The sequence below is a fragment of the Gopherus evgoodei genome, chromosome 14 (assembly GCF_007399415.2).
Source record: "Gopherus evgoodei ecotype Sinaloan lineage chromosome 14, rGopEvg1_v1.p, whole genome shotgun sequence".
In the NCBI taxonomy this organism is placed as follows: domain Eukaryota; kingdom Metazoa; phylum Chordata; order Testudines; family Testudinidae; genus Gopherus; species Gopherus evgoodei.
Genome location: NC_044335.1, coordinates 19,054,404 through 19,342,761, shown reverse-complemented (window position 1 = coordinate 19,342,761; position 288,358 = coordinate 19,054,404). Strand labels below are relative to the sequence as shown.

General features: G+C 42.2%; 3 protein-coding genes across 18 annotated transcripts in view; 2 read left to right on the top strand and 1 right to left on the bottom strand.

Annotated features, from left to right (window-relative positions):
- Positions 1-89,368, top strand: part of EYA2 (EYA transcriptional coactivator and phosphatase 2) — a 151,327-nt gene extending 61,959 nt beyond the window's left edge. For 5 of the 8 annotated variants that reach the window (XM_030533618.1, XM_030533620.1, XM_030533622.1 and 2 more), the window contains 14 exons: positions 355-403; positions 1,357-1,499; positions 5,174-5,290; positions 28,761-28,828; positions 31,937-32,114; positions 33,883-34,010; positions 34,522-34,605; positions 59,042-59,131; positions 70,833-70,891; positions 75,002-75,162; positions 77,330-77,444; positions 78,078-78,199; positions 80,336-80,436; positions 87,774-89,367. In XM_030533618.1, the coding sequence (XP_030389478.1) occupies positions 355-403; positions 1,357-1,499; positions 5,174-5,290; positions 28,761-28,828; positions 31,937-32,114; positions 33,883-34,010; positions 34,522-34,605; positions 59,042-59,131; positions 70,833-70,891; positions 75,002-75,162; positions 77,330-77,444; positions 78,078-78,199; positions 80,336-80,436; positions 87,774-87,854 (1,496 nt within the window). In that variant the 3' untranslated portion in view covers positions 87,855-89,367. Of the gene's footprint in view, positions 1-354; positions 404-1,356; positions 1,500-5,173; positions 5,291-28,760; positions 28,829-31,936; positions 32,115-33,882; positions 34,011-34,521; positions 34,606-59,041; positions 59,132-70,832; positions 70,892-75,001; positions 75,163-77,329; positions 77,445-78,077; positions 78,200-80,335; positions 80,437-87,773 lie in introns of all 8 variants that reach the window. The other 3 variants (XM_030533626.1, XM_030533623.1, XM_030533625.1) reach the window with 3 other exon arrangements.
- A 10,101-nt stretch (positions 89,369-99,469) lies between these two features.
- ZMYND8 (zinc finger MYND-type containing 8) lies at positions 99,470-232,432 on the bottom strand. Of its 7 annotated transcripts, none has more exons than XM_030532849.1 (23): positions 232,256-232,431; positions 228,547-228,638; positions 187,345-187,415; positions 168,864-169,012; positions 163,884-164,102; positions 162,915-163,028; positions 159,557-159,649; positions 158,383-158,470; positions 157,643-157,698; positions 156,532-156,609; positions 155,775-155,890; positions 148,076-148,554; positions 134,916-135,056; positions 127,840-127,992; positions 126,382-126,888; positions 125,403-125,774; positions 123,781-123,971; positions 121,703-121,783; positions 120,003-120,081; positions 112,357-112,596; positions 112,023-112,180; positions 110,604-110,693; positions 99,470-100,943 (listed from the first exon to the last, which is right to left on the bottom strand). In XM_030532849.1, the coding sequence occupies exons 1-23, from the start codon at positions 232,262-232,264 to the stop codon at positions 100,842-100,844; spliced, it is 3,678 nt and encodes a 1,225-aa protein (XP_030388709.1). In that variant the 5' UTR covers positions 232,265-232,431; the 3' UTR covers positions 99,470-100,841. The 7 variants fall into 7 exon arrangements, with proteins under 7 accessions (XP_030388709.1, XP_030388711.1, XP_030388715.1 ...); XM_030532851.1 differs by having other exon boundaries at positions 163,884-164,027; positions 232,256-232,430; XM_030532855.1 differs by lacking the exons at positions 228,547-228,638; positions 232,256-232,431 and adding exons at positions 198,585-198,807; positions 198,989-199,104.
- A 319-nt stretch (positions 232,433-232,751) lies between these two features.
- LOC115634924 (translocating chain-associated membrane protein 1-like 1) lies at positions 232,752-283,220 on the top strand. Of its 3 annotated transcripts, none has more exons than XM_030532962.1 (11): positions 232,752-232,999; positions 253,508-253,568; positions 262,210-262,328; positions 263,457-263,573; positions 263,665-263,723; positions 264,341-264,425; positions 264,663-264,733; positions 268,490-268,594; positions 272,515-272,658; positions 277,651-277,811; positions 279,739-283,220. In XM_030532962.1, the coding sequence occupies exons 1-11, from the start codon at positions 232,880-232,882 to the stop codon at positions 279,810-279,812; spliced, it is 1,116 nt and encodes a 371-aa protein (XP_030388822.1). In that variant the 5' UTR covers positions 232,752-232,879; the 3' UTR covers positions 279,813-283,220. The 3 variants fall into 3 exon arrangements, with proteins under 3 accessions (XP_030388822.1, XP_030388824.1, XP_030388823.1); XM_030532963.1 differs by lacking the exon at positions 232,752-232,999 and adding an exon at positions 236,387-236,420; XM_030532964.1 differs by lacking the exon at positions 253,508-253,568 and having other exon boundaries at positions 232,936-232,999.
- The last annotated feature ends 5,138 nt before the right edge of the window (positions 283,221-288,358 follow it).

The following is a 288,358-nucleotide window of genomic DNA, read 5'->3' as shown; positions in this document are numbered from 1 at the left end:
AAAAAGTTCCTAACTGTCAGGGTAGTTAAACACTGGAATAGATTGCCTAGGGAAGTTGTGGAATCTCCATCTCTGGAGATATTTAAGAGTAGGTTAGATAAATGTCTATCAGGGATGGTCTAGACAGTATTTGGTCCTGCCATGAGGGCAGGGGACTGGACTCAATGACCTCTCGAGGTCCCTTCCAGTCCTAGAGTCTATGAGTCTATAATTGTCTTTCAGGATTTCAATACAAGTATTGTTCTAGTTATTATATAAATTTCTGTGTCTAGCAATGATCAGAACAGTGTCATCAATTTAGCCATATAACAGAATGTTACTGAAAACCAGAGACGCTTTAATTTTGTTTTTTAGGTAACAGCAAAGCTGCATCACAGTGTCCTCTCCATCTCTGCTCCACAGAGTGAGTGTTTCTGACAGCGTTCAGGAGAGCTCAAGTACTGTAGATTATAAACCTTGTTTTGCTGATTAACCATTTTGCGGGGGCCCCTGCAACCTTGAAAAGCCTGAAGAACATGATCCTTCAGCCTTTGCACCTGTTCTGCTGCAAGTCGCAGGCCAGATCTGCCCTAGGAGCCCCTTGCTGGTATAGCTATATTGGTATCCTATCCAAGCAAAATCACTCCTAGTCTAGATGCTGTTATACCAGTGAAGCTTCTCATGCTTTTGCCAGTATAGCTTATTTCACCTCCTCCCCCTCCCGAGCCAAATAAATTATACCAACAAAAGGACCGTTTTAGCAATATGTTATATTAGGGCCTTTTGCCAGCACAGCTATGTCAGTCAGAGAACTCCTCATCACACTTCTGACCATTACAGCTGTGCCTCCAAACGTTTGTAGGGTAGACCTGGCCTTAGCCCCTGAAAACCTTTTCTTAATCAGGTTGGGCAGGGAGTCAAAGAAACTTGGAGGTCTCCATACAACTCATTTCTACCCCGGGAATGCAGATCTTATCATTTTGAACATAGGATCATTTATAACTGACTATAGTGGAAAATGTTACATTTCAAAGGTGTTCCATGAAACCTGAAAATCACAGATTGTCACTTTTTAAAATTGTTGTAAATATTTTGTGCAGCCCGAGGTTATAGCACTGATGAAAGATTAGGATAGCATTGTGCCCTCTCACATAGTGATATATCTGTAGGCCATTGCCAGAAGCGGGGTACTAGAGCAAATGGTTTGACCCAGTGTGGCATATCTTATATGCCTGTAATATACAGCATAACACCACGTGTAGCCATTCTAGTCAAATATGTCTCTGGAAGTTTTTGCAGCTAGATTAGCGAGATTACTCTAGAAAACCATATACATTTAGTATTGCCACAGACCATCTGTTTTCTTGTTCTGAACAGACATCATCCCCATATAGTGACAGTCCCATCTTTTCCAACAATGGCAACCTATGGACAGACCCAGTACAGTGCAGGAATCCAGCAAGCCGCTACTTATGCTGCGTACCCTCCACCAGGACAACCTTATGGAATACCCTCCTACAGTGAGTAATCTTACTTTGTTAGGATATCTCGAAGAGCTTCTGCTTTCACTAGAGAATGTCTCATCCTTCTGACCCAAAAAGAACATACTTAATGATTAAACTTTCCAGACAAAAGCTCTTTAATTCTGTCGTGGATGGGGTTTCTTCCTTTTCTCTTTTGGCTTAGAGAAAAATTCAGATTTGTCAAAAGTTTTAGTAAGACTTTCCTCTGTACTCTCTGGATATTCAGCTCAAGTGGAATGGCACATATTAGCCTGACTTACAATCCTATCAACTAAGTAGGGTTGGATCTGGTCAGTAGCAGAATAGGAGATTTCCTGGAAATATCCAGGTGCTGCAAAGAGTGACAGTAGGGAGTCAGTAGCTGGTGAAGTTTCCTGTCACCCAGTACTGAGCCCAGCCCCCTAGAAAGTGCTTTTCTCTTGGAGATACCATCTTTGAAATGAGTCTCTGACCACTTGTGACCATTGGAGACCTTGGGGTAAATCCTCAGCTGGCACAAACTGGCATAGCCTCACTGGACTGCAGTTGGAGCTGTGCTGCTTTACATCAGCAGAGGATCTAGACCTGTATGTCCAGTCTTGCAAGATTGCAGAGAAAGGTAGTAAAAAAAATCTACATTTGTAAACTATGCTTGACCTCTCTACGTTCCCTCTGCAGTTTCAGTTACATGAGCCAGTCTTCATTTCCTTCATAAAAACTGTTGTGTATCATTGATGATACAGAACCGTTGTTTACTCATCTGTGCTGCAGATGAGTAAATTTAACAAGTGGTGCGTGAAATGATCTCTGTACTGCACAATGCTTTGTGATGAGAGAGACTAATACATTTGCAAGATATTATTATTAAATATTGCATATATAGTCTAAATGTATATACAATAAATGTTTTCAGACATACAGTATAGTAAAGATAATGGAAAGCAGATTTTTTTCTTGAGGCTGTCTTACCATTTTCAACATCTAAGAATCTGTTCCACCTCCTCTGTGTGTGCAAATTGTAGGGGAGCCAGTCTCCGTTCAGTGTAAATTGATGTCATGTGAGATATATTGGGTGGGTATGATTATTTTCAGTCACACTGTAAAGCCTCAGTAGATCTACTTGCTACTGAAATTGTGCTATTCACATGCTTATAGCATATTAAGAGTTGACTGTAAATAAGGCAAAATGATAGAGGGGCCTAAACAACCAAAGTTTGAGTTAGTAATTCAGGTTGGATAAAATTGAACCATCACCCAAACATTAACCAAACGTTTTTGAGGTTCAAATATATTTTTCACAAAACTGGTTTTCATAGCCCCATATGGAAATCCCTAAAATCCTACAGGGAAAGACTCTTCCTAGGAAATGTCTTACCCAGTTTTGTAGACCAAAGAGGTTCACGTTGTTTAGCTATGGCTTGGAAACGGTGGACAGCCAGACTTGTGGGTGCTTATCCCCAGCTGAAACCGTGAGCCCCCTTTCAGTTGTTCAGTACTACCCAAAACTGCTGTGTGGTTTTGTTTCCAATCCTACAGTCAGTTTTGACAGTCTTTGAGCTCCCATGCCCTTGTTTATTTGGTAAATACAGTGTTGCTTCCCAACATACAGCCGTAAAAACACAAACCGGTTACACAGCTATTAACAATGTTTTTAGTTAAGGAAAACTCAACCTAACAATCTGTGAAAGGCCTAGGTAACAGGCTTGGGAAAGTAAAATCTATCATGACAATTAGAGGAATGTTTTGAGTTGATTTTCTGGAATTACAAACACAAATGTGTCAGCTGGATGGGTTCCAAGGCAAACGCTGAACAGTTGTCCCTGTTAGAGCAGGTGAAAATATGGCCATTTGCTACTGGCTAGCGTCTTAAGGCACACACATGTCAGGCCTACATACTGTTTATAAATCCTGTAGATTACCTATTACCATCCTTGAACAGTGGTTTCCCTCTCTTGCCCCCACCCTCAATAATATATATGATACTGTATATGAGAAATCCCACCTGGCTGATGACCAAGAACAATGAACCAGTATTGTTTTTAGACACAAATATAAAACTAGGCCAGTTTCTAGACAAAACAGAGCATTGTGTGGAAATTAATTTGGTGCTAAGTTATTTCACTGTCTGACAACAATTTTTAGACTTCCAGAAAGGCCCAGTCACTGAAGATTAATTGTGGTCGGGGCTCTAATAGGCTGAGTGTTCACATGCATGGTGCTGATGTAATTGAAAAACAAATGTGATGTTATGAAAAACAGCTTCTCTTTGCAATCACCCACAAACCCCCTAGCAGACAGCCTCTACCAGCAATAATGGAGCCTGACACTTACCACAGCCTGTGCTCGCTCATTGTCCAAACAAATTTCCTGGGTTTCAGTATGGAATGTTGTTATCCCGTTGGTAATCTGCATTTAAATTGCATGGATTTCATCTAACATTGATTATTTCTCCTTAGAAATATGTGACTTCGTCTCAGGAGAAGCTATTCAGTAAAATTTACTCCCATCCTCAGCAAGTGCAGACTCACTGTACTTTCTCAGGTTGAAGGGATTGGCCAAGATAGAGAGCATCAACTTGGTTGGCTGAAGCCATATGGATTTGATGTCCCTTTGGAAGGTTTACCCGGAAGTGCACAAAAATGGCAGCAACCTGGGCAGCTCATAAATCCAAGGGCAGACCATCAATAGTCTCTTTGTTTAACCATGGTGCTCAGAGTGTGTTTCGTGACCATATTTTGTTTTGTGCAAATACACATGCAAAGAGGCAGAGGCCAAAAGATTTGTAAAAAAGACACACCTTTCAGCTGTTTATTTTAAAAATACAGCAGCATGATCTCAGCAGGCCCGGGTGATAAAATATCAGACCCTTTCACCACCTGCAAAGGTTCCATCTTGCAATGTTAAATTCAGTTAGTGCCGCTCCTCCTGTGATTTGACATGCGTTTTACTTGCCTGATTTTAGTACCAAGGAGATTTTGACTAGGGATTTGTGCATTGCTCAGCTTTACTATTGTCAACTATATGTGACTATCTAGTGTTCACACCTAACTGATATCCCTCCAATATGACCTGCTGACAAATACTGTGTTATCTCATTTTAAGTGGAGCTGATGAAATAATTTAATTTAAAAAAATCTTTCAATCATGAATGTTTACGTGAATAGAAATAACTGAGTTTAGTTTACTATAATTCATATGATCATGTTGTTAGCAGTTAGCAGCATTCTGAGAACCCCTCAGAATGTTTACAACTGCAAAAGTTTAATGAAGTTTGGCACAAATGTTTAGTTGTCCAAAAAATCTTTCTGGAAAGTGGATTACTTATTATTTTCCTGTCTTTAAGTTAGTCATCCATTCCGAGAGCAGAAACTGTATCATGGCAACCAATCACACAATAATGACTACTTAATATAGTTAACACAAATAGTTTGTGGTGAACATGCAGGCCATACATTATTTCAGAAAAATATTTGGCTAATACTAGGGAATAATGAAAATGTTTTCAAAAATTGGGATTTGTTTGCTAATAAAAAAGGTTAAATCCAAACTGAATATTAAAAGTCAATAGTTTTGATCAGCTCCAACTCTAGCTAAAATGTCATAAGCACTGACATTTTTTGTTATACCTGTATATGATGAGATCAAGCAGAACCCTAACCTTGTGCATTTGGTTCCTTTTATATTCTCCAAAGGCATCAAAACAGAAGATAGTCTGAGCCATTCTCCAGGACAGAGTGGGTTTCTTAGCTATGGATCCACCTATAGTACCCCAACAACAGGACAAGCACCATACACCTACCAGATGCACGGTCAGTATGGCTAGTTTTCTTGCAGTTTATAGTCTACTAAGACCTGCAGCTTCAAGCACTGGGCAGTAAAATCATGTTCCATCTGTTGGAAGTATGAAGAAAAACAGGAGAGTACCAAATCACTGCTGTTTTGATCTGAAATATGCTGAGTGTGGAAGAACCATTTTCAATATTGACAACCCCAGGTGCCCACAGATGAGTCAGGCTCCAAAAATCAAATAATGAGATTGTCTTAAAAAGCTTGAGATTTTTACAGAGCTTTGGGTCACCTTTTCAAGCTTTTCTCAACAATCATGAGGGAAGGGCCAGAAATTTACTCCACTTCCACACACTCTGTAAAACCTGAGTTTCAACCTAATTACTTTGACTCTAGGAACAGGGGCTTTAAGAAAAACACCAGATATCACAAGACTTATAAGATATCATGAGACTCAAAGAGTTGGTAACACTGCTTTTTATTTGTTGATTTTGATTTGGAGTCTTAAGACTCATAAAGTATATTAAAATTTTGGAATTTCATTTGTGATTTTTTTGTTCGGCCATTTTTTTGATGCCATGGAATTTGATTTTTGCCGAACATCTTGGTGCTGTCAGTCAGATACCTGAATTGGGAGTGATGCACTTCCAGTATCTTTCTTAATACTTTATATATCCTGTCTGCTTTATGCTGGGGCAGTTGCGGCCCCTGACCTTAGTGAATAGTGTTCATTTTCTAATACTTGCTTGTGTGATTAACCAAGAGGATGGAGGATGTGTCCTCATTTTCAAAATCCTTACAGGAAGGGGGAAAAAATGGTGTGTGGGGGGGTGGAGGGTTGGAGGGCAATCTGCACTACAGTTTGAGTTCTGCAATAGCTCTAATAATCTGGATCTAAAAGTGCTTGCCCAGAAAACATTGCAGGAAGTGATGATTAGATCTAATGTACTGGCAGCTGGAGAGAGGAAATATGCCACAATAATTTCAGTTTTATGTAGCAGTGTGCTTTTGCTTTTTACAATGAGGGGCATAGTGTGTAGGAACTGATTTTATGTCGCTGATATAAAGTGGTCATGTCATTCCTATACAGGAAGTAATCTAAAATATCCAAGGGGAGAAAAGTTTCATTTTCACTTAGAGTAGTGACACACCACTTTGAGTCCAATATGAAGGTTGCACTGAATTGGACAGGATGAAAAAAATGTATTTTCTCCTCTTTCTCCTCGCCTGCAATTTTGTCCTTCACTAGACTTCAGTGCACCTACATTTTAAAGTGCCAGTGACTTCTCTGTGATGTGAAGAATTGTGACTAAATTAAACTAGGGACTGAGTACTTGAGGACTTGTGATCTATATGCAAAGTATTTCTGCTCATTCTTAGACTGTGCAAGCCTCAAAAAGCCAAGAGTGCAGGCTCTGTGGTTATAGAAGGGAAAGGACAAGCAGTTAGAGAGACAGAACAAACCACTCCAGGATTCAACGGGGAGAGGGAAAGCAAAATACAAATGATGATAATGCTTTGCACTTATCTTGCTTCTTTATCTGAGAGTCTCAACACATTTTTGAAACTTAAACCACAGAAAAGTTAAGTGACTGCCCAAGGTCACATAATCAGTGGTGGAGAGGAAAGAGAACCCATGTCTTCTGTCTTCCTGTCCTTTCTTTTGATCTCTAGACTATGGCTCTGTTGTCACCACAGTGCCCTTTTCTGTTTACATCTAAATGCGGGGTTGGCAACCTTTCAGAATTGGTGTGCCGAGTCTTCATTTATTCACTCTAATTTAATACAGTAATACATTTTCACGTTTTTAGAAGGTCTCTTTCTATAAGTCTATAATATATAACTAAACTATTGTTGTATGTAAAGTAAATAAGATTTTTATAATGTTTAAGAAGCTTCATTTAAAATATAAATTAAAATGCAGAGCCCCCCGGACTGGTGGCCAGGACCCGGGCAGTGTGAGTGCCACTGAAAACCAGCTCGCGTGCCACCTTCGGCACCCGTGCCATAGGTTGCCTACCCCTGATCTAAACTATCCACAGACGCTCTGCAAAGAAGGAGAAAGGGAATTGTTTTCCTGCCCAACCGGGAAGGGATGGACAGACACACTGAGTATAACTTATCCTCTGCTCTGCTTTATTTTGGGTTTTAAAATTTTAAAAAATTTAACCCTAAATAGACACATAACCGTAAACAGAATTTTTTTAAATGTCGATACAGCAATGATCTAGGGAAGTTGGGAAGGGAAAGGTGATCCTCGGCTGAGATGTCATATGCTAAGATTATCAGAGCCAGATTTCATTGTAGGGTACTACTACACGCCTTAGAGTATGTGGGCCAGCAGAAACTGATGAATCCTTAAACATCAGCCTTATCTAGTACTTGACCCAGAGCCCATGAATCAACGGAAAGACTCCCATTGACTTAAGTGAACTCTGGATCAGGTTCATACTGAGGCATTTGGAGGAATCCAGAATGAATTTATCAACTGCTGATCACATCCCTGAAAGCTATATATTTATTCTGTCCTGAAATGTAAAGGATTCTTCCTGACCATCCCAGTCACTGGATTAATGGTTGCTTCCACTTTCTCCTTTCTGCATCTCAATCTTATAATAACTCTGAACAATAAGCATGCTGTTCTGCAGTAAGGACTCTTCTTTCTGTGTATCATTGGAAAAGCATCCATTTGTTCTTACAACCAGGGGCGGCTCTAGACATTTCGCCGCCCCAAGCACGGCGGCATGCTGCGGGGGGCGCTCTACTGGTCGCCAGTCCCGCGGCTCCGGTAGACCTCCCGCAGGCGTGCCTGCAGAGGGTCCGCTGGTCCTGCGGCTCTACTGAAGGCAGCCTGCCTGCTGCCCTCCCGGCGACCGGCGGAGCGCCCCCTCCTCGGCATGCTGCCCCAAGAACGCGCTTGGCGTACTGGGGCCTGGAGTCGCCCCTGCTTACAACCAGCTCTAGATATGGGAATGTCGTGGACTGAGTGCAGCTTCATCTGCGTTAGGAAATGCTGGGCCTGATGTCCCCTTGCAGCAGTAGCAGCTGTACTGTGTCCTAATTAACTTCAGTGAGATTCAGTGCTAATGGCTGTAAAACTGCTATTGACAAAGTACAGGCATTTTCCAATGGTGTCTTGTAAGGCTGGTAATATTCTTGCCCACTTTTTGTTTCCTCAGACCTTTTAGAGGGTCTGCACATGTGCTTTGTATTAGCTGCAAAAATCAGAGTTGTTTTGGAAGGTACTCATTACTCACTTGGGACCAACATTTTCAAAGATGGCCTCTCTTTGTGCAATCTGGAGATTTGTATGAGCAAATCTTGCGCACTATCACTTGTGAATGCAAATACTGTATGCTACTTGTCCAAAACTATTGACGCAGGCAAATAATGTAAATTATACTTAAAATGAGCTGGAAAGAACTTCATTCATGTCTGCACACATAGAAGTCTTTCAAGTGTCCACTGTGTCTATGCTGTATAGTTATATCAGATCATTTCACAATGCTTTATTGCTGTCCCCAGTTGGACAATTTCAGGCAGCCTCTCAAAGCTGGTATTGTAAAAAGAATTTTTATAGTGGCAGGTGCTGGTCCCCAGGAAACTGTCCAGGAATAAATAATCTGTTTCCTGTAGTAAACAAACATTTTCCCCCTGTCCTAGCTGCTCAGGAGCACAAGAGCTTTAACCAACTCCCTGTCTCTAAAGTTTATTTACTCTTCCTGAGTGCTGGTGAAAGGTTTGGCTGGGATGCTCTGAGCCTTCCTGCCCCAATTGCTACTGAGGAATGTACACTCCAAGCTTTCCCACACTAGTGCACCTGGGAGGGAGGGGGCGAGGGCAGATCATTTTCTCTCCCTGACATTAACAAGTGACTTTCCATGCTCACTTCATCTCCAGGACCTTATTGGACCTCTGCCCAGCTCAGATCAGTCCTGCTGGTCACCCTGCTGTTGAGCCCACAAAATGAGTCATGATGATGGGCTAAAACAGCTGAAAGCACAATTTATTTATTTACTTTTTATAAAGCCAAAGCTCAGGAGGGCTTTAAAAGTCAAACTCTTAACTTTGCATCCAGGACAAAGCATTTTACATCATTTTAAAAGAGAAAAGGGCTCTTCAAAGACTGACACATGCACGACCATAATCAGGAAAGTTCTTACAGCAACCCATGTTGGACAATTTTGCATTTTAGTTTGTGAGAAAAATAGTTCTCCTGGGTAAAGATGTAAAATTACTGAAAAATATAATAGTGCAAATTCGTAAATGAATTAGCTTCAACTGTGATTGCCCGCATTTAGTGCTGACGTCCCGTTAATATTTTAGCGAATGAGTTTGAGTGTTTGGTGAAACCATGAATTCTAAACAAATCCTGCAGAATATTCAAATTCACACCATAACCCTGGTTCTAAGAATTACACACATCCAACCAGGGAATAGGAGCATACCATTGATGTATTGTGCCAATCAAGATTGTAAAAAAATGCCATTATGAGCTCCACATGCATTGGCTTACCGTGACTCTAGATCACATTTTCTCAGGTCCCAAGTTAAAATTGGTTTTTTTTTCCCCCAAATGCCAGCACAGCCTTAGCCTGGGATAATGAGAATCAAGCCAGAATCTCTCCTCCTTGTCCATCATTATAAGTAATAAGGTTTCTTGAAGCCAAAATCTGCTCTCCCTTACACCTGTGCAAGGTCATTAGACATTGTTATAGGGTAGAATTTGACTTTTTGTTTGGAACTCCAGATGACAGTTGTGTGCATCATGTGCTAACAGGAGTAAAAAAATAATTTTGGTCTCTAAAGATCTGCATAATAAGAGGGACGCTATTTTGCAGACATAGCGTGGGAAACCCAATGAAATAGAAAAGGTGGGCCTGGCCCCCTGACAGGAAATAACCCTAATGTGGTGCCAGTATCCATATGCTAAATATCTGATACAATATCACACATATATGTAAAACATAGGGGATATGACCAAGCAGTTTCACATCTTGCAACATATGGCATAAAATGAAATATACAACAAAGATATTTTAAACTGAAATCTCTTTTAATGTAATTGCAGTGTAATACAATAGATCTTAGTATGTGATCACTCTTTGAATTATATGGCTACACCCTGAAACCTTATGTTTGTTCTAAAATAGTGTATGTATGTAACTGGCATATAAATTTACATACAGCCAATATCTTTGTGAAAATAAAATGTTTTTCACTATGAAGGAGATTCAGGAATACATAGATAGGAAAATGGGAGAGACCAGGCTAGATATGTGACTTATTTGGGGGTACCAGTCGCTCTCAGAGCAATTTCAAATGAAAAGAGGAGGGAGCACCTTGCTTTAGACCCTTTTACTTTCAAGGTAATGTGCCCTAGTGCTCACTAACTGAAATCCCTAATTAAGGTTTTTGGGTATGAAGACTTGTACCATTCCCTCAGTGGACATGCATCTAGGCACACACCTTCAGTACTGACTCCTAGAAAGATTAGAGAGACAAGGCTGGGTGGGATAATCTCTTTTATTGGAACAGCTTCTGTTGGTGAGGGAGACAAGGTTTCCAGCTTTTCCCAGAAAGATGACATCCTAGACTAGGTAATAGAAGAGAGATATTGTACCCTTTTAACAAACTGCTTCTCGGGCCAAATCTTCAGACCCTTTAGAAGAACAACAATGTACTAATTTGCTTATGAAATTATTGGTTTAGCACAGATAACATGATACAAGAGACACAGATTAAATTCAGTCCATGCCCTAAACAATCTAAAAGGCCAATTACGAAACTGAGTGCAGACATCAGATGAGCAAATCCCTAAATGCATCCCGTTAGCCAGTTACCTGTTTTGCCTGCAACTGTGGTAATTGCACATGCAAATTAGGTGCACAATAGGTGCAGGCATTTAGACTCCTAATATGGCCAGTAAATAAATAAAATTAAAAAATCTGACCCTTAATGTTTCATTAACAAGGAGGGGGAAAAAAGGAATGTGCCACCAATCCTAGCAAAGGGAATTAAAAATAATAATAATAATAATAATAAATAATCCTGGACGTTTCTTTGCCTATCTTGTTTTAGCCATTAGAGCTGATCAAAAAAATAGGAAAAATGTTTGCCATTTTTTTGGCCAAAATTCAAGATTTCAACAAAATTTCCAGCCAGCTGTAATATGGTAGCCGCAGGACCAGCACTAGTGTTTTTAGCGCCCTAGGCGCACGGCCATTTCGCCACCCCGCACACTGGTCCCGCGGCTCCGGTGGACCTGCTACAGTCGTGCCTGCAGGAGGTCCACCGGAGCCACGGGAGCAGCGGACCGTCCGCAGGAGTGCCTGCGGGACCAGGGGACCCTCCGCAGGCACGACTGCGGCAGGTCCACCGGAGCCACCTGCTGCCCCCGCTCCCCCGGCAAAATGCCGCCCCCCAATAATCCTGGCGCCTAAATGGAAGTGCTGGCCCTGGGTAGCCAGTCAGAGTATGGGAGAAATTTTCCATTACTTAATTTTTTTTTTAATTCAACTCCTTTGTTAAAATTCAGAATTTTGAGAAAGTGTTTAAAAGATTGAAACTTGGAAAATGTTGAACAGATCTTATATTCATTTTGTTACAGGATCCATCCCCACAGCTGACAGCCATTAGGCAACTGGCATCCAATACATGAGGACGGCCTCTTTTAGCAACACTAACACTCCATGCTGTACCCAGCTCTACCACGTGTATTAACAAGTCTTGTGTATCCCTTCTCATTTCCATCCCTCTTGCTATTCTCTTTCTGCTGTTCGGTTGATCTTGTATCTTTTGGTGCCACCTTTCCTTTTCCTGGGGCCAACTACTGCTGGTGCCCCATCATGCACATGTCTGTGTGTGAGAGAGAAAGGAACTCTGTGTCTGCTTTCACCCTCAGTTACTGTGGATTTTGACACTGTGTGTCACTCCATTGACGTCAGTGGAGTTTCCTCTGGATTTTCACTGATGTAACAGAACAAAATCTGGTCCTCTGTAAAAGCAAAATTGTCACTCCTTACTCTTAAAAGACTTCTGCAACAAGACAAGACCGTCATTTGATCAGCTGAATGAAATATTAATTTAAGCAGCCATGCTGGCTAACATACAGTGCATCAGCGGTGTAGAAACAGCAATAAGGACCAGGCTGCAGGGCATTTCCTGTGGATTAGTGAGCGGGTGTGGTCCCTTAATTGCACCTCAGGCCATCTCCTCCCAGCTGGTCCTTAATCCCGAGGAAATGTCCAGCTCTTCAATTATTATTGCTTAAACAGCTGCTGGTTTGAAACTACGTGCTAATGAAATTGCACAACACATAAACTGTAGCCAGAGACCATTCCAAACGCTTTATTTGGGCAGAAAAGTGTTTGCCCATCATTTAAAAACCAAAATAATCCAAATCCCTTTAGCCACAGAATAATTCGTATGTTATAAGAAAAAGTTCAGTTATGTAACTATAATAACTTGTCTTTGGCAAGAGATTGCAGGGCAGTATTGAGTTCTGTGCACATATATTTGGGGCCAAAAACCTATACATGGGAATTCTTCGTTACTGCTGATAATGTAGCTTCCTTGTGCAGATAGCAGATATCATAACAAATTAACAGATAAGTAGATTTCATATCTGCAGCGATGACTTGCATTGGACTTAACTGCATATGTTACCTATATTTGTGATATGAAATATTGCCCTACCTTAAATCCCACCCCCTACTAAACTCAATATATATTTAGTAGGCAGATGTGGGTTTTCTAACAAAGGGAACATTTTTAGCTCATGATTTAGGTACAACATAGGTAATATTTTCTACATTTTAAAATGGATGCCTAAATTGTTAGTAATCTTATGTAATGCTTGCACATGTACAAAATAGGTACTTGTGGACCCATGTAACAAGTGATTAGCGGTATGCATATGTGTGTTTAACAAGGAGAAACTGAGTGCTAATATTTGAAAATCTAGCGTCTTAAATGCTTAGTGATGAAATATACAAGTATATGGTGAGGTAATTTAAGCTCACACTTGAGTAATGTGAGTTACGCTATAGGATATAGACAATAAATCCATCTGAAGTCTCCCAAAATGAAAGAGAAGGAGAGAATGTTCTCAGCAAACTGTCACTGAGATGCTTTAGCTTCATAAAATTAAAACCTCCCTAGAAAATGAGTAGCCCCTTTCAAGTCTTCTGCTCCACCAGCTGGTTCACATTAGTCGCAGTCTAAGACTATGGCGGCAGAGCTGTGCCCTATATCACAGTGAGTTCAGGGGGGGAGAGGCCTCTCGTCAGAAGGGGTCAGACCTCACTTTTTACAGTATAAATACAAGTTCCCATAGAATAGCAGCACAGTCTCCCTTTCAAACGTTTCAAAACACCAAAGGCTGACCATGCTAAATTTACTTTGTTTTCAAAGCAGGGATTTTTGTGGCAGAGGGGGGTCATGGAGGGGGAGAGAAAGGTGTTGACAATGCTGCACTGTGTGTTGCAAGGGAATCTGTGCTACTGCTACCTATGGAGAAAACCCTGCTTTAGATCTGCCGTGGTTTGCTGCCGTAGAGACACTGTTGTTGACACTTGCGTTCAAATTCATGGGTTTGTTTGTTGTTGTTGTTTGTTGTAACTTGGCCATAAAAATGTACTCTTAAACCTTTATTAAATGAGGTCTTCATGAACTTGGGAGGGAGACGTGACTGGATATAGAGGGGAGCGAGAAAGATAGACCTACAGATGGCTGATTGTAATTTAGGGAGTCTTTTTCAATGAGATATTAATTTAAAAAAAATGGTTTGGAACATCCATTCCACCTGGCCCAGCCAGTGGCTGGAAGGATGATCTGTCTTGGGCACCAGAGTCGGTGGCTGGGGTTTCAAGTTTGGGGTTGGATGGGAACAGATTCTCAAGGCTCAATGGAGAACCGGGAAAACCCCACTGCCAAAAACTACGTTAATTTAAAAAAATAGCACTTTTTATTGCATCCTAGAATTTCTACAACCAAAAATAGGCATACATTTTGAAGACGAATATTTCCTGCGGGTGGTAGCTGAGATATCATCTGTTGAAATATTCAAGAGAAGATAAGAGGAAGCCTTCCAGAGACAAGGGTAGAGGAGGATTCTTTAAAGCCCATCTATATGTGAATGGCTGTTGTCACTATATTATCTGTACACTCAGTAAGATGCAATAAAAATGAAAATTCACTTCGCTTGATTCTTAATGCTTTAAAAACATCTACCCTCCTCTCCAAAAAAACTAGAGGCCTTTCTGGAAGATATGCTTTAGTCGAACATCAGTTATTTGCCTCAGTACAGGAGTAGCTGATGAAATTCCATGGCCTGTGTTATACCAGGTCAGTCTAGATCAGGGGTAGGCAACCTATGGCATGGGTGCCGAAGGCGGCACGCGAGCTGATTTTCAGTGGCACTTATGCTGCCTGGGTCTTGGCCACTGGTGGGGAGCTCTGCATTTTAATTTAATTTTAAATGAAGTTTCTTAAACATTTTTAAAACCTTATTTACTTTACATACAACAATAGTTTCTTTCTATATTATAGACTTATAGAAAGAGACCTTCTAAAAATGTTAAAATGTATGGCCGGCACGTGAAGCCTTAAATTAGAGTGGATAAACGAAGACTCAGCACACCACTTCTGAAAGGTTGCCAACCCCTGGTCTAGATGATCTGATGGTTCCTTCTGGCCTTAAAATTCGTGAAATTATGGAAAATCCTTTATTTAGCCTGCCAGCTGAGGAAGACAGTGGTGCGGAATGGGGACACGTTAGTTGAGCCCATATTCACTAGCTGGATTTGCTGAGCACAAGTCCTGCATGTTATCTGTGATGAGATTAATTAGGAACATTGTAGCCTTTGGGCAGCAGCAGTATTGAGAGATAAGAGGAACAAGCTGCTGGCTGAGCAGAAAGACCCATTGAGCTGCTGGCTGAGCAGAAAGACCCATCCAAAACTAATTTCAGCTGGAGGTTGCTGTTTGTGCATCTTAAGATGTAAGGTTCAGATTTTCAAAAGACAGACCTCTGTCTTTTTGCAGGCACAGTTTGGCCTGGAAAAATTGCACCAGCAAACTTAATAAATATGCTATGGAATTGTGTGAAACTTCAATAATTCTTGGAAAATACACAACAAATATTGAACAAATTGTTGGAACAGAATGTGGATTCTTCATGAGAACGTAAGAACATAAGAACGGCCATACTGGGTCAGACCAAAGGTCCATCCAGCCCAGTATCCTGTCTGCCAACAATGGCCAATGCCAGGTGCCCCAGAGGGAGTGAACCTAACAGGTTGTCTGTTAAAGGGTTGTCTGACTTACTTCCCCTCTGATCATCAGGACCCAGACAGCACAGGTCATTTAATTCTTCCCATCACAAAGCAGTTTCTAATACAGAGGAGACTGTTCGGAAGCCCCTACACCTGATTACAAGGAATGTTGACTGTGCCTATGCACCATTACCAATGAGTACTTTAGAAATGCAAATATAGTTAGAATTTCCCAAGATTTGGATTAAAAATGCAGTTAATTCATTGGACCATAGCAATAGAATTCTGTATTGACCATCTATATTTACTCTTTCATATATATGCAGCTTTAAAATTAAAAAGAAATTGGAAGAATTCTAAGGTATATAGCATTTCAAAGATTTGTGCTGAGATTCCTTTCTATGAATCTATACTATTGTTTCTATTGCGATCTGAATTACAAACCAAATGATTTCATACACCCTAAAGGAAACAATACATCTTTGCTTCCAGAAGATCTTGGGTCTCAGTTCCCCATCTCTAGTAAGCAATGGAATGATGTATAACTGATAAAAAGAAGGCCAGGAAAAAGGGCATATTTTTCTGACGGCTAATAGAAATATATTTAATGCTAAGAGGTGAATACATACTTGAATCAGCTCACATCTGAAATTCATATTTCAGCTTGAAAATACACCAAGCTGCAGGATTTTAAGAGGTGTTACTCAATTTCCAAAATTTATTAATTTCTGGTAGCAGAATTAAATTACATGGATTATCTTGCACCTCTTGGGTCATTTGCCAAAAAAGAAAAAAAATTCAGGATATAGTGTCAATACTTGAATGGGGAATGGGCATCTAGTTTTGAATTTATCAATGATTCTACTTCATGTGCATTTGATATCACAGTAGAAAATAGGGTTTAGTCCACACTTGCATCATTAACCCAGTCTACAAGCATGTGGTACAAAGTGATGCAACAGAAGCAGAAGACGGAGTTGTAAACCATGAAACTCCATAGCTCTGCAATCATTATGCATGAGGACTTTTGATATTCCAAAGATCTTAACTGCAAGTTCATCTGCAATCAGCATTCCTTCACGAAGTGTGCCTGACATTGACTAAGTTTACAGTGAGATTTAAGATGGGGGTGATGGTGTATGCTTTTGGAGGTGGGGGGCATTGTTTTGTTGGGCGGGGGGGTTGCAACAGAGTATGTTGTATACCAAAAATAACTTAGTGGGAGGGAAGAAAGAGGAGAAAGATAAGGAAGCTTTTTTTGGTTACTCAACTTTATTTTAGGCTTGAATAGAATATTCTAAAAGTTACACAAGGTTACTGGGAGGAATTGCAACTGCTTTGGAGGACAGGGTCAAAATTCAAAATGATCTGAACAAATTGGAGAAATGGTCTGAGGTAAACAGGATGAAGTTCAATAAAGATAAATGCAAAGTGCTCCACTTAGGAAGGAACAATCAGTTTCACACATACAGAATGGGAAGAGACTGTCTAGGAAGGAGTATGGCAGAAAGATCTAGGGGTCATAGTGGACCACAAGCTTAATATGAGTCAACAGTGTGATACTGTTGCAAAAAAAGCAAACGTGATTCTGGGATGCATTAACAGGTGTGTTGTAAACAAGACACGAGAAGTCATTCTTCCGCTTTACTCTGCGCTGGCTAGGCCTCAACTGGAGTATTGTGTCCAGTTCTGGGCATCGCATTTCAAGAAAGATGTGGAGAAATTGGAGAGGGTCCAGAGAAGAGCAACAAGAATGATTAAAGGTCTTGAGAACATGACCTATGAAGGAAAGCTGAAGGAATTGGGTTTGTTTAGTTTGGAAAAGAGAAGACTGAGAGGGGACATGATAGCAGTTTTCAGATATCTAAAAGGGTGTCATCAGGAGGAGGGAGAAAACTGATTCACCTTAGCCTCCAATGATAGAACAAGCAGCAATGGGCGAGTTAGGTTGGACATTAGGAAAAAGTTCCTAACTGTCAGGGTAGTTAAACACTGGAATAGATTGCCTAGGGAAGTTGTGGAATCTCCATCTCTGGAGATATTTAAGAGTAGGTTAGATAAATGTCTATTAGGGATGGTCTAGACAGTATTTGGTCCTACCATGAGGGCAGGGGACTGGACTCGATGACCTCTCGAGGTCCCTTCCACTCCTAGAGTCTATGAGTCTATGAGTTAATTGAATACTTGACTTAGAACCCTAACAATGCTTTCATGAAAATATTTATCAAGTAAAGGGAATTTTAATATAGTCTAGATAAAATTATATACAAAAAACTACATTAAGAAACATTAAGGTTGCAAGGTCAAGTACTCAAATTAGAAAATGCCAGATTTACGGTGGTCTGTGTAATCTTAATTCTTCCCTCTTGTGCATTCATCCGTTCTGTGCACTGAATGAAGCAGGGATCCTGTGGGGAAAAATGTGATCAGGTGATTAAAGGTTGTCACAGTGCATCTGGACAAAGGGGTGCAACATGTGTTTGCACAGACAAGTAAATCTGCTGTTTCCTAACTGTAAAATGCTACAACCAAATAATGTTCTTTTAGGTCTTTATTTTAAAAAGATAAAATAATATAATTGTTTGAAGTGTTTTTTAATGGAAAAAGATAAAAACTTAACTACATTATGTACAACTGTAACAAACCTTATTCCAATCCCATGATATATTTATCATCAGTATTTGAACCCTGAACGTCAGCACTGAAGCACAGACTGCTACCACTTGACATATAGGACTAACTACACTAGTTGATAGAGAGAGAGAAGACTGTTATCCCAGAAGGAGTATGGCCCACTGGGTCCAGGTGCTGGGTCCAGGGATGGGAGAGCCAGTGCTCACTTTTTTCTCCTCCTTGCCTCCGCAAATTAGGGGAATTCCTCAAGGGGAAGGGGCTGTTGGGTCCAATCTTGTGTTTGCAGGGCACCTGGCCCGGTTCCAGTCCCATGTGGTGCCCCCACAAAATAGTGGACAACCTAAATATAGGGTGTGCTACCAGCTCCTGTATAACATTCATGTCTGTTGTTCACCACATAAAGTTTAGATTGTGTAACTAGATGTTAGTGCTGGCTGAAGGTGTCTGATAGAGAGCCCTTGAGACTGAGGTCTTCTCACCACAAGACAGGTACAGCACAGTTAGTAGCAATACAAGTTTATTTCATGTTGTCCTACTAATGTGCCACAAACTTGACCATGCAAGGGACCACTGCTAGGATGAAAGGGTTATTTAGTATTTGGTCCCTTTACTGAGATGTCCAACAAGAGGTTTTTGATGATGGAAATTGTGATGTGGAATTGTACTGAATTCAGCTAAGTTTTTGTTGCAGCATTGTCTACTGCTTGCTTAAAAAGTTTCCTTGTGATGTATTTTTAAAGAAAATGTAACTTTGTTTCCCATAGTACCTGTCCCAGCAACCTATAAAGCTTGTTAGAGTGAACATTTTCTCAGAAATAATATAGGGGACACTTTCCCAGCACCAGACTCCAGATAGTGAATGCAGGCAATCTATGAACTTTCAAACTCTTAAAATGAATTGAGTCATGTGGAGCAGTTCACCTATAAAAAGAAAATGGAAGATAAAAGCCAAACCCTTACAGCAGTCTTGTTCATCATGCTTTACAGACATGGGTGAGTAATGAATTATGGGTCACAGACCCAAAGCAGCATAAGGAGGAGACTTTGGTCGAGAAATGTTGTACAATGAAATATGTCCTAAATAGTAACCTAAGTGGCCAGCAAAAATCAGTCAGCCTAATAGAGATGGTTTCTAAACCAAAGGTTGAACAAAATCGTAGTGGAAACCCCATGGGGATATTTTAAGTTGGTGATATAAAACAGGGTATTCTACAGGAGATATTTGTTAATGTGAGATTCATTGTGTTTCTAAAAGAGCAGTATGCTTTAGCAGAAGCTACTGCAGTAAAATGCCACAGTGCTGTTGTGCAGAACCACTCTGTCCACATAGGCTTTTACAATGTGCTCTTCTCAGTAGTATTCAAGTCCTTCCAGATAGAAATACAGAGCAGGCTGTTTGGTGGAAGGGAACATTATGCTTAATGGCAAACAGTTGAGCAGTATGACACAGCGTACATATGGACTGAGTTTATCTTCTCCTTTAGCAGGTCAGATACTCACTTGAAATAACTTCACAGCTGACAGCAGTGTAACATTTTATTGAGATTCCTTGCCCAATAAATGCAGGCAGATGTCGTAGGATTTAGACTCTTACAAGGCACTGGAGTATTGTTGGTGGGAGGTAATTCTGACGGGTGCTTAACCTCTATCTAAAAAAGTATCAGCCTGGAGAAGGCAGTATTTACTGCAGGAAACATTAGCTTGTCAGAGAGGTAAAATGCTGCAAAGAACCTTCTGAATGACCACCGAAGTCACCAGCCAGATGTTGGCCATAGAGTGAAGTAATGCAAACACTGCTGGGAGTTATACTGGTACTTTTCCTTGCATCACTGACTGCCAGCACTGTTCCCTATAGGAGCATTAGCTTTTTAATGTAAGTCTGAACAACATGTTGTGTATAAAACAGGACATGCCATGTTGTACAGGATTATAAAACCCAGTGTATCACTATTGCATGGGACGTTCAATTTATTAGTATTAGGAGATTATAAAAAAAATCCTTTCAGAGATCTTTCATTGGAACTGATCATCTGTGAACTGAAAGAATCAGTGGATCATCATTTTGTTGTATCTTTTCAACCGCTTCTGCAAGTTGTCCCTACCATAACATCAGCCACCACGCAAGGTGGCCACAGGTAGTCTAGATACTGTGCACCCTTTGTGTGTTCCTAGACTCCTCACTGCTACTGTATACCAAAAGAGTTAAGTCTGTGAAAAATGCCCTGTTCCACACTTACATCTCTTCAGACTTGGCCATCTACATTTTTGTGACACTTGATTGTTTCAGTGCATTCAGTTCTGGAATGAAAACATGACCTAGAAAAAAGCTCCTGTTAGTTCCGAGTGTAGCAGCTCACGTACTCACCAACAGAGCCCACTGGGAGAATATCTCCGTGGTGCTCTCCTCTCTACACTGGTCCCCACAGACTGTCAAGTTCAAGGTATAGCCCTAATCTTCAGAACCTTCTGTGGGACTGCTCCACATTACCAAACAGGTCACCTCATTCGCCACTACTGTAGCATCCCAAGACAGCTACATTGCTCTGAAACAATGGAACTCTCAGCAGCATGAGTGAACCTAGTAAGTGCAGAGACAGAGTTTTCCTGATAGTGCCTGGGTGGAACTTACTCCTGAAAACACTGAGAACAGCCATCAATCTGATTGCCAAACTTGCTTCATCATCCTTACTTTCCTGAGTGGAAAAGGGATGGAAAAAAACTACCATTAAGGAGATGGGATGGGGAAAGAAACTGAGAACTTTGTAACATCTAACACCTAGAATTTCTTATGCATTCCAACACTACCGTGAGTGCAGTATAGAGAGATTGTGTAAAAGATTGGGCAGTTTACTGTGGTCTTTGGATTTCGAGAAGCTATTGGAGGTAAGGAAGCGAGGAGTTAGGTACAGGAGAGAAGAATGGAGACATTTTATAAGTGGAGAAATCATAGAAAAATGAACAGTATTGCTGGAGGTTTTACTGAAATAGAAATTAGAGTAATGCAGTGGTAAATCAGGTCCAAGGACTGCATTTCTCTCCACAGGGATGCAGTGCAGGGCAGCTGGTTACCTGCAGACTTTCCAAAGAGGACCAAAGCAGCAGAAGAGGTGTATAGGCAGGGCCCACTAACAACCTGTCTGAAACCTTGTTGGGGCTCTCTTGAGGGGCAAAGGCCACAATTAAGTTCTCAAAGCCTGTGGCTGAATCCATTAATGGCTGAAAGGGAGAGCTAAAGGACTACTACTGGAGGGCCTTACTTTTTTTTTAATTATTATTATTAGTTTTTTTGCAAATTCACGGCTGCCAAGTTTGGTGCAGATTTATATAGGACATTTTGTGCCTATTTATTTGCAAGCATGCAAATTACTCATTAAAATGTACATGTTTGTAAATGACTATAAACTTCAGCTTGTGGTCATTGTGCCGTGCCCCAGATGATGGTGGGGGGAAGGACAAAACCTGGCAGCTGTGGCAAGTGCTGAAGGATATCTGAGCATTGGTGAGAGCTTTCAGAGGACAGGGGAGTACCAGAGTGGCTGGGCTTATGGTAATGTCCATGAGGGCTGGGGGATAGCTCTAGGGTAGTTAGGTTTGCGGGGCTAACTGGAGGGGGAAACTGGATTTGTGAGAGTCGGTAGGGCAGAGGGAGAATAGACAAGCTCAGTGGCTGGGAGCAGAGATTGTGGGAGGGAGAAGCAGTGTATAGTTAACTTTGGGGGGTTGTTCAGGGTGTCAGGGGAAGTTGGGAAGAGATAGGTGGGGTTTGTGGGGATGTCTAGGGAGGCAGCTGGATGGCTGGGTGAGAATCTGGGGACTGCTGGGTTTGTGGGAGAGCCTGGGAAGATGGGGATAGCTGGGTTGAGTGGCTGGGGACTGGGTGGAATCTGGAACCTGCTGAAGGGGTCAAATTGGTGGCTGTGGGAGGGAGCCTGGGGCCAATACTGGGTCCCCTTCACCACCTGTCCCTGCCTCCACTTGCTGTTGCTGCCACTTGGCTTCCCTCCCAGCTGCTTTTTCCCCACTTATTTCTTATAAGGGGCGCAGCAAGACAGAAGCCACTTGTGTGCCTGCTCAGCAGGTGCCACAGTAGCCCCAACTGTAGACCATTTCTGCAATCCAGCTGCGCGCGAGACATTCAGTCTGTGGGAATGTGTGGGGAGTGCTGCATGCATGAGTGCCACAGGAGGTACAGGACACCTGGCAGGCCTGCAAGTTGCCCTGTCAGCTTGGGGCTTGAATGCTCAGCATGACAGTGTTTCCCCAGCAGTTACTTGCAGCTCTGATCTGGCTCAGGCACAAATGAAATTGTACCTGAACATGGCACACATTTAAAAAATCTATTTTAATTTAAAAAAAAAAAGCATGAAGAAATAGCAAAGGGAATCCATTTACCCTGAGGGACAGGCTATAACATTAATAAACTCACTAAACTTTCACTTTGAGTGTTGCCCTTGTGCACTCCAGTGTATCTCTCTTCTCCCCATCACAGGAAAGTCTATGGCACTGGATCTACGGAGAGGGTTTTTTTACAGAGCATGCACAGCTGTTGTATGGTGTCTGCATTTGTGTTTGCTTGTGGTAGATGTACTCTGTGGGAACATTTACTGTACAGTATGTCTGAAGAACTGTTCTTTTCTAGAATCCAGATTGTTTTATTACCAGCTAAATGTTCTTTAAGCAACCTGTGAATGAGGGCATTGTGACATTTAGCAACTGATTTGATTGAACACAGATGTGAACTACACTCCATATGGAGAAGATGCCAAGGGAGAGATCCTGGTCTGTGTTTCTGATTTAAAAGTGGGGAGTTTCAATGCACGCTGGGTGACACAGACCCAGCAAGGTAGATAAATGTTGCTCACTCACGTATCCATGGTACAGTAAATGTATCCATTAGGCGAGAGAGGATCTCTGAAAGGGAGAAGTACTGAATAAATGTGTACTTAATTATTTGTGTTTCAGTGTTATAGAATGGTAGTATTATTATTAGGAATGGCTGAGGATCTCAGTATACAACATGATTTGCTGTATTACTCCCTTCCTCCACCATATAGCAATCCTAGACCTTAGTAAATCACATTCTGGAGAACTAAGGAGTCATAGGAAAACTTTGATGTTTTACTTCAACTTCTGGAAGTGCCACCTCTTGGTATTTCCTATAGATGGGCTGGAGCTGTAGAGTTTGGCTTAAGTTTCACAGTGTCACAATTTGGGGGAGTTTGGCTCCAGATTTTTGATTTGGGCCCATCTTGGTTACTTTCAAGTACACTATTAAAGATCAGCCAATTGCCGTTAGCTTAAGGTTGGACTATCGTGCCATTCATTAGGAGCATCTGAAAGCAATAGCCCTACACAACAGGGCAGCATCAGTTCAGAAATGAGAGAGCCCAGGCATTTTAAACATGGGACACATCCCAAGGACTTCAGGGACCTCCCCTTTCTCCGTCCCCACCCCCCAAACTTTTCAGAAGCTGCTCAAGCCCATCGCTGGTTATTGAAGCACATCCTACCATCTGGGAAAGAGTTTGACATGAATGGATAGGTGGCAGAGAACAACAGGAAGGGAAGGGAGGTGCTTGATAATGGCTTAGTGAAGGAGTGTCATTTGACAGTGTCTCTATTGGAACTTGTTGAAAATTCCCCCTCCCCTTTTTTCTTTGTGGAAATGAAGTTTCCACAAAATCAAAACTGTCTGTGGCAAACTTTTTTGATTTTATTGAACTTTTTCAGTTTTCAGTCAGGAAAAACTGAAACAAAATATTTGGGGTTGGGTCACCATTAGTTGTGTTCTTCTGAACTGCTGCAGTGCCTCGTGCCCACTGCCCTTGGTCTCCTCGATGGGCTGGGCTCTCTGGCCAGACTACATCTTCCATGATGCAGCACAACAGTTTAACCAGAAAGAAAACTATCAAAAAAAATTATGGGACATGTAGTCTGGCCAGGGAGCCCGCCCACAGAGGAGAATGGGAGCAGGAGCCACTTGAACTACAGCTCCCATGAGACACCATGGCAGCTCAGAAGAACACAGAGTAATCTTGAACCAAGCTGAAATGCAATGTGTCTACCTGTTTTTATCCAAATCTTTGAGAACTTTCTATTCCATAAACATTTTTGATATTTCAAGTCTTTATTGTGAATCAGCGGAATGGAAATTTTGATTATTATTTTTTTGTTAGCACCAGCTCTTTCTGCAGCCATAGTTGCAGGGTGTCAGGAGAAGGACCTGCTCAGTGGGCATTTGCAGAGCACCCATTGGGTGCTTTACCCATACAGTGTGATACATATGATAGGAGAGGGAGCAGGATGGTTAACTTTGGTCTAATTAAGACAATGATGCTCAAGAGTGTAGGAATGGAATATCGAGCTAATTCACTGGTTCATATCCAGCCCACTGAGTGAAAGACATCACCCAGGGAAAATCTGTTAGCTGGCATAAGTGCAATGAGATGTGTCTTGGTCCAGTTCCCAGTAGACAGGTGTCAGTTCTGCCTCTCTCACAATTGGCAGTAACTGCCCTTTTTGGCAGTCTCAGCAAAGAGGCTGAGTATTTAATGGTCAATGGAGACTGAACGCCTTTCTCCAAAAGGTGGATGCTTCTAGTCACTGTGGGGACACACTGATGGAAGACAGTGTCTGTATGTGGGAAGCATCCATTGCCTCTACCCTGCATTCATTTCTCCAGGTTTGTCAATCTAGCAACTTTCTGCCTTCCCTAAATTCACTGAAGGATAACATTACAGCATTAGAAAGTATTTTTTTTCTTTCAAGTTTTGCCTTTTAAAATCCCATGGGAGAAGGAGCAGCATTGTACACATCTGGGAGAGAGGTTGTTACGTTACTTTTGTGTGCAGAATATATTTTTGGTTTTGAGCATAGATTTCCTCAAAGAGACATTAATGCTCCAACAGTTTTCTTTTTGCACTATGCTGTTTTTGCAGTAGTTTAATCCATAGTTTAGAATCTGGTCTTGAATTTGATAGGAGGCTATGAAGCTCAACCCTCCCACACACTACTCCTGCAATCCCCCTCCACATACACACACAAACACACACTTTGGTTACACAGCAGGTGCAAAGTTCAATGCAAGTTCATTCCCATATTACAATTTGACTTATATATAATTACCTCTAATCGTTTGGAAAACAGGAAGTACAGTATCATCTGCAAGTAGCACAGCAATAAACAAGTAGCACAGCAATAAACAATTTACATATAGAGTATAAGTCCCTCGAGCTAACTCATCCCCCTCCTGACAGCTTTAATAAAGGATGATGGATTGTTTTAAACTGACAGTTGAGGAAAATAAAAAATTCCCTCTTGTATTGTTTTGAGCTCTGTTTTGTGTTCTGTGAAAGTTGTATTTGCCTGTAAGCATTGGGGCTCTATTACTCTCCTTCATACTCTGTTCAGAGATGCTTAGTTACTCCGGGAATCTATTCATCCTGTTTTTAATATTAAGACACTTTTTAAAAAATGTGCAAAGAAGCAATGACAAAACTGAGTGTGGGATGAATGTTTAGCTGAGGGCGCTGTAGTATAGAAATGCTCTTCCAGGCTGCTACAGAAGGGCTGGCTTGACCATTTTGGGAGGGTGGGATTGGGCAGTGAGTTGCCATGTCCTCGAGAACCACTAGTAGCAGGTGAAATCTGCTCATGTGACACTTCCTCTTCTAATGCCACCAGGGCATGACTCTCTGCTTCAGATCCTCAGCAGTGGACTTCAGTGAATATTGAAGCATTTACACAAACTGAGGATCAGGACCACTGAGTGTATCCAGGGACCCATGAAATTACTGGCACTGCTTGTTTGAAAACCAGGCCTGGCCTATTTATGTCTTAGATTTTGATTTACCCACTGACATTCTTTCTGTGTAGGGGTAGACATGTTTCACCAGAAAACAAAAAAAACTGTTAATATCTGCAGGTTCTTTTTGATGTGTTTCTCTGGCATCCAAATCCTCTGTTGTGTGTGTAATAATGTGGGATGGTCCCCAGATGAAGAAATGGCAGAGTTTGGCATTCTACAGTGGGCTGCACTGGAAGAAAACTTTAGCTCTTGATCAGCTCATCCTCCCTCCCCTCTCCTCCCACTTTTTTTTTAAGGCTTTTAAAGGCTACATGTGGCGACAAATTAGTTCTGGATGCAGATCCTCCTCTTTGTTTCTTTTTGGCATGAGATTTATTTCTCACTGCATGTGCTTTTGTGACTGCACTTGGCGGGCTGCAGTTTGTTCAGCTGTCCATTCCTCAGCTAATCTAGGGTCTTAAAATAAAAACAAACAAGCCAATCTTTGGAGAAGGAACACCACGTGAAGACATTGAGAGGCATTTGTTTACAACTTCTGGTTAGGGCAGCACTGGGCAGAAAGATCCTAACAGTTTGAGAGTGAGAGAGAGAGCAATTCACATGGCACTAGCCAGAGTAAGAGGCTCTTATGTGTATCTGCAATTAGGGTCCTCCGGTTCTAGCCTAATAAAACAAAAGAGTGATTAAATGATGTCCAGCCAAGGACCAGTGACAAGCTGCCAGGAGCAAAATAACATCTAGCTTGCAGATCACAGCTGCCCTCATCACTAATATGAAGTTGAGGTTGCCACAAAGATAATGAGTCACAAAAGGTAATGCTTTCTGGAGGTTTCTATCAAGATGGAGCACTATATGTTCTTTAGATTGTCCCTCTGTGTTAGATAGGAGGGTAACTTACAAGCAGAATTGGGACCAGCTCTGGGAGCCAGCACTGCTTCACAAATTAGGGGACAAACCACATGGTTCTGAGCTATTGTTGTACCACACAAACTGAAGGAAGAAGAGCTTTCAGGATGTAGTTCTCCAATCATTTGAAGAGGGAGCTCCTGAAGCTGAAACTTTGTAGACTGCAATTAAAATAACAGTCTAGACATTTCCAGGAGGGCAGAATCTAGGGGATGGGAAGCTTCAGGATATTCTGTTTCTGCACCACGCCCAATTTCCCCCTCCTGTCTTCGTGCTGAATTCTCAGTCCTCCCCTTCTCCTTCCCCCCCTTCCATTGCCACACAGAGATGCAGTAGTTCTTTCCCCCCGCCCCCAGCAGCAGATGCAAATATCAACCAGAGGAAACTGCAAGAGTGATACATAGGCGGCGAGTTATATGGGCTCGAGGTGCCGGGCTCCAGGAATATTCAGGGCCGAGTGCCCTGCTCCAGCAACATTTGGAGCTGGGTCTCTCCCCCAGCCCTGCCTGGATTGGGCCCCAGCCCCGGTCCGCGCGGGTCTCCCCCCACTGCCCCGCCCCGCCGCGTCCCTGCCTGCTCACAGATCAGCTCCTGGCAGAACTGCTGTCTGCTGCCCCAGGATCCTAGCACCTGCCATCCGCTAATGGCAAGGCAGGCTGCCCTTATCCTGCTCTTCTGCCCTAGCCCTGAGCCTCTCCAATGCCCCAAACCCTCATCCTCAGCCCCAACCCTCATCCCCCTGCACCCTAATCCTCATTCCCAGACAGAGCCCTTATCCCCCTGCATCCTAATCCTCATCCCCAGCCAGGGCCTCATCTCCTGCACCCTGAGCCTCTGCCCCAGCTCTGAGCCCCCCCTGCATCATAATCCCCTCATCCTCAGCCCCAACCCTCGTTCCCCTGCAGCCTGATCCTCTGCCCCAGAGTGCACCACCTCCCCCTTCCTACACGCCCCCCAGCCGAGCCTGCACCCAAACTCTGTCCCAAAGCCTGCACCCCTCACCCCTTCCTGCACACCCACCCCCTGCCCTAGCCCAGAGCCTGCACCCAGCACCCAAACTCCTTCCCAAAGCCTGCACCCCTCCTGCACCCTAATCCCCAGCCCAGGACCTGCACCCCAGACCTCCCCCCTGAAACTCCACCCAGAGCCTTAGGGAGGTGGAGGCGGAGTTTGAGGGGGTGGAGCTGGGGGGGGGGGTAGGTTCTGGGCACCACCAAAATTTCTACAAACGCCCATGGAGTGATATGAGGTATCCATCCCTCTTCTTAATAACACCAGGACTAAGCAGGGCCAATGCTTCCAGTCACTGCTTGCCCAGGAACCTTGACTATGAAATTCTAACCCTGAAAAGAGGCATATAAGTCCAAATTTTCAAACTTCATGTGTACTTGGTTTACCAAGACATATATTTGTGGGGCATATGGCTTGCACATGAAGTCTTTGTTTGCACAAACAACTGATGTGATGTACAATTGCATGTATTTATGTGGATGAAAAGGTGTAAACTCTAGAGGCACAGTTTAGGGAGTCGTTTGGAAAGTTCTGTGCTGATGTATCTTGAAAAGTACAAATCATGTTACACAAGGACCCATGTCACAAGCCTGTTTTCAACCAAGTTTTCCAGCTTCAGTGTGCGGCTACTTACTGGCTCCATTACATATTTTTTAAATGGATTTTGCAGTTACTTTTGAATTCAGCAGTGGCCCAGACCTTGGCATTAGAAGCAATTCCCTAGCTTTCTTGACTTGCCACCTACTGTTTTGTAGGATAAATGCATTATTCCTACCATTGTGTGACTGTTGATGTAAGCATATTCTGTTACATTTATTTTAGGAAATCTGTTATATGTAAATATATTATTTTTCACAGGCACATCAGGGATTTACCAAGGAGCCAACGGCCTGACCAATTCTGCAGGATTCAGCACTGTGCATCAGGTACAGTCTCAGTAGTTATTTACAATGTCTCTTATTTTAAAGAATTAGAGATCTTCCAGGTCAGAGAGACTGCCACCATTTTCACATGTATTTAAGGAGGCTAATAGTCTATGTAGTCACAGACACCATCTATATCCATGGATACCTGACCTGGTGATTGACCTAACATCTGGCCTTTTTTGTTTTAAATAAATGGATACATATATGCACAGCAATGGCTCAGCAGGGATCTTTGCAACAGAGCCCTGCCAAAACTGTATCTCTCACCACTGGCGTTTTCTGACCTGGGCAGTAATTGGGTTGCAATGTTGAAAGCATTTCAGAATTCTTATGGGGAGCCCATGATATCATATGATAGGTTTCTTAAAAGCAGTGTCTTTCCATCATCTATAGAGAGCTCCCCCTTTGCACCCTTTCCTCTGGTCTCGTGGCTTTAGGTAATAAATATGAATAAACAATCTGAAAGTGTCATACACAGACCCTGGTGAATAGTGAGCTATCTGAGCCATCTGAACTCCTCCTTATTTGAGTGTCCACCTGTCTGTGAGCTTCACACTTTGCATTAATATTCAGGCTGGTTAATAGCCAGTTGCTCAGTTTGGCTGGACCAGACATGAAGACTTTGTCCTTAGCAAGTCACCCTGCAGATCAAAGAACAGTAAATTCCAATTTCCTACCTGCAAAGAGTTGATTGTGGCTCTTGTATTTCTGAAAACAATAGTGGGTTGTTTCTTTGTTTCATATTCTGCTGAAAGACAGTATGGTCGGTAAAGGCCCATAGACATGCACCTGATTGATGTTTGAAGGTGACCTGCAAAAGGGAAAAATAATTGGGCTTGTGCCTTTTTTTTTTAAATAATGGGATAAAAAGACCTTAAGAAAAAAACAAAAAAAGCCTTAGTTTTCTTTTCAGCTTTATTTTGTATTGGAAACTCAGGTCTGTTTGCCCTTGAGGACTCTCTGGTGACTGAGAACTAGTGGAATTATCACATCAGCCTAAAACACAATTAGTTGAGGGAGGGAGGGATTTTTAGTTAACACCTATTTAAAATCAATGTTGCATGAACATTTCTGAGAAAGCCTCTTTGTTAATAATTCAGTATTCCAGCCCTTAAGTTAAAGAGTGAAAGCTCACAAGATACATCTGAGACCCTTACACTGTCCTGCACAACTGCCAGAGAACATCAGGTTAGACATTCTTGCTATTTCTGAATTAAAAAAAAATTTTTTTTTGACAAATCTTTAAAACAAAAAAATTCCACCTTTCAGTCTTTCATTGTATGTATGAAGAAGCAAAAATGGGCAAAGTTTAAAAAAAACAACAACAACAAACCTTTGGTAGGCCACCTTCAACCTGTGACTTGTTTTTTTCAGGGTTGAAATACCCTAAGCAGAACTATTGTTTAATTTAAAAATAAAAGTATGGTGTTTTTAAACTGCTTTTCCTGATTATGGCTCCCTCATCAGCTCTCCCAACATGAGGGCTACAGCAGTGATAAATAGTCAAACACTCTACCAGCAACCACCCCAGTGGTCAGTATGTTAGAGGTCACTGGTACCTTCATCTCCGTACCATAAGTGCATGCAGACTACTTTGTCTCTCCATTCAGATCAATTGATGTGAATATGCTAGGGTCTGAAATTTACAACAGCAACAAAAAAAAAATCATGTTTTGAAGTGCCCAGAGAGGAATAATCTTGTGTATTTCAATATCCCACCTCCTCACAGGGAACGAGCAGTTAGGCAGAATGGAGGGAAACTATGAAGGGCATGTGTGCTCCTGAAAAGCAAAACACAGCTGGAAGGTATTATTTTAGACCTCCTGGCCTTGATGCTGTCCATTTAATTAATTTATATGTCTTATTAAATCCTAGAGTGTGGTAAGTAGTATTCAGTACACTCATCCCTCACGGAGAAGCCCTGCAACTTTAGTTGAGAGCCTAGAAATGCACTGTATGCTGAACCCAGCAAAGGGACTTATTATTGTGATACTTTTGTCATAGGTCTGATCCAGCTCCTACTGAATCAGTAAATGGACACTTCCCATTAACTTCAGGCCTAAGATTGCTTAAAATATTTCTCGCCCAGGAATTGAGTTCCAGTGGGGTGTATTGGGATTAATCCCCCACCCCGAACCCACCCCCGAATCTGCACCTCTTATGTAGTTAACTTATCTTTGGGAAGGGGAGATTGTTTAGGGATTCATTCACTATCAGGGGTAGCTGTGTTAGTCTGTATCCACAGGAAGAACAAGGAGTCCAGTGGCACCTTAAAGACACCTAAAGTCCGGTGGCACATCTGTTAGTCTTTAAGGTGCCACTGGACTCCTTGTTATTCACTAACTAAATGGTTTGGAAAACACTTTAAAATATTTTCTAGAAATTTCTGTGTGACTTAGTGGATAGAACACTAGACTGGGACTCAGGAGCCCTGGGCTCTATTCCTGGCTCTGTGCCTGGCCTGTTTGGTAAACTTGGGCAAATCATGTCAGCTCTGTGCTTCAGTTTCCCCATCTGTAAAATGGGGATAATAATGGTACCCTCCTTTGTAAAGTGCTTAGAGATTTACTGATGAAAAGCGCTCTATAAGAGCCGGGTATTATTTTTTTTCATTTTGTAACCTGTTCTACAGCTGATCAAAAACTTTGATAACAGGTAGAGGAAAATTGCAAATATTTTTGTGATTTTTCCCCCCTCTGCATTTTTCACCTGTTCTTTTAATTACTCTTGTGCTTAGAACTGCTTACAGTGGCCACCTGTCTCATCTCAGTCCCTTTTGAAACAGTAGTTCACATCACTCCCCTGCATAAAATTGCTGCACCCTGTGCTCAGAAAGGGCCAGCCATGGTCAACGAATCCCACAGAAAAAGGCAGGGCGTGTTATGACTCCTGTCTCCTTGTAAATTCTGCTGATGCCAATGAAGCAGAAATAGACATGGACGAGGCAGAAATACCTATCAAAGTGACTTGAACAAGATTCTTTGGAAAAAGTGTGCTCAGATCCCATGACTCTTGAAAGTGTCTGCCACGTGCATTACCTTACCCACTTGTCTGTGTAGTAAAAGCCTGTGATGCAGAAGGATTACTTATGTCTCTTTTCCCCTAAAGGAATACTCGTCCTATCCAAGCTTTCCTCAAAGCCAGTACTCTCAGTATTACACCTCTTCCTACAACTCTCCTTATGTATCAGCGAATAGCATCAGTCCATCAGCCATCCCAACATCCACATACTCTCTCCAAGAGTCTTCACACAACATCACTAGTCAAAGCACAGAATCACTGTCTGGTAAGTGGATACATTATATTATTTAAAACCAATTCACTGTTTTACAGGCTCAGTCATCTGTGGGCACAAATAATACAAATTAAAGTTCATGGCAAAGTTCTGTTACTTACACCTGCAATTTTGCACATCTTCTTTGTGGGGGCAAAGGACGATGACTTTACAACTGCAGGCACAAATTTAGAGAACAAGTTAGAAAATGTAATCTCTAGGAGAATAAGCCATGTTCTTTTCATGAGTATTTCTTAATTGCTTCCTATAGCTCAAGTGTGTTCCTGGTGTGAGTGGTCTCACACCTTCAAATAAAAAATGGTATAGAAAGGGAAAATGTTATTAATCATGACTTTTAAACAACAGGCTAGTGTGTTAACAGATAGTTTTTATTAGTGATGAGTCCAACCCAAAATCCTATATCCAAACACACCCAAAATCTAAAAAGTTCCTAACTTTGCAGCCTCCTAGTTTTTAGCTAATTTCTAACCACTCAGTGTTAATATCCGACTTCGTAAGTATGTTAAAAGGAATTCAACTGATTCTCTCTTTAAAAAAAATCAAGAGAAAACAGGTTGAGTTAAATGTCAATTATGAATTCCACATATGGCATCAATACCTTTGAAATTATCTCGGCTCTCCTGGAGTGCTTACTTTTCAGACTCCAAGGGCTCAGGCGGTCTATGGAATTACTGACAGATCATTATCCTTCTATGTACTGTCTGAATACAGCTTTCAGATGTCACTTTTCCACTAAAGTTTTCATTGGCATGCAATAACATTTATATAAAATACCACGTAATTTGTGGATGATCACAATATACGCCCATTGTATGGTCTGCTGACTTATGGAACACATCCGAACATCTGTGGTTGTTCAAAAAGTAAAATAAACTAATATTGCTTTTAAAAAGTGATCGCAGATTGCTCTAAAAGCAGTTGGAGGATTTTCTATTCCTTAGATCTTATCTCAGCCTACTTGAGAAACGGTGATTTCAAAGAGGCTTGTTAGGAACAACCCAAACTCTCCTTAAGAAGAGTGCATCTGTACCAGGAGGGTTGAGAGGCCACAAGTTAGCAAGGTGAAAAGAAAAATGTTTGAAAAGGATTTGTAATTTAACGTAAGTGATATCTAGAGAGTTTTATGAAAGTGAATCCTATCAATTGATACTTTACACAGTGACCTTCACCTCTTGTTTATTCTTCTCAAGTGTTTCTAAACTGCTGTACCTTCTGTCCTCTGATAAACAGCTAAACTGGATTAAACCACACATGTTTTTGGGAATATTCTAGAGCTGGGTTTTATAAACTATTTTTTGTTGTTGAAAAATGGCCCTTTTTAATCATGAAAATTCACTGGAAAAAAATCGTGTTTTGAAATTTTGCTTTTTTTACTTCTCCATTTCCAATAGAAAAGAGAAAAAGGGAGAAAGGAAACCCCAGAATACCAAAAAAAAACCCCACCTGATTTTAAAAAGTATGAAAATTTTCCCACACAAAAATGAAATCTGATGTTTTGGGATTTTTTAACTTGAAAATATATTTTCTTAAATGTTTGTGAAATGTTTCTATTGTTTGACCCACCCAAACACAAATCTTTGGAACAAAATTTTTTTCTAAATGACTTGTGCAATAACTAAGTACCAAATACCAAAGTAGTTGTCACGCCTTTGCTAAAAGATACTTCTTGGATAACATAAAAGTATTGCAAGAACCACATGTGAAAAGAAATACACTGCAAAATTTAGGCTTTCAGTGGGATCCCTTTTTCTCTCAATAGGGGAATATGCAACCACACCAGTAAAAGATACAGAAACAGACAGGCAACACCGAGGGTCTGATGGAAAGTTACGAGGCCGATCAAAAAGAAGCAACGATCCTTCCCCTACAGTTGACAATGAGATTGAGGTAATATTAATTCCTTTTGATAGTAAATCCAGCCAAGAGAGATTGTTACGTTGACTTCCAAATAATCCATTGTTAGACTAGAGAATGGTATGCGCCAAAACGTAGGCAAGATGTTTGAGACCTATAGCCACCACAGCTGATGTAGTTTTAAAAGAAAAATGATTATTGTCTCAGTGTAATCGTCATAGGCAAAATTCTGCACTCTGGCTTTTAAGGCAGCTTTGGATTTTGTTATTTTGCTCTCCTGACATAATATCCTACTGGGATTTCTATGCGTATTGGGATAGCAGATTGTCAGAGCAGATACAGAATCGGAGAGCAGAGTTTGGGGTTTTTTTGTTTGTTTTTTTACCAACCTTAAAAAGGCATCTATGATCAATGCTTAAAGTGGTTTTGTTACCTTAAAGAAGTTGTAGCCAGGTAATATTTTTTCCTAATTAAATGCACTCATGAACATGCTTAACGTGTGACTGTATTTGTCTCTTTCCCTCTCCCTTGTCTTTCATCACAGCGGGTGTTTGTGTGGGATTTGGATGAGACGATAATTATTTTTCACTCCTTACTCACGGGAACCTTTGCATCCAGATATGGGAAGGTAACATTTTATTCATATTTTTTTAACATTATTGTTTGTCAAGCAAAATTGCATTGGGAATTGTGGGGGCAGTTAATAAGGCAGCTTTTCTAACAGATGCTGCCCGTTTTGTTCAGACAGATTTTGTTATAAATAAGTCCAGTGGTATTTCCCTCAAACATGTGAAAATTTAATTTAGTTTCCCTTTATATTGTATGTAGCCCCTCTTCTTCAAAAGCTTGCATTGTTCAGTTGCTGCTAGATAGGACACTGAGCTGTTGTTCTTTCAAGGCCTTTCTCCTAGGAGAAATAACTTATCCAGCAGCCAGAAAATAGTAACTCTAGCCTGCACACAGTAATATTTTCTGCTGGTCTATTGTTTTCATAAGAATCTCAGACAAATGATTTCTTTTTTTTAAGAGACTTTTTATATTGATTAACTCAAGTTCATTCCAAGTGTAGCATTGCGTCTTCCCACTAACTATCTCAGATGGCCATTTAAGGCTAGATTTTTAAAGGTATTTAGGCACATAATAGGATTCTTAAATGTGCCTAGGGCCTACTAGCCCCAGTTGGCATCTTTAGGGTACATAAATACCTTTGAAAATCTGGCATTTAAGCTGATGATGGCATTTATTTAGCAAACCCGATTTTAATTAATAGAGGAAGCTTTGAAATACACCTACCTTGGCTGCTAAGGAATTCTGAAATAGCAGGTACTTAATAATAATAGTGCCTATACCTCATTTATTTGTATGGCAGATTTCCTATTATAAACTCTTGTTCAAATGACTGAGTTACATAATGTCAAGCATTTTTAAATGAGGAGAGAGAAAAAGACAATATCATTACCTAATTAAAGGTGGGTAACCTATTTGACAACTGTTTCTGCATATGACTTTTAACATTGCAGCTTCTTTGAGAGACTGGCAAATAATCCTATTTCTTTTTAGAAACTAGAAATATGATTTGACATCATTTTATGGCTTTACCAGCTGTATTTGATTTATGATGGTTATAACAACCTGGATGTGTAATTAGTGAGATAGATTTATTGTCCGCTGTTAGATGTGCACACTTGTAAAGGATATAAAATGGTGTTTGTGGTGCAGAAATCCACTGCAGCATTTGGAATGCCACTAACACTTCTAGCAGCACCTTCTGAAAATCAAGCACACATTTCCGAACGGGGATTTATTCAGGCCTATGTTGTACAGGGCAATTGGAATAGTTTCTTTTCCCACTGAATGTAATGAATGAGACAATTTGCAGCAGACATTGTGTAAGTTCTCACTTGGCTGCATGCAAAAAATAGAAAAGGAACAGGCAAGATAGAGAAAAATAAACTTGTGCAATCATACCGAGGATTGAGTTTTGGTGGTAGATGGCTGATGGAGAATTTCCCTAATGGAGGGCAACTCCATGCTGGTGCAAAGTCAGCTCCTGTGCTAGCCGTCCTGGGCACAGGAGGTATGTCGGGGCAAGGTAATTCAATGGTAGTGATTGAGCTCAGTTACATTGTACAGATCCTCTACTAAGATGAGATCATCTGGAACATACCACACTGGGGCCAACATAAGACTGGTCTCTGGATCAGGGAGCTGTAATTGAGGCTATGTGAACAGAGGCTGCATATTCTGAAAGAGCATATGCGAAGGTTAGGGAGAACCAAGAAAGTGAACTTTAGGTTAGGATTTTCAAAAGCACTTACCATGGATATAACTATTTCCATTGACTTCAGTGGTAAAACTCATGTTGATTTCAGTGGGAGTCTTACCCTTTACTTCAATGGAAGCGGAGTTAGGGTAATCCTGAGCACTTTTGAAAACCTGCCTGCATAAGGGATTGAGGAGAGAAAATAGGAAAATGAAAACACACAAGGCTGTCCAGTATGAAAAAGCTCTATGGAAAATAAAGTGAGAACCTTTCCATAGGATAGTTCTTAAGCATTCTGTAGAATAGAGAATTGCAAAATTTGAAGGGATGATTAAAAATATTATTAGAAAGGCTCTCCTTTGTTATTAAGTTCTAAAAGATTTTTTGAATAACTTTTATAGAACCCCCTTGAATTTCTACAGATCCTACTGGTGTCATCTCTTTTGAATTCCATAGAACTTTTCTATAAGGAAAATGGCTCCAAACTAAAACAATGATTAACCAAGGTTTTGATCTAAAAACCTACATTGAAATAAATTGATTTTGGATCAGGATCTAAGTCAAAAGGGAAATGGAACACACACCAAACTTCTGTCATGGGAACCATTAAATAATAAACCCAATCCAGAAGTGTTTAAACAAGTTGAATTCACAAATATGAGAGAAGCAGCCAAGTTAGAGTTGAATAGAGCTCCAAAATTTCATATCTGAATAGTACAGAAAGTATTAATCTCCGATATCCATTTATTCGTTTTATCCATAAGCATTATTAAAGATACACATGCCTCTAATTAGACAGCCACATTCATGATTAAATCTCCCTCTTCTACTGGGGCAGCTGGGATTAGAAACCTGGGTCTCTCACCTCCAAAAGCACACACTTCTACCAGCAGTACCTCATTGACCATACTAGTAGGGTAGAGCTGACCGAAACCTATTTTGCAGAGGGAAAAAAAAAAAAAGTTCACAGTATTTTCCAGGTTTCATCAAAACTTTGTTTTGGTTGAAATTTTCTGACCACATCTAGTGCTGGAGCTCTGAGTTATTCTCTCCAAGTCACAACTATAAGGCGGGAACATCTCACTCAAAGCCAGGCCATTCCTTAGACAATGAGCTCCTTGGAGCAGAGACAGTCCTCTGGAAGTGTTTGGAAAGCACTGAGCACGTAGCAGCAATAAATAACAACAATTGCAGCACAAGGTGGACTGATCACTTGCCCATGGTCAAACAGCATATTAATGGCTGAGCCTGGACTTCTGCTTATCTCCCAGCCTCAGTCCTCTGCTCTGGCCAGCAGACTATACAGCCTCCTTATGTTTAATCTTAATGGGTTTCCCATGCAGTCCCTGCAACATATCCCCTCTGTTGGAAACCAAAAGTGGCTTGTGAGCTCCAGGTCTCCCTTTACTTTCTTTCCAGGTATTTCGTTCACAAATAAATGTCAACAGGTGGGATAAAGATTTTTTAAAAAGTGTTTCCTAGGCCTTAGAGAGGGGGTTGGGGAGGAGCAGCTGTAGGAAAGGTGAAACTTGCAGTACAGAGGAAGCTTCTGTGCACCTATGAGTTGTGACTGTATTGTGAGAGGTCACCATGTCATCCTGGAAGTCAAAAGATAGCCTTATATGCTGAGGGTACAATTCCCAGCTGAGCCTGTCAGGACAGAGGCTGATCCTCAGTTGCTATGCTTGTGATTAAGGGGATGTGCCATTTCTATTCCCACTGTGAAGTGGAATAGCTATCAAAATAACAAAATGTCTTCCATGTGCAGGTAAAGTGAGTTTTTGATCTAGCTGAATGTGGTAAAGAAGCTGGCAAGCAGGAGAAAATTTCTTCACCCCTTTGCCTCTCAGCAGGAGGTTCCACTGCTATATCCAATTAACCCTGTGTATTGTATTCAGTAGAGTTTAGAAACCTGTTCCACAGGCTTCTGCTTACAGTATGGGTGTAGAGTATTTGCTGTGAGACTAGAATGCTCAATAGACATAGCAGTTCATTTTTATGGCTTTATATACACCCCACCCAGCCTTTCTAATCCCTTCAGGCACCTATTAAAGAGAGCTTCCATGCAGTAGAAAGGATGATTGCACTCTTTACTAGGTCTGTAAAGAACTGAACACCGAAGTACAGGCCTCTTAGGAAAACACAAGGGGAAATAAGTGAGTTAAAACCAATTGCAATGTTACTAGCACTTTAGCTGAATTCAGTGCAGAGGTCTCAGACAGGAGGATGGTACGTTACCAGGTTTGGCCTCTCGTTCCAAGTTTTGGTTTGAAATAATCAGACACAGGGCAGAAAAGTGTCTCTTTAGGTGTTGTTAATTTAATACTTGATGACAGTATTTGCTACTTCCTTTACCAAGAGAATTCATCGACCTATTCTCCTCTCCCTATGCCCAAATTTTGGGAAATTTCTAAACCCGGTCCTCATAGCTTCTATAATCTTAATTGTCAACAGATTTTTTAATTTGCACATCCCAGTTGTTATGGGTCTTTTCTGCATTCCTTCCCAGTAGCAGTGAAACACAATTATTTCATAGTTCACTCTAATACTTCTTTAATGAATGGTAAAGAGAAAAAGAGGGACCACTAAATATATTTTTTTACCCAGTTGCTGGCATGTTAAGTAGGAGATAATAATACTTCCTTACTCCCACACTTTTTCTGTTTTGTATATTTAGACTAAGTTCTTCAAGGCAGGTAATGTCTCTTACTCTGTTAATATAGTGCCTAGCACAATGGTGCCCTAATCTTAGGTGGGGTCTCTGAGTGCTACTGTAATATTTTTAAAAAGTGACTAATGAACTGAATCTAATATAATAATTATATTATATCATAATCCTTCCATATAACAAGCCTTGGGGACAAATGGAATGGATTTCATTTTAGCACTGAATTAAAAAACTGAAAATTTCAGAAAACAGCTGATGTTGCTATCAGAACATGGAATTTTGTTGGATTTTCATCAACCCTTTAATATTGTCTAAAAGTCAACAAGGGGTTTTGATCTGTAAATTTGAACGTAAGATGCACATCACCTTCTGGAATTAGTCAGCATCTCAGATTGACTTGATTTTAACAGACTCCACTGCAAATGTATAACAGAGCACACTGTGTCTAATTTTTAAACAAAAACCTTGGAAACAGTTATGCTCTGACACTCATTTTCTGGATGTTAGTTTCTTTAGAATGGGAGAATTTAAAATTAGCTATCTTTCTTATACTATACCTTTTCAGGTCTTATCTGCCTGGGGGATTTATCTCAGTTCCAGCCATCAGTGGCTAGCAACTGCCGGTGCAAAGCATATGGTAGGCAAGGAAGGCACAGTGGAATTTACCCCAATTTCAGACAGGTGTAATCTGTACCACTGCAAATACTAAAGCTGGTTGGAAATGTTCTAATTGAATGTTTTTCCATTGGAAAATGTCAATCTGTTAAAAGCTTGTGTTTTGTGGAAATGAATCAATTTCAACTAATCTTATGAGATAACACAGGCAAGGTTGGCTGTCTTGCTCTGTGTTTTGGGTTCAAACAATGATCCCTGGATTACAAAGTAAAATTCATCTAGAATCATCAGGTTCACGTTGAAGTGAGGTTAAACCTACTGAGTTTTATACAGCTTCCACCCAAAACTATACATTGGCTCAGGTTTGCCCAAAACTGAGCATAGATTCACTGCACTTTCACAAACATGGCCAGATTTCCAGTTTTAAAATAAAACCCTGAAACTAAGTGGTTTGCAGTTTAACTATGCATGTTTGGTCCAGCTTTACTTAGGAACTCTGAGGAAACTTTAGGGAACAAATGGAGAATTCCAATAAGCTGAAAGGAAAAGTGTCTTCCTGGTGAGCATTATTCGACTGTGGAATAACCTTTCCGAGAAAAGTGGTGAGAGTTCCATCATTGGGACACTTTAAAACCAGCCTGGGAAAGGCACTAGGAAATATACCATAGGGAATAATCCTCTGTATCCACAGCATCTCTGCTCTGTGTAACCTCATTAGTGACAGGTTCAAGTCTGAGGGAGAGCCTGAACCAGTTTCACCACCCCTTACAGTATATTTCTGGGTTTTCCTAGGCTCTTGTGTGCTTGATTGACTTTTGAGATTTCTACTTCAACAGCAGCTTTAAGTCATTTTCAATGGGACCATGGCGAATTAGGTGCCTAATTCCATTGCCTTTCCATGGGTATTAGATGCCTAACTCTCTCATGACTAAGTCTGGCCAGAAAACAAGAATTCTGTTTCACAAAGAATTTCCAGGTTTCAGTATTTGGTTTCGTATTGGGACAAACCTGAGATCTTTTTAATTTTTTCATGGAAAAACAAAGGAGAGACACCTCCCCCAGAGTAGCCAGTCATCCATTCATCTGGGATGTGGGAAACCCACATTTAAATTCCTGCTCTGCCTGATTTGGAGCAGGCGTTTAACGTGGGTGTCCTCCCACATCCCATGTGAATACCCTAACCACTGGGCTACTGGCTATCCTAGGGTGGGTGGGTGGGTGTCTCTTGTTTTGTCCAGAAACTCCATCCTGGACCTAAGAAACCTTCCTGACAAAAGGGAATTGGCATTTTCAGACAAAAAATGTAACATCAAAGAACTTCCGATCGGTTGTACACAAGGCCCTTTCAAAATCCCAGCCCTGATTTTCTTTCTGTCTTCACTTTTATGCCTAAAACAGCTTGTGCTGTGCATTGCTGTGTGCTCATATAGGCCCCCAAAGCTACTATCCAATTGAAACACCATAGGGATTTAATCAAATCTGATGGTGATTCATGGTTCTAATGGCTGGATCTGTCCTTTACTACTTTACAAACTGAGAAGGAATAAAAAGCCATTTTATTACTTGGCAGTTAAAAACTATTTGTAGAAGTTGCTAAGGTTCAAATCAAAAGCGCTCTCCCTTGAGGACTATTAGTTAATTCAAAGTGCCCAGGGATTTCCCTCCCACCCCCCATTCTTCTTCTTTTGCTTGAGATGTGGCCCTATATCACTGCTGCTGTTCAAACATCTAAGAGTTTTCCATTCCTTTGACAAACATGAGCCAAAGTGCTTAAGGACATCTGTTTATTTTATTTCTTTAATGAGAAAACCTTCCAATTTCTCTCTGGCTCAGCTGTGTTTATTTACATTTTGTTAGTCATATGTGCTGGGTACCTCACGACGTTAACAACCTGCAGAGACCTAGGCTGAAGCTTGCTAGCAGGCATCCTGGTCAAAAAGGCAGAATAAGCCCTTCCTAAGGAAAACAGAGTCCCTGGAACTCTATAAAATAGATTTTCAAAACAAATACAGCCTAATTCACTCAGTAGATCCTGGATTAAGTCAAGATGACTACAATTTGGGAAGGATTTTCTGAGGAAGTTGGAGATTTTTTACCCACTGGAGGCTAAACTTTGTATTTAATGCCTTTTTAAGTTAAATAAGAAAAGCATTCAGTCACTGCAGGTAATAAAGAGTCTGTTATTTTAGACATGTCATTGTATCAATTATTAGTTCATTATTGAGGGGAGGGCAGACTATATAAGGACAAATAATTGCAGTGATTCAATTATTTTCTAATGTGTATTTCGGGAGCAAACTTCTATATTACTTTCTGCTGTCAAGAAGCAGGAATGCAAAATGGGAAAGACAGACCCATGACAGTTTGAAAGATGGGCACAGGAGACAGTCTGAAGAACTGTTATAGATTTAATCTCTTGTAGAAGAGTTTATGTAAACAGGGATTTTCCAAGCAGAGTGCACGTGTGGCATCCAGGACTATTAAAGGATTATTTCTATCATAAAATACATTTCAGAAATGGTGTTAGATTGCTAGCTAAGAAGACCTGCTCCTGAGCATCTCTATAGCATGACATTTTTTCTTCTACTATTTAGGGGCAGGTATTAAAAACCTTAACTTCCTCATGTAAAATGCAGGCACAGACAGGTAATTCTATATGTGATACACCTGTCGTAAATGTTTGGTGTCCGTTATTACCTGTCTCCACCCAGGTGCACAGTGTTTTGAGTGTGGCCTTCAGGGGCTTGTTTGAGAAAATGTGGCCCTTTTCTTTGTGTGGGGATTTGGATGAGAATTTCTGCATTCCTGATGAGGGAGAAGGGAGGGTGATGAGAAATAAATTGTAGACTGACAAAACCTTTGAGCTTAAACCCTTGTATATGCCTTAATAACAGGAATTATTTCCCATCGCACTTAAGAATCATATGCCTCTGCAGTTTTGAGGATAGATTTTTTTCTGATCAATAGATTGCTGGGGTTTTGCTCAGCGATCCTTTGAATTGCCATGAAATTCTTGTCGCTGTGTCATAAGCTGCACATTTAAAGCAGGAACATATTTGGGGCTATTGTTGACAGACACAGTAGTCCATCCGCTTTAGCCCTATCTGCTCAATGAATGAACTTTATCCATCTTCTGATAAAAACTAGAACAGCTTCAAGGCATTGTCTCCAACTATATCTGGATAGGTACATGCATATGAAGGCAGGAGTCTCTTATGTAAGACTCCAGCCAGTGGGACTAGAAGCAGTCAAAACAGGACTGCTGCATGGGAGCAGGGAGAATAATGGAGTCCAGCTGGGGCCAACCCTCCCCCAAGCATGTTCTGGATCCAGATCTGGATTGGAGAGATCCTTCCAATCTGTGGGTCCAAGGACGCAGAGAGTGTCTTCCCAGGCCACCCCCACAATGTGGCCTGTGGGGAAAACTGCAGGAGAGGAGCCAGACAGAAGGACCAGACGCAGCACAAGCAGGGACCTCTGGACATTCAGAGAACTTTCTGTCATTTCGGCTGGAGTTTTTCTGCCCTGTGCTGAATGGCTGTTTGCTCCCATCTTCGCCCTCCCCCTCCTCCACTGTCTCTTTGCCTCATCTTCACTCCACATCTGCCCGTGTGTTCTATTCCTTTCCCTACCCCGTGTCTGTCTTGTCTATTCATATTGAAAGTTCTATGGGACAGGGACCATCTACTGCTCAGTGTCTGTACAGCACCTAGCACAATGGGACCCTATTCTGAGTTGGCCTTCAGGCACTACTGTAGTAAGTGTGATTAATAACTAACATATGGTGCTGCACTGGACTTCAACATGCTGCTGCTGTGTGAAAAGTGACACAGGATGGATAGCACAATACTGCCGTTTTCAATCTGACCTCCATGTGTCCGAGTTAAATCTGCTGCTTGGATAATGAAAGAGCAAAAAAGAGTTTTTCATCTAAAGAAACTGCCTTTTGGTTTCATCACATCTATAATTGCCACTTTAGCTGTCTTACGCTGGCAGCAAAATATAACTGCACAGTGCATTTTCTTGTTTTATTGCCAACGGGAAATATTTATCAAACACAACTCAAGGAGCATCAATAATTTGGAGTCTTTTCAGAATTTGCTTTTGAACAATGTGAAAATATCCGTATTACCACCTTTGAGGTATACTGAGGATAGCACAGAAGACTGAGGAGGCTGCTAGCCAAGGAAGAGACATCAGGATTCCAGCAGGTTTTCCCTCCACTGGCCAGAGCCTAGAAGCAGGATTCCACATTACTGCTGACCAATACTGAATATTCTCCTTTAGGTCAAAAAGGTATCGCAGGCCTTTTTTTAATCTGAGGGTCCAGTTTTTAAGCCCTACAAGGAATGGACCCTTCACAATATTTGTTGTCAAGATCACAGTGAAAACAAATAATGCAACATGAGAGAATTGGAGCAGCAATGTGTATAACCAAAACAGAATTGGGGCCAGGTGCAAGTCTGAAGGAAGCACCAGCTTTATTTACATTCTGACGAGAAGTCACCAGCCAGCAAAACTCCATATGAAATGAACACAGCAGTATTGTGCCAGACAAGCTGATCAGGTCCTCTGAAGGCGAACGTAAATTGCATCATATGCTGAATAAGCTGTGAATGAGGGATCCAACAGCAAGAGACCTGTAAATGGACTGCAGTCAGAAATTAATGGTTTGCTAATGTTCAATAGGACATTTTCTGTATTATTGTTAGTGATGACAGACTAAAGAGTACACCTTCAGGAGAGGCAGCATGGTCTAGTGCAGGGATTGGCAACCTTTGGCACACGGCTCTCCAGGGTAAGCCAATGGGGGCAGCGGGAAGTGGCAGCCAGCAAATCCCTCGTCCTGAGCTGCTTCCTGCCTGGAGTGACGAACCACGGCCAGTGGGAGCTGCAATCGGTTGAACCTGTGGACGTGGCAGGTAAACAAACTGGCTGGCCTGCCAGGGTGCTTACTCTCATGAGCCGCATGCCAAAGGTTGCCGATCCCTGGTCTAGTGGATAAGTCACTGAACTGAGAGGCAAGAGATCTGAATTCAGTTCCTTGATCTGCCATAGATGTCCTATGTGATCTTGGGCAAGTCACTAAGTCTCTCTGTGCCTTAGTTCTCCATCAGTAAAATGAGGATGATAATGCTACTTTTTCCTCCTTCCCTTAAAGTCTTGTCTATTTAGACTGCAAGCTCTTTGAGGTAGTTAATGACTTTCACTGTGGCCTTGTCTACACTAAGATTTAAAGGTGTGATGTTACAATACGTTAGCTAACGTATTTGAGAAATAGCAGTGTGGACAAGGCAGTGCATACTGTAATGTATGCTAAGATGGTCAAGTTAAAGTCTAAGCTGCCGTATTCCCAGCTAACTCCATCAGCTTAACACATGTTAAAGGCAGCTTGCCTTGTCTACCCAAGACTTTGCAATTATGTTAGTTAGAAAGTATTAGTCTAGTAAAGGCCTGTGTGTGTACACTGCCTAGCAGTGGAGCCCTGAATTTGGTCAGGGCCGCTAGCTATTACTGTAATACAAATAATCAATTGATCTTTAGAACATTGCCTCTTTGGACAAAGTCACCATATCACCATGTTGTGTTCTGGTGTTGTGATATCTTGGCATTTGTACCATACTGCAACTTGGTGTCAAGACATCACAATGTCAGGTCAGCCCCAAAGATGTTTCAAGATGTTTATTTTATACCTTGCAAGCCAAACTTGCAGGATGTGGAACGTTCATGGGGGGATCAGGCAGTCTTCTAAGAAAGGCATGTTTAAAATTAAGCCAATTGCTACCAGAAATTGTTCTTTGCTCTTCCTACTCAGAGTTCCGTGAAGAAAAACAATAGAGGCTGGACTGGAATAAACTCGCACAAGAAGCACTTCAGCAGATCTTAAAGATACAGACATAAAGATTGGCTTGTACTATGAGCAACTATGTTAAAATGGATTTGAAAAAATCTTACTATTTTTAGTACTGTAGTAACTTGCCATTAGACATTCACTGTAGAAAAAGATTTTAGGAGCCAAGTCAGTTGTATGAAACAGATCAAAAAGAACATCTCATCTGATTTAATTCAGTGCTAGCTTTGGGATTTACTGCTGGTATTTAGGTACCTGTCAGGTGCCCTGGATGATGGGCAGCAGGGTTTGTTTTGTTACTGCAGAAATCACATTAGCTGGATATACAAAAAGGCAGCTATGAATAAAAGAAATCAGGGAAGGTTGTTTTTCTGTCTGGCATTTACTTTTGTCTGGCAAAGTTTACAGTGGTAGTGGTTATTAGGGCTGTTCACTCAGGTTCCACAGGATGGCTAATAAACCTGAATTTTTTCAGAGTTCAGGTAAAGCAAATTCATGTGTATGTGTTTCATGGGCACTTTTAGCATATGGGAAATGGTCATGGGATTGGCATAATGAAATCATAAAAACGGTAATACTGGGTCAGACCAAAAGTCCATCTAGCCCAGTATCCTGTCTTCCTGCAGTGGCCAATGCCAGGTGTCCCAGAGGGAATGAACAGAACAGGTAATCATCAAGTGATCCATCCCCTGTTGCCCATTCCCAGCTTCTGGCAAACAGAGGCTAGGGACACTATCCTCGCTAATAGCCACTGATGGACCGCCATGAACTTTAGTTCTTTTTTCAACCTGTTATAGTCTTGGCCTTCACAACATCCTCTAGCAAGGAGTTCCACATATTGTGCATTGTGTGAAAAAATACTCCCTTTTGTTTGTTTAAATCTGTTGCCTATTAATTTCATTTGGTGACCCCTACTTCTTGTGTTATAAGAAGGAGTAAATAACACTTCCTTATTTACTTTCTCCATACCAGTCATGATTTTGTAGACCTCTATCACATCGCCCCTTAGTCATCTCTTTTCCAGGCTGAAAAGTTCCAGTCTTATTAATCTCTCCTCATATGGCAGTCATTCCATACCCTAATAATTTTTTTTGCCCTTTTCTGAACCTTTTCCAATTCCAATATATCTTTTTTGAGATGGGGCGACCACATCTGCACCCAGTATTCAAGATATGGGTGTACCATGGATTTATTTAGAGGCAATATGATATTTTCTGTTTTATTATCTATACCTTGCTTAATGATTCCCAACATTCTGTTAGGTTTTTTTGACTGCTGCTGCATATTGAGTGGATGTTTTCAGAGCACTATCCAGAATGACTTAGGGATCTCTTTCCTGAGTGATAACAGCTAATTTAGACCCCATCGTTTTATATGTATAGTTGGAATTATGTTTTCCAATGTGCATTACTTTGCATTTATCAACATTGAATTTCATCTGCCATTTTGTTGCCCAGACACCCAGTTTTGTGAGATCTTTTGGTGGCTCTTTGCAGTCTGCTTGGGACTTAACTATCTTGAGTTTTGTATCATCTGCAAATTTTGCTACCTCAGAGTTTACCCCTTTTTCCAGATCATTTATGAATATGTTGAATAGGACTGGTCACAGTATAGACCCCTGGGGGACACCACTATTCATCTCTCTCCATTCTAAAAACTGACTCTCTATTCCTACTCTTTGTTTCCAATCTTTTAACCAGTTGTCAGTCCATGAGAGGGCCTTCCCTCTTATCCCATGACAGCTCACTATGCTTAAGAGCTTTTGGTGAGGGATCTTGTCAAAGGCTTTCTGAAAATCTCTGTAAACTGTACCCACTGGATCCCCCTTGTCCACATGTTTGTTGACTCCCTCAAAGAATTAGTGAGGCATGATTTCCCTTTACAAAAACCATGTTGACTCTTCACCAACAAATTATGTTTCTCTTTTATTCTTTACTATTATTTCAACCAATTTGCCCAATACTGAAGTCAGGTTTACTGGCCTGTAAGTACCAGGATCACCTCTGGAGTCCTTTTTAAAACTTGGTGTCATGTTAGCTATCCCCTAGTCATTTGGTACAGAAGCTGATTTAAATGATAGGTTACAAACTACAGTTAGTAGTTCTGCAGTTTCACATTTGAGTTCTTTCAGAACTCTTGGGTGAGTACCATCTGGTCCTTGTGACTTATTACTGTATATCTGGAGTGAAATTTTTAAGTGACTAAGTCCCATTTTCAAAAAGTCCCTTTGACTTTCAATAAGAGTTAGGCTCCTAAATCACTTGGGAATGGGACTTGACTCCTAAGTCACTTAAGCACTTTTGAAAATTTTACCTCCATCTTATCATAGCTCTACCATCTAGGAACCAAAATGCTTGGAGAAGATTACATCTAGCATTAGTCTAGCTCTATAAATGCCCCCCCCCGGACTTTTGAAGGATCCCCCTCCTCACAAAACCCAATATAAAGAAACACACCTACTTGCACTAGAAATAACAGAATCCATGCACATCCCTGCTGGTTATGTGTGGATGAGAATGCCACATCCATCTCTCATATTCTGATCAGGGCATGCAACTCAACAGCCAAAGAATAAATGATTCTTACAACTAGTCTTTGTTCAAACATGTGGCCCAGCCCTCTCTTTCTCTCGCTCTTTACAACCTTTACTTTTTTATATATTTCAGCCAAACAAACTGGTCCATTTTCCAGGAGTTTCCAAGTAATTAAACCCAATTAAAACCATTAAATTCTTTCACTTAGTGACAACTTCATTATTAACAGCTAACCACAAAGAGCAGATTTAGCTTGGAAAGTCCTTGATTGTGTACTAATCCATCTCTCACCTCTGGCTGACACCTCCATCAGATAAACCCCACAGAATAGGAGTCTGATGACTACTCTTAATTAATACTTTCTTCCTTGTAGAAAAGTAATTATTTGTTCACGGCATAAACAGGTATTTGGCAGAAGCTTAAAAGTCTGATTGGTTTTAAATACTAGGGTTTGTTTTTTTTATTTAAGGAAAAAAATCTGAATTCAAGATGTGGGCTCAGAATTAGGTTGTCCTAACATCCAGAATGTCAGGTTAATTGGCACATATCTAAACAGAGACAAACTCAGACAACAAGCTGCCTCAATGTGTTATCCTGCATATGTTATCAAAGCAGCCAGCTCTGCCCCTTTACTAATGGCACGCAAGTCTGAACAATTTACCTGCAAGACAGAAGCTTGGAACTAGTGTGTTTTGGAAGCAGAAACCGAGGAGAGAATGACTTACACTTGAGAGATTGCCAGAGATTAATCTGCCTACTCACTTCCTTTTACAATATCACCAAGAGCTATAAAGTAGGAGGTAACTGGCTCTGATGGGCCAGCCAACTGGAGGGATAGTAGCTGCAGGTGGTAACAAATACATGTGTTTTTAATGCATACTTTAGAGCAAGGTGGGTGAGATAATAACTTTTATTGGACCAACTTCCATTGGTGAGAGAGGCAAGCTTTTGAGCTTCCGCAGAGCTCTTCTTTAGGCCTGGGAAAGATATTCAAGTGTCACAGATAAATACCAGGTGGAACAGATTGTTTAGCATAAGTAGTTAACACATATTTCAAGGGAATATTCAAGGTGAAATGGCCCATTAACACCTCTCCAGGCATAGGAGGGAAAGGCAAAAAAAAAAAACAACCCTCAAAACTGGGGAGGTAGTTTAAATAGGTTACAGATTATAATAAACCATAAATCCAGTGTGTCTATTCATTCTAGGATTTTTAGTATCTTGCAAAATTATAGGAATTTAACACCCCTTGGCCCCCCCCCAGCTCATCTTTTGAAGGTGTTGTGCAGTTTTCAGAGGTGAAGGTAAGCTGGTTCGGAGGACCGGTAAGAAAAGGAGACTGGCTGAGGGACGGAGAAGCCTGCCCTCTGCATAAGAATAGTTTAAACTCAGCTGTTCCCTGAGTGGTTCAGCCCTGGGGGTTAGGAGTGGTTTCTGGCATCCTTGTTAATTTCACTCACAGTAGCTGGAGGGAGTGGAGTGGGGAGGGTGTGTTTGACCATGGCAGGGCCAGTCCTTGTCTGCCCTCGGGATGAGGGGATCTTGTCTCCAATACTAATATACACAACAAATACAAGCATTTGGCTGCACAGCTTAAATCCAGAGCTAATAAAAGCAGGTGGAAGGGGAAAAAGCTCACTGTCACATTGGTTTCTTGTCTCCTCCCTCCCCTTCCTTCAGCCAGGCTGCAGACAAGGCTCTGCATTCCTTTCCTCCCACCCACCCCCCCGAGGTTCTCCTCTAGGCTCTAGCTTGCAGTAGGGACACTGGCTGAGATGCCTGCTGCTGCTACCTGCTTAAGAACAGTTTAAACCCAGCTGTTCCCTTTGCAGTTCAGCCCCCAAGGTTAGAAGCCGTTTCTAGCATCCTTGTTAATTTCACTCCCAGTTGTTGTTGGCGAGGGAGAGTGTGTGTGATCATGGCAGGGGCAGTTCTTTTCTGCCCCCGAGATGAGGGGATCTCCTATACACAAAAAACACAATCAAAATCAGGAACCATTTCCAAGTTCAAATCTATCCCATTCCCTCCCCAGAAGAGGATCCTGGTTGTGATGTCCAAAGTGCTTGCAGATCCTCTTTGAAATGTTACTAAACCGTGCAGGGAACAGCTGAGTTTAAATTGTTCTTATGCAGGAGGCAGGCTTCTCCCTCTCTCAGCCAGTCTCCCTGCTCCCTGGTGCAAGCTAGAGGGAAGCCCCTGCAGTTGCTGCTCAGTGCCAGGCAGGGAGAAAGCATGGATCCCAGTATTGGCAGCGTGGCTGGAGAAGGAGGGAAGACATGTAGAAAAATGTGACAGTGAGTTTTCACTTTTTCAGACTTATTCCAATAGTAAAGTTTTATTACAGACAATACTGGTAGTAGTAATAGTAGCTTTATTTTCCTCTATCTATGTCATGCAATGGGAGGGATCCATGAAGTACGTAGGAGAGGTGGGTTGCTTGCAATTGGACCACATGGGTAAGAAATGTAAATTACTTTCACCCCTGCCCAGACTCCAGGGCTCCCAGCTGCCTCTGCAGCTGGTAGCTCTGGGAGTGATTTAAAGGGCCCAGCTCCTAGGTTCAGCTGAATCCCCAAGCCCTTTAAATACTGATTTAAAAGCCCCGGGATTTAAAGGCCCCACCTCTTCTGATAGAGGCCACACCTCTTCTGGTTGAGGCCCCTCCCCCTCTGCAGGACTCTGGAGTACCGGCAAGTCCTTTAAGTTACTTTCACCCCTGGCAGTTTTCCTTTGAGGATGAGGACTGAGAGGTCATATATAGAGTGATCGCTTTGTGAAAACCGTTCACCCATAGGTGATATGGTGTTTTTTGTCTTTTATTATTTTCCTGTGTAAGTTCATTGAAGAACGTAATGATTGTCCAGTTTCAGCCACATAGTTGCTATTGGGGCATTCAGTGCACTGGATGAGGTACATCGCATGTTGTGATAGAGCATGTGTGGTCCCATGGGTCTTGAAAGGTGAGTTGTGGTGGGGTGTGTTGATCATTGTAGCTGTGGAGCTATATCTACAGGTTTTGCATCTGTTGTTCTGGCAGGGTCTGATGCTGCTATGAGGTGGTTTGTCCTGGTCTGCGGGTAGCTTCAAACAACCCCCCAACCTCTGTAGTTACCTGCATTAGCTGACCAGTGTTGTTTTATATTCGAATAATCCACTAGTCTTAATAATAAGTCATTGTTAGTAACTTAACTGTATATCTAATAAAGTCTATTGTTAACATATATACAGAACATATATACAGGTCAATCTATCAGTCTAACCTAAAACCAACTGCCTCCTTGGATTATCGGCTTCCACACCCTGAAGAGTCTGTTCATTCTCTTAAAGTCATAATAACACCACAGTCACTAAGTAGGATCAAGAAACTTCACCATGATGGACTGAGCATTTTTTGCCTTCCTCTGAAGCTGTGCTAGCCCTGAAACTGGATAGATCATTGGTCTTCTCCAGTATGGCTGCTCTTATAGCAAGAGAACAAAACATAATTCCCCCAGAGCAATGGAGCCAGATCCTAGGAGGTTCTGGATGCCTTTAGTCCAATAGGAATAATGGTGCAAGGCATCTCACAGCATCAGGCACCTCACTTGAACTGTGCAGTAGCATGTATTCCTGAAGCCCTCTTTGGCTAGAAGTGACAGCGATGCCTGAGCACATCACAAGCAGACAGTTGTAATGTCACTCACCAGTTCAAATATTATCAGTCCAAATCGTTGTAGAAAAAGTTATGTCTTTCCATTTTTGGCAGCCCACCTTGCTCATGGAGAAGGAGTTGGAGACTTTCCTGCCCATGAAGAAATATACTGAAGCAGAGTGTTTGACAGCAGGAGTGTGTAATTAACCTCCCTATTCTTTACAAGCTAAGTGCTCAGGTGTGCCCAGCCCAGGCAGGAGAGCAAGGTGAGGTAAGGGTGCAAGGATCTTCCCTCCTGCATTAGATGGGCACAGCTTCAGCTCTTGTATTGTACTTCCCAGTGCACAAGGAACTGTTCCAAACTGATGCTGCTTTATGCGTTATGCTAGCCTCTCCAGTCCCATGGGAAGGAGCAGGTGTTACATCCAATGGTGGCACAGCAGCTGACGTCCCTAGGGGTTCCTGGATCATCTCTTAGTGCCACAAGCGAACCTCACAGGTAATTGAGTGAGGCTGTTTAATTTTACCACATTAGGAAGTGCCAAGCCAATAGCTGTGTATGGCTGAGGTGAGGTGACACATTCAGGGATGGATTGTGATAGCCTAGCATTTATGTATAAGGGGTTTATTTCTTGTTTTCTATCCCACCTTTTTATTGTTCTTCTTTGCTGAAGCATAACTAGAGATTAGTAAAAAGGTAGGACTTGGCCCTTCTAATGTTACTAAGCAAACGCTCAGGGCTTGTATTTCCCATTTAATTCGTTTTCAGTGTGAGGACTGGTTGATGGGAGGAGATTCATTTTCTAGGAGTCCGAGGGTCCAGTCTCCCCAGTGGGTTCCTGTGCAAAGTGAAAGTATCACTTCGAACTGAGCAATTTGGGTTAATTGTTCTCAGTGCACACGAGCATAACACACTGGGGAAGTAACAGATCCCTGAGAGTTATAGGGCTCAGCATTCCAGAGTACTAGGGCAACTTTGCACTCCTCTGTTGATACAAAGCTACCCAAAAGCCAGCTACTAGAGCAGAGGTCCCCAACACGGTGCCCGCGGGCGCCATGGCATCTTAATGCGCCCGCGTCCTGGCCCCTGGGAAAGCACCTGCTGAAATGCCGCAGCGGCATTTTGGTGGGGATGCCTCTCGATGACGACGCATGTCGCCAACAAATGATGTCATCGAGAGGCGTTGCCCCCAAATGTCAGCGGGGATGCCTCTCGCTGACGCCGTTTGCCTTCGACAAGTGACGTCATCGAGAGGCGTCGCTCCCGAATTTCGGCGGGTGCTCCACCGCTGCGGTGGTCCTTCAGCTGGCGCCCACCAGCCAAAAAGGTTGGGGACCACTGTACTAGAGCATCTCCCTACAGCCTAAGGGGATCCTCAGAAAACGCAGAGCCACTGTAGCAGCTTTTATGATACCGGCTCTCCCAAAACCAGCGCTTCCTTCTGCCTGGCCAATTACTGGCTGTTGGAACAGCTCTTTAGGCTTGGTAACAGTCGACATTAAAAAAGGAGAGCAGGAGTGAGTCCAGTACTCGGCCTGTCCTGGCAGGAAGGAAGTGCAAAGAGAAAGCTGGCTGTGGAGCAAAGTCTCCATATGACAAATTACTGTGGGCCTTAAGTCTGTCTTTGTGTGCTGATACCTGTATTGACATCAGCTTCAAACTATTTACATAGGCTTACACGGCTCTCAAACATTTGTATCTGGACACCGATTTTGTGTCCTACCCTAGACATATCTGCTTGATACTGAGCTGACAGTGCTTCCAACTTGTTCAAACTGATCTTCCAGAAAGTCAAGTCCTCCCAGAGAGTAGGACAGAGTCTGTCCTGCCTTCAGATATTGAACGGTCTTATTTCTGGATGAATTCAAGTCCATGCATCTACATGTAAAAACAGTATCTAGTATAATAATACCTCAGCCTTGGCTGGTGCTTCTGGGCACAAACACATATAATAAATAGTACTGGAAGTGCTGATTTTCCTGTTTAACTTTGTCAGGCTGTTTAAGACTTGGAAAAGAAACCCATTGTGGAGGAAGTGTCCATACAGAGCTATGCATTAGTGCTAAATTATTTCCCCAAATGACTTCCCCTTTTTTCTGATTTTATTTTCATTCCATCACACTCTCTATCTCAAGGGGAAGATTTTTTCTCCTCTGCAATTTAATCTACGTATTGTTTTGGTTTAAGAGAAAGTGAACTTCATACACTGCTCTGCACAAACATTCCCCATTCCACTTTGGCCATCGATACCAGTAAAGCTGCAAACAGACCCAAAGAAAAGAACCAAATGAAAGATATCGAACAATGAGATATGCTAAAAAAAGGTTTAAAAGGCAACGACCCTTGGTATACAGAAGAAATAAATTGCTTCATTAAAACAAAAAATTGATTCCTTCCTAGCAACTTCTTTCTTCAAAAACAAGTCCCTTGATGTAACTTTGAGGGATTGTGTGTCTTGAACCCAGGCCTTTTGAAAATGGGAGGGCCTGGTCTGTCCACTTTTCAGGACAGGCCCTGACCCCCTACCCCTCCTCTTCCACCTGAGGCCCCGCCCCACGATCAGGCTGGAAGCTGGAGCCAGGCCGAGGTAAGAACTGGCTGGGGGGTCCGGACAGCTGTGGGGAGCCATGGACCCTCCACCTGACCTAGGTGGGGGTCCCAAGAGCAGCCCCGGCCCATGTCCCCACCCCTCCAGGGCAGGTGGATGGTCCAGGGTTCCCCACAGCGGCCCAGGCCCACTGGGTTGCTCTTACCTGGGCCCAACTGCTGCTCTTTAGACCCCGAGGCTCTGCCCCTATCCAGGCTGGAAGATGGAGTTGGGCCAAGGTAAGAACCATCCAGAGAACCCAGGCAGTTGTGGGGAGCCCTGAACTCTCCATCTACCCTGGGTGGCGGAACATGGAAGATGGGGACCTGGGCTGGGGGCGGCTCTTGGGCCTCCCACTCAGGGCAAGTGGAGGGTCTGGGGCTCCCCACAGCTGCCTGGGCAGCTGTTACCCTGGCCAGGCTCCAGCTTCTGGGCTGGGGGCAGGGCCTAAGAGGGAAGAGGAAGGGCAGAGCCATGGAGGGGGCAGGGCCTCATGGCCCCCCACTTTTACGAAGGATCCAGCACCGCCGCCCCAGATGCAGCCATCACCTAGCAGCTTGTACCAGCAGGGAGTGTGGGCTGATAGATCCTAGTTCAAAATGGAGGCACTGCCCATAAAGCTCCTGATTGGAGGAGACATCCAGCCTCTCCAATTGGCTCAGAGTCACTGTTTAAGCCAGAAGGAGGCAAAGAAGTTGTCTGAGGACCTAGATGAATTTCTGCCTAGCTGCTACATTGGACCTTGTCTAACTCCTGGTTCCTGGCCTACTTCTGGTTCTTGCCTTGTACCAGATCCCTGGTTCTGCACCCCCACCCCTGGCTGCTGACTCTGGATCTGGCCCTTGGCTTGACTCCTGACTCTGTCTCCAACCCCTGCCTCTGGATCCAGGTGCCTGTCTCCTGCTCTGACCAGTAGACCTGACCACCAGATCAGACTGCCTATGTGCTAGTCCATGATAATAAAATTCAGTTCAGTGTTATTCACATAGAGTTTTTATGATAGGCAAAACACATGCACAAAATATTAAGTAAAGCCTCCCAAGCACCAGTATGCTTAAGAGAATTAACGTGCTCTAACTTGTGTCACTATGTGATGGCGCCATGTACGCTGATGATTTGCTCTGATTCCAACCATTGGTGGTACCAACCTAGGTACATGCATTGATGTGAACTCAGAGTAGGCAGGCAATGCCCTTTTTAAGGCACAATTTGCAACAGTGCGTCTTACCCCAGTTTCAAGCAGAGGTAAAGTTGCATTGGGGCAGATTGCAGCTTATAGCAGGTGTGATGTCCCAGTCCTCAAACCCAGGCCTACGAGTTCCCAGACAGCCACCGCATCCTGGCCACCACCTGCTGTCAGCTGAAACCTGGTGGGCCAAGGAGATAGCAGAACTATAGCCTCAGCCAAGGCACTACCCACAGGAGTCCTGACTGGCGGATCGCCTAGCTTCACCAATTGGTCCATCCATGCTATTAAAGACAGAGGGAGGCACAGGAAATTGTCTGAGCAACTTGGTGATTGCCTGTTGCTGCTGTGTTGGACCCTACTGGTGCCTGCATTCAATCCTGTTCCTGATTCCTACTCTGCTCCTTATCCCTGCCCTTGCTCCATTCCTGATGCTTTCTTCTTTTCCAGTTCCTGCCTTTATGCCTCACTTCTGACAATCATTTACCAGTCCTAGCTCTGACTTGTGACTCTGGCTTGACGCTTGGTATCTGATCCCATTCCTGACCCTCAGCTTTGATTCCTGGTTCTGACTCTGGCTTTGGTAGTCAGCAGTTGACTCTGGTGTTAATCCTCAACTCTTGCCTGCTGCATCCATGAGACGTATATCCTGGTCACTAACAGCAGGTTTGCTAGTCTATGTTAGGATTTCACATGGAGGTGGCTACTCCAGTAGCCGAAATCAACAGCATAGACATGGCTCTTACTCTGATCCTTGATCCCCATACATAAATATTCTCAGAGAGAAATTGTTGCACTGACATGAAATAAACAAATAATTAAATGTAAGACGTTACAGGTGAGTGACTTTAGATTTTTGATGACAACGTTGTGGATCGGAAGTGTTCAGGGAGAAGCTTTTGATTTTTACTTTCCACCCAATAGGAGAAAGTGCCGTTCTCTCCAGGGCAGTGGTAAGCATGTTCAAGCATGAGTGATGGAGCTTTTCTTTAGTTTAGTGCAGTCCCTATGAGTCATCCATAAAGCTGAAACCACAGCCATTGTCCTCTAATTAAAGAGCTACACCAAGAATGCGTAATAATTAGGTTACTGTGTGATACACTATCCGTGTCAACAGCATCTGCCACAAAGGTTGATTGAAACATACTCAGCCTCCAAACATTGTGTTCCCTGGTAGACCTCCCAAACTAATTCATTACTGACCTCACCATGCAATAACATGACTCCACAGAAATCTGCAGAAAATTAGGGCAAAGTCCACATATAAATCTCTACTGTCTTAGCAGGACTTGTAACTTCAGTGGGAGAAAACCGCACATGTACACTCAAGGCACACAAAGATGAGAGATCCCTGACCTAATAAAGATGAAGTACAAATGAAAGCCTGTTGTGGAAACTCTCCTTTTTCCAAGCTCTCTGTTGCTGTTTAACTTGATCAGGCAAAATCGGTTTGAGCTAGGAGGGTGTTTACCAAATTAACAACAAAGTATTTTTGTTTGTGTCATAGAAATATTTATTTAGTGATTAAGAAAATAATTTTCACATGAATAGCACTTAAGACTCTTCTATGTCATGTTTGTTCCTATTATTTCACACTGGGCTTGGAGCAGCAAGTTAATTATTTGGGGCTGAAGGTCTGTGTGTGGGAAGTTGTGACATGGAAAATGACAGAATTGTATTTAATATTGTGGAGAGCTAGGCTGAGGTCACAGCAGATTCCTAAGGAGCAATGTGGAGCAACAAATCACAGAAGAAGTTGTGTCAGTTGCTCGTTTGTCAGTTTTGAACTAATAAACTAAGGAGTTATCAGGAGTTATACATTCCCAACAAGTGGAGAGCAGGTCCCATACAGTGGGACTGCTTATCTGATGAGAAGAGCTTCCTTCCAAGGCTGCTTTAAATTAATGATATGAAAAATAAGGGATTATTCTTCTTTCATTGAATTTTGTTTTGGTAACATTTACTGTTTTCCAAGTGGTAGAATGGTGTGATCAGGAGGAATTCTACTCTTATGTATATAGTGCTCTGATTGTACAAAGCACTGCATAGAAATAAAATAGACATGGTCCCGGCCCCTAGGAGTTTACAATCTAAGGGTTGATATGATGCGATGAATGAAAGCAACAAACAAAGTTGGGGAACTAGGAGGATGAAGGTTATAACAATGCCACAGGAGACACAGTTCTGCTGTAGTTGAACTCAGTGGAGGTTTTGCCACTGGTTTCATTGGTGGCAGGATCAGGGCATGGGATATGTACGTTTATGTGGACTTCTTGATAACTCTCTCTGTGTAATTTTCACTGATATAAATTTGTTTTGTAAAAGCTGGAGGTATTGTGACCTGTGGCTAGGGAAACTTTTCCTCTGTAAAGCACTTTGAAATCTGCAGATGGAAGTGCTGTACAAGAGCTTAGCATTACTGTTAGTGGTACTACTGATATTTGAAGTGATCAGAAACAAAAAAACATCTAACGGCTGGTCAAACTGGAGTATGAAGTGTCTGAGGCATATTGCTATTTCTAACACACAGCTTAACAAGTCTGGTTTACACATGTGTTTTTATAGTTAGACCAGTACAGACTGTAGTGTGGATGCAATTATACCAGTAGAAAGATGCTTCCTGTATGGGAATAACTGTTCCCGGAAGCACACTTACACTGATATAACTGTGTCTTCACTAGGGGGGTTAACTGTACTGGGATAGTTAAAGTAGTACAGCTGTTGTGTGTAGATGAGGCCTAAAAGAAACACTTAGTCTGTTCACCCCACTACAGTTGGTGGGCATTTCAAGAATAGAACTGAGGATATAAGAGTTAACCTTGGCTTTTACCATGTTTTAGCCTTCCCCCCCCTTCCCTTCTTTTTCCCCGTTCACACACATACAAACCTTTTACTCAGGTTTGGCAGTGCCTTGACCTGGCCGGAGGTGTGAGTTAAAACCCAGGCTACACTTTAACACTTTAACTGAGGCTAGAACCCACCCACTTTGTAGTGAGGATGCAGGCTAAATCACTCAAGTGCAGAAAGTCCTCGTGTCCTTCCTACAATCCCCGCAAAGTACAAACAAGTTCTCCCACACAATTGAGGTGGAAAAGAATCTTAGAGCATCTCAGCAAAGAACCATGGGATATACCCCCAGACACACATGGGTAAACGTAGAAACAATGAGGACGTAGTGATGCAAGTATGGCTTTGCTGTGGGGATGCTCACATCCAGGCTAGCCTAACTGAGGTGCCAATCACCCAGGTTAACTGTGCAGTGAAGACGTTTTGTTGATTGAATGATGTGAATATGCCCTGCAGAGAAAGGAGTCTGACTTTATGGTTAGAGCAGGGGAGCTGGAAGTCAGAACTCCTGGGTTCTGTTCACTGACTTATTTGACCTTAGATAAGTCACATTTACAAGTAAAATGAGAAGCAATACTGACCTCCCATGTGAGCCTGGAAGCTTTAAGTTTTTAAAGCTTCCTGTTGTCCTCATCTGAAATGTGCTAAGTATGGGGTGCTAATGTTCAAAGGGAGCTGCAAGCATCACTAAAGGACAGAGTTCAACCATATACCAGAGTAAAATTCGAGGGTAGAAACCTATGATAAATATATTTGAGAAGTAAATGACATTATTGGCTGCACGAGTAGGGCAGGTCCCAGATTCACTCCCAATAGCCAGAAATCAGGAAGAGGATGATTAAAATGACTAAAAACCACACACATTTTTTTCTTTCGAACAGGACACCACCACGTCTGTGCGGATAGGTCTTATGATGGAAGAAATGATCTTCAACCTTGCAGATACACATCTGTTCTTTAACGACCTGGAGGTATGTAACTGCATATTTTATTTAACATCTTCCTATTTAATCATCTGCATCTGGTTTAGAAACCCTTGGTTTTCTGGTCCTGAAACTTTCATTACTGACCCAAAGAAGTGGGCCTAAGATGGCTCATTGGAAGCATACCTTGGCACATCTCTCTGACAACTTTGCTTTGCTAAAGCTTTAAAAAAACAACAACAGAGTAACAGTGATGTCTATTGGCAGTTTTACTAAATGTAATAATGAGGACAATGTTGTTTGTCCTTCTGAAATTTGCTGTTTAATAATTTCATTAACTGAATTAGCACAGATCTTATGGGGGCAGGTTTACAGTTAGTTCTGAGCCAGTACAGAAGCTGTTGAAATGGTCTCTGTTCCTCTACAAGCTCTATTCTGCACACACACACAAGGTAAAATGAAGAGCTCCTGACTGTCAAACTCATAGCACAAATGAGAGCATGTGTGCCTCTTTGCACTAAAGCCAGAAAGTTTTCCCCAACTGAGGAAATGCCAGCTCTGATGATGAAGCATTAGGTAAAAACATACCATCACTGATGTAAAACACACCAAAGGCTATTTAGAACATGTGCTGAAGCTCAAGGAAAGATAGCATATGTACAGCCGAGCAACTAGCTATGGAGTGTTGATTAAAAGCTTTTTGAGCTTGTAACCATCCCATCATAAGGAATGGGTCTAAATTAGTTTCATAATAATTTTGTCCAGGGTTTTCTAAGGCCGGACAACATTTCTTTGAAAGGAATGAGTTAGAATTCTCTTCAGGTGCTTTGGGCACAATACACTCAGGAAATTATTTGGAATGGTGTAGGGGAAAAGACATCAGTTCTGTGCCTGCATCCCATAGGCAGAGATCCCTCCTCAGTCTGTGTATTCATTTGGAAAAGTAAGAATTTAACTGTTCCAGAGCCTGCCTGAAATGGGCCCCATGAGGGCTTCTAATTCCTTTGTCCTTCACTTCTTAGCTATATTGAATTGCTATGTGGGTTACAAGGAGTTAAAACTTTTCTAGTACTGCTCTCTATAGAAATTGGGACTTCACTTGCAAAGAATTTTCATTTTCCTTTTAAGACTAATGGTCTGTAGCACCTGAACTGACATTTCCTTCCTCTCCCAGCTTTCCAAAGAAGTGTTTAGTGATGGGGATACATAAAGTGTGAAGTGAAAATCTTTCGTGGAGAAAAGAGGAAGAAACTATTTAAGGCACTAAATTAAAAGTGATAATATTTAGCACATAGCCAACACTCTTCATCTGAGGTGGGTAGATGGTGTTAACTCCATTTCACATGTGTGGAAACTGAGGCAGGGGGAAGTGATTTGTCCAAGCTTACACTGCAGCAGCACCATGCTCATTCCACTAGACCTGTACCACAGCTGTGTAAGATTAAAACTTGCACATCATTACATTTGAGAACATTTTCCCCCTTTGTTTACTTATCTTTCAAGACCTGAATTCAGTTGATGGTTTACCAAGCACCTCAGAGCAGGGTGAGGAGTGTCACTGCCTCCACAGTTACAAATGTCAGTTAGTCTATAGGTGCCACAGGATTCTTTGCTGCTTTTACAGATCCAGACTAACACGGCTACCCCTCTGATAAATGTCAGTTGAGGATTTCAGCTGCTGCGAGCAGAACAGAATCCTTAGCTCAGGTCTTAGCAGGTGAAAAATTCTTAAATTCACCTATAACTACTGGAAGAAGGTTTATTTAAAGTGACCCAGGATTTGAGATTTTCAGTCTTAGCTTCTGGTGCCTTAATGAAGAATTAGTCTGTAGTCCTTGCAAGACCTGACGCACTGTGTGACCTAGTGGATAAGTCTCTGCCTCTCTCTGCCTCAGTTTTCCCATATATAAATGGAGATGATGATGATGACAGCACCCTTCTACCTCAGATAGGTACTGTGAGTAATTAATTAATATCTCCATAGCCCCTGTGAAGGTGGAGAGGACTATGTAAGTGTTAAGATTACGTCTACACTATGGAGAGGATACCACCATAGCTATGCTAGCATAGCCCTGTAATGTAGAGGCAGCCTACACCAACAGAAGGATGTAGGAACACCACCTCCCTGAAAGAAGTAAATTGTGTTGACAGAACTCCACTCCCATCAACATAGTTGTGTCTACACGGGGGCTTATAGTGGCATAGCTACCGTGGTCAGGAGTGTGTGTTTTTTCACGCCCCTGATTGATATAGCTATGTCAATATAACTTTTCCGTGTAGACCAGGCCTAAGTAAAACCATTCCCTGGAGTACTGTTCTGTCACCGTTAAGTTTGTCCACATTAGTCACAACCTGCTGGTTCCAGGTTAAATTCACAAAGAGGGAAGGATTCTGTGGTTCTTTTTGTCACTATACATGCTGATGCATAAACCTCAAAAAGGTCCGATTTGGTATGAAGAAATTCACAAAGACTCCAGCTGCTTCCCTCTCCAAACAGTCCAAGCCCACTGGAGCAGCAAACCTGTGCTGTTAAAAACCTTCAGCTTGATTCTTGAGTTTGTGGGGTAATTTTATGTTATCTGAGCCAGTTTGGCACATCCATAGCAAAGTTGTGTGAGTATGGGATATAGGTGTACTGGTGAAAAAAAAATGATTTTACTGATTTCTATAGCACTTGTCAGTCTGACTGCTTTATTTCAGAAATGTAACACACAAGAACAACAAAATAAAAAACTGAATAAATGGGTCCTGTATCATGGCTTTGATGGACCTGTCAGTGGGAGTGAATAGCAGTACAAGAGCCTTCAGCAGAGAAGGTCTGACTGCAGGACATGAATTGTTCAGAACCCAGTTCTGAGAACAGTTACCCCCAGCTAACCTTAATTACCCAAAGAAGATTTGAGGTGAGAGGCAGGCTTATCAGACAACTTTGAAGATTGTTGTCAACAAATATCTGTAGTACAGCTGGTTGGAAAGCAGTAGATGTTTTCCATGAAATTTTATTTTCTTCCCATAACTTTTTTGAAGAATTTTTCCAGTTGTCTAAATGAAAACATCCTCAGTTTTGGGGGGGAAAGAGGGAGCATTAGACTTTTCACTGAAAAACAAATGTTCAGAAGAAATTAAAACTTTCCACAAAAACGTTTGCCTTGCCCTACTCCCATCCCCCCTCAAGAAAGCAACACACAAATTTCAGCTATCTTTATTCACTAGCCATGCTGCTTCTGCATCTTAGATGATAAATTAATGACTTTCAGGCCAGAGTATTCGCAGAGTGATAGCTGAGAATTGTATGGGCACCAACTGTTGGGCTTGAAAGAGATACAATGAACAATATTCTATTTAAAAAAAAGAGACAAGCAGAAAAACAAGCATAGAGACTTACTCAGTTTTAGATCTACTGAGATTACAGTATACAGCAGCACCATCAAGTGGCATAATGGTGACCTGAGCAGGGCTCAGTAAGCTAAATCCAGACTGTGGTACAACGCTGAAACTGCCTGTGGAGCTGCCCTGCTTTCAAGCATATGCAGAAGAGAAGCTTGTATTAGGAACAAGAAAACTGCAGGGAGGTGAATGTGATGTCTGATACTGTTAAACCCCAGAGCAAGAGAACTTGTGTTCAGGCCAGTCATTTTAAGCACAGCTGCCTTCATTTCTGCACAGCTGAAAAAGGCCAGAGGAACTGAAAGTAACCATTTATTTGAGCCAGGCCTAAGGCAAATGAAGAAACTGAGGGAGTTTAAAACATTAGTGGTAGTACAATGTCCACAAAGAGCATCTATTTATTTCCAGGAAGGCAGTGGCACAGCAAAGCTTCTGACTGCCCTATTTTCAGTCAGCTGCAGGACTTGCATACGGATGTTGTACTGGAACCACAGATATTATCAGATCACAGAGAGAGAATTCAGACTAGTGTGCTGTATACACTCACCCCATCCTCTTTCCTGGCAAGGTGAGTTTGTTAGAACAGTGGTTCCCAGCTATTGGTGAATATACCTGTAATAGCTGCTCCAGGCTTTTTTGATGCTGGATACATTCCTTGTCTCCCATTATCCCCTTGCACGAAGGTCCCCTCCATCTACAACCTTCCTGCCTAGCATTATATTGAACTAGCAGTTCAGGCTGAGTGCTGAGCCTCCAAATGCTGCTGCTGTGCTCACCTTCCAAACAATTGCACACATTATATGCTGCTATAGCAGTTGAGTCTATTCTCACACATTCAGACGTGGAGGCTGGAGTGCTCCAAGCTCTGAAGGTTCTATCATCTGCAGCTGAACAGGAGATCAGCAGTAGCAGCAAACCAGGCCTCTGCCCAGTGGGTGGATGCCAGTTTGTCATTAGAGTTACTCCATGTGACTTCAAGAGGTTTCTGATTGATCTATACAAGGCCTTTTTACTAGTTTACTAGTGGTTTCCTAGGAGCAGGGCTGGATTAACTCTCCTGTGGGCCCAGGGCTATTAGATTTTGTGGGGCCCCTGGGGGTTTGGAGTGGTTTCAGGGCTGTGGCAGGGGGTTGGAGTGCGGGGTCTGGGAGGGAGTTTGGGTGCAGCAGGGGGATTTGGGCTGGGGTAGGGGGTTGGGATGCAGGAGGGTGTGCGGGGCGTAGGCTCCAGCCAGGAGGCACTTACCTCGCATGGCTCCTGGTCAGGATCCCTGCCTACCTTGGCTCCGCACTGCTCTGCTCCCTGAAGTGGCCGGCATGTCTGGCCCCAACGCAGAGGGGCCAGGCTGATCTGCAAGCTGCCTGTGCCCACAGGCGCCGCTTGCACAGCTCCCATTGGCCACAGTACCTGGCCAATAGGAGCTGCAGAGCCGGCACTGGGGGCGGGGGCAGCACGCAGGGATTCCCTGAATGCCCCTTGCCATGGGGCTGCAGGAGCACATCGGTGAGCCAGTGCTTGTGGCTCCAGCCCCAGGGCGGGGGCACCGAGGCTTGGGGACTGGTGTCCGGCCTGGGGCATGGAGACATGCCACAAGCCAGATGAAAATACTGACTCATCGGCCTGTGGGGCCCCCCTTAGCCTGAGGCCCTGGGCTGCAGCCCCTAAAGCCCCTGCATTAATCCAGCCTGCCAGGAGGAATAGGAGCTAGTGAGTTAGATGCTGGTAACATCCATTTTATGAGCTTCCCTCAGATGAAGGTCTTTTTTTGCATGTTTTTGTTTTATTCAGTTACAGCTCAGTACCCGTACACTGTGTATGGAATGCTTGTCTCTAACCCAAGGCATTAGAAAGGATATTTTGCCCCAAGATATAATTTTGCATTTCAATTATGGCATTCTTCCAGGATGGTGATCATTTTAAAAGAAATGCCCAAAGACCAAGCTTAGATTGTTTGAATTAGACTGCGAAATCCTGTGATTCCAAGGGCTGTCTAAAGCAGCATGCTGTATAACAGGGGCAGGCAACCTATGGCACGGGTGCTGAAGGTGGCACGCGAGCTGATTTTTAGTGGCACTCACACTGCCTAGGTCCTGGTCACCGGTCCGGGGGCTCTGCATTTTAATTTAATTTTAAATGAAGTTTCTTAAACATTTTAAATACCTTATTTACTTTACATACAACAATAGTTTAGTTATATATTATTGACTTATAGAAAGAGATCTTCTAAAAACATTAAAATGTATGACTGGGACACTAAACCTTAAATTAGAGTGAATAAATGAAGACTCGGCACACCACTTCTGAAAGGTTGCCAACTCCTGCTGTATAAGTAACCACTTTATAATTCACACATGGCACTCCTGGAACTAGAATTGGGTGTGTCCGTCATTTGCATACTTATTTCCATTATCAGCAGGTTTTCACTGATGTCGATGCACTAACAACCATTAACAAGGCACAATAGAAGATTAATTTAAATTTTATTAGAACACTGGCTCTTTGTGGCAACTAATATCTGTGACAGCATAAAATGACTCTTTTAAATGGCAGGCAGCTGATATATTTGTGTCCATGCTTGATAAGGTCCCAATTCATTGGTTACCTTACCAAGAAAAGACTGTGAAGTGAGGTTTATTTAAAAGTAAATAAAACGACAGCAAAGACAAGCTGGCAATTTGAGGGTTAAAGCAGCAGGAAGAGGATAAGATACCCCCTGCTATTTATTGTGTATTTTGTGTTACAGTAGCGCCCAGCGGCTCCAAGTGAGATCAAAACCTGTTTGTGTTAGACACTGTACAAACACTTCCCTGCCCTGAAGAGTTTATAATCTAAGTAGACATGGCACTCACAGGAAGAGCTTTCTCCCCATTTAATAGATGGGAACTGTTTATGCTATAAGCTGTAGTTTTCAGGACTGCAGTGGAAGCTGAGGGTGCTGGCTGTAGGTGATAATTAAAGCACTCCCAGAGGATGCATGATGAGAGAAAAACATTTGTGAAGCATTGCAGTGAGGCTGAAAACTTTCCACAGCCCAATTAGCACTTGTGTAGATCATCTGCAACCAGATTAGGATGCGACGTCCTAAACCCTTAATTCATAGTTTGAATCAGATGTCTTGGGGAGGATGCCTTCTGCTCACACCAAAGCTAGCCTGCTCATAGACGAGAATAACTGCTTGGCTGATACGCAATTGTGTGACATTCTAAGTTAAACATTTTGACAAAGCTGGAGGGAACGGCAGTGTTGTCCTCTTAGGGGATGTGCTGCCAACTTGTCTAAGGAAATACTAAGCAGTCTTTTTTTTTTTTTTAATGCTTTCACATGAAAAATGAACAAAGCCAAGAGGGCCTTTGAGGGAGATTTTAGGGAGATATTACTGCAAAAATAATTCATCCATTTTTTTTATTAGCTGCAAACAGCTCAAGAGTTTGTGGTCTGGAGCCACCGAACTTCCACTGTTTTACTGTGGAGGAGCTGAATTCTTAGCATTTTGCCTGTGGAACTTGGACTTTGCTGGCTGAGCTGAGTATGTGACAGTGGCAGTGGATCAAAAGCATTGACCCATCAAGAGGATCGCAAAGACAAAAATCCCAGAACTCCATCCCCTTGGAGAGAGAAGTTACTCAAAGGCTCTGCCAATAGCTGTTTCTAGAGCCTGATTTAATAGCTGCACCAACTGGATACAGTATGCAGCTCTTTACAGCAGTGTTCTCAAGCTGGGATTGCCGCTTCTGTAGGGAAAGCCCCTGATGGGCCGGGCTGGTTTGTTTACCTGCCCCATCCGCAGGTCTGGCCAATTGTGGCTCCCACTGGTCACGGTTAGCCGCTGCAGGCAATGGGAGCTGCTGGAAGTGGCAGCCAGTATGTCCCTCGGTCTGTGCCGCTTCCAGCAGCCCCCATTGGCCCAGAGCAGTGAACCACGGCCAGTGGGAGCCGCAGTTGGCCGGACCTGTGAACAAGGCAGGTAAACAAACCGTCCCGTCCCGTCAGGGGCTTTCCGTACACAAGTGGCGACCCCAGTTTGAGAAACACTGTCATATAGCATTTTACCTCTTCAGAACACTGCAAACACATGAACTAATTCTCACACCCCCACTGAGAGGCAAGTATTATCAATTCTCCATTTTATTAGATGGAAGAGCAGAGAAGATAAATAACTTGTTCAAGGCAATATAACACGACGGGGCAGAATTAGAACTCGAGTGTCTTCGGCTTCAAGTTCCATGCTTATTTCACTAGACCCTGCTGGCTCCCTATGCATCTCTAGAAAGATTTGCATCTCTCTCTTACACATGTGTTTGGTGGGCAGTCTAGACAAGCAAAACAGAAAAACATGCAAGTGTCAGAGAGATTAGTACAGTGTTTATAAACCTACTGTCATCAGATGCTACCGATGTGATGCTCTGCTCTGTTCAATGTTGATATTACTCGGCTGCGTGCATGTGTTCTCTCTGTGTGCTGTCCAGCTCTTCGAAGATAGCTGACACAGCAGACCCGAAGAGAACCCCCAATGACCACAGAGTCTAGTAAGGTATGAAGGCACGTTGGCCAGGTTTATTGTCGAAGAGAAACACAGTCTCCAGCTCCCCGGCAAACGTAGTCCAAGGTGCTGCTAAGGTGCAGCTAGCCAGTACATATGTGCTCCCTGACAATGGACTCAGCTCAGTCAGTGGCGGGACTTTCCACTGCCTCCTCGGCTGGACAAAGACACCGCCCCAGGGCGGCATTCTTATACACAGATACAAACAAGTTACACATCACTTCTGACATATTAAGGTGCAACCCCTCCACATAGCAAGGTACAACCCCTCTACGCAGTAAAGTGACGCCTCTCACCTTGTACATGTTGGTTAGAACAAAACAACTCTATCCATCATATTACCCTTTTGGCCCTATCATTGGGATGGGTCAGCCTGTTCCTTTTTATCTGTGTGGAACGTGCAAGTATGTGAATGTTCTGATATCTGGTGTCCAGTACCTGTTAGGTACGTATCTTCTTGCAGCATCAGCCCTTTCCTTGCCAGCTTCTTTGAGCAGGGCCTGCCTCTGGCTCACAGCTTAACTTTGCTTTATGTTAGCAAAGTCTTGACCATTACTTTAGTTCAGGTCTTAGGCCTCATACCAGGCCTCTGATACCAAGGTTTATATCTTAGGGCCTCCTCTTACTACACCTACCTTTTGGAGCAATCCCTGGGGGCTAAGCATTCTGAGTGTTGTTCAGTGGCCCTGTTGCTACAGTGAAGGATAGCTGTTTGTTTAACCAAAGATATCCTAAATATCACCTGTTGTAGTCTACACCAGTGTTTCTCAAACTGGGGTTGTCGCTTGTGTAGGGAAAGCTGCTGGCGGGCCGGGCCGGTTTGTTTACCTACCCCATCTGCAGGTCTGGCCGATCGCGGCTCCCACTGGCCGTGGTTCACCACTGCCAGCTAATGGGAGCTGCTGGAAGCAACGGCCAGTATGTCCCTTGGCCTGCGCTGCTTCCAGCAGCCCCCATTGGCCTGGAGCAGCAAATGGTGGCCAGTGCGAGCTGTGATCGGCTGGACCAGTGGACAGGGCAGGTAAACAAACTGGCCCAGCCTGCCAGGGGCTTTCCCTGCACAAGCGGCAACCCCAGTTTGAGAAACACTGGTCTACACATACATGAGAGGTCACTGGCTGTTTTACCTGAGAGAACAGCATATTTATAGTACTTACTGAGAAAACACTAAGGGGCACATTATGATGTCAATTGTAAGGGCATGTGCACCCTCAAGATGCTCAGAGTTCTGGTTTACTTTGGTTAAGAAAATAAGTCTGGATCCTCCTCCAAACCTCTTGAGCCTTTTATAAAATTTGGATGTATCATGAGCACAGGCTGTTTCCTGTTATTTTAGCTTGTCTGCATCAGGCCCCACCTGGATGCAGAAGTAAATAAAAGAATGGTCCAAACATTTCAGAACTTTAGAAAATTTTGAGTCTCAGGGGCTCAGTATGGTAGTTGAGGCCTTATATTTCCTGATCAGGTATAGCCTGTATGCACCACACTAATCATGTAGCTCTATGAGATCCCAGAGTATCATTTTATAAAAGCCAACAGATGTGAAAACTAAGGTTTGGAAATGTCCTCATTGCTGACTTTCATTCAAACAATCTGGATCTTCTGTTCAGCTGCCCAGATATTCTTGTCCTACTTTCCCTCTCACTAAGGTCTCAAGTAAATTCTGTGAGAATGAAAAATTAGTCTGGTAACCAAGTAGTAAAACACAGTCTACATTCTTGCCTTGTTCAGCTTCTCAGTGTTTTACCCAGTAACATGATCGGGTCGGCTGATGGACTATGAGGTAGCGTCTCACCAAGTGTCATGGTATTTTATTAAGTCAGAAATGTGATAGCTACTGTTGTCACACTTCAGTGTACAGAACAATTCATTCGTAAATGAGAAAAGCAGATCCCCCACAAATACCTTTCCCCTTACATAATGCACAGCACAATGCAACTGAAGCTGAGTGGGCTGTGACAATATTATTCCAGCATGGCTTTCACAGCTCACAACCACTGTTGGGAATGTTTTTTTAATTTTAGAAGGGGGGCGTGTGCCAGCAGAGATCTGTTATTAATTTATTTTCTCAGCTCTCATTTGTAGAGTCGGCACTCACTTAAAATACTGCCCTCAATTATAAAGCAAGGAACGGAGGAGATGGGAACTGATTGTATTAGATACTTTAGAAACCCCTACTCAGCAAAAGTCAGGAATTGTATAATAAGGGATCCAGCATTATACGATAAGGGAAGCACCATTAATACATCTCTGACATGATGGTTCTTGAAATTTTAGGGCTACATTTTCAAAGGAAAGTGTGTGCACAAAATTATATGTACTTCCATCGCATTACAACCCTCAAGTACATTTGCAGCTCAGGAAACTCTGCCCTCCTAGATAGGGATGATGGGTAGAATTTTCAAAAGCACCTGAGCGATGTAATCACTTTTGAAAATGGGACTTAGGAGCCTAAATTCTACTTTCAAAATAGCCTCAGTCACTTAAGTGATTTTGAAATTTTTACCCAATCTGCAGAAATGTAGGATTTGTGAACAGAACTGTCTCACATGCATTTCTGAGGGAACGTCTGTGATGTCCTCCCTTTGGAAATCTAGCCACAAGATTTTTTGTTTGTTGGTGGAAGGGGTGGATTTACATAGAAAATCCTTGGCTGTGTAAAGCTTCACAGTGTAGATAACAAAGAATGACTAGTGAAGCAGATAAACCCACATTAAGTGTCATGGGTTTTGCTTAGAGTCCCCGTCCACTTCTGTAATTCATTTAAAGATCAGCTAAAAATAAAGAACAAATATCTGCTGACTTCCAAGGGCCTTTGCAACATACATTGTCCCCTCCCTGCAAGAGTCAAAGAAGAGAGAGAGAAAAAGGCTTCCTGACTTTCTTCCCATCCCCCTTTTAATCACAATGTCAAGTCAGAGAAAGAAACCGTAGAAATAACATTTCTTGAGATTTTGAGGTAAAGCCTTCACCACTCAAACAATGAAGAATTTACATGATACGATCTAGAGTACATATTTCATGCTCCAAGTGCATAATCTGTTCAGTTTAAATTTGCTGTGTGTTGATTTCCTTATTACTTATGTGCATTATTTCTTAACTCTGTCCGTGGAATGGGGGTATGACAGGGTCCCTTCTCCTGCTGAATGAGCAGGAGAGGGTAAAGCCCCAGCAAGCACTGGGGAAACACTATAGGAGCAAGACACATCTCAGACAGGAAATTTATATGGAAAGACCTAGAAAAAGGGGTTTTCTTCTTTCCATTAAATTAAGGCTGAATGTTTGTATTGGTACAGTAATGCTCTTTAATGGGGAAGGCTGCTGATTCTGATACCACACAATGCATGTAAACTACTACTGTTTCTGTGTTTTACTGGTTAAGAGAAACAAGTTCCTTTGCATGGGCTTTACACATTTCTGTATGAAGAGGAAGCACTTTCACCTTAATGTGCAATTCAAGAACTATTGTGATCTCAGACAATTCTTGCTTATGCACAGTAATTTTATTCATGTTTTGATCAAGCAGCATCTGAAATTGGCTTGTAATCTAATTAATTGACTGGAATTTGTTGGGAGGATTAACAATACATGGGGGACCTGATTTTACCTTAATATCTGTCCTTAATGTGTTTTTCATTTCATGATACTTAGTCCTGCCATGAGTGCAGGAACTGGACTAGATGACCTCTTGAGGTCCCTTCCAGTCCTATGATTCTATGATTCTTCTATGATAAAATTCTTCCTTCAGATTTGTTATTCCAAGACAACATCATTTCCTGATTCATTTGGGTTTAGTTGTGTATGTTTGTTTATGCTTTGCAGGATTGTGACCAAATACACATAGATGACGTATCATCAGATGACAATGGACAAGATCTAAGGTAGGTAATCTCTAGACTGGAACTTCCAGCTCAAACAGTCCACATTTCCTTGGAAATGGCTTGAGGATGAGCAATGGTATAATATAAATAACATTCTTGATCTTGCTGTTTTCCCCTTCCATACTCCTTGCATTCATCAATGCATGGGAGCACAAAACTCCTCTTTCTCACACTAATATGCCCAGGCCTTACTCTCACGCCCTGTCCATACTAAACTTTAAACCATATTGGAAAACAAATTTGAAAATGGGTTCAACTCAACTCAGCTACATCAGTTTCAAATACAGTTTGACCAGCCAACATAGATTGGACCAAATCATTTGAAAACTATACTTGAGCCTTAGACTTGTGCAGTGCTGTGTCTGGACTGTATGAAACTCAGGCCCAGAATTCCCAGGAGCTTTGCCCAAACTAATGGGAGAGTTCCCACTTTTGCAGCTGAAGGTCCTATATATATCCTCATATTCTGTGGTATTACAAGGAAATCTTATGATTATTAGTTACAATGTAATTATCATATTTTCCACTGGAATTGACTCCTAGTTACAGGATTGTTATTTATTGTAAGATCTCAAGGTTACTGTGGCAACTGTACTATTAACACATCACCCTACTCTGCTTTCTGTATAATTTGAGAATTAATTGCCTCAATGCTACACATCCCAGGCCACTTATTTTCCATGTGACATTTCTTTATGTGAGATATGTTGACAACTCCGTGGTCATAGCATTGATTACGCCTGGCATGAGCTTCATGGCTAAGAACCGTGCAGTACTTTGAAAATGTAGTCCTGCATTTTGGACTCTTTCATGCTGCACTGAATATTATTCCCAAAAAAGTGGTACCTTTGATCACTGCTACCAAAAACTCATGAAGATGTTAGACATATTCCGCAGTGAAACAATCCTGCAATTTAGGCTTATCTGTCACCTATCATAAAGCACAGAATGGTACAGCTGGAACTCAGTGTCACAATAAAATGTCCTCTTTGATTTAAAGGAGTGATTTTTAGTGTCCAGCAATCTTACATTGTGAATGGCAGGTAGACCAGTAAAAATTGGCTTTGTCGTGAAAATATTACTCCAAATTTGCATACACCAATACTTTGTGTATGTAAATCAGGTAATCATGCACACAATACATTTGCATGTGCATTTCCAAAGTGTTTGCATATGCATTTGCCAAGTGTGCATGTACATTCACAGTAATTCTGTGTACAAATTGGATTTGCAGTTGTTCACCTACATTGTATGGCAACCAGCAGGGCTGCCCAGAGGATTCAGGGGGCCTGGGGCAAAGCGGGGGAGCTGCGGCGCTTGTACTCACATGGCAGCGATCGAGGTCTTCGGTGGCATTTCAGCAGCGGGGGGCCCTTCAGTCGCTCCCTGTCTTCAGCAGCACTGAAGGGCCCCCCGCCGCCGAAATGCCACTGAAGACCTGGACCGCCGCTGGGCCAGGGCTCGTGGGACATTTTGGCGGCAGGGGGCCCTTCAGTAGCTCCGCGTCTTCGGCAGCACTGAAGGGCCCCCTGCCGCTGAAATGGCAGCTGAAGACCTGGACAGCTGCTGGGCCAGGGCATGCGGGGGCCCCTGTGGGGCCCGGGACAAATTGCCCCACTTGCCCCCCCCCCCCCCCGTCCCCAGGCAGCCCTGGCAACCAGGACCTATGCTTACACTAAGCTGTTTTCCAATGGGTTGTTTATATGATGAATGGATATAGCTACACAGTACAGAGTACTATGGAAGCCTCATAGGGAAAGCAGTTCTTCCCACACAGAAAAGCTTCACTTAGAGGAGCAGGGCTGGATTAACTCTCCTGTGGGCCCGGGGCTATTAGATTTTGTGGGACCCCTGGGGGTTTGGAGTGGGGGAGTGGGTTCAGGGCTGTAACAGGGGATTGGGATGTGGGAGGGGATGCAGCTCCAACTGGGGGGGATGGGCTCTGGTATGAGGCCAGGGATGGGATACGCAGCTGGGGTGCAGCAGGAGGTTTGGGGTGCGGGCTCTGGGCAGGAGTTTGGGTACAGGAGGGGGCTCAGGGATGAGACAGGAGGTTGGGGTGCAGGAGGGGGTGTGGGGTGCAGGCTTCAGCCGGGAGGCGCTTACCTGGTTGGCAGTGCAGCAGGGCTAAGGCAGGATCCCTGCCTGCCCTGACTCCACACTGCTCTGCTCCCCAAAGTGGTCAACATGTCCGGCCCCTAGGCAGCGGGACCAGGCAGCTCTGTGCGGTGCATGCTGCCCATGCCCACAGGCACTGCCCTGCAGCTCCCATTGGCCGCGGTACCTGGCCAATGGGAGCTGTGGTAGTGGGGGCGGGGGCAGAGATTCCCTGAATGCCCTTGCCTAGGGGTCGCAGGGGCACTTGGGCGAGCTGGCACTTGCGGTGCCAGCCCTGGGGGGGCGTCGAGGCTCAGGGACCGATGTCCGGCCCACGGCATAGAGACTTGCTGTGGGCTGGATGAAAAGAAGCAGCAGGCCGCATCTGGCCTGCAGGACCACACCTTAGCCTAGAGCCCTGGGCTGCAGCTCCTAAAGCCTGAATTAATCTGGCCCTGGAGAGGAGGTCTCGTCATTTGGGAGCATAGTTTATGCTTTGCAAAGCATTGAAAGAATGGGACACTTTCAGGCTGTTTTATTAGCCTATAAGCAGGCTCTACTGCATAGCAAATCCAAGTATGAGTGCAGACATATACAAATGATAAACTAGATTTTACCTTAAGTAAATTAGTGCAAATAATCCTGCCTGTTATGAGAGTTTATGGGAAAGCAATCTGCTAACAGCATCTCTTTTCATCCTGCAACAAGCCCCAGCCCAAAAGGTCTCTGCTGCTTTTCACATACTTCTCATATGCTTAGGGAAATTAAACCAAAATAATGTTGGGAAGTGAATTAAGCTAAATTAAAATAAAATGTCACTTTACTTCTGTATGAGAGCATCCACACAGGAGTTTAATGTGCTTTAAATTCTCACCTTTAGTTGATTTGACTTAACTTCCTGCATAGACAAGCCCTTTCTCGTCTTTCCTGTATGCCATACCCATTTTATTCTCTTCTTCTGGGCTCTGCTTGGGCAGCGTTAAAGAGATTTTGGTGGAGAATGTTTAGGACCATGTGTTGTAAGCAGCCACTGCCCTTTCATTCCACTGTTAATTATTTTCTTGTTCTAAAACAGGTTCAAAGCCCGGCATTAACATATAATGCCAAACAATCATAAAGGTCTACATCAGAGTATTTCTGCAGACAGATAGCTGCATTAGCAGCTATGTTTCAGTAAGCCAGGCATGCATAGTGATTCGGTGCCCAGTTGTGATTTTCATGTAGAGGAGAGTCCTGTTTTTCTCTGTGTTCAAGGTAGTTCTAAGACTCTCACAATGAATGGTGGTAGTAACCAACATGTACGATGTCTTCATCAGAAGGCATTTTCACTGTTTGTGTGCCATAAATTCCTCATTGTTTTCAGAGATGTGTAGAAACTAGACACATGAAGATATGGGAGCAGTGCTGGGCTCCAAACCTTTGGCAATTGTTAGTTCTTCATGCCTGAAAATAGGTTTTCACCCCATTAATTTCCATACAGGGTCAGTAGTTGTATCCAGTTGCACAAGAAAACCATACCTTTTATTGTACAGATCTGGCATTATCATGCCAGATATTTAAAACCGTCAGATGTACAATTGCAAAATGCGCATGCAAGTACATACCCTGCATTTGATTAAAAAAATACCCCTCTGTGTCAGTCTGCCTAATTTGCTTGTATAAGTATGTGTTGAAGGGCTGGGGGAGAGTTGTGCAGGCAAATAGGTGTACCCACAAATTCAGCGGGAGTGGTAATGGGAGTTGACGGAAGATTTAGTTCAACAAATAAATTAGCACACCACAAATTGATAGGTATTACCAGAAACACCGGTAGGGCAAGAAGAGATTTATCCCTCCTCCTCCTATGCTTAACCAGCTGCCTCCATTACTCTCCAGCAACATCTGGTGTCCCTCTTCCCCCACCCCCTTCACTTGTTTCTACACCCTGTTGGAAAGAACCTTGTATTACGTAATTGCACTAACACTCTTTCCCGTTTCTTCCTCCTCCTCTTTCCCCTGCTTCCCCACCATCAGCACATATAACTTCTCAGCAGATGGCTTTCACAGTTCAACTGCTGGTGCAAATCTGTGTCTGGGCTCTGGAGTTCATGGGGGAGTTGACTGGATGAGGAAATTAGCATTCCGCTACCGTCGGGTGAAAGAGATGTACAATACCTACAAAAACAATGTAGGAGGTGAGTGTCTCCAGCCAGGGAATGGCCCCTTTCATCTTTCAAAAAAACTCTCTCTGTTTAGCAGGATAAACACTACAAGGCAGGTGTGTAGCGAGCAGCATACTTAGGGCACCTTGATCTTTGGGGAACCGAACTGCTAGGCAAGTGTTTCAGCAGAATTCAGCAGTGTTGTCCTTAAATAACAGTGGGCATGACAGAATAGGCTAGGTACTCCAAAATCAAGGAGCAAACTCATTCGTTATAGAGGGAAGTACAGTCTAATGCTTAGAGCAGGGGACTGGGAATCAAGACTGCTCCTTACCCTATTCCCGTTTCTGACACATTGTGAAAGGGTGGGTAAGTTGCAGCCTGTCTACACTAGAGTTTTCCCATGTGCAGACTGGGACTGATACCTAGCTCACATGGGTGTGTTGTGAGGCTTGGTTAGCTTTTGCCAAGTGCTCTGAGTTCCCATGAAAGGCATTAGAGATAGTGGACCAAGCTACAAAATCTGGATCTAGATTTCACACACCCTTCCCAAGGTCAGGAGTTGATCAGACAAGAGGAGGTTGTTCAGGCCTATCTTTAATTAGCAGGAAATGAACTATTGCTGCTCCTAAGACGGCTCTGTAAAGTTCTGGGTTCCCCATGCCTGTTCCCCTGTACATGAGAGGAGAAACCAAGCCCTGCTTCAAGAGCCTTACACAGCGTGCTGTGTCTGCTCTAAATGAAATTATTGTAAGGTCTTTCAGGAGGGGCCAATTTCTGTTCTCTGTTGTACAGGGCCTAGCACATTCAGCACTCCAATAATAATGGCCTAGGCACTAATTCCCTATCCATGCGATGAACCTGGCAGTAGATTAATAATTTTTTTTTCAATGTACATTTCATTCACGCTGATATTTATGCACCTAATTAAAGGGTACCCCATCTCTAAAGTCCTTGGGATCCCTAACAAATACAATTAAAACCACATATCTTTGCCAAAAGAAAGCTATGTGACCCAATAAATTAACACGAGAGCTGGTGCAGAAAACATAATGTTCATCACCTCTCCAAACATACAATAAATAAAAATACACACACACCCTTCAAACAACCTAAAACCAATATTTTGAGTATCACACAAAGGGATGCATAGATGAGCTTTGGTGTGTATGGTAGGAAGGAGTATTCCAGAGTCACAGTTCCCTATCCCACATCCCATCAAAATGATATCACAAGACAATGGGATGGTCTAGCCTCCTTGATCTCACAGCATCTGATTTAGGTAACCTAGTTTCTCTCTTAGGCTGGGCTGGGATTTTTTCTGCACAAGTGTCCCAGAGCTAGAACCAGAACAACATATAACCAAAAATAATAATATTCCTAAAGGTATTTTAAATATTTGCCTTTTACATATTTAGAGGGAATAATGACCTTCCCATATATACTGGGAATAATGACCTTGTGAACAGATTTTCAGGGGGATTAATGACCAGCAGGACCCAACAGTCATCTGCTTCTGCTCAGACCTCTATCCCCTCCGCACTGGTCGTTAATTCTCAGGAAATGCCCGTAGCCTCAATCGTTATTGCTTAGTTCTATGGGAAATTTCAGAGAAGTATTCTAACTGAGCCATGCAAATTGCTAACTACAGAGACAGAGTGGAGCAAAATACTGGCTAAACGTGCCAGTGCTAAATACCACATCAATTAATGTAGTTCAGAGAAGGTTTCTCCATACAACAGGCCCTTCGTCGTGAAACACTTTGCACAGCAGCCATCTAGAGGTTCAGTGGATTGAAGAAGAGGAGACCAGTAACAGATTAAAGCCCCTCAACTGTGACTTGTGCAGAAGAGACGGGGTCATGATGGGAGGGGGACTGAGGGAAGTGGATGAAAAGGAGTGAGAAACATTGGGGGCATTCAGGGCATCATCTACTTGGAAGTGATGTCCAAAAAGAAGGCTATCAGCAGGTTCAAGAGGGAGAAGGGAAGGGGACTCAGGGCAGAGCCTTGAAACACTCCCTAGCAGCAAGATTAGAAGGAGTCTCCACCAGGAATGAAAGAGGAGCAGCTTGAGAGGTAGGATTCAAACATGGCCAGGAGAGAGCAGGAGGCCCTTTGGTAAACTGTGTACTAAGCTGTGCAAAACATTCCCTTTCCGTGCAGCTACAAATAATGTTGCTTAATTTCCCTGCTTGCAGGTTTAATAGGAGCTCCTAAGAGGGAAACCTGGCTGCAGTTAAGAGCAGAACTGGAAGCTCTGACTGATCTCTGGCTCACTCATGCTCTCAAGGCTCTGAATTTGATACATTCCCGGTAAGAACAGCTTAAGGAATCACCTCCATATGAGATCCAAGAGTTCTTTTGCTTCCCTTCTTTTCCTCCAAACAAACCAGGGCACGTTTATAGGATTTTGCTGGCCAAATCTGTGGGAGGCCCATCTGCACATGTTTTCCAGATTTGTATTATCTGGGGTAGGGGTGAGCTCAATCTGATACAAAGGACTAAACAAAAGAAAATCAGCTGGTTTTTCTGCCTTGCTGCTGGACACCCCATTTGTAGCATTCCCAGGAAGGTACTAAACAGATTTGCAGAAGACCAGTAAGAGGAAATCGAAGCACTATGAGCCCTGACTTAGTTCACCCAAGGGACCCAGTATAAATGACATTGGAGATTTACCACCATTTAAAGCACCTCAGTGGTTGGTTGCGATATGCACTGTAAGTCTCCGTCTTTGTCACTGGTTTGTTTTAAATTATTTCATTTCTAATGAATTAATAAAGAGATGGTACAAAAAATGTCAGTCATCTTCTATCACATAATCACCAACTTCTCCGGAGCTTTCTTCAGTTGCACCCTGCCCTGGGCTCCCACCACAGAGGCGAACAGAAGAAAAGGACACAGATTGCCTCACTCACTGCAATTCCAACTATCCACTTTGTTTTCTAGGCCTAACTGTGTAAACGTGTTGGTCACCACAACTCAGCTCATACCAGCCCTTGCTAAAGTGCTGCTATATGGACTGGGCACAGTCTTCCCCATTGAAAACATCTACAGTGCAACAAAGACAGGTAAGAGCAATGCAGCTAAGGCCTCATCTAAAGTGCAATTGGCTGTTTGTAACCAGGTTGTGGCCCTCGAATCTGCTCCACTTACAGCGAGCACAGTTGAATTGTGTTCTTGCAGCTTATTCACAACACAATCACATGATCCTCCTGTTGGTGCCTCCACATCTAACAGACTAACTGCCCATGTTTGTATCAGTGCACCATGAGACAAATCAAGGTAGCTCTAGCCTGTCCCATAGTGTCTCAGTGGGCAATATAGTGCCTAGGAGACATGTGCACCCAGCAGCATTAGCAGCCTGTGGGCCCTATGTTCTGGGACACCCTATCTCACACATCTGAGAGGAAGGAATTCTAATCAAACCTGTTACCTAAACATGGCTAAAGGTCCTTCTTACACTGGGAGGGCTGGGCTGGACAGTGAACTGGACCAGTTATAGAAAAGCAACCATGGATCAAGATAGAAAAGCCGTGGTTATGTGCTGTGATTGCTAGCAGATATTAATGATCTTGTTTGCTAACACAGACCATGTTTACAGCTATATCTGGTTACAATCTTTGAATGTAGACAGGGCCTAAGGAAGGAAGACTGAGAAACAAAAGATGCATTGGACTGAGAAACAAAAGATGCAGGCTTAATTTCTGACTCTACCACAGAATTTCTGTATGATCTAGAGGAAGTCACTTAGGCTCTCTGTGGTTCAGCTTCCCATCATTAAATTAGGGCTAGTAATACTCACCTACCTCACAGCAGTGTTGGGCAGATAAGCTCATTGTTTGCAAGGCTGAAACACTTGGTGAGCACCAAAAGAAATGCCTTTTATAATAATGTTGTGTGACAGCTGACTGAGAGCTCCTTTAAATCAAAAGCATATGGACAGCGCTGAGATACATAACTATGAATTTCATGGATCACATTTGCACCACACGAGTATATACATGCTCTACCCACTAAACTCCTCCCTTGCATGCACCAGACTCAATATAAAACCTGTGATGGATTTTCTGGGGGAAGACTTCTTCGATTGTTCCAAAGTCTTGGTCAGGAGTCTGGTGAGTTCATTTTTATAGTGACCAGAAGTAAAGATGCAGAGATTATAGAGAAAGCAGGATGGTCTAGTGCAGGGGTCGGCAACCTTTCAGAAGTGGTGTGCCGAGTGTTCATTTATTCACTCTAATTTAAGGTTTCCCGTGCCAGTAATACATTTTAATGTTTTTAGAAGGTCTCTTTCTATAAGTCTATAATATATAACTAATTTATTGTTGTATGTAAAGTAAATAAGGTTTTTAAAATGTTTAAGAAGCTTAATTTAAAAATAAATTAAAATGCAGAGCCCCCCAGCCCAGTGGCCAGGATCCAGGCAGTGTGAGTGGCACTGAAAATCAGCTCACGTGCCGCCTTCGGCACACATGCCATAGGTTGGCTACCCCTGGTCTAGTGTTCTGAGTATGTGACTAAGACCCAGGAACTCCCAAGATCTTATCCTCTCTCTGCCATTGTGACTCACTGTGTGACCGTGGTCAGATCAATTAAATTAAAACTTTTAAAATTCAAAAAAGTTTGACAATGTTGGCCTTAATCTCTGGGGGTCCCTGTTTCCCTGTATGTAAAGAGGTGATGATCATTCTTTACTTCCCATGGTGCAGTGAAGATTAATGTTTCTAATATGTTTTGTAAATGTGTGTTAAGCAGCACTTTAACATAGTACTGATATATTAATGTGCACTAGGGAACCTTTAGTGCACACCAGCACGGTCTGTACAGACCAATTATTGCACAACCTGTTAGTGCACTTTAGAAATTATAACCCCTGTAGTGCACATTACCCCACTGTATAGACACACCCTGAGATTCCCAGAGAATTGCATGTGTCCAGCAGCAGGGGCTTTCAGAAATACACCAAAAATCACAAGACTTATGGTAAACACAAGGGAGTTGGCAACACTAGGTAGGTAAAGAAGATGCTGCTAGTTTGTGTGATGGCATCTCAGAGAATGTTGCCTAAGTCTTAATTTGAGAACCAAATTACAAATGCAAAGAAACAAATGAAATCAGGCCCTGCCCCAGCCCTCACAGCTGAATTCCAGCCCGGCTGCCCAGTTCTCTTAGATAACAAACACTTCTTCTCTTTGGTTGCTCAGGGAAAGAGAGCTGTTTTGAACGGATAATGCAGAGGTTTGGGAGGAAAGCCGTGTATGTTGTAATAGGAGATGGTGTTGAAGAGGAACAGGGAGCAAAAAAGGTACAGTTGTATGTACAATTCCGGGTTCTTAGAGTTTTCAGTTCAATGGCTCTTTCTTTAACTAAGCTTTAAATGAAACTTCTTCCCCTCCATGTTGTTTATAGTTAGGCTCTTTCCCCCGTTTGCAAATCCTCACATCACCCTGAGCAATTTCCTATTGCAAATCCCACTTCCATAGCCCTGGCAACTATTGCAAGCTTTCAGGTGGTCTCAAGCACTGCTAGTTGCTATTACATGTTCCAGGAACTGTTCCTGATTAATAAAGATGGCATTAGACACATGAAACAAACCCTGCTTGTGTGATGTCAGCTGAAGCAACCATGGTGAATTCTGGAGTTTCTGATCTATATGCCACATTCTTATAATTTCCAAACTCCAGCAGAATTTCTCAGGATATTAATACTCAGTGCTGTCATGGAGGCTAATGTTGTTACAGTAAATAATGCCAAGGAGACTAATAGTGAGTGGCTGCTTTTCTTTTATTAATGATTTTATGGAGCTATTTGATTAATTTTAACAAACAAAAAAACCCAACAAACGAAAAACTGGAGAGGCACATCAAATGCATATAAAACAAAAATGGAAGGATCTGAACGTGACATAATCAGGGATAACGAACCTAGAATCCTGAGAGTATTACATACTCATTGGACAGACACAGCCCTTTGTCACTGGCATTCTAAAGAGACACTGGGAGCAAGTATTCTTTGCATCACATGCCAGCTGACTGGGCAAGTCCAAGTATAGCCACAACCTGATTTTAGGTACCAGATGAGACTTCCATTTAGGGATTAGCAGAACATTTCAGATACAGTAAGATGTGACCTAGACTTTTGCCCAGATTTCTAACTGAATCCAAAACTGATGTGTTTTTTAATTGAAGAATCAAAATATTTTGAACTTCATTTTTTAAATATTTCTATGTCTCCTTTTCCTGCTTTCCACTGGCACCAGATGCCAAACTGCCGAAATATGGCATTCAACTTGGGCTCTCGTGGGTTTTCCAGCCTATTAGGAAATGTCTTTCTCATCATGGCAGTGAAGACAGTCACTAATGGTGGTGCTACTGCTTCTGCTGGGGTGGTGCAGTGGCTCTGAGCCCTGGCTGTGGGTACAGTATGTCTTTGGGGATGGAGCATGCCCTTAAAGAGACATCTTCCCCTTCTGAAAAGCTGTGGTGGAGGAGAGGCAGTTGAATTGGAGCTGTGCTTGTACCGCAGCTCTCATGTACTACTGATGCAGGGTGGTGAGCACCCATGAAGGGGCTGCAGCCATACTGGTGTCACTCCCAGGCTTTGAGGGTGGGAGGACAGCTGAGCCAGAGGTGCCCTTACATACTCAGTGCCCTGTGTAGCCTGCCTGTATGATCCATGCTTAACTGCTGCTGTGGATATTACCAGAGTAGTGAGAAGGAAAGATCATCCTGGTGACTGCATTTTGTGTGGACTGGAAGAGGGAGAGAGGAGACGTGAGGATGCCAGAGAGAAAAGCTAACAATAGCATAGCATGAGAAGATCCAGGGCTGGGCCTGGTTTATGGTGATGAGGAAAGATAGATTTGGAGGTGAGGTTGGGGGTACTACAGTGATTTTCATGGTAGAAAAAAAGATAAATAAGAGAACATGGCAGAGCACAGTCAGAGACTTTGGGCGCAGGGAGGAAGAGTCAAGAGTGCCATTCACTAAGGCTGTGCAAGTTTGGGTGAGGATGGTGGAGCTGTTGATTTTCCTTCTCTGTCAAACTGCAAATCCTTGGATTACTGGCTGTGAGGGTTTCTGCCTGTTAGTGTGGGTTGGAGTCCCTGAACAGTTCAGAGAAGAACTCCCGAGTCACAAGGGTTCCTGAATTTTCTGTGGGGTGGAAACCTGATGGGAAATCTGCCATCATTTTGGTTTCAACATGGCCAGAAACACCATTAGATCTAGTCTCTCAGGGTGTCTTCCTGCTTCCCCCTGCAGTCCCATCTAAGACTCTTGTTCTCCAGGCATGACCATCCTGTGTAACCCAACTTCCCCTGGCCGGTTCCTAGGCTGAATGAGGCAGCAGGAAGCAGCAGACAGGAAAGGCTGGTCACATTGAGAGCACGGGCTCAGGGAGGAGGGGATCCCAGCAGGTGCAAGGTGGGTCAGCACTTGCTCTGTCGCCAGGGTCTCACCCCAGTCCTGCCTTGAAGCAGCCAGAAAACCTTTTCCTCCTTGGCACATCAATTCCTGTCACCAACAAAAAAAAAACCTCTGGAAATTAGCCAGATTCCCAGGTGCGTAGCTGGTTCCTTAAGGGTTAAGAATCTCTCCAAGAAGAACCCAAAATGCAGGGACTGAAAGTGAAGTGGTAATAGCCTGCTGCTTTTGACAGCCCTGCACTATACTTCAAAGGTAGTGGGTCAGTGCACATGACTGCATCAAAGGCTGCCAGGCTCCATGGCAGTATGAAGCAGCAGGAAGGTTCAGCAGCCTTCTACAGGCAGGGTTTCAAGAGGCCTCTTGCTAGTGTCTCCTGGTTTAATCAACCCTCCCATTAGGAGAACACATTCTTTGCTGGAGCTGTCACAACCTGTGATTGATGACAATCATTAGTCAGTGCTGCTAGCTACACACCTGACTTTATACAAAAAACTGGGCAGGCAGAGAAGCTTTCACTATTTTGTTGGCAGCACTGGTAATATTTCAGTTTTAGTCGTTTTTCTTTATCTAACCACAAATGATAAATCTGTAAGAGCTGAACAGCAGGCGTGGCTGAGTGTCCAAGCTTTCTTCTCTTTAAAGAAAGGAAGGTAGATAATTTAAGTGGAAGGGATTTTATATCCACCAGGGGTCTGAGGAAATGGGAGAGGAAATAACTTTTCTCCTATAAAGTGAAATTGCAGAGCAATGCACTGTAGTCACTTCAGATGCCCCTGTGTTTGCTTGCTGTGTGTAGTATGAAGTGAACAAAGAAAGTGATAAATAGGTAACTTGATGGGGGAGGGGTACTCAGTGGTTGAACACTGGCCTGTTAAACCCAGAGTTGTGAGTTCAATCCTTGAGGGGGCCATTTAGAGATCTGGGGCCAAAATAAACTGTCAGGGACTTGGTCCTGCTAGTGAAGGCAAGGGACTAGACACAATGACCTTTCAAGGTCCCTTCCAGTTCTGCAAGATAGATATATCTCCATATATTATTTATTATTAGCTTCAAGGGAACTTTTTTTTTACTGATGGGCAACATAGCAGAGAGGAGCTTGAACTGTATTTAAGTAGAGAGGAGTGTAAATAGACATCATGTAAAATGAACATCTGGTGTCACTACAGTGTCCTACGCAGGTAGTAGCCCTGGGAAAGAATCATCTTCCTTCAACTATTTTGTCTGCTTGGGAAATGAGAATGTGTAATGTTAAGAAACCAGATTAAGGCTTTAGCTAGACACACAAGTTGCACCACTTTATCTGTATGGGTGCAGTTAGAGGTACAATCCCCCTAGTGACACAGTTAAACTTATTTGTGTGGGGTAAGGGGAGTAAGCTAAACCAGTTAAGGCAGGCTCATACTTCTATAACGCACGCTGGGGATTGTACCGATATCACTATTTTGGCATTAACTGACATCATTATACCAGTACAAAATGTGCATGTAGACCAGGCCACAGTCTTTGGTACAAACCTAGGACGAGTGAACTGGTTTGGATAAGAAAAGCACCATCTAAAATCTTAGGCCACCCAGAGCAAATCAAAGCAGTTTGGATAAAGATCTGAATGTAACTTCCAAATCTTCTGAGATTCACCCCTTTCAACTGAAGTGACCACAAAAACTACAGAGAGTTCTAAACACGAGTCACAACTGTCAAAACTGTACCTACAGAGTTATCAGAATATTAACCAGACCCACCTGGTGTTTGTACATCACTTATTTACTGACACCCACAAATAGTTGGCATTTTTTTCTTTTGGAAACATAAATCTGGCTTGGAAACTATGCTTATGCTCTTTTCAATTATTATAATAAAATTAAGTGATGGCAAGAAGGTCACCTGAATCCAGTAGAACACCTCGGGAATGGAGGTTAACTGCAAGAAGGTCACCTGAATCCAGTAGAACACCTCGGGAATTGAGGTTGTTCGTAACTCAGAAATGATGTAATTCTGAACAAAATGTTGAGTGTTCTTTCAAAGTTTACAACTGAAGATTGACTTCATACAGCTTTTAAACTTTACTATGCAGAAGAAAAATGCTGCTTTCCCTGTATTTTTTTAGTTGTTTATATTTAACATGGTAGTGTACTGTATTTGCCTTCTTTTAATTTTTTTGTCTCTGCTGCTCCCTGATTGTGTACTTCTGGTTCCAAATGAGATGTATGGTTGACTGGTCAGTTCATAACTCTGAGGTTCTACTGTATTTTTAAATGAATCATAGAATATTAGGATTGGAAGGAACCTCAGGAGGTCATCTAGTCCAACCCCCTGCTCAAAGAGGGACCAATCCCCAGACAGATTTTTGCCCCAGATTCCTTAAGTGTCTCTCTTTAAGGATTGAACTCACAACCCTGGGTTTGGCAGGCCAGTGCTCAAACCACTAAGCTGTCCCTCTCCCCCCAGGACATTTCAAGAGAGAAGGACCTCCAGGACTTAGACAATTATATGGAGAACAAGCGTATTCAGAGTAAAAATAGCAAATACTAAAAAATAAACAAGGGGTTTGGAAAAGGATACAGAGTTTCATGCTTTAAGGCATAAGCCAACCTCTGACAAATAGAAGTCAGGAGGAAGCTTCCTTGGGGATGGGTTATCCTGTACCTATTATGGGTAGTTGGAATGGCCTGCTTAGAACTAAAGGTTGCCCCTTCAACCACTGAACCCAGACCACAAATAAATGAAAAAGCAGGAACGGAGTGAATGTCAAAGGTTAAAAAAGCAGAGCACTACGAACCATACCAAGCTAAGAACCCCCCAACAGCGCCCACTGCTCCTCAAAGGTGTCTAAAGAGTCAGTGGACACCACCCAGAGGACCTCCACTCAGAGGCGTGACATAACAAGGGATCAGAAATAGGCCTCACAGTAGCAGAGCATACCCCTGTCCTGATTCCTCCTCCTGGTGTGATGGGTGGCCATCTTGGCCAGTGCCAGGCGGAGGCGGTCTCATGACTTCGTGGGGCTATGAATGGGGTGTGCATAAATGAGGAGGGGGAGAGGGAAGTGCAGCCAGAACCTCAGAAGGCATGCTACATAGACATGTGCCAGAGTCTCCCTCTCTTCACAGAAAGGGCAAGTGTCGGGAGATTCCATGAAATGCACCAGCTCCACAGCCCTGCTCACAGCTCCATGAAGGAGCCACCAACTAATAACTTTGGCAGGCCGTGGAACAAGAGTGGAACAGGAGGTCCCCACTGGTTGGAGTAGGGGCAGCATGTCAGGGCGAGGAAGTAGATGTGTACAGATGTTTTCTGGGTGCAGTTTGGAGACAGACCCACTGGATATCATTCAGCCAACTCAAGTGGTTTGTGTTGAGGGGGACCAGAGAGGTTCATGAGGCAGAGGCCAATGATGAGCTCCAGAGGGCCAAGGTGAGAAAAGTGAGAGAAGCTGGGGGCAAGGCTGCCTTCTCCTTCTGGAGCACACTAGGGGGGACATGTAGAGTGGGCAACCTCATGCGCTAGCCAAGCACTGCAGTGTCCTCCTAACTGTAGTCCAGGAGGTCTCAGATTCTGGTGGCATCAGCCAGGACCATCCTTTGGTGCACTAAGTGAGACTCCACTGCCTGCACATGAAGGTGCAGGTTGTATAGCAGGGGTCTGTTAGGAAATCTTCCCCCTCAGTGTGTGCTGCAGACCCGGCTGCTGAGATAGCTTCCAGATCCTGAGGAGGACCTGTTAGAAGACTGGCAGCTCGGGGTCAGGAGGGAGACCTCTTAAGTGGAGAGAGAGAATTGCTGCTGGTCATTTCGGCACCCTCAGAAGTGGTGGAGGAAGGCGTATGCGAGCATGCTCCATGACGGACTATGGGTACTGGAGTCTTTTTCAAAGGGCAAGGCATCAGAACAGCGCTGTCCAATTCCACATCTGGTGAGACACCCTGGCCTCCAGATTGATCCAGTTCTCTAGCGTGGAGTGATCAGTGGCAGACAGGCACACATCAAGATAGAACAGTGGACCTGCACTTCCATTGGATGGTCTTGCGCATGAGTGGGAGGAAGCCAGTCTGGCACCTGTCCCCAACCAACCGGCCAGAGCTCTTGACCCAGCTGACTTGGGGTGAAGGAGGCTGCTGAATAGATGGCTTGGCAAGTCTCCACCCATGCCAGTTCTCCTGGGTCCTGGGCCACGAGGAGCACTTCATTGGTATATGCCAAGAGGTTATCCTATAACTGCCTGGTGCAAGGTTTCTTGCATCTTCCTCTGAAACAGCTGGTAGTGGGCTAGATGGACCCCTGGCCTGATCTATTATGGCAATGCCTATGTACTTACGGATTGCTGTGGGGTTTGTCTTTCCTGCAGAGTGAACTCTAATTGTTATAAAACCAACTGCTTATGGTTCATGCTTTGATTATGTAAACAACTTTAATTTATTGCATAACTTCCTAGTCTATGGGGAGGTGGCAACACAAAGGTGTCAAGTATCAGAGGGGTAGCCGTGTTAGTCTGGATCTGTAAAAGCAGCAAAGAATCCTGTGGCACCTTATAGGCTAACAGATGTTTTGGAGCATGAGCTTTCGTGGGTGAATGCATGCATCTGACGAAGTGGGTATTCACCTACGAAAGCTCATGCTCCAAAAGATCTGTTAGTCTATAAGGTGCCACAGGATTCTTTGCTGCTAACACAAAGGTGGTTTTCATGGCCTGGAGCATGTGTTATAGGAAAGGATTGCAGAGCTGTGTGGAGGACCTCATAGCACTTGTCTGTCATGTTGCTAAGGCACCTATTGCAATGGATTTTAAGCATCAGGAAGGAGCAGCAAGATTTTGTTTTGAAGAACATTATTATTCTAGAAACATTAACATTAAACCCAGTGGGAAAATGGGAAGTAAAGTTTGTAGCGTATAACAGTACAAAATCTTTGCAGGCATGCAGAAACTTGCCCTGCCCTGCTTGTTTCCTCCGAAGCAGGACAGCATGTGAAAGTGCCTCACAAACTCAGGAAGTTCCTGCAGTTTCCACACTTTGCAATGTTTTTAGTCTCTACAGACACACACACACCTGCAGAGGGGACACCAAACCTTCCTCTTTTAAGTTCTAAGATTATCCTTTATCTCTATAGCAATATTGTGAGTTGATGGCTAAGGGTGTAACATGTCCCATTGTTCAGGATGCAAACTGTGAAAGATCTTTTTGATCCTTGTGTTTAAAAAATATTTTTTGGTTTCATTCCAGCACAACATGCCTTTCTGGAGAATCTCCTGTCACGCTGACCTGGAGGCTCTCAGGCACGCCCTGGAACTTGAGTACTTGTAGCAGACCCCAACGTCTCAGCGCTGGGCAAGCTTCACTCAGAGAGAGACATCAGCTCAACCTAGTCTTTGGTATTTTATATAACTGATCCTACAACAGTTGTAGTCATCTTTCTTCAAAGGGAACCCATGGTATGGAAGCCTTTAAGAATCTGCATCAGGAAAGCAATGTATCAAATCCTTCTTCCATTGGATGGAGGGAAAAACCTTCAAATCACCCAGTGGGGATCCTACAGCTTTTTGGCTAAAATGGATTCTTAGAGCTGATACTGGACTCTTGACTGTTTTATTGCCATGTGAATGACTTTGAAGCACACAAAAGACTAGAAGTCCTGGGTCTACTTGTCAGTTTTCTTGCTTTGAAAGGGGGGAAAAAGGACACAGCATGGAATTCTGGGCATGCTCACTGGACTCTTCATTACATCATGTGGGACTTTCTGAAAATAAGAGTGAAATAGTTGGGATTTTTTGTATTTGTTTAATTTATGAACTAATCTCATTACTCTGGTATTAAGCTCTGTATCTGTGTTTTTATCTTCTTTTGGGGAGGGGGAGGGTCCTACAATTCTAATTTAATAGTTCTTTTCTCCATGATAAACTCTGTGGACAATCATATTGTGTACATTAGTATTGAGGACATTTCGGACTGTTGGTAAGAATTGTAGCTATGTTTTTTAAACCTGATCTAGAGGTATGTGGACTGTGCATGTGTCTAAACGGTGCCTTATGCTGCCATCTTGTTTTTGGTGGATGGGGAGAAGTAGATTGTGATGAATGAAAGGCATTAAATAAAACTACGTTTACATTTTGGGGGAATAGAACACCTGCCTTCTCTTCTCTCAATGCATTGTTGGACCTAGCAGATGTGTAGAATTCTTGCTTTCCCTCTGAGGTAGAGATGGAGTAGGAGAACTTAGATTGGAGATGCAAAGACTACAGTCTGTGGGAACTCCCTGTGATGGCAGGGTGAGGAGCAAAGACAGTCACCTGAATTATGTTAAGTGCCAGAGAACTTGGCCAACAAACAACATCTGTTCATCCATCAAGGGAAGATAAACTGCAAGCAAATATTACAGCTCGGCACATTTATTTTTGACAAAAATATTTATGTAAATAAATGCATATGCAAATTAGATTCAGCCTACAAGCTCCTGCTGAGCTGCCTTGGCAACCCTCAATGTCAAACATTTTGGCTCCCTGGGCTTGGATAAATCTCTAATTCTCCATACATATTTTATTATTATTTATTTCTATTATGGTAGCACCTTGAAACCCCAGTCAAGGAACAGGACTTCATGTAGCCAGGCAGTCTACAGACATGTGACAAGTAAAACAACCCCAGAGAAGCCACAATCTACATGTCACACATGATGCCACTGGTGTACAAAAGAGACAAATTGGGTGGATGTTGGTTGGGAGGAGATAGTAACAATAAAACAAAGTTTAGCAGGTCAGTAGAAGTCAGAGTTTGCCCTTTGCCTACCCAATGCCAGATGGGAGTAACTTGTAGATTTCACAGCAGAGGAAGGTTTAGAGGAAGGACATATGGGAGATGATTAAATGGGCATTTCCCTAAAACAGAAAAAGTGTAACAATGTATTGGCCTCATTACCAATGCAGCATATTTACTGTTTGCACGCAGGTGGGAAGCTAAATAGGTTTTAAAGATACAACAGCTACAGCGGTAAAGCCTTCGATGAGAATCTCAAACCAGCCACTTCAGGAAATAAAAGATCCATTGTCAGCTCTGAGCGAGAGAGTTTCCTGCAGGGTGAGTGTGGAGTACTGATCACAGAATAATTTAATCTCAGCATCTGGCTCAAAAGTATCAGCCACGCAGCATCTGCAAAGTATGTTATCCACACTCGCCTACAGTAGGTAGGAGTGGAAAAAATCTGTTTCGGGTCTGGGCATAGCACAGCACAAAACAAAAACAAAGTGTGGTTCTCCAGCAGAGGAGTCACTAGCTTTATGGCCTGCTGAGAGAGGGAATCTAGGACAAAGCAAAGTCTTTCTGCAATAGGCTTGGCTGGCATAAATAGAGATTAAAGTTGACCACAAAACTAGCACAAGAAACCAGAGAAATTGGGGGAAATCTGACTGACAGGCTCCCATGAGATAAACACAAGTGAGTAAAACCTCCAAAAGGCAGCAGCTCTGGGGAATTGTAGGCCATTGACAGAAAGTGAAGCTGCAGCTTTTAGGAACTTGCCAATCAACTAATTGTTTCTTATGGAATTCGGAGGCACTGGCTGGCTCATTTTACCAATAGCTCATTCTTTCTGAAGCGAGTTAAGAGACTCTGCTTTCTGAACGTGTTCAGACATTTTCAAGCTCGCTGATGTGCTTGTGGTTTTCCTTCCATGCATCCTCCATCGCCCCCAGCCTCCTATCCCAACAGAGTTCTAGGGCTTGGTCGCTCTTATATTTGTACACACACACCCTTGCTCTCCCCTGTGTATTGCTGCATATGCTCTCTCCATATTCATTCATTGCTCTCCTCCTTGGTTGTGTCCATCTCTCCTATGCCTCAGTAACATTGAGTGGCATGTGCCAGCAAGAGCAATGATGTGCCGCAGACCTGGCATGCCACCAGCTTCCAGACACAGAGTAACAGGTGTCCTCCTCTCACTAAAAAGCATGGCCTCAGCCTTCCTTGTCTGAGGGAATCTAGGAACATTTTGTTTGGCAAATAACTGGCTATCTGCACATACATATTAGTCCCAGATTAGCAGCTGGGAATACCCATTCCGCAGGCACAGTCCAGACCGGGGTAGGCAACCTATGGCACGTGTGCCAAAGGTGGCATGCGAACTGATTTTCAGCAGCACTCACACTGTGGGTCCTGGCCACCGGTCCGGGGGGCTCTGCATTCTAATTTAATTTTAAAGGAAGCTTCTTAAACATTTAAAAAAAAACTTATTTTCTTTACATACAACAATAGTTTAGTTATATATTATAGACTTATAGAAAGAGACAGTCTACAAACGTTAAAATGTATCACTGGCACATGAAACCTTAAATCAGAGTGAATAAATGAAGACTCGGCACACCACGGCTGAAAAGTTGCCGACCCCTGGTCCAGACTATTGTTTGTAGCCATGTTTAAAAATATTTTCAAACATTGTTGCAGTCTAAGGCCCTTTATAAACTACACTAGCAACCAGGTGAGGGGCAGCTATGAGGTGATGAAGACCCTTGAGTCAAGTGTAATGTAGGCCACCTCAGCCCTAGGTGAGTAAACTGAGCCTTGCCTAACAGACATACTGATGACATTACTAATATAGGACTGCTAATAATCAGAGCCTCTCCACTTACAGAGGGTCAGCACTCCTCCCTCTGAACCATCTTATGTAAAAACGAGGCACTGAAAGATAGCTATCCTTTTTGGTAGATTATAATCTGGCCTCTTTAAGACTTGAATGGGACTATAAGAGTTGCAGAATGTAGCAAACACTGTCGCCACTGACTGGTCAACACTTCAGGGAGCAAAATACCTTTCCAAACAGAGAGAAAAACTAGCTGCCCTAAGCTGTGTCTTGTTTAGTCACTGGCTTGCATTTCCAGAGAACCCATTTGTTCCATTATTTAGGCACAGGCTGTGTTCCTTTTTCACTGTGTAGCACTTTATTTAGAAGAATTTGTATCTTCCCATCTATTGTTGATTAAATAATCATTTTCCTATTGACCTTCACTTCATAGCACAAGCTTGAAAATTACTTTCTCCTTCTAAGTTTAAAATATCTTTAAGGGAAGTGGAGACCTCTTCTCAAGTGTTAGTCATGAAATGAAGCCTATAGGGCCGACTTGACTGCTGGAGTAAGTAGGCAAACTCCATTAACTTCAGGGTTATACATTTATTTATGCCAGCCACAAACTGGGCCTTAAACCTTAGCTTGGCTAATGGGCTAAGTAATTACAAAACTAACCCCGGCTGCCCCTACCTCAGTTCACTTATGTCATGGGAACGCCCAAATAAGTTTAATCATTCCTACTAGGTTGAGGGACCCACTCCCAGAAGTCCAGAAATGAGATAGATAAGATATATAAAATTCAAAGAGGCCACAGGCATTTAAACCGCCTATCAGGGTTATTGTAGTGGAGTGATAGCACCATTTATAGTTGAGATTTAGATAATGTGCTATTAAACACAAAGCTGTTATATAATAAGCAGGAATAGTTAGCTGTATCAGCTGTCAATTTGCTCCATTCAAATAAGCATACATGCACTAAGGGCCTGATCCAAAGCTTGTGGAAAGCCATGGAGAGATTCCCATTGACTTCAGTGGGTTATGATTCATGCCTCAAAAAAGTCACTTTCTCCATAGAATCAGGAGCCCAGGTATTTGCATAAGTACCAAAATACATTTTGAACCATGAAAAAAGTTCTTGCTAAATACTTTTTTAATCCATAAATTGAGGTTATGTCTGATCATTACTGTCGGCTTTATTTTAAACTGGACACAGGCTTTATAAGAATATACTACAGTGTTCTAGAGGTATTGACCAATATGCTATAGCCTCACAAAACCACTACTGTTGGGCTTGGGGTTCATTGCTGTAAGCATTTTTAACACAGAAATAAGTGTTTGTAAACAAATGATGACTGTGGGTGATGCAAGGCAGCAGGTCCCTTACTTCAAGCCTCATTAAGTTTCTCAGAGTTCTTGGGAAGAAAACTCTGTGATCCAGTTCAAACTTGTATTATGATGCTACTGCAATTAAGGGCAATCATTCATCTGTTACATAGTTTGGGTGGGATGTAGGTTGTAAATGCTGATTTATTGTAGGTGTTTTGCTGAACCTGTTGCCTACCAGAGCAGCACAGGTGCTGCAGGGCTGTAACAGACTTGGGAAACGCTATAATTGAAATAAATTACTTTTGACAGATATGTTACAGCTTGTCATCCTAAATGGCAGATTGCTAGGGCTGGATTAATTCTTCCTGCTGCTCTATATGAGTGCTAAAGTATTATTTTATTAGTGTTTTCCTTCCTTTCTGGCTGATAATTTATGCCTCACTCACCCCCATCTCCTTTCTGTCTGCTGGGACTTTCTTTACTTAATTGTTCTTATGTCCACATTCTACAGACTTCAGAGGAACGAGGATTTCACCCTTGAAGTCAGTGGCAAAACTTCCACTAAATTCAATAGGGCGCAGGTCTTCACCTCAGGTATTCAGTAGACACATGGGACATCATGCAAAAGATTCACTACAATAATTGTGCACAGGCTTTCACTATAGTAATGAATGACATAGGAAATCTCTTCTCTACCATTGCTTACTCTGGTGTTTACCTGCATGCCATGACTCTAAACATGAGGAGTTAAAAACAAAGATGCTAAGTTATAAAGCAAGCATATTGTCTATGTTAACCTAGGGCATTTTGTGTAAATGAATGTAAAAAAAATCAAGCCTGGTCAATTTTCACCTTTTCCCACTGTTTATTAATATTTTCTTCAGAAAAATGAGTAAGAGCAGCAGGTGCACTTGTGAGCACATCTGTTACCCCCAACAATGGAACGCATGCCAGTTGGACTCATTAGAAGGAAACAGTTGGGGGACACATGAATAAATGGCCAAACTATCACCAATGTAAAGTGACATCTTGTCTTCAGAATTATGGATGATAAAAGTGCAGTTAAAGTGCCAGAGCTGAAGGGGGGATTCTCAGCTCAGCATGGCTCCAGGCCAGGCTGGAGTCCATGTGGTCCCCAAGAACCGAGTTTCAGGTAGTTTTTCTATTGGCTGGAGGAGGGGAACCATAAGCAGAAAAGCCTGGTTCCTCACTTCCTCCATGCAAACGCTGCCTTTAGCTACAGTGTAATTCAGCATAAAACAGCTATTGTCATTCCTCTTCCAATATCGCCCCTGCTTTTCCTTTTACCCACTCCGTCAAATCAGCTTCAAGGCCCTACAAAGCTCCACCCTGGCTTACATATCAGTTTCTTACTATAGTTCCCTTCTTGTCTCCTTTTGCTCAACTGGTTACACTGTCCCCTCCATCACTCTTTTCTTCTCCCACTTCCCTTTTTACACCTCCTTCCATGTTGCTTATGCACTGAATGATCTCCTAACAGCCGTCCTGGAAGTCCCCAACCCTCTTATTCAGATCCCTTTTAAAGACCCACTTCATCTGCGAGCCTCACAAACACTCAAATGCACACAACAGCTAGTTTTCCTAAAATTAGATCATCCTCAGGGTCTATCCATAATCATTACCCAACTGCATCTTTTAGGCAGCAAGCAGTGCTTCATATATCATATAGGGCCAACCAATAGTACTTAAATCATATATAACAGTTGGACAAGATGTAGCGAAACCAGAAATGTTTTACTAACTCTGTCCACAACCCACTAGTCATTCAATTAAAATGTAATCCAGAGCTGAACCATCCCTGCTTTTGATTTTGTGAACTCAAACCCTGGCCCATCACCAGCATATGAATAAGCTATACACACCTATAATTCAGAATACTGTTGATATACAAAATTGCTTCTTTTGAGTTAACGCGTTGCAAAAAAAAAGTTGCAAATGGAGTTCCCTGGATTTACCCCCCGTGTCAGTGTTGCCTTCCGTCTCTTGCTCACAACGCTAGTTTATAACGCCTTTTTTTTTTTAAACCTGCTCCTTTACATTAGTTTAGCTCCCACATTTAGCCACATGATGGCAACAAAACCCCATCGTTAGCCCTGTGATGTGACACACACCCACACACACACCCCCGCCAGCGGCCAGGGTACCGGGCGCGTGTAGAGGCTCCCTCCAAACCGCTCCCTGGGGCCCCATGCGGCACTAGTGCCATCGTCACACCAGAGAAATTAACGCAGCACTTGATTAGGCCGCAGTGCAAGCACGAGCCGCTAACGAGCCGGGGCACCCGCCCCCGTCAGCTTTTAACCCTCACAGCTCCCCCAGCCCAGCCCATAAAGGAGGCTGGTGGGCGGGGAGGCCTGAGAACGGCGCCCGCTGTCGGTTTTACACTCGCAGTCGTGATCCCCGTGGCGGCGGGCGGCCCCGGCCCCGGCCGAGGTGCCTGCTCTGGAGACGCCCGGGGTGTTTAACTCGAGGCCTGGCCAAGCTTCCTCCCCCGGCGAGGGGATGGCTGCCTGGCCCCGCCTCACCCGCCCGTGGGTCGCAGTCCGGGTGTGGGGGGAGAGCGATGAGCTCGTCCTCTGCCGGGACAAAGCCCTGGCTTGTCTCTGGTGGGTTCGAAATAAAACCACCAAAACCCACTCACTGTTCGTGGACTTGGTGCCCCCAGGGTGCTAGCGCTGAGGTAAGAGCGGCCCCCTGGGGCAGGCGCTACGGGTCCCCATCTTCTAATCCCCTCCCACAAACCTGAACCCGCGGCCCCGCCCCACTCACTTTAATCCGGCAGCGACAGGTGTGAAGGGCTGGCAGTTAGGGGCTGTGGGAGGGAGTTAGGGCGTGGCAGGGGGTTCTGGGGTGGAGTGTTGGGGAGCAGGAGGGAGTTCAGGGCTGGGATAAGGGATGAAGGTTGGGGTAGAGGGTTAGGGTGTGAGGGGTGCTGGCTCTGGGAGGGAGTTAGTGTGGGATGTTGGGGTGCAGGACTAGGGTGTAGGGGGTGATGGGTGCTGGCTTTCAGAGTTAGTTTGGGTGTGGGAAGGGGCTCGGGGCTGGGGTGCAGTCTCTGGGAGGGAGTTTGGATGCATGAGGGGGCTCAGGGCTGGGGGTGAAAGGCTGGGATAGGGGGTTAAGGTGTGGAGGGTGAGGTGCTGGCTTGGGGCGGGGGTTGACCTGGGGAAGGAGGTTTGGGCTCCAGCTGGGCAGAGCTTACCTCAAGCAGCTCCTTGGCAGAGGGTTCAGGGGGCTCTGCACACTGCCCATGCGTGTGGGTGCCACTTCCACAATTCCCATTGGCTGTGGTTCACACCCAATGGGAGCTGCAGAGCCTGTGCTCAGGGCAGTGAGCGGAGCCCCGTGGCTTCTCCTGTACCTAGAAGCTGGACATGCCAGCCACTTCCAGGAGCCATGCAGAACCATTTAACCCTGCTGAGCCACTGACTAGAGTTCTAATGACCTGGTCAGCAGGGCTGACTGGAGAGCCAGGATCCCTTTTCAACTGAGCCTTCTGGTTGAAAACAGGATGCTTGGCAACCCTAGGGGTGGTGCTCCTCTAAGGGGGCAGCGTGTGCAGGGGTGGGGGGCATGGCCTTGGCTTGAAGAAGTGGCTCTGTCTGCAGGCAGGAGCATGGGGAAGAGCTGATGGGCATGCAGGGCCTGCCTCAAGCCTTCCTGCCTCACACCTGGTGTGTAACAGGCTCCAGAGACGTGGGGCTGCGTGAACCTCCCGCTAGGGTAGTGGAGCCAGGCAGGAGAGGGGGATTGGTTCTGTTTTGAGCAGGGGGTTGGACTAGATGACCTCCTGAGGTCCCTTCCAGCCCTGATATTCTATGACTCTACCACTTTAAAAAAAAAAAAAACAGCATTTTTCTTCTGCATAGTAGTTTCAAAGCTGTATTGTCAATGTTGTAAACTTTTGTTTTGTTCAGTTATGAAATTTCAGAGTTATGAACCTCCATTCCCAATGTGTTTATAACTCTTGAGTTTCTACTCTAGTAGGTGATGTTAGTGGACTGAAGACGAATTCTCAAATCCTGCACCCTCTTCTGCTTCAGCATGTGTACTTCTCCCCTGCCCAGAACTGCCACTCTGGCTAATGGATAGTTAGTTGTTTAATATAGCTATGGTGCCTGCCTGAAGCCACCTAGTGCCTATCATAAGAAAGGATAGCCTACCCATGTGTAAAGCATGCTCATTCTGTGCTCAGAAGTGCATAGGTCACTGCAGCTGTGCCTGAAAAGCAAAAGGAAATTAAATAGTGGAGACGTAAATTCTGGTTGACTGCTTCTGATGTCTTTTTTTTTTTTTTAATTGGTATGGGAGGTACTTCTCCCTAGGGTAGAGCTGTTGAGATCTTCTGGGTGACTGAACAAACCATACTATGTACTAAAATGCAGCCACCTCTGGAATAAAGCTCACCAGCTGTTTGACCATCCACTACACCACAAAGTGAATTTAAGTAGCTGACTACATTGGCCAGGTCACTAGAGCTACTATTCCAATTGTTGGCTAACACTCCTTACAATTTTTAATGAGATGTTCGGTACCTTGGTTTTACATTCATGAAAAATTGCAACTTTAGCAGTGCACCATACCTCAGTCTCCTCTTGCACCATGTGAAGGCATTGAGTTGACATACTCAGACCAATGCCACCTATGAGTTACCCATACTACTTTATCTGATGCTAGACTCTCTTCTCCACATATCCATCTGGGTTCTTATACCACACCAATTACCATGGCAAATGAGCACCTACTGAAGCAGGTGCTTGGAGTAATAAAGCTACAGACTAGTTTAGAGTCCTTTTTGCCAAATTTGCTTTTCTCAAGGCTATTAAGTACAATTCAGAGCCATCATTGTTCCTCTTCAAATACAGTCCTCAGTTTTGCCCCATTCTTCTCCAGTTGCTATCAGCATCCCTGATTCCTATGCTAGAGCTCTGAGAAGGGAAGAACTCTGGATACATGTTCTGCCTTCTTCTGCCAGCAAAACTGTGATAAGTGAGGAGTTTGCTGGCATAGCTATGTCAGCTAGGGAGTGTGGGTTTTCCCCCCTCATACCTGACAGACATAGCTATGCCAACACAACTTTGCAGTGTAGACTGACCCAACCTTTTCCTTTCACATATTAGTACAAGGTGGCAACATAATGACTTTGATCAGTAATAGTTAATCAGATCTATCCTTCACTAGGAAAAAAGGTATGTTCTTACCTCATATTAACTAACATGAGCTAAAATCTTAGTGAAGACAAGGAAGTTTGTCGTTTTAAAATGTTCGCAGGTTAAGTTAAAACTGCAGGAGCCTAGAATATACCTCCTAATAAATTCCCCTTTCTGGAACTCTTAACTTTACAGTAGCAAAGAATCCTGTGGCACCTTATAGACTAACAGATGTTTTGGAGCATGAGCTTTCGTGGGTGAATACCCACTTCCTCAGATGCATGTAATGGAAATATCCAGGGGCAGGTTTATATATGTGTGCTAGCAAGCAAGCTAGAGATAACGAGGTCAGTTCAATCAGGGAGGATGAGGCCCTGTTCTAGCAGTTGAGGTGTGAAAACCAAGAGAGGAGAAACTGCTTCTGTAATTGGCAAGCCATTCACAGTCTTTGTTCAATCCTGAGCTGATGGTGTCAAATTTGCAGATGAACTGAAGCTCAGCAGTTTCTCTTTGAAGTCTGGTCCTGAAGTTTTTTTGCTGCAGGATGGCCTCAGGAGCTTCAGTTCATTTGCAAATTTGACACCATCAGCTCAGGATTGAACAAAGACTGTGAATGGCTTGCCAATTACAGAAGCAGTTTCTCCTCTCTTGGTTTTCACACCTCAACTGCTAGAACAGGGCCTCATCCTCCCTGATTGAACTGACCTCGTTATCTCTAGCTTGCTTGCTAGCACACATATATATACCTGCCCCTGGATATTTCCATTACATGCATCTGAGGAAGTGGGTATTCACCCACGAAAGCTCATGCTCCAAAACGTCTGTTAGTCTATAAGGTGCCACAGGATTCTTTGCTGCTTTTACAGATCCAGACTAACACGGCTACCCTCTGATACTTAACTTTACAGTATTATCCATCTTAAGCAATTAAAAATCATGAGACAAGCCCCAAAACATGAAATTGGCTTCAAAATAATGAGATTTTAAAAACTAATGGGGGGGGGGGGGAGAGAATTGGCATTTGCTTTCTGGTTTTTGAGCTTTTAGGGTTCACCTTTTTAAAAGCTTTTCTGTGAGACCATGAGGGCTAGACATTTTTATTTAAAAATGTAAGCTGATATTCTTGTGTAATAACTCCAGAAACTGGTGCTTTAAACAGACACCAAATATTGTGAGACTCACAGCAAAATCATGAGTTGGTAAGACTTTCTATTAATTATATACAGTTTCACTGCAGCTCTTTTAATATATTAATTTGGGACATGGCAATAGGTTAGCGGTTTGTTATAGAAGTGGATGAGTGAGATTGTGTGGCCTGCATTGTGCAGGAGGTCAGACTAGATGATCATAATAGTCCTGTCTGATCTTAATGTGCTCACTAATTACATAGACTTTAAGTCTGTAACGCTGGGATGCCAAAATACAGCTCCCCTGACAAGTTCTACAATATAACCAACAGCCACTCCCATTTTTAAACATGTGGAGACAACAAATAGCATGTAATGCTTAGCCCTAATCCAAGTGACCAGATGTTAGAACAATGGATGCTGGGGCCTGTAGTCTCCCTGGGATACATCTCTATTAAAAATGAAGGTAACTGCAAATTTGTTCACTGGACAAATTGCTAACATAGCTTTGTTCTCAATGTGGACTAGACTTTGTCATTGCTCAAGCCGCCAAATTTCTCAATCTGAAGATCCTAAATGAAGAAAATTTTCATGATCTGGAGACAGAAGGAAACTGGAGATCTAGGAACACAAACCATTTTTCTAAAATGGTTTAATAAAAAATTGTGACGATTCCTGAAAATCTGGGGAAACCCTAAGCACAGAATGTGTCACCAGTCTCAGTCACAAAGAAACACAATAATCAAAAAGATATTTAAGTTTAATACAAATTTTATACAAAGAAAATGTGAAAAAATACTTCCATATGCTAAAAGCAATTATGCTTCACAAATAAGGCCAGCTAGGCTATTTTTGACACAACTGCAATTCACGAATATTCTGTTCTTGATTTTTTTCTTCTAATACCTTTTTTCCCTCTAATGTGGGTAACTAGCTGGAGACTGTACAAACTGCATCCTTTTATAAACAATGGGAGAAATCAACATGACTAAAATGTACAACAAAATGTACTGGAATGATATAATACAATTAATTTTCTCATATACATACATCACCTTTGCTTTGTTCAATGCTTTCGTTTTACACAACATACAAAATGATACTACAGTATAAGTGTAACAGACAGAATTTTCATGGGTTACTTTCTCTCATACTGTACTGTTTCATGCTTACATAAAAACAAATTCCATCATATAAATAATACATGCTCTAGCCCAGCATCAAAAGTCCTTTGCCCATGTTTCCTGATACATAGTCTTCTCCAAATCAAGTTCTTGTTCCATTTGAAAAGCATTTCAAAGTTCTTTAAAGAGGATTTTAAAAAAAATTGAACTATGAACCATAGAAAAAAAAATCCACCTTTCTCACATCTGATACTATTGATCAGAAATCATGTTACCAACTAATTGGTGGTATTCTTTCTACTCTTCTGCTGTTAGGCTGAATGAAATTTAAGCTGGTTTCCTGTAAACATTATTATTTTTAACAGTCTGATCACTGTAAAAAAACAAAAAAATACCCTCTTCGTGTACTTCAGGTCCACATATTGGAAATTTCATAATTTGCCTAGTAAAATGAAATTTTAAAAGGTACATTTTCAACTTTAGTTGCACAAAAAGAAATTTTAACTGAGTTTAAAAGTGCACAATTGTTTTCATTACCAAATGCAAATTAAGAAGATCAGATTCTCTCTTGATAATAAAGAGTAAGTGATTTTATGTGCAACTGCAGTTCCTTAAGTCCAGTTTTCAATGTTCGTTCATGATAAGGCTGTTTTAATCTTTCCTTTACCAACTTCAAACACTCTTTATAAGTTAAAGTCAATACAAATATAAAAAGGAGATGGTACTCTAACTTTAATGACATCCACAAATTGTACATTATTTACAACAGAAGCATAGATTTAACATGGATCTTACCTGTCCTCAGCTTTTTAAAGCCAGCGCTAATGCTTTACATTAATGTAGTGTAGTTAATGCTTTGTACACATATACAAAGCTAAAGTCTGAACCTTTGAGGTTAATCCAAAGAACTGTGTTTATTTTCACATTTCTATTAGACAGATTTTTATTAGTTATTTATTCCAACAGTCGCCTGGGCTTCTTGTTAGTAGTTAGACTCTTCGTACTTGGACTGGCATTGTGGTCTGAACATACTGAACTCCAGTTCTCATTGCCACTGTCCCAGCAGAAGGACTTACCACTACAGGAATGGTCTGTGGATTAAAACCAAGCAAAACACATATTGTTATATTAAAGGTCACATTCACACCACCACAGAAACAGAGCCCATTATTTTCCAGTGAAAAACTAGAAGTAGGATATTTTATTTAAGGTTTATCACCTTTTCTTACCACATTTTTGCCCCACCAAAAGGCAGAGTGCAACATCTCAACTTCCCTACAGCTAATTATTATGCTATACACCGATACAAGGACAGGTGGTTCCTATGGGTACTGTAAGTATTCTGCCTGTTCTTGAAGAATTCAGTTCTCAGTAGCTAGCCCATCCAGTGGAACATTTCCCAAAACTAACACAGAAAGGGATGTGAAAATCCTTTGTTACCTGGAAAAACATATTTGTGACTAACTGAATTGGAATACAAAACACACGAGTTTACAGATGCATTTAGGGTTTCACAGTTGCATTAATACTGTTCTTCCCAGAAAGGATCCCCCGTGTGCACTTAAGCACAGGTGAGAACAAAAAATATAAGTTTGGATAAAAGTAATAGTGTTTAATACTGCAAGCTTACTTTGCACAGATCAATTAATGACAAAACCCTACTATTATTGGGAATTGCCTTTTGCCATTCTTAGGCTTTGCCTATACTACCACTTTTGTCGGTAAAACTTTTCTTGTGAAAAAAAAAAACCCTTGTACTGACGTAAGTTTCACCAGCAAAAGTGCTGGTGTGACTAGCGCTATGTAGGCAGGAGAGTCTCCCACTGACACAGCTAAGGCTGCTCGTTGAGGCTGGTTTAAATTATGCTGGCAGGAGAGCTCTCTTCTGCTGGCAAAAAGCGACTACATGAGAGACCTTACAGTGGTACAGCTGTGCTGCTGTAACGTCCACAGAGTGTAGACAGCCTCAGTAAGAACATTAATTTAGAATAAAACTTTGCACTTCAGTCACGGTTTCCAACTGAAGGTATCAAAGTGCTTTATACACATTTACAAATTGAGTCTCATGACACCCTGTTTGGTAGGTATTTTATTCTATAGCTAGATACACAGGCACAAAATGGTTAAGTGACTTGCTCAAGGTCACACCAAATCTCTGGCAAACCTGGGAACCTTCCTCCAAAGAAATTTAAATCAGTTTAGAAGCTGCAGTACTGAGCAATCTGTACAGTATGTTCGGACACACTTCTCCTGAAGCCTAACTGGTGATCAAATAGCTGCATCAGTTTCTGTTCTGAAGGCTTTAAAGTGAAAGAAACAAGGAGCAAAGGCTTTTTGGGGAACTGAAAGGGATGCGTAAATCTTCCCTCTGACATGCGAGATAAAACTCCACAGAAGGCAGAAGAATAAATGCACATTTTCCACAGAGTTTCATAGAGTGTTTTATACTGGTGCTTTGGTAGTAGGGTATTCAGCAAATATTGCTATTGTCCTTGCTAGGTAGGACTTCAAAAGCTGGAATATTTGTGATAAATTCTATTAATTGCAGAGCTGCAACATTTCTGCAGAAATGGAAAGAGGCCAGATTTAGCACTTCACCATTTATCGCTGTTTTAATTCCAAGAAGAATCAAAAACCAAACATGGAATAAGTTTGCTAAGTAAACTTAAGACTATAGCCATTTAGTAATCAGGATGACTTTAGATGTGCAAAGGTTTATTGGAAGCCGTTCAGAGCAAGGACCCTCAAGTGGGAAACCACTTGGTAGTTAGAGAACTAGAAAGTGCGGCTGTGTCTACACTACAGAGACTATGGCTATGTCTACACTAGAGATCTTACAGTGGTACAGCTGTACTGCTGCTGCTACACCACTGTAAGGTCTCCCTTTGTAGCTGCTCCATGCCAGCGAGCGAGCTCTCCTGTCAGCATAATTAAACCACCCCCAACAAGTGACAGTAGCTATGTTGGTGGGAGAGAGATTTTTCACACCACTCACCAACAAAAGTGCGAGTGTAGACACAGCTGACAGCATATGCTGGCTTAACCTGTAGCACAGATGCAGCCTATTATCAATGGAAGGAGTTTTTTCATCAGTGTAGGAACACCACATTCCTGAATGAAGTTAGCCACATTGATGGAAGCATTCTTCCATTGACATAGCTGCACTGGGGGTTAGGTCGGCATAGCTATATTGGTGAGGGTGTGGGTTCTTTCACACCCCTGACGGATGTAGCTATGTCGACATAACTTATAAGTGTGGACCAAGTTGAGAATGCCACTAGGAAAGTGTCTATTAGTAGTACAAGAAAGGAACTTAAATTTGCTATCTGGATCTTTTAAAAACATGTTCAGATGGGAATAGTCCCAATTTTTAATCCTTGTTTTACTGATCAAAGTGTAGTATGTGTTAAGACTCCTTAAATGTGTTGTGGTTACTTCCTCAGAGAGGTAAATTTTCAGCCAAGCCTCTCCACAGAAGTACACATTTGTCCCTGCTCAGGCATTAGACTATTTAAAGGGGTATGTTGCTGTATTAGCACAAGCTGTTTGCAGCTGTGCAGAGCAGATGCAAGTATGTGCATGTACAAGCAAGCACTTAAAACTTTTTAGGGTTTTCAGATTCCTTTTTACTCAAGTCACATACACACTCCATATTCAGTAGGTCAGTTGTGGAAGTTATCGCCATTTCGTGAATGCTTGAAGAGGCCAATTTAGGATATTGGAGCACTGGTATTTTTTAAAAAGAAACTAATTTGGTTTGCCTGCAGTCTGATTTCAGAACAGTTATAATGGCTTCTCACTGGTGCTGGGAGTCTGTCAGGGTAATATAGGGGGTGCTGAGTGCTCTCAATTGTGATTAAATTAATGAAACAGCTGTTGGGAAGGGGGTTTTGTTTTTGTTTTTTAAAGTCATGACATCCAGCAAGAATAGCCTCAGAATGGAAGAATTAATGGATGGGAGATAATGGTTGTATAACACTGTACGAACCACCACAAATAACTTGTATAACAAAGCAACCATTAAGATCACAGTATGAAAATGAACTAAACCAGCAACATGAACACTGGCTGAGTTACTTTTGCTGTCCACCACCCAAAAATGGGGAATACATGATGCTAAGTGTCAGTGCGACACTAGCATTTTTCCCTGTTGGTATGATGAACTTCAGCTCAGATTCCACATTGAAACCGAAGTGCAGCATTAGGGGGCATTACATGGAATTTAAAGTGCTATGTTAGGGAGCTCTAAACATTAAATGGAGCTAAATTCTGTCTCATCTCTGGTGAGTGCACTGGGAGAAAAAGACAGTTACCTTTCACGTAACTGGTGTTCTTCGAAATGTGTTGCTCATGTCTATTCCGGTGCTGGAAGTTTTCCCTCAGCAGTACCCATAGGGGAGCACCCCTAGCGAGCCCTGGAGTGGCACCTCCATGGCGCAGTATAAGGGGCGCTGCGTGCTCCCCCCACCCTCAGTTCCTTCTTGCCAGACAACTCCGACAGGGGAAGGAAGGCGGGATGTGAAATAGACATGAGCAACACATCTCGAAGAACACCAGTTACGGAAATGGTAACTGTCTTTTCTTCTTCGAGTGATTGGTCATGTGTATTCCACAATAGGTGATTCCAAGCTGTATCTGTTGGAGGTAGGAAGGAGTTCACAAACTCTCAGGATGGAGTATGGCCATCCTGCTGAACCCGGCGTCCTCCCTGGTCTGGGAGATGAGGTGAATGTGTGAACTTGAAGACCATGTGGCAGCCCTACAAATGTCCTCAGTAGGGACATGGGCCAAAAAGGCAGCTGACGAGACCTGTGCCCTAGTTGAGTGTGCCGTCACAATTGGTGGCGGAGGAATTCCCGCCAGGTCATAATAGGTACGGATGCACGAGGTGATCCAATCAGAGAGCCGCTGAGTGGAGATCGGCCGACCTTTCATGCACTTGGACGAGGTGATGAACAGTTGCGAGGACTCCCTGAACGGCTTAATCCGCTTCAGGTAAAAAGCCAGAGCCCGTCTCACATCCAGCGTGTGGACGTGGCGCTCCTCACTGGATGCATGGGGTTTGGGGCAGAGGACCGGCAGAAAAATGTCCTGACCCATGTGATAGGTGGAGACCACCTTCGGGAAGAATGAAGGGGATAGGGGGAGCTGGACCTTATCTTTATGAAACACTGTGTACGGGGGGCTCAGAGGTCAGGGCCCTGAGTTCAGAGACCCGCCTAGCCAACATGATCACAACCAGGAAGGCTACCTTCTATGAGAGGTGTGACCAGGAACACGTAGCTAGTGGCTCAAATGAGGGCCCCGCTAGAAAGGCCAACACCAGGTTTAGGTCCCACTGCGGGACTGGGACCTAACATACGGGAAGAGATGATCCGACCACTTAAGGAATCAGCCAATGATAGCATGGGAGAATACCGTGTGGCCCTGCACCAGTGGGTGGAAGGCTGATATGGCTGCCAGGTGCACCTTGACTGATGAGCGCATCAGGCCCTGGGCTCTAAGGTGAAGGAGGTAGTCCAGAATCAGCTGCATCAGGGTAGCCACCAGGGAAACACCCCGCTCACCCGCCCATCTGGAAAACCGAGACCACTTTGCCAAGTATGCTTGGCACATGGAAGGTTGCCTGCTTTCTAAGAGGACTGGCTGAACCCCTTCCAAGCACATCTTTTCCTCCCGGACTAACCATTGAGCAGCCATGCCATGAGGTGGAGTGCCGCTAGGTTAGGGTGGCGGATGCGGCCCTGGTCCTGGGAGAGTAGGTCTGGGCTGGAGACAATGGCCATGGTGGGGATCGCCAGGCCCATAAGAGCTCCATACCAATGCTGCCCAGGGCAATGGAGAAGGACCCAGGCCTTGTCTCTCTTTATCTTTTCCTGGACCTTTCCGATCAGCGGTAACGAGGGAAAGGCATAGAGAAACTGGCCTGACCAGAACAGGGGGAAGGCATCGGAGATAGTGCCTTGTCCCAGCCCTCTCCGTCCCTCCCCCCGAGTAGAACTGGGGACAGTGACAGTTCTGCCTAGTCGCGAACAGGTCCACCTGGGGAGTTCCCCACACTTGGAAAAGTCGTGCACCACCTCTGGGTGGAGAGACCACTCACGCTGAGAGAAGTCCCTAATCAAGCTATCTGCCCACAAGTCCCGGGCGCCTGGTAGATGGAAGGCCTGTAGGCAGATGATGTGAGCTATACAAAAGTCCCACAGCCTGAGGGCTTTGTGGTAGAGGATCGGGCCCCGCCTTGCCTGTTAATGTAAAACATCGAGGCCATGTTGTCTGAGAGTACCCTGACCACCTGGCCCTTCAGGTGCGAGTGGAAGACTATGCACGCCAGCCATACCGTCCTGAGCTCCTTGACGATTATGTGGAGAGTCAGATCCTGAGCCAACCACAGACCTTGGGTCTGAACGTTCCCCACATGGGCCCCCCATCCCAGGTCCAATGTGTCAAGACACCAGATCCAGCGATAGGGCCCTCCCCCTGAACGGGAGCCCTTGGAGCATGTTTTTCAGGGAGGACCACCACCGTAGGGAGGTGATCACTGGCTCGGGCACTGTGAGGACTTTGTCCATTGTGTCTCTGGCCTGGGAGAACTCCAGGGCCAACCAGAGCTGGAGGGGCCTCATCCTGAGTATGGTGCGATGGACCACATACGTGCACGCCGACATGTGACCTAAGAGTGAGAGGCATGCTCTGGCTGTTGTCACCGGAAACCTTCTGACTGTGATGAGCCCTTTCAGGGCTGTCTGGTGGGAGGGAGGCTCTGGCCAACAAGGCATCCAGGACAGCCCTGATGAAGTCTATGTGTTGTACCGGGTCCAACGTGGACTTGGTGTTCACCAACAGGCCCAAAGTGGTGCACATGGACAGAAGGAGCACCACGTGATACCACACCTGTGACCAGGAACTGCCCTTGACCAACCAGTAGTCCAGACAGGGGAAGATCTGGATCCCCCAGAGCCTGAGGTAGGCCGCTACCACCAACATACATTTAGTGAATATCCTGGGGGCAGTGGACAGACCAAATGGGAGGACTGTAAATTGGTAGTGTTCCTGCCCCACCGTGAAACTGAGGAAGTGTCTGTGCCTCTCGAAAATATGAATATGGAAGTATGTGTCCTGCAGCTAAAGGACTGCATACCAGTCCCTGAGATCCAGGGAGGGGATGATGGAGGCTAGGGAGACCATGCGTAACTTGAACTTCATCATGTACTTGTTCAGACATTGCAGGTCCAAGATGGGCCTGAGCCCCCTTTGGCCTTCAGGATAAGGAAATAGCGGTAGTAGTACCCCTTTCCTTTGAACCTCTCCCTCTCCGCCCCCCGGCACTGCTTCCACCGCTCCTAGGCCCAGGAGCCACCTTACCTCCTGCTAGAGCAAAGCCTTGTGCAAGGGGTGCTCCAGGAAGGACAGGGCGGAGAGTGGTTGAGCAGGATGGAAGTAAACTGGAGGGTGTAGCCCTGGGAGATGGTACTGAGGACCCATTGGTCCGAGGTCCACCACAACCATTCTGGGAGGAAAGTACACAATCAATTGGAGAAGGAAAGTTTATTGAAGGTGGATCCCTGATGAGAACTGCAGGGCACCCCGTGTGTCCCGTCAAAACCGCCTTTTCCCTGCCTGCTTGCCCTTGGAAGACGCAGGCTGAGGGGCAGGCCGAGACTGCCTCTGTGGGCGCCTCTTATAGTCCCGTGACTTTTTATAAGCGGTCTCATATTTTGAATGGGTGGCCTGGATGGGAGTTTGCTGCGGCTTGAACTTAAGTTTAGCTGGAGCCGAAACATAGAGACCCAGAGCCTGGAGCGTCGTGCGGGAGTCTTTCAGGCCATGCAGCTTTGTATCCATTTGTTCCGCAAACAGAGCTTTGCCGTCAAAACGGGAGGTCCTGCAGGGAGATCTGCGCCTCACTGGACAGCCCAGAGAACAGGCGCCATGACACCCTTCTCATGGACGCCGCTGAGGCCATGGACTGCGCGGCCATGTCTGCTGCATCCAAAGCTGCCTGCAGGGTTGCCCTGGCAGCAATAGAATATTATTGTACCCTCCTCCACCAGCGCTTTTAATTCCTTCTTGTCACACTCCTTGAACTTGGCCAGGGAGCCGCACAGATTGAACTCATACCAGCCCAGGAGAGCCTGGTGGTTCGCCACCTGTAACTGGAAGCTCAAGGATGAATACATTTTTCTTCCAAATGAGTCCAGCCTCCTTGAATCTTTATTTTTCAGAGTAGGGGCTGGTTGGCCCTGTCACTCCCTGTGGTTGACCTACTCGACCACTAGGGAGTTAGGAGCACAAAATACTTGCGTTCTGCTCTCTTAGAGATGGGGGCCAATGAGGCCAGGGTTTGCTATAGGGCATTTGAAATTTTTGCCACCCCTTCGTGTAGAGGCAAGGCTACCCTGCCCAGTGCCAAGTAGGACAGTACATTAAACAGGGAGTCAGAGGGCTCCTCCATCTCCTCTGCCTGGAGGTGGAAGCTTGATGCCACCTTTTTTAAGAGTTGTCAGTGGGCCCTAAAGTCCTCCTGTGGGACGGAGGGAAGAGGGGCCATAATTGCCTCGTCAAGGGAGGGCAAGGAGGCCAGCGCAGTACTTTGTGTGTCCACCGGCACTGGAGGGTCCACCACCAGCTGGTCTCCAGGCATGGTGCCGAGGATGTACGTCCCACCGAGAGGGAGGCCGATAGTCCTTCTGAGGCTCCAGCCACTGAGCAAGCCCCCACCTGCTGTGGCACCCGCGGAGCCAGCTGTTCGGCTTGGCTGGCCTGGCCCATTGAAGGATGACTACGAAGGGAGGCCACTGACATACAATCTGTCATTGTCCCTGGACCGGGAGGAGTGGTGGCACCGGGAGCAATGCCAACCACAGGATCCCGACGTGGAGGACCGGTACCATCAGTAACAGCTGTTCTGTGATCGGCTCCAGCAGGTGGACCCGCGACGGCGAGACACTGGCGATTGATGCCCAGAGCTGTGGGGGTGGTGCCGTGGCGGGGTCCTGCAGTGGGACGACGAACAAGAACGGTGTCAACATTCATGTCGTAAGCAGCTGAGATAGTCCTTCCGAGACATGGACCTTTGATGTCATCTGCCTCGGCCCCACTGGTGTTCACTCCTCGAGGCGGAGCGGTGCCGCAAGTCTCAGTCAGACAGAACCCAACCAGACAGCCTGGTGGGAGTGTAGGACGACCCATGTGGACCTTGCCCTGAAAGGTCGCTGGGCGGCGAACAGCGTTGGGAACGTTCCCTCAACCGAGACGGGGACAACTGTGGAGATTCCAGTAGCAGCTTGCCTCTGGAGCATGGGGCCAACATCGGCAGTGCTCCTGGTACCAGCATGGACATGACATCCTGGACTGCCTGCAGGGCCTCTGGTGTGGACATCTGGGGAGGCCTGCTCCAAATGGGCCATGCTACTCTGCTCAACTTAAGTCGGAGGCCTAGAGGCTGGTGGGGATCCAGGACTGCCCAACATGGGTCCAGCCTCTGTCCCGAGTTTACTCTGGTGGCGCAGGCATGCCCTGTGGATGGGGAGTGGTGCCGACTAGTTGATGGCACCAAAGGGTCACCGCACACCAACACCGCAGTGCCCAGTGTCAACTCAGAGTGGTGCGCTGGAGCCAGGGTCAGTGCCGACTCCATCAGAATAGCCCAAAGCCTAATGTCCCTTTCTCTCTTGGTTCAAGGTTTAAACAACTTGCAAATCTTGCAACGATCGCTGAGATGGGTTTCCCTCAAACAGTGTAAACAGTCTGTGTGCGGATCACTCACTAGCATAGGTCGCCTACAAGTGTCGCACAACTTAAAACCCAGGGCACGGGGCATGCCCCAGCCCAGGCATTCTAGATAAACTAAACTAACTAATCAACTAACTACAGGTACCACATACTGAATGAACAAGCAGTTCAGGGGACGAGCTACTGCAAAGCTGGAGCAGAGCAGTTCCGAAGTTCCTTCTTGCCGCCAGTGAAGGTGCTGAGGGTGGGGGGAGTGTGCAGCGCCCCTTATACCGCGCCATGGAGGCGCCATTCTGGGAGTTGCTAGGGGCACTCCCCTACAGGTACTGCTAGGGGAAAAACTTCTGGCACCAGTGCCCGTGGCGAGCACACACACCTATTGCAGAATACACATGAGCAATCACTCGAAGAAGATATTAAAGCACCTTTGGCACATTTGGAGTGGAAAAAAGAATAGTGGGGATAATCCCAGTGACATAGCCATCACTTCCTCTCTCAGTAACACAGGTCCTGGTGCCCAAGGCCACATCTCAGACACAATACTAATGAATGCAGATTAGCTGCTCCTTCTGCCTTCATAGTTACTGCAATATCAGGCTAAAACTGTAATATAGCATTATTATACAAAGCTCTTTAGGATACCACAGGAAAAGATGCTACATAAAAAAATTGCTATATTTACCAGGATGTCTTGGTCAAATAACCAAAATCAAAAGGGTAAACAATTTTAATATTCTATTGCAGACAACGGTCTGACTATCTTCAGTTCCTTAAGTATATGCCCAGTGGCTTTTCCCAGCTCTTTGTAATAACCAAATGATGAAAATGGAAGGCATGAGAAAGATGGAATGTTGCACAGCAAAATAAGGCATTTTGCATTGCAAATTGAGACTTGATACCAGTGAATTCATATCCTGATACAGCAACAGACAGGAAACAACCCCCAAAAGATATTGAGCTATTTTAAAGCCAGGAACAGTTCTATTGCAGACTTTAAATGATGATGATGTACTTACAATTGTGGGTTGAGTACTTGGAATATAGGTGGTGGTCTGCGGTACCTGGACCAGTTTTATAGGCTGGTTGCTTGTCACACCTGTTGCTATCTGCAGAGACAGCACAGGTAACCTCAGTAAAAGTCTCAGCTTTTACATAAATTCCACCTAATTTATTATTACTATTAGAATATGAAATTTATGTTGGATGTTGTGTTAAAAATGTGCATCTTAATGAATTCACAGGTTACTTTTGTTAATAAAACAAAATTCAAATTATGAACATGGTCAATGTACACAGCATGATGCTTCAGGTAGAACAACTACGTGAAAGAAATTCTAAATTTAAAAAATGGAACATTCCATGGCAGAAGTCTTAGGTAACTGACTCCCCCAACACCTCCCAATACCGCATGATAAAGAAGTTTGTATTGACACAAACAATGCGTACGGATATCAACTGAGCCACTGAGGCTCAATATAGTTCACCAGTTTTACTATTGCATTCAAGTGAAACACACACTACCTCTCTCCTCAAATATGGTTCCACCCCAAGTTACTCCCTTAGAAATCACATCAAACCTGAAGATCTAATTCCAGATGTTACCAATGATGCCAGAAATGAACACAGGTTCTCTAGTGCACCACACTCTCCACTCTAGAGGACTAGCTCAATGAGACATCATGCTGGAATCACAATACTTTACAACATAATATTTTTTGCTTTTTAACATTTTCAAACATTGTCAATGATATTTACATGAGGTAGGGGAATGGGTGGGGGGAGATATTGCAAGATATTGCCCCCAATAAAGTTGTTGCTTTAATAGCTTTTTCTTGGCAGGGAAGAAGAGCATTACTGTAGAAATGGTTATTAGTCAAAACTTGCCTATAAAGTGGAGTCTTTATTATAGGCATTTATCTTGTATATGCAGTGATGGGGCCCTTTGCATCAGAGTACTGCTCATCCTTGCCTGCAGAACCCTGTCAGAGTAGATGGCAAGGAAGATATCATGTTTGCATGCTGCTCTCTTAACTGTAGATCCAGCAGTATTTGTGAGTGCTGCAGTCAGTATTGCTCAGCCCAGAAGGCAATTTATATTGTATTTGAAAGATCCAGACCAGAAGCAACACTGATGGGCCCTGGAGGGAGACAGGTCCAGTCCTCCTTGGCTGGAACGATGTCAAGTCAACGTAAGATATTACTGGGGATGAGTGGAGGGGAAGGGGTGATCCTGGAGGACATCCTGCTTCTCTCTTGCCAAATGGAACAGTTTTGTCATGATGGAGGAAAAATACTATTTCCTACCTCACTCACAAAATGACCCTCTAGAAATGTACAAGGGGCCAAAAAATAATGATGTCCCAAGGATACCTTAGGGTCAGGTTTAAGAGAAATCAGACACACTCTTAGGCTGAAGTGACTGCAGTGATACTCACTGTAACACAGTCTTTGTTTTTATCGGCTGCACTGTCCTTTTCCTTTGGGGTGCTGGCTGTTTCTGTGGATGGAGTCTGTGCACTGGAGCTGGGCTGGGATGATTTATTTAATGTTTCTGGGTTAATTTCTGTATCTGTTTCTTGTTGCGTTGCAGTAGCTAAAAAAAATAAAATAAAAAGGTTTATACAATATAGCCATTAGCAATGTGTAGCAATCCACATTCACTCCTCCCCACTGGCACAACTGTGCACACATAAACGGACACCATTTCCACCAGCCCCGTATTTCCTCACTCTGAGCAGCTGTGAGGTAGGTTTTCCAGAGGCAGATTACCTGACTGTGTGCAGGATTTCATATGCTCAGGCCAGTGAGCTTGCTGGCAGGGGTAGTCACAGTAGCTGGTATTCCAGCAGCAGTAGAAGATGGCCTCTTTCTTGCAGTTGGCACACCACTGCTTCTTCTTGGTTTCATCCACAGCTTGCTGCTTCTCCAACTCCAGCTGCTTCTTTACTTCAGCAATCAAACGATCACGCTCCTGTTCAAGACTTTGCCGCATCTCCGCCATTGTCAATTCTAGATGAGACACAAAGAAAGATGAGTCTATATTTCTCCCATTGATAAGATGCAAATTACCAGGCTCAAAATCGTGGGGTCATCGTTTTTACCCTCTATTATTATTTATTATTTCTATTACAATTAGCTCCTTGATGCCTCGGTTCTGCTATATGCAGTACGATGTACTCCCCACCCGCTGCAACTGCTTTGCACAGCCTTTGGCCTCAAAAGCCAAGAGCTTCAATACTGCTGTGAACTAGTTTTCAACAAATAAACAGGACCATGGATCACACTCTCCTCCCACAAACACAAATCCATCAACTCTATATTGTATCCTGGTTCCTTTAGACAGAAGAGTCTGGATGTCATTGCAACATGGCTCTCCCAGGATATAATTATAACAAAGTAGAAGTTTCAAAGCCAAAATGATTCCAGAAAGCTTTGAAAGTCATATTTACTTTGATGAATAAAATGAGATAAACAGAATCCATACACAGAATTATGCATCTGCAAAAATTCAGACCCTCAACCTTCACTTCAGCACAGCTTCACAGGACACAAAGGGATGAAATAAGATACCATTACACAACTTTGTCCTCTAGACCTCAGGCCAGTTTAACACCACATGTTATTTAAAAGGGATTCAGGAATTCTGTAACTTGTGCTTCACTGCAACTTTCCCCTAGGAGTCATTATATCAGCCAATGATCACTGAAGTGCAGCAGTACTTTAACCATGCCCTCATTTCCTGGCTACATGGTGGTGGAGATGTGGGGACTGGGAAGCGGTGTCCTATAGCCAGCAATGCTGGTTCTATGCTTACTGAAAATCTCCCATGATGCAGAATCCTCAACTGCCGGTTTACATCAGTATTTTGGCCCCTTTGCAATGCCAGAGTAGCATAAAGGGCAGGGAGCAGGGATGAGTATCTGTCAGTCAGTTTTTAAAATAAATGTTTTATTGCAAGGGTTCTCACAACAAATTTTTGGTGGCCTCAGAGTCCAGCCACCAACTCTTGCTAGTGGTCGCTCTGACACTTTTTCCTAAAATACTTAATTAACTTTAGGAAATATGAATAAATATGCACATACACATGTCCAAATCATTATTTATTTATGTCGGGTTTTCTTTTTGCAGACTCAGTAATAAAAATAATGTACAGTTGTCTCTATTCTTTGCTGGTACTAAACAGAATAGAAACACAAAGTGCTTTGTATGGTCTTTTGTTTTTTCTTATTGTTTCTTTTGCTTTTTTTTCTGGTTGCCTCCCCCTCCCCTTTTATTTATTTATTTTTTTTAAGACTTGCTAGCTAGTAAGTATGCTGTGAAAAGTGATATTAAACATACAAATTAGGGCTGTCAAGCGATTAAAAAATGTACCGCAATTAATTGCACTGTTAATAATAGGATACCATTTATTTAAATATTTTTGGATGTTTTCTGCATTTTCAAATATATTGATTTCAGTTACAACACAGAATACAGAGTGTACAGTTCTCACTTTATTTTTGAGATTACAAGTATTAGCACTATAAAAAAATAGTTTTTTTCAATTCATCTAATACAAGTACTGTAGTGAAATTTCTTTATCATGAAAGTTGAACTTACAAACGTAGAATTATGTACAAAAAAACCTCCATAAAACAATTTAAAATTTTAGAGCTTCCAAGTCCACTCAGTCCTACTTGTTTAACCAATCACTCAGACAAACAAGTTTGTTTACATTTCCAGGAGATAATGCTGCCCCCTTGTTTACTATGTCACCTGGTGTAGCTGGTGTCACAAGATATTTACGTGCCAGATGCGCTGAAGATTCATATGTCCCTTCATGCTTCAACCACCATTCCAAGGGACATGCATCCATGCTGATGATCGGTTCTGCTTGATAACAAGCCAAAGCAGTGCAGACCGATGCATGTTCATTTTCATTATCTGAATCAGATGCCACCAGCAGAAAGTTGATGTTCTTTTTGGTGGTTTGGGTTCTGTAGTTTCTGCATCAGAGTGTTGCTCTTTTAAGACTTCTGAAAGCATGCTCCACACCTCATCCCTCTCAGATTTTGGAAGACACTTCAGATTCTTAAACCTTGGGTCAAGTGATGTAGCTATCTTTAGAAATCTCATATTGGTACCGTCTTTGCGTTTTGTGAAATCTGCAGTGAAAGCATTCTCAAAATTTTAACTCCTGTGGGAATTCTGCATCACTGCACATACACAGAATTCATGGCCCCTGCAGATTTCTTTGCTTCTGTGCAGAAAAATGACGTCTGATGGGGAAGCAAAGGGAAGCTGCAAGAGCGATCACATGCCCTTCCCAGGCAGCAGAGACAGGTTGGTTCGGGCACTAGAGATGTAAATCGCTGCCGTGTGTGTGTGTGTGTATCAAACACACACACTCTGTCCCTCTCACTCACTACTGCAGCACGCTTGGTGTGGAGGGGCAGGGCTTTGGAGTGTTTCTAAGGAGATAGGCGTGGGACAGGCACTGTTCCCTCAGGCATAGCAGAATGTAGAAGCTTGCCTGCTTAGTCAATTGCTCCCATTCTCTTTGTGAATTCCCCCAGGAGTATAAAATAGGTGTAAAAGTTTTAAAGCTCCTTTACATTGCCAGAGTAGTGTAAAGGACAGGATGGCCTTACAAATGCTGATGGTGCTTTAGTGATTAGAACTGGTCTAAATTTTTTAACTAAAACGTGAGTTTGATTCCCCAGCCCTCACTTGGTCTTCAGTTGACGATGATGTAACACTGAGCATATGGCTGCATATACCTGTTGACTAATAACTAGAAATAAAGAGTCAAACCTCGTTACATTACAGTTAGGCAATGGGGATTGGGAATTTCCTCCAATGCTCCCCACCTCCATTATCCATCCATTTTAAAGTAGTTTAAATAAATTACCAAAATAATTTAAACCAAAGTGATTATATTGTGTTATTTTGACAAATAAAGTATGAAGAATTCAGCATAATTTTATAATATCAGATGCTGACATTTTAATTTTTTGACATAAAATTTTTAATGTTTTGGTGCAGAATTCCTCCAGCAGTATGAAATGGACATGTGCTGGGTCATCATCCGAGACTGCTATAACATGAAATACATGGCAGAATGTGGGTAAAACAAAGCACAGGACGTACAATTCTTCCCCAAGGAATTCAGTCACAAATTTAATTGCTGCATTATTTTTTTAACGAGAGTCATCAGCATGGAAGCATGTCCTCTGGAATGGTGGCCGAAGCATGAACGGGCATACAAATGTTTTGAATATCTGGCCATGCAAATGCCTGCTCTCACTTTCTGGTGACATCGTAAATAAGAAGGACAGCATTATCTCCTGTAAATGTGAATAAACTTGTTTGTCTTAGCGATTGGCTGAACAAGAAGTAGGACTGAATGGACTTGTAGGCTCTGAAGTTTTACATTATTTTATTTTTGAGCGTAGTTATGTAACAAAAAAATCTACATTTGTAAGTTGCACTTTCAAGACAAAGTGATCGTACTACTGTACTTGTATGAGGTGAACTGAAAAATACTATTTCTTTTGTTTATAATTTTAACAGTGCAAATATTTGTAAGCAAAAATAATATACATTTTGATTTCAATTACAACACAGAATACAATATATATGAAAATGTAGTGAAATATCCAAAATATTTAATAATTTTCAATTGGTATTCTATTGTTTAACAGTGCGATTAAAACTGCAATTAATCACAATTAATTTTTTTAATCATGATTAATTTTTTTGAGTTAATCGTGTGAGTTAACTGTGATTAATTGACAGCCCTAATACAAATATCACTTTTCACAGCAGACTTACTCAGTCTTGGCAAGTCCAGAGACAAATTAAGCCCTGGATGGGGAAATGGCTACAGAGGCAGTGGGGTGATGGGGCACTGGGGGAGGCAGCAGGGACCGAGGGTCATTGGGGAGGATGAGCTCAGGGCCAGTCACCTCACAGTCAGGGAATGGAGCCCAAAACCCCATGTCTGAGGATGGAGCCCAGGGGATGGAGTCCAAAGGCCCATGGGTGGAGCCTGCCACCCACCACCCCAGGTCTGAAGCCCAACCTCACCACCCTTGGGAAGGTGGGGAACACACACTGGCTGTCTGCTCCTCCAGCTTTTCTGTCTCCAGAGGTGGCCAGGGCCCAAACCACTGCTGGCAGCCCCAGGGGAGGGGCTGCTGCTTTAATTGCCGCCCCCACCCACGAGGCAGTGGCCGCAAGAAAAGCCCCTGGTGGCCACATTTGAGAAACATTATCCTAGAGTCAGTTACATTGAGGGTATGTCTACACTACAGGGTTATTCCGATTTTACATAAACCAGTTTTGTAAAACAGATTGTATAAAGTCGAGTGCACGCGGCCACACAAAGCACAATAATTCGGCGGTGTGCGTCCATGTACTGAGGCTAGCGCTGATTTTTGGAGCGTTGCACTGTGGGTAGCTATCCCGTAGCTATCCCATAGTTCCCGCAGTCTCCCCTGCCCATTGGAATTCTGGGTTGAGATCCCAATGCATTATGGTGCAAAAACAGTGTCGCGGGTGATTCTGAGTAAATGTTGTCATTCATTCCTTCCTCCATGAAAGCAATGGCAGACAATCATTTCGCGCCCTTTTTCCCTGGATTGCCCTGGCAGACGCCATAGCATGGCAACCATGGAGCCCGTTCTGCCTTTTGTCATTGTCACTGTATGTGTACTGGATGCTGCTGAAAGAGGCGGTACTGCAGTGCTACAGAGCAGCATTCATTTGCCTTTGCAAGGTAGCAGAGACGGTTACCATCCCTATTGTACTGTCTGCCATGCCATTGTAAATTGGCAATGAGATGACAGTTATCAGTCGTTCTATACCGTCTGCTGCTGTCATGGGTGCTCCTGGCTGGCCTTCGCTGAGGTCGGCCGGGCGCAAAGACAAAAATGGGAATGACTCCCCAGGTCATTCCCTCCTTTATGTTTTATCTAAAAATAGAGTCAGTCCTGCCTAGAATATGGGGCAAGTGTACTAGAGAACCAGTGTACCAGAGAGCGCAGCCGCTCCGTGTCAGATCCCGCAGAAATGATGAGCTGCATGCCAGTCTAGGGGGTGCCCCTGCAACAACCCCACCTGTTGATTCCCCCCACCCCCAACCCTCCTGGGCTACCGTTGCAGTGTCCCCCCATTTGTGTGATGAAGTAATAAAGAATACAGGAATAAGAAACACTGACTTTTTAGTGAGATAAAATGAGGGGGAGGCAGCCTCCAGCAGCTATGATAGTCCAGGCAGGACATTAAACGGTGGCGGAGGAGAGGAGCATAGCCTCCCGCTGCTATGGTAGTCCAAGCAGTATAGAATCTTTTCTTTAGACATGAAAGGTGGGGGAGGGGCTGATGGAGTTTTGCCCCCAGTTGCTCTGATGAAGACGGTTACTAGCCATTCTGTACCATCTGCCGGGAATGACCGGGAGTCATTCCTATTTTTACCCAGGCGCCCCCCGCCGACCTCACCGAGGCCAGCCAGGAGCACTCACAGGATGATGAGGACGGCTATCAGTCATTTTGTACTGTACTGTCTGCCACCAGGGAGGGGAGGGGAGAGGATGCTGCTGTTCAGTGCTGCAGCACCGCGTCTACCAGCAGCATGCAGTAGACATACGGTGGCATTGAAAAAAAGTCAAGAAACCATTTTTTCCCCTTTTCTTTCACGGGGGGGGAGAAGGGGTAAATTGATGAGATATACCCTGAACCACCCTGGACAATGTGTTTGACTCTACGAGCATTGGGAGCTCAGCCAAGAATGCTAATGCTTTTCGGAGACTGTCGGATAGCTGGAGTCCTCAGTACCCGCTCCCTCCCTCCCTCCCTCCATGAGCGTCCATTTGATTCTTTGGTTTTCTGTTACGCTTGTCACACAGCACTGTGCTGTGGCCTCCATCTATCGTAGCCTGGAGATTTTTTCAAATGCTTTGTCATTTCGTCTTCTGTAACGGAGTTGTGATAGAACAGATTTGTCTCCCCATACAGTGATCGGATGCAGTATCTCCCGTACGGTCCATGCTGGAACTCTTTTTGGATTTGAGACTGCATCACCACCCATGATGATCAGAGCTCCACGCTGGGCAAACAGGAAATGAAATTCAAAAGTTCGCGGGGCTTTTCCTGTCTACCTGGCCAGTGCATCCAAGTTCAGATTGCTTTCCAGAGCGGTCACAATGGTGCACTGTGGGATACCGCCTGGAGGCCAATACCGTTGATTTGTGGCCACACTAACCCTAATCCGACATGGCAATACCAATTTCAGTGCTACTCCTCTCATCAGGGAGGAGTACAGAAATCGGTTTAAAGAGCCCTTTATATCGATATAAAGGGCCTCATTGTGTGGGCGGGTGCAGGGTTAAATCGGTTTAACGCTGATAAATTCGGTTTAAACGCGTAGTGTAGACCAGGCCTGAATCAAAAAAGAATTTGAAATCACCAATAACCCCCTCAGCACATATACCAATTTCATTGGGAGCAGGCCCAAACCTTGTGGGTACATTAGTGGATGCTAGCTGAAAATGAGATCCTCAGTTAGAATGTGGGAGACCCAAGTTCAAGTCCGTGAATCAGTAACTTTATATTTATACAAAGTGGAACAGCGTCCACAGGAGATACTGAGAAAGACCAAAATAGCCCATAATCTAGTGGTTAGGGAACTGATCTCCACTGCTGAAATCCCTTTTCCACATTAGGCAGAGAGAGGAACAGAACCCTGATCTCCCACATGCCAGGTGAGTTCCCTAACTACTGAGCTAAAAGTTATAAGGGAGGACCTCTCCCCACTCCTGGCCATTCTGTGAATCTAATTTCCTCTCCTTTCATCAAAATGAAATATTTTGAGTCAGGTCAAAAAAAACATTCTGTTTTGACATTTCTGAAATATTTCAATTTTTTTGGTCCAGCTGAAACAATTCAGCTAATTCAACACCAATACGCAAATCGTTTTCAGGTCACCAACAGCGCTTTTTTGGTGAATTATTTGCTGAAATTTTTTTGCATAGCTCTAATTACTCTTAGTACTGTGTCTGTGAACAGATAGCCCAAAATAAATAGATCAAAACATTCATTAATGAGTTAGGTCTCTTAACAGAGGTTATCCAATGAGCATAGAATCATAGAATATCAGTCCACATGGTGAGGACCAGGTTACTATAATCTTTCTCAAACATTTTCCCAAGCATAACTCTTATTTCACTGGTTAAACTAAAAACTGTTTTAACTGCTGTTTTCAGTAAAACAGCAACTGTCCAAATTACTGGGAACATGCCCAGTAGCATTAGCACAACACGTTCTGTTCTATTTTCTAACCCTTCACACATGGACAACTGGTACAGGCGCATAAACGAAGAAAACATATACCACAGTCTTTGAAATCATATTATTTTAGGCTATACTTTTCATACCAAGATTGTGTTTCATTTCTGAGAGTTCCTGTTGATGTAACCATTGAAGTTTCTCTATTTCGATTCTCAAACGACGAATCTGAAACATCGAAGAGATAAGATTTAATAAAATGGAAAATACAAATTTGGTGTATATTAAACATAGCTCCCTAATCATTTAGCAAAACTGGGCTTAGAGACAAACAGCCTGATTCTCATTTACACTAAGGTCTCTTTTACAAAGAGGTCTTAAGCATAAATGAGAATTAGGCCCGAAGCATTCTGACCAATTAACCAAGGTTCCAGAATATCCATAAGCATCAAAGAGAGAGATACAAAGCAAACTCTTGTTTGTCGGCGTTTCCTACCATAAACAAGGGAGAGACTTGTTTTAAAACTCAAAACAGAGCTGCTCAACTTGGGCCTTATTCTTCTCTTATTTACATCATTTTTACACCAACATAACTCTATTGACATCTATGGAGTCATTCCCAATTTACACAACTGTAAGAAAATGGAGTATCAGGCACCTTATCTCTAAAAACTGCTAGACTAAAACTTATCAGGCTTCAAATGTATCTGATCTGAACCTAAGCCACATCCCTCAGTTTTGACTGTAGTTATTGATGTCCTGTAATTTTTTTTAAACGGCCCACGTATTCAAAAGTATGTTTCCTATTAATTTAAGAAGCACAGAGGCTGGGGACATAATCACTCAAATGGATGATTTTGGATATGTTTCTACACAGCAAAAAATAAAAGACCAGGGGCAGCAAGTCTCAGAACCCTTGTCAACTGACTGGGGCTTGCCCTAGCTGGCTAAAAACAGCAGTGTTGACATTCAGGCTTGGGTTGGAGCCCAGGCTCCAGGTGATACCTGAATGTCAAACCCAGTACGAGCCCGAGTCCATTGACCTGGCTCTGAGATTCACCGCCTTTGGCTTTTTTGTCGTTGTTGTATAGACATACTCTTCCACTTCTGGATTAAAAGAAGTCCTCCTGCTCCAGAGTTTTCTCTTGCTTATGTTCTAAGGCAGTTTGCATTACGTAATCAGTTTTTTCCAATTTTTAAAAGAAAACAGAAAACACATAAAAGCAGTGAGACATCATCTCTGAAAATAACTACTAACTGTGTGTAGCAGTTAATACAAAATACAATCCTTTCATCTAATCAATGCCGAGTTTTACACTGCAACAAAAAAAAACCTTATGTAATAAACAATGAATGATAAAATAATCAGGAGTCTTTGACGAGAAGGATCAAAGTTACACTGTGGTTTCTATAATGTGATCATGAGAAACTCTTGCAATGCAAGTGTCTAAAACAAAATGAAACTAAACATAAAATGCTACATTAGAATAGAGCATAGTTTCGGATTTAAATCAACAAAAAAACCTTTTGAGTTAGGTTGAAGTGCTCAACTTTTTTATGGTAATGTTCTGTGTTTGTACAGCCCTTAGCCAAATGTGGTATGGTCTCTAACAAGGACTCCTAGGTGCTACCATATAACAACAACAGAGGTACTTGTATCTGTGACAACAGTCATAGATTAGACAGCAAAGAAGTTAGGGTCCAAAGTCAGCTTTAGTTCAGAATTTCTTTTAGGCATGCATACAGGCCGAGTTTTCCATATTATTTAAATGAAGGATTTTTTTTTTAATGTTGGATGATTTTCTAAGTTTAAAAAAAAGCAATATGCTCTGATGAAAGCAATACTGACCTCTGCTATAGTACTTCCAGTGGTATTTTTTGAAAGATCGTTATATATTTCAGTCATTGTTCCTTTTATTGCATCCATCATCTGAAAAAGATAAATTGCTTTTTTTCCGTCTATTTTTTAATGACCAGCACATTCATTTTTACTAGTTTTTTCCCTTGCATGAATGAACTTATATTGCTGTCAACAGTGCCACATATCTTTATATACATTTATCAGAGTACATTTTAAAAAACTTCTCATTAGGATTATGAAGAGATTTTGGATCATGATTTTGAAATGATTTTCCAAGGGATACTGCCAAGACTGATACAAAACTGAGCCCAGATTTTAAAAAGGTTGAAATACAGTGTTTTTAAAACTGTCCAACTGATTCTGCAATATCCATCAGTTTGTTAGAAAGGATAGCTGCAGTAGTGATGGCATCCTTACTGCTCTGTTGGACCATTAGCCAACAAAATGCCATAGCGAGCTTGGTTTCTTTATGACTACAAGTGTATCACACCACACCCCATACTGACTGCTGGCTCCGTTCTTACAAAAAGGCAGGATACAAAAATATATAAAAATTGTGCTCTTTAATGCACTCAGAGAATGGACCCGAAAGGCAGAGACGAGGAGATGGGAAGCCTAATTATGACTAGAACAGCTTTGGTGGTAACATGTTGTAAGAATACCACAGAGCCCTGAGGTTTCATCTTGGCAAGTAACTAGAGGCATGGATTTCCCGAATAACATGAAAGAAATCCAAAGTACAGTATATATATTAATTGTAACTACAATGTAAAATGCAGTTACGTCAATCTATGCATTATCATCTGTACTAGTCCCAAGATGATAAATAATGTTGAATTTATAAAATACTGCATTTCTGCTCAACTAATATATGTGAAGCTCTGGTCTTCTTTTAGAAGAGAAACTTTGTTCTTCATCAAATCAAACTTGTACTGTATACATAAATTACATCCAACTAAGGTCACACACTTACTCATAACTGCTTCATTCTTTGAGCAATATCCAACCTATACCCTGAATGACATTTCCATATGGTGAAAATATACATTGTTTTAAAATAGGAACATATTTATTTATTTATTAACAGAGATCTACAGAAAGTCAATTCCACAGTGTTAATGAGAATTATTTTTTAAGACTGAGTACAGATTTACTCTTCTACGAAGAAACAGAAAACATGGTCTAGATCACTTATCATTTAACGAAGTGGAGTAGTTATGGGGTTATGGAAGGAAACTACTGCAAAAGTAGTGTGGTAGTCAAGTAACTACAGTGTACAGTATATATGATCTGTGGCTGAAATTTACAGACTGCTGAACCAAGCCAGAAGCAAAATGTGCCCATTTTACAAATAGGGAATCTGGGACAGAACACTGAATTCGCTTGCCCATAGTCATACAACATGTCAATGGCAGAGCCTGGAATAGAACTGCGGTCTCCTAACTTCCAGTTCAGTGCCCTAGCCACTGGATCATGATGCACTTTATTACTGGTTAATATGTTCCCTCTTTAGAATACATGAGAATAGTCCCACAAAAGTGAAATGCAAGAGGGGCAAATCAGACTCGAAGACTTAACACATGTTTTTTAGCAATATGGTAAAGGACTGTATTAAGACCTCTGGTGAAAGTTGCTGACTTCTAGTTGCACTGAAGACAAGCTTTTTAGGGTTAAATTTTGGTTCCTCTGAAGTCAATGGAACCATAATTTGGCCTTTGAAGAGCAAAAATGAACAAATCTTTAGTGTACCTTGTTCTCTTTCTCTTTTTTTTCTTAATTAAACCTGGTCCATATTGCTTAGGTCAGTGTCCTGAGAGTTCAAGTGGGGAATGTTATGACATGACTCACCATGCTTAAACTAAAAACTTCATTTGAAATTCATCTTTTGAGTACGATTGATGTTTCAAAGTTTTTTACTTTGTGACATTATTAACACCAGCTGAATCAGATAAATGATTCTTCTGAATTTCGGCAAATGCTAGCACTTTTAATAAGACCCTTACAATCTACTGAGTAACAAATTATTTCAAAATAAATTCTTAAGAAAACCCTGCTCAAGAACTTACTTTGCTAGTGTACTTTGCAATATCTGCTGCCACATCAGCTGAAGCTGTTGCTATTGGCAAGTCTGTATTAATTGAAGAAGAAAGTGTACTTGAAGAACCAGAACTGGTAACCATAGAAACAGGCTGAGTACTCGTAACCAAGGTGATAGTTGATGTGGAAGTGCTCTGGGTGATCTCTTTTTGCTGTACAGCTAAGAAAACATACAAATAAAGTAAGTCACTGTATATATTAACCATTTCAATAAATTAGTGAATAGGCAAACAGCTAAAAAACTGTTTACTAGCATGCTAATGATAGGCATCCTTTAGTAAATGGATGCATCTAGCCATTTCATTAATCTAAACTATGAATGCTTTTGCTACTATTATTTATAAAACTGTAATATTCATGAAATAATGCAACATTACCTTTATTAATCATTTGCTCGGGTCTTATACATGACCTAAAGATAAATATGCTAAGACAGCTTAGAGGCTTGCCACTTTCAATTCTGGTCACAGTACAAGTCTTTCCTGTGAATCTGTGTCTCAGTTGAGTTTCCAGGACTCCCTCAACCTGCTTCTCAGAGGCCCACTTACTAGACTTCCAGCCTGCTGTGCTTCCAGGAGCTACCCCCATATGTACAATATGAAAGTTCCATGTTGGAATCACTGTAAAGGGTGCCTACAGTTTGCATGCTCTAGTATCCATTTGTCTGTGGTACAAGGCTTTGTTAGCATTTCTGGGGCAGTTCACTGTGGCTAACAAGGCCTTGTACCACAGACAAATGGATACTAGAGCATGCAAACTGGTGGCCACATTTGAGAAACATTATCCTAGTGTCAGTTACATTGAGTCAAAAAAGAATCTGAAATCACCAAGGGTAGTTAAGCTCTGAAATAGGCTTTCAAGAGAGGCTGTGAAATCCCTATCATGGGAGGTTATCAAAAACAGGTTGACAAACACCTTTCAGGGATGGTCTAAGTCAGTGATACTCAGACCTCAGTGGTTCAAGAGCCACATCACTGATCAACATTACCCAAAAGAGCCACAGTAGTGTGAATTCATTATTTCATTTACTATGGTTATCTTGAACAAGTATTATTTTATCAACTACAATTGGTTAATAACATAGTAAAAGACTCCTGATAGGGTAATAACTTAGATTGGTTAATAATTAAATTACACAGTGTTTTAATATTATGAACAGCAGGAGACACATTGAAGAGCCACTTGCAGCTCCCGAGCCTCAGTCTGAGTATCACTGGTCTAGGTATACTGGGTCCTTGATGCCTGCCTCAGAACAGGGGGCTGGACTTGATGATTTCTCAAGGTCCCTTCCAGCCCTACATTTCTACGATACAGAAAATAATTCAGTTCACTCTTCTAGAGCTGTGATGGTTGACAATGGCAAAAAGTATGCAAACCTATTGTAAAGTAAGGATAAATGGTTCTAAAGACATACCACAGGAAGCTAATAAGTTTAGTAAGGTGTTACATTTTTAAAGAGTCACTTTTCAGAGTAGAGCCATACTTTGAGATATTGGTTTTCGTGGTAGAATTCCTGGCTGGAAGGGCTTGGATCACCATGAACACTACTAGGCAATTAGGGCACCATGGACACATTGTTACAAGTGTATACCTTTTACTGCCTGTCTTGTCTGATATCTTGTCCCTTGAGAAGACTGAGGTTGTTGCGATTGTTGAGACTGCTGGCTCTGCTGCTGTTGCCTCTGTACCTTCTGCATGTGCCATTTCTGAGATGATGTTTGAAATTTATTTGAAGAATTCCACACTACTCGCTGCACAGCAGGGGCTGTTTCCTTAGGTAGCAGTGGCCTCTGCTTTTTCACAGGGCTCCCTGTGGCTGCTGCTGGAGCAGTGACAGTAGAAGTAGCACTAGTAGTAGCTGTGACTCCAGCTGGTGGAGTTTGGGCTGCAGATCGGGTAAGCACAGGAGTTTCAGGTGGAGGCTGGCTGCTTGCACTGGAAGAAGGTGGAACTTTACCTACAACTTAAAAATAAAATGTAATAAAGAGGAAAAAAAGAAAGTTATCTAATATGAAAAATAAAGAACTTAAAAATAAGATCTAGCTAGGCTTATATACCACACATCTCACCAAAGTATAGACTGGTCTGGACAATTATTTTTTGTCTAACAGCTATAATGCTGAGCATAACTAGTGAAAGTAATTTTCTTAATGGCTAACTGCAATTTACATTTACCATGATTAACACATGGACAACATGAACTGATACCATACATAACAGATCTATTCTTATGACTTTTACTAATGGGAGCACTTAAATTGACTTTAGTGGGATTACACATGTTTGGGAGTGCTTGATCAAATCTAATATCTCCTGTATCATTATGTTGTTGCAGGGCTCACAGAAGAGTGATGGTTATGGCTGAAATTCAAAAATCTTGAAAAACTTGCAAATTAAATTCCAAACTCATGCAAGGTTGTACTGTATATGCACTACAATACTGAGCGCTGGTGAAAGGCACCTATCTCCTGTGAATGATCATTCAATGAGATTAGCAATTATTGAAAACTATGGGTTCATTACTTTTATGTCTGTCCTATAAATGAAAGAAGGAAATAAATTCAACCTACCATCTTGCTTAGGAGGTGGTTCTTTAGATTCTTTCTTGTTTTTCCGTCCCTCACGCCCACAATGATCTTCCCCTAGATCGATGACAAGTTCACTCTCTGAATCAGAGTCCAGACCCAGATGCACAGTTGGAGAGTCTGTCTCATCTTTACCTTTCAGTTTTTCTTTTGCAGGATGCTGCAAATTTTTTCCCTTTTCAGAAAAGTCTTTCTCAGAGTCTGTATTAGCCTTTTCTTTGACAGGGACATCTGTTTTCTCCACTCCTGGACTTGTGCTTTTAAGTTCCTCTTTGACTTCAGCTGGAGCTGGGGGTTTAGGTTTTTTTTTCATGGTCAATGACTCTTTGTCACTTTTTCCACTTTCTTTGTCCTCTCCATCTTCCTGATCATTCTTTGATTTCTGTTCATCATCACTGATATATTCACTGTCACTGGTGTCTGATTTTTCAGAATCCTCAGAGTCACTATGTTCTACTGCGTTATAAACATCTTCAGAGATTTCATTGATTCCTAACACAGAAAAACACAAAACAAATGTACTCTATTCCACATTAACTGGATAGTGACTCTGTGATATGATAGAAAAATAAAATATTTTGCATGATTCTATACACTGGAAAGTTCATTTGTATTACTACCTTGACTTCCATTCCCAAGCTACTTCCTCCTCCTCTTGTGTCCTACCTCACTCTCTATTTAAGAATATCAGAATGTCTGAGTGTCATTCTCTATAATCTGATTTACATTTTTACTGGATTTAACCCTTGGCCCTCCTTTCCCTGCGTACTCATTTATCAGTTATTTTCACGTTCTAAATTTGTCTAACCTAGGGCCAATCTGGCTAACATGCATATGTGTAACTTTAACTACAAAAGTAATCACATTAGAATCAATGGGACCACCCATGTGACTAAAGTTACTTACATGCATGTTTGCCAAATCAGGACCTTAGACTGGAAGATTTTCCAAGGAGAGGTGATGTCGTTTTTCAAATCATTATGAAGTGCCATGCAAAGCAATAGTGCAATACAAATATTTAATAGTATCACCATACCCTACCAGATGTAACTGGATATGTTAATATCAGGTAGTGTTTAGTAAACTAGCTACAGTTCTTGAATTTTTCATGTTACAAGGAAAAATAAGACAACAAAAATCAGTATACTAATCTACATCAGAAAGGTGCAAAGAACATAGGTTAAAACATGAAAGTTCTTCAGAGAGATTCGTAACAGCAGGTTCTATTATACGTTAGATTGTTCCAGCTTAATACATTCAAAATGTATTACCTTAAGTATTCTAACATCCTCATCTGATTTTACATTTTAGTGTAAGAAGTATTTAAGGTTTTACAACATGGAAAAATACTTTTCAAGTTTGTAAACAAAATCAACCCTTAAATCAAAGTTTCCTTTGAGTTTAGGATTCATGCTCCCCTTATTTAATGGACTCTGGGCATACCTAACTGTGCTTTACAACTCTCTATTGTCTTGTCAAGATTAAGCTGGAACCTGCTGCGAATCTGGCGTTTTGGTGAAATTAGCGGCACAGGTGTGGACTGCTGCTGGACTGATTCACTCAGTTCTTTCAGATCCATCTCAGCTTTGCTGCGATCTAAAAAGACATTATAAAAAGAATTCTTTAATTAAGAAAGATACTTTAAGGGGCGAGGGGAACCTCCACTGTCCTCATAAATGAAAATTTTGTAGTAAAATTACTTAATTTTAGACTGAAATGAAAATGCAGACTAACTGAAATGTATTAATATTATTTTCTAATTATAGTCTGCAATTCTGAACAATTCAAAAGAATGGCTTTAACACAAACGTAACAGTTTTTCTCTTTTGTTCTCCATAAAATAATCTGGTGATTTCTGCAGGGATAAAGAATTGAAAAATAGAAATCTTGCTGGCCTTTCTTTTAAACCCAACAGGTAAGAACAGGGGAGGAAAGACTTTATATATAGAGATATACCTATCTCCTAGAACTGGAAGAGACCCTGAAAGGTCATCAAGCCCAGCAGCCCCCTGCCTTCACTAGCAGGATCAAGTACTGAATTAGCCCCTAAATGGCCCCCTTGAGGATTGAACTCACAACCCTGGGTTTAGCAGGCCAATGCTCAACCCACTTTGCTGTCCCTCCCCACTCCACTGAGCCCCCATTGGCCTGGAGCAGTGATCTATGGCCAGTGGGAGCCGCGATCAGCTGGACCTGCAGACGGGGCAGGTAAACATACCGGCCCAGCCCGCCAGGGGCTTTCCCTACACAAGCGGCGACCCCTGTTTGAGAAACCCTGATTTATACTGAGGCAATATGGTATTTTCTGTGTTATTGTCTATCCCTTTCTTAATGAGTCCCAACATTCTGTTTGCTTTTTTGACTGCTGTTGCACATGGAGTGGATGTTTTCAGAGAACTATCCTCAATGACTCCAAGATCTCTTTCTTGAGTGGTAACAGCTAATTTAGACCCCATCATTTTATATCTATAGTTGGGATTATGTTTTCCAACGTGCATTACTTTGCATTTATCAACACTGAATTTCATCTGCCATTTTGTTGCTCAGTCACCCAGTTCTGAGAGATCCTTTTATAGCTCTTTGCAGTCTGCTTGGGACTTAACTATCTTGCATAGTTTTGTTCATCTGCAAATTTTGCCACCTCACTGTTTACCCCTTTTTCTAGATCATTTATGAATATGTTGAATAGGACTGGACCCAGTACAGACCCCTGGGGGACACCACTATTCATCTCTCTCCATTCTGAAAACTGACCATTTAATTCCTATCCTTTGTTTCCTATCCTTTTACCAGTTACCAATTCATGGGAGAACCTTCCCTCTTATCCCATGACTGCTTACTTTGCTTAAGAGCCTTTGGTGAGGGACCTTGTCAAAGGCTTTCCGAAAACCTAAATACACTATATCCACTGGATCCCCCATGTCCACATGCTTGTTGACCAACCTCCTAAAAGAAATCTAGTAGATTGGTGAGGCATGATTTCCCTTTACAAAAAACATGTTGATTATTCCCCAACAAATTATATTCACATATATATCTGAGAATTTTGTTCTTTACTATAGTTTCAACCAGTGTGCCCGGTACTGAAGTCAGCCTAACCCTATCCTCCAATCATTTGGTACAGATGTCTGTAATCTACCATTTAAATCCGCGACAGATAGCAGTCATGCAATTTCACATTTCAGTTCCTTCAGAACTCTTGGGTGAATATCATCTGGCCCTGGTGACTTATTACTGCTTAGTTTAGCATTTGTTCCAAAATCTCCTCTAATGACACCTCAGTCTGGGACAGTTCCTCAGATATGTCATTTAAAAAGAATGGCTCAGGTTTGGGAATCTCCCTCACACCCTCAGCCATGAAAACTGATGCAAAGAATTCATTTAGTTTATCTGCAATGGCCTTATCATCCTTGAGTGCTCCTTTAGCATCTCGATCATCCAGTGGCCCCACTGGTTGTTTAGCAGGCTTCCTGCTTCTGATGTACTTAAAAAAATTTTTGCTATTACTTTCTGAGTCTTTGGATAGCTGTTCTTCAAATTCTTTTCTGGCCTTCCTAATTATATTTTTACACTTCATTTGCCAGAGTTTATGCCCATTTCTATTTTCCTCATTAGGATTTAACTTCCACTTTTTAAGGGATGCCTTTTTGCCTCTCACTGCTCTTTTACTTTGTTGTTTAGCCATGGTGGCTCTTTTTTGGTTCTCTTACTATGTTTTTTTAATTTGGGGTATACATTTAAAGTTGAGCCTCTATTGTGGTGTCTTTAAAAGTTTCCATGCAACTTGCAGGGATTTTACTTTTGGAGCTGTACCTTTTAATTTATGTTTCACTAACCTCCTCATTTTTGTGTACTTTGCCTTTCTGAAATTAAATGCTACAGTGTTGGGCCGCTGTGGTGTTTCCCCCCCACAGGGATGTTAAATTTAATTATATTCAGCTCCTGGACCTGATCCTGTGCTCCACTAAGGACTAAATCAAGAACTGACTCTCCTCTTGTGGGTTCCAGGACTAGCTACTCCAAGAAGCAGTCATTTAAGATGTCAAAAAACTTTATCTCTGCATCTCTTCCTGAGGTGATATCTTCCTAATCAATATGGGGATAGTTGAAATCCCCCATTATTATTGATTTTTTTTATTTTAATAGCCTCTCTAATCTCCCTGAGCATTTCACAGTCACTATCAACATCCTGGTCAGGTGATTTGTTATATACCCCTACTGCTAAAAGGGGACCATACCAATTATTCTGTGGCAAGAACTTCACTGCTAACACTGGTATCTTAACATTTAATAATGTTTTAAGAGGGGTTCTACTGGTAAAGTGAACTAATGATAATGATAATAGGAGAGCATGGACAGCCCTAACGGGTTTAGCTACATAAAGAAATGGCACTTGATAGCCCATTAGTCTAAGCAGGATCAGTGAGAGTTGAAAACACCAATCCAATTAAAAAAATTATGTGAAACATAGATTTTATAAGGAACTAGACTAGATAACTCTACTTGAATCAGACAAAGGCAGTAGCAACTTGACAATGAGCCAAGTGGAGAATATTATTCAGATGACTGACACTGCCCCCCTCCCCGCTCGGCAGCTTGCTGGTTCTCAGTTACTCAGTTTGATTGTTATTAATATGCAGATCATTACCTTGAATCTCTTTCCAGGATTTCAGAAAAAGCTTTCCACTAAAATTCAGCAAGGAGACTTGCTTTCATAGTCGTAAGTGGTAATTTCATGATATGGACTTGTCATGAATATAGAAGGAAGGGTAGCAACCTTTATTTATTCAGTAGCATAAAATCCCTCCTTGGCAGTTGTACTGGATTGCCCTACCTGTAAGGGGTTAAGCAGTTCAAATAACCTAGTTGGCACCTGACCAGAAAGAAGAATGAGGAAAGAAGATACTTTCAAATCTGGGTAAGGGGAAGGATTTGTTTGTGGCTATCTTTTGTTGTTCCCTTTCTGGACTGAGGGGGTAGTCAAGCAGGTACAATATCTCCTGAAATATACCTGGAATAATCCAGCTAAAACCACAGAAATTGTAAGTAGGGCAAGGAAATGCATTAGATTATCTTTTGTTTTGGCCTGTGAATTTTTCCTATGCTACAGATGTAGTTTCATTCCTGTTTTTGTAACTGTGAATCTGAGCCCAGAGGGGAATCCTCTGTGTTTTTAATCTTTTATTACCCTTTAAAGTTATCTTCCATCCTGATTTTGCAGGTGTGGTTCTTTTACTGTTTTCTTTATAATAAAATTCTTCTTTTAAGAACCTGACTAATTTCAGTGTCTTGAAGACAAAGGGTCTGGTGTGTGCTCACAGTGCTATGGCATGGTTGGTATATTATTCTCAAGCCTCCCCAGGAAAGAGGGCGAAGGAGCTTGGGGAGATATTGGGGGGGGGGGGAATAGAAATTCCAAGTGACCTGTCCCTAAATATTTTGTGTAAATCACTTGGTGGTGGCAGCAATACCAGTCCAAGGACAAGGAAAGGGATTTGTGTCGTAGACAAGTTTTCACCTAAGCTGGTAAAATATAAGCTTAGGGGGTCTTTCATGTGGGTCCCCACACCTGTACCTCAGAGTTCAGAGGGGGTGGGGAACCCTGACAGGACCAAATAAATCTATGTTGCACATGCAGCACAAAAAGCAATAACGTAATAGTTAAAGTATACTGAAAAATTCTAAAACTGCCCCTCTTCCTTTGGTCAAAACAGCTTGGGTTTCTGGGTGTCCGGAGCACGTTGCAATGCCTCTCTCTTCTCTTTTTACATCTATTCTATCTCCTCACCAGTAACCGTTGCATTATGCTCAACAGAAAAGTGGACCTAAATCCACATCTGTTACAACTTCTGTATTTATATTTACGCTTTTACATAATTATTTTGACAGAGAGAGAACAGAATAAGGATATGCATGACCAAAATAGAGTACAATATACAGTTCCTGAAAAAATCATCTTCACCTAGTACATTTAACCTATAACACACAAATCATGTCAAGAAATCTGAGTTTCTATTCAACAGTAATTCCCAAAGATGTGCTGAAGCAAAATCACATTTATGAGACGTTGAACTTCTCCCAGAATAGATGTAAACTTGCTCTTGCGAAAACACATACACTTCTACCCCGATATAACATGAATTTGGATATAAAGCGGTAAAGCAGTGCTCCGGGGGGGCCTCCAGGGTAAACTGCGATGCCTATCTCTAATCCTTGGCTTTTACACTGGTGAGGCTGGATTATGGAGGGACTCTGTTGGCAGACTTAAATTTTGCTGTGATAGAAGTACTGCTTTTAAGAAATGATCAAGGAAGCATATTTGTTTACATAACTGTAATTTAAAAGACTGCTGGGGTGTCCAGAGCTTTGAATGGATGCTTTTTTTCAGCTTTGGTAAAAATATAAACAAGTCACCACGTTCTATAGTATGCATATAAAAAAAGTAAGTTTAATGCACTACACTGTATAGCCCTTTGGACAATTAACTTTCCTCTGTTTTTCCATTACTGTTCTACAGCTAGAAAGAGTAATGCCCCAAGAATACCTTTAAGTAATCAATCACTTGACTAATCTTAAAATGTTCCAAGTACACACAGACAGAAAGTTTCACTATAGTGTTACAGCTATGCCCCAGTACTGCACTGATTTATGGAATGCCGCTGCACTGTACGCAGGATCATGTAATGGATGACCAGAATGAAGGAGTTAAGTAACACATTACTACTATGGAGAGTAAATACTATTATACAATATGCACTAGTCATGTAATCAAAAGAGCTCTACCCCTCCAAAATATCTGCTCATTAAGAGCTAAATTTTCAAGATGGATCAGCTCTTATTTAGAAATCTACATGAATTTGGCAGATTTTCAAAGGAGTTCAGCACTCACGAACTCCTATTGTTCAGCTGGGTGCTGAACTTTTGAAAATCGCACCTTAAATATATTAAAGAAAACTAATCACTAAACCTCTGCTGCAGTAATTTTACCTATAGACAAGTGACATTAGTTGGACATGACAAGATGTAAGTGCAGGCAAAGATTACATAAAGCAAGGTAAGACAAGAGACAGTAAGACAGGTATTTTCTTTCAGAGGTCTCTCCATCCCAACAAATAAAATAAAAGTCAAATCACTCAGATCTTTCTATTCAACTCTTTTTCATATAAAAAGAGGTCTCCCTGAAAATAAATGGCCTCTCTGTTTATCTCAGGACCAGTTTTATGCAGAAAAGAGTTAAATCAACAGTAGCAGAGTCCAGAGGCTAAGATCTTCACGCACAACATTTTCAAGTGCTTCATCTTGAAATGTTCCAAACTTCCTGATAACTCCATTCCTAAAAGTTGATTGTAATGATGCCCATATTCCATGTTATCAATTTTCCTTCACCCTTCTGGAGATGAAACTTTCTGCTAATATTCAATGTATCCATAGTCTCCTCTTTTCTCCCTCAGACAAACAATCTGTTAAAAGTAGTTCCCATTTTGATTCCAAGGATCTCTGCTCTGAGAACATCAATGTACAGTTTTGCTCATTATTCCTCATCCTTGATTGGCGGTATAACTTCAGCCAGCCTAGGAGTAGTATAGTTGACTTATCTTCAATAGATTTCCTCTGACTAAGCAGGAGAACATAGTGCTTAAACAGGGAGAACTGCTACATGTCTCTCTGCATGAAACATATGAATTTCTGCTGTTGTCTTCCTTTCATTCTATCACGTCAGAGAGAATCCCTATTCTCACAATGCTTCAAACAAGGCAATATGACCTAATGAGTCACATCAGAAGACTACTGTATTCAGGATGGAATGTAATCCACACCTGGCACAGCTGTGCTATCATGAGAAGTCCATCCATTGTTTTCACTCTGGGCAAAACTGACATTTTAACAAAGGCACATTTCCCTAACTCTGAAGAGGTAATTGATGTTTCAGATAAAAACCTTCTGACAACTATGTTAAAACGTCAATCAGAAAACACTGTCAGATTTAAAATTCCATCTGTATCAACAAGAACTATAGGCAGCCAAGCATTTCATTTAAAACTCCCTACATAACCCTTAACCTCACCTTCTAAGAATCTGAGCCATCTGGCTTAGTAATTTACCACACTCTAGCTACTGACTCTCCCCTTTAGCACACACTCTACTCCACTATTATAGAAACTATTTCTTATGGTTGATTGGCTGTTTGGCTGAAGTACACCGTAGTTACAATAAACAGATCCACTACTGTAGAACAGAAGCTGAGCCCTGACAGCCTGGGCACTAAGGGTTCATTTAGCCTTCTGAGAGTCCAGCTAAATATCATCTACTATCTATTACCTTTCATCAGTAAGAAAAAAGTTTAACTTCCAGCTTTACAAAAAATATAGCATAGCTCTGCTGATGAAACAATGGTGACATGTGCTTCAGTACTATGTTAATTTAAATCCACATACATGCAATCTGCTACTCTCTCACATCCATTCCACTATAATTTACATTATAACAACATAATCAGACTTTCAAAAGTTAGAACTAACCAAGGTTAAGGTTCAGAATGCTTCCTGGAGTGGAAGTTCTTTCTTGTTTAGCAGCAATAGGTGTTGAGGCTTGAGGAGAGAAAGGTTTTGGGCTGCCTGACAAACTCCCTGTTTGGCCCGTCCTTGCTGGTGCTGGAGAAGCTGAAAAAGTACAGAATTGGTAAAGAAACATTTAAAAACAAAATGAGTCAGAATAATGCAAGGGGTGGTGAAGTGGCTTTTCATTTCACCTAACATAAGTAGGGGCAGGGAGAAGCTTTTAACAGCTGCCAGTGCAAGTTACAGTTCGGTTAAAGCTACAACAATCTTTTCATTTAGCTTATTAAATAAGAAATCCTAAAATAAATCATTTACTTGTGATTCAGTTTCGTTAAATCAAATAATTATTTTGGCTCTGATAAACTCTGATACAAGTTATTAGGTGTTTCTAGAGATCAAGATTTTGAGTATTTTAGATATTAATAAGATCTTGACAAACTGAATTGGCACCTAATTTTATTTTATTTAGAAGCAAGCATAAAAAGATGCCTATTCTAGGCTCTAGGAGCATTAAAGGTGAATTAAAAGCACAATTCCCAACGAAAGCAGCACAGCAGTAGTCGATCAATTCCCCTAACACAAGGTAACAAGACATTCCCATATATCTCTGGAGTATTTGGAATTGCATGCTCTGAGAGGTTTCATTCTATCTGTGAATTAAATGTTTCAAAACTCACCACTTTTGGGGGATAGGGAGATAGGCTGGGGAAGGAAGCATATATAGGACATTACCTATGAGACTCAATATTCTCAATGAGAGATGTTTGATTAAATCTCTGCTTAATGCTTTGAAAATACCCCACTTACACACACTATTGAATATTAATAAGGGTGTAGTCCATAGTTCTTTCTTAAGAAATATAGAGCATCCTGATATTCCTAAAAGGCAGCAAACTGGGAGAAAATGTATGTTAAGGTACAATCATGTTTATTTAATCCTTTGTTATGCAAGGACCATAATTAGACATACATTTAGTATTTCAGACATATTTCTAAGTTATTTTATCCCTGTGTCATAACTATAAAGGGAAGGGAACAGCCATCCTGTGTACAATACTATAAAATCCCTCCTAGCCAGAGCCACCAAAATCCTTTTACCTATAAAGGTTAAGAAGCTCAGGTAATCTGGCTGACACGTGACCCAAAGGACCAATAAGGGGACGGGAAGGGAACAACCCTCCTGTGTACAATACTACAAAATCCCTCCTGGCTGGAGACAACAAAATCCTTTTATCTGTAAAGGGTTTAGAAGCTCAGGTAACCTGGCTGACACCTGACACCCAAAGGACCAATAAGGGGACAAGAGATACTTTCAAATCTTGGTGGGTGGAAGGCTTTTGTTTGTGTGCTCTTTGTTTTGGGGCTGTTTGCTCTTAGGACTAAGAGGGACAGGACATCAATCCATGCTCTCCAAATCTTTCTAAACAAGTCTCTCATATTTCAAACTTGTAAGTAACAGCCAAGCAAGGCATGTTAGTTTTATCTTTGTTTTCTCAACTTGTAAAGGTTCCTTTTTGCTAAGAGGATTTACCTTTGTTTGCTGTAACTTTGAATCTAAGGCTAGAGGGGGTTCCTCTGGGCTCTATGAATTTGATTACCCTGTAAAGTTATTTCCCATCCTAATTTTACAGAGATATTTTTACCTTTCTTTCTTTGATTAAAAGCCTTCTTCTTAAGAATCTGATTGATTTTTCCTTGTTTTAAGATCCAAGGGGATTGGATCTGGACTCACCAGGAATTGGTGGGGGAAAGGAAGGAGGATGGTTAAATTCTCCTTGTGTTAAGATTCAAGGGGTTGGATCGGTGTTCACCAGGAACTTGGTGAAGAAGTCTCTCAAGACTATCCAGGGAAGGGAGCTAGTATTTGGGAGTGGTGACAGCAAAACCAGATCTAAGATGGTAATTCAGTTTAGAAGTTCACATGCAGGTCCTCATATCTGTACTCTAAAGTCCAGAGTGAGGAAGGAACCTTGACACCCTGTCACTCCATTACATCAAATACCCATGGCAAACAGTGATATCCCTCTAAGGGCGTTCAAATGGGAACGTTCTGTGTTATGGCCTTCAAGCAGATCACCTGATTTTTTTTTTATCATAGAAACAAGTCATTTAAATTTTAATCAAAACTTTTATTTTCAAAAATAAGACAGCAACAAAGTTTAAGGATGTGGTAAATATTACAGAAATTAATGTTTATAACATGGAACAGGGGGAAAAAATGTAGCCAAAAAAAGGGAACTAAGTAAAGTAGTCAACTGTTGTCAGGTTAAACTTAGCTTTTCTATGTGCTGCAATGATGGATAAGTAGAGCGTGGGGAAAAGACAGACATTAATTCCAGGAAATTTATTTGTAAAAGTCAAGAAGCACATGATGCTGTCTGCCTGTCATCTCTATTTCTGATTAAGTGACTCTGATCTGACTCCCCATGATGAGCTCCACTTCCTTCCCAAGAAATAATAATATGGTGCAATTAAACGAATCCAAAGATAAAAATCAATGATTTAAAAAAAAATCCAATTTTTTTATATCAGATTTTTTTTTATAAAATGCGTTTTGAGGAAAGAATTTATCTAAAGATAGTTTAAATAAGATACATTATAGCTCAATGATACCTCATCCTGGAATAGAGATTATAAATTCTTATTCTACAGTATGAGACAATATATTCATGTAATGTTTAAGAAAAGTTTTGTAAATGAGTTCCAATAGTTCATGGATTAGGGACCCAATTTTATGGGGTTCCACAGGCTTCTGTATAGATTATTTAGGTTAGTCTTTCTATCTACCCAATGTCACTCAGTACTCAGTCTAGAAGATACCATCAGCGATGCTTAGTTTTCAGGTTCTCAAACTGTGGATGTCTCTCCCCAAAGGTAACATGCTTGTTAACAACAAAAATGTTTTAAAATAAATAAATAATAATATATAGGGGTGAGAAATAACAGACCTCAACTCTATTGTCCCTCTGCAAATTTGTGTACACAGAGTCAATCCCTTTCAAAAAGTCCAATGAATAAAAGATTGTTGGAGGAAGAATAGATCTGGACAAGGAGAAAAAGTTTGGAGATAAATGTGAGACGTGAGGAACATATGCTTGTTTTGTTAAAATATTATATGTTTGCTGTTGATGAAAAAATCCAGCATATTTAAAGTTGTTGTTTTAGCTAAATAAAACAATTCAATGTCTGTCTGGTGATGTTCTCCTCCTAATATAGCATGGATTAGCCTCCTCTCAGAAGTAAGTATCCACTATTGCCAGAATTTTGGAGAACACCCTTGAGGCAGAGGAGAGACCAAAGGGAAGCACTCAGTATTGGAAATGATCCTGGCCTATAATGAATTGTAGATATTTCCTGTCCAAAGAGATTGTATGAATATAGGCATCTTGTAGGTCAAGAGCCAAATCCCCCTTCTCCTGTGAAGAAATTACAGTTGCCAGAGTCACTATCCTGAATTCTGAGGTTTTACAAACTTGTTTGGAAATATTAGATCTAAGATCAGTCTCCACACTCTTTCCTTCTTTGCTCTAAGGAAATACAACAAATAAAACCCCTTACACCCAAGTGAGGGGGAGGGACCAACTCTATTGTGCCTAACTGGAGGAGTGTTCACCTCCTGCTTTAATACAAGCTCAAGAAGGGAGCTGAAGAGTTGGAATGACAGCCTGATGTTATGTCCTCTATGACCTACTTATCTGTAGTACTCCACCCACCTGCAGGCATGTTGGAAATGGGAAAGGAGGTCCATAAAGGTGGTGGACAAATGGGTGCAGCTGTAAAATCAGAGGTGCAGAAGGATTCAAACTCTTAACCTGCCTGTCAAAACTGCTGCTTAGGAGATGGTTTCGTGGTTGTGGAGGGTGGGTGAGCAGATCTCTTTCTCTGAAATGTATATTATTCATTTATTTATTGGGGGGGAGGGGTGCTTGAATGGATCTATGGAATCCAGAGAACTGAGCAGAGTGATGCCACCCTGGAGGTCGCTGCTGACTGCAGAATATCCAAAGCTTGTGTTGTGAATCTCTGACCTCTATGAGTGGAATCTGAAGAGGGTCAGCTACTCTCTTTATGAGATCTTAAAATTGCTGAAAACTGCCAGCCTTGGAAGATGGTGTGTTTGAGGATGAAATGGGTGTTTGAGAGGTGGCCCATGTATCTGCCCTGGCTTCCTGTTCCTAAAATGTCTCCTCCTCTGGGTGTGCGGGAAGTGAACGGTCGGGATGGTTGGGGAGGAGAGAACTGAACAAGCCTAGTTTCCCCATGAGATGGTACCGGTGGAGAACTGTTGTTAGTAAACTGTCCAGGGATCCCTGTATGGCCACAGGGGTGGGTGGCATGCAGGGTTGGTTCCACCATCCTTGATGACAGTCACAATCTTTCCTGTGACTGTCAAAGAATGGGTTACTGACAGGATATAATTGGGAGCCCTAGATTGAAATAGAAGAGACTGATTGGAAGTCTCCTTCATCCTACTCAACACAGTCCAATGCAGGAGCATCCATAGAAAAGGTTGGTGAGTTCTGTGGTACTGAGGAATGGTAGCTGGGGACCAAGGTCTCGGTACCAAAAAACACTCAGTACTCATGAGGAGTGGGAATTCCAGCTCATCTGTTATGGACAGGTCCCTGGAAGGGACCTTGAGAGGTCATCGAGTCCAGTCCCTTGCCCTCATGGTAGGATCAAATACTGTCTAGACCATCCCTGATAGACATTTATCTAACCTACTCTTAAATTCCACAACCGCTCTAGGCAGTTTATTCCAATGTTTAACCACCCTGACAGTTGGGAACTTTTTCCTAATGTCCAACCTAAACCTCCCTTCCTGCAGTTTAAGACCATTGCTTCATTACTGATGTGGTAACCAAAGCTGACAGTACTGTTGATGGTAGGCATATCGATGTAGATGGACTCTGGTGCCATTGTTTGCTTGGGACCGAGGGTGTCAAATAGGTACGTTCAGATGACACAACTGAGCTTGATGGTACTAGATTCGGGTGCTTATACTTGCCCTCCTATTCCCTGGTAGAGGGTACTGAAGCACTGTCAGAGCCATGTCTCTCCCTCGAGCTCCAGGGCCTTCCAGCTCCAGCGGCACCAGAGGAGGAGTCCTTTGACTTAATGGTATCAAACCGAGAGCTAGAGTCTTCAGAGGCTGTAAATCTTGTAGGGGAGCTGGGCTTTTTCATAACAGGCTCCTTCAGATGCAAGATGTCCCTCTGGGTGCTCCATTTTAGGTGATTATGCACCCTGCGCCTCTATTCGGAGAATTTTGACAGCAGTACCTGGTCAGGCCATGCATGCGCTCTCCCGTCTCACGCCTGTGTCAGCAGTTGACTAGTGCTGCAAGGCCAGCCCCCTCTCAGTTCCCTTGCTACTGCAGAGTATAGATGAAAAACTCCAAAGTAGGGGGAGGAGGGAGAGTAGTGGAGCACCCACAAAGACAACCATCTCGAAGAACTTCAGTTACTGCACAAGGTGAGTAACTGTCTCCTCTTCTTTTGGGTGCTCCACTTAAGATGACTGTAGAGCAGCGCCCCTCAGTGGAAGGAGGGGTTCAAAATTAATTCTGTATAGAAGAGAAGACAGTATGTCCCAGTCTTGCATCAGATGCTGAGACCTGATGAATGATGTAGTGCTGAATGAATGTATGTGATGATGTCCAAGCAGCTATACTGCATATGTCAGTAATAGGCCCGTTGTGTAAGAAGGCAACTGATGTGGCTATAGATCTTGTGGAGTGTATTCGGACCTGTGAAGGGGGCTTGCAGTGACGTCATGTTATCAGTAACAGAGCTGGATGTAATCTGAAATCCATCTGGAAAATCTCTGATAGAGATGGATTTGCCTTTAGACTGTTTCATGGTGGAGAGGAACAATTCAGGAGTTTTCCTGAGCATTTTGGTCCATTTGAAATAAAATGCTAGCACCCTTCTGACATCTAATGTGTGGAAAATCGCTTTTTGTCTGTCCTTGTGAGGTTAAGGGAAGAATGTAGGAAGACAGATAGGCTGGTTGATGTGGAAATAAGAAGGTACCTCAGGCAAAAATTTGGGGTGAGGTCTGAGTGTGACATTATTTTTGAGGAAACCTGTACAGGGTGGTCCAGCCATAAGTGCACCAATTTCTCCCATGCATCTCGCAGACAGGATAGTAAATAGGAAGGACACTTTCATGGAAAGATGTAGAAGGGAACATGTGGCCAGGGGTTCGAATGGTGCAGTTGTGAGAGACTGAAGCAGTAAAGTCAGGTCTCATGGTGCCACAGGGACTCTGGGTTCACGTTGTGCACTCCCTGGAGAAATCTTTTGGTAATTGGGTGAGCAAAGACTGAAAAGCCGTCCTCTTTCTAGTGGAATGTTGTAATGGCTGCCAGATGCACCTGCAGCAAACTCATTGAAAAGTTGCATTTCTCAAGGTAGAGCGTGTAGTCCAGGACCACTGGTATAGTTGAGGTGGTGGTGGCAATTTGTTTGTTTAGGCACCACATGTGGAATCTCTTCCATTTATGTAGGTACGCAGCGTATGTAGTGAGCCTCCTCCTGTTTAGCAGGATGTCTTTAACGTTGTCAGAACAAGTTATCTCCTCACCCTGGAACCATTGAGGAGCCAGGTTGTGAGGTGGAACAACTCCAGGTTTGGATGCAGAGTTTGGCCCATGTCTTGAAAGAGGAGATCTGGAAGAAGCATGAGGAGATGCGGGGGGCATGAGGACATCTGTTTCAGGTATGGTAACCACCATGTTTGTCTGGGCCATGCTGGTGCTATCAGGATGACTTTGGCTTGATCAATTCTGATCTTGTGCAGGACCCTGGACAGCAAGGGGGTGGGAGGGAAGGCATAAAGAAGGGGTGCATCCCAGGGAATGAAGAATGCATCGCCTCTGGATCCCAATCCTAGACCTGCTCTGGAGCAAAAGGCTGTGCATTTGCTGTTCTTTTTCATGGTGAATAGGTCTAACGTGGGGAACCCCCATTGGTGGAATATGCTTTGGATCACACTGGTATTGAGTGCCCACTCATGATTGTTCGAGAACCTCTGGCTTAGGGCATTGTCCGTGACATTCAGAGACCCCTGTAGATATGTGGCTGATATGCTGATGCTGTGATGTGATGTATAGACTATGTCCACAGTTTTATGGCCTCCTTGCATAGGGAGAGTGACCTCGCTCCTCCCTGCTTATGTGGAACATGCAGGCTACATTGGCATATTTAGAAATCTGTTGAAGTTGTGCTTGCATGGTGTGACCATCAACTTGAGCCAACCCTGCAAGCAGCACACGTGCAGCCTGGCATGTTTTAAATATGTGGTCACTGCTATGTGACCTAGTAGCTGGAGACAGGTCCTGTGCACCGAGGTACTGATGACGTTCATTAGAACTTCCTGAGATCAAGGACAGGTCTCCATCCTCCAGATTTCTTTTGCGTTAAAAAATAAAGGGAATAGAAACCCTTCCCTCTATGATGTACCGGAACTGGCCCCCAGTTGTAGGAGATGCTCCATTTCCTGTCTCAGGATAGGCTTGTGAGAGGGGTCCCTGAAGAGGGACAGGGAGGAAGGGTGGGTAGATGGGATGGAGAGGAACTGGACGGCGTCGCCAGTCCTGATGATTTCCAGAATCCATCTGTTGGAAGTGATGGTTCACCAGGTTGGATAGAATGGCATCAGGCGGTTGGTGAAAGGATGGTTGGTGGGATGTAATGTTGGCAGCAATAGATGGGTGAGGTCTGACAAGTCCTCAACCAAACCTTCAAATCTGCTGTTTGGATGTTGATTGTTGAGAGATGGTGGACTGGGAGGAGTCTGGGCCACGTTTGGTTGGTCTCTGTCTACTTCACTGGTTATCATATTGTCTTAGTTGCTGCATGTATAGGATTTGTCTGGGTCGCTGCAATGTATAATATCTGCCTTGTTTATGTTTTATTGCAGATATATAAATGCAAAGAGATCTGAGAGTGGCTCAAGAGTTTCAACAACTGAAGTGACTCATTAGTCTTGCTGGTGAACAGTTTTGGACCCTTGAACAGAAGGTCTTCTACCATGGCTTGGACCTCCTTGGGGAATCCTGACAGGTGAAGCCAGGATGGCTGGCGCATTACTATGGCAGTTGCGATGGTCCTTGCCACTGTTAGCAGAGTCCAAAGATGCCTAGAGGGCTGTCCAAGCCAAGAGATGACCCTCTGAAATGAGCAACTGCTCCCTTTTTTCCTTTGGCATGCAGTCAATAAAGTCAGAAAATTTGGAATAGTTTATGTAGTCATACTTTGTCATAAAGGCTTCATAATTGGCGATTCTGAAGTGAAGTGTTGCTAATATGTAGGCCTTGTGGCTGAGTAAGTCTAGTCATTTCCACTCCTTATCAGAAGGGGTGGTTCTGGAGGAATGTTGCTTGCCCTTTTTGTTAACTGCATCAACCACCAATGAACTTGGCTGAGGATGTGTGAATAGAAATTCCATCCTTTTGTAAAGGATGTAGAATTTTTTGTCCGCTTTCTTAGATGTGGGAGGGATGGTAGTGAGGGTCAGCCATATGTTCTTCGCCGGTTCCACGACTGCTGAAGAGATTCTGGAAGTTCCTGAGATCATCTCCGGCAGTATTACTGGTGGAGAGGGCATAACAATCTCATCTGGTGAGAGTCAGGTGCAGGTAGCAGGAGCTGCCTCCTGATCTAAGATTTCTTCCACCTCCTCAAAATTCTGTTTAGGAGGGACCTCTGGTGGCACTGTGGATTTTTGTATTAGCATGTCTGTGTATCTCCATGGTGGCAGTTGTGGCATTAGAGTAAAACTGTCTATAAGCTGCACATGGGTTTCAGAATGAACACTGAGGTGGGAAGGGCATAGGCAGGGATCCCCACGAATGACCATACCATCCTTGAAAATCAGGTTGGGTCGGAGGTTTGGGGTGCTCTTGAAGTGTAGACCAAACACTGGCCAGCATGGATGAAGACTGTTGGAGGAGAAAGCCTCCCCTTCCACATCCTCAGGAGAAGCTCTTGTCATTGGAGTGAGCAGCAATGAAACTACCAAAATAGTATCTGTATCAAAGACAGGTGATTCCGGTACCGGGGCAACTATCAAGTCTTTAGGAGCAAGAAACTGTTGCAGTACCGCTGGAGGTACTTGTACAGAGAAATGGGGCAGTACTAGAGGACCTTGCAGTGTCAGTAGGAACGGAGACTGCATAGATCACACCAAGGATGGCCTGGGGATCTGTGGTGCTGTATCTGTGCAATGTAGCATAATACCAGGAGGTGGCAGTGTTGTTTGCTCTACAGAGTCACTCGGTACTGAGCGCTTTTTCTGTGTTGTTGGTGCTGAGGTAGAGGAGGCAGTCTTCCCCCTTCCCTCCTTCTTAGAGCCTGCCTGCTTAGGGTCTGCGGTTTGAAAGGCACCGCCAGTGCCAGAGGTCCCTGCAGACTCAAAGTTACTATGCTGCAGTGTGGTGGGTACCAAAGAGGTAGATGGAGTCGTGGAACGCTTCTTCTTTGGAGCAGTCTTCAGAGGGGGAGTGTTAGCTCTCCTCTTTCCACATCCTTTAGAAGACAGGTCCCTTTCCTGTGAGGTGGAGGAGGGGTGTCTGTCAGAAGCCACATGTGGTGATAGGATTGCCAGAGAAGTTTGCAAACCCAGGTCTGAGGTGGGATGAAGGGACTTCTCCATTGGAAGGGGTTTCAGCTTAAGGTCTCTGGCTTTCTTGGTCTGGCCATGAGACCATGGAATTTTTGCACTTCCGGGACACATGAATTTCCCCCAGGCACGAGACACATTGTGAGTGTCCGTCAGAAATCGGAATTGCCTCCCAGCAGGAAATGCAGCATTTAAAGCCAGGAGACCCCAGCATTTTGAGGGAAAATAATGTCACTTAAGGATTATTTTTTTTTAAATGGGGAGAAAAAGAAGAAAAGGGGCTTAATCAACTGACCTAACTATTCTAAACTACGTGACAAATCTATCTAAACTAATTCTGATGTAAACAGGTGAGCATACTGCTGGGGCTCCGACTCAGACCAAGAGTAGCAGAGAGGGAACTGAGAGGGGAGGTGTCTGCGCAGTGCTAGTCAAGTGCCAACACAGGTGTGAGATGGTGAGAGTGCATGCGCAGCCTGACCAGGTACTGCTGTCAAAATTCTCCGACTAGAGGCGCAGGGCGCACAGTCACCTAAAGTAGAGGACCGATAGGAACACTCCTTGAAGAGCCACTAGGTACAGCACCATTTCCTTTTATAGTGCAGAAAGATCCCTGACAGTATTACAGCCAAATCTGGGTTGGTTTTAAACACTTAAGATTCTGTTTATTCCAGAAACTGGAATTGTGTTGTAATTGGATCCCCCCACTCAAAGGCAACTGAAGACTTGATGATGACTCTTGTGCTACTTTACATAGAGAGAGGTTTTCTGTTGCCCCATGATACTTAACCTTAAAGTGCCTGGTAACTATAGGACACTTAGCATGTACATTATATAGTGTGACTAAGTCAGGCCTGATGGCTGCAAGAGCATCCTGGAAGGCTGATATATTAGCACTTTTTCCTAGAAACTGAGAAGGGGTTACCTCAGGTCAATTAGGTACACCTGAATCCAATTAAGGGCTGCCTGAAGCCTTTAAAAACCCCGGGGGGGGGGGGGGGGGGGAGAGAAAGACAAGCTGCTGCCAGACTACTGGCAGCAGGGAAATAGGCTGCCCTAGAGTGCAAGATCTGTGCTCCTTCCCTTCGGGGAGACAGCCAAACTTGAGAGCCTGCTAAAGGAAGGACTGACACCTAAGCTTCCCCCCGCCCACTCCACGATTTTGTTTATAAGACTGTTTCTGTTTTGTTCGGTGGAGGATCTCGCCTTAGGCCGACCCTCAGGCCAACCTGAAAATACAACCAAAGAGCACAGAAGGGGGAAGGCAAATCCTGCCTGAGTGGGGCTGATTACCCCAGGCTCACCATTGCCAGAGGGGGAAGCACTAAGGACTGATGAGAGAAAAGAGATGACTTGCCACAATAGCTTAACATATCATGTCTGAAGACATCAAGTGATCAGATGGCATTATGCAACATCAATAAATTAAAAAAAACTGGACTTCTGTTTATACTTCTGAATGCTCTGACTCTGCTGAGTTTACAGGAAGAGCAGAGCATTGTTTCTGACATTGTAGCTGTAACTGGCAGAGTTGCAAATAAATGGCCCAATTCTAATCTCACTAAATCAATCAGAGCAAGACTGGGACTCAATGTCACTTATATGGTGGTATTACTACCAAGAAGATCCAAATACTCCTCAGTTTAAAAAAAAAAAAGTGATTGTAAAATACAAACGTTTCTCCATGAAGAGGAATACTTCCCAAAAAGTGAATTTCCACCACACACTGAGACCAAAGTCCGTCCGTCCCCCCCAAATAAAGAGAAATGAACAGGACTTACGTTACAATTCCTTACACTCAGGGACTTCAAAGAAGAGTGGCAATTCACAAGATGATGAACATTCTACCAATGAGTATCAAGCACTGATTCTGCTATCAGCAACCCTGCTCTCTAAAGCAAAAGGCAGCCAGTACAGAAGTTTCTCCTTCTTGATCATGACATGCACTAGCAGATGTTTTACTAGAGTTCATCACTAAACAATACGAGATTCAGAAGGGTGTATATTATCGGTGCAATCACCCAGACACTGAAAAAGCTGAGTACCTCTGACAACATACAAACTGGTTTAAGAAAGGTTTTTACAGCTTCTGTAGATGTTATTTTGAAGGAAATGGAAGGAATCTCAAATGTCTATCCAAGATAAAAGTCTCTACAGGGAGGCAGAAGAGCAACTCAGAAATTTAAACAAACCTAAAGACAAGGAACAAATATTTCATGTATTTATTTCCCATACACTTGGCTCCTCTTTTGACTGAGAAACATGAACGGTAGTTTTTTGAATTAAGTTCTGTGTTTAAGATGAGCAACATTTGAGAATTCAACTCCATTTTACTATTATACCCTAAGCTGTGTAATCTAGTTTTTCCACAGTTTCCAAATTTTCATATGAAATCCTCTACACTGCTCTTTGAATATTGTTTAAATAGGTCATTTCCCCTACCCTTAAAAACTGAAGTTATTACCTCCCTTGAAATTACACCTAGTATTAGTGCCAATAGTTAAATGATTCTTTAAGAATGTACTCTCTGAAAAGCAGGCAATTTTCAAGGCGTCTGAAGTTGGTGACCAAAATATTGGGCATCCCAAAACATTCACCACTTTTGAAAATCTTAGCCAACAATTGCAGCAGCAGCTGCTTTGGTGCAAAGATGATTTTTGCTTTTTTCCAAGAATCACTAAGAACTTTACAGTTATTAATAATCAATTTTCACAATACTTCTGTGAGGTACATGTGATCTTCCCCACTTTAAGGAAGAAAAAAAAATCCAGGTTAAGTGATTTGCTCAACTCTGTTGCACAGCTGGGAACAGAATAAAGACCTCCTAATTCCCAGTCCTGAGGTTTAACCACTAGACCGGGGGAAGCAATCTTAGGCATGCAGCACATCAGGGTAATCTGCAGACATGGGGCCCCGCAGCTCCCAGTGGCTGGGAACGGTGAACCTCGGCCACTGGGAGCTGCAAGGGGCCATGCCTGTGGACTGTCACTGTAAACAAAATATCTCGCGGCCCACCAAGGGATTAACAATGATGGGCTGTGTGCCGAAGGTTGCTGACCGCTGCACTAGACCAGGATTCCTCTTATTCAGTCTGCCTCCTGGCACTGAAGGGCTTTACACTGGTCTAACTCTATTGACTTCAATGGAGTAATGTAATGGTGAATCAGGCACACAGTAGTACAGACCTTATTATTCTTAAATTTGTCCTAAAAATTGTCTATCAAGTTTCAACTTGAATATCTCCAGTGATGGGGACTGCATAAGTTCTCATTCTGACAGTTACAAAAATTTCCTGTTATTTAAACTAAATGTTCCTTGATGCAGTTTAATTCTATTATTTCTTTTCTGTGCCTTTTTATGGAAAAAATTAAACTGCTTCCCTCCTCTACAACTTCCTTGTAAACTGCCAGGCGAAAAAGCTTGTCTTTATTAATTACATTTAATAAAAAAATGTTTTTAACCAAATGCAGCATCCCTCTTTCCCCAGCTTTTACCTGAACTCTTGTCAATGAAGTCCATGGACTCTTCACTTGCACTACAATGACTGGAGGTTGCTTTTTTCTCTGCATCCTGTTCAACATCGGATCCAGTGTGAACTGATGAGTTTGTACTCATTGGTGACCGTGGCATATCTGTCAAGGAAATCCTTCGACCAGTGTTGCTCAGCATAGATTTGCTCATTAGAATCTTGGGTGATGCTGTCATGTCGAAGTTGAGTTTTATTTTCTCTTGTTTGTCTGTCTTTGCAGTTCCAGCTGCTGGGTTTGCAGGATCTAATAACATTTGGTATTGGTTGTTGGGAGTATATGGTGTCCGGAAAGGTGCGTAATTAAATACTCCAAACTTTCTACGAATATTCTCCACATAAACCTCCATCTCTTGCATTGCACTGTTGAAGATGCTTTTAGTCTTTTTCACAGAAAAAGGAATTTCTTTAGACATGAGGTAGCAATTATTTATTGGAACCCAGGCCCTATATACAAAACAGCAAAAAGAAAAAAGGAAAGATATAAAATTAAATTCCACATTGTTTATTTGAAATTGCTAGTTTTTAACCCAGATAGGTTTATTTTAATATAACATCCCAAGACAAGCACGCAATGTATCTTCTAAAAAATCTTGAATGTCTTCTTACTTTAATTAATCTGCATCGTTAATAGGGTTTTTTGTGAATAATTTGTGTTTTAGATTACCACTAATGTATTTTTTGACTCAGAAACACAACCAGGGAAATGACTCCTCACCTAGAAAGTTAATTAAGTCTGTAAAAAGATCCCCTAAAAAACAATCTTCGAATCTAGACTGGCTGGGGTTAGGGACAAAGTAGAAAAGACTATCAGAGAGTTTGTTTTAGAAGGACTGTTTAGCAGTTGTGGCATGCACATTCTTTACAGTGTAAAATTGTATGCATACTGTGTAGTATACTCTGAAGTTCTACCAGGATAGGTGCTGTAGAGAGGTTTCATGAATTTATTTTATTTTATTGTGCATGATGTCATGTAGCTAGCCAACTTCAGACCTACCAAACCTACAGGTGACTGTAAAATTCCAGGAGCTCTGACTTAATTATTCCATAGCCATAAAAAGTACATAAATGCACGGCCTCATACAGCCCTATAGATTCATGTTTTCAATTCTTGCTAACCGAACTGTAAGTGGTCACTGTATCCTCTATCTAGTAGAGCTCTGACCAGGCTAAGTGAAATGAATTAACCAAACTCTCTCTGGAGCAAAACTGGCATTTCAAATAAGGATACTATATTTTACAATGTGAGTTTTTCATCCAAAATGATGTATTTATTCTTACACTAGCCAGAGAATGGACACAGCCACTTAAAAAGATGGTTACTCACCTTTGTAACTGTTGTTCTTCGAGATGTGTTGCTCATAGCCATTCCAGTTAGGTGTGCGTGCGCCGCGTGCACGTTTGTCGGAAGATTTTTATCTTAGCAACACGAGGTGGGCCGGCAGGGTGCCCCCTGGAGTGGCGCCGCTATGGTGCCGGATATATACCCCTGCCGAGCCACCCGCTCCTCAGTTCCTTCTTGCCGGCTACTCCGACAGTGGGGAAGGAGGACGGGTTTGGAATGGATATGAGCAACACATCTCGAAGAACAACACGTACAAACATGAGTAACCGTCTTTTCTTCTTCAAGTGTTTGCTCATATCCATTCCAGTTAGGTGATTCCCAAGCCTTACCTAGGTGGTGGGGTCGGAGTGAGACGTTGCTGAATGTAAGACCGCTGAGCCGAAGGCGGCATCGTCCCTGGACTGCTGGACCAGTGCGTAGTGGGAACATGGGCCAGGAAAGCGGCAGATGAGGCTTGAGCCCGAGTAGAATGGGTGGTGAGATGTCCAGTCGGAACGTGAGCCAAGTCATAGCATGTCCGGATACAGGATGTCACCCAAGATGAATTCCGCTGGGGAGAGACTGGCATGCCCTTCATGCGCTCTGCGACAGCTACAAAGAGCTGAGGCGAACGTCGAAAGGGTTTGGTCCTCTCGATAGAAAAGGCGAGAGCCCTGTGGACATCCAAAGTATGCAGCTGTTGTTCCCGGCGCGATGACTGCGGCTTCGGGAAAAAGACTGGTAGAAAGATGTCTTGATTAACATGGAAGACAGAGACCACCTTAGGGAGGAATGTCGGGTGCGGTCACAGCTGTACCATGTCCTTGTGGAATACTGTATACGAGGGATCCGCAGTCAAAGCTCTAAGTTCCGAGACACGTCTAGCCGAGGTGATGGCGACTAGGAAGGCTGTCTTCCAGGAAAGGTACAGCAGCGAGCATGTGGCTAAAGGCTCAAAGGGGGGGACCCATAAATCTAGCTAACACTAGATTTAGATCCCAGGTAGGGGTTGGGCACTTGACCTGCGGATACAGCCGCTCCAAGCCCTTGAGGAATCTGGAAACCATGGTATGAGAAAAGACAGAACTGCCAGTTTCCTCAGGGTGGAAGGCAGAAATAGCAGCAAGATGCACCCGTAGAGAAGAGATCGCCAGACCCTGCTCCTTGAGGGACCATAAATAGTCCAAGATAAGGGGGATTGATGCACCTTGGGGGATAAAGTTACGCTAAGCGCACCAGTGGGAGAAGCGCTTCCACTTGGCGAGATATGTTGTCTGCATGGAAGGCTTTCTGCTTCCCAGCAGCAACTGTTGTACTGAGGTGGAACAACACAACTCAGATTGGCTCAATCAGATAGCAGTCATGCTGTCAGATGAAGGGACTGCAGGTCTGGGTGGTGAAGCCTGCCGAAGTACTGCGTTATGAGGTCCGGACATAGCGGCAGGGGGATCGGGTCTGCCATAGAGAGGTCGAGCAACAGGGTGTACCAATGCTGTCTCGGCCATGCCGGAGCGATGAGGATTAGCTGGGCTTTGTCCCTGCGGAGCTTGAGTAGGACTCTGTGGACGAGAGGAAAGGGTGGGAAGGCATAAAATAGGTGCCCCTTCCACGGGATTAGGAATGCGTCCGAGAGAGAGCCCGGGGAGCGACCTTGCAGGGAGCAGAACACCTGGCATTTCCTGTTCTCTCGGGAAGCAAAGAGATCTATGTGGGGAAACCCCCACTTCCGGAAGACAGAATAGAGAATGTCTGGATGGATGGACCACTCGTGAGAGAGGAAGGATCTGCTCAGTTGATCTGCCAGAGTGTTCCCGACTCCTGGGAGAAAGGACGCTACCAGGTCCATTGAGTGGGCTATGCAAAAGTCCCATAGTTGTATCGCCTCTTGACAAAGGGGGGAGGATTGTGTTCCTCCCTGCTTGTTTATGTAATACAGGCCATTGTGTTGTCTGTGAACACTGCAACACAATGACCCTGTACATGGCGATGGAACGCTTGGCATGCCAGTCGGACTGCTTTCAGTTATCGGACATTTATGTGCAACGCCAAGCCCCGAGACGACCAAAGGCCTCGAGTGCGAAGGTGCCCTAGGTGAGCACCCCAGCCGGGAGATGACGTGTCCGTTGTTAGGGATGTGGCAGGCTGTGGTGGATGAAAAGGCAAGCCTGCACACACGAGGCATGGCGTCAGCCACCAGTTGAGGGAGCCAAGGATGCTCGGTGGAATTGTGATTACAATATCCATGGCATCTCTGCCTGGACGGTAGGCTGAGGCGAGCCACGTCTGAAGGGGATGCATGCGCAGTCTGGCGTGCTTTGTCATGAATGTGCATGCAGCCATGTGACCGAGGAGGCCAAAGCAAGTGCAAATTGAGGTCATCAGGAAGCTTTGAAGTCTTTGTGTAAGTGAGACTATTGCCTGAAAACGAGGTAGAGGCAAACTGGCCGTTGCAAGACTGGCGTCCAGAGTGGCCCCGATGAACACTATCCTTTGCATCGGCACTAGAGCAGATTTTTCCAGACTGATTATCAGGCCTAGACACGTGAATAGGTCCTTGATGATGTTCACATGACTGGTGACCTGTGCCTCGGAGGTCCCTCGAATAAGCCAGTCATTGAGTATGGGAAGACATGTATTCGACGACGACGGAGGGAGGTGGCGACTACCACCATACACTTCGTGAATACCCGAGGGGCTGTGGAGAGCCCAAAGGGAAGGATGGTAAACTGACAGTGTTGATGGTTCACCACAAAGCGTAAATACCATCTGTGCGGAGGGTAAACTGCAATGTGGAAATACGCGTCCTTCATATCGAGAGCGGCGTACCAATCTCCGGGATCCAGGGAAGGAATGATGGTCCCCAGGGATACCATGCGGAACTTGAACTTTTTCATGAACTTGTTCAGTTGTCGCAGGTCTAGGATAGGCCGGAGGCCCCCGTTCTCCTTGGGGATTAGGAAATATCGGGAATAAAGCCCCTTGCCCCTTAATTCCTTCGGTACCTCCTCTATAGCTCCCATTGCAAGGAGTCTCCGAACCTCTTGCAGGAGGAGTTGCTCGTGAGAGGGGTCCATGAAGAGGGACGAGGAGGGGGGTTGAGAGGGAGAGGGTGAAGTAAACTGAAGATGGAATCCGAACTCTACCGTGCGTAGGACCCAAAAATCTGAGGTTAATTGGAACCACGCAAGGAGGAACGGGGAAAGGAGGTTGTAAAACTGAAAAGGATCCTGGGAGACAATTGGTACACTGCTCTCGGGCGCACCCTCGAAAGTTTGATTTGGGTCTCACTGTTGGCTTGGTGGGACCAGAATTGTTACCCCCTTGAGGTCCAGACTGACGTCTGCGGTTGGTACGACCTTGCCTTCTGGTAAAGTCTTGCCTTGGTCTAGGCGGGGGGTAAGAGCGCTAAGGTTGGGAGCAGAAGGATCTTCGAGTCTGAGGCATATGCATTCCGAGCGAACGCATGATTACGTGATTGTCTTTCAGACTCTGTGGCCTAGGGTCCGTCTTCTGTGAGAATAGGCCCTGGTCATCAAACGGTAAGTCTCGTATAGTGTGCTGAAGTTCAGGTGGCAGGCCTGATACTTGCAGCCATGATATACATCGCATGGCGATTCCAGAGGCGATCGTTCTAGCTGCCGAATCCACGGCATCCAGCGAGGCCCGTAGAGAGGTCCGCGCTACTTTCTTTCCTTCCTCCAGTAGTGCTGTAAATTCCTGGTGGGAGTCTTGCGGGACCAGCTCTGTAAACTTCCCTACGCCTCCCAGGTGTTGTAACTGTATCTACTCAGCAAGGCTTGTTGGTTTGCCACCCTGAGCTGGAGGCCTCCTGTGGAATAGATTTTTCGTCCTAACAAGTCCATATGCCGAGCCTCCCTTGATTTAGGTGCAGGGACTTGTTGGCCATGGCGCTCCCGCTCATTGACGGACTGTACAACCAATGAACAGGGAGAGGGGTGCACATATAGGTACTCATACCCTTTGGAGGGCACCATGTATTTCCGTTCGACCCCTCTGGCTGTGGGCGGGATGGATGCTGGGGATTGCCAGATGGTGTCTGCCCTAGCCTGGATCGAACGAATGAATGGCAGGGCCACTCTGGTTGGTGCCTCCACCAACAATATACTTATCACCGGGTCCTCCACCTCTGGAACCTCCACTACTGGCAAGCTGATATTCTAGGCGACACGCTGCAGGAGGTCCTGGTGTGACCTGAGGTCAAAAGGAGGCGGGCCCGACGATGATGTCCCCGCTACTGCTTCATCTGGAGAGGAGGAGGATGAAAGCCCCGAGACGAGTGGATCCTGTACTGACTCCTGATCCTGGGGGACATCTAGAGCCGGGAGATCATGGGAGTCTGCTGCGGGGGCAGCAGCTTTCTCCGTATCAGCAGGGGGAGGTCGGCTGACAGTGGCCTCTGACACGTGGTGTTCTGACAGACCAGAGCGTGATGGCACAGCGGGTTCACCTCGGGCTTGGTGATAAGCCCAAGGCGTCCAAAAGGAGCACTGATGAGGTCCCTGGTCCGGGCCGTGCGAACCTGCTGTGAGTGTCCGAATCCCCATAGGAAGCACTGTCCGCATGGGATGATACGGATGGGTGCCGAGAAGGCCACGGAGGAGCTGAGATCGTTTGGGGAGGGTCTCTGCGACTAGTCGAACCATCTCCACGTGGCACCGGAGAACGGTACCAGGAGTCGTACCGGTACTGAGAGTGAGACCGGGACCTGCTATCGGCGCAGTGCCAGGAGGTCGACCGGTGCCTTGAATCTCTGCGCCAGGATCAGCTGCGAGATGTGCGGTGCTGCGAGCCGTGCTGGGACCTGGATCGGTGCCGAGAGTATTGGTTTGGCGAACGGGATCTCGAGCGGTGCCGCGAGTACGACCGGTACCTAGATGGAGAGCAGTACTGGGACTGCGAGTGGTGTCGGGACCGGGATCAAAGACGGGACCGAGAGTGTCTGCGGGACCTGGATCGTGACCGGCGTACGGTGGTGCCGGGCGAGGATGGTCTCAGCAGGGCAGGCTTGCCTAATGATTGGACAACCCGCACCGGCGGTGCCGGGGGTTGAGGCAGCTCAGGCTCCGTCAAAGCAATCAACTCCCTTGCCATAGAGAATGTCTCTGGCGTGGAGGGCACGATAAGCTCAACCATGGTGTGTGCCGAGGAGCTGGCAGGCACTGGACTCGACGGTTCTTGCGAGACCAGAATCAATGGTGCAGAAGACGTTGGTGCTGCAGCAGTTGACGGTGCCGGGCGGTCCGACTTGGTTAGGCACTCCGACTGCGGCATAGGCACGGGAGCTGCAGGAGTCTTATGTTTCTTGATCCTCGGGGAGAGAGAGCGGTGCCGGGCAGGAGCCTGGGCCGGTGATGGCTGGTGTCGAGGAGCCTTCACGGTGTCCATGCGCTCTGGTGTGGAGGAGGCACTTGTCTCCGGTGCAGCAGTCGGTGCCGAAGGTGGAGGAGTTAGAGCTGCCTCCATCAGGAGCTGCTTGAGACGAATGTCCCGCTCCTTTTTTATTCACGGCTTGAAAGCCTTGCAGATGCGGCACTTGTCTGCGAGGTGGGATCTACCCAAGCACTTGAGACAGGAGTCGTGAGGGTCTCCTGTGGGCATCGGCCTATGACAGGCCGAGCACGGTCTGAAGCCCGGTGAACCGGGCATGGGCCTCGGTACTGGGTGAGGGGAGGGGGCTAATCCCTGATTCCTCTTAACTATATACAATAACTACTATAAAGAACTAATAAAACTAACTAGAACTACAGAATAGTGAACTATATACAGAATAATGATTAGAATGAGCGAATAGCTAGGGAGGTGGAGATCAGCTAAGCCGCGCTCCACTGTTCCAATGACCGACATGGGCGGTAAGAAGGAAATGAGGGTGGGATGGATCAGCAGGGGTACATATCCGGCACCATAGTGGTGCCACTCCAGGGGACACCCTGCCGGCCCACCAAGTGTTGCTAGGGTAAAAATTTTCCGACGAATGTGCACGCGGCGCGCGCACACCTAACTGGAATGGATATGAGCAAGCACTCGAAGAAGAAAGGCCTTTTCCATCTCTAACATCCATGGCTTTTCAGCCATACAAGACCATCATCTTAATAATTTATTAAGGACATGGATATGAAAGATATCTCCTCATTTTAATATGTGGCAAAATGTTAATTTAAAAACATTTAGATAGATTAGATTAGATAAATACATTAGATAGTACTGTTCCGGCTATTACCATCAAACATTCAAGACAGGATAGCGTAAACAATTTTTGACAGTGCAGAATTATCAAAATTTAGAAAGCACAGCCAATTCACATATATTCCGATTGAATTCCCACCTGTCATGTTGGCCAAAGAAACGGGCATCGACTTGCCCATCTTTATCCCTCAGTGCTTTAGCAGGCCAGAATGGAAAGCCTTTGAGTTTAGCCCAGACCAAAGGGTGGGGATTGCTCTAGAGGAAGATGCACAGCACACAGTGAGAAAATATTATAAGCAATATATTATTTTCCAATTTCTGACACACAGAGTGGTTTTCCATTTTATTCATTATTTAGATTGCAACAAGGCCCACAATGCTTAAGGCACTTTCCAAATAAGAAGGAAGATACAATCCCTGTCTGGAAGAGCTTATTACCCAATGATTATTTCCATGAATTAATCAATTACTATTCTGCAAACTGTACATTATTGTGCAGCTTTTAGGTTTATGCATATCCCAACCATTAGAAATAAGCCTTTATAATAATGATAATTATAATTTTTAAAAATCTAAAATGTCAACCAAATACAATATGTACTTACGAGAAACCGTAGCAAACCCATCAAAATAATGTAAGCAGCAATTCTTTGCAAAAGCACCAGCATGTCTACATATTCAAACTGGATATTCTGATAGCTTTCTTTTTTCCTTTCCCTGTCCTAAATGTTTGTTGCATTCTAAGTATGAGCTTGGTCTTCAAAGCTCTCATTACCCTTGAAGCCAGGGGAATTCTGCATGCAGAAAGTTTGAAGGGTCAGGCTCTTGGACTATACACACTTAATGGTAACTTTTTTGCCTAAGAAAAGTGTTAAACTACACAATCTTTGACTTACACAAGGCTCACAAAACCAGTTCTCTCGTTTTTGGCAAGCAGCTAAATAACATTCTGGACACACTTCGATTTCATTCATCTGCAACAAGAAAGTGAGCAGCTACTACAGAGTTCAAAACAATCTAAGCTGTGATTAAAACATTATTCTTCTATTCTGTTGAGGATCCTGCTATCACCAGGAGGAAAATGTGCAGCCACAGATCCCTTTTAGATAATTATACTATTTGCCAAGTTATTATAACATGGTTTTGAGAAGCATTTGCTCTTCCCCATATTTGGTTGCCAGGAACATCATACAGAACATTTTACATGTGAAAGATACACTGAAGGATTCTGTTGAGGTATTATTCAGGACAGATTAATTAACATGATTAAGCTCTATATACTTCTTTTTAAACTAAAACAATTAAAAATTTACCATTGTTAAAGTAAAATGTAATACTTCTCTACTCATCACAGGTGTATCCTATAGCTGATAAAATAAACTGTCACATCGTATACCACAATTCAGATTATATTTTATCACTGTCATGTGTCTCAGTGACAAAAATAAAATCTTAGTTTGAGAAGGAGAGAAGGCACTTCATTCATAATCACATATAAAATATTTTCTTCCTCATGTAAAAGGTTTTTTTAATAAACAAATGGAGAACTACAAGAAGATCGGCCACCACACTTTTAATTTGTATTATTCAGAATCACCAAATTTTCAGAACTTCTTTATAAGAATTGGGGGCACTGATGGGATGACCCAAGGTGTAGAAATCGGTGTGTTTAGATACAAAGTGTCAGATCATTAGACAATTTACAACTGCTATGGGTCACATAAATTACATTTACAAAAGTCAGTTTTAACTTTCTAGTGCCAAATGCTCAGGCCCAGACTTTCAGAACTGCCACTGCATTAATGCAAGTGCAAATGACCATTTACACATCTGACTAGCAAATTTAAGACTAGAAAATTTAATCCAGCAAGTTTAAGACTATCATACTTAAAGACTGAAACTATGATAAAATAAAACATTTTATACTTCACACATGAATCTATAAAAATGTCCTTTACATTTTAACTGATACAGCCAGAAAAGTTAAATTAACTGAGGAACACGTACCTCATGTTCACAGATTTTGATTATGACTTTTGCTGTTTGTGTCAATTTGTGATTTCCTAAGGGAATGATAAGGAAAGAGGATCAACTAAAATAATTGTTGTCCTAAAATTAGATTAAAATTTACATTTTCCTACTAAAAAAAGTTCAATATTCAGGTAAATGAGATCCATTTGAAAGGAAAAACATCTAAAAAAGCATTTTAAAGTCTGTATAAATGTAGTGCTTGTGAAAGCAATAAACTATCATTTCCTCTTTAATCCCATGCATAACATGGCAACAGCTATGTGAAAGCTTTTCTCTTAACACCCCTTCCCAGTCAGTTTGCATTGGGATGATTCTGAGGGGTACCACTCAGAGTCAAGTTTCAGTCTAGAATTCTTTCTCATCTGTTCCTGCATTTGCATGGAGGTTGTTAAATAGCAGTGCAACTTTATTGTTGAGGCGCTTCTTTTAACTGATACATGAAATATAAAGTTTCCTCAAATAAAGCTTTTACAAAGCACTCCCCCATTATGCATGCCACTGAAGACCACACATTTTAAGTTGGGACTGTTGGTGAGGTAATGAGCACAGACAGTATTTGCTCCTGTGACAGTTCTCCAAACATACTCTATTTCTTTAGGTACTAGAGTAGTTAACAAGTAGATATTTTCAGCATTCACCAACTATGAATCTAGAAACTGCTCTACTATTACATTCTTTTCACAATTTTAATTTCCTGGAAGCAAGCACACACTTACCCCCATTGTAAATAATGCAATTGTGCAAAATCCATTTGGCATCAGCCAAAAATGCTTCAGTGCAACCATACATTTTCTTTTTAACATTCTGCAAAGAAGAACATTAGAAATATATGAAGAAGCAGAGATCATTTCCCAATGTAAAAGACATCCCTTTTTAAACTATTTTGCCTATCAACCACCCAATTAATAAATGTTAGTGCACACAATTAATCACGTGGTTGTTATATATGCAAAAACTGTTTTCAGAATCAGAACATGCCCATGTACTTTTTCCACAACTCCAAAAGTACATTCACTGTCAAAATGTACTTCACATAATTAAAAAAAATGTGTAAGAGGCATTCAACAATTCTTTCAAATTTTAAAAAAAATGGGTAATTCCCTTTTATGATGTGTATATGGTATAATCTGTATGCAGAAAATGCAGTCTCCAGTCTCCTCTACTCCCCCATTTTCACTTTACATTACCTGCAATTACTGGGTTAATGGGTCAAGAGAGTTTTAAAAGATAGGGGCCATGTTATAGCATACCGAATACAATACAGTGGTTTGGATTCCCTGGTCTACCCATGGTACAAAGTGAAATTAAAGCAGACAGAGATTGTGCTGGAGAATTCACCATGTATAGGGGGAAATGTCTGCCAACAGAAAATCGTTGGAGGTAGATCTACCACACTCTGAGTCAGAAAACCACTACCTCACGTCATCCCACTACCAGCAGGAAAAGAGGGAGTGTGTCATGGCAAAGAAAGGGCATGGTGGAGCAGACTCTGCCATGTTCAATTCTACACTGATGCAAAAACCTTGAGGAATCTCATCTTTGTGGCATAAATTAAAGCTGAACTTCTGAAACGTTAACTTATGATGGGGCCAACTGACTGAGAATCAGGAGGTCATGACTGATTCCTTGGCAGCCTTCTTTCTCCCCTGGGAACGATCTGAGCTCACGTACAGTAAAGACTATTTGCAGATTTACCCATAAAATTGAGTCCAGGACTCAGTAAGAACAGGAGGATTAAATAGTAAAATGGTATTACACTGATTTTGGAAACAGGTGTTAACACCACAAATTAGTACCAAAATACTTACAAACAGTATAAAAAACCCAAACAATCCCAACTAAAGTAATTGAACTTTAAAATAAAGCTTCTTCCCCTAGCTGCAAACCAACCTTTTCTAATGTACAAAGGTCCATTGGATGAAAGATATATTCTGCATAATCTGGGTGCTGATCCAGTGAAACTGGCTTTTGAAATGGCTCTGTCTGTTAAAAAGGAAAAAACAAGCAAACCACACATTACCAATACCAAACAGCTTCAACAGCCCAATATTTGCAATTCCTGTCCTATACCTACTTACAACTGGGAGGTCTGAGCAAAAGTCCTTCTCTGGAACTACTGATAATACAATTAATGAAGAAGAAAAAGGCTACAACAGAACAGAATGGACTGAAAGGTTTCATTTCATGTGGTATGTTCAGCCTCTGGCAGCCACAGGCCTGGATTTAAATAATTTTTTTAGAAACAGCTTTAGGAGCATAAGGCCTCCAACTTATGCTTTTCTAAAAATAATTAGGAAGTATCTGACATATTTTTCCATCGAGTTTTTTTTTTGGATAGACTGATGTTATGTATAGTACAAACCACTTAATGGGGGAGAAACAAATTTAACCCAATATAAGGATTGTTGCACAACTATGACAGTAATTCTGCTCAATTGAGATACCTGAAGGATTTCTGTTATTTCTGACATTCACACTCGACAGTGCCTCATTTCTCCTCAAAATACCTTTATCAAAGGTGGCTTAGCAAAGCAGAACTGTTTTAATTCTCCCTTATTAGATGCTGTTTACAGCTACCCTACTTCAATCCCAGGCCTACAAAATCCCTCAGAAACTTGGTGGCTCTGTATTTCTCCATCTGCCAAATTTTATCCTAGTTTGTAGGGAAGAGGGAGAAATTCAGACAGATTTGCATTACCTTGAATTATTTCATGAACTCACTGGTTTCCTGTGAATGAATTACAGGAACAGGGAACCAATAGGAGAATTTTGTCAGGCACAAAATAACATTTTATTTAACAGTTAATTCCGCTTAATAAGGGCAAAAATCTCTAGATTGGATAATCCGGGGGGGGGGGGGGGGGGGGGAGTGTGTGTGTGTGTGAAAGAAAGAAAGAAAGAAAGAAAGAAAGAAAGAAAGAAAGAAAGAAAGAAAGAAAGAAAGAAAGAAAGAAAGAAAGAAAGAAAGAAAGAAAGAAAGAAAGAAAGAAAGAAAGAAAGAAAGAAAGAAAGAAAGAAAGAAAGAAAGAAAGAAAGAAAGAAAGAAAGAAAGAAAGAAAATTTTGTTGTACAGTCTATTTTATATTTCATGATATAAATAATAAAAATCCTAACAAAGAAAAGGCATATAGTACCACATTTTTATAGAATATATGGACTATAATACTCCAGAGATAATCAGCTTCAATTTAAAAATACTATATCTTGATTGACAAGTGTTAGTCACAAGCCTGAAGGAGGAAATACCCCAAATACATTCATTAAGCAACATCTTTCTAGCTGCACGTTCATAATGCATAGATAATAATTCTTGACCTACACTTTTGTAAACAATGTAACTTTGCTTCTGAAAAGAAGCAGTTAGAATTTCTAATAGCTCATTATAATAGCACAAGATTTACAACACCAGAGTTAGAAGATTTACAAAGGACAAAGCTCCGCAATACTCAAGATGCGGGTCTTCCTAGAAACTGCTGTTATTGTTTTGTTTAAGTATTTATATACAAGTGATCAGAATTGGTAAGAGCCAATGACTCAAATTCTTGTTTTCATAACATTACTTCTTACTGTAATACTGTGGACCCAGAGTCATTTTCTGAGTTTCCGTCTCTATAGTATCGTCTGTGTAGGAACAGGAATGGAAGGCAGTTTATTAACAAAGGATTTGAAACAATCCTTCACAAATCATCTAGAAGATCCTAGCCAGATTGACTTCTTTATCACTAGTCCTTGAAGTCCACACAGGCTTGCAGAAGGAGAGTTGGATGAAGGTGACAACTGATTCCTCCTAAAAGTTCCAGACCTACAGTAATGGAGGGACAAAACTAAGACAGATGCTGAGACAGACTCCTGCATATCAGAGCCATCTTAACCAGCCTTCTCAGGATTCCATCAGCAGGTAGTGTACTGCTGGCACAGAACAGAAGAAATTGCTGGGAAAATGGGAGCATAGGGGGACCACACTTGCAATTTGGTAATCTGGCTGTTAGAGTAGCTCCTTGGAGCCAAAGGCAGCCAAGCAAAATTCTAAAGCTGCTCTGACTTCTGTCAGTTTCTGAATCATCCCCTGACCAGACCCAGGATCAGGCAAAAATTAAGCATGACATGAAGTCATCTTCTGCTCCATACCACCCCACAATCTCAGCTTCCTCTGTAAATTTACAGGAGCAAGCTAAACTGATACAACAGTTTTAAGCTAATATACGTCTGTCCACAAAGAGATCCACGTTGGTTTAACTAAACATGTGCAAGATTGTGTAGAAACGTGCCCTCTGGGAAGACTACTCTAGACCCTAAATTTATCTTGCACATATAAAGGAAAGTTGCAAATTAAAGCAATACAAAGCAGGTATAAACCAACGTACTACCACCCTTTTAATTAAATCAATGCAACTTTGTGGTTAGGCCACATCTATGGCTACAGTTGTAGCCATCCAGCAGCAACGCAGCTAGCGAATAGCTAGAAAGGATTCATTCCCTCTAGCCCTGGAGAAACATTCAAGCACACAATTTTGCAGCTAAAAAAAAGAAGCGTCAAGCTTTGACTGTGTAGTAATTCATGGCTTAAGCCCTCAACACACCAAGGAAAATTTCTCATTCACTTCTGTTGAGTGGGGAAATGCTGAATTCTATTTTGTAGTTTCACTATATCTACTCTAAATATTGTTAAACTGCTAGCTTAATTCTTCCTTCATTTTATTCCTCAATTAATCCCTGAATCTCATACAGCAACAGTAAAACTTTAGGACTGCTGAACTTGACTGGGACTCATGAGATCTAGGTTCTGTACCCAATTCTATCACAGGCTTCCTGAGTGATCTGGGAACAGTCACCTAAGCACTCTGAGCCTCAGTTTTTCCATCTGTAAAATGATCTATAAAAATGGAGCCCACCCCTTACACATAGTGTGAGGTTTTTGATCACTCAGACTCTACTGTGAATATCGAAGACTACAACTAAAATAATTAAGCAGAAGAACAACATTATCATCCAAAGCTATGCTAACACTGATGCGGTCTACACTGATACAAGGAAACTTTTCATTTTACATGCATACCAACAGATTACGCATCACCATAATAAATTACATTGCTGTTTACCATCAACAACTACAGATATATGTGGGCAACTAACTAGCTCAAGATCAAATGTACAATAAACTATGCCATGACCAAGATCAACAAAAGGAAACAAACTATACAGCATTAAATTATACATGCGAGTCTAACGTAAAAAATACTTTCCTTACCCCTGGCTGTTTCATTTTCTGTAGTGCAAACTTGAGCAAGTATGATAGCTGTTCAATGGTGAGCATTGTCATAGCTTTACTCTGCGTTTCTATGCATTCTGCTACAGTAATTTTCTACAAATTAAGATAACAAATATTTAATCAGAAAACATTTATTGATGACTGTTTTTCATGACTATTTTACATTAAAATGTCCCTTCATTATTCAAGTAGGTGGTAATAGCTATACCATGATAATACAACAGTGCTGATAGCGTTAACAAAACAAATATAACTTATTCCTCAGAAATTTCTTTTACTCAGTGTATAATATGAATATATTAGAAAACTTTAAAAAAAGACAAGAAAATTATATCCATTTTCTACTACATTATTATTAAAGTGAATAAGGAGTACTTCAATTCCCAAATTTGATTATGGAATTCTGATATGAATAATTGAGAAAATTATCTAGGCTAACCCAATACTCAAATCGGTATGTGGGATTTACTAATATTGAAATAATGAGACAATGTGCAGTTCTTTTCCCAAGAATCACTGAAAATGTATGCGTAAATGTTTACTTATTCCTCTCAAGAATAAGGGCCACTGTTCTGTAGGCCCTACAGAGCAATTTTTTATGCATTCTCATAGAGCTGATCTGCTCATTAACAGAGGGAGCACAAGTCAAATTAGCCAAACATTGCAGAATTAGAGGTACTTGACAAAGTGATCATTCTTTGCAATGTAGCTTCTCTCCAGATGGGAAAAAAAGGAAGCTGAAGATTCAGGGTTAGAAAACAAATGTTATCTAGATACCCAAGACAACAGAAGGGTCTTTGTACTACCCCTTCTACTATCTTTTCCAAGGTGCAATCACAATAACAGAAGTCCAAACAGAGTAAAAGAAAACTAATTCTGGTTCTGTGACAATTTTCCTCGAATCTCAAGAACAAGAGACACATACACAGGTCCTTATATCAAACTAACCTCACATTCTGGGCAAAACCAATCACCCTCTGGTTCCGCTGTCAGTTTCAGACACTTAGCATGATAAACCCGAGGACAGAGTTCACAGCAGAGGACTTGGCCTTCCCGATGACAAACCCAGCAATAGAAATCATTCCGTCCATCCTGTGGTACAACATCAACAGGGTCTGTGGTGAGTGGCTGCTTCATATAGTAAAACGGACCATGTCTTAGTTCTGACTGAAATGTAGGCAAGAAAGACAGGTTTGGTTTCAAAACAAATCTGTATTTTCAAATAAGTAATAAATAAATAACAATATTCACAACAAAAAACAAAAAGCAGTTTACAGAGCTCATTTAGCATTTGTGCAGGTACATTATCTCATTAAATGCATAATAGATATTTGTAAACAGGTTTACTTTCTACTGATATGCACACTATTGGCTCACATTGAATACAAGTTGGCGAGATAAGGGGAAACAAGGTTACAGTATGTAGGAGATATAATCCAGTAACAAGACTTGTAGATACCCTCATATTCAATACAGAGATGTGCCCTGAAGAGGTGACAGGTTACCCAATAGGGAGTAGTGCAAGCTAAGACTTGCAGTCTCCACAGCTTTGCCTATAGTAGGAATTGGCACTGTTGCTGAGAACTGTATGCACAAAAATTCCCTTAACTATAAATGAAAATAGTTCAGTGCTGACATAGGCCAGGATAAAATTATCATCAACGCATTTCAAAAAGCATGCCTAGTAGGGCCAAACTGACCCCAGGCTCCCTAAATGCACTTGTCCTTTGTCGATGAGCTGCTAACACTCCCTGGAAAATTGAAAAGAATATTCCATTAGGAATTATCCCACTGATGGCATTTAATTTTCTATTCTTTTCCATCTTCATTAATTATTAGGGATAATTTGAAAAAAGTTATCCTAATTTTACACAGAGTTGAACGTCAAACCATAAAACTGCGGCATCATAACTGGTTGCTCTGGACATGACTAATATCACAAAGACCATCAGTCTCCAACTCAGATTGTGATCTTGTTAGATTTCTAAAGCTACATAGCTGAATAGAGGACAAAGTAGGTGGTGCAGGAAGCAATAGTCTTCCCTCCATGTCATTCCTGCTTAAGCTGCTTTTTTTCCAGAAATGTAGACAAATCACTTTTAGCCTCTAAATATCCCACAGTACTTGGCAAGAGTAGGGGTTTTAACAATACTATCCTAGTCAAGTTCCAGTTTGGCTGATACTATGTTCACCCGAGATTTCAATTACATCTGGTAGTACTCATCTCTTTCTATTCTTAAGTGATATGCAGCACTGCTGTGCACTGCTAAACAGGTACTGTGTGTTTCCACCATAGAGATGGTGGAAGTGGCTCTCCCTGCTCGTATGCTTCTATATATAGTAACAACACATTAGAGGTTATGTATATGTAATACATATACTAGTAAAGACTTCTGAAATCATGTGGGATTAGAGGAATTAGCTATCAGTGTTGAAATTATAAAAAACTACAGATGTAGCTGTGAGAGTGAAAACCCCAAGTGCAAAAAGGAAAGCTGTAATTTGCACTGCTTAAACATACTCAGTACTTTAGCAAGGGTGCATGGGTGCAAATTTACAGTTTTTCCAGTGTACACTTGAGGTTTTCACCCATCCGGCTTCTCTGAGTACAGACCACGAGCAGCTGAAATCAGTGCAAATTCCCAGCATAATTTCAAATACCTTATGACTTCACTTGGGGAATAAGCAGCAGATAAATTTCCTAAGCAAAGATACTCTTTTCATAAAAACTTCCTTAGAAATCCACACCGGAGGAAGACATAAGAAAATGGCCATAACTGTTTCTAAATAGAAGAGTTTCAGTTTCCTAGAAGTCATGGACAACTAAGTGTTTGCATGATGGTGCTGTCGTCTTTTAAATGTTCATCACCTCACTTCCTTTGAGCCAGGCTGAGCAGCTGAGCTAACCAGTGACATTCATGGGGCTCAAAAAAAGAGCCCGAAGGACTGAAAGTGACAGATTCATTTGCCTAAAAAAAGACATCCTCACACTTGGTTTCTGACCACAGCAAAATGTTCTGATACATTAAAATTCAGCATTGAACAAAATAGTAACCCTACTCTCAAAAAACTTGTTTTCTCTATGAGTTGCAGCAGAAGTTCTCCATGCTCTCCCAGCTAGTCAAGTCAGGCTCAAGTAGTTAGTCTCTTGGTTTTAAAAGAGGCTTAGTGCCTTTAGTCTGTATTTATATTAAGTTAACATAAGCTGACTAATAAAATAGAAACTAAAGAAAACTACAGTAATATTTACAAATTGATATGGAGAAATCAATATGATGCTTTACCCAGTTGTGTGAAAAAGAGTTATTGCTGGTTAGGAAAATGCCTAGAAGGCTTATGTGATAATTGTCTAGTTAAGAACTCTAATTTTTCAACCTGTTTTATACATATTCTCTGACTCCATAACTCTTCGGCTACAGATTCATAGATTTCACGGCCAGAAGGGACCACTAGGATCATCTAGTGTGACCTCCTGTGAAACACAAGCCATAAAACTTTCCTAGCATGTATCTTTTAGAAAAATAGAATATTCCATATGTTTTATTCTAACACACATTTGCATCATGCAGAAAAGAACCACTTAACATTCAACATACTCTCAGCCTTCTTTGTAAATTATAAAGCAGCAAAAAAGGTATAGAACAAATTTCTACACTAGTCTTCCGATTACATTTAAGGGTTAATACGACAGGCAGTCAATTTACATGGTAAACAGTCCACTTTCAGAGTTGGTCAGCAATAAGGCCAACAGACTCACTACAAACCCCCAGTTTTGTCTGATCAAAAACACGAAAGAAATCAAGAATGCCCATTAATTTCAGGATGGCTTTTGGACTCAACTGCTTTAGAAAAATATTTCTCATTAGTTGCTTGCAGATAAATGTGAAGTGATTATTTGTCCTGAGAAAGTAAAAATTAAAAAATAAAGCATCTAATATTTAAAATGGAACTTAGGGCTGTCAAATGACTAAAAAAATTAATCATGATCAATCGCAAGATTAAAAAAAATAGCCCTGATTAATCGCAATTTTAAATCGCCCTGTTAAACAATAACAGAATACTATTTTTAGTATACTATTAAATATTTTTGTGTTTTCTCTATATTTTAAAATATATTGATTTCAATTACAACACAGAATACGAAGTGTGCAGTACTGATGATGGGTTCTGCTCGATAATTATTCAAATCAATGTGGGTCACTGCACGTTCATTTTCATCATGTGAGTCAGATGCCACAAACAAAAGGTTTACATTCTTTTTTGATGGTTAATGTTCTGTAGTTTCCACATTGGAGTTGCTCTTTTAAGCCTTCTAACAGCATGTTCCAAACCTCAGCCCTCTCAGATGTTGGAAGGCACTTGAGATTCTCAAACCTCCGGTTGAGTGCTGTAGCTATCTTTAGAAAGCTCATATTGCTACCTTCTTTGTGTTTTGTCAAATCTGCAGTGAAAGTGTTCTTAAATCAAACAACATATGTTGGGTCATCATCCAAGATTGCCCTAACACAAAATATATGGCAGAATCCACGTAAAATCACAGAGCAAGAGACATACAATTCTCCCCCAAGTTGTTCAGTAACAAATTTAATTAACGCTTTTTGTTTTTTTTTAAATGAGTGTCATCTGTATGGAAGCATGTTCCCTGGAATGGTGGTAGAAGCATGACGGGCAAACAAATGTTTAGCATATCTGGCACATAAATATCTTGCAACGCTGGCTACAACAGTGCCACCAGAATGCCTGTTTTCACTTTCAGGTGACACTTTAAATAAGAAGCAGGTAACATTATCTCCCACACATGTAAACAAACTTCTTTGTCTTAGCGATTCGCTAAACAAGAAGTAGGATTGAGTGGACTTATAGGCTCTGAAGTTTTACATTGTTTTGTTTTTGAGTGCAGTCATGTAAAAAATAAAGTTATATTTTTAAGTTACACTTTCACAATAAAGAGATTGAACTATAATACTAGTATGAGGTGAACTGAAAAATCCTATTTCTTTTATCTTTTTTACAGTCCAAATATTTGTGATGAAAACAGTATTCTGTGTTGTAAATGAAATCAATCTATTTGAAAATGTAGAAAAACATCCAAAAATATTTATAATAAATTTAAATTGGTATTCTCTTATTTTTTAACAATGGGATTAAAACTGTGATTAAGCATGACTAATTTTTTAATCTAGTTAATTTGTTTTCCATTAATTGCTTGATTTAACTGCGATTAACTGACAGCCCAGTTTTTCAGAGGGTGCTCAAATCAGCTTCTGAATTTGTCCAAGCAGGTCAGGTAAACTCTGAACAGTATTATATGGTGCACCTGTAATTTCACCTGGACATAGAAAATAAAAATACCCACAATGAGTATGACCCTTTGATCATCTGGTTTGATTTAGGCAATAGCCACTATCCAGTGATTCAGGGGAAATATTCCCCACCAAGTGCTTATAAAGCACATAGATACTTGTTAATGTTTGTAACAGGGGTAAGGGGGAGGGGAAATCCTTCTCAGACCTGAGTTTTGATTTTTCTAATACTATTTCCATATTAATGATGACAAACACTGTTATGAATAAAGTTCGTCCTTTTAAAAGATCTAGCTAAATTAATTAATATAATTTATAATATATTCTTCAATAATGTCTTTTGCTCAGAAGTCCACATGTTGGCAATATGCTAAGAAAAGTAGCATTTCATTTGATTTAGTTTAAATTTCCTATGTTTTGGCTTCACAGAGTGCCCCTTGTTTTCACAGATATTAGGGAAGACAAAGGCCTATTTAGCTATCTTGTCCATTCACCACAATCAGCTAATGGAGATATGCAGTTCAATATGAAACTGAGTAAAAAGGAGAAAGCTCCAGATCCATTCTCATTACATCCTTAATTATTTCATGTGCTACTATCACATTAAGACAATGAGTTCCATTACCTGCTCTTTATTGTTACTGTTCAATAAGCCAGGCTTCTTTTTCTTTTTAATAGGGCTCATAGATGCATCTTGTGGGGAGTGACCATTGGAAGAGTGTGGAGGGCTGGGAAACTTCCTCTTTTGTGCTGTGCGTTCGGCAGAGCCAGGATCTATAACAAATACAATAACACATTTAAAAAGTCATAATATACTTCCTGAAATGTTTGCTGAAAATGCATCCAATCAAGACCTACATAGCTCTGCAGTCTGCATTTCTTTACTGTTTCACTGTACTATTTCTCAATCTCTTTTCAACTAGTAGTTGATAAAACTGGTAGCTGGGACATAGCTATGCAATGCCCATACATGCTGTTAGAAAGCTCTCAGCTTACACTCAGGATTAAATTTAAAATAAACTTTTCTTGTTTTCATGAGTAATTCTGAAGCATACAGGATACAGTGATGAAGCGCAGCAGTGGACAGTTCTTTACTAGAGTTATACCTTAAGTTTAAGAAGTAAAATACAACAATATCGGTAATTCTTGATGGTAATAGGTCAAGTAACACAGTGGGAACTAGAGGCTATAAAGCTTAAGGAGGGAATATAGGAGCCACAAATTAATATGTGGTAAAGGAGCAATCCAGATTTTCTTCCGTTTATTTCAATAAACCTTTGACATTTTTGATCTAGGATAATTTCACTTGTCTCTTTGGTCCCTAAAATATATTATAAATATGCCCCCAAAAGGGTGATATTTGTACTTTTATGGTACATGTCATTTCAAGATCTCAAAACTTTTTCTAACATGAATTTTTAACATGACAAGATCTCTGTTGATCCCTGTATCCTGTGAAAAACAAGCAAAAATGTGAAGGGATTGGGAAGTGAGATTCAGCCCCAAAAAACATCTTGACCAGCCTTGCTTCAATGAACACCCATCAAGTCAGCCTTCTTTCTCCCATTAAAAAACAAACTAACCAACCACCAACAAATGAAGCCTCCAACCAGGATTTTAGGCATTATCTGTTCCCCACTGAAAAATTAGATAATAGGTTTGAGATCCTCAAAGGACCTATTATAAATTTTGAATTTAACAACGTTTTTATTCTTGGCCTCCATTTTTGTGTTTGATTAAGATCTTTAAGAGGAATTATTTATGGTCAAGAAAAGGTTAACCTCTACTTAAACTTCTCTTGTGATAAAGGACTGACAGCGAGTCAAAAGATACAGGAGGAAACAATATTTGAGTGTTTTTTATTTTTTTTCTTGTTACCAAATTGAATTGGTTTCTAATGAATATGGAAAGTTTGGCTGGATTACAAAGAATTTACTGCCATATTTTAGAAGGCACAATTAAATAATACCTGTAGTAGACAATCAGCTCTCACTGAATAAGTCTTGACAAACCAAAGGTGAATGCTAATTACGTAATAGGCTTAATTTAACACCTGCTTAAATTTTCCTTAAACTTTTTAAATGAACAAACAGAGCACTAAAAGTTTGAAACAAAACAGATTAAAAAAAAAGATCAGGGGACTTTTCCAATAGGTCTCTTCAGTCACTTCCCCCTTCAAACAAATGCCTGCCAAACTGAGGCTGGTCTACACTTAAAAATTAGATTGACTGACTACGTAGCTCAGGGCTGTGAAAAACGTTGTGTCCGCATTACTGTGGTTAGATTGACCTAACCCAGGAGTTCTCAAACTGGGGGTCAGGACTCTCAGGGGGTGGTAAAATTATTATATGGTGGGGGTCGCAAGCTATCAGCCTCCACTCCAAGCTCTGCTTTGCCTCCAGCATTAATAATGGTGTTAAGTATATAAAAAGGTGTTTTTAATTTATAAAGGGGGGCGCACTCAGAGGTTTGCTGTGTGAAAGGGGTCACCAGTACAAAAGTTTGAGAACCACTGACCTAACCCCTGGTGTAGATGCGAGAAGGTCGAAGGAAGAATTCTTCCATTGACCTAGGTACCACCTCTCAGAGAGGTAGATTAACTGCATCAACAGAAAAACTTAGGAAGGGTCTACATTATGCACCACAACTGTGCCTCCTTAGAGGCTGTAGTGTGGACATGGCCTAACACTAACCATTTCTAACATGAAGCAATTTTGCTGATTTACAAAACATCCCAAAAGATGTAGCACTCTTAACTAAGCTGTATTGTGAGACCTGTTTAGATCCAGAGAGCAGCAAGAGTTACACAGATTCATATGAACTTGCGCATCACTCCATAATGTTCATACTGAAGTGATAGGACAAAATGAACTCTATAGTAACATTTACTGTCATCAGTAAGTCCATCCATCTTCTTCCTGCATCACATATGTGCACACACACAACCCTCCTTTAACATCCACCACAGTAGGGCCTGGTCTATTCTTAAAAAAGTTTTGCTATATTTAAAAAATATTTTTGCCAGTATAAGCCTAAACTCCATTGTGAAGATTTGCCACTATAGCTAGTGTAAACAAGGGTATGTGTTGCAGCCACTATCCTTGCTCTGGTGCAGCACGTGTAGACTAGAGGATTTGCACTGATGAACTTACAGCAGTGTAAAAATGCCTCATAGAGACATTAAGGCCTAAGTTTGATACTGGGAATTAAATCTTGGTCTGCCACAACGGTGCAGATCGCTGTCAAAAGACTAACGTATGTTTGCGCATTTAATTTTATAAATGTCATTGACAGAGATGGTGCGTTTTATACAGCCATCAGCAATCAGACTAGATAGAAAAGGTAGAATGGTGTCCAACCAGCTACAAAAGTCATGTGCCCCAGACAGTTACAGACAGTTGCTCATGTAACCGAACATTCTTGGCCACTAGCCCAGTCAAAAATACGTGCAGAATCTTCACACAGCTGCTGGTCTCAGGAAACCAACAGCTTGAGAAAATAAATACTCAGAGGCTGAAGCAATTAAGTTTGCTCATTGTGCAAGTTCAGGAAATGCTCCAGCAAGGATTGTACTGCCAGTACAAAGTAAGTCTATGATATTGGAAAGTATTTGGAGAATGCAGGCCAATCACAGGCTTGGAGAAGAATATAAATTATGGAAAAGAGAAACTTTCGGCTAAGAAGGTGCTTGTGCTAGCCCAAACCTATTTATGAAAATACCAACAGAATCTACCCCAATTAGCAATGAACTCTTCTCAGCTGCGGTCAATCATACAATAGTAATTATGATAGGCTGATCAACTGAGAACGAAGACGATGGTGGCAGTTAAATGTTGGAACTTCCAGTAAAATATTTTAAATATGTCTTCTAATGTTAGAAGCAGTACAGCAGAAAGTGATTATCTGGAATTTTCTAGACAGGGCAGTTATTTTCCAGGACATGTACAGCGCTGTATGGCATCTCCCAGGAGGCCCACAAGCACTGTAGCACATGTCTAGCCAGTGATTTTCAATCAACAATATGATGAAATAAAGTAACAATTTAAAATAAAACCACTGCACACATAAACAAGAAAATCAGATGGAGGAAGGTACAACCAAGAAAAGGCACTTTCAGAGGACTATTCATCCGAGGACCTAACTACCTGAGACAGTTGCCCTGATTTAATTGAAGATATTATTTTAAACTAGTTCAAAAGGCTGTGAAATCACTTTTGATTTAAGAGTGGTTTATTTTGGTTTAGTTTAAATACATTCCTAGTCCATTTAAACAAAAACCTAAATAAATCTGGTTTAAACTGACTAAGAATAGTGTTAAGATAATTCTTAATCAGCAAAATAAGAATGACCACACAACGGTTTGCATTGGTTTAACTAAACTGTTTTAAAAATCAATTTAATTTAAACCAGTGCAACTTTCTTGTGTAGACAATACCTGAGAATATTCTTTAGTGAATACGGAGAAGTGTCTTGCAGCATAGGCACTGACTCCATAGGTGCTCCAGCCCTGGAGAACCCACTGGCAGCCCCCCATCAGCTCCCCCCGTATCCTTTGCAGTGCCTCCCGGCAGGCCCCACAGATCACTGTCTCCCTCTCTTTCTCCCCCCGATCCTGCCCGCAGTGAACAGCTGTTTCGTGGTCTACAGGAGACTGGGGGGCGTGAGGAGCGAGAACACAGGGTACTTGGGCAGAAGAGGAGAGGTGAAGGTGGGGTGTTGGGGGGAGGGTTGAGGGCGGGACCTGGAGCAGAGACGTGAGTTGAGAACCTCTCGGTACTTTGGAAAGTCAGCGCCTCTGCCCTGTAGAAACATTAATGATATCTCACAACCATCATATAAGGTACATAAGGGCTGTATTGTAATTTTCATCTGACAATGAAAAAATGGAGGCAAGGAGGAACTTGCCTGAGTCAACTGAGCAAGTCAGAATCAGGAACAGACAGGGCGCCTCTAAGTAGTAAACACAGTCCCACCACATATATATCAACATAATTTAGAGCAACTGATTGCCACTGAAACAAAACTGAGGTCTATGTAGAAACTGTTTATAGGCAGAGCTGATGGTGACACCTATAGTTAAGGCTGCCTGAGACCTACCACAAAAAGTGCTTGTTTTCAGTTGCTTACAATTTTGTCAAACTTTAATAATTTATTCTGAAATGTTACATGCTATGTGTCAACTTCACCCTGAGTGTTTTTGAATAGTTTTAACAAAACCAAATTCAAGAACAAAATTGTAGGGATACTGAGTTTGGGGAGGGAGGGAAAAGATGGGGAGAAAAAACACAGGAATCGGGGAAGATGGGTAGAGTTGGGACAGGCTGAGGAAAACAAGATATAGAAGGAGTTGGGTTTGGGGAAGGCCAAGAGACAGGGGCAGAAGGTTCTGAAACCTCTAGAGCACATTCCCCTCCAGAACCTGGAATGGAATCCAGGATTCTGGAGTCTCTACAGTCCTCTGATGTAAAACTCACTGGCCAAATATGTTTCATTCCCTACTGGCCCAGATAGACACTAACAGCTTATTACTGCTACCAGTCAGTCCATTAGTTCAAGTAGCAGAGATCTGTGCTGTGGATCTAAAGGTCCCAACCTAGCTGATGATACACATGGGAATCAGTATGGTTCCACATTATAAAACTTATGCTTTTTCAGTTTGCTGATTTGAAAATTTAGAAGATGGCATTTTAACAAAACATGTGAACAGTATGGTTGCAAAGTCAAACACTCAAACATTCCCAAATGTCAGAATTAAGAATGCCTGTGCATATGCATTATGATACAGTCTTTAGCTGCATAATCACATACTATTTTTTCCACAGGACCTATGCTTCATTCATTCAGTGCACAGGATAGATGGACCGTGCTCAGCGGATGACTCAGGGGTGTATTGTGAAGGAAGCTGTAGTCTGTAGAACCCCCTACCTTATTTGTTGATGAAACTGAAAGATTTACAGTGCATGAGACAAGGTACTGCAGATGGAGAAAGGACGGTCTCAAGTTTGAGGCATTTTAATATGCTGGAGACCAGGATTCTATCCCTGCCTCTCCCACAAAGTTCCTGTCATGCTGGACAAACCACTTGAACCAAACTTTTCATGTGGTTCTCAAGCCATTTACCAGTGTGGGCCACATATGCAGCTCTTTATGTGTTCTGTGGGCCACATCCATACAATATATATACACTACACATATATATGGCCATAAAGATGTCTTATGGGCCACAGCTGTATGCGGCCCGCAGGTTGAGGACTACTGAGAAAGAGGGTTTATATTACACACAGTTTAAAAACCCCAACTTTTTCCTAGTGGATGCACCACAGAGTTGCACCACTTTAACTTAAGATGTGATTTTGAAATGATTTACTTAAACTAGTGCAAAAGACTGGATGGACATTCTTATTTTCCTTTAAACCTGGCTTATTTGGATTTAGTTTAGGTCTTGTCTACACTGAAAAGTTTACCACTTCAATTATGTCAGCATAGTAAAAACAGTAAAATCTCTCTAGTATAGGCACAGTTATACTGGTATAAAAGTATTTATATCAGTATAGCTTATTCTGGTTCAGAGAAGCAAAATAAGCTATACTGTTTTATATAGGTATAACTGTGTCTCTGCTTTTAAAAGCATAGCTTTTTTCACAAAAAATATTATATCCGTACCAAACTTAGCTCTGCCTATAAAACCTGTAAAGGTAGACTGAGCTTTATTGTTTAGGAATATGTTTAAACTAACCTGAAATAAGCAACTCTTAAACTGAAATAAAAGTGTCCACACAGGTTTCACTGGTTTAACTAAACCATTCTAATTACATTGGTACAAGTGTATAAGCAGACATGGCCTCAGCTAATGTCAGTGAGATGGGCAGCAAGCAGGTTAGGAAAAGCAAGGACAAGTTGATTTGATTACGTTTCATGATTTTCTAAACTATTCCTAGAAAAAGATCAAGAGGAAAAAAAGAGTTCCAAAGTCTGAAGCTGACTGAACTCCAGACTATTATTAAACAACTATCCTTTTTTAAAATGGGGCTGGAAGGAAGAATGCCATTTTTATAAATTAAATTAGAACACTAGGAACAAAAAGGAACCGTGTTATGACCTATAATCTAACCAAGTATACTAAACTTTCTATACTTGAATGGGGAATCCCAGTCTTCTAAATTCTAGGCATCTCTATCTTCCCTCCACTTTAAATCCACCACTGATCATATGAAATGTAAGAACAAAAGTGACAACATCCACCCTAATTATAAAACAAAAATGGTTTACCCCTAGAAGGAACTCAGAAGTAGAAAGACATGTTTGCCCAATAATAAATTATTTTCACACTTCTAAGTAGGATATTACAAAAGATAGAAAGTAAAAAATTGAGTATGAAATTTCCCTCCTCCTACTTTCCCTTCTCCCCCCTCTACAAAAAGTTTGTGAGTACCTATTTAAAAAAGGAAAACAGAGGAAGAGAAGAATAAACAAATAACAAAGCACAATAAAGATAATGGATTCCAAGAAGGCAGACTTCAGCAAACTCAGGGAGTTGGTAGGTAAGATCCCATGGGAAACAAGTCTAAGGGGAAAAACAGTTCAAGAGAGTTGGTAGTTTTTCAAAAACACATTATTATGGGCACAAGAGCAAACTCTCCCACTGTGCAGGAAAGACAGGAAGTATGGCAAGAGACCACCCTGGCTTAACCAGGAGATCTTCAATTATCTGAAACTCAAAAAAGAATCCTACAAAAAGTCTAAACTAGGTCAAATTACAAAGGATGAATATGAATAAACAATCCAAGCATGTAGGGACAAAATTAGAAAGGCCAAGGCACAAACAAGATTAAACTAGATAGACATATAAAGGGTAACAGAAAATGTAGAAACGGCAGAAGTGCTAAAAGACTTTTTTGTTTCAGTTTTCACCAAAAAGTTTAGTAGCAATTGGACACCTAACAATGAATGCCAATGAAAACGAGGTAGGATCAGGGGCTAAGACAGGGAAAGAAGAAGTTAGAAATTAGATAAGTTAGAGTCTTCAAGTCACCAGGGCCTGATGAAATACATCTTAGAATACTCAAGGAGTTGACTGGGGAGATATCTGAGCCATTAGTGATTATCTTTTAAAAGTCATGTAAAACCCATGAGATTCCACGGGGCAAATATAGTGCTAATTTGTAAAAAGGGGAATAAGGACAACCTGAGGAATTACAGACCATCAGTTTAACTTCAGTACCCGGAAAGATAGTGGAGCAAATAATTAATCAATCAATTTGCGGACACCTAGGAGATGAAAAGATGATAAGTAACAGTAAGCAACCAAACTAATAGTTTTCCTTGACAGAGTAACAAGCCTTTTGGGGGGAGAAAGGGACAGTAGATGTGGTATATCTTGACTTTAGTAAGGCTTTTGATACTGTCTTACATGACCTTCTCATAAACAAACTAGGGAAATGCAACCTAGATAGAGCTACTATAAGATGAGTGCATGACTGGTTGGAAAACCGTTCCCAGAGAGTAGTTATCGGTGGTTCACCATCAAGCTGGAAGGGCATATCGAGTGGGATCCCACAGGGATCAGTTCTGGGGCCAGTTCTGTTCAATATCTTCATTAATGACTTAGATAACGGCATAGAGAGTACACTTATAAAGTGGATAATACCAAGCTGGGAAGGGTTGCAAGTGCTTTGGAGGATCAGATTAAAATTCAAAGTGATCTGGACAAACTGGAGAAATGGTCTGAAGTAAATAGGATGAAATTCAATAAGGACAAATGCAAAGTATTCCACTTAGGAAGGATCAATCACTTGCACACATACAAAACGGGAAATGACTCCCTAGGAAGAAGTACTGCGGAAAGGGATCTGGGGTCAGTAGTGGAACACAAGCTAATTATGAGTCCACAGTGTAACATTGCTGCAAAAAAAAATCAAACAAACAGAATTCTGGGATGTATTAGCAGGAGTATTGTTAGCAAGACACGAGATCTACTATGTGCGCCTCAACGGGAATACTGTGTCTAGTTCTGGCGTCACATTTCAGAAAAAGATGTGGACAAACTGGGTACAGTCCAGAGAAAAACAACAAAAATAATGAAAGATCTAGAAAACACGACCTGTGAGGGAAGATTGAAAAAAAATGGGTTTGTTTTGTCTGGAGAAGAGAAGACTGAGATGGGACATATAACAGTTTTCAAGAACATAACAGGTTGTTACATGGAGACAGAAAAATCGTTCCCTTTAACCTGATGCTATAACAAGAAGCAAAAGGGTGGTTTAGCTTGGACATTAGGAAAACTTCCTAACTGTCAGGGTAGTTAAGCACTGAAATAAACTGCCTAGGGAGGCTGTGAAATCTTCGTCATTGGGAATTTTTAAGAGCAGGTTAGACAAACACCTGTCAGGGATGGTCTAGAAAATATTTAGTCTGGCTTTGGGTGCAGAGGACTAAACAAGTAACAGATTTGGATATCAGAAATAGGGGACCTCCCAGTTATACTAACTGCAATATCCAAACAAAATATACATCACAGCTTTATGATGTTTATTTCCCTTTTATTTTAACCCCAATATCTGTTGTAACACACCATGCCTAGTTATTCCCAAATATGAGGTGAACAAAACGGTGTAAGCCTTAACCAGAGTCTGTCTCCAAACACCTCAAATTTTGAAGCATTTTGAAATCTAAATCAAAATTCTGCCAATTAACCCAGTTATAAACATTAGAGCCCTGTCTATATTAGCGACATTTTCACTGAAGTAAACCACTCTTGTGTAAAGCCTCTTTACACAAGTGAAGCACATCTACATTAGGAGTTTGCAACAGTACGTAGTTACACAGGTAAAAAATTCTCTAATATACGTTTTAGGAAGCTTAAAATATGCAGTGTTTCCCAGCTTCTTTCACTACATGAGGGATCAGCTATATGCCCAGCCGCTGCTGATGCTTAGAAACCCGAGGCTGACTTTATGTGGACTTACTGCCCCAAGCCATTTTTGAAGTTCTCCTTCTGGTTAATAAGGCTTGGTCTATACTTAAAAAAGTTATGTTGGCATAGCTACGTTGATCAGGGGTTTGAAAAAAACAAACAAACAAAAAACACAACCTGGACCAATGTACTTTTACAGATAAAAACCCCAATGTACACATAGCTATGTCACTGGAAAAGGGCTTTTGTTGATTTAGCTAATACTGTCTGGGAAGGTGGTGTTTCTACACTGGCAGAAAAACTCCTGCTGTTGGTGTAGGCTGCATCTAAGCCGAGGGGCGGGGGAAGGGGCTATTTGCACAGCTATGTTGACATAGCTATGCCAGCACAGGCTGTAGTGTAGATAAATCTTACCTTAGGCCTTTTCTACATTGCCACTTTACAGCGCAGCAACTTTCTCGCTCAGGGGTGTGAAAAAAACAGCCCCCTGAATGATGTAAGTTTCAGCTCTATAAAGTGGCAGTGTAGACAGCGCACCAGTGCTGGTAGTCATGCTCCCAGCGCTGGTAGCTACTCCCCTCGTGGGGGTTGTTTTTTTACAGCGCTGATGCTGTGACTACATAGCCATGTTAAAGTGCTGCCGTGGCAGCATTTTAGCATTGGTAGTGAAGACATACCCTTAGCCCACGTCCAGACTACCCCGCCGTATCGGCGGGTTAAAATCGATTGCTCGGGGATCGATATATCGCGTCTAGTCTAGACACGATATATCGATCCCCGAGCGCGCTTACATCGATTCCAGAACTCCATCAACCCAAACGGAGTTCCGGAATTGACACGGAGAGCCGCGGACATCGATCCCGTGCCGTCTGGACGAGTGAGTAATTCGATCTTAGATATTCGACTTCAGCTACGTTATTCATGTAGCTGAAGTTGCGTATCTAAGATCGATTTTCCTCCCCTAGTCTGGACGAGGCCTTAGTGACAAGGCCTCTCCATGGGGGATAGCAGCCCCAGGCTGCAGGTATTTTCACTCTTGCTGCTGCATTCTCAGGGGTGAGAATTTCATTATCTCTTTGTGATTAAGTACTTGGTATCACTGTATGAACAGTACATACACAATGTACTGCTAAGCAACAGTCACAAAATGTATCCTCTGTTCTCGAAATTCTGTTTCACGAGTTACTTCCACATTCAAAATACTTACAGAGGTTTATTGCTATCTCCCAAATGTGAAAACAGCCCCCTAAGACTAAAGCCTTCAACATAAATCTGAGCAAAGAACAAGCTGAACAGGCTAGAATACTTATAATAAAACGGGAACGTCTTACTGTTCTACATGAAGACAGCTGCATTTTTTTACTTTTATGTACCTAATATATACAATTTTATAATGATCAAGAGGATAATTCAGTTACCTCACAGAAATCAAATGTGTTTTAGAGAAAGAATGGTCCAATGGTTAAGGGACTAGCCCAATACTTGGGAGACCTGGGAGACTTCCTTGGGCAAGTTACTTAGGACCTGATTTTAAAGGTATTTGGGGACTGCTATGCTTGAGCCTCAATGGGATTTTGCCTCCCAAGTGCCTAAATCCCTTAAAAAATATATTTAGGCTCCTAAATCAGTTAGGCACTTCAATGCTGAACAAAACTACATCTAAATATCTTTACAAATATTGGCCCAGTCTCTCTGTGTCTGAGTTCCCCACTGGTGAAATGGGAATAGCAGCACTGCCCTACACAAGGGTACTGTGAGGACAAATACATTAAAGATTGTGAGGTGCTCAGATACTATGGTGATGGGGATCACAAAGAGAATCTCAGTTACTGATATGCTGCCATTTTATGTACTGAATGAATTTAAGAGTGGACAGTTCTGCCAGACTTAAAGGTGAAACCAAATTTTGACCTATTTGCTGGTCATGTAATTGTTCGTGTGAGAAAGCGTGAGAAAGGTTGTTGAAGGATCAGTTTTCTCTCCCAACTGCTTTTTAAAACAGGAAATTCAGGTTTGGTCACCTGAAAGAATCTCTAGTTGCCAGAGAACCAGTGAAATTAAATCGCCAACAAGAGAATGAAAGCAGAGCAACTGAGAGGGAAAGAGAGTCAGAATGGGAAGTGGGAATGAAAACGACTAATTTGGCAAGTTTTAGACTTTTTTTCTAGACACTTGTAATTATACTGATTTTCACACACACACACAGAAACAAAAACTACAGGGGAGTAGTAGTTAGTGCTACTTCAGAAAACTAATTCATAAATTAGTTATCTGACTAAATAAATCAATTCTTCCAATTCTCAGATCATTTCCATTCTTCTCTGAATTTCATCTAATTTTGAGTGTGCTCTCATCAGTGAAAGATGCTATCTTAAGAATCCTGGACATGGAAGCCCTCTGTCCACAAAACAAACACAGTATAAGTAGCACTAACTCAAGCTCCCTACTGCTTCATGCTAACACTGAGAGAACCTCTTACAGGTAAAGAGGTAGTTCAGGTTGTATGCGCATTTAATCCTCTAAATGTTGAATTAGTAGGAATCAGAAGAGCTCATTTTGCCTTTGTAAAATACAAAGTGTGTCGTGTCGTGAGTCTAGTTCCTTGGATTTTTCACAAACACTTGCCATGCTTGTGAATACATAAAGTACCATATAATCCAAAATCTCGTGTATTCCTATGCTTTTGTGAAGAAAGACAAAGGAGGCTAGTAGTTAGTTATAAGGGTCTCTTCAATTTAGGCCATGGTTGTCACAGGTCTGGCCTGATGCTGGGCAATGGTTTTGATCCTTGAGGAGCCATTCAGCTGTTGTAATAAAGCCTCACGCTTAACTAGCACAGTCCTTCCTATAAGGAACAGAGCACAAACTTCATTCAGATGGCCAAGCAGTGTAGGGACCTAGATGATGCTAGAGCTTGTGGATTCAAATCCTCATGTGGCTGGGTTCAAAAGGTAATTTTCTTGCCAGATTATAACAACTTTATTGAGATCCCCTTGTATTTTGCAGTGGAAGAATAAGAGTCAAGATCTCTCAGCATCCTGGACCTTACTGCTTATTTAAAAACACTTATCTTGATGATATTACATTTCCCCACACTAAATTACTGACAGAGTTTAACTCCTTTACTACTTAAGACTACTTGCAGAGGCTGAGGTTTCTGAATAAACAGAACTAAATGTTATAATGAACTGCTCAAAGAAAGACACCTATGTATTTGTTACTCCTGAGGGCACTCTGCGCCAAAAATTTAAAAATTCTGCACACAATATTTTTAAATTCTGCAAACTTTATTTGTCAAATAAATGCAGATGCTCCAGCATGGCATTAGGGAGCACAGGCCACTGGCTGCACAGAGGTGAGAGACGGTTGTGCAGCTCCCATCCCAGGACATCGACTCAGCAGTGAGGTTGTATCCAACCGTGACACAGTGCAAGGACCAGGCCTGCCCCAGAAATACCACAGGGCCCTGCCTCTCCATACCAGGTACAAATGGGGAGGGGCTTAGTGTGGGGGGATCCAAGCGTGGGTTGAGAAGGTTCTGTGTGGGCCAATGTGTGTGTGGGTGGCTCAGTGGAGGATCCGGATGTGGGCGGAGGGGAGAATCTGGATGCACAGGGGCTTGTTGGGGGGTTCTGGGTGCAACAGTAATGGAACTCTGCAGGGGGTCCAGGTGAAAGTCGCTGGGGTTCAGCAGAGGATGGGGAAGGGTCTGGGGGGGGCTCAGTAGGGGGTCCAGATGCTGGGGGAGGGGGCTTAGTGGAGTGGCGACCCAGATACAGCTGGCTGGGGCTCCGTGGGGTGGGGATCTGGGTGCAGGTGGCTCGTTGGGGTGGTGCAGGAGGTGTGGGATTCTGAGTGCAAGGAGGTGTGAGGCTCAGTGGGAGGGTCTGACTATGAGAGGGTCTGGATACATGGGAGCTGGGTGAGGGGGAGCAGCTCCCTGCCCAGGGATCCCCCCCTGCAGCTGAGAAATGATGGGTACAGAGAGTGGGTGGGGGGAGTCTGCAGAGCTTCCTGCACCTGGGGGAGAAATCTGGGGGTAGGTCTGATCCAGCCCCAGATGCCATGCAGGGGAAGAGGAAGTCCCGTCCTCCCCAGCCCAGCCAGGACTAGCAGCTGATACTGGCACAGGGTAGGAGCCACTAGCCAGGTCTTCCCCAGTACTGCCCTCTGCCGGCTGCCCTGAGCACCTGAAACAAACTGTTGGGCAGGGTCGCATGACTGCTCTTGTGGCTTCCTTTTGCTTCCCCATCAGAAAGCCACAGAAGCAAAGAAATCTGCCGGGGACAAAAATTCTGCACATGAGCAGTGGCGCAGAATCCCCCCAGGAATAATTTGTGGAGTGTTTTCTCATCTCAATTATCTTGTCTGTCTACATAGTTTTTGTGCCCATCACTATAATATCTGGAAGCTGAGTCTTAGATTGCTTCTATCCTTTGCTAAGTAGCCTGAAAAAAGCACTACAGACCCTTCAAAATGCAAGGAAATCTTGTCCAGTTAGGCAACACTTTTTAAATTAGCCAATACTGCCAAGAACTACTGATTTGATATCACTAGTTTCCATTTCACACAAAAACTCTTTGTTACAAAGAGAAAATGTGTTCTACAAAAAGTTGAAATAACATTTTAAAATTCATATACTACAAATATCCATTAAGTTCTCACCAAAAGATGTGTTTGGTTTCCTGATAAAGTTTTCTGCTATTAATATTTAGCAATAATAGATGGGTAATTATACCCTCTTAACTAGAGCTTCCACTGCAAACATCAGTTACTTTAGTCTTCTACATAAAAGTAGTATTACTGATCAAAGGTATTTTTGTTTAAATATAACAGTTATAATACATTTTATGTCTCCACCCAGGACAGGAGGGTCTGCGATTCTCTACAGCTGCCCGTGCGGCTTCTACCATGGCTGGGCTGCAGTCCCTCAGCTGGAACTGGGTCCAGGTAAGAGCTGTGTGTGAGTAGCTTTGGGGAGTCGGGGATCCTCCTGCCCTGGGTGGTTATGGGGGGTGGCCCATGGGCTGCTCTTGACCCCTCCCAAATCCTGGACAGGTGGACGGTCCACTGCACAGGCGCCAACTTTCCTTGGAGCCGGTGGGAGCTCATGCTCCCCTGGCTCAACTCCGTCACTCCCTGACCCTATTGGACCCCTCCCCAAATCCATGCTCTGGCCTCACCTCTTCCCTGAGCACACTGCATTCTCCCTCTTCCAGCTCTTTCACACAGCACAAGTGCTGGGAGAGAGGTGGGAGAAGCAAGACATGACAGCACGCTCAAGGGAGGAGGGCAGGAGGCAAAGGTGAGCGGGGGGGAGGGAGCTGCCAATGGGTGCAGAGCACCCACCAATTTTTCCCAGGGGATTCTCCAGCCCCAGAGCACCCATGGAATCAGTGCCTATGGTCCTCAGTGACCCACAACTGCCTGGGCTCCCCTGGCCTGACTCCAGCAGCCAACCGGGCCAGGGGTGGGTGGCCAGCCAGGGCCTTCAGGAAGAAGAGGAGAGGAAGGGGGTGGGGCCTCTGTGGAAAAGTGGAAGGGCCCTGGCCCCATTATTCTCCATCTCTCCACTGCTTCACACTTATCTGTTCCCCACCTCCTCCTCCAGCTCACCTCCTCACACTAGTCAAGACAAAACAGTCATACTTTAGAACCAAAACTTGACCAGGTTAGCACATTCAAAAGTACAACTGGTTTGTCTTTTAGGTCATGTCCACACTAGCACTTATGTCGGCAAAACTTCTGTTGCTCAGAGGTGTGAAAAAACACCCCTGAGTGACATAACTTTTGTCAGCTTAAGTGTTTGTGGGCACAGCGCTATGTCGAAGGGGCACGCTCTCCCACCGACATTCATTGAGATGATTTTATTATGTCAACAGGAGAGCTATCATCTGTTGGCATAACGTAGCTATATCACCGTAAGCTTGTAATTGTACACATGGCCTAAGAGGATTTTACTGAGATAGGGCTAGGAAACATATCTAGTCTGGGATTTAAAGGAGTGATGTCATATCAAGGTCACAGGATTTGTCTATGCAGAAAAGTAAACTTGAATGTAGGTAGGGAGTGAATTTAAACAAAAGGTCAGAGGATTTGTCTAGGCAGGAAAGTAAATTTGAATGTAGGTAGGGAGTGAATTTAAACAGAAAAACTATTCTTGATTAATTCCCTATGTGGGCATTCTTATTCTGAAATAGTTTTACTAGTCTTAACCAGGAATAGCTATTCCAGATTAACTCCTCATGTAGAGGAACCCTTAAACCAGTGTAAAAGGCTGTATGGACACTCTTATTTTGGTTTAAACTAGTTTTATTTCAGTTTAGCGTAAACTGATTTAGGGTATGTCTTCACTAGCAGCGCTTTAATGTGGCCGTGTAGTTGTGGCACCAGTGCTGGAAGAGGGCTCTCCCAGTACTGTAAAAAAACCACCCCCACGAAGGGAGTGGCTCCCATCACTGGTGCACTCTCTACACTGTTACTTTACAGCGCTGAAACTTGCAGCACTCAGACGGGTGTTTTTACACACCCAAGTGAGAAAGCTGCAGCACTATAAAGTGGCAGTGTAGACAAGGCCTTAGATTATGCTAAATCAAAATAAACCATTCTTAGGCAGGTCTAAACTACCAGTGCTTTACCAATCAGGGGCGTGTGCAGGAATTTAAACTTGACCCCTTTTGGTGGGGGCACAGAAGCTCCCTGTTCCTCCTCCCCAGCCAGGAAGGAGCTCAGTCTTCTCTCCCTCCATCCCCAACCCCAGCAGGAGTTCAGTCTACCCTCCCTCCATCCGGCCCCAACCCTGGCAGGAGCTCATCGCTCGATCTTCCTTGTCTCCACGGCCCTAGGGGCAGAGAAGCTCTATGCCCCCGCTTGCCCACGTCCCTGTTGCAAATACAGGTATACCTGCATAGTATACCAGCAAAGCTCTCCTAGCATGGATGCGCTTTATACCAGAAAAACTGTCTGATAAAGTAGACCTTGTTTATGCTACAGAGTTTTGTCGACACAAGTTATGCTGACATACAGCCACTGCTGTAATTAAACCATTGTACTGATGCAGCTGGCTGTAAAATTGCTCATGCAGACACTCCCTGCCAATGGGAGAGAGGTCTCCCATCGACATAATTAAACTACCTCCAACGAGTGGCCGTAGCTCTGTTGGAGGGAAAGCATCTCCTGCCAACACAGCACTGTCCACACTGGCGCTTCTATCGGTGTAACTTATGTGGCTCAAAGGGGTGGTTTTTTCCACACCCCTGAGCAAAGTTAAGTTATAACCACAAAAGTACTAGGGACATGGCCTAACTGCCACCAAGGGAAATTGACCAGCATAGCTATAATGGAATAACAGTTGGTCAATCTCCCAATTTAGACTAGCGCTAAAACATAAAGCCAAATTCTCTATAAGATTAACATCAGAACAGTAGAAAATAATAGGTAGAGAAAATAAGCCAAAAACAAACAAGAATACGCAGCAGTTTTAGAATCTCATCACAATTTTTGCTGCTTTCTACAAATGTGAAGTGTTTTTTAATTTAGTCATCTTTCCTATTGTGAAAATACAGCTGCCACGTGAAATGACAAAGAAACCAATCTCCAACCAAATACTGGGAAGTGGGAACTTGCCACCCTCTCACCCCATTCATTGTAATGAGGTATGACCAGCAGAGACTAACAATTTAAATGTTAATATTATGAAGCAGTAGATATTTCTGCTGGCTATTTTTTACTTTGATTTTAATTTTTTCTTTTTAAATGCAGCAAGACAAGGCCAATTCAACATTAAAATTCTGCAGTTAAATTATTAAAAAGTCATGGAATGAAAAAGGTTAACTTATCAGCAGTCTCATGGTTTCTTCACAGGCTATGTCTTCACTGGCAAAAAGGTGTATTTTTACAGCAAGATAAATAATGTATATTAGTTCTCTCATTGTAAAAAACCACACCAGAAGAGACAGCCACAAAGGGCTTGATTACACACAGAAGGTACAGTTTAACTTCAACTGGTTCATAAACTACTTTAGTTAAGCAGAGGCAAATCTCTGTGTGGACACTCCTAATACTTTGTCTTGCACCAAATTTATCTTATCCTACAGGTGATAACTGTTCACAAAAGCCTGTTCAGTTCAGCCTCACTTGTGTTAACAACACTGGGAATCCTAGTGAAGACAGGGCATTGACTCTGGCCACTGTTTTAAGTGCTACAGACCTGATCTCAGCAGGGTTAGATGACAGTGCTTAAAAAGTGGGCACTCCATATACACCAGGGCCAGGTTTTTTTTAAAAGGTACATTATTTAGGTCCTGAACTTAAAAATCCTGGCCCTACAGCTCTCCAAAAGCTGAACTGTTAGCAGCAATGAAAAGAAACAAAAATTAGGAAAATTCGCTAGTGAAGACCAGACCTAACACTACCATTATCTCAGGTGTAGAATCATGTTGCCTCATCCAAACTCCCAATTTTATATTATATATATATATTATATAAAATAAAAAAATTAAAAAAAACCATGGATGGCCTGAGACAGGGTTTCAAAATCCAGTTCAAAATCCATAGGGCAGTCAGATACTACAGGGATGGAGATTTTCAGTTCTCCAGAATTCTGCAGCCTGCCCTGGCTTCCTGTCAGGATAACCAATGCATATTGTAGAGATTCTTTAAATTATTCATGCTCATTAGACCAATTTTTGTAGAAAGGGCAAATTTCATGTTCCCTGTTTATTTTTAGTGAAGTTATGATTAAGCATTTGTGGGACATGCTGATATCTTTTCTTTTTTAATCCCTTTTTGCCATTCCAAATTTAAGATGACTTCCAAGGGAAACCAGGCTTGGTGAGCAGGGAAGATCACAAGAAGCTGACACATCTTGAGAGTCTGGATCAAATTTTGATTACTGGAAGATCATAAGTCAAAAGGAAATTGATGTTCTCAGACACAATGTATTCAGAATATTATACCTGATAAAACCAGGGGATAATCCATAGCCCAATTCAAATACAATATTAAAAAAATCTCAAAGAATTAGATAAAAGAGATTTTTCCATTAATTAAGCCAATATGCATTTAAGAATTCATGTTTTCAGATTAGTTAGTTGCATTACAGATCACAGATTGCACTGTTGATTTTATAAGAAGAATTCCAATTCCCTCCTGTGCTCTGGAATACAGATAAAGTACACTTTTCCTTACTCACCTTTGGATCGAGTGGAGATATCCATTCCCTCCACCACCTCCTGCTCTGCCTTTATTTCCTCTTCAGCCAAGCTGCAGGAGTTAGAAAGAAATTTAGAATATATTATTTTCATATTTAGGTTCATGCATAAAAGCTTGAAGTGACACTGTCAAATACTTATGGCCAGAAATTTAACATAACTTTAAAGGTCCATTCTCAAGTGGAGTATACACTATCTGAACACAGAGGAATTTATCTTGCCTCTGATACACAGGGTATATACCCGAATTTCATTCATTAATTTTAATGTGTGCGTTAGTCTTCCATTATCTATGGGAGATTCTTTATATAGCATCATAAATGTGAATGATACTTGATAGACAAGTAGGTGATAGGGCTCCTGTCTCAAGCAGTTTATAATCTAAGGTCCAAATCCTATAAACTGTATGGACAGACTCCTGCATATGTTAGCACCTCACTAACTTCACAGAGTGAAGAAATCTTTCTCTGCAGAACATCTTGCAGGATTAGGGCCTAACATGTAATTTTACAGACAAGGATTAAAATTTAAGATTTTAAATTAGGCTCTACAATCTGAAAAAAATCAATTGTGTAATTCACCTCCATGCAACTCTATCAATAATAGCAATGGAAGGAAATATAGTGTAGACAGAATACAGGTGTTTTTACCACCATTTCATTCATCCCTACCCAGGCACTTCTACAGTATTCAGAGTAAGATTAGATGACAAGGCATGACAAAGTAGTACAAACACCTCTGACCTGCCAGCATTATAACTTCCACACTGGTATCACTAATGGAGAAATATGAATCTAAATTTTGCCAGTTTAGATGAAGCTGTGGAAGGAAGGTAATTAATAAGACCACCCAGTTGCACAAAACCTCCAGTTTTGAGATTTGGCTGTTGTGTACAGACAAAGCAAGGAAAAATCCTAATAAATACATTTTCAAGATATTGCTGTGCAGCTGGAAGTCAGCAGACTAAAACACGATCCAAGATTTTGAAAACTGTACTCATTTAAATCCATCTAGCACTGAAAACAATGTTGTATACTACCACCACCAACATGCGTGGTATGTGTGCTTTGCTTTTCTGTAGGAAATGCTGTATTTGTTTTCCTCCCACCCCTCTCTCTTTTTAATAAGATTAATCTTTTAAAGTGCCCCCACCAAACTGGAACAAGAAGCATATTGTGTATAATAATGTGAAGATATAACAACAGGTGCTATTTCTATCACTATTATATTTACATTATTATACACAATATGCTTCTTATTCCAATTTGGTGGTGGCATGCCAGTATGGGAATAAGGTGGTGATCTCTGCTTTCAAAAAGATAGATCCAGGTTCAAATTTGCATTGGGCCATGTGAATCTTTAATAGTCTCAGTCAAATTTCCCATGGGCATTTGTCCAGATCACAAAACTTACATATAATTTGGCATAACAGGAAAAAAGAAAGGCAGTTGGGGGCCACTGTAAGTCAGACCTGTCTCCTGTCCACACTAAAATCTCAGCTTCTCTCTGATTAGTAGCTACAGTATCTAGACATCAGCTCGGGCTTAACGGGGCTAAAACAGAGCACTTAATTTTCACTCCCTCACTTCCAACCTGCTCTGCTATCTTCTTTCTCCATCACTGTGGACACCACCACCATCATGTATGTCACTCAGCCTGTATTCTGCACATTTTATTCAATTCAGGGTATGGCTACACTTGCAGCCGTACAGCACTGCAGGTTCTCCACCTCCTAGTGGGGATTAGTTTATAGTGCTGGGAGCCATGCTCCCAGCGCTGGGGCAGTGTTTACACTGGCACTTTACAGTGCTGCAACTTTCTTGCTCAGGGGTGTGAAAAAACACACCCCTGAGCGCAGAAAGTTACAGCACTGCAAAGCGCCAGTGTAGCCAAGGCCTCAGACCTCTCTGTAGGTCATCGCATCCAGGCTATGTCTTTCAATCTTGACCATTCTTTCTGTCTAATGTTTCTAAGAAAAGGCCTTTCAATTCCATCCACACAACTAAAACTCTCATCCAGGCTCTCATCATCTTGCTTCTGAATTACTTTAATATCCTTTTTTCAGGCCTTGCCAAGCGCAATCTTGCTCATTCATATCCTCAGAACGTCATTGCAAAGATCATTTTCCTAGCTCATCTCTTTGATTGCATCACTCCTCTTTGTTTCACTTCACTTGTCCCTACTTTTCTACCACATCAAACAGAAGCTATTTGTCTTCACTTTCAAGGCCCATCACAGCCTATCCCACTCTACCTATCATCATCTCTTTCAGTACTGAAATGTCAACTGTCGCCTCTGATTGGTCCATAATAGCTTCTATTACCTACATGTTAAATGTTCAAATATGCACCTTCATGCTTTCTCACATGCTGCCCCTCATGACTGGAAGAAGCTTCCCATAAACATCTACAAAGTTACCTCATTATCCTCCTTCAAATCCTTCCTTAAAACAACCTTCTTCCACGATGCCAACAAAAAAACTTGACAATGGTTAGACCATAGTTGTACTGAGGTCACTGCCTACCATGTTGACAAATACTGTCTCTTTGTTCCATTGTACTCTCCCATCAGTCTGTCTGCATCCATCTATTGCAGAGGTGGGCAAACTATGGCCTGCGGGCCACAAACAGCCACAGGACCATCTTGCCCGGCTCTTGAGCTCCCGGTCGGGGAAGCTAGCCCCCGGCCCCTCCCCTCCTGTCCTCCCTTCCCTGCAGCTTCAGTTCGCCGTGCCACCAGCAATCTGGGCGGTGAGGCTGTCTCTGGCCGTGTGGCGCAGCTGCCAGTCCTGCTGCTGCTGACATGGTAGGAGGGCGGGGGGGGTGGATAAGGGGCAGGAGGTCCTGGGGGGTAGTCAGGGAACAGGAAGCAGGGGGTGGTTGGATGGGGCAGAGGTTCTGGGGGGGGGGGTGTCAGAGGACAAAGAACGGAGGGTTTTATAGGCGTGGGAGTCCTCGGGGGCCTGTCAGGGGGGCAGGGGTATGGATAGGGGACAGAGAGTGGGGGGGGGTTGGATGGAGGTGAGGTCCTGGGGGGGTTAGGGGTCCAGGGAGGGGGCATTCAGGGGACAAGGAGAATGGATGTTGGATGGGTTGGAGGTTCTGAGGGGGGCAGTCAGGGGGTGGGAAGTGGGGGGAAGCAGATAGAGGGCAGGAGCCAGACTGTTTGGGGAGGCACAGCCTTCCCTACCCAGCCCTCCATACGGTTTCAGAACCCTTGATCTATTGTCTTAGACTGTAAGTGGCTTGGGGCAGGGACTGTCTTTTTGTTCTGTTTGTACTAGGGTGACCAGATGAGAGGAAGAAAATATCAGGGCATATGGGGGGGGCAGGGGTGGAACAAAAAAACAGTGCTGCCAGGGGAGCGAAATATTGAGACAAATTGTGGCCCGACCAAAGATCAGTCGGGACATGGGACAAACACCTAAATATCAGGACATCTGGTCACGCTAGTTTGTACAGCCCTTAGCATAATAGGGTTCTGGTCCAAGCCTAGGGCTCCTAGGTGCCATGATAATACAAATAATAATAAAGAATGTAGAGGAACTGTGTATGAGTCAGAACTAGAAAAACTGATGTTGGAGGTCAATAAAAAGGTATACTAGCAAAGGCTTCCTAGGGATATCCCTGACTGTCCATTAGAATTGAGATGTATTGGCATATGTGGACCAAGAACTGCAACAGCAAGGATACTGTTTGTCAGTACTGGCATGTATAAGAGTTCCAATAGGTGAGATTTGCTCAGCTCTCATCTAAACATGGCTGTCTCAGGCTAATGCTATCAAGTTTTTTACATTCACGAAATCTGAAAGGTCACTAACTTCACGTAAGATCTCTGTAGCCTTTAAAAAAGGTGTAAGGCCATGTCTACACTTCCATTTTGTTGGCAAAATTTCTGTCGCTCAGGGGTGTGAAAAAAACCATCCTCCTGAGCAACATAAGTTATGCCAGCATAAGTGGTACTGTGCATAGTGCTTCTCCTGCCGACATAGCTACTGCTATTGTTGGGGGTGGATTAATTATGTCAATGGAAGAGCTCTCTCCTATCTGCACAGAGTGGCTACATGAAAGATCTTACAGTGGCGCAGATGCACTGGTATAGCTGTGCCACTGTAAGCTCTCCAGTGTAGACATAGCCTGAATGTTTTGGTGCATCAATGAAAACAAGAAAAATATTCTTCCTAAATGTTTCCAAGTAGAACAAAATATCTTGACTTGACATGTCTCTATTGTGTACTATAAAGGTGATATCTGATGACAGTTTCTCTCAAGATCTGAAGATCAACAGAACATTCTGAATGCTGAAATGAATTCACTACTTCATAGAATCGTTTTGCATTTTTATTAGATACATTTATACTTCTAGTTTACTGTAAATGAAAACAAACTTTAACAAATACCTGCTGCATCATTCATGGACTGGTGGCAGAAATGAAATTATGTATGGTCAAGCCCTCGAGAATGGGATGTATTTTTTTCCTTAATGGATACTAACAATTCATCCCTCTCAATAAGAAGCACCCAAAATACTAAAATTTAAATAAAAACTCACAAGATCCTGAGCAATGAGGAAAACACTGACTTGCTGCTGAACAAAATTCAAAGTATGAGGAAAACAGAAATGAAGTATAAATGTATTAATTAATATAACTATGAAAGACATTTAAAGGTTCACAGGAATGAAGTGACTTCAGAGATGTCTTGCATTATTTGGCTTGTTGCAGGACACTACAGCTCATAATGGCAACCACTCTGCTGGCTGGGGTGTATGTGAAAATTTGCAGCTAGTTTAGGGTAACTTTTCCCAGAATGTATGGCTCTTTCAAGCTTTGTGTCTTCCACCGCAACAAGTAATATGCTGAACATGCTTTAAGCATCATAACCTTCCAATCTCAGTAATCTCACCAGCAGCTTTTCCTCAGAAAGGATTTCAAGTGCAATAATTCAATGACAGCAAACTCCTAGGGACAAGTATCCTACTGTTTCCCATAGCAAAAAAGGGAGGAAAAGAAAAAGAAAAATCTTTGCATCAATATTAACGCAAACAAAGAGCCATTACTATAGAAACACATAGACACATCACATTTTGAAAAGACCTAATTTCTGCAGTATTGATTGCTTTTGTTGTTTCATTTTTGTTCCAATCAGATGCATTGCTATTATGTATAACTAAGAATATGATAGTTTGAGGTTATGTATCAGAAATGATAATGGTGTATACTCCATTAAGTAATAGCTGAGTACAATATTTATTTTAGTCATTCTTAAACTAACTCATTTCTTTGACAAAACAAACAGAACATATTATAAAAAACTAGTAACTGAAACATACACTTAGTCAATTAACAATGAAATTGGCAAAAAATTTTATTAATCATTTAAGACCTGTCATATCTGTATTGACAGGGTTGTTATAAAAATGAAATTCAGTCACCAAAAATGTTAAAATAAAACAAAACTCATTTCACACAAACTATTTTTAAACATGTGTGATTACGGGGGGGTTGGGGCTAAGGTTCTCTTTCTTGGGGAGAAGCTGGAGGAAAGGAGGGAAAAAGGGAAGGTAACGACTTATTTCTATCTAACAAAAAATGCATTATTAAGTTAACTGAATAATGCTTTCCTTTATTAACATAAAAGAGAGTTATTCACTTATGCAATTCAAATTGGTAATTTCATACAGTTTAATAAACTGTTCTACAAAGGAAGATCTTCTCTTTATTAGTAATATTTATCTCAAAATGTACATATGTAAAAATATCTAAAAATATCTATACCTGTGCTTAAATTACGGTAACTACAGAGAATAATTAAAAAGTTGCAGATGAACTACTGCACCTTGACATTTAACCAAGAAAATCTGATGGATATGGAAAACCACCTAGAAGAGTCCATGCCCACATGCACAATATTCTCAGTCTACATATGGGAATTATTTTAAGCCCAAGAACTATACATTTATGGAAGTCTTTTTCCCCCTTTAATTAAAAAAAAATATTGCTTTAAGACCATAAGAATTAATATTAAATTTTATCCTAAAGATAATTCCTGCTTCCTCTAGATCACACTTGTTTGTAACAAATATAAATCATGATTTCAAAAAAACTGCATTCAATAAAAATTGAAAAAAAATATTAGCATGCCATTGCTGAATAAATAGCAGCTTTGTATAAGCACTCACCTATAACAGTCTCTTACTCATCGGTAGCTATGCTATTTATGCAGGATTCTTAAAATGGCGTCTGGCAGCACTGCACTGCCTCATTCCTGTACTGTAGCTAAAATGGTAGCAGTTTATTCAATAACTATATCTCTTGTTTAAACAGCTGTGCTATTTTCGAAGCAATCATCTAAATATCAGAAATGGTAAAGGATGACAAAGGGACACCTGACATCCAAATGTTTAACTAGAAATGCACAAGATAGGAAGTTTTGTGAAGTCACAGGTTACTAAGGAAATTGTTCAATTTTAGATTCAGTCTTCAGTGTGAATCTCCTAGATTTGATGTTTTATTATTCTGAGTCCCCTGCAAAATGCCCACCTTGTACTAAGTAATTGAAATAATGTAAATAGTGCTTGTTCAACTGTATAGACAGGGCAACAATTAGGCTAGGTACCTATGCCAAAATGTAATATCCGATTTTTATTGTATTCTATTTCACACATTTAGGATATTCTAAAAAAATCTATTCTATACAATATGCATTTAAAATAGCTTAGCACAAGGGGAAAAAACATGTAAGAAGATGTGGCATCGTTTAAATCTCTCTCAAAATGGGAGATATACAGCTGAGGACCATTCAATATAAATAGGATATTTATAGGCTTAGACCTCCAAAATATACAGGCACAGTTTGGGAATGTTTGTAAACAAAGGTCAGTGCTATCTATATTAATTCTGCTGGCACAGTGCTTATCACACGCTTTGAGACACACAGATACTATGACAATTGGCAATAGTTATAAGACTGACAATTCAATCTGTGGGAAAGTACATGAAACTCAGCTCGTAATGTGCTACACTTCCAAAATGCACATGAAAGTGGACAAATGATTTCTATTAACATTAGAAATATTTTCTAAATCCAATTTGAGAGGTCAGACTAATGACCTAGTGCAGTGGTGCCCAAACTTTTCCTATCACAGTCCCCATATCAGTAATGGAATCTGTTTGCACCCCGCCTCCATTACTGCACAGCCAAGGTATCCTGAGCAGAGGAGCTTGGGCTGAAGGAGGAGCGGGGCGGGGCGGGGGGGAGGGGAGCAGAACTGAGGATGAGGGAGGAGGTGGAGTTGGCCTCGGGGCAGAGGGAATCAGGGCAGAGCTGGGGGCAGAATGGAGTTCGAGCTGGGGCCGGAGTTGGGCTGGGAGGTGCTCCCTCCTCAGGAGGCTGGCCAAATCCTCGCACCCCCCCCCCAAAAAACATTCCTTCATGTCCCCCTGGGGGGGGATGCCCCACATTTTGGGGATCACTGGCCTAGTGGATAATACTATGCATTGTTATATGAGTGCCCATGTTTGGGTGCAACTTCAGAAGCCTCAAGGTGCCATCTGTGGCTCCAAAGTGATACAAAGTGTTCCATGTGGAAAAAGAAACAGGATGCAGTCTTTACTGAGATTTATCAGCCCTTGCTGATGATTCTGGATTGGCACCAGTCTTAAAGTGCCTTGCTCTACCACTTCCCACCTGTTGGATGAACATGGCTACTAAAGCCTAGTCCAAACTACAGGGTTAGATCAATGTAATGTTGATGCCATGCATCAACCTAGCTGTGGAAGTGTCTTCACTTAAATTTGGCTCCTGCTAATGTAAGTGCCTCTCTTCACCTATTTAATAACACCACCTCCCCAAGCCACGTAGACTCATGCTCGATTTAAGTAGGTTGACGCAGTGTCAGTGTAGAGGCTGCACTGCTAACATCAACTATTACTGGCTTTCAGGAGCCTACCCACAATGCCTCAACTGACAATACAATTGATACAAGCGTTCCTGGTAAGGATTCGCATTGCTGACACAAGGAGCCAAGTGTGCATGCAAGCAACTTAATAACTGTAGTGGCTGTATGCCAACATAAGTCAGTTAAGTTGACATAATTTTGTAGTGTAAACACGGTCTAAAGTTTAAGAAAAAAGAAAGAAAGCAAGAAAGAAGTAGGATTATACACTGGCAAGCAGCCCAAAGAGAAAAGGTAGATGAAGCCAGTGGACACTAACATGGAGGAGCTAAATTTACATACTAATTTTTGTACTATGAAAGTGAAAGTCCCTTTAGCATATGCTTCTTCCAAGGTCAATGAAGTGGGGGGAAGCCTATTTTTTACTCAGATGCCTGAGGGAGAGAGGAAAAGAAATCAGATTTGAAGTTATTTGTACTTTGCATCATTTCCTTATGGGTATGCTAAATATTGTCACTAGTTTCAAAAAGTCTCATTTTTCCCTAGCACTACTTAACTCCCTGCTAAAATAGCTTGCCTACAAAGTATGAAAGGGACATGTGGCTTTTAAAAAGTTATTGTGTTCATCCTTATTATAATCCAGATCACTCTCCTGTTTCTCCCCATTACATTCTTTGTATAGCTAATTACAAAAGTAACTGGATGTTGCCACTAAATAATAATGGCTAATCATATTCATCCTGGACAAGTAAAATAACTCTTTAGTTGCTAGAAAATTTAAAGAGCAATTATACGATTAATTCCTAGTTACACCAGAACAATGGCCACCTTCTACAAATGGTATATACCTCAACTACATTGCTTCATACATGTTCAGCGTAATTGTAAAATGAACAAGAATCAGCCCTGTAAAATCTTGGCTAGAAGGGGTACAAGCTTTTTCCCTGTCTCTGTCTCTTAAACAAAACCCCACACCCTATCTGGCCTGAACATTAGAAAAACAGCACACCGTGTTTCCTATTATGCAATCTATAACAGTGAGTGATAGCATCATACCTTGACAAAGCACCAAAAACACATGAAATTCTTCAGCTTAGCTGAATTTGCTTTACTTAGATGGAACAAAGATGGTAGAAATTTCCAGAAGGCCTTTCTCAGTCTTGCCACTGCAATTGTCAATCTTTAACCTACACTCTGTTTCTATTGGCTCAAGTACTCCATGGAGCAGCGTGATTGGGCTGATCTGTAAAACAACACTGCTGTCTCTACCTTGCCTCAGACATCTTGCTGCAATGCAGACATTTATTTTTTGTGAACTATAAAAGAATTATATTTGACTGATTAAAAATAGCGAACTTAGACTCACAATGCTATGTTTCATTACATGCATAAGGGCAGCTTATACAAATACACTTCACTGTCAACAATGTGTCAGGAGGTGCAGATTTGAAACAGATCCTTGTTTAACAAAACCTGTGGGAGCCATTTTAATGCAAGCTTTTTGATTGCAGATCACTTATTCCTGCTTCCTCATATTAAATATAATATTATGCAATGTTTAAGACTCCAAACCAAATTGCTAATGTGTATATACTGTTGTTAAGAAAACTATGCCCAAATGCAATTTCTCATTTTAGGAATCACAGAATAAAAACAGCATAAACTCATTATTTCTTAGCTACATCATCACGTTTGTGTATGCTGAAAAATATATTAAGTCATATATAAGTACTATAAAAACATGAAGCAACAGTACACTTCAGCAATGGTTTAGATTGTGATCCGAATTAGGCATTTTTTACCATATAATACTACTTTTGGGTTTTTACATTTTCAAGTAAGATATTAATCTTGGCAAAGAAGTAACCAGAGTTAAATTACTATGTTACAGTATGTTATCAAATCTATGGGACCCTTCTATAAAAGTTAGCCTACAATGACAAGGTATAATCATTTCTAGATCCAAATTAGATTTGGGTCCATTCTTAACACTGTATGAGCTGGACTACTATAAAACTGTGCAAAAATTAGATCAAAAGCACCAAAGAGGATGTTTCTGATAACTGCACAGCTATGAGAAAATGTCCAGTGAAAAGCAACTTAAGATACACATACAAGTGCTACAGCTCAACTATGAAACAAAGGCACAAGGTGTTCAAAATTAGTAATAAATCAAACAAAATTTGATCTTAGGTGATATTTCATGTAATATCAGAAACACAGACTTAGAAAGAAATATCCCTTTAACTGTGTAAAGTGCTGAGTAAAGTACTGCTGAGTACTAGCACTTTCATTACACCTCAAAAGCCTGAGGAACAACCAAACGGAGCTTTAGCCTCTAAACATGTTAATTAAGGATTTAGAAACAAAGCATAAGTAAAAAAAATTTCACTGGCCACAGGTAAACAGGAAGTATAAGCTTTAAGTTTAGCAGCATATTATCAGAAAAAACAGTACATTCAAAAGGTAATACAGTTTACTTGAACAAGCCATTTAAAATAGACACTGATCAAAGCTTCAATTTTTCTACATGACTAGCCACTGACAGTATTTCACCTGCTGGACTAGTGGCCCCCTGTTAAAACCAAAAATTGTTAAACTATTAAAAATGTTCAGAGAGCAGCACACTGCTTACTTACCAACTGTTCAAGCAACCATCTCATTTTTCCACAGTTAAGAAGATACAACAGGCTGGCAGATTTGGGAATTGATCAAAAGGGAAATTTTCTAAACAATTACGTAGCAATAAACCAAAATCGAAATAAAGACAAAGAAAAAAAAAAGACTATAACCAAAACGAACATGTAATACTGTCAAGAACCAGACATGATTTTATACCTCCTGGACTCCTCAACACAGAACTGAGGCTGCTACAGTGTAAACCAAAAAGGCACAGATAAAAGGTACATAAATGTATTTTAACTATGCAAGAGAAGGAAGCTAAGAGCTGAAAAATATATTTTCTTTAAAGAACTGGGCATTTAAACAGATGTACTGCTGCATTTTATTGACCAGAAAACTAATTCTAAAACCTGCAGTTTGAGAAACTTATTTTAAAGGAACAAAATGTTAACCATACATTGTCCTTCAGAAAGAGAAACACATTGTATTAACTACTCTTGTAAGAAAAAAGTTCAATATCCATTTCAAGTAAAGATAAGCTGCATAAAAAACATGATGCAACAGCACAATACCACCTAGGCCCAATATCTACAATCTGCCATTAGCACATTTTGCTGATGTCCACGTTTTTAAAAATCCCATAGTTTTCTCAGAGATAATTTAGCTTTGCTATTCCATTCACTGTTTAGAAAGGTAAACTTGCCTGTTCTGCTGTCTGCCATTATCCCTGCTTGACTCCCTGTAGGGCAGTTAAATGCATCTGCTCCCTAGCTTCCATTTTCTCTTCAGCAGGCATGTGACACAACAGACAATAGTGCTGGCAAACTGCTCAGAGACAGAAAGCTTCTTTGGAATACCAGGATCTTGATAAACTCTAAAAACACCATCCTCCTGTGAAGAAGTAGGTATGCCAAGGTTTTGCCAGTCTGCAAAATAAAGCTATGGCTAATGGCCACTAACCATGTGACCCAAGAAAGCAAATTTAAACAGTTTCAACTTAATAAAGTGCAGTGGTGTCTGTTTTGCGCAACAAATCACAGAGAATCACACTGTTAACCCACAATTCATAGGTCTTAGAGAAAAAAAAATGTAAAAAGTAAAGCTTACCTCTGTGGATGCATTGTTAACACAGTGTTATGTCAATACTTATAAAACATGGAGGACAGGCTCTCAGTACTCAGACAGAAAGGGCTTGGCACTTCAGCTTGATGATCTGGCTTCCTAATGAAAGCTAATCCTGGATTGGCTACTTTGGTAAATCTGAATGTAAAGCTTCAGAGGATTGGCTGAAACACTTCCTGAGCGATTATCTTTGTGCAGCTCTGGCAAGCAGGAGCCATCCTATGCATAGAGAAGACAGGCTAAGCTAGGCCTATTTCAGCAAAGAAACTTAAAAAGAGGTCCTATACATGAACTCTGGTACAAAATAGGTCAGATTTTCGAACAGAGGAAAGTGATCACTAACTGCTTGCTCAAATGAAAGAATGTGCCTCATACTAGCATTACTGACTGCACTCAGATATTTTAAACCTGTAGAAGGGAGGGTTCATCCAGGTCACAAAAGCTATTATTTCTAAGAGAAAAGCTAAATTCACTTTGCTGCCGTGCTGAAGTGTTGGCCACGTAGTGAAAGTCATGATTAGAAAAGGAAAGAATGTTTAGAAACAACATGCATGGGAGGGCACAAAATTAACAAATAATGAAGGATCAGGAAGAATCATTTATTACATTTTAAAAATCCAATGCCCACCCACTAGTCAGATACACAGAGCACAATTCAATTAAATATTTAGTGCATAGTTAACCAAAATGTTTGATTTCTACAAAAACTGTTGTATAATGTATTTCAGATTATAAAGTAGGGAGCTCATTACACACACATCTACCTTTCTCCTAATTTAAAAACAGAATGCAGAAGAAAATAATACAAATTGTCAATACCAGATGCTATGTTCTCCAATTCCCCTCCCCCACCCCTCAGGCCTTCAAAGCTGTCAGTTAAACAAAAATCTGACTTCCGTATTAGTCGGCTGCAGCTGCAGCTTCCTGTCTATTAACCCTGTCAGATTCAGTTCTTTTTAAGATGTAGGCCCAGACTGTGGAAAAATACCAGTCTGCTTTCAGATAGAAGCATGAACATCAGCACCGCTCTCTAGATTTTACAGCATTTTACTTCAATTTTTACCCTAGATTAAGACTTTGTAGAATGAAGGAATTTGAAAAAAATGGAATGTGATTGAAATTAAAATGCAATCCATTTAAACAACCAGTTTGATTTAGAGCCAATCCTCAATCACTTCACTAAAATAAAATGAGCGTTCAAATATCCTGTAATTCGATTCTCTTTCTTACTGCAGCATGAAGAGGAGCAGCAGATTTCTCACTATGCAAGAGAAGGAAAGGCACAACCAAATGGAGATGTTAAGGGCCAAACTTTTACAAAGGCCTCGGCCTAGTCTTTACATTTGCATTCAAAATATTGCACCTGAAAAACTGGTAGTAAAGCAAAAAATTACAGTGCTCATGGACATTACAGATAAAAAGAGACTGATTATGAAAATATGACCTTTTATTAAACAAACTTTTTTTGCATAAACAAAGAGGAAGGAGGGGACAGATTTAAGATTTAAAAGTTAAATAGAAAACAAACTAAAATAACCAAAGCAAAGCTAAATATTCTTACAATACTGAATTGGGATTTGACACAGAACCCAGGATTGTACAAAAGCGGGCAGTAAAAAAGCCTCTCCCTGAAATCAGGAGGAAGGGTAGTTGCCAGTGAAGCCCACAAGACTCCCTACTTTGCCTTTAAGCGTTATTGATCCCTAAAACAATCACCACAAATAAAGCTAATAAACCCCAGTACACCACCCGAAAGGACAGAATCAGTTTACCACACAAGTATAAATGCCTTTCCATTGTGTATCTGCTGACTCACATACATGCAATTCAATACAAAAAATAATTCTAGGCTGTAGTGTTGCATGCTGAATTAAAGTAGTTTCTGAGACGACAAGCACCTTCTATGAGGAAATCTCAAGCCACCATGTCACAAAACAGTGTACATTTTTCAGTGCTCTTGCATTTTAGGCTGTACCAGCAGACTGAAAGCTCCAAGTGCAATGCTCATTTATTTCCTAACCAATTCTGGAGTCTCTGCTGGAAGCGTTTTCACTTTTAATCCTGGTGATATTTTTCAGGGCAGAGATCAGGAAGGCTCACAGATTACATTGGCAGTTTAGTTCTGTTTTAGGAATGCAGCAGAAACAGAATGCCTCTATTAAGGGAAATGTATAGCCCACTACAGCAGCAACAAAACATTGGAAATGCATGACATTCAAGTGAGCATTTGTAGCAGTTTTCTTTTAATAGTTCAAGCCCTTCGAAGCAGGTTTCATTCTCGCTGTGTGCCTAAAACTCTGTGCAGCAAAGGATTATTTCCTCTTATGCATAAATATCCAGATATTGATTTTTCCATGCAGTAGAGAAAGGGAATTATCAACTACTAAAATTTATTCTTATTAACAGACAACAAACTGTGTGGCTCTGATATTCACATTACAAACAAAAAACTTAACTTTGAAGTGCAGTGAACGAATAAAACTTAACATAGTATTTGTCAATGCTCTCTGCTAAGCAAGACGTGGCTCTGTGAAAGCAATGGCACTGATGGTGGCTGGGCCCGGGCACATTGCCAAGGTGACACACTCATCCTTAGGGAGAAGATCGGCCACACAGGAGACAGTAACTTATTAGATGATGCACACAGTAGCAACAGCCTTTTTGACGAGGCCTCAAGTTCTACCCTTTTTATTCAAGGAAATGTTGGCCTGACTAGAAAGAGTGGTCCAATAATTGTCTCTGGTCATAAGCCAGCAAAACAAGAACAAAACCCAGAGGGGGTGTACTGCTCGGAATTGGGTTTTGTCCGTTATTTTAAAAATATGAAATCAGGAAGGAGAATACTTCTGGTTTTTTGGCCCTGTTACACACATTTTACTACAGTAGATGGAAGCTCAAATTAAGGAGTTACAGGAACCAGGGGTGCAATCAGTAAATGATGTCTGTTATCCTGTAATAAAAGACAATTCAATGCATGTCCTACTGCTGCTTGACCATTTCTCTTTCATGGGAGTGCTGAATGTTTTGGGTGGGGAAAAGCAAAGAAAACAAAGAAGAGGGGAAGAATTCAAAGAGCTTTGTTAAGGTGAGAGAGAGAGTGATTACAGAGATAAAATTAGCTAGTACAATGGTGCACAACCTTATCACACAGGAGGGCCACAGAAACCTAAGCACAACCTCGTATGGGCCAACCAGATTCTACATATTTTGATAAGATTTAAAGTTACCTGTACTGATTTATATTTTAAGTCCAGCTTGTTTCATATGTATTTAGATAGGTTGTTTTTATGAATAGTATTGTTTACTTAAAAACAAATAAAGAAATCAGTGCATAAAATGTGTATCAGAATTAAAGAAAACAGGAAAAAAACAGGAAAAAACACATAACCCTCTCCCTAATCACAAAGAGTACATTTTCTGAGTTAGTGAGAAGTCTGAGGTTGTTTCTCAGAAACCAATTTGCTAAAGGTTGTCTCAAAGTGAGAGACATATAACAAAATGATCTGAATCAGCCATTAGTATATTGTGTTGAAGCAGGCTGTGGGCCTATGATATGCACTGATGGGCTGTGTATAGCCCGCAAGCCATAGGTTGGGCACCCCTGACCTAGCATTTGGCCAGTGCAATGCTTTGAAGATGTAAGTTATTACGAGACAATGGGGAAGCGGAGGGGGAGGGAGGGAAGGATGAAAGCAGGAAAAGAAGGAAAAACAAGTGAAAGAGATGGAAGAGAGAAGAGGAGATGCAGGAAAAGGAGAAAAATAAGGAAGACAGAGTTCATCCTGCACAAACTTCACCCCCCACCTGCCAGAAGCTGAAGCTATTTCCTCCTCCCCCCCAGCCCCGAGAGCTCCAGTCAGGATATGCCATCCATCAAGAGTGCCAAAACTGCACCCCACCACTCACTACAAGCAGGAGGCACGATTTCCTAAGACAGGAGTAGGCAAACTTCTGGCCCATCAGGGCTTTGGATCCCGCCCACGGGATTGCCACCCCCGTGAGCCCTGTGCTGCTCCCGGAAGCGGCCAGCATCATGTCCCTACAGCCCCAGGGGGGTGGGGGAGGGCTTTGCGCGCTGCCCTTGCCTTCAGGCACTGCCCCCTCCCCAGCTCCCATTGGCCAGGAATATGGGACCGTGGCCAATGGGAGCTTCAGGGGACGTACCCACAGGCAAGGGCAGCATGAGCAGTCCTCTGCCCCCCCGCCCCGGGGCCGCAGGGACATGGTGCCGGCTGCTTCCACAAGTGGTGCGGGCCAGGGCAGGCAGGTGGGGAGCCAGCCCTGACCCTGGTGTGCGCTGCTGCCCCCTGGAGCTGCTCCAGGTAAGTGGCACCGGGCTGGAGCCCACACCCTGAACCCCTCCTGCATCCCAACCCCCTGCCCTGAGCCCCCTGCCACACCCTGCCTGCACCCCAACCCCCTGCTGCACCCCACAACCCAGCCCCCTACCTTGAGCCCCCTGCTGCATCTTGCACTCCTCCTGCACCCCAATCCCCTGACCAGAGACCTCTGACACACTGTGCCCCTCCTGCACCCCAACCCCCTTCTGAGCCCCCTTGTACATCCCACACCCCTCCTCTGCCCCAACCCCTTGCCCTGAGCCCCTTCTTGCCCACCGCACTCCCTCCCATACCCCGCACTCCCTCCCACACCCCAACCCCCTGCCCCGGCCCTACATTCATGGCCTTGCATAAAATTTCCCCACCCAGATGTGGCCCTTGGGCCAAAAAGTTTGCCCACCCCTGTCATAAGAGAACCATTGGCTACACCTACCAAAGGCAGGGAGTGCTGTCCTCCAGAGACCCCACCCACTGCTCACTATGTGCAAGAGGAGTGTTTCCTGGAGAGCCCCAAACACCACACCTTCTATCTAACACTGGCAGAGGCCTCATTCAAGCAGATAAAATCGCAGCAGCCCTAGACAGGGCTCCAATCCCCCAACATACAATGAGAACTACACTCGGAAATAAAAGCAAAAGAGAGCCAATAGGGAAGAGGTGTTTGCCGGGGAGGTGGGAGAGGAGAGGGGAGATATACACTCCATAAGGAGAAAAGTGGGTTTTTCATAGTCTCCATAATGCATTAAAAACCCACACAAAGAAAGGAGAGAGGGACCAGTGGGTGACAGACACGTCACAGTCCTGCATGTGTGCATATATGAGAGAGAGACATACACACACACACACACACACACACGCACAATGGAAAAGTCACATTCTCAAAGGAAAGGCAGAAAGGGGAGAGGGAGGAAATTACATTAAAAGGCTTGTAGACTGACTTGGGGTTTCAAAGTCTCTGAGCAAGAGCCATATCTCCTGAACATGGAATTCTAAACACTAATTCAGTGTCTTCCCTTGACAGAGATTATTTCCCTTCCCCATTTTATTCTGAACAAGCTGCAGTGCCAGTAATTGCCTAGAGATCATGGCTAGAACTAGAGATTTGCAATCTAAGCATCAGTTTCCAAATTGTCCCCACCCTGAGGCTCCTATTTTAAATATCTCACTAACTGGGTCTAGAGGTGACTGGAATTTCTAGAATTACTGTCAGAGGCTCAACAATTTGAGGAGGAGGAGCTGGTGCCTTTGTCAGAAGCCCAGATGGAGAGTCTGCCTAGGCCACGTGCCTGAGATGAGCTGATTTGCCACCGAGCAAGAGAGCTTTGTGGCCAGATGTACATTCACTTGTCTATCTGGACAATATTTTTGTAACACTTTTGGTTTGGTTTGTTCTGGCTCACGCTGCTTATTCCTTGTCTCACTGCAGATTAAGTATGCAGACTGGAGAGGGTGATCAATTTTATTTATTTATTTGTAATAGGTATTAAAGTATTTGCCATGTTATTAAAGCAGGGCATAAGAGAATAATAGTTCTCAGCAGAAACTTTTATATGTTGAAATAATATGCCTCATGTCATCTTTTTCTCTTAAAGGAGGTCTCTGTTCATGCTCAGTCATTTGCCAAAGACATCTTTAAATCCCCAAAGCATGCTAGATTCCTAGCTGCAGTGGTGTATTAAAGACGGTGCTGCAGCAGCAAGTGAAAAAGGATTCTGGGGCCCTGTGGGGGGTCTTGTCCTGCACTTAATAGTATATCTTGTGCAGAAACAGGAATATCCAAGTTGGGGGGAAACTCTCCAGGAAGAAAAGAATGGTTTGGTACTGACTGAACACTCTGGTCCCAATGCTATTATACCAGTACATCGTTAGTCTATGTGTGAGGGCACATCTGATTTTATTTTCTTATTTTCCATTAGCCCATGTAGGTGTTAGAATACTGGGTGGGTCCTTCCAAGAAAAGTTGACATCTCTCTTGACAATGTTTTACAATTAATTATTTTATATGCTGGTGATTAAGGCTCCAATTTACCCACAGATCTTGTAGATTCCAAGATTTATATGTTAAAAAAACACACACACACCTCAGCCATGTCTTTGGACATTTGGGGAATTTTTGCATGAGAATCTAAATGTCTGTCCTTTCCTTTCCAGTGCGACTGCTAAAATTTATTCTGCGTGTTGACTATATCTTGTATTGACTTCTGTAACTGTCTCCTTTCTGGACTTCCTGCTCCAAGTCTATCCAAAATACAGTATTGCCGTACCATTCAAAAATCATGAATTAGGGTCACTAACAATCATGAGTCTGGTTTCGGTTTCAAAATTTATAAATTAAATAAAATACATTTTGGATTATTTTCATTTACATTGAAATTTTTGATCCTTCAGGCTACATGTTTTCAAGCATTTCTCTACAACTATGAGAAGCCATAAACTTACTTTTTCTTTTTTTAAATAAAAGCGGAGATTCTTATGTATTCAAAAAACTGCAGGAGCCGGAGACTTTAAGCAGCACACTAAAATATCATAAGCCATGTAATAAAAATTACAAGGACTGATAACAGAAAATATTTGCTGCTACCATAATCTTCCCTTTCCCAATCTCTGACTTCATCACCACCCACCTCTGCAAATCATGACCAGCTCATCCCCCATTTTAATCTCTTCACCAATTTCTTGTCTCCTTTACCCATAGTAAATGTAAGCTATGGTATGACTTTCAAGGCTTTTCACACCTGCAGCTTCTCCTCTTCATTCTACATACTACTTCCAATCCTCTCTCCTAATTACTTCCCTTGTCTCCTTCTCTCACTCTGGGCTGTACACCTTCCCTCTTGCCACCACTATGCTTGGAACAGCCTGTTATGCCCTGTGTGCCAATCATTCTCCCTCTCCTCCACCAAATACATAATAAAACCACTTTCACAAAGTTTCTGACATATCCATCAACGTTTCCATGCTTTCTGGCATTTGTAATGTATAGCACATGCCTAAGCAACACTAAAATCCTTGGGGCTGGGACTTTGTCTTTTCCATGTTTGTGAACGGGCTGAAGAATATAATGAGTTTGCAATATAAAACTGAGAACAAGCACCATTTCTTCCACTTGTGGCCTTTCCCTGTTGTGATGCCAGGTCTTCTGCATCAGAAGTGGAAGGCTGGCCTGCCATTAGCATGCATTGCAGTCTCATTAACTAGCATGTGCACACACAATTATATTCATTTCAGTACCTATGGAGTTTCTTTTTGAAGATGGGGATACGCTCTTTTCTTGCAGTGTTTGATATGTACTCAATGTTTGTTAAGCTTTCTTACTACTAATTAGTACCTGGTGACTATGATGAAATGCTTTCCTGATTTCAGCCCAGGGCTAGTCTACACCAGCAACTTTAAAGCGCTGCTGTGGCAAGGCTTTAACACAGCTTGTGTAGTCGTGGCAGAGTACTGGGAGAGAACTCTCCAAGTGCTCTAAAAAACCCACCTCCATGAGGGGCGTGGCTTCCAGCGCTAGTGCACTGTCTACACTAGCGCTTTATAGCACTGAAACTTGCTGCACTCAGGGGTGTGTTTTTTCACATCACTGAGCAAGAAAGTTGCAGCTCTGTAAAGTGACAGTGTAGACAAGACCCCAGTGAAAAACTATGTCAGAGCTGGGCTTGCTGTGAAGGTATTTATGCCCGTATCAAGGTCATTGTTCTAAATGTGTGGAGGCACAAAAGTAGAGGGAAGAGAACAGGGGGTGGACTGAGTTGTATCTGTACTATCTATTAATGAGGTAACAAGAACAGTAGCTCGGGATGACTACCTTTATTAATTAGACTACATAAGTAGCAATCTTGAATTGTGCGACTAGTATTCAAGCTCTTTTATTCAATAAATTTGACTTTGTTCTTAAAACTGCAATATGCTTTCATAACTCTACAAGTCACAAGAGGTGGGGAAGGGCCAGAGACTGTATTGGGTCTATAGGAGTAGTTGCATTGTATACAACATTGTAACCATACAAAGAGCTGCAAAGCAAAAATAAAAACTGAATTTAGCAGATTTCTGTACTGAAGTCCATTTGTCAGGCTTTGTGGGACATTCAGACACAAATATAAGTTTATCTGTAGCATGATTTTTGGCTTTGGAAAGAATTATTTTCTCCTCTGTGTAATCCTCTTGATACTTCCCAGTTTCTGAAGATATCCCAGAATGCAACAAAACAAGTGCTAGAAGGCTTACTGAAACCATGCTATTTGTGAGGTCACAAGATGCTACATTCTGGGGTATAGTCACTGAATCAGGAAGTACCAAGAGGATTTCACCAGTGGGGGAAGGGGAAGAAGGGGACTCATTTAAAACAAAATAAAACGAAAGTCAAAACCACATTTATGCAGCATTTGTCCACAGGCTGGTAAGGGATGAGTTTAGCACAGAAACTAGCATTTAATTCAGTTTTCACTTTTGTCATGCAGGTCACCTTTGACCTACACCTCTCCGTTCCAGCTCAGCTCCTCTCCCTGCATTTTGCCCTTGTAAAATTCCTCCTGTGTCTTTGTGGAATGCCCTCAGGTATTTGTAAACCATAATTGGCTCTCCTGCATGGAATGCAAAAAGGTAATTAGATAACATCTAGCTCATCCTGGATATTGGATTTCTCCAAACATTGTAATCCTGCATAAACATGATCCAGGCAAACACTATTATCTCAATTTCATTACTAGTAAGTAATGCAAATGAATGCTACTGTGTTCACCTCCCTCTATAACTATATTATGGTAGAGACCTATTTAAAATGTAGAAAAAAAACTACACCAACAGTCAAGGACTGTCTATGTAGCTACATTAATTGTTTTGAATTTAAACATTTTAAAAAGACCTTTTAATGGCAATAGTTATCTCAGTTCTTAGAGGATAGGAACCACATTAATCATCATAATTGCTCAGACAGAAAAGCAGAGGTACTCCTCTCATGCACTGCCCCAATCCTCAAATTCACACAAAACTCCAAAGTAGCTGGATACTTCTGCTAAATGATAAACAGTGAAAAAACAGTGCTGAATTTAAAATTCTCACCCTTATGCTTCAGAGTTAACATTCCATTGAGATAAATGGGAGCTGCTTATATTCCCTCTCTGGACTGACTCATGGCAGTCAAGGATCACACAACTCAGATGCAGTGCATTTGTCAGCCCTCTCATTCATCCCTGTAGCCTAGCACAAACATCACTCATTCCAACTAGGCTGTAGATGCATCTTCTGACCACCAGGGGGCTGCAATTACACCAGCTAGAGTCCAGGGGCAAGCAACCTGTGGCACTCACACTCTGGGTCCTGGCCGCCGGTCTGGGGGGCTCTGCATTTTAATTTAATTTTAAATTAAGCTTCTTAAAAACCTTATTTACTTTACATACAGGGCTTTGGAGCTGTGCTGTGGCTCTGGAGCGAGCTCCAGGCAAAAACTTGCAGCTCTGCACTCCAGGCTCCTCTCCAAAGCCCTGTTTACATAAAACAGCAGTTTAGTTAAATATTATAGACTTATAGAAAGAGACCTCCTAAAAATGTTAAAATGTATTACTGGCACGCAAAACCTTAAAGTGAATAAATGAAGACTCAGCACACCACTTCTGAAAGGTTGCCAACCCCTGAGCTAGACAGAGATCCAAACCACACACTTCTTTTCTGGCTGTTCCCCTTGCTAGATCTGACAGGTGAAGGAGAAGGCAACAAAGGCCGGGACTCCGTCCAGATTGGGGCCCAGTACTGGCTTCAGGCTTCTCCAGCTTCCTTTTAACAAAGATCCCTGCTCATCCAGCTACCCTTATTTAGACTGTAAACTCATCAGGGTAGAGACAGTCTCTTGGTTACCTGTATGCACAGTGCCTATGACACTCAGGCCCTGATGCATGAAGGAGATCCCTATGCTTTACTGTAATACAAGTAATAAATAATAATAGCCACCCCAGCAGCCTCGAAACACCATCTTGCCTCCACCACTTACTCTAGAATCCCTAAAAACCCTACCATTTACCACAGCCACAGTTGCCATGTTTTATGTAGCTCAGCATCCTACCCCCACCACTGTTCGGGGAAGGATGTGTGAACCATAAACTACAGTTTTGAATTATATACAAATTATTTTTAAATGTGGTAATTATGCAAATAAATTAAATAATTGTCATTAAATGTTATATGGAGTTGTACAGAATCTGGCAGCTATGCCAGATTCTAATCCCCAGTCTTGCGAAGCCTAAATAAATGGCTTTTTACAGAGGACCTAAGATGGGCTGCAGGAAAAGTAATTCTTACCCTACCCTACCCATCAGCTTGACGTGGAGCAGATGAAGAACCAATCTGCTGCTACTGCAGCGAAGAGTCCTGTGGCACCTTACAGACTAATAGACGTATTGGAGCATGAGCTTTCGTGGGTGAATACCAAGCTCATGCTCCATTACGTCTGTTAGTCTATAAGGTGCTACAGGACTCTTTGCTGCTTTTACAGATCCAGACTAACACAGCTACCCCTCTAATACTCAGCTGCTACTGTTAGCTCCGTGGACTTTAGTAGTATCTGGAACTCCTATGTGGAGGTATAGGCCTTTGGATCCATGTAGAGAAGGATCTACTTCCTAGATTGAAGGCTCTTCAAGACAGGGACCATGTGTTCACATGCATATGTAACTCAGATCCTGACTGAGGCCTTTGGGCACTGCCATGACATAAAAATTATCAGTACTGTCCATTCCTTTATACTTTTCCTGGTTTGTCACCAGATTCCTCTAGGTTAAGTCCTCCTACATGGCCTGCTCTGCTCATCCATGGTGGTTTGGATGGGCTTCAGACTTTCCATTCCTGTCGCAAGGGTGGGAAACATTTCAGCATTTGGCCCTTACAACTATTATTCACTCTGCTAGGGTCAACAAAATACTTGCCACTAGAATCTCGGGGTGGGGGATATGTTAATGAAAGCTTAGAATCCAATGAAAACAGAAAGGAAGGGTAGCATGGAGTGCCACCACCACCAGTTTCAATCTGCTCCCTGCAACTGATATTGACACCCTTGCGAGCAGTCTAGAGTGCAAGGGTTGAATGGGCCATGAAGACTGCATTCTTGTTTAATCCACAATAGTGTTCATGTATCTTGAGGGGCAGGGAATGGAAGTTTGCAATGTAACTGTCTGTGGCATACCTGTTCTACAAATGGCAGATTTTGGCTGCAATGTGGCACATTTCTTTACTACTAAATTCACACTGAAAGAAAGCTCCAGTGTTTCTTATAATACTATAAAGCACTAAATAACCACAAATGCAATTTTAAAAAACCACCCTGAAACCCCTAAGCAGTATATAACTGCATTAAAAAAAATTACCATCTGGTTTAATCTTACACTTTTACCACATTTATAAAATATAACTTACAAAATATCTGTTTTTCAATGATTTTTACTGGCAAAGCTTTTGTTTTCAATTCTTCTTAGCAAAATCTTCAGATCGCCATTTCCTGTTTCCTTCTTAATTATTTAAGGAACTTAAATTAAAACAAAAACAAAAATGCTTAGCTCAGATATATTTGTTAGAGTCATTCGATTTTGGGCACAGTGAAAAGATGATGAAATTTTACATAATTGTCCAACTAAATCTCCAGATTTCTGTCTGTTGTGCACAGCTTTCATAAGTAGCCGTAAATCTAGGTAAGTTATTAAAAGGCAGAGCAAGATTTGCTGCATAAGCACCAGTCTCTTCTCATAAATGCTCATCTTTAGGCCTCAGAGTGGTTTGCAAGGAGATTGGGGCATTAGACTGCAAGCTCTTTGGCATGTGGACCATGTCTTCATATGTGCTTCCATGGCACCTACCAGAATGGAGCCCTGATCCTGACCATTACTGTAATATAAATATTAAAAAGTAATAAAAAATACAACTTCAAGTGTATCCTTAAATAGAAATAAGGACTTTTTCTGCCACAGGCATTCTATTAGACAAGCACTGAAAATTGAAAAGCAAGCCTCCTACATCCTCCCAGTTACACTATCATTTGTTACTTCTACTGTACTAATTATCAAAACATACTCTTGCCCCCCTTTATGTGTAGAAGGGAGCAGCAGAGCACGAGTTTAATAATTTAACATTTTGTCTGCATCCTCTCCTAACTTGCATAGAAATACAGCACCCTCTAGTGTTCTTTTAAGACAGAGTGCATTGATATCAATTTGAAATCAAGTTTTGCCCATGCTCATGTGAGGCAGTATCTATTTAAACTGAGCCAGTTGAATGTTGGCTTGACATATAGAACAGGTTTATATAAACGAGCACACAGAAAATGCTATCCAGAAGAGTTTTTGCATCAGAGAGTATCTCTGATGTAGGAACTGAGACACATTTGTTAAATAGAGCTGTGTGAAATGTTCACAACAAAACACAAAAAGAAGGGTTACTTCCCAGTCACTGAGATTATCTGAGAGTTGCTTCTGTGTACTCATACAAAGGGGCTGGCATGGACAAGTCTGCACTGGACATCACTGACCTAACTGCAGACCCTCCTGGGGTTTTAATATAAGGCTTCTGTGCAAGGGGCGCCACATGCCTCTGTATTATGTCAGCAAACAATGAGGGTGAGTCAAAGCCTTTGAAGACCCTGCATTTGAGCCCCATCTAAAAGTTGGTGCAAATCCTGAGGACAGAGCCTACAGCGGAGAGGACTGTGGCTTTGGTACCAACACTGGCTGTTCTGGGCCTGTCATGGAATAAGCAGACAGCTGTGCTGTTGCCTTCGATGCTTTCTCTGCACAGCATTAACAATCCCTTCTGGATCTCAGTCCAGACATGGCTCTGGCATCAAGGGGAGCCCTTGAGGGCTCTAAGTGCCTAATAGTGTCTGGGGCACTAAATGTTTGACATCATAAGGGGATATTCATGAAGCCCCAATGAATAGTTTTCAAGAAGGATGTACAAGCTCAAGATTCTGGGACACCATCTGAAGACTGGGAATGCACAGAGGCCCTCAAAACACCACCTCCAATATCATTAAAAACTAAGACCAAGTTAATCCAAAGATTTGCTAACGTTAACTAACTTCTGAATAAACATAGTAATTGATTTTATGATTTTGACTCTAAGTAATGTTAAATTCATGGTTTTGATATGAAACTAGGTAAAACTCAGCTGGTCCCCAGCCTCCCTGAGTTATGATTTTAGATTTATATTTTGTTAGAACTTGGCATATTGACCAGGAGGGTGGAACTGGAGAGGTATGAACACAGTTTGACCAAAGCTGAAGGTCTGCACACAAATCCCAGTAAAGATAAAACACTTAATTTCCTACAGGTTGTGTTGCAACTGTACTATTCTAGTGCTGCGAGACAGCCAGGTGAGGACAGAGTGGTACACTTTTCAGAATGTACAATTTTTGTGTAACCAATCAAATAGTGATCCAAACTCAAATGAGAGTGCCATGGATACCATCTGCCTTGTCCCTAATGGAAGATAGGAAAAGCACCTCTGATCACTCATACATTTCTTAATCTTTGGCATTCTTTACAATCTCCTTTTGTCCTTTTTGTCTTGCTTATCATACTTGAAAATAACACCTGTTACCATTTAACATGCAAACAAGACATGAATGTGTGTCATTAAGACAAATCAAGCTTTAGGAATTCTGCTTTAGAAAAATTCTCATCTATTATATCTGCAAAATCTGTTCTACCCTAGTAAACATGCATGCTTGCATTGCTTTGGCAGCTGCACTGATATAACAATTACACTTCATAAAGTAGATTTAAGTGACACTTCTGACGATACTGCTAGAAGTGCTTCCTAAGTAGTCTGTAAACTACTTGAGGGCTTGTCTTCACTGCAACAGTTTAGCCCTGAGTTAATACACTCAAGTTACTGCACTCTAGCTAGCCTACCTCTAGGGAGTGAATACACTGCAAAACACCACTCCTGCTAAACAAAGTGATTTGGTTAACATCACAGTGACTAGATTAACAGTTAAGCTGTTGTCACTTGAGCTGCTGCATCCTCAATGCATTACTAGCTTGGGCATCAGCAGCATTTGAGCTTTCACCAACCCCACACAGGCCAATTAGTTTGAGTTTAAAGCACCACTTAACTCAAGCTAGTGATTTGTGTGTGGACAGGAGTTGGGTTAGGAGCAAAATCTGAATCAGCTCAAACTAACAAGGCAGTAAACACAAGCTCTTATAGTTTCCATAGTCACAGCTCAGGCAGCATAAGGGCTTATACACAGTGGAGTAATGTGTACTAACTCGTTGTGCAGTAATTGGTCTGTGGAGACCCTGCTGCTGCACAATAAAAGTTCTCTAGTGCACTTTAATGTACAGGGAACTTTTAGTGCACACTAGTGGGTCTCCACAAGTGATACTCAGCTTGAGGCTCACGAGTCGCAAGTAGCTCTTTAATGTATCTCTTGCAGCTCTTTGCAGCATGATATTAAAACACTGTGTGATTTAATTTTAGCCAGTCTACGTTATTACCCATCAGGATTATTTTAGTATGTTATTAACCAACTGTAGTTGATAAAATAATACTTGGTCAGTCATTTTGCTCTGAGAATAGTTTATAAACAGTAAATGAAACAATGAATTCACTCTACTGTGGCTCTTTTGGGTAATGCTGATCACTAATTTGCCTCCTGAACCACTGAGGTCTGAGTATTACTGTGCTACAAAGACTTATTAATGCACAACATGTAAGTGTGCTTTAGAATTCATACCCCTGCAGTGTGCAGCACCCCATCATGCAGACAAGTCCTAAAGGTATGTCTACACTATGGAGACTATATTGGCAGAGCTATGCACACACATCCCCAAGTGCAGATGCAGCCTATTCCACCAGAAGAGATTTTTCTGTCAGTTTAGTAACACAACCTCCACAAAGAATGTTAGTTATGTCAACAAAAGCACTCTTGCATTGACATAGTTGCATCTATACTGGAGGTTATGTTGGCATAGCTACATTGAACAGTGTGTTCTGTTCACACCCCTGACCAATATAGCTATGCTGATATAAAGATCAAGCCTAAGAGAATTATTCAGTTTTGTAGTTCAATAACCCAGCCAAGTTTACCTGCTCATAAAGCTGCATCTTCCAATTCCAGTAGATTAGTTAAAACACTTACCAGAAAGACCTAGCTTAGAAGGGACTGTTGTAGAATAAGACTAAGGTGCACTCATGCAGCAGCAGGGGCCAGTGTTTTGTGCAGATATATAATTTTTTAAAAGAAGTATGGATCAACAATGGATTCCTGCCCTGGACAGCCCCCCTCAAAAAAGTCAGCCCAAATTCAAATTTATGAAGAGAAACCGACAAAAACTACACATAAAATCCAAGAGCATAAAAACTAGCCCTGAGTTAAACTGGACATCAACTGGTCATGTATTTTTAGAGGAAAAAAATGGTTACCTACCTTTTCGTAACTGTTGTTCTTCAAGATGTGTTGTTCACGTCCATTCCACATTGGGTGTATGCGCGCTGCGTGCATGAGCATTGGAAACTATTTCACAGAATAGAATATCAGAGTTGGAAGGGACCTCAGGAGGTCATCTAGTCCAACCCCCTGTTTAAAGCAGGACCCATCCCCAGACAGATTTTTATCCCAGTTCCCTAAATGGCCCCCTCAAGGATTGAACTCACAACCCTGGGTTTGGCAGGCTAATGCTCAAACCACTGAGTTACCTTGCCCCCCCCCCTTTTCCCTTAGCGGTACCCGGTGGGCTGGCAGGCCCCTCATCTGAGCAGCGCCACTGCACTGTGCATATATACCCCCACTGATCCAACTCCCTCCAGTTCCTTCTTGCCAGCGACTCCGACAAAGGGGTAGGAGGGCGGATGGTGGAATGGACGTGAAGAACATGTTTCGAAGAACAACAGTTACAGAAAGGTAAGTAACCGTTTTTTCTTCTTCGAGTGCTTGTTCATGTCCATTCCACATTAGGTGAATCACAAACTTTCCTTCGGAGGAGGGTAGGAGTCACGGAACAATTGATTGGAGGACCGCCCCGCCAACCGCTGTGTCCTCTCGGGCCTGCTGGTTGACCACGTAGTGGGGTGTAAAGGTATGCACCGATGACCAGATGGCTGCTCTGCAGATCTCCTGGACCGGGACCTGTGCCAGGAAGGCCGTGGAAGCTGCTTGCGCCCTGGTTGAATGGGCCATGACCGCTGGGGCCGGAACACCTGCAAGGTCGTAACACGCCCAAATGCAGTCTCTAATCCAGGAGGAGATCTGCTACGCCGACACTGGGAGGCCTCTCATTCTTTCTGCCATGGTCATGAACAGCTGCGTGGATTTACGAAAGGGCTTGGTGTGCTCCAAGTAGAACCCCAACACTCGATGGACATCCAGGGTGTGCAGGCTGTGGTGACTCAGGTGTGCATGGGGTTTGGGGAAAAACACCGGCAGACAAATGTCCTGGCGCAGATGGAATTGTGAGACCACCTTTGGGAGGAACTTGGGGTGTGGGTGGAGCTGCATCTTGTCTTTATGAAATAGTGTATATGGTGGCTCCGAGGTGAGTGCCCTCAGCTCAGATACCCTTCTGCCCGAGGAAATGGCCACCAGAAATGCCACCTTCCAGGAAAGGTGGAGGAGGGAGCAGGTGGCAAGTGGCTTGAACGGGGGCCCCCATGAGCTTAGAAAGGAATAAGCTGAGATTCCATGGAGGGACTGGGGGCATAAGGGAACACCGTCTCCAGTCCTTTAAGGAACTGCCACACCATTCAGTGGGAGAACACTGAGCCCCCTGAAAAGCCTGGGTGGAAGGCGGAAATGGCCGCCAGATGCACCTTGATCGAGGATGGGGCCAGCCCCTGCTGCTTGAGGTGCAGTAGGTACTCCAGAATGGTAAGCACCAGAAGCCTGGCGTGGCTGAACCTGTTGGGGCCCACACCAGCATGAGAACTTCTTCCACTTGGCCAGGTAAGTCGCACTGGTAGAGGGCTTCCTACTACCAAGTAGAACCTGCTGCACAGAGAGGGAGCACTGGCTCTCCAAAGCGTTCAGCCACAGAGCTTCCACGCCATCAGATGCAGTGATTGCAGGTCGGGGTGCAGGAGCCGCCCTTTATGATGAGGTCTTGGTGTAAGGGCAGGGTTACTGGGGCTTCCACCAACAGCTCCAGGAGCATGGTGAACCAGTGCTGGCGAGGCCAGGCCAAGGCGATGAGGATAACCACCGCCCCATCCCTGTGCACCTTGAGCAGGACCTTGTGCACCAGAGGAAGAGAGGGGAAGACGTATTTAAATTCCCCTCCCCACGGGATCGCGAACGCGTCTGCTATTGAGCCTGGGCTGCAGCCCTGGAACAAGCAGATCTGTGGGGACTGGGCATTGCCCCCAGTGGCAAACAGATCTACCCGGAGAAACTCCCACTTGCGGAAGAGCGAATACATGATGTCCGCTCTGAGCATCCACTTGTGCATGCGGTACGATCTGCTGAGGTGGTCCACCAGTTTGTTCCACACCCCTGGGAGATGTGATGCCTCAAGATGAATGGTGTGGGCTATGCAAAAGTTCCAGAGGAGGAGAGCCTTGTGGCAGAGCGGCGAGGAGCGGGCTCCGCCCTGCTTGTTTATGTAAAACATGGCGGTCACGTTGTCTGTCAGAACTGTCATGCTGTGACCACTCAAAGTGGTGTGCAAGATCTGGCAGGCTAAATGAACCGCCCTGAGCTCCTTCACATTGATATGGTGTGACTGCTCTGCTCCCAACCACAAGCCCTGAGTCCTGAAGTCTCCCAGGTGAGCACCCCATCTGAGATCTGACACATCCATCACAAGCATCAGGTCCGGTTGTTGCTCAGCAAAGGGGATGCCTTCGCAAACCACAGTCTGAGACAGCCACCACCGTAGGGAGTCTAACACATCCCCCAGGGCTGTCACTACCAAGTCCAGGGGGTCCCTGCCTGGGTGGTATACATGGAGGAGCCAAGCCTGCAGCGTCTTGAGTTTCAGTCTGGCATGCTTGACCACATGTGTGCATGCTGCCAGCATTTGGTCATTGTAGTGGGAAATTGGCACAGGGAGTTCACTGCTTGCTGGATGGCCAGGAATCATGATACTAGGAGGCTTGCCTTTGCCTGTACCGCATCTAGGACCGCCCCTATGAATTCCACTCTCTGCGTTGGAATGAGGTTGGACTTGGGGACGTTGACCAGGAGCCCCAGTGTGTGGAATAGTCTCACCTGCACACGGGACCGAACCTCCTCTTCGGACCAGCCTGCCAGGAGCCAGTCATCAAGGTATGGGTAAACTCGAATGCTCTGCCTCCGTAAGAAGGCCGCCACTACCGCCATGCATTTTGTGAACAACTATGGGGCTGCAGCTAGGCCAAACTGATAATGTCCCTGGTTCATGGTGAAACGCAGGAATCGGCGATGCCCCAAGTGGATGGCAAAATACGCAAGTATGCGTCCTTCATATTGAGGGAAGTGTACCAGTCTCCTGGATCCAGGGAAGGGATGATGGTGCCCAGAGAGACCATGCGGACCCGGGCCTTGACCAGGAACTTGTTGAGCCCTCGCAGGTCCAGAATGGGTCAAAGGCCTCCTTTGGCCTTGGGAATGAGGAAGAAGCGGGAGTAGAACCCTTTCCCTCTTAGGTCCTTCAGTACCAACTCTACTGCCCCCATCTCTAGAAGCGTGTGAACCTCCTTTTCCAGGAGGTGCTCGTGAGAAGGGTCCCTGAAAAGGGACGGTGAAGGGAGGTGGGGGGTAGGCAGGGAGGAGAACTGCAGCCTGTAATCGCTTCACACCATGTGTAACACCCAGCAGTCTGACGTAATACTGGACCACTCATGGGAGAAGTGGGACAGGTGGTCCAGGAAGCAAGGGGATGGATCCGGCGATTGGTCCGGTACGCTGTCCTCGAGCGCACCTTCAAAAGCTTGGTTTAGGGCCGGGTTGAGACATGCTGGCCTTGGCTCTGGCCTATTGGAGCAATTGTTATTATTACGCCGCCTCCTGTTACCCCCATTTCACCTGCATAAGGGCTCCTGCGTAGGACGAGGTTGGTAGTGATGCTGTGGCTTGAAGAGCTTTCTTTTGGGTCGCCGGGGTGTGCATACCCAGCGACTTGAGTGTGGCCCTTGAGTCCTTGAGGCTATGCATCTTTGCGTCCATCTGGTCTGAAAAGAGCCCAGACCCTTCAAAGGGCAGGTCCTGGAGCAAGTTCTGGACCTCAGGCGACAGACCTGATTCCTGCAGCCATGCCAAGCACCACATGACCACGCCAGATGCGATTGTCCTGGCTGCTGCGTCCGCTGAATCCAGTGACGCCTGGAGAGAGGTCTTCGCTACGGCCTAGCCTTTGTCCATCAGCACTGTAAACTCCTGTTGGGAACCCTACGGGAGGCTGTCCTTAAACTTCCCCACTGCCACCCAGGAACTGAAGTTATGCCTGTTGAGGATGGCCTGTTGGTTAGCAATCCTCAACTGTAGGCCCCCTGAGGAATACACCTTCCTGCCAAACAGGTCCAATAGCTTCGCTTCCTTGGCCTTAGCTGCCGGGGCCTGCTGCCCATGACACTCTTTCTCGTTTACCGCCAAGACTACCAGGGAACATAGGCTTGGGTGGCAAAGCAAGAAGTCGTACCCCTTTGATGGGGTGAAGTACTTGCGTTCCACACCTTTGGCTGTTGGAGCGCTGGAGGCTGGGGTCTGCCATATAGTCTTGTAGTTCCACTGTATGGTCTTAATAAGCAGAAGCGCTATTCTGGATGGACCCTTTGGGCTCAGGATGTCCACCATGGAGTCCTCCTGTTCAACTGTCTCCTCGGCCTGTAACCGCAAGTTATGAGCAACCTTATGCAGCAGCATTGGTGGGCTCTGTGGTCTATTGACAGAGGTCCTGATACCGCTATCCCTGCTACCCTTTCATCCAGGGATGACGAGGAGGTCAGCAGCTGATCCACTTCCTTCTGCTGGTCCCTTTGATCCCCCTCCCCCAAAGGAGGGGCATCCAGCTCGGGCCCGGACAGCTGACCCTGGGGTGGCACTGGACTCAGTGTCGGTTTTTCCAGTCTCTCGCTCAGCGATGGTGCAGGCGGTCTGGACAACATGACTTCCTGAACAGAGGAGCGTGGGTGCGGGGACCGATACCGGTGCACAGAGTAGCTGGCCCTGGAGGGAGCCCCTTGCCACTGGTGGTAGGCCCAGGGGGTCCAGAAGAGCCAGTGACCCCAGAACGGCCAGTGTCCCGGCGGTCCCCACTGGTGATCTCTGCAGTCCGGTGCCCAGTGCGGGTAACTGTATTGGCCTGAGTTGGCACCGGACTCTGGTGGTGCCGAGTGTGAAGGCCACGGCGGTGCCATTGACCTGTGCTGGCGGGAGATCGATGAGTGGCTTCCTGCCGATCAGGAACGGGAACGGTATTGCTGCTCGCGGGACTGGGACCTGTGTCGGTGCTCCTGAGACCTGGACCGGGACCAGTGTCTTCTGGAACCCTTCGGCGATGGCCAGCTCGCCTTCTCTAGGTCTCTCAAGGGTGTCGGTCTCTGGAGGATGCCGGAGAGCGTCAGGTCCCTTGCATTAACCCTGTGCGCTGACTCATCTCCAGTACTCAGGCTTCCCTTTGCATCAGGGGTAACGGAGAGTCCACAGACTCAACGCTTGACTGGGACCAACGCCAGGAGTGATGCCAGGACAGTGACCTTGAAGGGCGCACCATTGCCAGCTTTCCCCTCGACAGCACTGCTGGCCTGGGTGCCGGAGGCTTCTCCCTGAATGGGAGGGGCTCATCGCCGACAATCCGATGAGGCCCTTCACCGCCTGAAAGGTGTCAGGCGTGGAGGGCTGATCCATTACTCTCTCGAGCCCATCGTCTTCACTGAGTTCACTTAGGATTCGACTCAGAGGGACTTGTGGCACCGGTACAATGTCCACCCTGCTCCTTCCGGTGCCTGGGCCCTTAGATGGCGCCAGTCTCCATTGTGGGGAACGTCCGCGCCCTTCTTTTGGCTTGGCCTTGGGCCGCACCGGGGAGGATGAGCGGTGCCAGGGCCTACTTTTCTCCGGGGCCGACGGCTTGTGGTGCTTGTCCGGCATCAGATCTCTTGATGACACCGGGGCACTCCGCACCGAGGAGGCTGGAGCCAGTGTCGGGCGCTCTGGGCCCAACGGCTGCAGCGCTGCCTCCATCAACAACTGCTTCAAGCGAAAGTCTCTCTCTTTCTTTGTTCTAGGCTTAAACGCTTTGCAAATCTTACACCTCTCTGTTTGGTGTGCTTCTCCCAGGCAACGTAGACAGGAGTCGTGGGGGTCACTAACCAGCATAGGCTTGCAGCATGTGGTGTAAGCCTTAAACCCGTGGGTCTGCGGCCTAGGACGGGTGCTGGAAGCCTCCAAGCACCTAATCTATTAAGTGTCCACACAACACAAAGCTAACGAACTGATAGCAGCTAAGTATTCTAAAGCTAAGGGACTGCTTCTTGAAGGAGAGCAAGAGGTTGTTCCAACACCGCCACGGATGGTAAGAAGGAACTGGATGGAGTCAGGCCAGCGGGGTATATATGCACGGCGCAGTGGCGCTGCTCAGATGGGGGCCCTGCTGGCCCGCTGGGTACCACGAAAGGAAAAGTTTCTGATGCTCGTGCATGCGGCGTGCGTACACCTAATGTGGAATGGACGTGAACAAGCACTCGAAGAACATTAATTTATGCCCCATTGTAAGCCCATTTTAGAATGCAACCTGAACTATGAAGTCATTACCAACTGATTTAATAACTAAACAATATTAAATGCAATATGTAGAACTGTTGATACATGGATTCTAGCAAAACAAAACAAATGACCAAGAAAGGATTAAGTGCACCTATAAATTTTGATTTGGCTGGAACAATCATGGATTATTAGGGTTGGAAGGGACCTCAGAAGATCATCTAGTCCAACCCCCTGCTCAAAGCACAACCAATCCCCAAATGGCCCCCTCAAGGATTGAACTCACAACCCTGGGTTTTGCAGGCCAATGCTCAAACCACTGAGCTATCCCTTCCCCCTCATCTTTAATAAGCTCAAAATTAAGGGATCTGCATGACATTTTATTCCATCAAAATAAAAGAAAAAATAAAATTAAAAAAAGATCTAGTACATAGTCTCAAGGATTTCTGTGCATCAGTTTCTCTACCAGAGCATACAACATAGGATGGTATATTAGTCTTTGTAGACCAGGGTTATCTATTTAGATATCATGTTAGCAACTCATTACATAAAACTCCTGACCCCACTGGCTGAACTGGATTATAACAGTTTCACCAGCCAGGCGGAGTGATGCTTATTTGTGTTCTACTCAGGTTATACTGTAAAATAAATTCTAGCCTGGGTCTTAACATAAGATAATGTGTGGCTGTTAAACATTGTTGTGAGCCCTGTAGAGACAGGGCCTTCGATTCGACAGAGACAAAAAATGATCACTCCTAGTTAATGGTTACTGTACAGCTAATGGCTTACTTTCATTCTCATTTTTTCTCTTTACAGTTTGTTCCTGAAGGCCTGTCTAAAACAGCATTGCAAACTTCAGTATCTATTTTTAACATATATTTAAAATAGCCTTTTAATTCAATGGGAAGCTTCCATAATTGTGCTGGCATAGAACTTACTCATGGAAAGGATACAAAAAATAAAAGCAAAAAAGGAGCCCCTTAAAGGAAGCTCACCCCAATGTCATTACCCAACTTATTTGGTGGAAGAGTGGTCAGAGGAGTGTCTTTGTGAGATGAAACTTGGGGGAGAGGGAAAGGGGTCTATTGGAGACTATACCACATGGTGGTAATGCCTGTTATCTGTGGTTTAAAAAAAAAAAAAAAAAAAAAGGAGAGAGCAATAACAAATGTGTAAACAACCTTTGTATATTAGATATGTCAATATATGCTGTTAATAAATATGAAAATATATATTTTTTTAAAGCTGTCTTCTCTGGATGCTCCACTAATATTTTTTTTTAAATCTAGGACAAATTTACAGGTCAAGAGACGTAGCAAATCAATAGTACAGGTGAGTTCTCTAGCAACAGGAGCCAAATTAAAGCTCTCAGAACTATACTTTCCTCCCATTTTAATTATGTTTTCATAAGGCTTTTAGGGTATCAGAGAGAATATGACATACTGGAGAGTTCAGATTTACCATAGGAGAAAAGCAGTAAGGAAAAAAAGTGCCTCTCTCTTACTGGCTAATTGTTTCAGACCCATATGGTCCATCTCTAGCACAAATATATTTGGATATGTTATTTTGCATGTGGATGTTGCACTAAAAGTTAACACACTCACATTCACACTCAAATTTGCTTTAACAGCATATCATTTTAGAAAATATGCAAATTTATTTTTTAAAGTGAAAAAGTAAGACAGCATGGCTCTTCCAGCAAGGGTTCTAATCAGTGGTGCTGGAACAATTTTTATAGTGGGGGGTGCTGAAGATAGAAACCGTGTATTTGGGTTGTTATTACCACTTCAAGCCAGTGGCTGCAGCAGCACCCCTAATTCCAACACCTATGTTTCTAATGCTGTATTATCAACCTGTTAAGAGAAGAAAAGGAAAGGCTATTACTGGGATACAGTCCAGTCAACTTTTGCCAAAAATGTAGGTTTTATAAATAAAGCTTTACAAAATAAAATGCCAATGAAAATGTTTTCATTGTTTTTTCTTAAAATACGTGTGTTTGGATTTAAATCTTCACCAGCATTGTATCTGCATCTGAAAGTGTAATTGACTTTTTCTCTTATTTTGTATTCAAAGCATTTTAGCATTGTATTAGAGCCTGAAAGTGCAATTGATTCATTTATTTTTATTATACAAATGGAGAGAAAGTGTAATAATTACTGAAACAACATAAAGAATAAAAAATGAATGAGAACTGTTTACATTTTCAGCTTTCTATGGTGTTATTTGTAAGATAAGACTTATTTTATATTCAGTATTTGAACTGGACAGTGACCTTTGAAAGAGGTTCTTTGAAGAGCTCCACATTCAAAGATAAAAGCTTATCTCCATTCCAAGAGAAAAAAACTTGTACACCCCACTGCAGTGAAAGAAGCATGTGTGTGCACACAAATGTGCATGGATATAGATCATGTATATTTACACCTCCCCTACAGCAGTAATTTCCATCTGATTAAATACAGAAATAAGGAGTAAACTGCACTGATTATGCATCTTTGTTCTCCTCCATTGTGCCCATTACTCCTGACCTCCACACTGCCAACTTCAAGTAATCTTTCCTTTTCATCAATAATCCCTGCATTTCATTGCCTAAATTTGTGATTTTTCTTATGTTTGTCTAGTTATTTAGGGCCTGAACTTGTTCCCACCAAAATCAATACAAAACTCCCTTTTACTTCAGTGACAACAAGATTGATCCCTTACAATGTAAGCTTTGGGGTGGCAACATGTCTACAGTAGTCTATTTTTGTAAGGCACCATATACATTTATGACACTGTATAAATTTTGAGTAGTAACAATCCCTCTCCACTAGGACTTCCAAACCATCATCATGTCATGACATAAAGCTGCAATATAACAACATATTCTGGGACCTATGAAAGTACATTGTGACTTCTATTTTAAATGTTTTCCCTGTAACACTAATGAAAGAAACGGGATTTTTCTTGCACAATTTAAGTTGTACCTAGCACTTGTTTTCAAATGTACAGTAAAAAGATGTAGAACCTAAGAGGGACGTATATATTAGGAAATGCTATTCTGGATTCCCTAAACTCAACTCCAAAAAAAGAAAATCATTCCGTTGCTAACTTACCACCCCTTCATAGGTAAGATCCCTCTCACTCACTCCATCACAAAAAATTACCCAACACGTGGCTTTCAAAACATACTATTGTAAATCAGTGTGTTTTTTATGTCACTCAACAAGTACCTCTCCAACAATGTAAAGGTACTGGACTCTGAAGGGAAAACCAATCCAGTCTTCCGGAAGGAAAAAATGGAGCCTCAGGATGGAACAAGAGCCATTATAAAGTGGGCAGTAGAAGATTCTACTGTATATCAGTCACAACACAAGCTGCATGCATTTACTTAACATCCAACAATTTTGATTACCACATGGAGATGCTGAACTGGTGCCTGGACATTTCCCTCTTTTGTTTTCCTGGGTTTCAGCAAAGTAACTTCTTACCATTAAAGATTGCCAATAAACTAGAATCCTCCTCCTACCTTTTTAAGCTTCTACAATTACCATTCAATTTCACAGTACTGTAAGTTGACTTCAACCCTTGCTTAGTTTTAAATTTATTTTGATGCATCAGGCCCACTGACTAGCCACTTATATACCCGAATATCTGAAGCTTTAAACTGTGCCTATATGCTTTTTCCATTATGTTACCTACATAAGCACAACATTAGAAGCAAGTCTATTAATTCCTTTCTGAGATAGGAGAGATCTGGCAAATATCAGGTGGAGTTCATATTGGCCTTAGCAAGGCTAATCAATCCTGTGTGCATTCTGCCAGGACCTTCTTATACTGAACAAAACTGAAATAGGAGGTCTCTGAAGATTCCATAGTACATTTAGGACTACAAGGGTCATTATCCCTCTTTTGCAGATGGCAAACATCACTTCTGTTCTACTTCAATTAAACCTGAGAAGCCTTTTTGTTAAATGACTAAAACTTAAAAATTTTAATCGTTACAAAGCAGAGCAGTCCATTAATCAGGTCTTACGAACAGCACAGAAATGCAGAAAGTGCCATACATACAGGAAGAGATCAACGGTCCATCTAGTTAGGAATCCTCTCTCCAGCAGTGGCTGAAGCCACATGCTTCAAGGGAAAACCAAAAACTCTATAACATACCTGACCTGCTGTTCAAAATTATACCATGAGGAGAAAACTCCTTCCAGACCCCAGTTGGCAATCTATCTTATTCCCAAAAGACAGAAGATTGATAGGCTCTTGTAATTTTATTCTAGCCACTGCAGCATAACTGCAAATGCCGTTCTTATTCATATCTATCTATCCTTCCACCCACCCACCCCCTTTTTTTTTGGTGTAACTAAGCCTCAGTAACATCTTGCAACAACAAAATTCTTGGATTAATTGTATGCTGTTTAAAATACGAGTTTCTATCCCATTTAATTGTTTTACCTTTAGTTTTCATGTCTGCTTTTGTATTATAGGAAAGAACAAATGAAAGCACCAGATGGGCCTTCACCACACTATGCAGCATTTTATATCCATTGACCTTTCCAAACTAAGGCATTGATCCTGCAAGCTGTTCTGAGATGACAAGCCGCTCGCTGTTCTTGCACTGAGTCCTACGGACTTTAGGGAAGCTCTATGCAGACAAAGATTGGGCTGCATGGAACAGCCTGCAGAACTAAATAGCCTAATCTTTTAATATTTCTCTCATACCTCAACAGGATATCATACAGCCAATATTATGATACTTAGCTCGCTGATTTTAAGCTGAGTGTATTTACCCCATCACAATCACTTGACCTTTCACTCTTTTTGATAACTTCATTTGTTCAACTTCAGCATAAAATAACAAAGTCAATGTAGTCATTCTTTTTTATTTCAGTGGAGTCCGCCACACCAGTGGTACACTTCCACAGCTCTAGAAGCAAAGATAGAGTAACCTGATTTTACATTTTGGGTACAGGAAGAACAAATCAACATCACTTAATAGTAGGCCATAGAGTTAATTTGTGCAAGCACTGCTTCCAACCCAAACCTACTTGCTGATGAGGCAGATAGAATTGATTTTCTGTATATTTCCTTTGACCAAATATACATAAGAATAACCTTACAGAAAACAAATATACCTGCTCACTCACTGCTAAGGCTGGCACCACAAACTATTTTCAACTCTGAGCTGCAGGCATTGCTTATTGTTTTAATATATCCTAATTGTCCTAATATATCTTCAGGCTAAATATTTCTGAAATGCACCTACCAAAATAAGAAGGCAATAAAATAAGTACAATGGCAATAGCAGCTGTATTGTCCAAGCCAACTGGTTTAGAAGCAATACAATATACTGCCATTTACAAAACCAGAAGCAACTTTAGCACCTGGTCCATTACTGTAAAGATGATGAGCGTGGGCTTGTGAGCGGGAATGAAGGAAAACATCAGAGCATTCCACTTCTACTCTGTTAACTAACTTATGGAATAGTTCTGAAGTTGGTGTTACCGAAGAATTAACTTCTGTCCACTTTACAACAACAACAACAAAAATGAAAGGCACTGCTATAAAGGAGAACCAGGATAAAACAGTAGCTGCAGAATCAAGGACTAAGATTTTTTTTTTTTTTTACTTCATTTCAGAGCTGGGACCAGATATTCAACTGACAACAAAGAAACAATTTAAATTACGAGGTTACAAAATTATAAAGGAAGAAGCAAATAAAAGATTAACAAAAAGGTAATTAGGATACGTTTAAGCAGCCCCATGCAATTAGTCCAAGCATACAACTCTGAACACTTAATTGGAGTGATTCCCAAATCAATAACTAAATAAAATTGAGTTATTTGGGGCAGGTATTATCTCTTATTTGTTTATATTTATTACATCTTGAACAATAAGGCTGAGGCCTCTAGGCACTATTGTGATACAAATAAATACATGTTTTATAACAAGACAGTTGCAAATAATTTTCTCCTTTATTTACCTGCCCAGATTGAGTTCAGGTCTCTAGGGTTTTCCTGTAAGACCAGACTATATACAGACTGGGAAGAGGGGGTCATTGCATTTCCTTTCCCTGAACATAATAATATTACCATCAGCTACTGGAGGGGAAACAGAATCTTTCAGCCAAGTTGTATAGCAGGTAAATCAGCCTTCTGCAGTTCCACTTCTACTACAACAAACCCACCATCTTATTTGTCTTTTATTATCTTTTCTTTATTTTTCCTCTTTTTACATGCCTTACACATGTGTATAGTGTTTCCATGGACTACTGAGTACAGAAATCTTACTAATTAAACACATAAACTCAATTTCAGAAAATGCTGCCTTCTCCTGTGCATGCAGCACGAGAAATTTAAATTGGTACAGTTACAGTGACTAGAAAAGTATAATGCACTGGTTATTTCTTGAAACAGGTAGATCCACTTTGTTTGACAATACTGTGAAGCCCTGATCTGGACTCAGGCAATGCCCACCAAGTGTTAATGTAAACCAGTGCAAAAGATAACCAGAGTAATAGCATAATTCAGAAGGAAGATATGTCAAGGAGTCTAACTCTCAGTGAATGGATTAAGGCAAATGTGGCTGGGTGAGTGATAAAGGGTACTTGCTTGCAAATTGCTTTCGCTCAGTTTCAGAGTAAAAGAGCAAACTGGAGTAGTACTTTTTTCTGAGAGATGGGGGGGAGGGAGGAAGGAGCAATAAATAACTCAAGTTAAATAAATCTCAATCTCACCTGCAACATAAACTCCAGCTAAATACTCAGTAGAACCCAGACATTTTGAACCTTTTAATTACAGTGCCTTTAAACTCAGCTGGAGAGAAGCAGCCATCCAAATACAACACAATAACTTAGCCCCTTCCTGCCTCATCCTGAACTGCTGATAGCCTACACCCCCAGAAGGTCTTCATCCTCCTAACCAATGGAAATCCTTTGCTGCAAATGAATGAGAAATTGTATGTATTTACATCAAGTGAGTGTCTCCCAACTTGCAAAAATCATGTCCTTAAATTAGCATTTCTCAGTATTGCTAATTTCCACACTCCCACCCACTTTAGGATCCACTTTTGTCCATGCCTCTAGCAATATTTCACTGAGCTCAGTACAGGTGTAATATGCATCAGCTCTCATAGGGGAAGGGAAATGATAGACAAGAACCTATTCCGATACCTCAAAGTTTAACTTTCAGATCCTCTGGCAATGTGCTCTGAGATCAGTGCAGAAGCAACATGCTCCATCTCCTATAAAAGTGGAGGGGGAGGAAGATAATACTTTGAACTATAAACACTTGCCTCATAGTCCACTGTCTTTCCCATCTGGTATAAACTATCCCAGGACTCATTCCTGATCTTCTTTCTGGCAAGATATTATAAATGCAGGAGTAACAGATTTTCACTTATTCCATCCCTTAAACCTAGAAAAATATCTCTTACTGTAGAAGGATATGGAAAGCACTATATTATAGCAATAGTGAAAAACTGATAGTTAAAAGCCAAGGTCCTGCAGGGCCTCACTTATTATTTGCAAATCAAAGATATTATATTAGAAATTAACATTACTTACTTACTTTCTGATAAAGTATATGATGCTGAATAGGTCTGTTCCCGGATTCCTCCTGCAGCTGTGTGGTGAGATGTGTTGGATGCTAATTCTTGCTTTCTGAAACAAAATCAACTAGTAAATAATCCTGCACTGGCAGAGAAGGGTGAACAAAATCTTTTAACAGGGCTCATTCATTTCTTACTTCTGTGAAATCATATTGGTGTATTTAATATACCAGTTTCTCAGTTTGATCCATTAAAACTGGATTTTTCAAAGGGGGCAGATGCCTCAAGGACTAGGAATGACTTTAGGAGGCTTTCACATACAGATTACTGGTTCAAATGCATATCAGGATTTTAATTGCTAAAAATTTCATTCCTGTTTGTTACCTCCATGAAATGAATTTCTAGTCTCAATCTACTTTCTAGTGGATACATTTCTATGTAACAAACCAGAATCATAACTGGCCCTTTTAGTGGCAGTCTCAACATAGAAGTCTAAGACTGAATTGGTACTGCATGTCACGATTAAGACATACTGAGGGAAGGGAAGAAACCTTGCACTACCACTAATCCACCTGTAACCTCTGTAAATGCATATGAGGTTGTTCATTTTCAATACCAATTCCATTTTAGGCCTCTACTGAAACTATCAATAGGGGGACCAATTGTCATGCTGAGTTGAGAAACGGGGACTCCACTGGAAACTGTCCTGAGTCTAAACATTAATTTTACATCTCTCTGTCCCCACTGTAAATTTTTTTGCCCTACTTCCTGAAACTGGATCCATGTGACTGAACATTTGTCCAAGTCCCGTGAGGATTTGCTTGTGGGATTGGGGCCTATGTCATTAAAATCTTGGGCCACATATAAACTAACTTAAAAAACACTCTCCCTTTTTAAAAAAGTGATGATACATGTAGTTTTAACTATATAATTGTCTTTGAAAATGTTACTTGAGAAATGTTAAATAGGATCTTATTCCTCAAGCATATAATTAACATTTACCAGTACAGATAGATATTAGGAAGAAAAATCTAGAGCCCCATTCTACAAATGCTTGTAGACATGTGTAAGTTAACCCTCACATAAATACTCCAGTAGAGCTCAGTATTGCTGCTCGTGTGAATGGTTACATGTGTGATTAAGTGTTTGCAGGTTTTGGTCTTATGCCAGTTCTCATTCACAAGTATGAGGAAAACTGTTAGGTGCAGGATATTAAGATGAATGAAGAATATCAGTTTCATATAGCTTTCTTATATTTGATTGCACAATGTCTATGATAATAAAAGAACTGTAAATGTTAACAGTAACACTGTAGTTCTGCATGGCTTAAATTAAGTACAAGGTTGTTCAAATGTGAAGATGGTCAGAAAAGTTAGGCTACAATACTGGAAAAAATTCTGTCAGGATAAACCCTGAGCTGGCACAGGACCCAGTGAAATCAATCGGCCTTTGTGCTAGTGTACAGATTTGAGTGTGCTGAAGCAGAAGGGCCTATACTGGCAAAAACATCTCCTCCTTAATCATCTGATTCCTTTGTCTGTCAAATATCAGCACATACATTAAAGAAAAATACAGGTTTATTGTCCTGTTTTTCTTTTTAGAACCAATACAACTAATAAAGAGCAATATATATGTTAGATGATGCTTGAGACAGAATAGAAAATTGTCAGTTAAATTCTGCTAATGCATTCTTTATTAATAGGGATAATGCCGGGGCAGAGAGTGTTGTATGTAAATGAATATTTAGATCTTATGCTAAATTTGCAGTACTTGGCAGTTAGAAAAATTCATCTTTTTATTTGTAAACTAGATCCAATGACAGACAGTATACAGAATCCCATAACATAATTTACCACAGGAAAATGTCACTGATTGTTTTTCTAGATCAGAACAATCTCAGTATTAGTCCTTTCTGCTTACTCATAGCAGAATACGACCAATTGCTATTATATCAAGTAAAAGTGTCTCAGAAAGACCGTGCTCATTCTGCTTACTATGGCAATAATAGCAACTTCATCTCTGCTCAGACCCAGAAACAAGAACTTTATTTTTAAGCCAATCTACTAGTTGCTTTTGATGCTAAAATCTAATTACTTTCACAAGACACTTTAAAACAGTTACTGTATTCAGTTTAGTTGAACCAATAATTTATAATTAATATATTGCAAAAGTTCAGCCTCTTCTTCCATTTGCAGAAAACCTGCAAGTGGATCATTTTCTTTAGATATATTCAATACTCCCAGTCTCAAGTGCTCAAAAAAATCATAATTTAGACACTCTCCCCCATTTAATGACTTTAACTTAAATCATTTTTAATATTGTTATTTAATAGATGTTAGGTCTTTTTATTTGCTTTCTTTGTTTGAGCCATTGAAGTTCGCCTTTTCCAACTTTTTCCTCTACAATCATAGATGCTTAAAAAAAACCCTTCATGAAACCTGAGATTCCTACACCCGAAGGACCTGGGTCTTTAAGAAAAAACATCAAATATCACAAGACTTGTGATTAAATTACAAGAACTGGTAACACAAGTTTGCAAATTTTTTCACTGTAAAGTGATCATGATTTATAAATAGATCACTGAGTACCTGATTTTGGTTAGTTGGGACAAGCAACATGTTTCTGTTTCCCAAACAAATGAACATACAAGTATTTGTGAAGGGCATACCTGTGAGTGTAAATATAAAATTCAGTTTCTCTGGCTACATATGCCTGAAACTTAGACACGGACCAAAAATGGGGCATGAATATGTCCAAACTGAATTTATTTAAAAATGTAGGGGACTATTCACAGGAATATCACTCAGTTTTAGTAAGAAGGCATTTCAGGGATCCAAAATAAGTACTTTCATATTAATTTGAATGTATGCAACATTTGATAAGTAACAAACAATGGAAAAATGATACTAACTTTAAGACTGCTGAAGAGATTCTCTCCTCTACAAATACTTATTTTAAAATTTTCACTCCCCACTTAAATTCACAATTGGATTCACATGGGTGGAGCCTTGCACCTACCCCCAGGTTCACTGAAGTCAGTTCAAGTTCAGCATGCACTGAAAGGCTCCACCAACATGGATTTGATTATATGATGGGACCAAATTTTTTTTTATTTCCCTGTCACCTGAATACTTTCACAATACTGATGAAGTATCCTTCACTCAAGCCTTTCTCTAGGATGCCCTTTCACGACTCCGTAGTTTGCTTCTTAGTCAATTGACAATGATTTTCCTTAGTTGAGTATGGGAAGTTCCAGAACGTTCTCTGAGTCCAACACTACAGCCCATGAAAACTCTTCAAAGTTTCAACGAATTTTTGACTAGTTGGAAAAAAAAATCCTGACATCTCAATGAAAGTGCCTCCTCAAATTTGAGAAGAATAAAGAGTTTCACAATTCAGACACCCTGCTGCCCCATTTTTCAACCATGTCTGCCTGAGTGTCAGCAACAGCACCAACGATGGAAGCCCAGCCTCTCAGCCCAGCCAAGAAGAGCTGCCTGCTGGAAAAAGCTGTTGTATCTTTGTAAGGGCTGCGGTGCTGCTTGTTTTAAGATAGAACATGGCTGTCCGGGAACCTGAGCTCGGCTCGGCGTGGGAGGCATCTCCCACGGTAAGGAAGAGACCTAGGCTACTCAGCTCATGAGTGTCACGCAGTCCGAGAGCCACCCAACCTCTGAGGTGGCCCGACCCGGCTGCGATTTCGATAGCTCAGTGCATGTTGAAACCTGCCTTCTCCATGGAGCCGCCTCCCACTGGGATGGGTCTGTCAGCTCCAGAAGGGGCACCCCAACATAGGGATCAGGATGGAGCGGTGCCTACTGGGACCTGTCGCCTCCATGGAGCCACCGGCTGCTAGCACTGAGGTGAAGCAGACCGCGCTGCGGCCTGCCGCAGCCACACCAATACAAGAAGCGGCGCGCACGCGCGCTCAGCGCTCCACCAGGAAAAGGGAGGTAACCTTGAAAGACCGCTCCAACCCCCCTGAAGGGTCCTCTTAGTTGTCTTCTGTAAGCCCCACCCACTGCAGGTGGAGTCACAGAGGTCCCGCCCTCTGACTCATTTCATTAGCTGGAGTCAGTATCACTCAACCCCGACAGCCGTTCCGAGAATCTAACGGCGTTTTTTGACCCGCTCTCCCTGGAAGCCACACCTCCAGGTGGCACAGCGATTTACCGGCAAGGCTGTCAATCCTAGATCTCCTGGACTGTGACTGGCTGAGTCCGGCTTGTGGGCGGGTAATTGGGGGGGACAGCGGTGTTTACTGTGCGTGAGGTGGGAAGGGTGTCGAGAAAGAGGTACCATCCGTTTTCTGGACCCGGACCACTGCCTAGGCCCTTGGGGGCTACTACCACCATGGGGCTCCGGAGGAAGAACAAGAGCCCGCCCGTGCTAAGCCATGAATTCGTGATCCAGAACCATGCGGACGCCGTGTCCTGCCTAGCTATGGGCCTCCTGCTGGGGCTTATGTTCGAGGTACGGGGGTTGGGGGCTTTGCCTGCGGCTGCCGAGCGGAGAATACCCGCTCCAGCCGGCACTTCCGAGCTGCCCCAGCCCTGCAGTTCTCCGGGCAGCGACCGAGCCTCATGCCTACTCTCTGTCACTAGTGGTCGTGCCCCTGCTTCTCCAGCGCCTCACATTGTGACACACCCCGGCTCTTATCTCCCACACGGTGGGGCAGGCTGCCTCACTGTCATTGCTGTCGCCCCCCTCGCGGACCCTCCATGCTCGCTTGTTCTCTTCTGCTCCATCTGCCAGACCCCATATCATACGCCCTAATTGCATCTGACTCTCCTCCCCTAGTCCTCGCCCCGCCCTCCTGGATCCCCATTGCCACACACCTCCTTTCGCATCTGCTTCACCCGTATTCCTTCCCAACAAGCCCCTCATTCCCATCTATCTTCCTGGAGCCAAATCTGCCCTTTCTCTTAGGCTTGGTTTGTCCTTTTTCTTTAAAACTTTCCAGTGGTGGAAACATGAGTAAGGGTGCTATTGTAGACAGAGCTCCATGTGGACACTGGTGTTTTAACCACCATATTGTCTTGACCTGTTCTGAGCAGGGTTGGATGACATTGCAGTTAAAATGCCAGTGGCAGTCCACCTCTATTTTTGCTGCTTCTGTTGCTCTCACTGACTCAGGTCTACCAATGATGAGGAATCTGAGGAAAAATGCTAGAGTAGACACAGCCTTAGACTTGTCTCCAAATCCCTCCTCTCTTATGTATTTTAAAGTTCTGTTAATAAAGTTAGATTTCCTAATTAAATGAAGATGTCACCCTTTCATCAGCCTCTTTTTGGTGCCTTGGTTGAATCTTCTAGGCTTTGTTCTCTGGAATAAAATTGTTGTGTCATGATGCTGTATGTGTACATTTGTGTCAGTCTAGAAGATGATTAGTTTGATTTTACTGCCTCTCTCAAGAATGGGACTACCCAATGAACCAGATAAGGCAGATTGTTTGCCTTTTGTTTGGGGTTTTATGGAGATAGATGAGAAGGGGAGTTGGTAGGACTGTGGAGGGACACATGGTTTTCCAAGCTGTGACAACTGATGTCTGGGAGAGGCGGTAAGTATCTTAACTGAAACAATCTCAACATTACTCATCACTTGAGCAGGATTTAAAATAAAACTACTTAAAGATGAGAAAACACTTTGAAGTACTTGATTGAAAGGTACTTTATACTGCTAAGTAATATTATCTTTAAGGGTTCGTTGTTCTTTACTGCTGTGCTAGTCCTGTAAACTTCAGGGCATTATTATGATGGAAGAGGGTGGAGAATGGAGTCCTGATAATCAAATAATATCCCTCTAAATGAATGACAGGTGCTGAGTTGGGTGATACTGTAGTCTGCTGCATCAGAAGTGGTACAAATTGAAGGGGATATATGATGCAGAACTTGAATGCTGGGATAGAAAGTGCAGTTGTGGAGAATCAGTACTTACAACAGGAGACTGGAGGTGGGGAAAGAGAAGGACAGTTAAGATGACAAACTTGGATTCCCCTATGAGGACTAATGGTTTTTTATTTTTTAATGTGAATCCCAGTAATATGAGATAAAGTGGATGCATTGGTCAAAAGTTAGAATTCTAGATCACATAAATTAAAGCTCTGGGATCAAGGTGTGGGAGAGAGGGGAGAGGAGTTTTTTGGTTGGGTTTTTTAGTCTTAAGTACTAGTTTTAAATAGACTTTTTTTTTATCAGCCAAAAAGTAAACCACAGTTTGTGAAATTGTGCTTTTAAGTCCTTACTTGTTCAAATGCAATAAAGTCTTGTGTAAACACAAAAGTTTACAGATCTTGTAGCATTGACACAGTTATACTGATATAGCTTATTCCTGTACAAGAAGCAGAATAAGCAGTACAAGCACTTCTTCACCAGTATAATTGCATCAGTAGTGAGGTTAAACCAGTTTTAACTATATCAATAAAATATCACACCCCTAACTGACCTAGCTATACCAATATAAAACCTCTAAGTGTAGACCAGCTCTAAGTGTAGTTTGTGCTGGGAATAATCAGCTGCATTCAGTGAACAATATTTTCTGATATGTCCTCCTGTCTGATGCAGAATAGTGGTATTGCCGTCAGTTCAAATTATACAAAATAGGCAAAGATACAATGATCCTATGTAGCAAGATAACTTTTACGTAGCAATGCAACTTTTGGGAAAGTTGATTGAGAAGCCTGTAACTACTTGGTTCCTAATGTCTATGAGCAAACATTATTATAAGATCCACTCTGACCTTCATTTGGAGTGGGCTGTGCTTGTCAATGTCATGAAAGACTTGAAGGTTTCAGATCAGGGTCACTTGATTGTTCTGGTGGTGCTTATACCTCAATGGTTGTTGATGAGATCGTCGTTTGAAAAATCTATTCATCCTGGAAAGTGAGAACCTGCCCTGATGAGTAAGAAAATATATGCTAACAATTTACTAATTGAATTTAAAATTAAAGCTTAAGTTTCTAGCCCTAATAATTCAGAAGATAGCATTCTTATTATAAAACAGTAGTGTCATCTTCCTGACTTTGAAGATAGGCAGGTGCAGAATTAAATCAACAAAATTGCCTCAATTCAGTTTCCTCAAATTCCTTCTCATACTTGTGCTGCTTCCCCAGGGATCTCCCTGCATAGGTGTCCTTAGAAAGCTTTTGGGTTTTGTTTTGTTTTGTTTTACAGGCAGTATTTCCTGTTATGGTCTCTGAATTTTGCATATATCTTCAAATGCCATGAAAAATAACTACTGTCTTCAGTCTCTCCAATAACATATAAAGTAGAAATAGATTGTATGGCACTTATTTAAAGCCCATTGATTGACTTTAAAAAACAAAAACCAAATAAACCTTAAATATTAATGACAGAACTGGAAGTGTGAGTTACTGTACAAGAAGCAGTTCTGTACTGTAATCTCTCGTTGCTTGAACGACATGTGTTCCTTATAAAACACAATCATTGTATTAAGTATCAGAGAGGTAGCCGTGTTAGTCTGGATCTGTAAAAAGCAACAAAGAGTCCTATGGCACCTTATAGACTAACAGATGTATTGGAGCGTAAGCTTTCATGGGTGAATACCCACTTCATCAGATGCATGTAATGGAACTTTCCAGAGGCAGGTATAAATATACAGGCCAGAATCAGTTAGCTCAGTCAGGGAGGATGAGGCCCTCTTCTAGCAGTTGAGCTGTGAACACCAAGGTAGGATGGCTACCTTTACATCTGCTATTGTGTGACCAGGAAGGTTGAAGTGTTTGTGTATACAGGTTTGTGTATATTGCCATCCCTCATATTTGACTTGTGTCCATTTATCTTTTTACGTAGGGACTGTCCAGTTTGGCCGATGTACATAGCAGAGGGGCATTGCTGGCACATGATGACGTATATGACATTGGTAGACATGCAGGTGAATGAACCGGTGATGTTGTAGCTGATCTGGTTAGCTCCCGTGATGGTGTTGCTGGTGTAATGGAAATATCCAGGGGCAGGTATATATATGTGTGCTAGCAAGCAAGCTAGAGATAATGAGGTCAGTTCAATCAGGGAGGATGAGGCCCTGTTCTAGCAGTTGAGGTGTGAAAACCAAGAGAGGAGAAACTGGTTCTGTAATTGGCAAGCCATTCACAGTCTTTGTTCAATCCTGAGCTGATGGTGTCAAATTTGCAGATTGGCTATTTGTGAATGGCTAGCCAACTACAAAAGCAGTTTCTCCTCCCTTGGTGTTCAGACCTCAACTCCTAGAGGAGGGCCTCATCCTCCCTGATTGAACTAACCTCGTTATCTCCAGACTAATTCTGGCCTGCATATTTATACCTGCCTCTGGAAATTTCCAATCATTGTATTGTGGTTGCTGCAAAAGTAAAATGTGTACTAGCATTTGCATTCTCAAGGAAACTTATCAAAATGCATGCTTCTTATGTAATAGTAGATTAGGCTGCTGAAATGTTTATTGCAGGATAACTGTGAAAGGCCCATTTGTTTCTTGCCTCATTACATTTTATATTTACCTTTAATTGATTCAAATAACTGTTGAAGATGTGAAATCCATCCGGCTAATTAGAAGGAAATATGAGTTTTTTAGAAAACTGTTATTTTGACCTGCTTGAGAATTTTTAGTTTATAGTAACTCAGGTTTTGGATATTTGTGCTTCCTCTTTCCTATCTTTTGAAGGAATGGAGGGTCATTTTGTAAAGTTAATATTATATTAATGCTGCAAAGAGAAGTATTGTCATCTGCATGGTCTATCAAAGCTAAGGCGTTAAGACTGTAGTTGTAGAACTTGGATTCCTTCAAACTAAAGGATTTGCAACATACTGAGTGTACCAAATTTTCTTCCGTCAGAGTTAAAACTCATGTTCACATCCAGCACTTTTACAGGAAAATTAAGAGCATATTTCACTATTACATCCCATGTAAAACCTATGTTAAAAATATTAAGGATGTAAAGTCAAGCACTCAAGTTTGGAAAATGCCAGAATTAAGGTTGCTCATACAATGTACATATATATTATGATACAATCTTAAATTACATGACCATGTACTATTTTTTTTAAATAAGACAGTTTCCCCGTTCATTGCACAGTGTGGACAGTGCTTGCTGAATGGTTACCTATTCAGTATTTCTCTTTGTTCTCATTATTTGGTGTATGTCTTCCATGCCATATTTACTGCACAGCAGCCAAACCCTGCACTCAATACAGAACTATTGATTTCCTCGTGGGTTTTTCTGTGGTACTGATCATGAAGCACTCAGCACCATTAAACTTATCTTCATAACATATCCTTTGACGTGTGGATGGGGAACTGAGGCACAAAGAGACGAAGGTCATAAGTGTCAATTTTGGGTGTCCAACCTGAGATACCTAGGGCCTGGTATTTTTCAGAGTCCTTAGCATTTTTATAGCACTTGATATGTTCAGTGTACATTTACCTTTGACTTCAGTTGCAATTGTGAGTGCCCTGTGGTAAATCTAACCCCAGGTTTCTCAAGTTGGGCACTAATAAAATAAGGAGCACACGAACAAAAACTTTTCAGAGGGCCACTAATTAAATGGCTAGCTCAGCATCCTATAAGAACTTTGTGGTAGAGACAGGGATAAAATCTAATTATTCGCAGTGTCGTTCAGTTGTCATAACTATGAGGCCATCCTTTGTCTTCCTACAGTTCCTTGTCTCACAGTGCATCTTTCATTTTCTGCAGCAAATGAGGCAGGGGTCCCATAGACAAGTCTTATTTACTACATAAGCTGGAGTCATTCCCTGAGTACTGCCCATCTTGTGTACTGAGTGAGGCAGGGATCCTGTGGAGAAAAAATAGTATATGATACTGTAATTAAAGATTATCATAATGCATTGCAGGAGCAGCCTCAATTCTGATATTTCATAACATCTGAGTGCTTGATTTTGCAACCCTAATTTTCTTTTAATACGGTGGTTTTGAATGTAATGGCCTCTGCCCCTCCACATGAGTCATCAGCAAAATAGAAACCTTTAGATCCACAGCGCACATCTCTGACACTTGAGCTAATAGCATAACTGGTGGCAGTAAAAGGCTGTTTATCCTCTGTGAACCAGCCCCTGCCGGGGAATGAAATACACACTTTGCCAGTGGATTTCACAACTGTTTGCTAGACAGCACAGGAATGTTGAGACTCAAGAATTGTGGGTCTATTCCAGGCTCTGGAAAACAGTGTTCTCTAGTGACTATAGAAGAGGGGTGGATAACTTCTGGCCCACGGTCCAGATCCAGCCCCCTGCTTAATTTAATCTGGCCTACGGCAAGTCTCCACACCGGGGGCCGAAAGCCCTGAGCCTTGGCACACACCCCCCCCCCATGGGCCTGGAGACGTGAGCACTGGCTAGCCTCACTGCGGGGGGAAGCTAGGGTGCCAGGCCAGTTGGTCAACTGCCCTTGCAGCCCCTAGGGGAAGGGGTGATCAGAAAAACTCCGAGTTCGCGTGTGCCTACCTTTGCCCACAGGCACGACCCCCACAGCTCCCATTGGCCGGGAACCATGGCCAATGGGATCCGCGGGGGCAATGCCTCCAGGCATGGGCAGCACACACTATGCAGAGCTGCCTGGCCACACTGTGGCAGCTTCCGGGAGTGGTACAGGGCCAGGGCAGGAGGGAGTCTGCTTTAACCCTACTGTGCCGCTGACTGGGAGCCACCTGAGATAAGCGGCGGTTGGCCAGAGCCGGCACCCCTTACCGCCTCCTTCACCCCAGCACCCGCCCTGAGCCCCCTCCCACACCCCAACCTGCTCCCAGACCCTACACTCTCACCCTGAACCTCCTGCCCCATCCATGAGCCCCTTCGTGCACCTCAACTCTCTCCTAGAGCCCTCACCCCAATCCCATGCCCCAACCATGAGCTCACTACAAACCCCTGGGCCCCAGCCCAGAGCCCCCTCCTGCACCCTGTACCCCTCATTTCTGGCCCCACTGTGGAGCCTAGGGTAAGCTCCGTGCTGCCCTGCGGGGCTGTGTGTGGCCCATGACTGAATTTTTTTTTCCCCTGTGCGTCAGCAACCCCGCTAGAAAAAAGGTTCCTCACCCTTGCTATAGACCCTTCTTTCCCTCTCCATCCTTTGTACCCCTTCTGCCTCTGCCTCAGTACATACCTCTGAAGCTTGACTATGCCTCTGTCAGCAGTCCCTGGCAATCAGGAGAAGCAACTGCAGGGGAAGTCTTGCATAGCCTCTGGAGTCTTGTGCTGGAGCATGCCCAGTACAGTCAGAATCTTTGGAGAATTTATCCGTCAAACTAAGAAGCCTATATTGAACATGTGAGAAAACTGACTTTTCTGAGGCTTTTAACTTGGCCATATTTGGGTGGATTTTGATGATAACAAAAGGCAATCCTTGACACTAATGTGATGTCTTGTCCAATTGCCAAATGTTAAGTCTCTGCTTCAAAGCATAGAGGTGCTAGAGCTTCTCAGGAAAACAGTCATAAGAATTTTTAAACATGGATACAACATATTTTTCCCTTACCTCATCCTGAAAAACTCTTGAATATTTTTGCATAAATAATTTTTATTGTTGTTTAAAAAAGTTAATGTGGAGCAGAGGACTGATATGGGAAATGCCTGGATGAAAGCTTAAATTCAAAATAAAGTCTTATAATGGAAGTATTAGGTAACCTTAACTCTAGGTTAACCTTTACTCCAGCTGCACATACACGCTTTATTGTCTAAATCCTGTTCTAAATATACCATTAAGGAGAGGAGTTCTTGCCATAGACTTGAAAAACTTTTCACTCAATGTCAAAGGATAGTTCTCTTAAACATCAGAACAGTACTCTATCAAGCTCTTCTTCTTTAGCTAAGATTTCTTACTGCAACTGTATTATCTTCCCTTTTCTGCTGGATTGGAATGATCATAAGAACTTCAGCAAATACTTTGTTTTGGTTTGTCCACATTTTCCACTTCTCACGTAGGTTACGGTCCTTTCCACTAAAACAGGGTATAATTCTAGGATTCTAGATGGATTACTAGTTATAGAATTACCACTTGGAAATGACAGAATTATCAATAATAATGTAGAAAAACCAAGCACTCAAATATTTTTATGTAATTTAGGGGGAAAAACAGATGATATAGTCTCATCATATGGTGATGATATACTCTTTCTATTCCATGAGTAACTCTGGCAGATGTTAAACAAAAGCTGCTAATGTTAGACATTTTTTTAAAATCAGGATGTCCAGATAACTTGGATCCAAGAGTTTTAAAAGAGCTGGCTGAGGAGCTCACTGGACTGTTAAGGTTCATTTTTTTTCCAATAAGTCTTAGAGCATTGGGAAAGTTCCAGAAGATTGGAAGAATGTGCCAGTTCTTAAAAAGGGTAAATGGAATGACCCATTTAATTATGAGCCTGTCAGCTTGACATTATCCAGGGCAAGATATTGGAGCAGCCCATGTAAGGAACGATTAATAAAGAATTAAAGGAGGGTAATTAATGCAAATCAGCAAGAGTTTAAGGCAAATAGATCCTGTCAGACTAACTTGATAGCTTTTTTATGAGATTAGTTTGGTTGATTAAAGGTAAAAGTGTTTGATGTTTTGACTTCTGTAAGGTGCTTGATTTGGTACTGAGTGACATTTTGATATAAAAAAAACCCAAAACAATATAAAATTAACATGGCAGTTAAAAATTGGCTAACTCATGGGTCTCAAAATATAATTGTAAATGGGAAATCATTATCAAATGGTTTTGTTTCTAGTAGCATCCCACGCGGATTGGTTCTTGGCCCTATGATATTTGTCAATGATCTAGAAGAAAATATAAAATTATTAGTGATAAAATTTGCGGATGACCCAAAAATTGTGGGGAGTTGTAAATAATGAAGAGAACAGGTCACTGATTCAGAGCAATCTGGATTGCTTGGTAAACTGGGAACAAACAACTAATATGCATTTTAATATGGCTAAAAGTAATGGTATACATCTAGGAATAAAGAATGTAGGCCATACTTCCATCATGGGGAACTCTATCCTGGGAAGCAGTGACTCTAAAAATTTCATAGTGGTGGTTGTAGTCAATAATCAGCTGCACATAAGTGCCTGGTGAAATGCTGTGGCCAAAAGATCTAGTGCCATCCTGGAATGCATAAATAGGGAATTTTCATGTAGGAGTAGAGAGGCTATTTTACTTCTATATTTGGCACAGAGGATGTTACTGCTGCTGGAATACTGTGTCCAGTTCTGTTGTCAACAATTCAAGAAGGATGTTGGTAAACTGGAGAGGGCTCCGAGAAGGGCCACAAGAATGATTAGAGGATTAGAAAACATGCCTTATAGTGATAGATGGAGCTCCTTGAGTCTATTTCAAAGAGAAGGTTAAGGGGTGACTTGATTACAGTCTGTAAGTCTAACACATATTTGATAGTGGGCTCTTCAGTCTAGCAGGGAAATTAACCAGTGGAACAGTTTACCAAGGGTTATCGTGGACTCTCTCACTGTCAAGTTTAAAATCAAGACTGGATGTTTTTCTGAAAGATATGCTCTAGGAATAATTTTGGGGAAGTTCAAAGGCCTTTGTTACACAGAAGGGAAGACTAGATGATCACAATGGTCCCTTCTGGCCTTGGAATCTGTCTGGATCCAGTCAGTGCTGCATCTTTATTGATGAAAGAAGTTGGTGTTGAGAATTTTGAAGTATTAACATACTCAATAGCTTTATAACCAAGTGTAGCAAAGAAACTCAAAAAGAGTTCCTGAATAATCTGTATTTTTGAAAGTAGCTGCTGATGACTTATTTTCTGGTTAAGTTAGAAATCCTTTATAGAAAGTTGATCATTATTTATCAAGTGAAAAAGCATCCTAATATTCAGAAGTATTTTATGTATATTTAGGAATTGTTACTAAGGGTTTGTCTACATGGGACATTTAGAAAAATTGGTGTGAAATTAAAGTGCAATATCTACTCTACACGTAGTCATTTTTATTCTGCATTAAGAGTGCCTTGGATTATCCTAAACCACAAAAAGAGTTTTTGTCCTGATCTAAGTTTTTTTTTTCTCAACAGAAGCTGCCTTTTTTGCTACAGGTAGGCATGCATCTACACCCAAATTTGATGTAAATTGACAAAATCCAGCCTTTCTGTTGACCAAATAAAACCACTTCTGCAAATGACAAGTCCTCAGCAGACGTAATTCTACTGACAGAATGCCAGTGTGGATACTGCATTGCCTGTGTCAGTTAGCAGTTCTCCTGCAATAGTCCCACAGGCCTCTGTTTGCGACAGTGACCACACCAGTAACAATTTTGAACTTGCTGCCCTGGAGTCCCAATGACCAGAAACCTGACCACTTTAACATTCCCAGTGTGTTTTGGAAATACCGTTTTTCCTGGTCTCTTACGTTTGCAAGCATACCCAGTAGCCCACCTTTTTTGAACAGAAAGCATGGCTTAGTGCAAAGATAGAGCATCACTTAAATCTCATTCTCCTGCCTGGTTCAGGAAAAGAAGGTCCTGAATCTTCTTTACATTCAGGGAGACGGGGCCGTACAAGTCCAGCTGCAGGGCAACCAGAGGAATAAGGATTTGCATGCAGACATTGAAGAGGGGAAGCAAGCCCTGGGCTACACAGGGAAAGAAGCAATGCCGGGTGAAGGACCTTCACCAGGTGTACTGCAAGGCAAGGGAGAGGCACAAAAAATTGTGTCCACCCATAGATCTGCCACTTCTAAAATGAATCCCATTGTATAGGTGGCATAGACCTCTCCACAGATCTGCCAGTTCTACATTGAGCTGTATTCCACATGTGGCAGAGACACCACCATCACCCCAAAAGTGACAGTAGACACACTTCAAGATCCAGAGGAGGAAACCCCTGCAGGGCACAGCAAGAAGGGGAATGGGAAAGAACATGCAGACCCTTCAGAGAATGACCAGCTCTTCATTGTACAGCTAGAAAGGGACCAGACCCTGACAATCCCAGATGAGCCTGTGTAGGAAGGAAAAAGCTTAAGTGTATTTATTGCATTTTTTTTAAAATGCATGGCTCTTCTCTTACCCCCCCACATCCCTTTTCATGGTGCCCAAAACCTCTTAGGCCCTCTTCTACCCTTTCAAAGTGACAGCCATTAGCACAGTCAGAGAGCAAAGGAATTGGCTTTTACAATAACCAGTTGTTTTTTTTAATTAATAACTTAGTAGCCAACGTTTTGACACCAAGATGGCTGAAATTTTATTATTAAAACACCATATATCAAATCATTGCAAATGAACAGAAAGATACCAACACTGATACCTGAGGATAAAAAGCAATCGGTGACTGTCCAATTGAAATACCTGCTTTTTAAGCATAATTTGTACAGTACACATGTAATATAAACATTGCAGAGGACAGTGATTTGGTTTTAAGTCTGATTTTTCCCCAGTCCAACAAAACAAATCATGCTGTGTCGAGGAAGTGTTCATTACTCGGGGGCTTACTTTTCTTTAGCTTGCAGAACTAGGGAGTGGCCACAGCTCTTCTTCCCTTGTTGAAAATTTGTTGAACTGTACATAGATGATGTCATTGAGATTGTTCCAGAGAACAAAAGAGACATTTTCTAGGAGATGCTCTGATCCTGACCCTAACCAGTCCTCATGTGTTGCTGATGGGGAGAATAGGCATTGGACAGATTGCATTATCAAGACCGAGCAAAAGTGTCAGGATTGGAAGGACTGCATGCTTGAAGACAACCAGAAGGACCGAGAGGTGCACCAGAAGGACCGAGAGGTGCACCAAAGAAATATTCCAAGAAATATTTTGATTCTGTTCAAGTACCAAACACAGCTGTTGCACAGTAATCTGGAGCAAAATGCCCAAATCCTCCTCCCTATCAGCATGTGCACTCCATCTGCAACTCTATACACACAGGACCATACACACATCCCACGCTCCCCCACAAAGGCTCTGACATAATTTTATCCCTTTTACTGAATGCCCGTTGAAAATAAAAACTGTGACTATCTATCTATTGACTTCTGATTACCACCTTGCTTTAATACGTGTAATAAAGGCTTTATTTGAGTTTACTGTTTGTTTTGCACTTAATCTTTTTTTAAAAATAAACAGTATTTTTATTGGTGTCTCCAAACAGAAATGACATACACCAAAACACTACTCCCCTCTCACCAGATTCACAGCAGGAATTTATAAATATCGCCATTGAAGCCAAATATACAAAGTACGCAAATGCAGCACACTATGCTGCTATACTATGCTGCTATACTATGGCCCACTACAATACCATGGCACACTCTTTTAAGGCCTTCCTGAGCCGTCCAGCTCCTTTGTAGGCTCTTGTAACTGCCCTTATGTCTGGCTGTTCAAAATAGTCTTTCCATTTCACTCCTCCATCCTTCCGGGAATGTTTCCTCTGCTTTCACAAATGTGTAATACACAAAAATATTTGCCTGGCTGAGATCCAGCTTAGTTATGAGGCATTGTCAGTATCCTTTGCACATTCAGCAATCATCCTGCTGCTGTTTGGGTGTCCAGTGTAAGGTTTAGTGAGCCAGGGAAACAAAGGATGGGCCTGGTCCACTGGAATCACTACTTGCATTTCAAGCCATCAATGTGAATATGCCAGTAAAGGAAGAATGTCCCTACCTCATCTTTTGAAAAAATCTTGTATGTCTAAATATGCTTTTCCCTGACCAGCCAATGTCAGAAAAATGTCCCTGGTGATCCAGCTGTGATTGTATAAGCAATGAAGAGTAACCCTTTCTCTTCACGTTCTTTGTGCAAAGGTCAGAATCAGGATACACATCCCATCAATCACCCCACCTCAGTTCAAGAAGCCCCTTCCTTGAAATCCCTCTATTTCTTGGACAGTGCCCTAAGTCTCATTCCTGTGCAGCAGGAGATGCTTAATATTTTTGTACCTTCATATGAAAACTGTCTCCATTGTGGATTTTCCAACCTTGAACTGACTGTTTGCAGTGTGGGACTGCAAACTTCTAGATGACTGCCACCTGATATTTTTTCACTGTCAAAGCAGCTCTTATTCTGAGGCCTCTTGTACTGGAAGGCTGGGGTGAGCTCTGCTGGGTTAGATTCCTGCTTGTACATGAAGTCAAAGTCCATTGGCCACTTGTTGGATGTAGCAGGATAGTATCACTGTGTTGATTGACTTGATAGTTTTTGTTGGCTGCTGCTTTTTTTAATTTGGGAAGGCTTGTGCACTGTATCTTTCTAAAATGATCCTGGAGACACGTCGAGTCCAGGATAAGTCCTCTTTTATTATAAATCTAAATGAATAATTCTGAGACAAACATGCACTCTCAACCTTAACTCTGTTTTAACAATATCTCTTAATTCAGGGCAAAACCATAACAGGCATGTTGTAATGCTTATTTTTGAGATAATTACAAGCCCACGAATTCCGTGGTAAGTTTAAACTTAAAAGAAATTCAAACGTAAGGCACGGAAACACACAATTCAGGCATGTAAACAATCTTAATGTTTACCGGTAATGATGAGGAATTATTTTATGAGTACTGTAATGCATTCTAGTGTTTGTGGTCCTAGATTAGATTAAACTGATTTCTAAAGACACTTTTTTTCCATAGTGGTGTCACTGCATGTAAGAATTAATATTGTTTGGTGCTCTAAGAACATATTTGCATATCTTGACATATACTACTTTTACAGTTTTTGTCTAGGATTTTTTAAAACTTTTAAGCTCTTAAAAAAAATTGTAGGTGAATACTAAAAAAGAAACCTAAAGAAAATACTACAGTGTGACTCTCTTAATGATTTGAAGATATATAGTATCAACTTTTTTTTTTAGGGCTAGATTCACCAGTACACTGTGAGTGCTTTGCGCCACTCTGGGGCAGTGCCAGACTGCCAGAGCATAAGTGCTAGTTTAAACGGGGTTTACAGCTGCTTTGTGTCACCAGAGAAACATTAAGAAACCAGAGTTGTACATTTCAGTTCTTCTCTAAGTAGCTGTCAGTGTGAATCCCGCTTAAGGTGCACATGGAATCTCAGGCATGGGTGACTGGATATTTTTGGAAAGCAATGTCTATCCTGGCTGCAAAAATGCCTTCGTGTCGCCTCATGTTCTCGTACATGGGCATAAAGGATGGAGCAATGCCAACCCTCCCTCAGTTCCCTCTTGTTGCCTGAAATCTGTGTATTCCCGGTCCAAGCATCATGTGGTCAAATGAGTCTGGGTTCCATCCCAGGTCCTGCAAGAATTCGCTTGGTGGCTGGACCCAAAGAATTTATGAAATAGGGTTATCTTGTGGTTGACCTCCTTCTATGACTCTCCTCACAGGTGCATTGGGGCAGGTTGGGGTGCCCACCTGGACCATCTACAGATGAAGGGCATCTAGTCCCAGGATGATTTGAAACTGTATTTGAATGTTCTGAAGCGCAGGGCCATCTGATTGTCTGTCCTGCATTGCTGTCTGTCCTGAAGGGCTCTATGGTGCAGATGTTGACAGACCACATGTCCACAATACATTACATCAATAAGCAGAGAGATGCATGATCATCCCTTCTGTGCCAGGAAGCCTTCAAATCATGGCCCTGATGTCACCATAGGGTAGCCTCACTGGCCTTACATCTTCCAGGTACTATCAACAATCTGGCATGCTTCCCAAGCAGGCACGTGGCAACCAACCATGAGCACTCGCTGCAGACATCTATCATAGAGCCAATATTGTGCCAATGGGAAATTCCCTCAATAGATTTGTTCCAGAGGAGGCACAAGCCCAGGATAGTTACCAGATGCCTTTCTGTAACAACGATCTCCAACCTTCCTATACGACTTTGATTTTCCTGATCCTCCAAGATATCTAAAATCAGATGGGACAAAACCATACTGATTCTGACAGCTTCCTGTTGGCTGAGGCAATTGTGGTGATCAGATTTCTTGCACGTGTCAGTTTGGTCCCCCATCTATCTTCTTATGTGCCTGGACATGTTTTCACAGAACCACGGCCAGATATTGCACTCACATCTGCAGTTATTGAGCTGGCAGCCTGGATGAGCGTGGCTGACAAAGACTCTTCTCGACAAGTGCAAGGAAACCATATACTGAGCAGAAAGCCACTAGTAGGAAAAACTACTTCAAATGGAAATGGTTCTTCATATTGATAGGCTGACATAACCTGGACCCCGTTGAGACTCTCATACCACAGATCCTCAACTGTAAGCATTTAGTTCTTGCAAAATTCATCTTGCAGCAATATCAGCAGGTTATGTGCCAATACAGTTGTACTTTAGTCTTGCATTCAACATATTGATATTCTTCATCAAATTTTGGAGCAAACTGCTCCATGGCACTTGCATCATCTTCAGCCTGCTTCAGAAATATACCAATATCTAAGATATGTGAAGCAGCAACAGGGAATAACCCACTGACTTGTCATTAAGCCCTTGATACAGTTGTTGTCTGATGCCAGATTTGGAACAACTCCAATTAGTATTTGACTGATGTCACTGACACTCCTCATTTCTAGCATCCGGGGGGGATACTGCTTACCAGTCACCTACTGTGGGATCCAAACTGACACAAAAATTAAGAGTGAAGTTACTTCTCTGTGGTAACTGTGTGATGGGTTTTTGTTTGTTTTGTTTTTTGAGATGTAGTCAATGTGGCCTCCATGACTCCTCCCTTTACTCCTGCTTTTTGAAGTTCTATGCAACATGGACTTTTAATTATAAAGGAACTGAAGGAGGGTTGCAGCCTTTTATGCCCTCATACAGGAGTATGGGGATGCACAGGCTGCATGTGTGGCCTTGACAGACATTGCTATTGAAAAATATCTGATCTCACACACTAGGCACATGGACACTTTCAGTGGGATCCATACTAACTATGTCTCAAAAACCCACAATTTCCTAAGGGTAAGTAACCATTCTTTTCTTTCCTCATTCACTCCTGCTGTCAACATCCTTCATTACATTTCCCTGTGTGCACACACCCCAGTTTCCTGCTCCTACCCCGTCTGTTTGTGTAGATATGGTACAGCAAGTTGTTTTGTTTTTGTTTTTTTTTAAAGAAACTTAATTAAAGTGTGGAGGTTTTTTGTTTGTTTTTCTCCTTTTTTGCCCATATTCTTTATAACCAAAAGTTTTATCCTTCAACATAGACCGGCACATAAAATCTCCTTCAGAGAAACTTATACCTTCCATCACCATTTGTTCGTAATGGAGCTGAGGACACTGGCTACACTTAACAGTAGTAAATATTTATATTATGAAGGTTCAAATTAGGAGGACGGCAGTCCTATTGTGTGGGGTGTGCTGCAAAGAAAGAAAAAGACAATCTCTTACCTGAAGTGCAAAGACTGAAGACAGGTTACATTTAGAGAAGATAGAATTCTCTTAAGAAGTCAGAAGGCAAAAAAGAGTAGATAAATAGTCAGTTGACATCTTTACTAAGGAAAGCCTATGGCCTCAGTCCCTTTTGCGGACAGTATGAGATGGCAGCCATTTTGAAAGAGGTAAATTCTCTGAGGCTTTCTCAAGAACACTATCCTTCAGTTCCTATTGAAGGAAAAAACTTCCAGTTACAAACAAGGAAAAAATGACTGCTAATCCTAAATCCTTTAAAAAACTATACAGTTCACTAGATCTACCCAAAATTTCATTACTGAACAGTTGTTAGTGTAGATAGACAGTACCTGCAATTAAATCATTCTGCAGAGGCTGTGGGTGTGGAATAGTTTGGCAGATAGTACTAAATTTCTTAAGGGACCAATTTGAAAACTTTAATTCTAACCAATTTACTTGTATAGCTCAGTGGTTTGAGCATTGGCCTGCTAAACCCAGGCTTGTGAGTTCAGTCCTTGAGGGGGCCACTTAGGGATCTGGGGCAAAAATTGGTCCTGCTAGTGAAGGCAGGGGACTGGACTCGATGACCTTTCGAGGTCCCTTCCAGTTCTAGGAGATTGGTATATCTCCAACTATTATTATTACGTTCTCAGACAATTTTTTTTCTGTACAAAAAGATCAAGGCCTGGTCTACATTAAGAAATTAGATCACTATAACTCTGTCACGCAGGGATGTGAAAAATCCACACCTCTGAGCAATGCAGTTAAACTGACCTAACCTCTGGCTTAGACAGCAGTAGGTTGATGGGACCTAGCTACCGCCTCTTGGGGAGGTGGATTACCTACACTGAGCAGAGAAGTCTTCCTGTTGGCATAGGTAGTGTCTTTACTGACGTGCTGTAGTAGCGCCACTTGTGAGAGGGTCAGGCCAGATGGCTACAGGAAGGGCCGACTCCAGCTTTTCTGCCGGCAAAAAAAAAAAAAAGACGTGGTAGCACTTTGGCAGCAGCTTAATCGCTCCGCTTCTTTGGTGGCATTTCAGCGATGGGTCCTCCCTTTCTTCCTCTTTGGTGGCAATTTGGGGGTGGCTCAAAGAGGAATAGATGGGATGAGGGACCTGCTGCCGAAGACCTGGACATGTTGCCCTAATACCAGACGGAGTGCCGCCCCTTTGAATTGGCCACCCCAAGCACCTGCTTCCTATGCTGGTGCCTGAAGCCAGCCCTGGCTACAGGGAGTGATAGAAGGCAGATATATTAGCCCCAGGTTAAGCAGGGCCCTTTTCCCTGGGTAAGGTAACAGGCAATTCCAGAACAATCAGGAACTTGCTGGAACAAATGAAGGCAGACAGGATAATTAGGACACCTGGAGCCAATTAAGAAGCTGCTAGAATCAATTAAGACAGACAGGCTAATCAGGGCACCTGGTTTAAAAAGGATCTCGCTTCAGTCAGTGAGGGGTGTGTGGGAGGAGCTGGGAGTAAGAGGTGCAAGAAGCTGAGTGTGAGTAGGTGTATTGCTGGGGGACTGCAAAGTACAAGCATTACCAGACATCAGGAGGAAGGTCCTGTGGTGAGGATAAAGAAGGTGTTTGGAAGAGGCTGTGGGGAAGTAGGCCAGGGAGTTATAGCTGTCACACAGCTGTTACAGGAGACCCTATAGACAGCTGCAAGCTACAGGGCCCTGGGCTGGAACCTGGAGTAGAGGGTGTGCCCCGGTTTCCCCATCCCCTCAACTCCCTATTTGATATAAGAGGAGTTGATCTGGACTGTGGATCCCACCAGAGGGGAAGTTCTCTGGCCTGTCACCCAACCCATTAAGTGGGCCAGCAGAGACTGCAGGGATTGTTCTCCTTTTCCCAATGCTGGCCAGTGATGAGGTTAGCTAAGTGAATGGCAGGTTAGTGCCACGAACAGAAGGAGCCAAACTGAGGACTGCCATGAACCTCTGAGGTGAGCAAATTGACCAGAAAGTGCAGAACCCACCAAGGCAGAGGAGGAACTTTGTCACACACTGTAGTACTTCAAAGTGTAGACACGCCTTAAGAGTTGAACCCACAAAGCAATTTAGGATCCTAACTTCCATTGAAGTCAGGAACCTAAGTTGCTTTGTGGATTCCACTCTGTTATAACTTTGGGAAGGATAAGCCATATCTCTCACACTCAAACCTAAAAGGCTGAATCCCTGCATTAAGTGCAAAACTTAACACTCTCAACTATGGATAAGGCTCTTTGTTATTGGTTTTTAATTATTTCCCAGGAATTTATTGGGTTTTATTTAAAAACTTGTAAAACCTGGGGAAAAATTGGTAAAAACTGAAAATGAAGGCCAAGTGGCAGTTAAAGAAGCCTCCCCTCACCCTGCAGTGGTCAGAGGTGTCTTGACTGCTGAGACCTGGCTCCCTGCCTTCTTTATTCCCTCTGTACTGAGGAAGCAAATGAGACCGCAGGGGGATCTGTCCACTAGTGGGGCAGTACTCGCAGAATGCAGCCTTCCATTCCCTGCAAGCCTGGGATCGTTGCTGCTGGGAATAGGCTCCCTCTTCATCTCATGCTACCACTAAGCAGAGAAAGCAAATGGGGGGGTGGGGGCACACTGGAAGGCCAAAATCCACAGAGAAATGGAAGGCTACAGCCTGTAAATACTGACACCCTTTGCCAGACAGAGATCCTTCCTGATTCTGCTAGCCATTCAGCGCAACCTATCTGCTTTCCCTGTTTAAAAAATTGTTTTTATCTTGGGTTCTGAAAAGGCCAACATTTGGGTGAAAATTGGTAAAACCCAAATGTTGTTTTTTCCAAAAACCAAGGAATTTTTTGGGGGAAATTGGTAAATGCCAATAATGAAGGGCCTTAACTAGGGGGTTATAACTAGTGCCTCCATAAGTTATGCTTCTACAGTTGGGGTTGTGAAAGATGAGCCACATCAGCACCATCACACTGCTTCCAGCCCAGTGCCCAGACTTCTCTCCCACCCAACAGTCAGTATGCCAATTCCAGAGAACCACATGCAAATGTCAGAACTTCTGACATCCTCAGTATTCACTCTGGCTGTAAAGGAGCTGCCTCCTGGTGTTGCTGAGGGTGGAGGGGAGGTACCACCCTCTGGGAATTACAGTGTGGCTGCCTATATGGTGATTTGGAACAGATGGTGTTTTGGTCATGGCCCAAGCCTGGCTCGCTTAGAGTAGGGTGACCAGACAGCAAATATGAAAAATTGGGACGGGGCTAGGAGGTAATAGGAGCCTATATAAGAAAACTACCCCAAAATCGGGACTGTCCCTAATAAAATCGGGACGTCTGGTCACCCTAGCTAAGGGGCATGGGAGGGCTCTACTAGCCTCTTCCCTTTTCGTTTGGTATTGTTGCCACTTGCATCTACATGGCAATATATTCTTTCTTGTCTTGGGAGCAGACACTTGGCTGCCTTTCCCACAACAGGGAGACAAGTCAAGCTGTCATGTCACAAGCAAAAAAGACAAAACTCCTTTTCCCCATTGAGAACTGTTTTTAAAAGAGAATTCCTTGATGTTATAGGCCTTCTGGTATAGGAGGTTCACATGTATGTACCCCAAACAGTATAACTTAATTATTCATACAAGGGATTGATGTGCAGTTTGTGACCCATTAGTTAAATGTGGATGTTTACTTTTTAAGAAATTTGTTATGCCACTTCAGCTTCCTCAATGCTAGTTGAGTTTGTGTATATTTTACATAATTACATATTTCTGTGCATCCTTATATCCATGTTAATAGAAATTAGAGATTTCATAATACCCTGGGGAAAAGCTTTTTCTGGTATGACTCATATTTCCTTATAAATCTTTCCAAGGCTGGTCAGTTTAAAAGAGAGTGTACAGTGCATTATACTTTGTGCATGTTACAACAGCATGTGAGCTTCTCTCTCGTGAAAATTTACAAGTGATTCCTGAGTACCCATCTCTGGCTTTATGTCCTGGAAATTTGAATGCATACATTCAGATAGATCTGTTTGCTATGGGAGGCCTAGGTACTTGGATGCTGCAGTGATGGGCATGGTATAAAAATCTAGTTTTAAAAGTCTGCTCGACTTACTCATTTGACTAATGTTAAATAGGATTTAAAGAACCTTTTTTTACTTTTTGAGAAAATGAAAGTCATTTTAATTTCTGTACCCTCTGTTCTGTGCTGAAAACAACATTTAAAATATTTTGTAAAGTGGTGTGAGAAGGATGACATTGAGCCTTAAGCTAAAATAGACCCATAGTACCTTCTGGCATTAAAGTCTATCATGATGATCTAGTCTGACCACTGGCACAGAAGTAAAGTCATAGCTCCATGCAGCATAGACCATGTTAAATGATTTATTTGAAAAGTGGATGGTATCAACTATCAGCATGTAGTATAGTCTTTAACCAAGACTGGCTGAGGACCCATCCCCACTTTCTTTGCCAAGTTCCAGTTACTTTCACTTTATAGGTTAAGGGTTTCTGCTTCATAAATATATTTAAATAGTAATAACTGTTTCCATTAAACTAACCGTGTTCCCTCAAAATTGATTTTAATTGATTTCATATTCTTCTTCATAGACTTCATCTGAAAAGGAGTGTTTAGGGGCTCTGGAATTACTATGCTTGTAGTTTAATGTGTGTTTAAAACTTTGAATATTAATGTAGCCAATTTCTCTATTTTTTTCCCTCTCTCTCTCTCTCTCTTTTAAATTTCAGGTCACAGCCAAGTATGTCATCATCTTTATTACTGTGCAGTACAACGTTACCTACACCACTGGTAAGAATAAAACAAATCCACTGTCTATTTCTATATAGTGTAACAACCCGATTATAAAAAGTTCTCCATTTATAAATAATAATGGTTTTATCTCTAATTCATTTCACGTGTGTATCAGAGAATCTTTCTTATTTCTGTTTGTCTTGGGAATTTCTAATGTTCTCACCTTTATAACACTTAAGCTCCCAGGTCTTCACTCGTGGTAAGCAATTACCACTTTGATTTTTTGGCTATAGTTAATACTGCTATTGCACCAAAGCTTGACTTGATTAGGCATGGTATGCCTTCCACTTTCTTTTTATAACTTAGTGCTTTTCATACCAGGTAGAATATTTTGTAACTCTGAACGTAGTTTCCTAAATATTTTTTATTTTTAATCACACATTGTCTTATGTTCTTAAATGGATTAATTTATTTTTGTCTTTAAAAATACCAGACGTTACTTCATGGATAACTATCTAAAATAAATAGATGCTAAATAATGGCCTAAGATATCAAAGGTCTGACTCACATACTTCTCACTTTGTCCCATCAGATACATTTTATTTTAGAATGACACTATTGACTTGAAATCTAATCAATATATATATTTTAAAAATAAAATAACTTCAGGAACTACACCTTCCCTTGAGTTTCGTTACCAATTTTTGTAGTTGTAATCAAATTTTCCTCTCTCTATATCTATAAGACACTTCACATCTTCCAACTCCTGCAACAAATGAGGTAGCAGTCCTACAGACAACAGCCTCATACACTGTACGACTCTGATTCATTCCTAGAGCATTGTCCTTCCTCTGCACTGACAGAGGCAGAGGTGCTGTGGGAAAAAATAGCATATGGTCATGTAATTAAATACTATATTATAATGTGTACACAGGAGGAGATTGAATTAAGGTTTTATGGGCACCCTTAATTCTGACACTTTGTAACTCTTCAGTACTTAACTTTGCAATCTGAACATTCCTTCAGCATAGTGTATTTTGTGTGTAATAAATAAATAAAATAATCCAACAACCCCACAACACTGAAAAAGCAGAATTTGACCCTAGTTTGTCACCAGCAACGCTCAGACATTTACAACCACAGTACAGATGTCCACTACTCGAACTAACAGAGTAACTGGTAGCAGTAAGAGGCTGTTATCTCCGTGTGGACCAGCCGCTAGCAGAGGATGACACACAGTTTATCAGTGGGGCAAAGAGCAGAGGAACATAGAGACTCAAGTCTTGGGTTTAATTCCATATTCATAGAATCATAGAATATCAGGGTTGGAAGGGGCCTCAGGAGGTCATCTAGGCTGATCCCCTGCTCAGAGCAGGACCAATCCCCAACTAAATCATCCCAGCCAGGGCTTTGTCAGGCCTGACCTTAAAAACCACTAAGGAAGGAGATTCCACCACCTCCCTAGGTTACCCATTCCAGTGCTTCACCACCCTCCTAGTGAAAAAGTTTTTCCTAATATCCAACCGAAACCTCCCCCACTGCAACTTGAGACCATTACTCCTTGTTCTGTCGTCTGGTACCACTGAGAACAGTCTAGATCCATCCTCTTTGGAACCCCCTTTCAGGTAGTCGAAAGAAGCTATCAAATCCCTCCTCATTCTTTTCTTCTGCAGACTAAACAATCCCAGTTCCCTCAGCCTCTCCTCATAACTCATGTGCTCCAGCCCCCTAATCATTTTTGTTGCCCTCTGCTGGACTCTTTCCAATTTTTCCGCATTTTTCTTATACTCCAGATGAGGCCTCACCAATGTCGAATAGAGGGGAATGATCACGTCCCTCGATCTGCTGGCAATGCCCCTACTTATACAGCCCAAAATGCCATTAGCCCTCTTAGCAACAAAGGCACACTGTCGACTCATATCCAGCTTCTCGTCCACTGTAACCCCTACGTCCTTTTCTGTAGAACTGCTGCCTAGCCATTTGGTCCCTAGTCTGTAGCAGTGCATGGGATTCTTCTGTCCTAAGTGCAGGACTCTGCACTTGTCCTTGTTGAACCTCCTCAGATTTCTTTTGGCCCAATCCTCTTAATTTGTCTAGGTCCCTCTGTATCCTATCCCTACCCTCCAGCGTATCTGCCACTCCTCCCATTTTAGTGTCATCTGCAAACTTGCTGAGATTGCAGTCCATGCCCTCTTTCAGATCATTAATGAAAATATTGAACAAAACTGACCCCAGGGCCAGCCCTTGGGGCACTCTGCTTGAGGCTGCCAACTAGACATGAAGCCATTGCTCACTATCCATTGAGCCTGATGATCTAGCCAGATTTCTATCCACCTTCGAGTCCATTCATCCAGCCCATACATCTTTAACTTGCTGGCAAGAATACTGTGGGAGACCATATCAAAAGTTTTGCTAAAGTCAAGGAATAACATGTCCACTGCTTTCCCCTCATCCACAGAGCCAGTTATCTTGTCATAGAAGGCAATTAGGTTAGTCAGGCATGACTTGCCCTTGGTGAATCCATGCTGACTATTCCTGATCACTTTCCTCTCCTCTAAGTGCTTCAGAATTGATTCCTTGAGGACCTGCTCCATGATTTTTCCAGGGACTGAGGTGAGGCCAACTGGCCTGTAGTTCCCCGGATCCTCTTCCTTCCCTTTTTTAAAGATGGGCACTACGTTAGCCTTTTTCCAGTCATCCAGGACCTTCCCTGATCACCATACGTTTTCAAAGATAATGGCCAATGGCTCTGCAGTCACATCCACGAACTCCTTTAGCACCGTCGGATGCAGTACATCCAGCCCCATGGATTTGTGCTTGTCCAACTTTTCTAAATAGTCCTGAACCACTTCTTTCTCCACAGAGGTCTGGTCACCTCCTCCCCATGTTGTGCTGCCCAGTGCACTAGTCTGGGAGCTGATCTTGTTTGTGAAGACAGAGGCAAAAAAAGCATTGAGTTCATTAGCTCATTCTGAAGGGGACTGGGTTTTTTAGTAGTTATAGACCTCTGTACTCCTCGTTCCACCTCGATGCTCCCATTCCCACCCCAACATTCCTTTCTCACCCTTCTGCATTCTTGTTAGACTTCCTCCTTTTCCTCCATGCTGCCTGGAAGCCAGTAACAGAAGCATTGAGAGCACAGGCAAGACAGTGTTCTTTGAGTGGTTGAAGACATTTATTCCGCTCAGGTGCATGTGTGCCTAGCACATCAAAGTTGGAGAATTTTGTCTACCAGTATCAGTAGGGGCAGCACTTTTGCTCCTCCCTTCATAATCCCTCCCATGGCTATATAAGGATGGTGCTGCCTGACCCCCTCTCAGTTCCTTCTCACTACCCACAGTTAGAGTAACTCTAACTTGCAGCATTTGACCTTGGCTACACTTGAGAGTTACAGTGCAATAAAGCCGCCCACAGCACTGTAACTCACTCCCTGTCCACACTGGCAAGGCACATACAGTGCTGTATCTCGGTGGCTACAGCGCTGCAGGTACTCCACCTCCCTGAGAGGATTAACAGCTGCTGCGGAGTGGCTGAGACGCTAGTGCTCCAGTGTAAATGGGGAGTAACCTTATTATGCAGTGATTGACCTCTGGAAACTCCCCATAATCATTTTAAGTGAAGCTTCCTCTCTTGTTCCTCTCTTTGTTTTGTTGTGAGCTCCGGGAGCTGTTTATCAAAAAAACAAACACAGATACTGTTTGATTTGAATGAGTAGAGGCAGGCAGGGGGGCTCCCTTTGGAATGCCCACAGGTAATGTTTCCTTGAAGAGAGAGGCGGTGCCTCGGGAGTTGGGGGTCTGTTTCAGGAGCGGCTGCTTATCTGGTCTGTGAGGAAAAAAACAGCTGCTGTTTACTTTCAGTGAGAGAGAGGGGTGAAGGAGAGTGAGGGTCGGAACTTGCAAGGCAGGGTGCTGACACAGTGTCGGCACTCCAAAAACCCACTCTCTCTCCTCCCACGCTCCCTGTCACACTCCACCCCACCCCCTTTCGAAACCACATTGCAGCCACTTGAATGGTGGGATAGCTACCCATAATGCACCGCTTCCAATGCCGCTGTAAATGTGGCCACGACTGTGCACTGGCAGCTGTCAGTGTGGATAGACTGCAGCGCTCTCCTTACTGCACTCTACGAAGGCTGGTTTAACCCAAAGCACTCTAGATCTGCAAGTGTAGCCATACCCTTAGTGTGATCTTTCTTCACACTTGTCTTCACAGCTCTTGGTAACTTGCTTTGTACATATTTATAGTTTAGTACCCTTAGTTAGGTAGTTTCTCCCAGTGGGATGCCCTGACTGGAGTTCAAATATTGCCCTTCTTGCGAGGCAGTTATCCTATCTCTTATTCTCGGAGAAAACTGCTGAGACATTACATTCTTTCAAGGACTTGCAGGCCATGCTATGCTTGTTGGAGATTTATAACCAAGCCAGAAGGAGACTGCATTTTTGGAACCAACAATGGCAATATTGTAAAAGCAGCAAAGAGTCCTGTGGCACGTTATAGACTAACAGATGTTTTGGAGCATGAGCTTTCGTGGGTGAATACTCACTTCATCAGATGCATGTCATGTCCCCCTGTCACTCTGTTTCCTCAGGTTATCCTCATATTCATATTGGATTACTCCAAACTAATTTTCATTTGTGACAGTGTGGTTGAGGCAATGTTGGTTTTCTGATCTCCTCTCTGTCAGTTTGACCTCTCAAAACTTTCACTCAACATCATGGCCAGGATATTTATCCTGCCTAGCTAAGTGAAGGGAAGGAGTAATGCTCGGAGGTAGTTAGAGATATTCTGCTTAGTAGTAGAAAACCATCCACAAAGTCCACCTATTTGTCTAAGTGGAAAACGGTTTTTGTTTTGGGCAACATCCAAAGAAATTCAGACTACATTAGTGCAGATGCAGGACACTTTTAGGATTATTTGCTACTTTTGAAATTTTCAGGTGTCTCACTGAGCTGCGTGAAGATTCACTTGGTGGTGATTTCATCTTTCCATTCTCCTTTTCAAGTGAAGATGATATTCTCACACCCTGTGATGGTGAGATTTTTTTTTAAGGGTGTTATCCGTCTTTTTCCACCTGTGAAAGAAACAGTACCATTGTGGGACCTTAATACAGTCCTGGCAGTGCTGATGGGTCCACTATTTAAGTCATTAGCAACATGTTCACATGCTCTCCTTTCTCAGAAAACGGCCTTCCTTGTGGTTATAACATCCGCAGGAAGAGTTAGTGAGTTGCAGTTCTTAATGGCAGATCCTCTGTACACTAAGTTCTTCAAGGACAAGGTGGTGTTTAAGACTACACACTTTTTTTTTCTGAAGTGGTATCTGTGTTTCACTTTAATCAGGTTATTTACTTACCTATATTTTTTTCCCAAACCACATTCAAGTGCAAAGGAGCAGCATCTACATAACTTAGATGTCAAGTGGTGCTTAGCGTTTTATTTAGAGAGAAATAAGCCATTTCGTTTATCACCTTGAATCTTTGTGTCTTATGCTGAGCAAATGAACGGGCAACTAGTTTCCATGCAGACCATTTCCAAGGGGATTACTCTCTGTATTACCACGGTTTATGTAGTATCTCAGATGACACCTCTAGGCTCTACAATCATTGGAGGTTCATTGAACCAGAGCTTAGCCTACATCTGCTCCATTGCTTAGTGATGTGGATATCTGCAGAGCTGAATGGTCTTCTGTGGATACATTTGCTAGGCATTTCACTATCACCACGTCATCAAGATTGGATGTAAATTTTGGGAATGCTTCTGTGCACTAACTGTTTAAAGACTCTGAGCCCACCTCTTGCTGGAACTGCTTGTGAGTCACTTGAGTGGAATACAACTCTGCAACCACTCGAAGAAGAGACAGTTGCTTACCTGTATTGTAACTGTTGCTCTTCAAGATGTGGGTGTAGATATGTATTGCATGACTCACCCTCTGCCCCTCCACATCGGAGTCTCCAGCTTGGGATTTCAGTTCAAAGGAACTGCAGGGGGTCAGGGAGGCGCTGCCCTTATGGAGCCATGAGAGGGGTTATGAGGGGAGGGAGTGAGCACCATCTCTACAGGTGCTGCTAGGCAAATTTCTCTGACTTGGGTGTGTGCACAGCTGAGTTGAATACATGTCTGCAATGTTCAATGCATCGAGACATTAGAGCTTATCAACAAAATGGTTATAAGATTTTATAAATTTTCGCAAAATAGTGTACTTCCCTAATCTCATTCTCAGAAATCACTGAACCACTTTATCTGAAACTGATCAGATTCCCCCCCAGCACCTCCTTCCTGCTGGCAGGCTCTGTGGATCAATTTCCTCCTGCCACAATCTGCTGTTTTGGGCTGTGCAGGCAAGAGGCTCTACGGGGGAAGGGAAAGGAGCAAGGATGCGGTGTGCTCAGGGGAGGAGGCAGAACTGAGTGAGTAGAAGTGGGGTGGTGGAGCAGGGATGGGAAGAGGCAGGGCAGGGGTGGAGACTTGGGGGAAGGGGTGGAATGGAGGTGGAGGTCAAGCACCACGTGGCACTTTCAAAAGTCAGTGCCTGTGCTGAAAGGACCTTATTCTTGTTCTCTTCATCCTCCCTATGCATTCAATATTTCTTTGTGCAATGTTTTCGTATTGTGTATACTAAATTGGCTGTTTTTACAGAGAAACAAAATATTCCCAAGTCTAGGAAAAAAAACAACTATGCTCATCTTTTTGGACAAAAGCCTTTATGCTTGTAATTGAATATTTCTCTAGCTTATTTTAAAATGCTAATGTGAACATTCCGTATTACAAAGTTATTATATTTTCAAATTATTGCTTAAGAAAACTAGTACTGGAGAGTAAGAGAGATATTGGATAAATTCACATTTTAAATAATCACAAAACATACACAGTCAGCTAGTGGGTCATTGTAAACAAGAGATAAATTTTTAGGAGCAAACTTTGCTTTGCACCTCACATGTGTACCTAACTTATCCTTTTGAAATCTTTGCCCAAAATCACAACTTTGGCCAAGACACTTGGCCTGTGGGCCACATCCCCCTTCATGTTATAATCCATTCCCCCATCAGATTCAGTTTTAAGATCTCACTTTTAAAAATGAAGTGCCTTTGTAGTTGTAAAGATTATCTCCCAAAAGTAAATTGTACAGGTTGGCCCTCCAGCGTTTAGCATATGACCTGAAATGGTAGCTCTGAGTGATAACAGCCCCACTATTTCAGTAGTGGTGTTGGCTCGGAAAATGACTGTTTCACTCATTGTTTGCTGTGTTGGTCCCAGGATATTAGAGAGACTAGGTAGGTAATATCTTTTATTGGACCAACTTCTGTGGTGAGAGAAAAGCTTTCAAATTACCTGAAGAAGAGCTCTGTATAGCTAGAAAACGTCTCTCTTTCACCAGCAGAAGGTAGTCCAATAAAAGAGATTACCTCACCCACCTTGCTTCACTGATTAGCAGAATCCCCCAGCTAATTTGTTCATACATTATTGTTTGCAAGCAGTGAAGGATATGGAATATGTAGGCCAGAGATTCTCAAACTGGGCGTCAGGACCCCTCGGGATCATGAGGTTATTACATGGGGGAGAGTCACGAGCAGTCAGCCTCCACCCCAAACCCCACTTTGCCTCCAGCATTTATAATGGTGTTAAATATATGAAAAGTGTTTCTAATTTATAAGGGATGGTCGCACTCACAGGCTTAGTATGTGAAAGGGTCACCAGTACAAAAGTTTGAGAACCACTGTAACGGATGCTTTCTTTCCTTCCCCAAAAGAAAAAAAGAGCTAAATATGCTCTGCTGTAAGCAATGGGATTCTGCTTTATTTTCTCACTAAACTTACTCCTGAGGGAATTCTGTGCCTAAAAATTCTGCACACAATATTTTAAAATTCTGCGAAATTCTGCATATTTTATTTGTCAAAATAACACAATATAATCACACCAGTTTCAATTATTTTTGGTCATTTATTTCAAAATACCTGTCAACAAGTATGTCTGTAACAATATAGACAACAAAAAATATTCAGGAAATGTTTTTTGACAAATAGATTCCTTACTAGGTATATTAATACATAACTCTGAGTAATAATTCATTTAAACTACAGTACAGTACCATATTCCCTGCACCCCTCAGAAGCAGTGCAAAGACTTGGGGGAGTTAAGGGTAATGGAGGAACTGAGGGAGAGGGAAGTTAATTGCTGGGAAGGAGCCTGGGTGTGAACTTGGAGGGTTGTTGGGTATTGGTGGGGAAAGTATGGAACAGGCTTTTAAATTTCAGTTGATATGTAAGATGCCCTTTTTAGAGAGAGGGTAAAGTAGTTATTTATAATTGATCCATGAAGCTGAGCTACATAGATCCATACATTGATGGTAATATCCTTTCTCCATACAGCTACGCTTCTTGAGATAGAATTCTCTGGGTCTCTATATTTTCTATGGTCTAGGCCAGAAAGAACTGATAGAGGCTGACGCACAGTGGTACTACCCACAGCATTTCCCTTCCAGTCTTACAATCATAGTTTTTTTTGTATTTGGGGTGGGGAATACTCCAAATTATTTGAGGGGGGGGATCAGAATTCATTTGCCAAAGATGCAAGTATCCTGTGTGCCAGAGAACAAGTAGGTAAGGTATTTATCCTCTCTCTGTTGCACAGAACGTTTTATAAGTAAACACGTTCTATTCAAATAGATATTTTTGTAATAATTAAAACTTTGTTTTCAGATGACAAGAGTGAACCCATTCATTTCTATGAATATGGTCCAAAAGACATTGCCACCATTTTCTTCTATATGCTTATAGCCATTATTCTGCATGCTGTGATCCAAGAATACGTACTAGATGTAAGTTAACTATGGGGATGTAATTTACTTATATACATTCTTTATTTATTTATTTATTTAGGCTGTTTGTTACATGTTTCTTCTGCCAGTCTTATATACCAGCACTTGTATGTTGCAAAATAAAATCAAATCATGTAGGTATATTTACACATCACATGCTGGTGGTTCCTTTGTCATTCAATATAAATATTATTAGACTCTGAAAATGTGTTTATATAACACTATATTTAATTAAGTAATATTTAATCACAGTTTCTCTGACTCTTCTAGTATTCTCCATTAATAAGTGGATGGAAAAAACAGTACTGTGCCCACCACATAGAACCTTCATGTCCCTAAAGTTTTAACTTGGAAGTCAGTTGAAAAAATAGTTAAATAAAACAAAAAAAATTGTGGTCTTCCTTTCCTCCATTGTTGCTTTATAGGAAATGTTTTGATTTAATATGAATAATATCTAAATGTACTTTCCACTCTTTCTTTTATCTAAAGCTAGTTTAAAAAAAAATGGAAAAAAGGAAGCAGAAATTAAGAATTTCTTTAACTAGTGAATTTTTTCACTTTTGTTTTCTATGCAATTTTTTTTAACCTCAGTCTTTAATGGTGACCATTGACGTTCCCCTGGAACTGTCGTAAATCTACAGAGTTAGATTCTGACTGTAAACTTCTGGGCTTTTATTTTTTGCCTCTTTGTCAAATAACTTCTCAAATTTGTGACTTGCTTAAGGTTCCAGTATTTTCACTGTTGTGTATGCATGCTAGAGCTCCATTATGAGGAATTATGAATACAAAGGGCCTGGTCAATCCGGCCTCAGGATGACACCTGCAGCATCAGACCCTAACTAAGTAATAAGGCTCTGATCCTGGAGAAAAAAAAAAAGAGAGTAAATTTAAAAACATGAGCACGTCTCATATTGGCTTCAGTATGACTTCTCACACAAGTAAAGTTAAGCATGCATGTAATATTTTTCAGGATCAGAGCCTAACTTGAGGAATGGAAGATCTTGGAGGTAACAACTACTTAATTGAGGGCTAAGTGCCAAGTAGCTTGCCTTTTTCGCCTCTACCAATAATGATTAAAGTAAAACGTTGATCTGTTTTTATATCCCAAAATGTATTTCTTGTTTTCAGAAAATTAATAGACGTCTCCATTTGTCAAAAACGAAGCACAGCAAATTCAATGAATCGGGGCAGCTAGCATTTTTCCATTTGTTTTCATTTGCCTGGGGAGCAAGTATTTTGACTGCAGTAAGTAAGTCAAATTGCTATCTGTATTTGTTTTAAAAGTACACATCTGAAATATTATGAAAGTTCTTAAATGACAATTTTTTTTTTCCAGGAAGAATTCATTACAAACCCTACCTTGTTATGGAAAGACTATCCCCATTCTCACATGCTGTAAGTGTTTTATTCTCTTTTTCTAGGTATTTGACAGTTGGCTACCAGAATTTTGTAATGGTAATCCAAACAGTGTAGACAGTTTTCATTTGTATTAGTGACCAATAGCTGAAAATTCTTTGTTCTGTATTCCTTGAAAGAAAGAGAGAGAGAGAGAGAGAGAGAATTTGGGCTCCCCTCCTGTAAATGCTTGCACCAGTGTCTAATTTTACCGTATTAGTAGCCCCAGAGTTCAGTGAGTGTAAAGTTAAGCATATGCAGAAGTGTTTAGATGATTATTGCCTGACTCAATATTACTAAACCTACCTGTCTTCCACTGAAGGAACTTGGTGGGGAGGTGGGTGTTCCTCCACTCCCCAAACAAAAACTAAAAAATGGTTCAAAGGGTGATCTAGAACTTGCAAACAGGAAGGGAATTTGTAAACACTTATTCACGAAATTACTTCTTGACTTTATAATAGCTGATAAAGTAGTTTGTTTGCAATTCCTTTTATATATAGTATAGCATATTGTAGGTCAGCATTTCTTATTTTGAGGGAATGAGGTAAAATATTGTATCCTTTAAAAACCTAAACACTTAACGTCCTAAACTACTTCCCTTCTAAATTGTTGTTTAGTTTTCAGGTAAAATTCTTCTATGTCTGCCAGATTGCCTATTGGCTTCATGCACTCCCAGAATTGTACTTTCAAAAGATTCGAAAGGTATGAATTGAAACCTTTGCTACTTTATTTAAAAAATACATTTTGAATTGCTTGATTTGTTTGGAAATGTAATCTTGGTGGGAAACTTACATAGGGTGCATACTTCAAACAGAATTCCTTTGCCTTACAGAGAGAAGTACAGCAGTGAGGAAGATAAGGAAGGTTGACACATTTCAGTATGGTGGGTTTTAAAGCAGGTTAGCTAAAATTTAACTTTAAGTTTTCTCTTAATTTTAGGAAGATATACCAAGACAGCTATACTATATCTGCCTTTACATTGCTCACATATCTGGTGCCTACGTATTGAAGTAAGTATTTGTAAATGGTTACTAACTGAAAAGTTTTACTTCATTATTCCAGTTATCAATTTTTTTTTACCATTTTTCATGTGGCTCTGCGTATTCCCATTTATGGGCACTATGCCACCTTGTGGTGCTTTACAGTAAAACCTTCTAATAGCAGCATCCGTTAGATCGCTCTTCTGACCTTTCCTGCTCCCCTCAGCATCAGGACATAGTAAGCCAAGGCTATATAGGGGGTGGAGCAACCTCACCACCTCAGATCCTTCCACATGCCTGGATAGATGTGAAGCTCTCTGGTCTTTCTGGACCAGAGCCTTTTTTCTTGAGGTAATCAGTGTTAGTTGTTAGCGATTCTTTCCAGTTCTGCATTATGGCAGAATTGAAGAAACAGAAGAACCTGGGTTTCAAAAGCTGCATTTCCTGCCTGGCTGTCTTCCTAGCATCTGACAACTATGTTCAGGTTCTCAAGTGCCTGGGAGAAACTCATTCTTTTTCTAGGTGTTTGATCTGCTGGACCTTTTAGTCCCAGAGACTTGCTTACAGCTCCTCCTTCTCAAGGAAGCTCTCAAGGCCAGACCCTCTGGATCTGAACAGTTCTCAGATGCAAGGTCTAAGAGGCCAGTCTTGGTTTCTAGCAGTTCCAAAGGACTGAAGGGTTCCAAGAATCCGCACCCTATGTTAGGGCTAGATGCCCCCTAAGTCAAGCCCCAAGGCTACATATGTTTGAACCGAGGGCCATGCACTTGGCTCCAGCTGCCCTGACTCTGATGGAGCAGTCGAGAGATAATTTGGCCACCATCACTGGTGTCGTACTTGATGATTTGCAGTTGTCTGATCCTGTCGAATTCTTGTGCTACAGGGCCAGGATCAGATTCAGTGTTAGCTTTTGGCTCCAGGAAGATGGATTTCATTGGTGCATCCTAATTGGGGCGTCTGGGAGTCCGGATTTGGCCGACAGGCTGTCTATTGACTACCCCTGGTATGCCATGCAGTTCAAATAACAGCCTCTTGATCTCTCCTACTTCTCCCTCTTTAGGGACCCCCGCCTCTCATGAGGTGATTCTTCTTGAAGTGGAAAAGTTGCTTCTGTTAGGAGCAGTCGAGGAGATTCCCGACTTAAGGGATCAGGGCTTTTATTCCTTTTATTTTTTGGTTCAAAAGAAGGATGTGGGGGTTTAATTGGATACTAGATTAAGGGACTTGAATAAGTATGCTCAGAGGCTTTATTTCCAGGTGTTGACTTTGGTCTCCATAAATCCCTTCACTGTTGCTCATGGATTGGTTCACAACTCTCTATCTAAAGGATGTGTATTTTTATATTTCTGTTAATTACAATCATTCCAAGTACCTTTGATTTATAGTAGCTGGGAATCATTTCCAGTACAAGATGCTTCCATTTGGCCCAGGGTACAGACGAGTTGCATCATACGCACATTTAACCTATGCAAATTCAACTATATACTCGGCAAAAAACACTGTAACAAGATACCTGTAAATAGTGTGGGCGATTCCACCCAATGAGCATATGCCCCGGAGTGAGCATAAGATGGGAGACGTGAATCTGCTGTTCCCTCAGTCGGTCTCGGTTCCCGCGTGCCTCTCCTAGTGTGAGCATCTCGCCGCACTGAGTGTGATTCTAGTGTTTAAAGGTATGTATTTTTTGTACAACACGGCCCCTAAATACAAGCCAACTACTTCATCTGGTGCTCAACCAAAGAAACCGCGATCTGTTTCAATGCTGGAGGAAAAATTGGCTGTGTTGGACTTATTGAGAAACAGTGTGTCTGTCTCCAACATAGCACGTAAATATGGCCACAACGAATCTAGCATCTGTGCCATCAAGATTAGAGAGAGAGAAATTTGTCAAGCCGTGACGCCAAGTGCTCCAATAACTGCTGTGGTGATGAGCCAGGTGCCTGATAAGACTTCAGTGAAGACTGAAAATGCATTAAACTTATGGCTGGAAGACATGAACTGTAAATGTATGCCTATTGATGGCAATACGTTGCGAGAAAAGGCTCTTAGCCTCTGCGTGCTGTTCAAACCTCCTGCCAGAGAGAGACAGCCTTCTGATGAGAAGGAATTCAAAGCCAGCCAAGGTTGGCTTAAGAGTTTTAGGAACCACTTCAGCGTCAAAAACATGCAGACTACTGGTGAAGATGCATCTGTCGTTGAAGAGGCAGCAAAAGCCTACCCCAAACAATTTAAAGAAAATCATAGAAGAAAAGGGCTATCTTCCAGAACAAGTTTTTAATGCTGACAAGACTGGGCTCTTCTGGAAAAAAAAAATGCCCAACCGCACTTATATTTCGAAATCAGAAAGACAGGCCCCTGGTTTCAAAGCAGCTAAAGACCATGTGACTGGGTTGTTTTGTGGCAATGCAGCTGGGCATTTAATAAAGCCGGGCTTGCACTACAGGGCTGCAAATTCCTAAAAGGCAAGAACAAAAATCACCTGCCTGTGTTCAGGCAATCAAATAAAAAGGCTTGGGTGATGGCAGCATTATTTCTGGATTGGTTCCACAAGTGTTTCATTCCAGAGGTCAAGCGGTAACTCAAAGAGAAAGGACTTGACTTTAAAGTGTTGATGATCGTAGACAATGCTCCTGGTCACCCTGTGGCACTCCGGTTTGCACATAATGACGCTGAAGTTGTCTTTCACCCAGCCAATACCATCTCCATCCTCCAACCTCTCGATCAAGGCATGATTAGCTGTTTCAAGGCCACGTACATGAGGCTTACGTTCTCACGGATATGTAGTGCTATGGATGCTGATCCCAATCTTAATGTGATGGAGTGTTGGAAGTCCTTCAGCATTGCCGATTGCATCACTTATATTAAACAGGCAATGTATGCAATCAAGCCTGAAACAGTCAATGCATGTTGGCGAAACCTATGGAAAGAATGTGTGAATGACTGTCCAAGGGCCCTGGTCTGTGCAGGAGAGACTCCTGTGTAATGCACACACCTTCCGGGTGTGGTCGTCTGTCCCTCTGTTGGCACCGATACCACCAATATTTTGTATATCATCTAGATTGGTTATGCCTTATGCCAAGAATGACAAGGGGATATGATTTTTTCCCAGACTTTTTCTTGGTGAATTAAACAATGCATTACTGAATGCTACATACTGGCAAAAATTCTCATATCTGCTGCAATTAGACCACTAGACAGGTGTAGCTACCTCCTTTGCTTGCCTTAGGTACGTGTCTGTTGCTGAAACTTGCAAGCTACAATCTGGACTTTGATGCAAACGTTCACTAAGCACTATGCTCTGGACTTGACTTGTAGAACAAACGCTGGATTTGGCAAAGCAGTGCTTGTCTCTATTCAGCTAGGACCCTGGGTCCACCTCTAGGTTAGTCTCAGCGCTGCTTATCAGTCTGTTCCATAAGTGGGAATATGCAGAGCCACTCAAAGAAAAAATGAAGGTTATTTACTTGTAACCAAGGTTCCTCAAAAAAGCTCTGCCTATTCACATTTCCTATTGCCGTCCCCTCTCTGTCAGAATATTTGTTTATTCTGTGTCTCTGGCTTTGTGGTGGAAGGAATTGAGATGATGAGGGTGCTCTATCCCTTATATTTGTCTTGGATATGTTGTGATGCTGAGGAGGGGGGTAGGAGTAGGAGTGGAAGCATTCCAGCTGGCACTGCCAGAAGAAGGGTTTACGATAAGACAGCACAATACCCACAAGTGTGAATATACAGGGCCATCTTGAAAAGTATCTGTTACAAATAAATAACCTTCATTTTCCGTTACAGCCTTCAGCGTCTGGGGCTAATTTTGCTGGTACCTCACTATCTAGTGGAGCTCATTTTTCATGCCTCGCGTCTTTTCTACTTCAGTGATGAAAACAAGCAGAAAGGGTAAATTTTGCATGTACTATTTTTTATCTTACTACTTCTGCGTTTAATTTTCAGAGGTGTTGCAATTTCTATCAGCATAAACATGTTTTGTGTACATGTAACATAAAAAGCAAATGTTAGGCCATCACACATCCTAAGCTATATCTGTGATCCCAATATTACTGTCTGGTTGGAGTTCCATGAGAGCTCCAGTGTCATTTTGTAGAATCAAGGAAACTGATCTGTCACTTCATGATCATAATAATTTTTCAAGTAATATTTGTTACATGTTAGCCATCTTTGTTGTAAATGCTTACCTGTTCCAATATATTTTTAATTGCAAGTATATTTATGTAGATCTTTGTTTTAAAAACAAGTGCACTTTAGAATAAAAGTAATAGGGACACCAAAATCATTATACCTCTCTCAGAATCTATTTGTGTTTTTGAACTTTGTTCATTATTGTAAACCAATACAAAAGAACTGACAGAATTATACCAGTATTTTATAGTAATAAATACACAAACAATCTAAACAATGTGTATTACTTTTATGATAGGAAGAAAATCAGTCTATGCATTATCAGTTTTATATTCTGCCCCTTCTTTGCAAGGTGTGGACAGGGAGAGAAAGTAAAATATGTATAATTTATGGAAGGCAACAGTTTCAAACAGCATATAAAGTACAATTGTTTATTCTACATCTTGAGTGAATTGCTCACTTATTTTGAGATGTAGAGTTACAAGAACAATGGCATCGAAGCTGGGAAGGGGAAAGACAAGGGACTGGTTTGTAGAATGAGGGTGGAGGAAGTGAACTGTGTGTGTGAGCAAAGAGGAGGCAGATGAAACTTATAAGAAAGAAGTATGTAACTAAAAAGAGGGGTGCTCTGGGATCAGTCTGAACACTTTACTCAAATCTCAACCTTCATGTCTGTTCACAATTCTGCTCCACTTTTCCACTCCTGTCTCTTGTAGTGTCTCCCTTCACACTTCCAGCTGTGCAAGACTTGACTGTCCACTCATGTGAGACTTCTACGAACGTTATCTTGCTTTCTTCCACACTGCCTCTTATGCATACACAGTTCTCTTTAAAATAATCTGTAAGGCCACTACCCTCTTCTCCATATCTCTTCCCAAGACCTGTTTCTGTCTCAACTCCTAACACCACTATTTAAATAATTAGGCTGAAGGTCATTTGGAGAAAGTCAATATTTATTAAAGACAATAAAGTAAAAACAAACAAACTCTCTTTCCTTCTATTTTTTTAATATGTTGTTCAGCTTAGGCCATATGCTCTGTAGACCAGGGACCCTATCTACTTTTATTTGAGTAGCACCCAATATAACAGGACTGCAGTACTGATAAGGACATTTGGCCATTACTATAATTCAAATAATATGTTGTATTTCCCCTTCTGTCTGATCAAACAATGTGTTCTTCAGGATAGGGACAGTCTTCCTCTGATTAGGAAACACTTATCATTCTTTGAGTGCTACCATAATCTTAGGTTTCCATTCCTTATTATTATTTATCTCCTTAAAAGTTGAGTTAGAAAAGCATTTTGAGTGTTTTAGGAGAACCTAAAATATTGCTGTTTATAATAATCTTGAACAATAACCTCCCATCAAGAGCCATTTCTCCACATGGGCTTCTAGGCTATTAGTGACTTCATATTTAAGGTTATAAATTCCCGCTCTCGTAGCTTTCCAAAAACCCTGGCTTATTTTTCTAGGAGGGAAAAAAACCAACAACTTCTGCTTGAACTGTCACAGGCTGAGTATAGGAGTGTTGGGTATTTTTCTTTCTAAGTTTGAGATTAATTGAGCAAGCTGTGTTTGAACTGAGATTCTGAATGCACTTTTCATTTTGAAAATAGTTCTAGTTTTTTGTCCAATAATAATTTAAGTAGCATGAAAAACTTCTGTACTGCTGAAATCTTTCATGAGAACTACTTTCTATAGTTTGTTGTTGTGGTATTCTCCTAGATTAAGTGTAACCATCTCAGTAGACTACCTCCTGTTCAACTGGTCAGAAACCAAAGCTTTTGCTCTCCAAATTGGTAATAGGTGAATTTATCCCTTACTGACTTCTGTGAGAGATCTGATCAATCCTCACCGAGACAGTAGCATTCAGAATGTAAATCAGTCAGTATCAGAGGGGTAGCCGTGTTAGTCTGGATCTGTAAATGCAGCAAAGAATCCTGTGGTGAATGCCCACTTCGTCGGATGCATGTAGTGTTCTCCTACAAGTTTTTGTATATTGCCATTCCTAACATTGCTGGCATATGATAGCGTATATTTGTTTAATCCTGAGCTGATGGTGTAATATATGCCAGCAATGCCCCTCTGCTATGTACATCGGCCAAACTGGACAGTCTCTACGGAAAAGGATAAATGGACACAAATCAGATTTTAGTAATGGCAATATACAAAAACCTGTGGGAGAACACTTCAACCTCCCTGGTCACACTATAGCAGACCTTAAGGTGGCCATGCTGCAGCAAAAAAACTTCAGGACCAGACTTCAAAGAGAAACTGCTGAGCTTCAGTTCATCATTTTAGGATTAAACAAAGACTGTGAATGGCTTGCCAACTACAAAACCAGTTTCTCCTCCCTTGGTTTTCACACCTCAACTGCTAGAACAGGGCCTCATCCTCCCTGATTGAACTAACCTCGTTATCTCTAGCTTGCTTGCATATATATACCTGCCTTTGGAAATTTCCACTACATGCATCCGACGAAGTGGGTATTCACCCACGAAAGCTCATGCTCCAAAACGGCTGTTAGTCTATAAGGTGCCACAGGATTCTTTGCTGCTAAATCAGTCAGTAATCTTTATGTACCTCCCAAAATTGCTGATGCTGGAGAAGTTTAAATTCTTGGTCCTGGCTACTAGCATGGATGTGGGACAAGGAATGGTAGTGCCTTTTTTTCTTTGGGCACACCTCTCAGATTCCAGCTCTTGACTTCAACAGTGTCTCTAGCGATAGCTATATTGAAGACCTCCAGTATATGGGATGCGGATTGGTGAGGAGATATGGAGGAAGACTTAAAGTTTAGTTAGTAATCTATCTTTTTTATTTTAATTGTGTTTTAACTGAAATATGCTAATGTTTTAAAATAATTGAGATCTTATCTTACAGCCAACTAAAATTTAAAAAGAAAAATAGTTGGGAAATTCATAATAGATGCTTGTAACTTTTCATTGTCCTTTTCAGTATTTATCTACCAAATGTTTTGTTCTCTGCAAGCTTGGATATTAAAATGGTGACACTTTGCTCTAAGTTACCTACAAAGTAGAAAGGTAGTGCCTCAGTACTGATCCTATTAGCTGGCAATTTCTTATTTCCTCTTCCCCACCTCCCGCTGCTACCTTCCTAACCTGTACGCTTCTTGCTGTAATAATCTGTCTTTGTCCTCTCAACCACTTATTTTGTATCCATTTAATATCTGTGTATTATTGGTCTAGTCATCTCTATGGTTTTATAATGTCCTTGCTATCTTATATATGATTTACAGCATGAATATCAATCTGACATGTACTTTCTTCCTTTGCCCTGTTTCTGGGTCAGGGAAATTCACAATGAACTCAGCACCCAGATTTGGCATTCCATGTGGCAATACATTTAATTGCCATTATATACCCCACATTTGAAAATTTCTAAGCACACTTTTGAAAATAAAATTTAACTTCTATATTGAAAATAAAAGTTTTATTTGAGGCATAATTGAGTGTATACGGACAGGGTGCAGAATTCACTGTTGTGAGTGGAGAACTAGATGTAGAATTCCTGTAATTGTTGTTCATCTCAATATACCTTTCCTTTTCATCTTAAATTTCAGTGCTCAAGGAAGCTTAATAGAACTTGTACAGTTAACCAAGTTGAAAAGTGGTGGACAAAGGGAGAAGACACATTAATTTTATTATTTCCTTTTCAGGTTTACCCTTTGGGCTTTACTGTTTGTAATGGCTCGTCTTTTGACTCTAACCTTGTCTGTGCTCACATTTGGATTTGGTTTGGCAAGAGTAGAGAATCCAGGTTTTTCCATAGCAGACGGAAACTTCAATGTACTCACTGTGAGGTATAAAAAAGCTAGTAGACGTTCATGTTTGAGTAAAGTGACGCTTTCAGACTGCCTTTAATATATCTACTCAAGATTGTAGATCTTTTTGATGGAGAATTTTTCTGGGTGGCTTTTTTCCCAGGATTTTAGGGTGGAAGAAATTTTTTTTCTTCTTCTCCACAAAGCAGGGACTGCTATTACAAAACACATGCTAAACATAAGAAATCTTTGTTTTTCTTTATCAGTGTTTTTATAATTGAATTAATATCACTACTGTGCAAAAGATCCTGTATAACATCGTGTGAGCTTTTGCTTTAAATTTTCCCTGTGGCTATTGTGAACATACTGTAATTTTAAGATATCAATGCCTTAATTTTTGATCAAGAACTCTTTAGGAAAACCCAAGCAACCTTCTAACATGTTCATTCTTGCTTGCTCATTTCTGAAGTCACATTAATTTTTCACCGGGAGCTCTGCTGTTTAACCTGCATCTCAACAATCTGTTCATTCAGTAGGTGAAAGGGAAATTGAATTTGTATGCTTTGTCATCATTAAATCTCATTCTTAGATCACTTGGCAGAGGAGGCTGCAACTGTACAATTTGGTACCAGCTACTGAAGGCTGTCTGTTATATTTCCTTGATAAGCCTGCATACTTCCCCTGGTGTATTTAACCTGTAGCTCCCATTTATTTAATGCAGACTATATGCCCTGTCTTAGATGTGCTCCTTGGTCACATCTGGTTTCCATCAGTGTGAGAGGTTTAAGTTCTTCGAGTGCTTGCTCATGTCGATTCAACTTAGGTGTGTGTGCTCGCCACATGCACCAGTGCCAGAAGTTTTTCCCTCAAAAGTATCCATAGGGGACTGGCTCTGGGGCCCCCTGGAGTGACGCGGTATATAGGGCGCTGCCAGTTTCCCCCACCCTCAGTTCCTTCTTGCTGCCAGTGACTGTGCTGGAGCTGTTGTTGCTTCAGCTAGTGCTGTTGCTGCTCGTTCGTATTAACTAGTTATCTCTTGTATTATAGTGTATATACTTTTATGTTAGTATTTATAAATCCCTTAGCTATAGTTAGAGACTTCGTAGGTCCCAAACGGGACTTTGCCTCAGGATGGGGCATGCCCTGGTCCCCAGGCTTAAAGCCTGTGATCGCTGCAAGAGGCCCATGCCTGTTAGTGATCCACACACAGTTGTCTGCATTGCTTGGGCAAAGGGCACATTAGTGAGAAGTGCAAAATTTGCAAGTCCTTCGAGCCAAGGACTAAGAAGGAGTGTGATATTCATTTAAGAGCACTCCTTATGGAGTCGGCCCTCACCCTGGCACTGGAGCAACACTCCAACTAGGTGCTGAGTACAGTGACCTCGGTATGCAGCGCCCCACTGGGACCATCCACTGACCGCCAGCTACCTTGGATAGCGGTAGAGGCCTCCGTCAGCTCTGGGTGCCATCCATGTCAGAGGCCCTGCAGGCAGTGCAGGAGATCATGTCCCTCCCTGTGCCACCCACACTGGCTTCTACAGTTCCCTAGTCATGGGATAAATCCGTGTTTGGACTGCTTCAGTCTTCAGTTCAGCAGCGCTGTTCCCTGTCATGGGGGATGTCCCAGCAGCACTTGATCTCCAGTAACCACCACGCATCTGACTGCAAAGGCAGATGCAGCGCAGCCCCATTTGGTCTTCGAACCTCGGGCACGGGCAGAGAGGCTCAAGCTGTCACGGATCTGTCAAGCACCACTGGTCCCTAACATCCCGTTTCAGGTCAGACTTCAGGTGGAGTGACCGGCACCGGTCTGGACAGAGCCACTGTTTCACTCTGTCCTGGTCACCAGGGAGCAACTGCTCAGGATGCAGCTCTGGTTCGGAGCAAAGTTCCCTAATGGCAGGACAAGCTCCTGTACCAGCAGTATGGCTACATTGTCAGCACCAAAACTGGCCCCGTTTTTTAAGTACATCAGAAGCAGGAAGCCTGCTAAACAACCAGTAGGGCCCCTGGACAATCGAGATACAAAAGGAGCGCTTAAAGACGATAAAGTCGTTGCGGAGAAACTAAATGGATTCTTTGCTTCAGTCTTCACGACTAGGCTAGGACTTTTCAACCTGGAAAAGAACAGACTAAGGGGGGATATGATAGAGGTATATGAAATCATGAGTGATGTAGAGAAAGTAAATAAGGAAAAGGTATGTACTTACTCCCATAATACAAGAACTAGGAGCCACCAAATGAAATTAATGGGCAGCAGGTTTAAAACAAATAAAAGAAAGTTGTTCTTCATATAGCGCACAGTCAACTTGTGGAACTCCTTGCCTGAGGAGGTTGTGAAGGCTAGGACTATAACCATTTAAAAGAGAACTGGATAAATTCATGGAGGTTAAGTCTGTTAATGGATATTAGCCAGGATGGGTAAGGAAGGGTGTCCCTAGCCTCTGTTTGTCAGAAGGTGGAGATGGATGGCAGGAGAGAGATCACTTGATCATTGCCTGTTGGATTCACTCCCTTTGGGGCACCTGGCATTGGCCACTGTCAGCAGACAGGATACTGGGCTAGATGGACCTTTGGTCTGACCCAGTACAGCCATTCTTATGTTCTTATGTGGTGTGCCACACCAGGCTCCGGATGCGACCCCTGCAGCAATGGCTGCTGACAGTCTACTCTCGGTCCAGGGACCAGCTGGAAAAGGTTGTTACCATCTCCTTGATGCTACTTACCTCGCTGTGATGGCGGACTGACTCCGGGAAAGTCTTGGAAGGAGTTCCCTTCATCAGCACTCATCACTCAGTCGAGTTGGTTTTGGAGACCTCGGACCTCGGCTGGGGGGCGCACCTTGGCACCCTTTAGACCCAAGGTATGTGGTCCCCAGGGGAAATGACACTACATATAAATGTCCAAGAGCTCAGGGCGGTGCGTAGAGCGTGCGCAGTCGTCCTATCTCATCTGTCGGGCACAGTAGTCAGAGTCCTAACAGGCAACACAGCTTCGATGTTCTACATCAACAGACAAGGGGGAGTGTGATCCTCGACCCTCTGCCAAGAGGAACTCCATCTCTGGGATTTCTGCATCAGCCACGGAATTTGTGTAGAAGCGTGTTACCTTCCGGATGCCAAGAACATGCAAGCAGATCACCTAAGCAGGGATTTCTCCTCTCACCATGAGTGTGTGTTCCACCTGGAGGTAGCTGGCATGATCTCCCAGAGGTGGGGAACTCCCCAAGTGGATTTGTTCACCACCAGGCAGAACAGGAGGAGCCACAGATTTTGCTCCAGACGATGTCTGGGCAAGGGCTCCGTCTTTGATGCCTTTTTCCTGCCTTGAGCAGGAAGCCTGATGTATGCATTCCCTCTGATTCCACTTATCAGCAAGGTCCTAGCAAAAATCAAGGGAGATAAGTCTCAAGTTACCACGATTGCCCCAGCATGGCCTCATCAGCACTGGTTTGGGATGCTATCAAGCTTATCAGCAATCCCTCCGTGGCCCCTGCCGAACCGACTGGACCTGCTGTCACAGGATCATGGTTGACTCTTGCACCCCAATCTCACGTCCCTTTTCCTCATGGCTGACCACTGAGGAATAGGCCTGTTCGGAAGGGGTCCAAAAGGTCCTCCTCGAGAGTAGAAAGCCCTCGACTAGGCAGACCTACATGGCAAAGAGGATGAGGTTCTCCTGCTGGTCAGCCAAACAGGGCATCTCCTCTTCACATTCTTTGGTGCAGTCGATCTTAGACTACCTGCTTAATTTGATGAACGAGGGCCTGGCACGCTCCTCTATCAGGGTGCATCTGGTGGCCATTTCTGACTTTCATCCGCCAATCCAGGGGCAGATGGTGTTCTTCCATGACATGACGGTCAGGTTCCTCAGATGTCTCGAGAGACTTTCCTCAGATTTGGTCCCTGGCCCCTCAGTGGGATCTCAACTTGGTTCTGTCCAGGTTCACGGATCCGCCCTTTGAGCCTTTGGCCTCATGCTCCCTGTCTCACTTATCATGGAAGGTAGCTTTCCTGGTGGCTGCGATGTCAGTGAGGCGAGTCTTCAAGTTGCGAGCCCTGACCTCAGAACCACCGTACATGGTCTTCTATAATGACAAGGTCCAGCTCTGGCCCCACCCATCCTTCCTTCCCAAGGTGGTGTCTATTTTCCACATGAGCCAGGATATCTTACTTCTGGTCTTCTGCCCTAAGACTCATGAGGCTAGTGAAGAAAGGCACCTTCATGCTTTGGATGTAAGAAGGGCCATGGCTTTCTACCTAGAGCGGACAAAGCCTTTCCATAAGTCGACTCAGCTTTTCTTCTCTACAGCTGATAGGATGAAGGGCCTCCCGGTGTCCATGCAGAGGATTTATAACTGGATCACCTCTTGCATTTGGACCTGCTATGAGTTGGCAGGAGTCCCTCCGCCATCAATTGTCAGAGCCCACTCGACCAGAGCACAGGCACCTTTGGCGACCTTCCTGGCACACTTCCCAGTCCGGGACATCTGTCAAGCCACAATGTGGTCCTCGGTGCACACATTCATGGCCCACTGTGCCATCACTCAGTAGGCCAGGGACGACGCTGGGTTCGGCAGAGCTGTGTTGCAATCTACACATCCATGAACTTCTACCCACCTCTGAGGTACTGCTTGGGAGTCACCTAAGTTGAATGGACATGAGCGAGCACTCGAAGCAGAAAAGACAGTTACCTTTTCCACCAACAAGGAACTGAAGGTGGGGGGAACTGGTGGCACCCTATATATTGCAGCATGTGCATGCCACTCCAGGGGGCACTGGAGCTGGTCCCCTGCATATACTGCTGAGGAAGAAACTTCTGGCACCAGTGCATGTGGTGAGCACACACACCTAAGTTGAATGGACATGAGCAACACATCTTGTAGAACACCAGTTACGAAAAAGGTAATTGTCTTTTCTAGGAGTGATCAGCAACTTTTTAAAATGGACATTTGGTGCTGCTTTGCTGTGTAACAATGTATAGTTGAAACTTTTTTTATCTAACTTCTTATTTTAATCTGAAATCTTTTAGGATTAGTTGCTTGGCTGCAATTTGTCTAACACAGGCCTGGATGATGTGGAAATTTATAAATTTCCAGCTAAAGAAATGGAGAGAGCACATTCAGAACCAGATTCCTAAGAAAAAAATAACTTATGCAAAGAGCAAATCAACAAAAAAAGAACCAAACAGAGGTCAGTAGGGTTTTGTTTTGTTTTTAGTCACTTCAGATATCTACTATGAATATTCTTATGCTCGATTTGTTCCTGAAATCTTTTTGTATTTTCCTTTTATCAGTTCCCAAGGGAGCTACTGTGTGGTCCATTTCTTATTATTTGGTGAAAATAGATGTCATTTTTAGCTTCCTCAGAGTTAGAAAATAGCCTGCATCAAAACATATTTACTCATGGTACACTGTATAGCATGTTGCTAACTCGAGGCAGCAGAGAGAGAATACTGCACTATGATAAAAAACATCATTAACAAAAGCCCACAGAGCTAATGTTCTTTCCAGGATTTTTGTCCTCTACTGAACTCTGCACAGATACAAACTCCACAAATTCTGCATATTACTAGGTTGAAAAGTTTAAAAAAATTAGTCTTAAAGTTGTAATAGCACTTTAGAATTCATCTTTTTTAATGCTTACAAATAAAAACTGTATGTTGTCTATTTTATCCTGATTAGTGAGGCTTTTAAGGTGGCTGTTTTTCCTTGACCATAAATTCTATTTTTATTAAATGTTAGGTAATTAACAAATTGCTGTCACTCACTCTTCTAAATTCTACACCAAACCACAGAGACTTCTTTCTATAGTGACAATTGGACCCTTAAAAAACAACAACAACAACAACAAAAACTACTTTGAAATTAAATTGTAATCACTAGGGGACCTGTAGTGAACAAAGATTCCTTATTGTATTGCATAGGCAAGATTTGGAAGAAAATTACATCTACTAGCAGGAGGACTACCCTATTTGGCAGAAGTAGACTGGGAGTCTTCACCCATAAAATCCAGTACAGTGCTCTGATGAGAAGCCTATTACCAGTTGCTGAAATGTCTACCAGGATGCTATCTCTGGACCCTTTTTGGGAGCTCCCTTGTTCATGTCTTTCTGTACCTAATGGGCTGGGGTACTTCAGATTTAGATACACTACTAAGACATAATCCAGTGCTCTTGGAAGTTGATGGAAATAATCCCATTGATCTTAATGGGTGTTGGAGAAGCAGGTTTTCCTCTCCATTACCTTTCAGAGACTTCAAACTGCTGTAAAAGAAGTGTGTCTGCTTCTCTACTTCTCCTCTAGCCTTGTGGATCCTTATCCATAGGAGAAAAAGAGAACTTCACTGCTGCTCTTCATTGTTTTTCCATACAGAAGCATGTAATTGACACTATTCTTGAGCTTCACCACTGCCCACAGTATTCCAAATAGCAACAGTGAAATTGTAATCTTGTGGACTTCACACTCTGCTGTGGGAGGGAAAATCAATGACCAGGAGAGGTTTAGCGTCTGTAGGTGCAGGAGGACGACACTGTATTGGTTTACACTTACTCTTACCCTTGCAATCATAAATTCTAGAAATGTGTGTGTGTGGCGGGGTGTGTTTTGGTTTGGTTTGTTTAAATCTTAGATTCTGCTGATGCTGATGGTGGTGGTTCCCTAAATACCCCGTCCAAGCATCCCACTTGCTTAGAGTGAGTGGATTTTTCAAGCCCTGAATAGAGGGATCCAGGCTAGGTTGAAGTTAATGCATACAGATTGATTTGCAGTGACTGCACAAGATTTTAATACTATGGGACAAATATCGTAGGTTACCATAGACTTTTATTGTGTTAGCGTTGATAGTTCACACACAACTATAGTAAAACAAAATCTTCAGGTTCCATCCTCCACTGGCAAAAGGAATGATAGGGAAAGTTAGGAGGTAAGTATTCTATAAGTCCTTCAAAACATTACTTTGTTCCACTTCTCTACTGGAAGGCCCCAGAGCTTTGCCTGCATTAAGTGTTGAGTATTGTCATCTGACATTTTAGGTTTGCATATCAACTTTTTGTTTTTCATTCTACAGAGGCAAATAGCATTTTACCTGTACTTTAGCTTTCCCTGTTTTAAAATTTCAGCTAACTTTGTCAATGGAGCAGTAAAATTAGAAGATGGAGCATCACCCAGAACACGAAAATCAAAAGCATTATGAGATGGAAGCTAAAATCAGAAGACAACATTATTGACAGAAGACTGTGATTAAAAAATATAACCTGTCACTGCAGAATCATAGGCTATTTGTCTGTCTTGTTATGATTTAAATGGACACTATCAAGTTAAAATATATTTTAAACACATTTTTTATTAATACATAACTTACTATGAAAACTGGTCACTTGTTATCTAATTTATTTTACTATTTACCTCTTTCAGTTTCACTCAATTTGGACAAGAAAATAGACAAATCACTTGCACTTGCTGGCTCTTAGTAGCACAATTCTGCAATGTTTGAATGACAGACATTTCAGGGGAATATTTGAATCTAAACAATCTGTTTATTTGGAATGTTAAAAAAAAGTTGGCAACATTTTCATTAATATTACCGTTTAGAAAAGCAGTGGCTTTTCAAAACCTAAATTCTGGGCCAAAAATATCTGACCATGTATGTTTAACTTTAAACTTTTGCACAACAGACTCTTCTTTTTATCACATTCTGATATTGGAGTAGGGGAGAGTACAATATGTCTGAAATATATGTTAGCATGGCCAAAAAAAAGAGAGTAAATGACATCTATTTCCCTTCAAAGATTATATAAAACTTGATTTATATAACACGCTCATCAAGTTCTGACTTAATATACCTAACTTCCTTTTAGGTGATTGTGATATTTTAGTTAGACACACAGATTCTGCAGTTGCCTTGCAGAATTGCCAGTGTACATAGGGCGCTTTGAAATAGATTGTAATGTCTTTTTTGGAAACTAGTTGCCGATTAAACATCTAGGGTGAAATCCTTGTGCCACTAAAATAAGTGGCAAAGCTGTCATACGTTTTACTGAGGCCAGCATTTTACCGCATGGCCACATTTTGTGAAAATTTCCCCCTGGTAATTTTTTTTTAATTTTGGCACTGACCTGTTTGAAAGTTACACATGGCATTTTCATAAAGATTATGAAGTTGAGTTCAGGAAATGTATTTTCTGTAGCTGCAATTTTTTTTAAAGGTGCTAAGATTTTTAATTACCTGCATTAGGCAGCCACTTGTTTTGGTTTCAAATTCATATTTAAGTGTTTGTATCTCCATGAAGCTATTAAGATGCTCATTACTTAAATACTGTTTTAGATATGATTTATATTTAAAGTTGTAGACCATTTCAGAATGTCTTTTCAGAAGTAATAAGGTCTGATGCTGGTATAATTAAGTGGTCTAGTAAACACTGCATTATAGGCCTCTTATCCCCAACCAATGGCATCAGTTTTGCATGGCTTCTTATACTACTTGCCATCCTTTCAGCCAGTTGGATCCTATTTCTCCAGCACACAAAATTCTGTTCAGAAAACAGTTAACTTATGCAGTAGAGCTGACTTTATAATATATGCTTTCGGTGCATAAAACACTAGAGAGGTGCATTAAATTGCACTGTCATGTTCTGAAGTGTATGTTGTGGTTACGATTTAGGAAGAAGGTTTACAATTTCTTACATGTTAATGCCACAAAATATATTTACAACTTTCTTGGAAGAATAGTTATTTAAAATTTATCCATATGTAGGTTTTTCTTTAATACTATTTCTTCCCTCCCTCCCTGCACTGGCTTCCCAGGTTCTTTCTTGTACCCTCGCTTGTGTTTCTTGAAGAAGTGCAGTGTTTTTAGTGGAGTGAAGCAGAATCTAGTAGGACTGAGGGGCCACTTGTAAAAAGTTCAGCTGCATCTACCCAATTTCTGTCTCTAGAAACTGGCTATTGACCACCTACTCATTTCAGATAGATGCATGTATTCACATACAATAGAAACAGTTTTTGGCGTGTTCACCTAAGCTATACTCGATTAAACAGTATTTGCCACTTATCACACAGCATGTTCAAAGCATTTTACAAGCATACTCCTCATAACCCTCCAGTAAGGTAGGTAAGTAGAAGTGTTTTCAGGATATAAGAAACTGACAGATTAAGTGACTTGTCCAAGGACACAGTGAGGATCACTGCCTCTGCTGGGAGTAGAAATCAGGATTCCTAATTCCTAGTCCAGCGAATCAATCACACCTGACTCCTGGCCACACTTCTGTGAAAAGCAAGTGAGTGAGAGACTAAAGGTTTCATATCATATTACCAATCCCTTGAACTATCTTAGGTGTTGCCATGTTGATCTAAGCACTTGTTTGACTATGATAAGGCTACTGATATTTTTGTAAGTTACCTACATAGTCGTGACTGGTATATCTAATGCTATTTAAGTCTTATTAACCCATTTTCTAATTTGCCCTAACTATTCCCATGTGCAGATTGTATGTCGGAGTATCATGTGATTTCTCATAAACCTGTACATTTCTACTAAAAATGTTTACCATGGAATATATATTTTTTAAACAATTTTAATAAACGTATTTGTATAATCATGAATGCCTCATTTGATAAAAGTATCATCTTTTGAGCAGTTTTGGTGTGACCTGCTTAGTCTCTCTACCATACTGCTCACAAGACAATGCTTTCACCGATAAGTAACCGCACCTGTAAGTATACCATACATTTAGGTTTTGGGCCACTTTCCAGCTGAAATGGCCAAAGACTAGTTGTTATATAGGTAAAAATATTTTACCCTGAGAAGGGAATTCCTACACTAAGGACACTGTGAATACAGGATAAAAGTTATATTGCTTTTACATTACTGATGCAAACATTTTCTTGAATAAAAATATTTTCCTCTTCCCCCCCATCCATCGCAAAAGTATTCAGACCAAAATTTTTTTTAAGAGCCTAAAATTGGGCTACATCTATACCTGAGCGCCTACAAATTGGCCAGATTTTCAAAAGCGTGGAACACTCATCAGTTACAGTTAAGTAGCCCGATTCCCATTATGGGCACTGCAGAGTATTCAACACTCTTTAAAATCTGGCCACTTATTTAGGAGCCTAAGTAGTAACTTAATTTTAGGGTCCTGTTTTTCTCAAAAACTTAGCCCCAATCTTTTCCCCTTCAATATTTTGGAAAATTACATTTCTAGCATGCTGCTTATGAATTCACTGAACAAAATGTATTGAATGCTATTCTTGTTGCATGTCACTCATAATGGATACTTTAAGGAATCTACACTTCTGAAGTCAAATAATGTAAGTGAAACATTTAAAGTGTCCTTCGCATATAACTATTGTGTGTATGGATACTGTGTTCATACGCACATACTGTATCTGTAAAATAAAGATAGGAATCTCAGTCTTGTAGCATGAGAGAAACTCTCACTATTCCTTTTTAAAAATCATTGTTTTTTTGTCATTCCATTGCATTTTTGGATGCTCACTGTGGAATATCAAAATGTGTAAAATGAACTAGGCCTGTGCCTTAATATTAAGACATTTCAGTAAATGTTAAACAACTTGCAGCAAAAAAAAAAAAAAAAAAAAAAGGTGCTTTGCACTTAATGCAGTGTGTTTTGACAACTTTACAATGTAATTCTACATATATGTTAGTGACTGTTGCAGTGTTTGGAATGTCAAACGATGGAAGATGGAAAGTTGAGGATGGGAGGGATATGGCTTATTCTCATGTGCATTAGGGAGCAGACTCTGAGCTGGCTGTTCTGAGCCAGGAACTTTTGTGCGATGAGTGGAATTGGTAATGACTAAAAATAGTAACTTGATCTTATTGTTCAAAATTCCTTTTAGGTTAATATGTAGACTGATTAGTTCTATTTTAGTTTTTGTTGCTGTTTGTTTTTTGGAGTGGTGGTTTGTTGTTTTTCCTACCTGATTTGAGTGTGAGTGACAATAACATGTAAGGGAAGATTATGGGTTAGGGGAGTAGAAGCTAGGATACTAATAAGACTAATAAATAACTGTACTAATGTTCCCATTTGATTGAGTACAAAGCCCCCCACCCACCTAATAATTTTATTGTATTTGAAAGAGTAAATTTTAATAATCTTCAAAAATAAGAATTCCAGCTCTGTACACTGCAGCCTGTCTTGAATTCATTTTACACTGCCAAACAAAAATTCACACATTGTTTTGTTCCATGGTGGAAAGAAACTTTGTAACACTTTCAGGACTCTTGTACTTGTATTAAGCACAATATTTAGGAGGAAGCTATGAGAGAGGAGTCAGCAATTAAAAATTCCCAAGTGATTGACAATTGATTTTGGAATTATTGTCCAACAACCTCTTCTACCATCTTTGAAACAACCATTTTTTAACAAAATACTAAGCTAATCCATATCTCTGAAGCTATAACAAGACCCTAATTCTGCAAAGCACATACATAACTCTCACTGACTTCAATGAGACTTACGTTCATGCATATGTGCTTTGCTACATTGGGGCCTAACTCAAATAAATATAATTCAGGATTACAGTTGGGAGTGCATACTACCTCTTCATCTTTAAAGCACATTGGTGTTAAGACTGGAATTCTCAGAGTGCCTAAATGGCTTAGGAGCACTTAGAACTTGTGCTCAGAGACCCAAAGGTAACTCCCTTTGGAATCGAGGGGCATTAGAGGCCTAAATAACTTTGAGGATCTGGGCCTTTTATTCCTAAATTATATAGGCCTGAACTTTTAAAGGTATTTAGGTTCCTAATTCCTACTGATTTCAGTGGGAGTGAAATGTCTAAATATCTTTAAATATTTGGGTCTTAGGCACTTCTAAAAATGTTACCCAAAGTGTTTTAAGATCAGACACTAACATGAATTTTATTACAGATAATGAATTTCCTTGTTTTTATAGCTTTGTCAGACCTTCACAAAACTAGTTTGATATTTTTCATTTTAATACTGTTATAAACTTCTAATACATTAAAGGCCAAGTTCTGCATTTATGCTTCCTTTAACCCCATTGACTTAGCTGAGGTTGTATGAGATCACAGTGCAAAATCTGAGGCAAAAACTCTAGTCCTGTGACAACTCCATGAATAGTCCTATTCATTTGCATAAGCATTTTACTTAAATCATAAATAATCTTTTTAGTCATTTCAGTCAATTTTCTGTTCTGTCCTGTCTAGTTATAGACTTCAGTTGCACATCAGGAGTCCTTCAGAGGTAAGGTTTATTTGGGGATGGGGCGCATCCATAGTAAAGTCACCTGCTAAAAGCTCTTATTGGTTTCAGATAGAAAAAACTTACTGTGTAAATAACTTATTATTAATCCAAAATTGGATCCTCTTATTTTAACCCTCAGAACACGAAAGGGTTATGCTTTATCTGCAATATATTGCTTTAAGGTTACAATGACATTTTCTAGTAAGTACAAAATCATTTAAGCTACCAACTTGTAGTTTTTAAATTTTGAACTATTATTTAAAACCACTGTACAGATTTACTGATGCTGTTCCTGTGGCAGTACTTTAACCAGGACCTGACCCAACTATTAAAGTCAACAAAAAGACTCCCAACAGGAGTTGGATCAGGCCCTAATGGTACATATTTTCTTTCAGAGTTTGCTTCACTCCAGCTCCAAGATGTGTATGAGAAAACTTTCTAAATGCACAATATTGTCAAATAATGAAGCAGTGGTACTTCACATGCTATAAATAATTTATTTAATTGGGTTTCCTATTACATGATTTGGCAGAGGAGGCAATGAACTATGATTTTTATAAATGTATCATCTACATCTGATTGTCTCCCAACACTATCTATTGGAATGGCTGCTCTATCTAGTTAAGTTGGAAGTATATTGCTACTTGGAATACAATCTGATGCATTCCTTAATCTGTCTGAATGTTAGCTGGTTCCCCCACCCCCAAAATGTAATATATGCTAGTAATGAGAATTGTCTGCTAAAAAGGACCTCAATACTGTAAATGGTAAAGTTATAAATATTAAATCTCTCTTTATTGTTACTAGTTTTAAGCCTCAGAAGTTGAAATAATGTATTTAACTATCATGAACAAGAGAGTAATGTTTACAAACTGTAATAGTGTCTTACAATTTTTTTACAATTATCCAGCAAAATTCTTATGTAGAGTTGAATCTACACTTAAACCAGCAGTGTACTCTGTATTATATTGCTCATGAACCATGATTAATGTGCAACTGTCTGATTGCAACAAATATGGAAACTTGCTTTTTTAATTGATATTAAACTGTACTGTCCATTTAATTTAACTGATTTGTATGTTCTCTTCCAGTTAATCTACTTGAGTGCTGAAATGCATTGCTTTTTCTAATGCATCAAGAAAAATAAATCTGTTAAAAACATCACTTTATCCACCACTCTACAGGCTAAAATTATGCTAAAACACCATCAGTTATTTTACTTTTGACCCCTGTAATGTTTACGTAATTGGTTGATTGGTTTGTTATTGTTTAAGTTTGTAAAACATAGCACAAAAGCTATGTTTTCTGATGTATGTAAACTAGTGATTATTTATTTGCTTGGTAAAATGTCTAATAACCTTGCTCCACAGAAAGTATTCTGTATATGTTCGATATATATTTGATACTTTTTTTAATTCTGTAATTTAATTTTTTTGTTGTTGCCATTAAAGCCATGTTTTATTAATACACTAAATCAGTTGATTTTTGTAGTTTGGTCAATTAAGTAGTCAAGCCATCTGAAAAGCATTAACAGTGTCTATGGAGAAAGTATTATAAAAAGTGTGCACATAACTATGCAAAATGCATCTGGGTTTATTCCTTTTCCAACATTTTATCTTTCTTGTTGATCATCTTTGATTAGTGTCTGCTGCCAGGAGGCACCTCTTTCGTCAGTCTACATAGTGCACATAATGATCCTTCTATGCTGGTCCAGACAGTGGCTGTGAGGAATTTTCTACCTTAGATTTGTTTCTCCCCTTCCCCACACACCACCCCCAGAAGTGCAGCTACACAAATGCATGGCTGCTAAGCCCTTATGTAGACACGCACCAATGTAAAGCAGGTAAGTTGCAATTTTTACAGCTGTGCAGCATGTCTATATTTAGGCTGTTTAAACTTAAAAGTTATGTCTGATCCATGCAGATATGTAGGGGAAAAACCACACCCCTGCCTAACATACCTATATCCACAAAAGCCGCAGAGTAGATGCAGTGATGTTGATAGAAGTGTGCTGCTGTCTACATAGGTAATGTTGTTTGGGGATGTGGTGTTCCTAAACTAATGGAAAAACTTCCATCAGCATAGGCTGCATCTACACTATTCCTGCATGACAATTGTAGGCTCTCAGAATTCTAACTAGGGTGACCAGACTGCAAGTATGAAAAATTGGGACGGGGGTAGGGGTAATAGGAGCCTATAACGGAAAAAGACCCAAAAATCAGGACTGTCCCTATAAAATCGGGACATCTGGTCACCCTAATTCTAACTCAAATGCAAAGGGGTGCCATCTTCCCAATTACTATATGCAAATAACACTATATGTATACAGTGCAAATATTAACTCGGTGTAGTATATGCATGGTGAGCCTTACCTCCCCCCCCCAAAAAAAAAAAAAAAAAAAGAGCCTGACTCATTTGACTTTCAATTGTAATTGTGCTCAAAGACTTTTTTTGAAAATCTCATCCTCGACCTGGAATTTTTTTGGCTCTTTTTGGCTCATGCAGCACTAACTATAAAATTGACAGGCAGACCATAGTTAAATGTTGTCAATAATGCATGAGCCCAAATAGAATCTACTGCACACAAGGTAGATTGAATGTCATTTTTCACAACAAAACTGCACTTTGAAGAAATTACTAATTTAGAAAGTTATGTTTAATTCCAGGGGAAAAAAAAAGACCCTCTAAATTGCAGGAAGCATGTTAAGTAATACATTAAAAATGGATGTGGAATCAACTAAAAGAGTATTGTCCATGCAACATTAAGGAAATGTGCAGTCTTGGGGAAAAAAAATTAAATCTCATGTTTTAGGAATAAAGGAGGGAAGGGTAGATGCAGGATTTGTTACTGAGACCTGTGGAGTTCTAGAGCTTTTTCTGGATTCCTACTTGATCTGCCTCTTGAGCTGAATCAAGTATTTTCCCCAGGAGCCTTCCTGAAGCACTGGAAAATTAAATACTAAAATACCTAAAATGTAATAGTATTTATAAATACAGCTGCTCATTAATATTTGACAGAACTTGAGCTAAATGTCAGGCCTCTAGGAGCATAAAGTATCATCTCTTGTAAAGTATGTGTATCTGGATAGCCCTTGGTTGACACACCTGAGCCAGAGCTGATTCTACAAAGGATAACTTCATCTGAGTAAGCACTACCCTAGTAGGCAGTTATGTCTTTTGGAAGGTCCTAAACAGTGATCAGGATACTGATTCTTGTAGCTCATAATTACTTTATTTCTAACCAATTTGGGTTCTGACATAAAGGAATCAACTTCCAGCTAAGAACTGGATACTTATTTGGTCTACCACTATCAGGTGATGCATGTGTACAATTACTGAAAGTGTGTAAAGGGCTCATGACCTGTCTACCCCGGTCCTTGCTGGTAGTGGAGGCAAGAGCAGCCCATTTTCCTGTATTTGAGAGCTTTTAATATACAAGAATTCAGTACCTTTATCCATAAGGACTATAAATCATCTTGTTTTTCTTTCTTTAGTAATTACTTTTCAGGA

Bases quoted from the DNA above. Each gene is read 5' to 3' on its own strand.
- ZMYND8 (XM_030532849.1), bottom strand. The intron at 164,103-168,863 runs GTAATGGAACTC...CCTACATTTCAG, and splicing joins ACAGTAACAATAAAGAGCAG to TCAGAACTAAGACATGGTCC. The intron at 157,699-158,382 runs GTAAGTGTGTGC...TCATTCCCTTAG, and splicing joins TTGCATTATTTACAATGGGG to GAAATCACAAATTGACACAA.
- LOC115634924 (XM_030532962.1), top strand. From the start codon at position 232,880: ATGGGGCTCCGGAGGAAGAACAAGAGCCCGCCCGTGCTAAGCCATGAA. The intron at 253,569-262,209 runs GTAAGAATAAAA...CTTTGTTTTCAG, and splicing joins CAACGTTACCTACACCACTG to ATGACAAGAGTGAACCCATT. The intron at 264,734-268,489 runs GTAAGTATTTGT...TTTCCGTTACAG, and splicing joins TCTGGTGCCTACGTATTGAA to CCTTCAGCGTCTGGGGCTAA.